General features: G+C 41.0%; 2 protein-coding genes, 1 long non-coding RNA gene and 1 other non-coding gene across 13 annotated transcripts; 2 read left to right on the top strand and 2 right to left on the bottom strand.

The window, feature by feature from the left end:
* Nucleotides 1–53,104: 53,104 nt before the first annotated feature.
* On the bottom strand, nucleotides 53,105–82,527 carry DIRAS2 (DIRAS family GTPase 2). Of its 7 annotated transcripts, none has more exons than XM_081546744.1 (4): nucleotides 82,477–82,527; nucleotides 75,185–75,292; nucleotides 69,186–69,276; nucleotides 53,105–54,576 (listed from the first exon to the last, which is right to left on the bottom strand). In XM_081546744.1, exon 4 carries the CDS (start codon nucleotides 54,538–54,540, stop codon nucleotides 53,941–53,943), a length of 600 nt encoding a protein of 199 aa, XP_081402870.1. In that variant the 5' UTR covers nucleotides 54,541–54,576; nucleotides 69,186–69,276; nucleotides 75,185–75,292; nucleotides 82,477–82,527; the 3' UTR covers nucleotides 53,105–53,940. The 7 variants fall into 7 exon arrangements, 3 of the variants coding, with proteins under 3 accessions (XP_081402870.1, XP_081401562.1, XP_081402327.1); XR_014070921.1 differs by lacking the exon at nucleotides 53,105–54,576 and adding an exon at nucleotides 68,599–69,069 and having other exon boundaries at nucleotides 69,186–69,906; XR_014070831.1 differs by lacking the exon at nucleotides 53,105–54,576 and adding an exon at nucleotides 68,599–69,069.
* Nucleotides 82,528–127,776: 45,249 nt separating this feature from the next.
* LOC145538884 (uncharacterized) lies at nucleotides 127,777–178,572 on the bottom strand. Its single transcript, XR_014077309.1, has 5 exons — nucleotides 178,136–178,572; nucleotides 171,910–171,991; nucleotides 134,814–134,976; nucleotides 132,403–132,502; nucleotides 127,777–129,129 (listed from the first exon to the last, which is right to left on the bottom strand). It is a non-coding gene; the product is annotated as an uncharacterized LOC145538884 (long non-coding RNA).
* A 149-nt stretch (nucleotides 178,573–178,721) lies between these two features.
* SYK (spleen associated tyrosine kinase) lies at nucleotides 178,722–285,108 on the top strand. 4 transcript variants are annotated; one of them, XM_081571722.1, is made up of 15 exons: nucleotides 178,722–178,849; nucleotides 209,139–209,194; nucleotides 225,464–225,892; nucleotides 228,188–228,348; nucleotides 247,160–247,295; nucleotides 250,395–250,476; nucleotides 250,852–250,895; nucleotides 252,554–252,622; nucleotides 261,839–261,926; nucleotides 263,509–263,686; nucleotides 267,192–267,401; nucleotides 268,262–268,451; nucleotides 278,075–278,215; nucleotides 279,358–279,470; nucleotides 282,714–285,108. In XM_081571722.1, the coding sequence occupies exons 3-15, from the start codon at nucleotides 225,491–225,493 to the stop codon at nucleotides 282,784–282,786; spliced, it is 1,887 nt and encodes a 628-aa protein (XP_081427848.1). In that variant the 5' UTR covers nucleotides 178,722–178,849; nucleotides 209,139–209,194; nucleotides 225,464–225,490; the 3' UTR covers nucleotides 282,787–285,108. The 4 variants fall into 4 exon arrangements, with proteins under 4 accessions (XP_081427848.1, XP_081427840.1, XP_081427863.1 ...); XM_081571714.1 differs by lacking the exon at nucleotides 209,139–209,194; XM_081571737.1 differs by lacking the exon at nucleotides 252,554–252,622.
* Nucleotides 207,834–207,906, top strand: TRNAW-CCA (transfer RNA tryptophan (anticodon CCA)). The gene has a single exon. It is a non-coding gene; the product is annotated as a tRNA-Trp (tRNA).
* Nucleotides 285,109–288,358: the final 3,250 nt, after the last annotated feature.

Genomic DNA, 288,358 nt, shown 5'->3' with positions numbered 1-288,358 from the left:
TTACAAAGAAACTTATGTGGTTCTTTATCAAGCAAAACAGACTTTTAAATCACTTTTGTCTGTGAAACTGGCTGTAAAGAGTTTCAGTAACATAATCTTCCAATAAGGAAATCAGTTCAGTTGCTCAGTCATGTCCAACTATTTGAGACTCCGTGGACTGCAGCACGCCAGGCTTCCCTGTCCATTACCAACTCCCAGAGCTTGTTCAAACTCATGTCCATCGAGTCAGTTATGCCATCCAACCATCTCATAATCTGCCATCCCCTTTTCCTCCTGCCTACAATCTTGCCCAGCATCAGGGTCTTTTCAAATGAGTCAGTTGTTCACATCAGGTGGCCAAAGTATTGGAGCCTGAGCTTCAGCATCAGTCCTTCCAATAAATATGCAAGGATTGAAAGAGGAAATAATTCAATTAAAAATAAAAGGTGAAGTCATGGAAAGATGAACTGTTTCATCTTTAAAACAGGTGTTTTAAACATGTGTCTAAAAGGAAAGTAAGAGTTTAATTTAGTATTCTCTTAGTAAACTCAATTTCAGAGATATAAAACATAACTAGTGAGCCATTAAAAACTCAAGAGAGTTGAAATAAAATTCACATCCACATCTACATAATAAAAGGTAGTTGAAACAGTTCAAAAGTAAAGAATTTGGAATATACAAATTGATAAATATTAATAATCTTAGAATACAAAAAAATTCATACAAATCATGAAGAAAAAACCATCAAAAACCATCAACTGAATGAATGAGCAAAGACTACAAACAAAAATTACAAGGAAGGAAAACACTACTGACTAATGAACACAATGAAAATAATGGAAAATTGCTCAAAGCCAATAGTAATCACAGAAATGGGGGCACAGACATCTGTTTGAGATATTGGTTTCATTTCCATTTTCTCCATAATCTCATTTTATAAAAGTACATGCATGACTGTGCAAAAACATCAGGAAATTTTTTCCTGGTTCAGTCTTGGAAGATTGAACTTTTCTAAGAATCTATCCATTTCTTCCAGATTATCCATTTTATTGCCATATAGCTGTTCATAATAGTCTCCTATAATCCTTTTGTATTTCTGCATTGACTGCTGTAACCTCTCCTTTTTCATTTCTAATTTTATAGATTTGATTCTTCTCTCTTTTTTTCTTGATGAGTCAAGCTAAAGGTTTGTCGATTTTGTTCATCTTCTCAAAGAACCAGCTTTTAGTTTCATTAATCTTTACTATTGTTTCTTTCAACCCACTCCAGTACTCTTGCCTAGAAAACCCCATGGACGGAGGAGCCTGGTAGGCTGCAGTCCATGGGGTCGCGAAGAGTCGGACATGACTGAGCGACTTCCCTTTCACTTTTCCCTTTCATGCATTGGAGAAGGAAACGGCAACCCACTCCAGTGTTCTTGCCTGGAGAATCCTAGGGATGGCAGAGCCTGGTGGGCTGCCGTCTATGGGGTCGCAGAGAGTCAGACACGATTGAAGCGACTTAGCAGCAGCAGCAGCATTGTTTCTTTCATTTCTTTTTCATTTATTTCTGCTCAGGTCTTTATGATTTCTTTCCTTCACTAATTTTGGGGGGTTTTTTGTTCTTCTTTTTCCAGTTGTTTTAGGGGTAAATTTAGTTGTCTATTCGACGTTTTTCTTGTTTCTTGAAGTAGGATTGTATTGCTATAAACTTCCCTCTTAGAACTGCTTTTGCTGCATCCCAGATTTTGAGTTGTCATGTTTTCATTGTCATTTGTTTCTAGAATTTTTTTTATTTCCCTTTTGATTTCTTCAGTAACCTGTTGGTTATTTAGAAGAGTGTTGTTTAATCTCCATGTGTTTGTGTTTCTTACAGTTTTTTTCTTGTAATTGATATCTAGTCTCATAGCATTGTGGTCAGAGAAGATGCTTGATACAATTTCAGTTTTCTTAAACTTACTGAGGTTTGATTTGTGACCCAAGATGTGGTCTATCCTGGAGAATGTTCCATGAGCACTTGAGAAGAAGGTGTCTTCTGCATTTGGATGGAATGTCCTGAAGATATCAATGAGATCCATCTCATCTAATGTATCATTTAAAACTTGTGTTTCCTTATTAATTTTCTGTTTTGGTAATCTGTCCATTGTTGTGCTGAGTTTTTGTTTGTTTGTTTGTTTTTCCTCTGATGGATAAGGCTGAGTGAAGTGGTAATCCTGTCTGCTGATTATTGGATTTGTATTTTTGGTTTTTTTATTGTTGCTTAGAGAAGGCATCCTGCACAGGGTGCTAGCTATGGTGATTCTGGGTCTTGGATTCAAGTGGTTTCCTTTGTGTGAGTTCTCACTATTTGATACTCCCTAGGGTTATTTCTCTGGTAGACTAGGGTCTTGGAGTCAGTGCTCACACTCAAAGGCTCAGGGCCTGATCTACAGTGTGGTGCCATTCATCTCAAAAACGAGGTGGGAAGGGCACTTCGCATTGAGAACAACAACCTGGAAGTCCTAGAGCTCACTTGCAAGTCCTTTCATTCCTTCAAGGTCTCTACTTCACTTTTGGAAACAGCCATTTTCTGGTCTGGCCTCCAGGAGCCCCCAGTCTTCCAAGTTTATATTGATTGCTTACGTGGTTTCGGGCCTGGATGCCCCATGTGGTTTCAATAGCTCCTCCATTAGCTTTTAAGGCTCAAAAATAATTTGGCATCATGGTGTGTCCTTCTGGTGCCGTTGGGGTGGTGTCCCCGTCTTCCAAGCCTACTTGGACAGCACCACCCCTGAGGAGTTGCAAGAGGGGTTATACCCTGTTTTCAGTCCCTTGCCAGATCCCATGGTGGTGCAGGAAGCCAGTTCTCCCCAGAGCCCTTGGGATTAACTGAGTAAATTACAATGGCACTGCCCCTATTATAAGAAAGATAGAACTCAGTGGAATGTTGTTGCTTTTAATTCCTTAGTCAGGATGTCCTAGTAAAGGATGGAACCCAAGGGTCAAAACAGTTCACCAAACTTTAGGCAGTCAGTTATCTTAGCACTTGAAGCCCTGACCAACAACAAATGACCCCATCTTCACCATCATTATGGACTATTAGACCACTGCCTAAGAGATGACCCTTTTAGGGTAAAGAACTATGGGAAGCTCTTGCCTCACAGATACTCAAGGCATAAATCAAAATGTCTGCACATATATTAAGGCCACAACACATGGCCTAGCTAGCACATTCCTTATTCCCTTCAGAATTATAAACATTACTGATAGTAACCAAGGCACATCTTTTACTTCTCCAAATACCATATGCTGGGCTCTTGGAAAAGGGCACTTAATAGAAATGTCAGGAAGGTGAAAATGTCCCTTCCTCCTTTCCTTCTTTTGCTTGTTTGTATTATTATTTGGGGGGGTGGCAGGAGCTGGTCAAATTATTAAAATGATGAAAGACAGATTATCAGGAGAAAACCAAATTTTAATTTGTATGTATGGGAACCCCATATACATGAGAGGTCAAAGACCCCACATACATCAGAGATTTAGAGATAAAAAGTGCGTGAGTCCTGTGAGAGCCTGATAGAGGGGTGATCATCCCCACACCCTAATAATTCTGATTAGAATACCAGACAACTAGACAGCCTCTGCACACAAGAAATTGGTGAAATTATTCAAACTAGCTAGTCAATCCTAAACATGTCTTGCTTTGCTTTCCCTGCAAAAAAAAAAAAAAAAGCAGTAAAGGCTCTTGTCCCCTGTATTCCTCTCTGCTTCCTGGCCCACCCTGATGCTTACCTGTGTGACCTATATGGTATGCCTTCAACTTCTGGAGGTTTGTGGATATAAAAACTTCCTTCATGACAGGAATTTCTGTATCTGTGTGCCTTATCATACCTGACTAAAGCAAATACCAAGCACATTTTAAAATCCTGCTGTAAAGTATCTTACAGTGAATATATTCCTGCAAGTCTCCTAGTCTTCCCGAGAAAGAAGTTAGCAGGAACAGCCACTGAAACAGGTCAAGAAAGATCCAGGTTGATTGAATGCCAAGGACCTATGCCTCAGAGAGATTCATTCTGCTCCTCAGATCTTTCCCATATAAAATTGCAATATGCTGAAAAATGCCTTCCCCCAAATATTTTCACATTCTAATTTCTGGAATGTCTGAATGTTACCTTGTGTGGTAGAAGGGACTTTGCAGATGTGATTAAGTTAGGATCTTAAGGAGATTATTCTGGATTATCTAGGGGGGCCCAATGTAATTACAAAATAAAAAGGATTCAAGAGATTAATTAATAGGAAATGTGACAACAGAAATAAAAGGTTTTAGTGATAAGATGAGGGGGTCTCAATCAAGGAGTTCAGGTGGCCTCCAGAAGCTAGAAAAAGCAAAGAAATAGATAGATTCTCCACTCAGAGCCTACAGAAGTTAAGGCAGACCAGGTTATGTTGGGAAAATGATTAAAACCCTGAGGAAGTTTTGATGATATCAATACTAAGTCATACTGATGTTATAAGACAAGAATTCAATCCTATGCCCTTGACCTAAAGGGTATAAGGCTCTTGGTCATTCTTATTCTCATGCTTACCATCTAGCTGCCTTTTTCTCCATTAAACTGTATTCACTGCCTACTGAATACGTATTTATACATGTATCTTTCTTTACTCTTGTCACTCAAATGCTAAAATATAAGCATTTTACCACATAATTAAAAATTCCTAAAAAATTTATATTGTTAAAGTAAAATCTGCATGCAGGGTTTTTTCAATCTTACTATCTCCATTTACTATTAAATTTATTTTACTGAAGTATAATTGATTTACAATATTGTATTCATGCATAAGAGTCGGACACGACTGAGCGACTGAACTGACTGATTCATGCATAAAGTCTTTTTTCAAAGATCACACAGAATCTTTCCCACCATCCACAACCTCTCTATCCAGAGGCAGACACTGCCAACATTTTGTGTTTCCCATTTTATGCATGTGTGCTACGTGTGCCTGCTGAGTCACTTCAATCATGTCCAACTCTTTGCAACCCTATGGATTGTAGCCTGCCAGGCTCTTCTGTCCTGGCAAGAATTCTCCAGGCAAGGATACGGGAGTGGGTTACCTTTCCCTCCTCCAGGGGATCTTCCCAACCCAGGGTATGAACCCAGGTTTCTTATGTCTCCTGCATTGGCAGGCAGGTTCTTTACTACTAGGGACACCTGGGAAGCCCCTTTTCCTTTTACAGTGATGACCAATATAACTCAGTAAAATAAAATGTATGTATTTCATTACTTCTTTTTTTAATTAATTGGTTTATTTTTGGCTGCACTGGGTCTTCATTGCTGCGCGTGGGCTTTCTCTGGTTGCACTGAGCAGAGGCTACTCTTCCTTGAGGAGCACCAGCATTTCATTGGCTTCTCTTGCTGCAGAGCACAGGCTCTAGAGGGTGCAGCCTTCACAGTTGCAACATGCAGGCTCAGTAGCTGTAGCACATGGGCTTCGTTGCTCCATGGCACGTGAAATCTTTCCAGATCAGGGATCAAACCCATGTCCCCTGCTTTGGCAGGCAGCTTTTTAACCACTGGACCACCAGGGAAGTTCTTCATTAATTCTTGATTTAACAACTTTGCAAAGTATCTAAAAACTCTTTATTATGAAGGATAAAATAGTTGGCATATAAATGGTTCAAGTCATTATTTTGAAAACTAACAAACATTGTAAAGGGAAAGAGCCATTTATCCTGCATTTCCTTCTTGATTCTACCAGTGGCTAGCCAAAGAGTAGATGAGGCAGAATTTCTTGTTATTGATATATATTTATTCTAGCTAATGAGTGTTGAAAGAACATAGAATGGTATCATTTTGTGGTCCTTAAGAATTAATGGATTTAGACTTTGAGCATCAGGTCAGTCAACATCACAAATGGAGGGAATCAGAGAGTATGTGCTTCCTGTTGGAAGAATTAACAGTCTGCCAAAAATGAAAATCTGAATCTAAAACAAATGTCTAAGTGTGCAACTGCAATCTACAAGGGACATGTTAAATTTAACACTATCAGAAGACAATTAGCAGAATCCATAATGTGGGAAACCACTGAACAAATAATCAGATCCTTTCAACAAATTGAAAGATGGAGAAAAACAGAAAGATATTTAAGAGACACACCAGCAAGAGTAATGAGTGCCCTTTATTTGGACCTGACTCAAACACACTGAGAAAACTGTAGATATGGATGATACTTATGAGAATAGAGAGCTTGAATGCTAACTGGGTTTTAATTATATTAATTAATTATTGTTCACTTCAATGGACTAATTGAAATTAATCCATTTAAAAATTTCCTATATAGCTTTTTATACTCCTTCCTTCACTGAATCTTGTACCTTACACTGTCATTATTTAGATTTATTTTTTACTTTGACATTGTGTTAGTAATTTCTAATTCATACATAGCACACACGTGGAACAAACAGTTACTCTTCGCTTATCAGAAACTGTCTTTGCTTTGACATTGGCTTTGTGCATAGCCTAGCAAGGAACTCTCAAGTGAAAATAATTTTGTCTTTCAACTTTTAGCAATCATTAGGTTGTTTTTAAAACCTGTTGTTACTGATTAAAAATCTTACATAATCCATATGGTCATTTATTTGTCTACTAATTTTTTCTATGCCACCTGTGACAGCTTTTAGAGTATTATCTCTTTGCCCTTGGAGTTAACAAGCATACTAGGAATGTCCAGGTGAGTGTCTTTTCAAATTTTATTGATTTACCTTTTTCAGTGTCCAATTGCTCACTTCAGTGTGAACATGTGAATATTTTATTTTATTAAACACTGTTATTGTTAGTATTATTCTTCTATCTTTGAAGTTTTTCTAAACTTTTCCCTTTATTTTTTGCTTTTGTTTTCTCCTAGAGTGAGTGAGTGAGTGAGTGAGTGAAGTCGCTCAGTTGTGTCCGACTCTTTGCGACCCCATCGACTGTAGCCTACTAGGGCCCTCCGTTCATGGGATTTTCCAGGCAAGAATACTGGAGTGGGTTGCCATTTCCTTCTCCAGGTGATCTTCCTGACCCAGGGATTGAACCCAGGTCTCCAACATTGTAGGCAGACGTTTTACCGTCTGAGCCACCAGGGAAGTCCCGCACTGTACTGAACGCTAAAACGGGAGCCCTTCGGAATCCCGGCTCTGATCGCCTTGACCTAGGTCTGAGTGGCGGAGGCGTCACGAGATTCCCTCGAGTTCTTTCTCCTAAAAATCTTCTTAAATGAACAGGAGAATTCCTGGAAGAGGGTATCCATGATACTAAGGTGTTTTTTTGGTTTTTTTTTTCATATTTTCTCATTGTTCCTTTTTTTTTTAACACTTTTGGAGAGTTTCTCAACATATTCTAGATCATTGATTCTACCTTTGGCAGTTTCATTTTCATCATTCAACACTTTACTAAATTTTTCAGTTTATGGCTATATATATTAATTTGCAAAAAATATTTTACTATTTTTCTACTGTTTCCTTTCCATGGAAATCTTTTCTTATTTTAGCAGTTAGACATTGCAGATCTCTCCAAAGATGTTCAAATTAGTTTAACCTTTTTTTTTTTTTTTTACTTTTTTGCAGGATGATTTATTTCATCCAGCGGAAGTTTTGTTTTGCTTTATGTTTTGATTTTCTGTTTGTTTGTTTTAATCATTATAGTCCTTTTTCCTCAAATGAATGCCTGGTGACTCTTGGTTCATGTTTATAAATATGAAGCTACTTTGATTTGTATGGATTTTTTTCCATTGTTGAGTTATTTTTCCCCTAAAAGCTTTGTCTAATATGACCATTTTTATAGTGTTTTCTATTATAAACTTAAAAAGTGAAGCAGCAGCTATTAAATGTCACTCCTGCTTATCATTTGATTTTTTACAGTATATGTCTGCCATTTTCTTGATTTCTCTGCTAGCATAATTGTTGTTGACCAGCAGAATATGGGCTTCCCTGATAGCTCAGTTGGTAAAGAATCCGCCTGCAATACAGGAGACCTGGGTTCAATCCCTGGGTTGGGAAGATCCCCTAGAGAAGGGAAAGGCTACCCACTGCAGTATTTGGGCCTAGAGAATCCATGGACTGTATAGTCCATGGGGCCACAAAGAGTTGGACTTGACTGAGCAACTTTCACTTTTGCTTTCAGCAGAATACTAACTAGATTGGATTAATGAGTAATGTAATTCATGGAATTACATGATTTAGGTGTGGTGTTATACATTTTTTTCTTGTCTTATTTCTGAATGCTCTTTGATTTGTGTGTGTGTGTGTGTGTGTGTGTGTGTGTGTGTGCGCGCAGTACTTTTATAGACTACAAGTCTGAAAGAAACCTGATTTTTGTTTCTTTATAGAAAACTTTGACTTAAGTATTTTTTTTCTCTATTCTTGAAAGAAATCCACAAATCTTACCTGGTGATATGCTCTTTAACTGTAATCAAGGTGGTACAAGATCTATCCTCTACTACTCAGGAAGTCCCTGGTCAAAAGGATCACCTGTTGCCTCTATTGTAAGCATGGCCTCTGCATTGCCTCTCCCTGAGGAAGAGATCAGAAATATGAGTGAGGAAGGGGAGAATGAACTCTGACAGCTTTTCTTCCTCTGGTTTGGATTCACCTTCTCTTCCTTATTTAAGCCCATGCTTATGGCCTCACTGGAGTCAATCAGTCTCTGAATAATTGAGTCTGTGCCTCACCAACATTTAAAACAAAATATGCAAAACTGCTCTTTTCCCAAATCCAGCCTCTGAAGAATATTTCCAGAGGCTGTGTTCTGCTATGTTTTAAAGCTGCTGAACACAAGAGAGAAATAGGAATAAAATAATTTTGTCTTCATATCAGGCAGTGTTGAATGTTTCTGCAACTGAGGTGAGAAATGAGTAAAATGGCAGGAGTCTTTGCTTATACTTCATTCTCACCAAGATATCTGAGAGTGTGACAGTGGTCACTGTATTTTCGTGATTCTCTAGGCAGATACAAGTCCTATAGAAAATGTGTCCATTTATAGTCATTTTATTTCACATAGTTGTTTCCTGTCTTCTGACACTTTAATATCCATGCAGTTGGTGATCATTTTTATTTCATTTAAAAAATAAGATAAGCTTAAATTCAATACATAGATCTAACCGATGAAAATGCAAACGTACACAGAATTTAGGGCTTTCTCGGGCACAGGCTGCATGAATATGTGCTGACATCTTGTCGCATGCTTGATTCCAAAATTCTCTCTGTGTTGTTCTCAGTCTACTTATTCGTTAGATACCAAACAACAACTAAAAGCATGGCAGCAAAAAATGGAGTAAACCAGAAAGATACCATACTGCATAAGATACAAATAAGAATACATTAATAAATATTGGGACTGGTTAGGAAGCAGAAGGGACTTCCCAGGTTGTGCTAGTGGTAAAGAACCTGCGTGCCAATGCAGGAGACATAAGAGACATAGGTTTGATCCCTGGGTTGGGAAGATCCCCTGGAGGAGAGCACAGCAACCCACTTCAGTATTCTTGCCTGGAGAATCTCAAGGGCAGAGGATCCTGGTAGGCTTCAGTCCGTAGGGTCACAAAGAGTCGGATACAACTGAAGCAACTTAGCACAACACAGGAAAGCAGAAATCATAGGTAGGCATAAAAGAATGCAAAAACTCTGAGAGATGCTCAGAGTAACTTAAGATTGTATGGACACAAGGAGACAAAAAGGTAGAAACAAAATTGCTGTGTCTTCATGGTAAACTCTCTATGTTACTAACTGAATTACACCGTGAGACTGTGCTTAACAAAACAAGAAGTCATAAACCTGAAAGTATACATTCCCATGAAAAATGTAAGTGTCTTGAAATCAGAATAAATCTTACCCACAATCACTTTGCATCTTTTGAGATATAATTATCATTAGCTTGAAATAAAAGCATTTTGTAAAAGCCTATATTTCAGTAGAAGTACCCTATGTATTGCAAGATTAACAGGTGTCAGTTTTGAGAGTGGAGCATCTTCACATCCATTCTGGTGTGAGTAAGTACACAGGTAAAATGATTCCTGCCCTTCTGTCCTTGATGTATAATTATACTTTAACTAGAACATGATTTTTTGTATTCCCTGAAGGAAAATACACTCTGTAGGAACCAAATTGAATGGTAAGTAATAAAGTTGTAATTAAATTGATAGTTGGTAGTTTCCCTCTGTGAGCATTGGACACAATGCTTAGGTTTTTTACAGTATTGCTCTCTAGCACTCATGGGGTCCAGAAGATATTATTCAGTATACAAGGCAGATATTATCATAAAGAGCAACTCAATTAAGCTTTTTAGCACATTCTCAAATTATGCAGCTTTTTGTTCCTAATGGTGTTTTTTTGCTGTAGGTAGCAATTGGAGGTTTCCAAGGGAAAGACTTATATGGCATTATTAACCTGATTACAGAAGTTAGTCATAGATGCTTAGATTCAAGATCCCAGGACAAAATGAAAAGTCATCTCATTTTAAAACCGCTGGGTAGAGGGCTTTTTTGGTCACCCTTATAAGTATACCATAGAATCTAGCTGTACCAGTCTGAACTGGGCAACCAAGACTAAAACTTTTCAAAATTATAGAAGTAAATCGCAGACCCATCTTTTCAAGACTGACTGTGTACTCCACAACTACGGCAGTGAAGCACAAAGATATTTTTGGATTTATACTATTGTCCACTTTAAAAGATACTGTCATACCTAAATAATATTTTCTTTTTTATTAAGAAAAAAGATACCTCTTATTTAGATAAAAAGTCTATTGTTTGGAGAAAACACACATGAACTTAAGATAGATCTACACATTGTAGAATATGTGCTCAATTAGCAATTAACTATTATAGTATTAGTTATTTGTAGCTGCATAGAAAATTACTCCAAAATTTAATGGAGTGAAACTATAGCATTGGTTATTTCTCCATTTCTGTGAGTCAAAAACCCAACAACAGCCCAGCTCTGGCTCAGGGTTCCTCATAAAGCTGCAGCCTAAGAGCTGGTTGGGGTTACCATCAGTTTAAGGCTCACCTGCGAAAGTTGTGCTCCTACACCCACTCGTGTGGTTGTTGGCAAGATTCAGTAAGTCACAGGCTACTGTCTAGAAGCAGCATCTCTCAGTTACCTACCATGTGGGTATCTCCTTAGGACATTCAGCCTGGGTTCATCAGTGCAAGAAAATGGAGAAGTCACAAGAGATGGAGGTTTCAGTCTCCTATAACCTACTCGCAGAAGTAGCATCTCATCACTTTTGCCTTAATCTGTTGGTGAGAAGCAAGTCACTGTGTCCAGCTCCTAGACATAGAAGGGTGAATCTCAGGAGATGGGTCATGAGAGCCATTCTGAAGCTGCCAGCTATTAGCTTAGCATGTAGGAAAACAGACACATTACAAATAAATAGAATTCCCAAACTGAGTAAATACTTCTTGGAGGTCCCTTATATCAATGTTCTCCTTATAGACCATTATTATCCTCAAATTCAATCAAACAAACAAAATTAAATTTTCCATTTTTTTTTCTATTCCTAATGGGTGATAACATTAAAGTACTATTCAAAAGAAGTACTAAATGAAAAAGATCAATCACAAAACCACATAAAACATCTCTATATTTTGATACAAAATATTGACTAAAATACTTGCTTTCAGGTTTACAACTATATCATAAAATGAAATTAAAAAAGATCTGTAGTAAATTAATTAAAGGCAAATTAAAACATTAATGGGCTGTTTTTCTCTGATCATATTGGAAAAGATTAAGATTGAGAAAATATATAGTTTTTTAATTTAAAAGAATTTCCACCAAATGTAATGAACTGAATTATGCATTAAAATGGAAGCAACATCATCTGTTAGTTCTAAAAGGTCTTGTAGGTCTTCGTAGAACCATTCAACTTCAGCTTCTTTAGCGTTACTGGTTGGGGCATAGGCTTGGATTACTGTGATACTGAATGGTTTGCCTTGGAAATGAACAGAGATCATTCTGTCGTTTTTGAGATTGCATCCAAGTACTGCATTTTGGACTCTTTTGTTGACCGTAATGGCTACTCCATTTCTTTTAAGGGATTCCTGCCCACAGTAGTAGATATAATGGTCATCTGAGTTAAATTCACCCATTCCAGTCCATTCTAGTTTGCTGATTCCTAGAATGTCGATGTTCACTCTTGCCATCTCTTGTCTGACCACTTCCAATTTGTCTTGATTCATGGACCTAACATTCCAGGTTCCTATGCAATATTGCTCTTTATAGCATCGGACCTTGCTTCTATCACCAGTAACATCGACAACTGGGTGTTGTTTTTGCTTTGGCTCCACCCCTTCATTCTTTTTTTTTTTTTTTTTTTTACTTTACAATATTGCAGTAGTTTTTGCCATATATTGACATGAATCAGCCATGGGTTTACATGTGCTCCCCATCCTGGACCCCCCTCCCACCTCCCTCCCCATCCCATCCCTCCGGGTCATCCCATTGCCCCAGCCCCAAGCATTTGTCTCATGCATGGAACATGGAATGGTGTTCTGTTTCACATATGATAATATACATGTTTCAGTGCTATTTGAAGCAACGTAGATGTCCATCAGCAGATGAATGGATAAGGAAGCTGTGGTACATATACACAATGGAATATTACTCAGCCATTAAAAAAAATACATTTGAATCGGTTCTATTGAGATGGATGAAACTGGAGCCCATAATACAGAGTGAAGTAAGCCAGAAAGAAAAACACCAATACAGTATACTAATGCATATATATGGAATTTGAAAAATGGTAACGATAACCCTATGTGCGAGACAGAATAAGAGACACAGATGCATAGAACAGTCTTATGGACTCTGAGGGAGAAGGTGAGGGTGGGACATCCCTTCATTCTTTCTGGAGTTATTTCTCCACTGATCTCCAGTATGTAATATTAATGAAATATAAATGTAAAGTAAATGATCTCCTTTCCATTATAGAGGACTATAATGCAAAGGTAAGAAGTAAAGAAACACCTGGAGTAACAGGTGAATTTGGCTTTGGAGTACATAATGAAGGCAAAGGCTAATAGAGTTTTGCCAAGAGAATGCACTGGTCATAGCGAACAACTTCTTTCAACAACACAAGTGAAGACTCTACATATGGACATCGCCAGATGGTCAACACTGAAATCAGATTGATTATTTTCTTTGCAGCCAAAGATGGAGAAGCTCTATACAGTCAGCAAAAACAAGACTGGGAGCGAACTGTGGCTCAGATCATGAACTCCTTATTGCCAAATTCAGACTTAAATTGAAGAAAGTAGGGAAAACCACTAGACCATTCAGTCATGACCGAAATCAAATCCCTTATGATTATACAGTGGAAGTGACAAATAGATTTAAGGGACTAGATCTGATAGACAGAGTGCCTGATGAACTATGGGTGGAGGTTTGTGACATTCTACAGGAGACAGAGATAAAGACAATCCCCATAGAAAAGAAATGCAAAAAAGCAAAATGGCTGTCTGAGGAGGCCTTACAAATAGCTGTGAAAAGAGGAGAAGCAAAAAGCAAATGAAAAAAGGAAAGATATACCCATTTGAATGCAGAGTTCCAAAGAATAGCAAGGAGAGATAAGAAAGCCTTCCTCAGAGATCAATGCATAGAAATATAGGATAACAAGAGAATGGGAGAGACTAGAGATCACTTCAAGAAAATTAGAGATACCAAGGGAACATTTCATGCAAAGATGGGCTCAATAAAGGACAGAAATGGTATGGACCTAACAGAAGCAGAAGATATAAGAAGAGGTGGCAAGGACACACAGAAGAACTGTACAAAAAAGATCTTCACGACCCAGATAATCACGATGGTGTGATCACTCACCTAGAGCCAGAAATCCTGGAATGTGAAGTCAACTGTGCTTTAGAAAGCATCACTATGAACAAAGCTAGTGGAGGTGATGGAATTCCAGTTGAGCTATCTCAAATCCTAAAAGATGATGCTGTGAAAGTGCTGCACTCAGTATGCCAGCAAATTTGGAAAACTCAGCAGTGGCCACAGGACTGGAAAATATCAGTTTTCATTCCAATCGCTAAGAAAGGCAATGCCAAAGAATGCTAAAACTACAGAACAATTGCACTCATCTCACATGTTAGTAAAGTAATGCTCAAAATTCTCCAAGCCAGGCTTCAGCAATACGTGAACTGTGAACTTCCAGATGTTCAAGCTGGTTTTAGAAAAGACAGAAGAACCAGAGATCAAATTGCCAACATCCACTGGATCATCTAAAAAGCAAGAGAGTTCCAGAAAAACATCTCAGTTCAGTTCAGCCCCTCAGTCGTGTCCAACTCTTTGCAACCCAATGAACAGCAGCAGGCCAGGCCTCCCTGTCCATCACCAACTCCCAGAATCCACCCAAACCCATGTCCATTGAGTCAGTGATGCCATCCAGCCATCTCATCACCTGTTGTGCCCTTCTCTTCCTGTCCTCAATCTTTCCCAGCATCAGAGTCTTTTCCAATGAATCAGTTCTTTGCATCAGGTGGCCAAAGTATTGGAGTTTCAGCTTCAACATCAGTTTTCCAATGAACACCCAGGATTGATCTCCTTTAGGATGGACTGGTTGGATCTTCTTGCAGCCCAAGGGACTCTCAAGCGTCTTCTCCAACACCACAGTTCAAAAGCATCAATTCTTCGGCACTCAGCTCTCTTCACAGTCAAACTCTCACATCCATAAATGACCACTGGAAAAAACCATAGCCTTGACTAGACGGACCTTTGTTGACAAAGTAATGTCTCTGCTTTTTAATATGCTGTCTAGATTGATCATAACTTTCCTTCCAAGGAGTAAGTGTCTTTTAATTTCATGGCTGCAATTACCATCTGCAGTGATTTTGGAGCCCCAAAAAATAAAGTCTGACACTGTTTCCACTGTTTCCCCATCTATCTGCCATGAAGTGATGGGACAAGATGCCATGATCTTAGTTTTCTGACTGTTGAGCTTTAAGCCAACTTTTTCACTCTCCTCTTTCGCTTTCATCAAGAGGCTTTTTAGTTCCTCTTCACTTTCTGTCATAAGGGTGGTGTCATCTGCAGATATTGAGGTTATTGATATTTCTCCCAGCAATCTTGATTCCAGCTTGTGATTCTTCCAGCCCAGCGTTTCTCATGATGTACTCTGCATATTAGTCCAATAAGCAGGGTGACAATATATAGCCTTGACATACTCCTTTTCCTATTTGGAACCAGTCTGTTGTTCCATGTCCAGTTCTAACTGTTGCTTCCTGACCTGCATACAGGTTTCTCAAGAGGCAGGTCAGGTGGTCTGGTATTCCCATCTCTTTCAGAGTTTTCCACAGTGTGTTGTGATCCACACAGTCAAAGGCTTTGGCATAGTTAACAAAGCAGAAAGAGATGTTTTTCTGGAACTCTCTTGCCTTTTCCATGATCCATCGGATGTTGGCAATTTTATCTCTGGTTCTTCTGCCTTTTCTAAAACCAGCTTGAACATCTGGAAGTTCATGGTTCACGTATTGCTGAAGCCTGGCCTAGTGAATTTTAAGCATTACTTTACTAGCGTGTGAGATCAGTGCTATTGTGCGGTAGTTTGAGCATTCTCTGGCATTGTTTTTCTTTGGGATTGGAATAAAAACTGACCTTTTCCAGTTCTGTGGCCACTGCTGAGTTTTCCATATTTGCTGACATATTGAGTGCAGCACTTTCACAGCATCATCTTTTAGGATTTGAAATAGCTCAACTAGAATTCCATCACCTCCACTAGCTTTGTTCATAGTGATGCTTTCTAAGGCACAGTTGACTTCACATTCCAGGATTTCTGGCTCTAGGTGAGTGATCACACCATTGTGATTATCTGGGGTGTGAAGATCTTTTTTGTACAGTTCTTCTGTGTCTTCTTGCCACCTCTTCTTAATATCTTCTGCTTCTGTTAGGTCCATACCATTTCTGTCCTTTACTACGCCCATCTTTGCATGAAATGTTCCCTTGGTATCTCTAATTTTCTTGAAGAATCTCTGGTTTTTCCCATTCTATTGTTTTCCTCTATTTCTTTGCATTGATCGCTGAGGAAGTCTTTCTTATCTCTCCTTGCTATTCTTTGGAACTCTGCATTTAAATGGGTATATCTTTCCTTTTCTCCTTTGCTTTTTGCTTCTCTTCTTTTCACAGGTATTTGTAAGGCCTCCTCAGACAGCCGTTTTGCTTTCTTTCTATTTCTGCTTTATTGACTCTGCCAAAGCCTTTGACTGTGTGGATCACAATAAACTGTGGAAAACTCTGAAAGAGATGGGAATATCAGACCACCTGACCTGCCTCCTGAGATACCTGTATGCAGGTCAGGAAGCAACAGTTAGAACTGGACATGGAACAACAGACTGAATATTTCCTATTCAAATAGGAAAAGGAGTACATCAAGGTGTATATTGTCACCCTGCTTATTTAATTTATATGCAGAGTACCTCATGAGAAACACTGGGCTGGAAATAGCACAAGCTGGAATCAAGATTGCTGGGAGAAATATCAATAACCTCAGATATGCACATGACACCACTATTATGGCAGAAAATGAAGAGCAACTAAAAAGTCTCTTGATGAAAATGAAAGAAGAGAGTGAAAAAGTTGGCTTAAATCTCAACATTCAGAAAACTAAGATCATGGCAACCGGTCCCATCACTTCGTGAGAAATAGATGGGGAAACAGTGGAAACAGTGTCAGACTTTATTTTTTTGGGCTCCAAAATCACTGCAGATGGTGATTGCAGCCATGAAATTAAAAGATGCTTACTCATTGGGAGGAAAGTTATGACCAATCTAGACAGCATATTAAAAGACAGAGACATTACTTTGTCAACAAAGGTCCGTCTAGTCAAGGCTATGGATTTTCTAGTAGTCATGTATGGATGTGAGAGTTGGACTGTGAAGAAAGCTGAGTGCCGAAGAATTGATGCTTTTGAACTGTGGTGTTGGAGAAGACTCTTGAGAGTCCCTTGGACTGCAGGGAGATCCAACCAATCCATCCTAAAGGAGATTAGTCCTGGGTGTTCATTGAAGGGACTGATGTTGAAGCTGAAACGCCAATACTTTGGCCACTTCATGTGAAGAGTTGACTCATTGGAAAAGACCCTGATGCTGGGAAGGGCTAGGGGCAGGAGGAGAAGGGGACGACAGAGGATGAGATGGTTGGATGGCATCACTGACTCGATGGATATGAGTTTGGGTAAACTCTGGGAGTTGGTGATGGACAGGGAGGACTTGCATGCTGTGGTTCATGGAGTCACAAAGAGTCGGACACGACTGAGTGACCGAAATGAACTGAATGTCATCTGTAAAATTATAATTTGTAAAGTTGAACAGGTACTACTTTTATAAACAGCACATTTTTAATAAAAAAAGGTAATGATAGGAGTAAATTCTACAAGTGTATCTGTATGCTTCTTTATTCACACATAGTTGTATAATGATGAGTTTAACAATCCGTATTGAGTAACCATTCAGTGTCATGGTACCAGATTCAATGCTAGGTTATATACTGAATGGAGACAGGCCTCCTACCGCCAGGGGCCATCCACACATATTGTTCTAGTCTATATTATGTAATTGTCTCTGGTTTGCCTAGGCTGTATTTCCAAAGGTTTTACCTCATAGATGCCAATAAGGTGAAATGGCTCTGGATGTTGTATACTTGATTCCAGAATGTCAAAACGATTGACAGATTTTCACTTGTTATTATAAAAATCTTTTCTCAGCAACACATCCATCCCTTTTCACTTCAATGTCTTTCTGATTGATAGTCAAGACGGTTTTCCTGAAGTTTCCAAAATCAGTGTGGTTCAAGAATATAACTAAAGTGAGCTTCTACCAGGTGATAGAAGTTGTTAAATATAAAAGATGTTCAGTCAAATGCATATGAGCATCACTTAAGTGAAATTCATCAGTGACCTCACAAGAGGGCCTCTCTGAGCAAGGCACCAAGAAGCACTAAGAACCTCTCCAGGGACATTCATACAGTATCTCCAGATGTGTCATCTACAGAAGCTCTTTCTCTTAGAGAATTGATCTAGTGCTCCATGGAACTGAAAGGGGAAATACAACTATAGTCAATACAGTGATTTATGCAAAAGATTGTCTCAATATATATTTTTCATATTCATAGAATAAATTTTTATTTTCCTACTCTAAGCAGTAAGTATCTACTATGATATGCTGCTCCTTTTGGGGCTTTGTAAAGGCATGGAAACAGCCCCATGAAACAACAAAGCCAAAGCATAGTTGGGAAAGGATAGAGGGTGAGCTTAAGACTGATTCTCCTGCTTGGTCTAACACCCACACATTCCTGACAGATGCACATGTGTACATCTCAGCAGGAAGGTAGAATATCAGTGATACCTCATCACTCTCAGATCTTAAATGCCTATAATGGCCCAGGACTGCTCTACAAAGATCCAAGATCTAAGGAGTCACTTGCTAATACTGAAACCAACAACACTCTTGTGCTAAATACTTTTCAAAGACACTTTCCCACTTCTGTGCTAAAGGATAGTGAGACTGTGGAAAGATAACATAGCTACTTGTGCCAGAAAATACTTGCTTGAAAGATAAGACTGGGAACTATTAAAACATCAAGAACTTATTATCAAAACTGACATATCATCAATACTTCCTTCTCAACCTTCTCTCTCTGTGCACACCAACCCCAGGCATAAAGTCTGCCCAACCAGTTCCTTGCCTAACCAGTTCCTTCATTGAAAATTGCTGAAAAATGAGTCATCTGCATCCTTAAAATCCTATGAACCCCTCCCCTCACTGGCACGGGAGTTTGGTGCTGAGAGCCCTTCATCCTAGGTCACAGGGCATAGCCAGAAAGGCAGCCACTCCCTCACTGGTCATGCACTGCACATTCATGGGAAAACCAAAAAAAAAAAGAAAACAGAAAGAAAAAAGTTAATAAAATTCTATGAATCTCTTCTAACTTTCAACTCTGAGACACTTTAATTATCGAAGATATTGTTCCCCTATACTCTATAAATCTAAAACAAATTAGCTTTTTGTGATCAACAGGAATTTGGGGAGTAATCTTTTTTGGGGAGTTGACAGCTAACATTTGGGGACCATAGAATTCTAAGAGATCCTTCCCTTTAATGCAACATCACACAAATATGTGAATATTCACTTTGATTTAATGGGTTGATGTATTGAAATGGTCTTAAAATTGGCCATTAACTTGACATTAGACTGGCTTTATGTCTGATATTACCTAGGTCTTTTAAGATCCTCCGAAGACATGGAGGTATTAGTCTCCAACTGCACAAGTTTTAGAAAGGATTGAGCCTTTCTAGTACACTCAGCTCTGGATGGACACTTAAAGTCTGACCACAAACTGCCTACCTGAGCCCAGCTTACCCTTTGCAGGTCCTTTGCACTGTCTTCCTTATATCAATTACAGAATGAGGATAAAGGGCAGGAGACCCAGAAAACCCCATTCAGCTTCCTCAGTATTAGTAGAATGCTTTCTTTAGTAGAAGGCTCACTTGGGAAATTAGTTATAATACCAGCATCTTACATAAGAAAAAACAAAAAGGTATTTTGAGTGTTTGGAACTTTGCATGGTTTTGTGTAAACATATACAAACAGGGGGAGGAGGCAATGGCACCCCACTCCAGTACTCTTGCCTGGAAAATCCCATGGATGGAGGAGCCTGGTAGGCTGCAGTCCATGGGGTTGCTAAGAGTCGGACACGACTGAGCGACTTCACTTTCACTTTTTCCTTTCATGCACTGGAGAAGGAAATGGCAACCTACTCCAGTATTCTTGCCTGGAGAATCCCAGGGACGACGGAGCTTGGTGGGCTGCCATCTATGGGGTCGCACAGAGTCAGACACGACTGAAGCGACTTAGCAGCAGCAGCAGCATACAAACAGGGGGTAGGTGTCAATAAACTCAGCTAATGAATGTTTCCTTAAGTTACCAAAATAGAGAGATGATGGTTTAATGACCAGTGAAGTTATGTAGCAGTGGTGATTACAGCAAGAACATATCTTTGACCAATGTGTAATTTGTTTTATTGAAACTACAAATCAATGAATCTTGTTCACATAATTCAACAGAAATATATGCACTTGGAAAACTTTCTGTTAATAATAATGGAGAGAGAGATTTAAGATGGCATAGTTTTTTGATGATCTTCTGTGTGCCAAGAAGTTTTCAAATATTATTTAAATTCTCTAAACCAGTGCTTCTCAATTTTAACGTTCCTGAAGGTTTTGCTAAAATGCTGATTCTTATTCTTTAGGATTGGGGTAGGGGCTCAGGAGTTTTTGTGGGAATGGAACTATATTGTGTATCAATTCTCATGGGAATTGCATAAATCTATTCATGTCTTCAAATTCGTAGAACTTGGGAATTACATGAATTGATACATATCTTTATATTCATAGAAAGTGTATCAGTCAGTCAGTTGTGTCTGACTCTTTGCCACCTCATGGACTGTAGCCCATAAGGCTCCTCTGTCCATGGAATTCTCCAGGCAAGAATCCTGGAGTGGGTTGCCATTTCCTTCTCCAGGAGATTGCCCCAACCCAGGGATTTAACCCGTGTCTCCTGCATTGCAGGCAAATTCTTTACAATCTGAGCCACAAGAGAAGCCAATGTCTCTTTTACTGTATGATACTTTTTAAAAATAAAATGTGAAGTCATACATGTATATATGCCTCCTGATGTGAGGCCCTGAAAAATTCAAACCAACATTACCTAAAACTCTTTCTGAAATGTTTATCTTGAACCTGAACATGAGAAAACAATCTATTTTTTGTTCTAAATTGAGAGACATTCTACCAAACAACTGGCTCAGATTCTGCAAGGTTATCAATATCATAAGAGCAAAAATCAAAAACACTGGACACTTCTTAGACTTAAAAGACTAAATAGAGACATGACAACTAGATGTGATGTGGAATCCTTGACTAAGTCTTGCATTAGGAGAAAAAAGCACAAGAATAAGTAATATTATTGAGATAATTGGAGAAATTTGAGTATGAACTCTATTACATAAAAGTATTGCATCAATGTTAAAGTAGCAGAATGTGACAATTCTATTATCTACACAAGAGAGTGTCCTTGTTCTTCAATTCATGCTGAAATATTTAAGGGAAACATGACATGATGCTTACAACTCATTTTGAAATGAGTAAGGAAAATGCATGAACATATAGAAGAGAATTGGAAGCAGCAAGTTAATCCAGGTGAAAGGCATATGGGTATGCTTCATACTATTTTTGCAATGAATCAGAAGTTTAAATTTTTTCAAAATAAAAATTGGTTGCATTAATTTCCCATGAGTGCTGTAACAAACTGTCACAAACTTAGTGGCACCCCAACTTTCCTCCCTTATTCCTAACATTTGGTAACCACCAATCTGTTTTCCATCTCTTTAATTAGGTTATTTCATGAATGCTATAAAAAAGGAATCATCCAGTACATATGTTTTGAAATTGGCTATGTTGGCTTTCTTCACTCAGTATGATTTCCTTGAGATCCACTCAAGCTGTTGGATACATCAATAGTCTGTCTAATTTGATTGATGAGGAGTATGCTTTGCCATAGATGGACCAGGATTTGTTCAGCCACTCACGCATGGAAGGAAATTTGGGTAATTTCCTGTTTTGAGTTTTACAAATAAAGCTGCTACAAACCTTTGTGTACAAATTTCAGCGTAAAAATAAATTTTCATCTCTCTGGGAGAAATGCCCAAGAGTGCAATTGATGGTTCACTGGACAAATTCATTTCATATTCTTTTCTGTGTTAAAAATATGCTCTTTATAAAGTGCTGGGACCAACTCTTCACAAAATAATTTCCGTATAGCCACGTAAACCCAAGGAGTTGTGAAGAAAGCATGGAAGTTGGCACCTGTGCTGAAGAATAGAGGTTATCACCTGTGCCCACAGTCTCTCCTGAGAGGGTTCTTGTCTCCCTTTTAACAAGATCTCTTATTGAAGGGGAGATAGGAAAGAATGCAAACAGAGAAAAGACTTTCTTGCTTCTGAAATAAAGAATATTGAGAATGTCATCTCAGAAATGAGGCTGAAAAGCTCATCAGACCTGTAAAGTTTGGCATGAATAAAACCTCAGTGGATTTTGTGTTCCTGGCTAGCCTTTTATTCTGCAGGTGACTGATCCTAGGTCTGTGAAGGGCCTTCTACTCAGGTGGATCCTGGCTCCAAGAACACAACCAATTCATGGGTTTGGGGTGGGGGGTATCTTGTTCTTGGAAAATTAAAGAAGATGAAAGAGGAAAGACAATGTTTTTTCTATTTAAAAAAGTTCACGTCCTATTTTTTTTTAAAAAGGCAGAAGACCTAAGTAGACATTTCTCCAAAGAAGACATACAGATGGTCAATAGGCATATTAAAATCTGCTCAACATTGCTGATTATTGCTGTTGTTCAGTTGCTAAAGAGTCATTTATGACTCTTTGCAACCCCATGGACTGCAGCACGCCAGGCTTCCCTGTCCTTCCTTATCTCCTGGAGTTTCCTCAAACTCATGTCCATTGAGTCAGCAATGCCATCCAACCATCTCATCCTCTGTCGCCCCCTTCTCCTTCTGCTTTCAGTCTTTTCCAGCATCAGGGTCTTTCCCATTGAGTTGACTCTTTGCATCAGGTGGCCAAACTATTGAAGTTTCAGCTTCAACATCAGTCCTTCCAATGAATATTCAGGGTTGATTTCCTTTGGGATTGACTGATTTGACCTTCCTGCAGTCCAAGAGACTCTCAAGAGTTTTCTCCAGCACCACAATCTGAAAGCATCAATTCTTCAGCATTGAGTCTTCTTTATGGCCCAACTCTCACATCCACACATGGCTACTGGAGAAACCATAGCTTTGACTAGATGGATTTTGTCAGTAAATTAATGCCTGTGCTTTTTAATATGTTGTCTAGGTTTGTCACAGCTTTCCTTCCAAGGAGTAAGTGTCTTAATTTCATGGCTGCAGTCATTATCAGCAATGATATTGGAGCCTAAGAAAATAAAATCTGTCACTGATTCCACTTTTTCCCCATCTAGTTGCCATGAAGTGATGGGACAGGATGCCATGGTCTTAGTTTTTTGAATACCAAGTTTTAGGCCAGGCTTTTCACTCTCCTCTTTCACTCTCACCAAGAGACTCTTTAGTTCCTCTTCATTTTCTGCCATTAGAGTGATATCATCTGCATATCTGAGGTTGTTGATATTTCTCCCAAGAATCTTGATTCTAGCTTATGATTCATCCAGCCCAGCATTTTGCATGATATACTCTGCATATATGACTAAAGAAATTATTAAAGAAATGCAAATCAAAACTGCAATAAGGTAGCACCTCAAACCAGTCAGAATGGCTATCATCAAAATGTCTACAAATAATAAATACTAGAGAGAGTAGAGAAAAGGGATCCCTCCTATACTGTTGGTGGGAATGTAAATTGGTGCAGTCACTTTGGAAAACAGTGTGGAGATTCCTTAAAAATACAAAAATATGACTACTGTATGATCTTGCAATTCTACTCCTGGGCATATATCTGGAGAAAACTCTAAGTCAAAAAGATATATGCACTTCAGTGTTCTTAATAGCACTAATTACAATAGGCAAGACATGGAAGGAACCTAAATATCCATGAAAGATGATGGATAAAGAAAGTATGGTATATATAATGGTATATTGCTTAACTATAAAAAAAAGAATGGAATAATACCATTTGCAACAACATAGATGGACCTAGAAATTATCATATTAAGTAAAGTAAGTCAGATAAAGACAGATACATAATATTACTTATATGTGGAATCTAAAAAATAATACAAGTGGATTTATTTACAAAACAGAAACAGACTCATAGACTCAGGAAAAAAAAAATAAACGAACTTATGGTTACCAAAGGGGAAGGGGTTGAGGGATAAACTAGGACTATGGGATTAATATATCAATATATATAAAATAAGCAATAGGATTTAAAATATAAAAGAAAAAACATTTTAAATCTTACATGGTATCCACCTTTTTGTGTGCTCACATGCATCTGACTCTTTGAGGCCCCATGACTGTAGCCTGCCAGGCTTCTCTGGCCAAGGAATTCTCCAGGCAGTAATACTGGAATGGAGTGGCCCTTCCTACTCCAGGGGATCTTTACGACCCAGGTGTCAAACCCACATTTTTTGTGTCTCTTGTATTGGCAGGCAGGTTCTTTGCCACTAACACCAACTCTGAAGCCCCATCCACCTTTTCAAGCTGGTCCCAGTCTCACAGGGGAACTGCGTTCACAGGTGCTGTTGTCCAGAACTGCAAGGCTCTTCTCAGTCTGCTGTCTCTGTTTGGGCCTCAGGGTGACAGTCACCTCCCCCACACACCTTCCAACTCTCCTCTCTGATCACAGGAGCCCAGACCCACACATCTTTTTTTTTTTTTTCTTTGTAATACTTACATCATCTGTGCTAACCCTTGGCTTTCTCCACTCAAACAAGATATAGAATGGGACAGAAGCCATTAGTTGTCTGTTTATTAGATCTAGAAGCATGTAACTCAGATTGGGACTTGAACCCACAGCCTTTTAACTGAGATGACACACTTAGCTTCAGGACTCACTGAAGCTCAGGCTCTTAAAGTCTTATCACAGAAAGAATTCAGTGAGAGACGAAGTGAGAAGAAGTGGGTTTATTTAGAGAGAAACACCCTCCACAGACAGTGTGGGCCATCTCAGAAGGTGACAGGGGCATCAGTTTTTATTAGTGTGGGTAATTTCATAGGCTAATGTGTGGGAGGAGTAGTCCAGCCATTTTGGGCAAGGGGTGGGGATTTCCAGGAATTGGGCCACTCCCACTTTTTGAACCTTGTAGTTAACCTTGAGACTGTCATGGTGTCTGTGGGTGTGTCATTTAGCATGATGATGTGTTACAGTGAATGTATACTGAGGCTCAAGGTCTAGAGAAAGTCAACTCATCCTCCATCTTGGACCTATTTTGTTCTAACCAGTTTTCATCACATCCTATGACTACGTCATCCTTTTAATGGCTGTGCCCTGCTCCCTTCCATCCTGTTTCAAATCCACAGAATTTGGAGAAGTTTCAAAGCTCACAAACAACCACTCTTCATTTTTTTTAGGTGCCTATTTTTGCAACATGTTGCTGTTCCTCTTTTTTAATTTACCACTAACTTCAACAAAAAGCATAGACATTCATGATGAGTGATATAAAAGAAAAGCCTATTACCTATAAAGTCTAAAGGTGATTTTCACTTGCCATAGAAAATTCCTAACTACTATAGCTTGAGTTTGCTTTTCACCTTTGCAGCCATGTGCAACAGATTATAATCCAAATTTTACCATACATATCATATGGTTACCGAACCAGGTTTGCTTTGCCCAGTAGGAAGCAAGCCAAACTCTGAGATGCCTAGGTTTGCAGCAAAGACAGGGTTTATTTGCAAGGCAGTCAAGCAAGGAGACAAGAGAATGAGTCTCAAGTCTGCCTCCCCTAACACAGGGGGTTCAGGGTGTTTACGGGATAAGAAATAAAGAAAAAGGGTGGTCTGAGGCATAGGGAACATGGGATATGGTGATTGGAAAAAGGTGCAAATAACTATCTTTTTGTGCAAGCATTAACTAAGCTCAGGCCTCTGTATGTTCACAAGGTCACGGAGCCAGTAGACACTCACGCGTGCCCAGTTGAATAGTGCTGGTGGCCTATCAAGTGTCAACCAGTTCAGCTCAAACTGGACTCCACTGAAAACAACTCAGACAAATATCTTATTATTTAGGCTCTATGCAGCTTAGAGGACATGCAAGTCTTCAGTTGACCTTGACTGGTAAAGGCAGGTGAAATGGACTTGATTAATTACCCACAATATCAACAATTTTTCAAGGAACTAATCAAACTCTACCACATACAATGTGAGCTACATTCCATAGGAGCTATGATGAATACAGAAATTTTCATCAGAAGTTGATGGTGATGTCAGTTCATTCTATCCTCTTTCAAGGTGAGCAGATTATTTTGGTACTTCAGTATATTTAGGTATTTATTTGTTCTTTCATTATAGGTAGGATTTATGTTTACAAAGCATATGAGCATGATTTCCATGGTTCATTGTATTTTGGGGGCTTGTACAGAAAAAGACTGTATACAAATATAATGCATCACAAATAAAATTATCTCATTTTAGATAAAGATTTCCATTTCTCTGTAGTTTTTATCTGTTCAGTTTCCATTTCTATTTTTTACTTCTTTATGCTATGGAGAGAGGAAGAGACAGAAATACTACTATTGTCAGATGTTGCCAGTGTTTCCATGGTTGCCAATGACATTCATGTTTTTTCTTCATAGTGCATAATAAAGCATGTATTATGTAAATAATTTCAAATGCCATCTAAAATTATGTTCCCCTGTAGAATTAGAGAACTTGGAGGCTAAGTATGTCTCTATTCCTTTAGATGATCTAGAATCTCTCTTTTGAAAAATGATCCCACCTTCCTACAACTGATTGTCATGGAAACAACTTCGAATATCTAGAATTCACTGTCAACTGGTAGTAAGAGGCCTTAAATGCTGCTCCAACATTGGCTGCTCCTTGAAGCTTCATTAAAACCACTTACTTCACCTTTCCCACTGTAGCTAGTACTTTTATTTACAGGAAATTAAGATACCTTTCCTGAATCTTGAAAGAGATATTTCTGCCTCCAAAATCTTGCCCAGAAGACCATCTTCAGCAAGCTCCTCTGAGACAGTGGCCTTTGTCTAAATCGACAGCCACGTAGATAGTGCATGAAATTGAAAATAACTTGAACAAAATAACCGGTAAATGTAAACCAAAATGATAGATGAGATTGGGGTAGGCAGACACCGTCTTCCCCACTTGGCACATGATATCATTTCCAAACACCAGTATAGAGGGTTTTGCATCCTCCTTTGTAAGTGCACAATCTCAGGACAAACTGTAGATCTACCAACAGAAGGAGCAATGCCAGTTACCCAGGGCAATTTCACTGCTCCCTAATCTTTGTGCCTTAAAGCAACAAAGGTTTATTTCTCATCCTGCTGCATATCTTCTGTCTCTTAGCTTGGGCATGTCTTCTGACAGGATCTAGGATGGTAAAGCAGCCATAAATTAGAGCTCTGAAGGGTTTGAGACCGGCAATTAGGATCTCTGGAATAAAAGTAACAAACATTATTTCTATTCACAACCTATGGGGCAGAGCTAGTCATCTGTTTCTACCAAACTTTAAAGGAGCTAGGAAATATAGTTTTTCCACTTACCCAGAGGAAAGAAGCCAGCAAAGGAGAAAATAACTGGGAAATGGCACTAAAGATTGCCCACCAATCCACTATTCTGGCTGCGTAGAGGGTCTCCTCTAAAAAGCAGTGAAATTGTCCTGGGTAACTGGCATTGCTCCTTCTTCAGAAGTTGTGAAGAATTGAACTTCCCAACAGTATTAGTCAGGATAGTCTACGTTGCGTGCAAGTGATTCTGAAATACTGCCCACATTTCCCCTTTCTCCACTATTGTTTTTTTTTTTTTATTTTCTCTTTAATTTTTAATCAGTCTATGTTAAGAAAAAACAGGATTTGATCTAGCTTCCAGCTCCTATCACTAACAGTGTAGCAATTTTATGGATCAGAGTTTTGTTTGTACCATGTCATTCCTAAGAAAATGATTGATAAACACATTCTTCAAGTCCTAAAGTGTTCCTTCAAATATATGTTGATCTGTGGAGCTGATTCCTTTTCTTCTCTGGATATTAGACAAAACTCTGATCTCCACTGCATTTTAGTGCAGACTCTCTACCAAAGTGGAATGCTGGTATAGTGTGTGGTCATTAATTTCTTAAGAAATTGTGTGAGAAATTCTGATGTTAAATTATATAGCAAAATCACAAAAATGTACTTCCATCAAGAGATGGTAAACTCATTTCTGTATTACCTTGCTCCAGGTTTTCCAATGTGCCAATTTCTCCCTAGTCTTTGCTGTTGATGAGAGAACCAACTTTTCCTTTTCCCATCCCACTTACTGCAATGCTCTAAACAGATTTCATACTCAATAATGATGACAGACTAAAGCCCAAGGCCAAAAGCATGGGGACACCTGATTAAGCTGTTTCATTCTCTTAAAAATATGAGAAATATTTATATGCCACTAAAAGAACCCAATCTTCCCCTTCACCCACTTCACCCCTATTCTAGGTAGATAATAGGACTTGCCTGAGATACTAATCAAACCATTACAAGAAGTTTTGCTTTTTCTGGTTTTCATATTCTTAGGAAATTTCTTATTTCAGAAAGTACCCAGAGGCAAAAATTGATGAGAAAGTGGAGAGGGAAATAGAAGGAGTTAATTGTTGCCATGACCAGCAACAATAGGAAGAGCACCTGAGATATCATCCTGCCTTGAAATTCCACTTTCATCTATGATACCTTCAGTACCAAAAGAAATTAACTTTGCCATTGGTGGAAAAGAAATGGAAGCCAAATAGCATCTGGGGCAGCATGAAATAAAAATTTTTGCAATGACTTGAAAAGAGAAGAATGATGGGAGACCTGAGGCAGCATCTAGCACAGTCTGCTGCAGGCTTTCACACTGCAGAATCAGAGCCATGGCTGCCACATGCATCTGTGAGCAGCCACTGAGGAAAAAACCCATATCCCAATACGGTTATGCTAATATGATTTTAATTGATTGCAAAAGTTGATAGCTTTACTTGAAATTGCACTGAAATTTTGTTTTTGTTTTAAAAATGCATGAAAGAGTAAAACTTACGAAGTTCAACCAGATTCTGTGCTTTGCGTATTGCATGTTGCATATGTGCTCAGTCACTTCAGTCGTGTCTGACTTTTTGTAATCCTGTGGACTGTAGCCCACCAGGCTCCTCTGTCCATAGGATTCTCCAGGCAAGAATACTGGAGTGGAGTGCCATGCCTCCAGGGAATCTTCCAGACCGGGGATCTAATCCTTGTCTCTTATGTCTCCTGCATTGGCAGGTGGGTTCTTTATCACTAGTGCTACCTGGGAAGTCCCATTTCACATCTTAAGTAACATTAAAATACAAATAGTGTAGATCACTACTCAGAGGCTCATCAGCCTCTTTTTTTTTTTTCTTCAAAGTTATCCATTCACTGTTCAAGTTAGAAAAGCACTGGTTTGGAGTGACTAATTGAGACTTTTTGCACAATTGCACTCATCTCACACATGAGCAAAGTAATGCTCAAAATTCTCCAAGCCAGGCTTGAACAGTACGTGAATCGTGAACTTTCAGATGTTCAAGTTGGACTTAGAAAAGGTAGAAGAATCAGAGATCAAATTGCCAACATCCATTGGATCATTGAGAAAGCAAGAGAGTTCAAGAAAAACATCTATTTCTGCTTTATTGACTATGCCAAAGCCTTTGACCGTATGAATCACAACAAACTGTGGAAAATTCTTCAAGAGATGGAAATACCATACCACCTACCTGCCTCTTGAGAAATCTGTATGCAGGTCAGGAAGCAACAGTTAGAATTGGACATGGAACAACAGACTGATTTCAAATCGGGCAAGGAGTACGTCAAGGCTAAATGTTGTCACTCTGCTTATTTAACTTCTATGCAGAATACATCACGTGAAATGCTGGGCTGGAAGAAGCACAAGCTGGAATCAAGATTGCCGGCAGAAATATCAATAACCTCAGATATGCAGATGACACCACCCTTATGGCAGAAAGTGAAGAAGAGCTAAAGAGCCTCTTGATGAAAGTGAAAGAGAAGAGTGAAAAAGTTGGTTTAAAACTCAACATTCAGAAAACTAAGATCATGGCATCCAGTCCCATCATTTCATGGCAAACAGATGGGGGAAAAAATGCAAACACTGAGAGCCTTTATTTTGGGGGGCTCCAAAATCACTGTGGATGGTGAATGCAGCCACGAAATTAAAAGATGCTTGCTTCTTGGAAGAAAAGCTATGACCAACCTAGTTAAACTCAGTTTAGTTCAGTTACTTGGTCATGCCCGACTCTTTGCAACCCCATGGACTGCAGCACGTCAGGCCTCCCTGTCCATCTCCAACTCCTGGAGTTTACTCAAACTCATGTACATCGAGTCAGTGATGCCATCCAACCATCTCATCTTCTGTTGTCCCCTTATCCTCCTTTCTTCAATCTTTCCCAGCACCAGGATCTTTTCAAATGAGTCAGTTCTTTGCATCAGGTGGCCAAAGTATTGGAGTTTCAACTTCAGCATCAGTCCTTTCAATGAATATTCAGGACTGATTTCCTTTAGGATGCACTTGTTGGGTCTCCTTGCAGTCCAAAGGACTCTCAAGAGTCTTCTCCAACACTACAGTCCAAAAGTATCAATTCTTCAGCGCTCAGCTTTCTTTATAGTCCAACTCTCACATCCATATATGACTATTAAAAATCAGAGACATTACTTTGCCAACAACGGTCCATTTAGTCAAAGCTATGGTTTTTCCAGTAGTCATGTCTGGATGTGAGAGTTGAACTATAAAGAAAGCTGAGCACCAAAGAATTGGTGCTTTTGGACTATGGTGTTGGAGAAGACTCTTGAGACTCTCTTGGACTGCAAGGAGATCAAATCAGTCAATCCTAAAGGAAATCAATCCTGAATATTCATTGGAAGGACTGATGCTGAAGCTGAAACTCCAATACTTTGGCCACCTGATGCAAAGAACTGACTCATTTGAAAGGACCCTGATGCTGGGCAAGATTGAAGGAAGGAGGAGAAGGGGACAACAGATTATGAGATGGTTGGATGGCATCACCAATTCTATGGACATGAGTTTGAGGAACCTCTGGGAGTCAGTGATGGACAGGGAAGCCTGGCATGCTGCAGTCCATGGGGTTGCAAAGAGCTGGACATGACTGAGTGACTGAACTGAACTGAACTGAGACTTTGGGTAACTGTTGAGGATGAGTGTAATGGGGTTGCATTACAGCTCCCTTCTGTGTATGTCCATTTGTGTGTGGGTGTGTGTGTTGGGTGGGTGTTGGTAATGTGTCTTAAAATTTTTTGGTAGAGACATTTTGACAAGAACAGTAACAAAGCCAGGCCAGGAATGTTGTTTTCTATGATTCTGCTGCTGCTGCTGCTAAGTCGCGTCAGTCGTGTCCGACTCTGTGCAACCCCATAGACAGCAGCCCATCCCTGGGATTCTCCAGGCAACAACACTGGAGTGGGTTGCCATTTCCTCCTCCAGTGCATGAAAGTGAAAAGTGAAAAATGAAAGTGAAGTCGTTCAGTCGTGTCTGACTCTTCGCGACCCCATGGGCTGCAGCCTACAAGGCTCCTCCATCCATGGGGTTTCCCAGGCAAGAGTACTGGAGTGGGATGCCATTGCCTTCTCTGTTCTATGATTCAGTCACCTTTAACCCTACTTTAATCAGGCTGTCTAACTGACAAATACAGTTGTGCAAGGTGACAGTATAAATAATAAAAGAACAAGGCACGCATGTCTTCTCTCCTTTCCTACCAGAATACCAGCTTCACTGTGAGTGGCCAGGTCTACCAATAACACTCTTGCTTCCTTTGTGGAAGAGTGGCCATGGAACACTTTGCTGGCCATGAAATTCTAACTTAGGCTGTGAGGTAGGGATTCCAGAAAGCTCCATTAAAGTGTGGCTGCCATGGCACCCTTGCTTTCCCTTTGCCCTTCCTCTTGCTTGCTGAATGAGATGTGGCCCAGTTCTTGGTGCTGAAGCAGCTATCTTTTGTGGAACCAATATGGAGGCATCTGGAGAAATCCAAGGACCCTTGCAATGCATCCCTTCAAGCTTCCTGGTTACCAAGAGGAAGATCTTGGTAATCAAGCCAGTATTGAGAAAGTTCTAGTCGTTATCATTGAGGTTTCCCTTATACGTAACTAAGTATAGGCCTTCAGAAGAAGGACAGCTGAGCTCCTCGCAGCCCTCTACTAATGCTGTGGGGAGGGTGGCAATCTATCACAAAGACCCTGACCCTCATCAAGGTGTCCACTGGCCCCAGTTGGCCTGGCAGGTGGAGGAGGAGGCCCCAAGACGTCAGGAGGGAACTCTGGGGTTTACATCAGGAAACGGAAGCAAATCCCTCCCCAGTCCCCCAGAAAAACATCTTCTCAGAGAACTCAAAGGGAACAGGATCTTGAAAGGGAAGATAAAACTAGCTCTTTCAGAGTACCTATATTTAGCACTTCCTGAAAGCAGCTATTTTGAGTTGTGTGTGAATGAAAGCAACAGAGGATTTTAAAAGAGGAGGGAGCCAGATAGTGTGAAAGGAAGCAGTATAAATTTAAACCTAGAAGAAAATTAATTCAGAGCACCACATATTTTGGTCCAATTCTAGTTGATTCGTGGAAAGCACAGTCTTACAATTAATGAAAGAAAGAGGAAGACAGAAGAAAGTAGTTCAGGATTGAAGGTAGAATTCAAGATAAGAAGTGAGATGCTATCTCATGTACCCTGCCTGGGAACAGCTCTCATTGATTGAGACCATCATTGCTGTGATATTTTGAGTGTTTACTATGTGAGAACATTATTCCAAGTCTTGCCCCTCGGATCTCATTTAGTCCTAAAAGATATTGCTCCCAGTTTCAGCTGAGGAAATGAAGATGTTGTTTGCTCCCAATCACAGTACAGAGCAGAGAGTCAGGCTTTGACACTGTTATTTTCTAACAGCAGAAACAGCCCTACGCTAAAGACTCTGCCGAGTTTCTTGTTTTAAATGTGATTGCAAAAAATCTCAATTAAGAAAGTCTTCAATTAATCGAGTGTTCTAGGTAATTTAATTCCCTGGTTTAATTGAGCACTAACCAGAAAAACTCTTCTAAATGTTTTTTCAAAGTATGTAAGACGTACTTTCTTAACTTAGTGAACCTGATTTAATTTTTTTAGATAATTAAGTCACTGATAGTGCCTCAGGCTGACTGTTCTTACCATCAAATAGCACACAGTCTGCTTGGTGTTGTAGAGACGTTTTTAGGTTTTTTTTCAATCCTCTACTAATTAAGGCTGACAAGGACATCTATGAGCGGAAGACTATTTCTTTTATATTTCAAATTAGTTTCAGATATGCCTAAAGTGAAATGTTAGGTCACTGGGTTATAATATATTTCAGCTTTTTTTAATGCTTACAAAAATGTTTCCAAAGGCTACAATAGTTTTCACCACAGTCATCAGCCCTCAGTATTATAATTTAAAAAAAAGTTAGAAAATAATTGTTTGCAATGAATTTAACTGTAACTGGTAACCGACGAGTTGAAAGATCAGTGAAGAAGATTCTAGTGAAAGTGGGATGAAGATGGGTAGCAACCAGAAAGGAAGAAAATGCTCAGAGAACAAAGTCTCAGAGGGGAAAAGTGGTAACACACTTTCTTACATTGCAAGCAACAGTATCCTGATAATTGTTTTACAACCAGTGGTCTTCCCCAGGTGGCGCTAGTGGTAAAAAACCTGCTTGCCAATGCAGGAGACATAAGAATGTGGGTTCGACCCCTAGGTCAGGAAGATCCCCTGGAAAAGGGCAGAGCAGCCCAGTCCAGTATTCTTGCCTGGAGAATCCCATGGACACAGGAGCCTGGCAAGCTACAGTTCAGAGGGTCGCAGAGTTGGACACGACTGAAGTGATTTAGCCTGCCTAGGCCACACACGCACACTTCAGAGAAGGGAGAGAAGGAAAGGAGAGCCCTGATTTACAGTGTTTGTTATGATGCATACATTTCTACTGTGGTTGCTCTCAACTCACTTAGCCCAGAGTTAGGGAAAAAATGGGCTCAGTTGAATCTTGTGACCCAGCAGGAGCTGGTACCATCACACCACTGACTACAAGGGAACAAGGGAAGATTCGAAGGGGAGTGAGGATGAGGATCTTTGGGTGTGGATCTATCACCACATCCTCCACACTCTGCCCGAACGTTCTGGACTCTTACAGGAACCTCTAAACAGAGGGCTGAGGGCTGGATGCTCTGTGTGGTCAAGAAAAAGTCACACCCCTTAACCCTGGCACAGCTGAAACCCACAGGAATTTCCTGTGTGTGAGATGGGTGGCCCCTAGGAACCATCATGTCCCCTAATCTTGTCATGTGGTATTTTTCAGTCTAATGAGGCAATGAATGCCTCGAATGATGCACCAGGCTTCACTGCATAGGCAATATCTCTTACTGGCCATCTATTTCTACCAAATTAGGAAAAAGACTAACAACACAAAATAGCTCATTATAAGTGACAGTAAGTGCTTGATTATGGCTAAGTACCAAGATTAAAAATGGACCCAGAAAAAAGGAGATATTTCTCAGTGGGCCCTATTTTCAGTGCTTTATCTGATTTTGGCTACAGAGCGTGTAACACTCTAAAGACAGGGGTTAGATGTTTCAGCAGAGTGATCATAGCAAATGGATTCTTAATCTAGTCACTTATTTCATTTGGCTTTAGAAAGCGCTTCTTCATTTTTTTTACCATTTGGATATGGTTTTAAAATATTCATTGCTTTATTTCTCCAGCAAAATTAGAAAAAAAATATAAAATATCGGGAAAATGTTGACGATTGAGCCATCTCAAAAAATCCTGATTTCCTATCCATGGCAGAGGTTGCCAGTGTATCTACCCTGCCTTTTCTTTTCTGTATTTCTGATGCTTTGACACCTGGGGCCTTCCTGACCCTGGAAGGACTGTCCCTCCCAGAGTTAGCCAGTTCCCAGGGATAGTAAACTACTCACCTACAAGCACACCTTTTTTATGCAAGTCAACCAATGCAGAGCTCACATCCCAGCCACCTTCTTTCTGGGGCTGTCACACTCATGCTTTTCCCTAATCACCCCAGAGCCAGGCACCAGACAATCAAAGACAGCACTGTTGCCCCAGAGTCTGCTGAAATCATTCAAACTAGCCTATTCTAAATTTGTTATCCTGCCTTGCTCCTTCTTTCCCAGAGAAACCATAATAAAGATTATTTTCCACATTCTCCCCTCTCCCTCTGCCTCCTGTTACTTCCCCACATGCTCCCCTGCTCACTGCATAGCATGTCATGCCCCCCTTCTTAAGATCTATGAGTATAACAAACTATCTTTTTAGGGACAATTGTTTCCTGATCTGATGGTCTGACCATACCTGAAAAACAATAAAGCTTACATTTTAAAACAACCAATTGCCTTGCAATACCCATTTTTCCCTTCTTGATAACAGATTCTGAACTTCTAGATAAGCACACTGCCTCCCAGATAAAAAGACAGTCATTCTTAAGTGTTCCTGGCCACTAGCAGTGGCTATATGAATAATTTCTACTCAGTGAGGGGAAACAAGTGCTGTATACTATGCATGCTTTCCTTTATGTTCATCCTCTTGCTGTCAGCCTGCAAGGACTTTGATGGCTGGAGCTCCAGAAGCTAATATGGGCCATTAGTTGTGTCCCATACCCCATAGAAAGGGGAACTGAATCATTTGATAAATCTAGATCCCTCATGATTTCACGAAGCTATTGGACTCCTTTCAGTGACAAAGAATAAAAATCTATATTGCTTCTGTAACTATCACTTGAGATTTTGCTCTTACATTCATCCATATAAGGTCATATAAAATATTCTTCTTAATGTAAATAATCATAATATCTTGACCTGGAGTAAGTCAAGGTACTCAATTTGTTCCAAAAATAAATCACTTGATCATGCTACTGACATTATCAGTATCAAAATGAAAATAATTTAACTCATTTTTAATGTCAAAAACCTTGTAAGTGCCTTTTCTTTCAGCTGTCAATATATTCAGTGCTGCAAAGCAACATACTACAATATATGCCCTGCCCTCTCCACTTTTTCTAAATGTAGAAGACTGCCAAGGTGTTGGTGACCATGATTTGATCACATCCCCAAGTTTCACTTTTCCTTTGAATGATAAATTAGGAGCAGAAGGCAAATCATTAACCACCAACTGCTTTGGAGAATAAAAAAGTGTTTGATCTGGCAGTCAAGTAAAACATTTACCTGCTCGTACTGACCACAGTGTACCTTGTGCTGACGTATTTCCTCCTACAAAATAATCACAAATTTAACTAATGACAATGACAAGCATCTTCTCTTATAGTATAAATTCTCTGTTGACCTCTCATGTGTTCCACTGGTATACCATGGACTGATTCATGTATGGAACAGTATCAGCAAAAACACTAACACATTGGTCACTGCCTTGCCACATGGTATGCCATAAATATTAATATCTAACAATGAATGAAGGAATTTTAACAGAAAAAATCAGTTGTGCTTTTTCTCTCAGAGCATCTGTAATAAATGTAGAGTCTGGTCTTATAGGACTTTCTGTGATAGTATGGCTTGTGTTTATATAGCAAAATATTTGTGGTTTATTAATTTTCTTTATCAACAATTCACTAACTTCACACTTTAAAATATTGTTTTATATTTATTCTGCTAAAAATGAGATCATAATTGCTTTTCTCATGTTGGTAAAACTTCGAGGAACTGATAACCTTTCTGAAAGAGCAACTCATGGACACGAGGAGTCCAGACACATAATACTAATTTGTCATATATTTTCCTCTTATTTTGTAAACACTTTGGTTTAGAAGATCAGGGGAGGAGATTTCTGTGTTAGAAAATTATCACACTCACAGATTAACAGGTTCACTATCTGCACAGATTTCCAGTGCTTTATAACATTGCACACACACTCAGTTGCTTCATCTGTGTCCAACTCTTTGCGACCCTATGGAGCCCGCCAGTCTCCTCTGTCTGTGGGATTCTCCGGGCAAGAATACTTCAGTGGGTTGCCATGCCCTCCTCTAGGGGATCTTCCCAACCCAGGATCAAATACACGTATCTTAAGTCTATATTGGCAGGCAGGTTCTTTACCACTAGCACCACTTGGGAAGACCTTTATGACATTATATGTTTATTATTATATCTTGCCATTATGCTTCATTGAACCATGACTTAGACATTAAAAAATATAATTTAACAAGCCAAGAAAGTCCATGCAAAAAGTATGAATGCACAGAGGCCAAGGTGAAATGCATAATACCAGCCCAAAGGACTAGTCTCAGTGGCTTAGGAACAGCAGCTGAGAACACAGCTATTAGGAACTCAATGCAATTTCTGTGAAAATCAATTCATTTTATAGCTCACATTAGTAAAATTTATAGACTGAACAAAACTGCCTTTCCCTTGAAAACTATGAAACTGCCTACAGGCCACTCAGTTGATCACATTTTGAATTTTACTGGCTTATGGAGCAAAAGCAAGGCATTCTGGAATGCCTGAAGAGTCTGATTATCCAACTTTTTGCATCATTTCTGTTAAGTAAGTCATTTTTGATGGACATTTTTCAGCCTAAATTTGAGAATTTTTTTAATTGTCCAAGGAGAATAAAAAGAAAAAAAAAAAAAACTTTACAAATGTGACTCTGACATGCTCTAAGAATTTCATCCTTTATTCAGTTCAGTTCAGTCGCTCAGTCATGTCCAACTCTTTGCGACCCCATGAACTGCAGCACGCCAGGCCTCCCTGTCCTTTATAGTGTTGTATTTATTTGTATTGCATAGGTTTTATTTATTCTTTTATTATTTTAAGAGGAAAAGTTTGATGAGAAGGAAACACTAACTTTTGAGCTAGTAAACCAGAAATTAGTCAAGGAACTGGTTAAGACAGAGTGGATTATACTGCTGTAACAAATGGCCCCTCAGATCTCAACAGTACAGAACAACAAAGGTTTATTTCTCTGCTGGGCTATACATACACTGCAGGTTATCAGGTGGCTTTGCTCCCACCCCATCTTTGTCCTCACTCTGAGATGCAGGCCAATGGATCAACCACTGTTTGGACCATAACCATCCCACAAGAGAAGTGAAGCAGACTCAGAGGGTCTCTTATTGAGAATTAAATGTCTCAGTCTAGATATGACAGATATTTCTTCCATGCATACACCTTGGCCAAAAATAATCAGATCCAACCTGACAATAAGGGCACCAGGAAGTACAATCTTACCTTTATCCAGAGTGGGAGGATGGGGATGTTTGGAAAACTGCACAGAATCCCACCATGAGCAATTAGGTGGAGTTGGCTGCTCTTTCTAACAAGCATTTACAGGGCATTCCAGTTGCAAAATACAGTTCATGTTGCCAAGAGAGTTCAACAATGACTTCAGGCTAAATGAAAGTGAAAGCGTTAGTCGTGTCTGACTCTTTGCGACCCTATAGACTGTAGACTGCCAAACTCCTCTGCCCATGGAATTCTCCAGGCAAGAATACTGTAGTGGGTTGCCATTCCCTTCTCCAGGGGATCTTCCCGACCCAGGGATCAAACCCAGATCTCCCGCATTGCAGGCCGATTCTTTATTTTATGAGCCACCTCAGGCTAAATAGTATGGAACAAATCAAGAGAGATGCAAAAGTCATTTCAGAGTAACAAAATATGTCATAAGAGTCAGAAAGAATAGGAAAGCATGAATCAAGAGGAATTCTGAAGTGGGTGAATATCCTTTTTTGATTTAAATGACCAGAGAAGTCTTCACAGAATACATTGGATGGCAGCCTTAATACAGGAAAAATTTTAACATGACCAGATGGGACCGAGAGACAGAAAGAAGGGATTTCTGAGAAGGAAAAATATCATAGTCAAAGTATCACATTTTGACATACCCACTTTATAATATTGTGTTGTCAGACTTACAGTGGCAAAGATATCTTTCTTTTTTAATATTTACTTATTTTTTATTTGGCTGCACTGGATCTTAGTTGTGGCATGCAGGATCTAGACAAGGATATCTTAAACAGAGTTCAATTCCTCACCCTCCATGGAGTTCCTGATATTTACCTTATGGTCATCTTACTTAGGAATTAGGTATACTTTATAGCATCTATTCTGAAGGCTGTTTTATTACTATGATTGACTGTGGGCTATTTGGCACTTCTTTTCTTTCTTTTAGTTGCTGAATTGCGTGCAACTCTTTATGACCCCGTGGACTATAGCCTGCAAGGCTCCTCTGTCCATGGAATTCTCCAGGAAAGAATACTGGGGTGGGTAGCCATTCCCTTCTCTAGGGGATCTCCCCAACCCAGGGGTGGAACGCAGGTCTCCTGCATTATAGGCAGATTCTTTACTGTCTGAGCTACCAGGGAAGCCCTTGGGTACTTGGAGAGGTAGTAATCCTTCCTGAAAGCTATGTGTATTTGCTATTAGATGAACCACAAAGAATGTAACCTTGACTTTTGACAGGAGGGCAATAAAAATTTCACATCTACTTTATATCACCTTGTTGTCCCTAATAAAGAAACTGCAGAACTTTCATCATAAATGCATTATGAGTGGTTTCATATGCACTTAGCTTTTTTTCTGATCCCTAAATCTCTCTTTTTATAGCAATTCAGCTGGAAGTTGGTAGTTTACGTAAACTCCCTAAACCTAAGGTAACTACTTGCAGTGTTGCTTAGGGTAAAGGGAGTGTGAAGAGTTATAAGAGTAAACCAATAAAAACAAAATTAATAATGATATTATTATTATTATGACAATAGACGTTACATCAAAATATCTGAGTCACAATGTCTTCCTTTCTGGGTCCACCAATAACTAGTGATATACTAGGATGGGAAAAGGCTTCTTTTAGTCAGGAAAAAGTAATGGAATAGGAAAGCAAATGAGAGAAACCCAAAAATGTGAATGTAAGAGGACATGTGTGGTCTTGCCCCAGTCTGCAGCAGGACAGCGTGGGGCAGAGCCATTGTCTTAGGTCAAAGGAATGATGTAGCTACTGAATGTTGAATGTAAGACGCACTGAACACTGATTACATCCGTGGTATCAGAATCAGGACAACAGCAAATCAACGAAGTTAAGGCATGATTGATAAGGCGGCCAAGGGACTTTGGTGTTTGCAAGCACTGAGGAAACATGAAGGGTTGTGAAGATTCCAAGCTGGGGTTGGGCCAGGTAAGGATGGGACATTCCAGGCCATTGCTGAAGTTCAAACTTAAGACCAGAGAGATCACTTCACACTTAGAGCTGACCAAATTTCTCTAGGTGGTATGGTGGGTAGGAGTGCTACACCCGGATCATAATTTCCTCTTCAGGCCAATCAGGAGGTGCTACACATAGAGGAGATCATGACCCTCACTCCAATTTCACTAGTTTGCTCCCTGAAAAATATTTAAGGAAGGGGAACGTAATTTAATAAGCATCTCCCCTACCCCAGGAAATTTATGAAGCTGGCAGACCTTCCCAATTAAACCTGGCTAACAGCATTGGTTCTCAAACTTTATTCTCCATCCCAATTACAAGAACTTTTAAACATCCCAAAGTCAAAGCCACATTCTAGACCTACTAAATCATGATTTCTGGATGAGGCATGGATATTGATGGGGTTCAAGGCAGGCCATGATAAAATATGTCAAAGTGGCATATTAATTACTTTGAATTAAATTTCCTTAACAAACTGCCAGTGCAAGAAGGACGCTTTGACCCTCCGTTGTTGCCCTGAAAGTAGGAAATAAATCTCCCATGTGAAAGTACCCTTCCTTCCACAGAGAGATCTTTATAAGGAACTCAGGGCCCAGTATGTAAAGAAACTCTGCTTATATTCTTCAGTAATTAGTACCCAAATATGTTTCTTTGTCATGTCCGTTCTCCAAAAATTAAGTTTCTTTATCTAAAAGGTATAAGAGCTGTCTGCTTTGGAGACTTCTCCGGGCCTCATAGTTTTATGGAGCCCCCATATGCACAGAATTATATTTGGTTTGCCCCCTGTTAAGCTCATATCAATTTAATTATTAGGCCAGAGGAACCTAGAAAGGTAGAGGAAAGTTTCTCCTTTCCAACTATTGGCTTAGTTGGCAGGATCCTCACTGATTGGAAACTGCTTTCTCTCAGGACTGGAGCAAATAAAGAGATTCTGGGAACTCTGACAAAAAGTCAAAGAAGGTAGGAATCCATATCACATCAGCATCCTGAATCTCTGTTTGCAAGGTCCAGTGGAAGCAAAAGTGGTGAGAGTCCTTTCTTTAAATATCCATAAACAGACGAATGGGTAAAGAAGGTATGGTATATATATACATGGAATATTACTCAACCATGAAAAGGAACATAATTGGGTCATTTGTAGTGATGTGGATGAAACTAGAGTCTGTCATACAGGGTGAAATAAGTCAGAAAGAGAAAAGCAAATACATACACTAGCAGAAATTATTTGTGGAATTTGTTCCTTGGGCATAACAACTCTGGTAAAATTTGGTAATGAGTACTCTTGGCTTTTATTGATCCTTTTTAAAAAATTTTTCTAGAGATGGTCATGGTTTTCCTTTGTCTCTGTTGTGTTTTTCATCATAAGGAGAAAAACAAACAAACAAACATAGGGCAGAACGGTGGCATGCGCCCTTTAAGGCTCTTGTTCAGGCTTATCTCTGGTAAATTCAGGGATCTCATCAGACCCACATCTGTTTAGATAAATTTTACCATGGGTCTCCTAGGTAAAAACTAGATGAGGTTTTTCCTTTTATTTTTGCCTTATATTCTGAGAGCTTGTCTTAGTGACCAGCAACACTATTTTCTCTGGTTTCTGCCATTTGGAAGGTGTCCTTACTAGAGTGCATCTGGTGGCCAGTTGAATAAATAGACTGGGATTCTGAGACAGGCGGTCACAAGCATCACCCTCTTTGGCTGTGCCAGCTCCCAGGGAAATTTGTTACAAAGGGTCACAATCCATCGGGGCCTTTGTTGTTCCTTTGCTCATGTGTGCGTGCTCAGTTGCTCAGTCGTGTCTGACTCTTTGCAACCCTATGGACTGCAGCCCGCCAGGCTCCTCTGTCCATGTAATTCTCCAGGCAAGAATACTGGAGTGGGTTGCCATTGCCTTCTCCAGGGGATCTTCCTGACCCAGGGATTGAACTCACATCTCCATTGTTGGAAGGCAGGTGGATTCTTTACCACTGCACCACCTGGGAAGGGCCCTGTTGCTTTCCTAGTGCTGAGAAATACCACTCCATTAGCACCTGCTTTGTGTCATACATCATCAGGTTTGTAACTAGAGGTTTCTCAAAGACACCGTTTTCACCGCATCATCCTTACTTACTACCTGTGCCATTAAACTCTTCGCTTTCTTAGGCCATCTTTGAGAATGAACCTGCTGAATCTTGCGAGGCCTGCACTCTTTTGTGAGATGCCTCTTGCAAACTTGTGTCGCTGCTCAGTCGCTCAGTAGTGTGTGACTCTTTCAACCCTATGGGTTGTAGCACGCCAGGCTTCCCTGTCCTTCATCATCTCCTGGAGCTTGATCAAACTCATGTCCATTGAGTCGGTGACGCCATCCAACCATCTCATCCTCTGTCCTCCCTTTCTCCTACTGCCTTCAATCTCTCCCAGCATCAGGGTTTTTTTCCCATGAGTCAGCTCTTCGTTCAGGTAACCAGAGTATTGGAGCTTCAGCTTCAACTTCAGTCTTTGTGGAGGTCACCCCTCCTTTCCCTGGGTCTTGGTGCATACAGCGTTTTGCTTGTGCTCTAAGAGTGTCTCTGGCGAGTATGAGGTTTAATTTTATACATGATTTTGCACTCCTACCATCTTCTTTGCCCTTGGCTGTGGAAACTTGGTTAAGCCATGAAAGATTTATTGGTTTGGGTCATATTAAGATCCAGAGTGCCAATGACAAGATGATGAATCCTTTAAGTTGAAAATATAATTGATTTCTTTTATACATTGTCTTATTGGTGTCTGTGGACAGATCAAATTAAAAAGTGGATACAAAGAAGTATAACAGCTAACCTTAGGGACTCCCTAACAAGATGAAAGAACAGAAATTAAACTTAGAACAAAATTGGAGTTCACATCTAACATAAATTCTCCTTCTTAAAATAAGGCACCATCTCCTCAGCAAATTCCCTTAACTCCCCAAACTCCTTCACCTTTCCCAGAAAAGCCCTTAAACACTCAACTGCTTATTTTTAACTTCCTTTTCTCTACAAGATTTATAGAGTCACTCCAGCCTAATTTCTAGGCCCAGGGTCTACAGGTTACTCATGTTAAGACTCCAACCAGGAAATAAATTAAACAGCACCATGTGCAATAGGCTATTTAGCTGGCCCTATAATCAGTTCAAGCCTTCCTTATGCAATGTCTTTTGCAGATATATCCTAGTCTCCCCATCCAAATAATTAACATCCACTAGACAGCAGAACATAAAGGCATAGAAATATTTTGATCCCCATCTTAGCTGGAAATTTGTTCCTTGATAAAAAAATCAAATTCAAAATAGTGTGATTGAGTGAGCAAATCAACCTCTAAACAATATGATGAAAAAGCCTCCCCAGTTCCTTGAAGATAGCTTAGAGAAATGCAAACAAAGAAGTTAAAATCAGCAATACTTAACTCATTACTCCAGTCTTTATAAAAACTGAAGCATAATTCTGAAATATCTCAAAATCCACTCAGACATTTTCCTATTTACCTTCATACATTTTCCGATATTCCAAAAACCAGAACATTGGAGATACAATTGCTCTGTACTTGCAAAACGAAGAAAAAGTTCAAATAGTAATTACCATAGACTTCTATTAATAGTTAAATACACCCCAAACTCCTAAGAGAAAACTTGTATTCTTTCTCTGTCTTTTGAAGTTATAAAATGTACTGGGGCTTTGAAATGTAAACATCCTGGAAGGTAATTAAAACTTTGCCCAGACTGAAGGAAAAGGGGATGGAGTGGAGTGGAGATGTTGATTTAAAAAAAAAAAAAACATACGGCTGAAAATGCTCTCTTGTCCAAAATCTAGTTTATAATCTTCTTAAAATTACGTGTCAAAGACAAATACAAATCTTCAGAGTACAAAGCTTTAGCCATCTGGACGTATAAAATTAACTTATTCCGAATGCTATGTATAAACTAGTGGGTTTTATATCATTATATCTAATTAATGACTGAAATTTTAAGATGAAAACTATGAGATCTCTGTTTATGTTTGCATGTATGTTTATATATGTATACAATAGATATACATACAGATACCTTCAGATACAATTACCAAATTAATTTGAAAAAGAGCTCTATTTAGTTGGCTCAAAATTAAGTTGTTGTTCAGTCTCTCAGTCATTTCTGACTCTTTGAGACCCTAGGGACTGCAGCAAGCAGTCCTTGTCCTTCACTTGTCCTTCCTTGTCCTTCATGATCTCCTGGAGCTTGATCAAACTCATGTCATCCCCTTCTCCTGCCTTCTTCTTTTCCATCATCAAGGTCTTTTCTAAATGAGTAAGCTCTTCACATTAGGTGGCCAAAGTATTGGAGCTTCAGCTGCAGCATCAGTCCTGACAATGAATATTCAGGACTGATTTCCTTTAGGATGGACTGGTTGGATCTCCTTGCAGTCCAAGGGACTCTCAAGAGTCTCCTCCAACACCTCAGTTCAAAAGTACCAGTTCTTAGGTGCTCAGCCTTCTTTATGGCCCAACTCTCACATTCATGCATGATTACTGGAAAAGCCATAGCTTTGACTGAACAGACTTTTGTCGACAAAGTAATGTCTCTGCTTTTTAATATGCTGTCTAGGTTTGTCATAGCTTGTCTTCCAAGGAGCAAGTGTCTTTTAATTTCATGGCTGCAGTCACTATCTGCAGTGATTTTGGAACCCAAGAAAATAAAGTCTGTCACTATTTCTATTGTTTCTCCATCTATTTGCCATCAAATGATGGGACAAGATGCCATGATCTTAGTTTTCTGAATGTTGAGCTTTAAACCAACTTTTTCACTCTCCTCTTTCGCTTTCATTAAGAGGCTCTTTAGTTCCTCTTTGCTTTCTGCCATAAGGGTGGTGTCATCTGCATATCTGAGGTTATTGATATTTCTGCCGGCAATCTTGATTCCAGCTTGTGCTTCATCCAGTCTGGCATTTCACATGATGTGCCATGCATATAAGTTAATTAAGCAGGGTGACAATATACAGCCTTGATGTACTCCTTCACCAATTTTGAACCAGTCCATTGTTCCATGTCCAGTTCTAACTGTTGCTTCTTGACATTTTTCGAATACAGGTTTCTCAGGAGGCAGGTAAGGTGGTCAGGTATTGCCATCTTGAAGAATTTTCCACAGTTTGTTGTGATCCACACAGTCAAGGACTTTAGAATAGTCAGTAAAGCAGAAGTAGATGTTTTTCTGAAATTCTCTTGCTTTGTCTATGATCCAATGGATGTTATCAATTTGATCTCCAATTCCTCTGCCTATTGTAACTCTAACTTGAACATCTGGAAGTTATCATTAAAGTATTTCTAAATCTCATGAATAGAAAATAATCCATATGTTTTTCTATGTGATCCAGGATAATTTTTGGTAAATAAAAGCCAGTTTAAATTTGTTGATTTAATTAATACAGACATGTCTTTAGAGTTATCATTAAGCATAATATATTTTTTTCTACTTAGATTTACTAAAACTCAAATAAGCTTATCTTATCTCTGTTACAAAATTGTTAACAATAAAAATAACTTAAGATGATGGTTAGTTGCTTTAATGTCTCTTTAAATCTTAACTCTTCAGGAGTAATCTAAGTATGATTGTTTTTAAAATGAATTAAATAGATGTAAATGAGATAAGAGTTTTTAGATGAACTTTTTAAGTTGATTGTTTTCTGATATATTCAGTTTCCCAAATCTCTTTGGCTTCCACCCTTAGAATTTTGCTGATTGAAATGAGGTGCATTTATTAAATGTTTGATAATTTCCAGATAAGATAAAACACTGAGACATTAATTGCTAAACAAGTTATCTACTTTTGATTTCTTATTATAGAGTCTAAAGGTATTTGAGTCTATTAATAAACATGGCACATGCCACTTTGAAAACTTGTGCTATGCAAAAATGCATATATCTAGAAATTATGAAACACATTCCATAAATTTGCCAATCTAAAGACTGCTGTGTAATAGTACATAATTGCTTACTTCTTAATTTTCACTAGAAATTAAAGTTTCTAGGGGTTGAGAATTCTAATTAATACATATGGTTAAAACTACTGGAAAGTATAAGGTAAACAATTTTATTTGCAAGGAAAGTGGGATGTAGTTTCAGTTAGAAAATGTATAGGATGTGAAGATGTATTTCTGTTGAGGAAAAATAAAATAATTCTGTCTTAAAATAAAGTTGAATGGGAAAAAAATAAAGAATAAATTAAAATGGATGTAGAAAGTTGAAGAAGGTTTATAAAAAAGGAATCTTAGGAAAGATCAATGAATTTGTTATAAAAATTTTGAAAAAATCAAGCTTTACTATCAATAGTGTACTTAGATAAAACTAAAACTTAATTTTCCTTCATCTGTTCTCATGAAAGCTTTTCCTGTATCTTTAATGTAATTTGCCTAGAAAAACAAAGATTCTGTGTTTTGCCTTTATCAGGTTTTTGATTATTTTTAAAAGTTAAATCTTTCCTATATTAAAATGACTTTTTACAACTGTTTAACTTTCTGTATTTGCCTATGAAATTTTTAATTGTTGTCATTATTAAATGAATAAGTATTGTTTCACAATAACCTAAGATCCTAGGGCTTCCCTAGGCACAAGTGGTAAAGAACCTGCCTGCCAATGCAAGAGACATAAGAGACATGGGTTTGATCCCTGGATTGCGATGATCCTCTGGAGGAGGGCATGGCAACCCACTCCAGTATTCTTGCCTAGAGAACCCCACGGACAGAGCCTGGAGGGCTACAATCCATAGGGTCGCAAAAAGTCAGAACTGAAGCGACTTAGCATGCTTGCCTGCAAGCTATGATCCTATTTAACCAAATGTTCTATAATCTCTTTGATATTTTTGACAAACTTCCCCCAAATTCAAATTCTAAATGAAGTGTTTTAAATCAAAAACTAACTTTGAGAATTTCTAGAGGGCTTCTGGCTTGCCTGAAAGGATTTCCTGTGTCTCCTTACAAAAAGAGAGAGATTAAACTAATTAGGTGTATTTGATATGTTAAATTACATGGGAAACATTATCAAATATGTGACAATAAACCTTCTTAGATTATATTGCGTGGGTAAATGTTATTAATGTAAGTGCTCTAGAAATTATATAAAATTCCTAAAAATCTGATATGTTCCCAAGTATAATGTTATTGTTTATGATTCTAGTTGCTATTTTTAAAGTGTATGTCACAGAAATAACCAAATTTCCTTGTCAATTACATCAATGAATTTTCATTTGATCCTTAATCATGGTCATTTTTAAGTCTTTTTTGCTCTTGCAACTATGTTTCATCTTCAGAAAACTTCATGGAAATGACTCTAAAGTGTTCTAAAATACAGTCTCTGATAACTTTCAGATCGTACCACTAAACTAGGTATGAAGCTACTAATAGAGAAACAGATGGCATTGTAAAACTGCTAGCTAAAGATCAACAAAAATTAATCACGTGGGACTGAATGAACAGGATGATTTTAACTTTTATGACTTTTTTGTTTGAAACATAGCTAATTTTTGTTAATGTTTTGTTTTCCAGATATAAGGAAACCTTCCCTCTTAAACTATGACTTACAGAAATTTGGTAAATTATTTCTTTGTAAGCAAATTGAAACGCTTATCTTTTTCTCCCTACCTGATTCTTCTAGAATTGAAAACTCATTGAGTACTCTTTATGGCAATGTAATTATTTGCATAAGTTCACTAAGAATCTGTTCTCCTTATGCCAGGACACAATTGGAAGCATTGGCTATATTACCAAGGCTTTGACTAGAATGTCATGTTTCAGAGAGGCATGCATAAACTCAGATATGATTAAACACATTTAAGAAACTAAGTGAAAGTCGCTCAGTCGTGTCCCACTCTTTGCAACCCCTTGGACTATACAGTCCATGGAATTCTCCAGGCCAGAATACTAGAGTGGGTAGCCTTTCCCTTCTCCAGGGGATCTTCCCAACCCAGGGATTGTACCCAGGTCTCCTGAATTGCAGGCTGATTCTTTACCAGCTGAGCCACAGGAGAAGCCCAAGAATACTGGAGTGGGTAGCCTATCCCTTCTCCAGGGGACCTTCCTGATCCAGGAATCAAACCGGGGTCTCTTGCATTGCAGGCAGAATCTTTACCAACTGAGCTATGAGGGAAACCCTTAAGAAACTAAAGTTGACTTAGTAGAGCTAATAAAGCCCCTTGAAAAAAATCTGATACCTTGTGTCACGGTCTGTGCACAGGTTGAAAAAGAATTTTCAGACATGAGGCAGGATTAGGGAAGAATAAAGTTTATTAGAGTCGGAGACGCTGTTGAAACAGTGGGCCAGCTGAAGGAAGAAACAATTGAAGGGAGAATAATGAGGGTGCCAAAAATGCAGCAGGTTGACTTCCTGGCAGACCAGGGAGAGCTGATACCTTTCACAGCTGCTGCTGCTGCTGCTGCTGCTAAGTCGCTTCAGTCATGTCTGACTCTGTGTGACCCCATAGACTGCAGCCTACCAGGCTCCTCCATCCATGGGATTTTCCAGGCAAGAGTACTGGAGTGGGTTTTCATTGCCTTCTCCAGCCTTTTACAGGCTGGAGGCCAATTTTTATAGCCTCAAGACAGAGAAAATTTCTATGGGAAGGGTGGCATTAGGTGATTGGTTAGAAAGCTATAGGATGGGTAACAGGGTGGGTATTTTACTTAATATGAGGTCAGGGAGCTGGCCGGTTTAGATCAGGAGGCTTATGGCAGCAGTTGCTATGGAGCTTGGTTAATTCGGGAGATGAAAGTCCTGTGATCTTGGTATAAGACTCCACACCTGTGACCTTGGCATAGAACTCTATATAGGTTGCTTACACCTTTCCTGACAAACTAACCGGGTAAAAAATTCACTTCCTGGAAAGCATAGGAACCTCAGAAAATGTTGGGAACTTCAAAATCAAAGGAATTAATCCAAAGCTTTAGATCTCACAGGGGAAATCTGAAAACAAACAAGTCCTTGGCTAGCCTCCTAGCCTTGAGAAGCATTAAAAAGTTCAATCTGAGATTCCTTATGAAAAAATCCAGCAAAGGAGATTTTAAAAGATTCTATATGGTCGATCTCTATTCTTACTGCACTCATGTAAATAGCCAGGCCAAGTGTAATGAAGCTAATTTTTTCAAATAAACTAATGTGTCTATCTTTGGTAAAAATGAGGGTGATGTTTAGAGAGAAAAATTATGTTTCAATAATACTCTTATGTGGGTGTTAGATTCTGTCACAGGAGAAAGGAGCACAAGAGAATGGTCATGTCGCAGCTCTTCTAAGCGCTGGGTGAGTTTCTGGGGCGGGCTGCCAAATGAGCAAGTAACTCCAGAGCAAGCCATAGTGAATTTAGACAGATAAACACATTCCATAGACAGAATATGGATGTGGACCATCTCAAGTGAGAGTGGCCCTGGGGTGTGGGGGTGGGTAGTTATGGGCTGGATAATACGCTAATGAATGGGAGGAATAATCTAGCAATTTGGAAGAAGGGGTGAGGATTTCCAGGAATTGGGCCACCACTTACTTTTTTACCTTTTTGATCAAACCCGGGTCTCCCGCATTGCAGGTAGACTCTTTACCGTCTGAGCCACTAGGGAATCCCATAATTAAAATTTGTTTTTCTGTTATTCTCATGTCCATGTAATTATTAGGCCAGCCAGAAGAACCTAGAAGTGTAGAGGAAAATTTTTTTTCTCCAACAATAAGTTTCAAGACTCCTCCACACAGTTCCAGTGTGCAACAAAATAGGAGTATAAGTAGGTTACAGCCTTGCTACTCAGTGACCAGAAGCATCCATATCACCTGAGAGCCTGTTAGAAATGCAGATTCTTAGGCCCCCACCCCAGCCTGCTGACTCAGACTCTGCAGAAGCACAATGTCTCAAGTGCTTTATTTGCACATTAAAGCTTGATAAGCACTCAGTGGGATGCCCTTTAATGGGTCCTAATGGGGCCTGCCAGTTGTAATTATTTCTGTAAATGGAAAAATCCCCGAATAATGTAGTATTAATGACCTTGAGAGGGGAAGGGGACGGCAGTACTCTGAGAGTCAGACTGGAGAATGCTGTTATAGAGGCTTAAAGAAACTGAAAGGTTCTGGTTGATTGTTGTATCTGCATAGATTAATTTTCACAATGCTACAGACCTTCCAAACTGAGTCATACATCGTCCAGGGATTTTATTTCCCTTGAAAGTTCACTGTGTGACAAGACAGTTCCAAGTGCTTTGTGCTTATCGTTAATGTAATTCTCGGGGCCACTCATGCTGCGGATGTTAATAATTCCCAGTTTGCAGAAGCACAGGATGGTTAAGAGCCTGCCCCCAGTCATCTAGCTATTCATTGGCTAAATGATGGTTCTGTTGTGTTGACAGTTATTGTCTTTCAAAATCAAAAGTAAGGTTTATTTTATAGTCAGTGTTGTGAAGAAGGGATAAGAACCAAGGATTTCAAACAGAAATTGTGCCCAGGAACAGCACTGGGCTTTTTATATCAGCTCCACTTAATAGCCTGGCCTTTGTGAGGAGGGAAGAGTTTGGGGAAAACAAAATTAAAGAGGAGCTTTTCTTCACTTCACTACTCCTATTCGAAGCCAAGGAGGTCCCTGCCTCGACTTCTTTCCTCTCACCTCACTCAGCCCAGAGCATCACATCAGCCCAGTGACAGGAACCAGTGGAGAAACTTCCTCAGCGACCACAGTGCAGCTGCTGTTGCCAAGCCCAGACCTGCAGGGCGTGACAGTCTCCCATGTGGTCATCAGGTGCAAGAAAGCAACTGTAGAAGAATTAGGTCAAGATCATCACAGACGCGCAATGTTGTGAAGAGTAAGAAATATCACCACCTTCCAGCTGTGTGTCAGAACCAAAGCTTTATTTTAATATGCTTATTGTTTTCAGAACATCACTGGCAACTAGAAACTCATATGCAAGAGTGATTTTTATAACTGTAGATAAAATAGATAATGGAATTGTAACAGTAAATACACCTTAAATATAAATATACACATTGCCATCCCACACGTATAAAAGTCATGCTCTGTAAATGCTCTGTCCACACACTATCTTTGTGGGACGCTGAATTTCAGGATGGATCTTCGAGGGTTTACATGTGTCCCATTAGTTATAGATATTTCCAGAGGTCTTATGTAGGAGCAACACATTACAAATTTTGAAAAAAAATTAAGTATCACAGAGCATTTTTTGAATATTTAATATTTTTGTTCTATAAAGAGAATTTCTTAAATATTACAAATGGTGAAACAAATATACTAGCTTACAGATATATACAGTGTACTAATTTATACTTCAAAAATGCAGGAAGAGAAATTATATATATATTTATATATATATATATAATTTTAGATCTAATGAACAATTCAATATTGCTCTTGAGTTGGTCTTGCTGTATTGCATGCATGCCTAGGGCACGCCCATGGCTTGTCACCAGATGGAAGAGGGATTGGCAGGGACAGAATGGGACCCATGGAGCCCCAAGCTTATTCCCAGAGAGCCATCTTCTAAGCAATACTTTGAGTTTTGTAACTTACTGAGGCGAGGTCAAAATCTTGTGTGTCCATACACAATGTAGGATGTGTCCTCAAGAATCACAACTACTTATTCGAGGATGGGGCCACATAAATGCTAAAAACATCTGATTCAGTGAAACTAACTCCTCGAGCCCTGAGTGTCAATTGGAGAGCTTTGAAAAGATTATTTTGAGATAATCATCTATACCCTCTGTGCAGTTCATAAAAAATGATCTCAGAACAAAGACCCATGATTGAGGCATCAATAGCCTTCCAGCAAACTCACAGGCAAAATACAAAGGAACAAAATGTGTCCCGAATGACATCAGATTTTCAATAATTACAAGCTTCTCACATTGATAAAGCTGTAAACGCTTAAAAATGTAGACATTGCCTTGAGAGGGCTAAATGAATTTCTAACTTGGATCAGGAGTAATGTGGCAGTCATGGGGAGCCTGCAAACCGGGAGCCCTGTGGACAGGACAGCTCATGGCAGACATCACATTTGACCATTAGCTTAACCCACCTAAGATCTCTACAGTTCATTTTGGCCATGAAGTCCCATTTCTTCTTCCACTTAACCCAAATCTAAATTACAAATGGATGGCATCTCTCTGAGAATGGAAGTAGAAAAAAAAATAAATAAATAGGGACAAGTTGAAAAGCAAATGTTCTAGAAAATTCAGCGATGAGATCTCACTGTGAAGGTTGTGAAACAGTCACTTGTAACAGAAGGAGCCTAGCAGAGGGTGTGGCTGTTAGGTCTCGGAGAGGGCTTGGTTCTGGACCAGGAGTTCTGGGTTTCCCTGATCCCCGCTGGTTGCCAGGCCAGCCATCCCTACCCTCCCTGCCCAAGTTCTATTCTAGGAGGCCAGAGCGGTAGGCAGACCACGGAGCCAACGGTTTGCAAAGTGCCTCCCACACACTAAATACATCACAAAGATGAGTTATTAGCAGAGCAGAGGGGAAGAGAGGAAGGCAAGAAAATTAAACCAAAAGGGGTAATTTAGCATCTGTTGAGAGCACAGAGCTGCCCAGAAGTGGCCACAGAGGGGGGGGCGGGCAGGAAAAACACAGGAGAGAGTGGTATCCATAAAGGTCCTGAACTTGACCACTCAGTACCAGCTAGCACTGCTGCCTGGCAGCCTGGAAGCATCCCTGTATGAGCCTGAGGGCAGCACTCACTCTGCCTGCCAGGCAGGTGACAGGAAGGTGTTCTGCAAGGGAAAATTCCAGAGGAAGCCAGAGTGGGATGCAGACTGGAACCAAGAAGAAAACTTACAGGCTCTGTCAGTGGGAATTTTCAGGAAGCAACTCCAAAGCAGCCTTGATGACAGCAGAAGAATTAGCTGAGTAGGCTGTGCCCTGCCCGTGACAGAGGCCTGCCCAACCTGTCTCTAGCCAGCATGCAGCAACCAGCAGTGGTTTGAGGATGCACATGAGATTGTTTCCAGAGTGAACCCAGCATTGGCCAGTTCTTAGAAGACATTTCTAAAGGAACATGCACCATAATCGATTACTTGAACTCATTTTCCAGGAATATACTTGTTAGAGATAATCATCAAAAACACAGCAAACAACTTCTGTCTCAAAGTATTTCATTAAGGTGCAAAGTATGGCACAGACATGTCCACGTCTGTTAGAAAATGGATGTGCTTCTGGTCTTTGGAGGGCCTTTATTGGCTGTTACTCAGTTGGAGCTAGAGCGAGTTATTGAAAAAAAAAAAACATCATGTTGGAGGACAAAAAAATCTCTAAAAAATAGCTACTTTGATTGCTTTTATTTAAAATCTAAGGGCTGGAAGAGTTATACCCCTCATGGGTCAAAGGAAGAAAACTTCACATTTCTAAAACTCTCAAAATATAACACACAAAAGTATTATTGTGAAGTTTCAGTATTGTCACAATATCCTCACACAAATGTTTCAAATGGAAATTGAAGAATTTCTGACAGAGTGGCACACTCTTAGTGAATTCACCATTGTATGTGAAAAGAAATACTCTAAAAGGTTAAAATGATATCTGCTAATAACTAGGCTAGTGAGCACATCCCCTCAGAGTGGCAAGGCTCACAGGCCAGCTGTATTATTTTTAATTCAGTTAAAGAACCATAGAAGGGAACAACTTTGGCGTGCTCACCTCCTCCTGTCCCTGCCATCCCCCAGGGATGTCACTGGCTTCGGAGCAGAGGGGACGCCTGGTCTGGGGGTGGTGCCTGCAGCTCTGGGTTAATGTGCTCTCACAAGTATCCAGATGGTATCTCCTGCTATCAGCACAGCACACTCTCCTCCTTTTGCAGGCACAAGCCTTCCTGCCTCCTGAAGGCCAAGGATGCCTCCAGAAATGGCTGATGTCCCTCAGGTTCCCTGCGATGCCGAGCAGTGTTGGTTTTCATTTTAAACATCTGTCAGATTCCCTGATTCTGGAGAGGGGCTGCTTATCGGTGGTGGTGTGAAATGCCCTCTGAGGACAGTTGGGCACGTCTCAGTCAAAATGCAATATTTAACACGTGGGCGTCTGACATGCTACCCTGCGGGTGTCACGTGGGAGGGAGAGGGGCAGAAAAGGGGACACACAACCGTCGCTCCCACGGGAGGGCGGTTCACATGACCACGCACTTGCCCTTGAGCTTCTCTTTCCGTTTCTGCTGCTTGCTCTTTTTCCCGTCGATCTGGAGGCTCACGGTCCTGCGCTTCTCCAGGTTGAGCAGCTCCTGGAAGAGCTCCTTCACGTTGAGGTTGAGCTTGGCCGAGGTCTCCATGAAGGCACACTTCCACTTGCGGGCCAGCACCTCGGCCTCGCTGCTCTCCACTTCGCGATTCGGGCTCTCGTCACACTTGTTCCCCACCAACATGATGGGGATGCTCTCCACGTCCCCTTTGATCTCGCAGATTTGTTCATAGATGGGCTTGAGCTCCTCCAGAGACTGCCGGCTGGTGATGGAGTAGACCAGGATGAAGGCGTGCCCTTTGGAGATGGAGAGCCGCTGCATGGCCGGGAACTGGTGACTCCCCGTGGTGTCCGTGATCTGCAGGGTGCAGATGCTCTTGTCACAGCTGATGACCTGCCGGTACGTGTCTTCCACTGTGGGGATGTAGCTCTCCCGAAACGTGCCTTTCACAAACCGCAAGACGAGAGAGCTCTTGCCAACACCACCTGCGCCGAACACGGCCACCCGGTAATCATTGCTCTGCTCAGGCATGTTGCTTGCGGGTTCCAACGATTAGCTAGGAAGCACCTACCAAAGGAACCAGATGTTTGAAAGAATTAGTAAAAGAAAACCTAGGAAAAGACCGCTTTACCCTCTCTTGATAGCTTAAAGGAAAAAAAAAAAAATTGAGTGGTATTATTTGCTTTCACTTTTCCTATATAACAATTCAAATTTCATTTTAAAATTCTCTAATTCTAAATCCAACTATAGTTAACCCTCAGTTTTCAACAGGGATGTTGATCTGCTGAGTGGCTAACTGGAGTCAGTCTGTTCCTCCTTATTGGACCATGGCTCTGAGCAGCTTTGCTCTCATATCACCCAGCACCCAGGGAAAAGATGCAAAGTCAGTCCAAGGGAGGAAGAATCCAGGAAAGGTAATGGGGAGCTGGAAATTAGCCAATCCTCAACACACACACAGACACACACACACACACAGACACACACACACACACACAATAATAGCAGATCTTTACTGTTTAACCTAAAGTGCTATGAATAACTCAATATACTGGTCATAATACATAATTTTTATAAGTACAGAGAGGGAGTTAAAGGGGAGCAGAATGCAATTAATAGTTACACAATGTTTATATTAACTCATGAAATCCTCACCACCCTACAGAACTGGTGTCATTATCCCCTGCAAAATGAAGAATCTGAAAACACAAAAGGAATAGGGGAATGTAATGTCCCTGACTTCACACAGCCAGTGAGGTGAGCTGTTGCTTAGTTGTGTCCAACTCTTTGTGACGCCATGGACTGCAGCACGCCAGGCTTCCTTGTCCTTCACCTCCCAGAGCTTACTCAAACTCATGTCCATTGAGTCAGTGATGTCATCCAACCATCTCATCCTCTATTACCCCCTTCTCTTCCTGCCCTCAATCTTTCCCAGCATCAGGGTCTTTTCTAAGTGAAGTGAGACAGGGATGCAAACTGACATGTCTCTGTCCCACAGGCTGCTGGAGTCACAGGGGGCCTGAGTGTGAACTCTCATTAAGCAGCAAGTATTGACAGTTAACTAAGAAGCTTGGAGGGGTCCTTTCATTCATCACAATTAAAATGATTGTGGATGCTTTATTTTTAAGAATGATAAGAAGTGTTACTAAGATAATAGTATAAACCACTATTAATGGTCATTAAAATGGAGTAGAATGGGGTTTCCCTTCAATACAAATACCACCTCTTTCCTGACATATAGATTATTAAATACCTTTCATACTGCCCCTGTTTTGGTAAGGATACAAAACCATCCAAAAAATAGAGAATCAAGCAATATCCAACATTTTTAAAGCAAAGCAGACAAGTAACATGGTAATGTGAAATATGGAACCCATTTTCTCTAGGCAACATTTGCTGACTTTCACTTTTCACTTTCACTTTCACTGTTTTTGGAGTAACTGAGGGATAATAATAAAAGGCATTCCTCAAAATCATTTTCAGAGACCAGTAAAAATTAGATATAATTAGCCATGGAAGAAAATGGGTGTGTGCAGTGAATATCTACTGGCAGACAGATCAGGTCAAAGCCCAGGACAGTGACATCTCATGTCATGATTTCTTTCTTAGTTCACTATGTACATTGGCCTGCAAATATGCTCAATTAAATACTCAGCTATTTTCGTATGCACTTTGGAACCCCTAACCTACCGAGAAACTTGAAGAAGCATTTATATACATATATATGCACACACACAACTAAATCTCTTTGCTGTACACCTGAAACTAACACAGCATTGTAAATTGACTGTACTTCAAGTTTTTAAATGGTTGCAACTTTTTAAGAAAAGAACAAAGTGAACCCAGAGAAAGAATAAAGAAAGAAAGATTAGAGTAGAAATTAATATAGAAAACTAATAGAAAACAATTAATAGAATCAAAATTTGGTTCTTTGAAAATATCAACAATAATAATTTTTGCATTAGGTTGAAGAAAAAAAGACTCAAATTATTGAAATCATGAATGAAAGAAAAAACACTACAGATCTTATAGAAATAAAGGTTATAAGGGCATGACCAACTCCAAGCTGACACGTTAGATAACTACAATGAAACAGATGGAAACTACTCAAGCTGACTCAAGAAGAAATAAAAAATCTGAATAGAACTGTAATGGGATAATAATCAAAATACCATTTACAAAGAAAATGCCCAGGTCCAAATAGCTTCACTGGTTTATTCCAGCAAAGAAATTAATACCAATTCATTACAAAGTCTTCCAAAGAAGTTAATGGGAGAGAATACTTCTAATCTTTATGAATCCAATATTACCCTGATACCAACACTAGAAAAAGATGTCACAAAAAAACCACAGACCCCGTCTCTTATGAATATAAATATAAAAATGAACAAAATAGTAGCAAATTGAATCTATCAATATACAGAAAAGACTATATAAGCATAACCAAGTAGAAATTATGCCAGCAATTCAAAATTGATTTTATACACACACACACACACACACACACAGGCTTCCAGGTGGCGCTAGTGGTAAAGAATCTGCCTGCCAATGCAAGAGACTCAGGAAACTCTGGTTCGATTCCTGGGTCGGGAAGATCCCCTGGAGGAGGAAATGGCACCCCACTTCAGTATTCCTGCTGGGAGAATCTTATGGACAGAGGAGCCTGGGGGGCTACAGTCCATAGGGTTGCAAAGAGTCAGACATGACTGAGCATCTGAGTACATACACACATACACATATATACATAAACATATGTATGTGTATGTATGTGTGTAATATATATATATATATATATAACATAAAACAATATATCAATGAAAGACAAAATCCAAGATACCTCAGTAGTACAAACAATTGATAAAGTAAAAGTGTAGTCACTGAATCAAGTCCTACTCTGTGACCCCATGGACTATAGTCTCTGCGCATGGAATTCTCTAGGTAAGAATACTGGCGTGGATTGCCATTTCCTTCTCCAAGGGATCTTCCCGACCCAGGGGTGGAATCTGGGTCTCACCCATTGCAAGCAGATTCTTTACCTTAAGCCAGCAATAAAAGTGAACTTCCTCAACCAGATAATGGGCATATAGTGAACAATACCAAACTAATAAAATACTTCATGGTAAAAGACTGCATTACTTCTCACTAAGATCAGGAAAAAGAGTATTCGCTTTTATAGTTTCTATTCAACACGTTACTAGAGTTTTGACCATGATAATTAGGCAAGAAAATGAAATAAAAGGCATTCAGACTGGAAAGGAATGAAGCAAAACTATCTCTATTGCAGGTGGCATGACTTTGTATTAATAGAAAGTATTAGTATAAAATCCTAGGGAATCCACTTAAAACTATTAGAACTAATAAATTAGATCAAGTTTTCAGAATATAACACCTGTTTAAAAATAAACTATTTCTACACACTTGAAATGAACAATCTAAAATTAAGAAACCAATTCCATTTACAATATCATCAACAAGAATAAGATATTTGGGAATACCTTTAACAAAGAAGTAAAAAATATACACCTTTGAAAATTATAAAATACTGTTGAAAGAAACTGAAGACCTACATTATTGGAAAGATACACATGTTTATGTATCAGAGGACTTAATGTTGTTAAAACAGCAATAGTCCCTTGAGTCATCTACAAATTCAGTGCAATTCTTCAGAAAATCCCAACTGACTACATAAATTGCCAAGTTGATTCCAATATCCACAGGAAAATTCAAGAGACCCAGAATACTGAACCAATGGTAACTGAAGAAAAAAAAGAAAAAGTTGGAGGACACATACTGTTTGATTTCAAACTTATTACAAAGCTACACTAATCAAGACAGTGTGATATTGCACAGGATAGCAAATAGATGAATGAAAAATTTCAGAGTCAAGAAATAAATTCTGACTTTTACAGTCGAATTATTTTTGACAAGGATATCAAGAAAATTCAAGAAAGAATATCTTTTCAACAAATGGTGCTGGAACAACTGATATTCATATGCAAAAGAAAGAAGCCTCCCTTATACTATATACAAAAATTAACTCATAATGAATCGAAGACCTAAATGTAAGCCCTAAAACTAAAAAAATCCTAAAAGAAAATACAGGCATAAGTTTATGATCTTTGATTTGGCATTGATTTCTTAGTGGTGATCCCCAAAACATGAACAAGATTGAAAAAATAGGTAAATTTGATTTCATCAAAATCAAAAAGTCTGTGTATTAAAGAACACTATTAAGAAAGTATAAGGCAACCCAGAGAAAGGGAGAAAATTTCTACAAATCATATATCTGACAAGTGATTAATTCCAGAATATATAATAAATTCCTGGCATTCAATAACAACAACAAACCCATAAAAAATAAAAATGGACAAAGCATTTGAACCAACATTTCTTTAAAGAAGCTATACTAGTGGACAATGAACACAAGAAAAGACACTCAACATTGTTATTACTAGTCACTGTTGTTGTTCAGTTGCAAGTCATGTCTGACTCTTTGTGACCCCATGAACTGCAGCATGCTAGGATTCCTCGTCCTTCACTATCTCCCTGAGTTTGTTCAAATGCATGTCCACTGAGTCAGTGATGCTACCTAAACATCTCATCCTCTCTCATCCTCTTCTCTTCCTCTGCCTTCAATTTTTCCCAGCATTAGTGTCTTTTCCAATGAGTTGGCTCTGACTCTGCATCAGATGGCTAAAGTATTGAAGCTTCAGCATCAGTCCTTCCAATGAATATTCAGGGTGGATTTCCTTTAGGATTGACTAATTTGATCTCCTTGCTGTCTAAGGGACTCTCAAGAGTCTTCTCCAGAACCACAGTTCAAAAGCATCAATTCTTCAGCACTCAGCCTTCTTTACAGTCCAACTCTCACATCTGTACATGACTACTGGAAAAACCATAGCTTTGATTATATGGACCTTTGATGGTAAAGTGATTGTCTCTGCTTTTTAATACACTATCTAGTTTTGTCATAGCTTACTGTCCAAGGACCAAGTGTCTTTTAATTTTATGTCTTCAGTCAATCCACAGTGATTTTGGAGCCCAAGAAAATAAAATCTGTCACTGCTTCCACATTTTCCCCTCCTATTTGCCATGAAGTGATGGGAAATGCAAATCAAAACCACACGGTAAAGCACTTCACAGACACTTGGAAGACTTTAACAAAATTCAAAATTAAAAGAAAAAAGAACAGAAAATAACAAATCTTGACAATGTTGTAGGGAAACTGGAACCACTGTGCTTTGCTGATCTGAATGTAAAGTAGTATAGCTGCTTTGGAAAGCAATCCATCACTTCCTTAAAAAAGTAAACAGAATTACCATAAGACCCAGTGATTTCCCTAATCCTACACCCATGAGAAATGAAAACACAGCCACACAAATAATTGTATGTGAATGTTCTTAGCAACATTATTCGTAGTAGTTAAAAAGCAGGAAAAAATCCAGATGTTCACCATTTAATGAAAGCATTAAGTAAAAATATGGTATATCCATACAGTGAAGTATTATTTAGCAGTAAAATAATATGAAGTATTGATAGGTGCTCTAGCAAGGATGAACCTTGAAAACATGATGCTAAATGAAAGAAGCCAATAACAAAAGACCACACATATTGTCTATTTATATGAAATATGCAGAATTGCAGATCTATAGACACAGAAAGGATATTTGTAATTGCCTAGGGATGGAGCGAGGTGGATGTTGGGGAAAACTGGGAGGTGACTGGACAGAGTTTCCTTTTGAGTGATGAAATGTTCTAAAACTGACTGCAGCAATGATTGGACAACCCTGTGAATATACTAAAAACTACCAAGCTGCATACTTCAGTTGGATGAATTATATCTCAATAATGCTATAATTGTAAAAAAGACTGCATAGGATAACACTCCACTGTATATGATGATGTTGTCTATTGATTCTGAAACTGATTCAGTGAATATCCTAAAGTTAATAGGCTCAGCTTTATTTGTAACAGCCAGATGATGGAAACAACACACATCTTCACAATAGAAATGATAAGCAAAGAATGGAATATTCATACTATAAAAAGCAATATACTGAATTAATTTATCCAAACAATAAGAAAAAGCTATGAAAAGAACAAAGAATAATACATACAACAACACGGTTGAATCTGACAGTTGAGATCTGCTAAGCAGCCTGCTGAGCGCTAGAGATGTTGCATATTTTCACTGGGCAGTGGTTACAAAGGTGTTAACACCGTACGTTATAAGATGGTTATACAGCTTATTCTGAATGATTTCATTCTTTGAAACTTATCACGGAAGGGGTTCCTTGGTGGTTCAGTGGTTATGACTTCGCCTTCCAATGCAGGGGGTGCAGGTTTGACCCCTGGTCAGGAAGTTAAGATCCTACATGGCTCACGGCCAAAAAGACAAAAGATGTGGATATTGAATAATATACCTCAAACTGAGAAGGAACTTTGAGATTAATAAATGAAGCAGGCAACTCCATAAAGTACAATTATGAAGTTTATTGAAGGTAACTTACATATGGGGTGGATGAGGCAGAAGGCAATCCAGAAGCATTCATAGCTGCACTTCGCCCTGTTGAAAGGGCTACAGGGGAGTTTAAAGGGGCCAATGTGAAACATAGAATCTGACGACCAAGTGAGAAGCATCTTTGCACCCACTGGGAACCAATGGTTTTTCCTCCTGGAAGTTGGTTGGTGTGTCTGTGTGTGTGTGTGGTGGGGGGGGGGGTCTCATGACCATCTGTGCCAGCAAAGGCATTTATTCCACTTCTCATGTCATGTGAAGGTTAGGGTAAAAGTTGATAGGAAACATATTCAACTTGTGAGTATTCCGTGTGAGTTAGGCAGAAGGGTCAGAAAGATCACCTGGAGAAGGGAATGGCTACCCACTGCAATATTCTTGCCTGGAGAATCCCATGGACAGAAGAGCCTGGTGGGCTACAGTCCATGGGGTCATAGAGTTGGACACGACTGAGCGGCTCACACTTTCACTTTCAGTTATACAGAGAAGGAAAGGGGAAGGACTGAGAACTAAGATGGAGCTGACAACAAGGACTCAGTGTGGTTCAGCCACACAGAAGGAAATGAAGACCAGCAAAGTTTCAGTTAAGTGGTGTAGGGTAGTGAAAGTCACTGCAGTGGGCATAAGAGTGATGGGAATTGATGAGATGGATGGAAAGAAAAGAAGTGCAGATTCTATTTAAGGAAATTCAGGGATTGAGGAAAGGAGAGGGATAATTGGCAAAGGCTAAGGTAAGGGTTAGACAAGTGCGAAAGAGTGTCTATATGGGTCTGCTGCTGGGTATCCGATGGAACAAATCTGAAAAAAAAAACAGGAGCCACTGGGATGCAGGATGCACACACAGCAAGTTATTTTTCAAGGAGAGAAGGAAGGGCAGGTGACGGCAGAGGAAGCCCCGATTAAACCTGACCAGGCCAGTCTCAACTGCTCCTGTTATCTCAGCTTAAAAACTTTAAAAACAAATAAATGAAAAATGATATAATACATGTACTTGGTTAAAGAAAAATAAAAAGATTACAAAATACTCTTTTATCTACTCCTAGACCCCTTCCTTCAGCAGCTCTAGTCTCTAAGAATGGAAATTCAATTGTTTCCTGGTGTTCACCTTTAAATTTTAAATAATGCATTCATTGCTTGAATAATAGATCTTAATGTCCTGAGTTACTGATTTTGGACCATTTCTCTCTCTCTCTCTCTATAAAATTAGCACTGTTATCTTCCTCCTTGCCTAATTGTATCACTTATGCTCTATTTTTAAAGCACATATCAGTATTTAAATTTTCCAGTTTTGATATTTACAATTTGTTCCAAAATTTAAATTGTCTTCTCTGGTTCTTCTGCAGGTTTTTTCTAAGTGCTGTTAATAAACAACATTAACAGGACTTTGTAAAGATTTTTTGCTGAGGAAGTAGACAAAATTGGACCCACTAAGAGAGAAAGGTCATTTTCACCAAACTGCTGACTGCATGATTTTCTGTGTCAGCAACACCGGGGTCTTACTTTTCCAGCTTTTTGTTTGTTTGTTTTTTGCCTAAGTATTAATAATACAATTTTTTTAATTTCAATTTATCATCTTCTTAGGATTTATTTTATGTTTCGGTATAAATATTACTGATACTTTCTTTTAGATGACATTAAAATTTCTGAGCTCACACCCTTTTACTTGATTGACAGAATTATGCAGCCAAATTAAGTTCAAATTCTTTTTTCTTTTCAGACGTTAAAAATCATTTAACTTTATTATCCAGGGTTACTGACAAAAAATTCAAAGCAAGTATGATATTCTTTCTTTTGTAGGAAAGTTGTGTTTTCCCCTTCTCTTGGCAGGGTTAGGGTATTCTCTTTATTCTGGGAGTTATGACATTTCAGAATATATCTAGAACTGCTTTTTAATTGTGACTTTTTCTGGGGGTGGGGGTGGAGCACGTAGCTGGTTAAAAATTTAACCCTTTCTGCAATTTGGGAAATTTTTCTTTTGCTTTTTAAAATTACATCATCTTAATCCTTGTATCTTTTTTCTCTTTCTGAAACTTCTGTTAGATGATGAGCCAAGTGTACCTGTTCTTGATTTCTCTAAAATCTTTTCCTTTATGTTGTAGATAAACTTTCTTACTCTGATTTTTTTCTCTCTCAGAGAAGCATTTTGTTATCAGGAAAGGTGATACCAGGCAAAATTTCAGTAAGAATACTAATTGAGATTTGTTGCTATTGTTCTTATTTGAGATACCTCTAGTTCCATTTCTTCATTGTGGTCCTTCTCTTTCACATGGTTGGTTTCACCAAATGTCTATTGGTCTCTGGTTGACCACTGCTATACAGAAGAATCATATTGGCGGGAGAGGCAGCTAGAGTCGGTTCTGTTGATACACAGATCTGTTCACCAGCAGCCTAGTCCCTGAATAGGAAGGCTGTCTGGCATGACTTTACAGACAACCTTCTACTTTCCTTGAACTTGTTTAGACTATACTGTCTCTACAGACTCTTATACTTCTGAAAAGCTTATACATAAACAAGAAAATGAAGGGAAGAATCAAGAAAAGAGGGTATCCTTTCCATTCCAAAGTGTCATAAAATACAAACATGTGTGTTTTATAATAAAAAATTGAAAATGGGACATGTTAAATACTGACATTCAAGTTAGAGGTGCAAAATTATGGTTTATAAGAAATACATAGTTGGTCTTTATCTATGGTTCTTGGCTCACAGCTCCCCAAACCCGTGAAGTTTCCTGAGAGGTAAGAGCAGTGAGGGCGTCTCTTGTTCAAGTATTTGGCCTCTTGTCCTTAGCTCCTAAAAACACTTCAGAACCATAAAGATGTAATGAGTGTCTTATTATTCATAAAGAGCCCTTTTCCATCGACTGGATTGATGCTAATAAGGTGACTTTTGGAAAGGACCTAGGACTAGAGTTTGGTTGCCAGGATAACTAAGCAACCAAGAACAGAGGGCTGGAAATTTCAGCCCCACCTCACACCTCTAGGAAGGAGAAGGGAAGGGGTGGGGGAAGCCTGTATGTTGAATCAATCTCCAAAGGCCAATTATTTAATCTGTAATGAAGGCTCTGCAAAAACTCAAAAGGATGGGATTAGGAGGGCTTCCAGGTTAACACATGGAGCCATGGGGAGAACTGTGAACCCAGAGAGAGCAGGAAACCTTCATGCCCTTTCCCCATACTTTCCCTAGACAGCTCTTTCATCTGGCTGTTCCTTTTACCATAAACCAGTAATCTAGTCAGTAAAATGTTTTTCTGAGTTCTGTGAGCCACTCTAGGAGATTAAACAAACCTAAGGAGGGACTAGCGGAAACCTCTAATTTATAATCAGTTAGTCAGAAGCACAGGTAACAACTTAGACTTGCAATTGGCATCTGAAGCAGACGTCAGTCTTGTAGGTTATCCTGTGGAGTCTGATGCTCTCTATGGGTGATAGTGTCAGAACTGAGTCAAACGGTAGGACATCCAGCTGGTGTCTGGAGAATCACTGGACATGTGGGGAAACTTCCTCCACACTGTAACTGGGTGCAGAATTATCAGAGGCTTATCCTCAGCCTACAGGGTCCGGACTATAGGGAAAATAGGCTTTGACTTCCTGAGTCACAAGAGGTGTCCATTCATGGATCCTTTGGAAGACATGTTAGATTCATGTGAATAAGATTTGAAAAAAAGAAAAGAAACGTCTCATGTAAAACCACCATCTTTATCTACATTATACCCTGAATTAAGCCTGCTTCCAAAAAACATATAGTTGAATACAGAGAAAAATCATAGATTACAAGAATTCAGCTGTCAGTATTTGGAAAAGCTGGACAATTTAGTGTAATATCCTGCCAAAGATGTCCCATGAACAGTCTGAGATCAAGGGCACCAGAATTTCTTGAAGTTTATACAGGCTATCTCAGATCAATTTTTGCCTTGGTTTTCCAAAATGCTTTCTCCTCTAGTAGATATGTCTTTATTACAATATTTAAACTTTATTAACTTTAGGCAAATTTCATATTTAAAGTTGGTGCCTAAGAGCTTATATTTAAAACTACTAGTAATACAAGTAAATGGGTCATTTAAGTAAAAATAAGGATTGTTACTGATATTACAACATAAATAAGGATATCTTTAAGAAATTAACAATTTTCAATAGAGCAGACATTCTCTAGGTAAGATAGTGTACTTTTAAAAATTTTTAGAATTTCAATTTAATTAAGGATTCATTTCCTGTACCTTCTTAGCTGAACATAAGAAATGAAAGACTTGTTAGGGAGAAATAGCTGCCTGATCATAAAGAAGAGTTAACATCCCTAGCTCACCTTTCTCCAAAGAAGTAGAATCCTTTCTGAGTAATTTTGTTTCTTAGTGTTGTGGAGACACCCACCCTGGCAATATTAGCGCAGGTGCTAAAGCAGGTGACTCATCTGCACCCAGGTAATGGAGTTCCCATCCCATACACAGGGTGGGGGTTGGGGTCCTTAGTCATGCATCACAAGACTTGTAATATCAGCAACAATGAAATAAGTGGGGAAAAGTTGGGACATTTCTTGGAATGGAAAGGATAGAATAAATTATTCTCTAAGAGTTTCGTTACTGAGAGGCAAATAAGCCCATAGCTTAGGCACAGAAATAAGATTCACTGATGTCTGTCTAAAACTATTTCATTCAGGGAAAATATGATGGCTAGGGATCCAAACAGCCAAATAGAATGCACTTAGTGACACTTTTCAGACTGAAAAGAGCCTGACTATGTTTGGGGCATTTTCAGCTTTATGGCTTTTCCATGTGGGTAAGAGAAATAAAAAGTCACACCATGTGAATAAGAGACAGTACCATTGTCCTGGTCAAAGGATCAGTTACCAAGTTTGATCCTGCAAGACCAATGCAGTATGTTAATCTTGCAGGGAAATTAACACCAAAAGATGAAGACAACTGGAGGGCAGAAACTCTGCCAGCAAGGAGGAGAAAGTGCTCAATATCAGGAGTGATGGCTTAAGGTGCTACTATGTGTAGCCTGACGTCCTTCCTTCACTGTCCACTTATTGGAACATGGCTCTTTGTATATGTACTTGGTTATGTAGATTTCTATTTTTAGTCAAATGAAAGTTTACAAAATTGGCAAGTGGATTAAAAAAAATTCCTTCACACAATAATAAACTAGTTTATTACTCATGCTTTTGGTATTATAGCCAAGAATCCATTGCCATCATGAAGACATACCCCTACATTTTCTTCTAAGAGTTTTATAGTTTTAGTTTTTATATTAAGGCCATTGCTCCATTTTGAGTTAATTTTTGAATATGGTGTGATAGAATCCAACTTCCTTTATCTATGCATATCCAGTATCCTGAAACTATTTGTTATGAAACAATTCTTTCTCTGTCGAATGATCTTGACCCCTTATCAAAATTCAATTAACTACAAATATAAGTTAGGTTTATTTCTGGACTCTCAATTTTATTCCGTGGTCTATGTATCTATTCCTATGCCAGTACCACATAATTGGTCTATTGCATCTTTCTAATAAATTCTGAAATCTGTAAGTACGATGCCTTGAACTTTGTTCTTTTTCAAGATTGTTTTGGCTCTTTGGGGCCCCTTGTGACTTCGCATGAATAGATAAATTGGACTTGATCAAAATAAAAAACTTTTGTGCAACAAATGACAGTGTCAGGAAAGTTAAGAGAACCTACACCATGGAAGAAAAGTATATCATATATCTGGTAAGAATCTAATATTTAGAATACAGAGGAAACACAACTGAATAACAAAAAGAAAAAACAACTAAAAATGGATAAAGAACTTGAATAAACATTCTCCAAAGAATATACAAATGGCCAATAAGCACATGAAAAGATGCTCAACATCACAATCCATCAGGGAAACGAAGATCAAAACCACAATGAGAAATCACCTCACACCCACCAGAATGGCTGCAATCAAAAATCAAAACAAACAAAACAGAAAATAGCAAGTGCTAAGGAAGATGTGGAGAAGTTAGAATCCTTCTAGTAGGAATGTAAAACAATGCAAAATTCAACAGTTACCATGTCATCTAGCAATCTGCTTCTGGATATATACTCAAAATAATTTAAACATATATTATGATATATTATTCAAACAGTTGAAAAGACATTTGTGTACCCATGTTTCTAGTTCCTAGCAGCATTATTCACAACAATCATAGCAACCTAAATGTCCATCAACAGATGAATGGATAAACAAAATAGCACATATACAAAATGGAACATTATTTACCCGAAAAGGAAGAAAATTCTGGTACATGCTACAACATGGATGAGCCATGTGAAGTGAAATAAGCCAGTCATGGAAGAACAAATATCATATGACTCCACTTACATAAAACATCCCTAGAACAGTCAAGTTTATTGAGACAGAAAATAGAATGGTGGTCTACCAGGGCTTGGGGGGAGGGAAGAATGGGGAGTAATTGTTTATGGGAATAGAGTGTCAGTTTTGCAAGGTGAGTAGTTCTGGAGATGGATGGTGATACAACAATGTACATGTATTAAATGCCACTAAACACAATTGCAGTGGTAAATTATATGTTACATATATTTTACCATGATAAAAATACATGATTATGAGAAAATATTTTTAGCAAAAATAAAAGCATGAATTAAAAATTGCACCCATAGAACAATTGGCAAATTGCACCCATAGTACAATTGGCATTGGCACAGCAGATAGCCCTTCTCCTTTGTCATCCACATGACAGATTAAGAGCAATAAGAATCTAATCTGATCTCACCAGGCCAAAAAAAATATCTAATTTCTTGCTGCCGCTGCTACTGCTAAGTCGCATCAGTCGTGGCTGACTCTGTGTGACCCTACAGACGGCAGCCCACCAGGCTCCTCTGTCCCTGGGATTCTCCATACAAGAATACTGGAGTGGGTTGCCATTTCCTTCTCCAGCTAATTTCTTGAGACCAAATAAAATCTACACCTACTTCTAGGCCCTAATTTTATACTGTATTAGTGCTCCTGTTACATATCACTATTAGCCACTGCATTTAAAACTAAGGCCACAGGACTTCATTGTCCAATATAGTAGCCACTTGCCACTTGAAATTCAACTAGACTGAACTGAGATGTCCTGCCCTGGATTTTGAACACATATAAAAAAGAGTGTTAAATATCTCATTCATAATTATGACACTGATTCCAAGGTGAAATGATATTTCATATACATTGGGTAAAATAAAATATATTATTTGAATTAACTTCAATTGGGTCTTTGCTTTTTCAGATGTGATTACGAGAAAATGCATGTGTGCTAAGTCACTTCACTTGTGTCTGACTCTTTTCAACCCAGTGGACTGTAGCCTACCAAGCTCGTTTGTCCATGGAATTCTCCAGGTAAGAATACTGGAATGGGGTGCCGTGCCTGTCTCCAGGGCATCTTCCCACTCCAGGGATTGAACCTATGTCTCTTAGGTCTCTTGCATTGGCAGGTGGGTTTTTTACCACTAGTGCCACCTAGGAAGCTCTACTGGTAAATACACATTATACATTGGCTCACAGTGTTTATCTATTGGGCTGCACCACACGAACAAATTATACTTTTTAAGCAAAGTTTAACACAGTATATTTAATCCAGTATGTTACAAAATTTACACTTGATTTTTTAAATGCTTAGAATCTTTTTAATATTGAAAGGCAAACTGTCACAAATCATTGGAAAAATACTTATTTTCCAGCTATAGTATATGAAATAATACACCAAAACGCTTAATAACAAACTAAAATGCAGTCCTTTCTCAGAGTCCTGTAGGAAGATAATTAGAAAACAATTACGAAGGTATCAAGAACCAGTATTAGAAGTTTCACAGGGAACATGTTTACTAACCAGAGCAAAGTAGAAACATTTCAAACATACTTCAGCACATCTATTATTTATTAGAATGATTCTCTTTCAATAACAAGATACTTTAGTACATGTATTGTTCTTGCACGGGACTTCCCAGGTGGTGCCATGGTAAAGAATCTGCCTGCCAGTGCAGGAGACTCAGGGGACACCAGTTCGAACCCTGAGTCAGAAAGATTCCTGTGGAGGAGGAAATGGCAACTCACTCCAGGATTCTTGCCTGGAGAATCCTGTGGACAGAGGAGTCAGTGGGCTATAGTCCAGGGGGTCGGAAAAAGTTGAACATATGAACTCACCTGCAGCAGTACCATCCTTCTTTCAGTATTTATTATTTTGTGTTCTCTCTCTTCCTCTCCCTCCAATACCAGTACCATAAAGGCAGGATCCCTGTGGGATTCACCCAGAAGCACATAATTTTACTTAACCCAATGCTGGACACATCAGAAACACTTAGCACATGTTGATTACCTGCTGTTGAAATACATTTTTGTGAGCTGACCAAGGAAAATTGTATGAGAGAAGATCAATGAGCTCTTTAAAGAAACAAAATCAAGTTTGGAAAAAATCTACATAAGAGTAACTGCTCATAGGCTGGCAATGTCAAGAGAAATAAAAAACAATTACATGAGGATCTATGGTGACATTATAGAGACAGAAGCAGAGGTGAACGAATTTATTGCACTGTTCATCAGTGAGTTCTTGCAGCAAAGAAGCTGAAGCCAAAAAGGAGCTTCTGGGTACTTTATTTCTTAATATGTAAGAATAAGACCTTTACAATATTTCATATGAAGATGGCGAGCCACGATGAAATAATTTTTTTAACCACAGGATGGTTCACTAGTCATCTTGTAGCAAGAAAAATATATGTGTTGCAGAACTAAAAGGCAAATTATGTGTTTTTCTATTACACAAAAAGCAACTGTTCTACATTCATAACCATTTTCTGCGTGGCAGGCAGCTTTTAGCAATATGACATACAGCAGGTATTTTCCAAAAATAAGCACATTTTCTCCATCCCTGTAATAGAAAGGTGACATTTTAAAACATAAGAGAGGGATCAGTACCTACTTTGGAAAAACAACTGTCCTATGGAGAGAGCATGTTGAAAAGAGATGTTAACAGTGGAAACATTTTTATACATGATTTTGCCAAATGCAGTGCAAATGTGTCCCTTAAAAGCTCTCTTACTTGTACAATTAAAAACTTGAAAAGAAATGTCTTTATCATTTTAAGTCTTCCAAATGAAGGGTTTCCATGGGTATGGGTACATTTGGTAAAAGCACGTCAATGCGGTATCTTTCAGTTAGATTTTGAGGCTGTGCAGTGGACATCAGAGGTGGCCAGAAGCCAGAGAAAGGCTCCCTGGAAAGTTGCTATTGGAGCAAAGATTTGAGAACAATGATGGTGTGAATTCTGAATACCTGGAAGAAGAACTTCCCTGGTTGAGGGAAGGGACAAACACAGATGCTAGCATGATATGTTCTAGGAAAAAGGAGGATTCTAGAATGGAAGAAGGGGTGGGAAAAAGTAGATGGAGCCAGCAAGGTAATGGGCAGGGAATGTGTGGGTGGTGTAGAGGCAGCTGTTACTGTGGTGAGGGCCAGCTGGGGCCAGGGTGGTGGCAGGGGAGGTGGGTCAGTGCCATCACTCCTAATTAACTTGCCAGTTAGACAAGCTCCCAATGGCTTAACGTGTAAAGATCCCGCCTATGATTCAGGAGCCGCAGGAGAATGTGGTTCGCTCCCTAGATCAGGAAGATCCCCTGGAAGAAGAAACAGCAACTCACTCCAGTATTCTTGCCTGAAAACTCCCATGGACAGAGAAGTCTGGCAGGCTACAGTCCATGGGGTTACAAAGAGTCAGATTCAGCTGAGCACATATGCATGCAAGACAAGCTCACACCTCCATCCTTGTTACCCGCCCGCCCACCCCTGCTATGCTCATCCCCTCAACAGCGTCACTGGGTTTCACATCTTTAGATGTCATCCCTGTGCCAGCAGCAACCAACTGTATAGGCTAGGCTTCTTTCTTAAACTGCAGACTCACACTGCAGAATCACATGTCTCCCTCTCTCACCTGAACACCTCTGCTCTGACGTGTTGGAGATGTCTCAAATATAGTATGTGCAAAACACAAAAACTCTCTATATCCACCCTAAACTGCTCCCCTTATAATTTGCATCATCTCAAGCAATGCCTACAGTCTCCTGCTGGGTGTCCAGGACAAACCCCTTGGAATCCTCCCGAACCCCTCGGGTTCTCTTGGACCTCTTGTCCGTTCCATCAGCAAAGTGTGTCAGTGGTATCTTCATATCCAGACTTAACCACAAATCATCTTCCCCAGTGCCCTCACGATCTCCCGGCAACCGTCACCTCTTACCTGGATCCCTACCACAGCCTCCTAAGTGGTCATTTGCTTCAAGCCTTGAGCCACTCCAACCAGCGCCCCAGGCACTAGATTACATCATTCCTGTGCTTAAAGCCTACTGGTCCCCCTGTCTCCCTAAGAGTAAAAGGTAAAGGGTTCTGCCCCAGCCTGTACTCTCACTTGCTGCCATTCTGTCCCCTGCTCACTTCATTCCAGCCATCTGTATCTCCCTATTGCAACTTGGACATACCTGCCATGTTCCCGCCTCAGGGCCTCTGAACTGGCTGTCCCCCTACCTGGACCACTCTTTTCCCCACCATCTCCCACAGGCCTATTTTCACACGTCACCTTCTCAGTGAGAAGTTCCTTGACCCTTCAACTGGATTTACAGTAACACCTTCAATTTCAGCAGTCTTAGGCCTCTTCTTGCTTAACTTTCTTCCATAGCATGTATCCCTTTCTGAATACAATTTGCCTTTTTACAACTGTGTTTATTTCCACTATATTATAAGCTCCAAGAGAGGTCTTTTCTGTTTCTTACACTGCTGTCTCTGCAGTGCTTCAACACTGCCTGGCCCATAAAGAGTGCACAATAAGAATCTGTTCAGTGTGTGAATGAATCTGCAGTTGAGCTCTAATGAACAGACTGGAAAGGACAGGCCAAGAAATGCACCTCAGGCAAGAGCAATGTGAGCAGACACCTTGGCTTCATCTCTGCCTGCCCATCACTACCTGTGGCAATTACCCTTGCTTTGGTGGTGGGGCTGAGCGGGATCAGACATGGCTTTGAGGCTACAGTGACAGAGGACTAGTGTGGACCAACCATACCATTATGTCAATGGCAGGGCATTTCTATCACTAGAGAGGACTCATCCATGGCCATCTACTACAGGAGTGTATTAACAAAGCCAGGCCAAGACTGTTTGCAGGTCCCTTGGAGAGAGAGAGCCCTCCACATTTGATGCTCCATATCTCGAGCCCTCCAAACACTGGAAGGAGGGTGGCATGACCTTCATCAGTTGGTGACATCAACAGCAATGAGTGATGGCTGGTGGATGAAAGGGTTAAGACACAAAGGGATAATAAACTGTCAAGAAAAACGCCTAAGGTTTCTAAGTGGTGAAACTGGAGAGATGGGATGAGATCAAAGGCCAGATTTTAGGGGGAAATCATGAGCTTGATTTTCAGCAGATAGAGCACTAAGTGTCTTTGGGACAGTCAAGGGCTCATATCAAGTGCACAGGTGGAGGATGCATCCAGAGCAGCTGCAGCATCAGGGATCAGAATGCAGACTTGGAAGTTATCTGTGCTGTGGTAGGGATTGAAGCCAAGTCTGTGGGTGAGATGACTTGTAAGAACAAAGAGAAAATAGTATAGGACCTATATAGAACCTCAGGAGACTCCAAAATGTATTGTTTGAAAAGGCAGTGGGTCTGCAAAGAATTAAGAGAAGGAGTGACCAGACTGTAGAAATAAAAACAACTGCACTGAAGGGCATGTTGTGGAAGCCGAGGAAAGGGAGGACTTCAAAAATGAAAAGAGGGCTTGACTATGTGAACTGGTGGTGAGCTGTGAAGTACAGTGAGAAATTGAAAACACCCACAGGTTAAGAAGCAATGAACATCATCAGTGACCTTAGTGAGAGATGTTCTTAAAGCACCCTGGGTGGAAGCTGGATTGCTGTAGGTTGAGGAGTGAGCATGGAAAAGTGAAGCATTAGATGCTCAGTTGTGTCTGACTCTTTGAGATCCCATGGGCTATAGCCCACTAGGCTTCTCTGTCCATGGAATTCTCCAGGCAAAAATACTAAAGTTGGTTATCATTCCCTTCTCCGGGGGATCTTCCAGATTCAGGGATTGAACCCTGGTCTCCTGCATTGTGGGCAGATTCTCTACCATCTGAGCCACCTGGGAAATGCAAAGTGAGCATAAGACACACACATTGATACATGAGATGCAGAAACTGATACAGGCAGCTCTGAAGTATTTCCTAAGATTGATCATAAATTGGAGGAAAGCTTGTGAATCGAAGGCTGAATGCTACCCAGTTTTGATTAATACAGAGACATGAACATGTTTAAACGTTAATGGGAAGGAAACTGAATATACTAGCAAGATAAATGGTCGTTCTGGGAGAGGCTCAAGGAGAAGTTGAGCAAGGATGCTGTAGAATCAGGATGCTGTGGTCGGGTAGTAGATGCTCCACTGTTCCTCTGGAAGTGGGAAAGCCTCTTGCACTGATGAGATCCCCTGGGGCTGCAGATGTTGAATTTAAGAGGAGTGGAGGGAAAACATGAAGTCACTTGGATGACATTTGAGTATAAGTTGAGGGAGAAGACTAAACCAGAGGGAACGCCGTTGGTGAGAGTAGACTATCCAGGAAGTCTGAAGTTGATGGACTGACAAAAGGCAAGGGCATACAGTCAGGAGCTGAGAACCATTAATCAATGAATAAATATTTGTGTCTGTTCTCTGCTCATTAGACAAGTAAGTAAAATTTTCTGTAAAAGGCTACAGCTACTGATGTGTCTAGAATCCAGTGACAAACATCAGACAAGTTGTAGTACTACCTGCCCTCAGCAGGCTTCCAGTCAAGGCCAGGACCACTGGAATCATTACCAAGATAAATATCTCAAAACCACAATAACAAAATATCAAGCAAGGTCTATTCTTGCAAAACTGTGACTTCTGTTACAGAGTCAGGGCTGTCTGTGGGGAGATGAGTTCAGTCGAAGACCAGAAGAAAAGCGTGCTCCTGAAAGAGGAAACATGGATTTAACCAGATACAAAATAGGGAGTCCTGCAGGTCCAGCTTAAAGATAAAGCTGTAAAGGAAACAAAATCAATATTTTAGGATGAACTGGAGAATGTGCATACTAGATAAATTAGGAGAAGCTAAAACTGAAGGCCAGAATTCCATCCAGAAGCAAAGTGTAACTATGAGACAATGGGCTTCATGCCAGGCTGTGTAAGAGAATAAATCTGAGATAGTGGGAGAGAAGAATCATTAAGATGCTGATAAGACAGCGAACAGCAACACAACCCAGGAGTCCCGATGGTCTAGCCAGTGTTGAGAGGTCCCAGGCAAGTTTGACCTTTGAAATGTCTCTGATTTAGTTATCAGCAGCCCCATTTTACAGAGAAGGGAACTGAGACCTTAGGTGGTTAAGGTAACAGTGCACTGATGCAGAGCTGGTAAGTAGCAGAACCTGCATTTCAACTCAAGTTTAGCAAACCCTTTAAAGAGTTCTGGCCAATTCAAATTAGAAACAAGTGAACAAGGAGCTCCACATTATGAAATGCTGGAGGAAATTTTTCTACACTAACATGTAGTTATTGTTAAGCAACTTTCAGAACATCTCGTATTTATTTAAAAATAATAATAATGGTGTTGTCGTTTAGTCACTAAGTCAAGTCTGACTCTTTGGCAACCCCATGGACTATAGCCCATCAGGCTCCTCTGTCCATAGGATTTCCCAGGCAAGAATACTGGAGTTGGTTGCCATTTCCTTCTCCAGATAATCTTCCTGACCCAGGAAGGGATCGCACTCACGTTTCCTGCTTGGCAGACAGATTCTTTACCACTGAGCCACTTGGGAAGCCCAATAATGATGTTAGGCAATGAATAATGGATGACTGTGTATGTTTTCTGATTCATCAATAAAGTTAGAGATGCATTATCAAAAGCTGAACACTGAGCAACCATGTGCTGTGCTGTGCTTAGTTGCTCAGTCATATCCTACTCTTTGTGACCCCATGCACTGTAGCCCATCAGGCTCCTCTGTCCACAGGGATTCTCCAAGCAAGAATGCTGGAATGGGTTGCCATGCCCTCCTCTGAGCAACCATACCAGTTGTTAATAGAACACCTGCTTGTATAACATGGGTTATACTTACATCATGCATATTTGAATCAATATTTTAACTTACCCCTAATGCCAGGGGCAAAAGTATCCTGATACAGCAGACCAATGAAGGGCCAGGACACAGGAGACTGGAGTCAGAGTAAGAATTCTGATCTTGCTGGTCTTCACAGGTCTTAAGGGAAGGCAATGGGATGATACAAAATGTTTAGGACTCACATGTCTCTCAATGCTGCGTCAAAATAAAGATTTACAGTTCCTAATTAGTACCATTCCTAAAACTAAGGTTTGGGTCACCCTGGCTGTCTCAGGGTTGTAGAGCAAGATCACTGTGCCCAAAACATGGCTTGTATTTTGTAACAGAAGGAGAACAGCTTCAGTGGAACCTGGAATTGTCCTAAAAGATAGAACTGGGTAACTGCATTGTCATCCACAAACTGGTGCTTGCCATGGGTGCTTGCCATCTACCTCTACAAGGATTAAGCCATGTGCTGCTACAGCTGCTGACCTCCAACACTCCTGAAGGAGTTCAGGGCAGAGAGCAGAAACGAGGCACTCTCTGCTCTGGGAAAACTGACAAGACAAGTCTTCAGATAGTTAGATATTCTCAGGAGCCGATTTTATGAGCCCAATTCTTATATTTCCTCATATCTAGAAAAGCAGTAACATCCTTCATGGCAATGACTGTTTCTCATGATTAGCAGAAGTTTCACGAGACCAGCAGAAACTTTCTAAAAAAACATGTGCTTGATTGCATGTATTCCCCCTTCACCAAAATTACATGTATACTGTCCTTTCCCCCACTGCCTCTTAGGAAGAGTTAAGACTCTGGCTACATAGAACTACATACCAGCTACATATGCTATGCTATGCTATGCTATGCTATGCTATGCTATGCTATGCTAAGTCGCTTCAGTCGTGTCCAACTCTGTGCAACTCCATAGACGGCAGCTCACCAGGCTCTGCCGTCCCTAGGATTCTCCAGGCAAGAATACTGGAGTGGGTTGCCATTTCCTTCTCCAGTGCATGAAAGGGAAAAGTGAAAGTGAAGTCGCTCAGTCGTGTCCGACTCTTAGCGACCCCATGGACTGTAGCCTACCAGGCTCCTCCGTCCATGGGATTTTCCAGGCAAGAGTACTGGAGTGGGGTGCCATTGCCTTCTCCTACCAGCTACATAGAACTCACTAAATGGCCTATCATTTATCTCTAATTTCTCACTGATTAGTTTTTTTTTTTTCCCTCAACTAACTCTCATCACATTTTTGAGTTGACTAACCTTCTATAAATAAAAATACTGGATCAAAGTGTATGTGCATTTTAAATTTGGTAGATATTGCCAGTTGCCCTCCAAAATTACCACCAAATTGCCCTAGTAATGTGTGACAGTGCTAGTTCCTTGGCCTGGCATAGCCTAGTGTGGGTGTATTATCAAAGTCGTGGCTCCTCTGCATGTAACAAGAAGCCTGTTTCTCATGACTGATTTAATTGTATTTGATTTGTGTGAGACTGAGGATTTCTTTGTATGTTCCAAGTAATCTGTATCTTTGAGGCCTGCATGTTCCTGTGCTCTGCTTAGATTTCTATTAGTTTGCAAGAATGGTATTTGCTCTACTTCAAGGTGGTCATTCTCAAACTCGTCTCAGCAGACCAGAGCTATCCTGCTCATCTGGGACCATGTTCCACCTGCTCTGGCCCCACTGAATCAGTCTCTGGGGATCCAGCAATCGCAGGTGTAACTATCCCATCAGGCGATTTGGGTGCTTAACATTTGAGACCTACCATACTAAGATAATTAGACCTCATCTGAAATATTTTCCAAATTTTTATCCCAGCTGCCATTCATCCTTTGCTATTGTTTCTTCTTCCTAGACAGAAATTTAAAATTGCTGTGATGCCCAATTTAAGAAATTGGACTTTTCCTCTTTAGGATCCCAGTTTAGCATCATCCTTAGGAAATTCTTCCCTGCTCTGAAATCATTAAACATTCTCTCTATCCACATTTTCATTCTTTATATTTAAATATTGGCTCCAACAACATGGAGCACCTTGAAACAGATGGCATATTTAGAGGATTTTAAGCTAACATTTAAAAGAAGGGAAGAACAAAGAGGACGTACATAGAGTGTCATTTGTAAATCCACCTGGAATGATAGAAAATATATAAACACATGGTTATCATGATATCCTGGAAAATTTAGATTCTTTTAAAAATGTAAGTCACCTCGTCATTTCTATCATTCAACATTCCCAGCCTCATTTTGCTTGCATATAGCTTACCCAGACTTTACATAGATGTACACTTACATAAACCTTAAAAAAAGTAAGGTCAGATGTACATTTTGTGGTGCCCTCTTGACCACCATTCTGTGGTCAAGAACCCAATAAAGTCTAAAGGGGCCTCCAAAGAGAAGCACAATTCCACAAAGGCCTTTCTTAAAATCTCAGGGGACCATTTCAAGAATGCAATGAGATAATCCACTGCTCTTATAGGTGTGCGTGTAATGACGGGGTGGCAGCTGGGTATGGGGCTTGGGGAGATGCGTTCAAGTTCATACCAAAAGGAAAATGCCTTTGAGCTGGACTTTTAAAGTGACAGAGACCTGAGAGAACTGGCTTTGCTCTGGATGCAAAGACCTGGGTACTGATCATTTTTCCTCTTTGCTCAGTATCATTCAAAGATGAAGTCCAAATTCAAAAATCATAGAGGGGCTCCAATAAAACGATCTGAGTGTAAAGAGGACATAGGAAGGAAAGTTTACCCCTGCAAAGGCTTTTCTGTCTGAATACTGATAAGTAGCTAGACCCTTCTGGAGCCCAGCTTCATAAACTGAGGGGGTAGGAGCAGGGGAGAGAAAGAGAGAGACAGAGAGATTCATTACTATAGAAAGGCCTAATACAAAGTTCCTCTGTTCTCTTATTTCTTCAGAAAAAATTCACTTTCCAGACATTCATTAGCTTTAGAAAAATAGCATATAAATTCCTTTCATACAAAACGTAGTTCTCTTTAATGTCCTACAATCCTTTCCAAGGCAGAGAGTCATGTGATAGAAATTGTACCCATGTCCACCAGCACTCATTGATCACAGAAGCTATCCAGAGACTGGGGGAAGAAACTGACATCTTTTCATAAGGACATTTATATCAATGTGTCAAGAGTCTCTGTGCTATGCTGTGCTTAGTCGCTCAGTCGTGTCCGACTCTTTGCGACCCCATGGACTGCAGCCCTCCAGGTTCCCCTGTCCATAGGATTCTCTAAGCAGGAATACTGCAGTGGGTTGCCATGCCCTCCTCCAGAGGATCTTCCCAACCCAGGAATCGAACCCCAGTCTCCCACACTGCAGGCGGATTCTTTACGATCTGAGCCACCAGGGAAGCCCCAGAGTACTGGAGTGGGTAGCCTATCACTTCTCCAGGGGAACTGCCTGACCAGGAATCAAACCGGGGTCTCCTACATTGCAGGAGGATTCTTTACCAGCTGAACTACCAGGAAGTCAGTACTAAAACAAATATTATATATTAATGCATATATGTGGAGTCTAGAAAAATGGAAGATGATTTTATCTGCAAAACAGAAATATAGACATAGAGAACAAACGTACAGCACAAGGAGAGAAATGGAGAGAGGATAAATTGGGAGATTGGGATTGTCATGTATACACTGTTGATACTATGTACAAAATACTACCTAATGAGAACCTACTAGATACAATAGTTCAGGAAACTCTACTCAGTGCTCTGTGGTGACCTAAATGGGGAGGAAAACCAAAAAAAAGGGGATATATGTATACATATAGCTGATTTGCTTTGCTGTGCAGCAGAAACTAACACAACATCTTAAAGCAACTCTACTCCAGTAAAAATTAATTAAAAATTTTCAACACCCCTACCCCAAAACAGAAGTCACTACTCATGGATCAGTCAATCATAAAGTATTACAATTAACCAAACTTTATTTAATGGTGTTGAAACAGATAACAACATTGAAGATACGTATGCCAGTGAAGGATAATATAAAAAGACCTAAATGCTAGCTCACTACTTATTGATTTTCCAATAGGTTTGCTGCTACTCATCCAGGAATTTAAATATGAAAATGGAATGACCTCCAATGAGGTATGGGACCTCACATGCTGACATCTGTCATCAGGGACTGGACCAAAGCAAACTCGTGCGAAAGGGCAATGTCCACCATAAGGTCTGCTCCCTTTGTTTCTGCTACAGTAGATCTCTAAGTTGCATGTGGGCTGAATTCACATCTACCGGTTATTTTAATAAAACCAAGGGAAGTATTTGACCCAATCCTCTTGTTTTACTGACCCAGCAGTAAAAATAGGTTCAAGACTACACAACTAGTTAATGGCAAGGAAGGGTAGGACACAGGTCTTATAGCAATTTGAGATCATTTGTATATTTATTTTTGATAGTGTTTAACCAGTTTAATTTAATAGCACTTGATATTTCAGCTTTTAAATTGCTTTGCCAAAAGGTTAACATTCCATAGTTGTGCTGGCTAATACAACAGCCACTAGCCATGCAGGCTATCGACCTCTGGAAACATAGCTAATCTGAATCAAGGTGCTCTGTAAGCAGAAGACTTAACAAAAAAAAAAAAAAGTAAAATGTCTCATTAGTATTTTTTATTGACTACATCTTTAAATGGTCATTTTTTAATATACTGGGTTAAAGAATATATATTATTAAAATTAATTCACCTATTTATTTTTACTTTTCTAACATGACTGCTAGGACATATTAAACTATGCATGTGGCTCACATACTTTATTTCTATTGGACGGTACTGATTTATGGGAAGACACTTAACTGCACTAAGGAGAGAGCTACAAGCAATCTTCCTTTCCTGAATTTGCCCGTGACAAAAGCAAAGAAAGAGAGGATGAGATGGCATTTGTTCCAAATACCTTAAAAAATACTTACCTGGTCAAGGAACCCAGACTTGCAAGTCACATAATAAAAATAAAAACTAAAACATAATTTGAAATAAAATAATTTTATGTTAATTGTTAAATGTGCATTCATGCATCAATTTATTGTGTAAAAGAACATTAGCAATCATGACAACACGACAATCATCACCTCCCCTTTTAAGAGCGGCTATTTTCCTAGAAAAATCATACCCAAAACCAATTAGTGTCCTAGAAATCAGTTCTGCCTTTAAAGAGACATCTGTCCATTATAAACATCCATACCAAGTAGATAAATAGACAGCTGATAGCTGGATGATAAAGAGATAATGGGCAGACAAACAAAACAGACAAACTCAATTCACCATATAAGTGGGAATGGGGCATCATGGTCATCTGAATTGAAAGTTACAGGTCAGCACTGAGTCCATTTTAACTTAAAACAGCTGGCAGGCATCCTCCTCACCCAGATAGCCAAACATTCCTCTTTGTAACAAAGAAATTCTCCTGTGCAAAAACTGACTGCCTTTATCTTGGGGGAAAATAATGTTTTGTCTAAATTAATAAGTTAATTTCCAATATACTAATACATATCAAGTACGGCCACAAAATTAGAAAAATGAACATATGATTTTATTATCACAGCTATACTCTCTTTTTGATAAGAGAACCTTGTTAGTTTTCAAAGGTTTTAATTTTTTACTAAGATACATAGATTTCAGTGTAGAGACAATATTTACTTTGAAATAATATATTTCTAATAAAGTCAGCTGTGGTTCCTAGGAGATGTACAGCAGGAAATGAATCAACTCTTCTCTTCTTCCCACGGTGAAATGGCACTGTTGATTGCTGAGAATGCTACTTGCTAGCCACAAGCTGAAAAGGGACTTCCACAACTTGCAATTCAATTCAAGTGTTTTCTGAGTCTCTTCTCTGGAACAACTCTACTAAAGCTGTAACAAGAAAGGATTCTGGAGATTTCTGCAATAGCTGTGGATATATATTTGCCGTCTGCAGAGAAAACTGAGCAGCAGTTCTGTGTGATGGTGGAGACGACAATCACCTCTCCCCACCCCCCTTCCTGAGTTCCCTGGGCACTGGACTCCCTATTACCAAATTAAATGCCGTGTGTTAAATGGGATGTAAATGCTCCCCTGCATTGTGTCTTCTGTTTCTATAAAATGAACCATGGATTTTCCTGCATCTCAGCCCATAGGATCTCCTGCATTTCCAAAGATAGAATTGTTGACAATTTACAATTTCAGGAAACGACCAAAAAAAAAAATAGTATTATTCCCTCACAAATTTGTTAAATTTATTCTAATTTTATCCTCCCCTTTTCTCTCCCTCCCACTCCACCTCCTCGAATCCAAATGTCGCTGGGAAAGAAGCACATTTGGACTGATTTGGAATGTAAAATGCTCCAACCTTTAACTGTTACCTAGAAAATCTTCCTTAAAAAGAAATTTTTTCCTCAAGTTTTTAGTTCAAAACAGAAAAGGTCCCCTATGCTAGGACTAGCTTCTCACATGGAAGGGGGTCATTCAAAACATAATGTGGGCAAATATGTAGAATAAATTCCTAAGGAAGGCAAGTTCTGTCACTGCACAGTGGGAAGAAACTGAATTCCACCACAGCCATGTAGATAACCATTCAATGGATATAACATGCTTCACAGAGCTTCTAGTTTAAAAGTCTCCCAAACCCCCTTAGCACGTGAATTGGAGTTTTAAAGGGGAAAACCAGCATTTTTCAGGACAGAAGGCTCACGCAGGTTTCCACCCGGAGAGAAGTCAATAATGCTTTCTTTGCAGGCGAGCCTGGGAGCTGTCAGCAGTCACTGTCATCTTATGAGAACCACAATCTTACAACTAAAGATGGGATGCGGCGCCTTTCCCATCTTCTCTTCTTACAACAACAAAACAGGAAGAAACACATGTAGACATCACGAAATGCATTCTTTAAAAGGAGAATTAAAACATTTAGCCAAGTCTCAGCCAAGCCCGCGAAGAGCTCAGGTCTAGTAGGAAAACACGCTGAAACAAAATAGCAGCCTCTAATGTGCTCTCACTTTGGACCAGATCTTCTCAGGACTCCGGTAAAACCATTAAATCAACTTCTACATAATAGAAACACCTGCACCGTATAATCTCCTAAAACACAAACTCCTGCTTCGGAATTCCAAATAATGTGTAAGATACAGATTTTTTTAAAGGTTATTTTTATAAAAAATATCAAGATGCTCACTCTCTCTGATAAGGATACAAAAATGCAGTTTTTTTTACTCTCTCATCTACTCCAATCTTTATATTGCTGACTCGCCCTCCCCGATAGCGGTAAGCCCTTTTAAGGGACTGGCAGAAAAGAATGCAAAAGCTGTCAGTGCCCCAGTGCAGAAGCAGCGAGGCCACAGCAAAGGAAGAGAAATCTCGGTTACCTGAGAATGAACACAACTCTTCTCAGAGCTTCTTCTGAGCTCGCCTCGAATAGGACCGGGCAGCGCAGGCTGTGCGGATACGGGCTCCTCCCGCAGGTAGGCGGGGCGCGAGCTCCCTAGCGCCGCCGTGACGATGCTGTCAGCTATTTGCCCGCCCGTGCGCCCCGCGCCCCGCGCCCCCGCGCACCTGCGCCCGGGCTCTTGTGCCCCGCGCCCCCAGCGCACCTGCGCCGCCCAGCCCGGGTGGGCCCGGAGCTGTCACTGCCACCCCACCATTCTCCAGCCTCCCTCACCTCCTCCCCTCTTCAATCTCGGACTTCTCAGCTGTGCCAACTGCTGCTGCGGTGGATGTTCCTGCTTAAATGGCGCCTGCTCGCCTCCAAAGAGAGTTTAGGTGCCACCTACTGCATGCTCCGGGAATAGATGGTCAAGACTGGCATTCTCAGCGAATTCAATGAATTAAAATAATTTCATTGAAAGTGCACCAGATTCTTTTGTTTCCGATTGTTCACATTACCGACTATAGTTACTACTAGGCGCCTAAGGCTTTCTTTCAGTGTCCAGATTCTAAATTAAAACCTCATTTATAAAGCAGATAAAATCGGGCCATGATGGACAGGCAACCACACATTGCAGATTAATACATTCTAATTTAACAGGCTCCTCTAGCAAAACCACCATGGGCAATCCGAGGCTAAAATTGTCTTTACACCAAGTAATTTCACATTAGTATTTCAGGGAAATAACCAAGTATATTTCCTGACATCGATAAACCATGTTGTCAAAGAAGCGTTGATCAAAAACAGGTGAATCAGCACGAATTAGGTTTATGGCTAACAATTCTGTGCTGAAACTTTTAAAGAAACGCTCTCCTATAACATGATCCATATTAAATGTAAACTACACTTAAGATTTCTTCTCCCTATTATAACCTGTTCTTTTTTGATACCAAATTTTTTAAAAGAATTGGACATTTTCTTATTCTTTAAATTTGATTTAGCTTAAAGAACCCCATTTATCAGTTCTAAGATTGCTCAGAATTTACAATTTCAGTAAGCGTTACCCTGTGATGCTTATTTCCAAAGTAAATTTCTGCCTTGCTACTCACAGGAAATATGTGGGTTTTTTAAATCTTACTTTAGTATGATAAATATAATCAGGAAATTTTTTTTAGCTTGCTAGTCCACCCTAATTCTGACCTTGAAGCTATGGCTACTGGAATATGAATAAAATACCATTTTTGTCATGTAAGGCCACTATCAGCAAATCAACTCCTATTTTAAAGAAAAAAGGATGTAACTCTCTTCCCAGTTTCCTCTTCATTACAAAGGAGTGGATGGCTATTAGGAAAGCCATCCTAAACCTGGAGGAGGGCTCAGAGACCCAGAGACCCTGGGTGTCTGCCTCCATTTCTAGAATCTGCAAGAACCATCAAATCAAGGTGTTTTCCATGACAATCCAAAAATGTAGGTTATCAGCTAAATGATAAAATGGAAGTTGAGGGCTGAATAGAGAAGGGTGAAAGATATAAAGAGATAAAAATATATTGAAGGCAAAAAGCCAAACTTTTTTGGTGCCAAACTTCTGGCACCAAACTAGTAGGGAGAAAGAATCTGGAGGTGGTGAATGAAGCCAATTTGATTCCGCAAACTCTACACTGCAGTGGAATCCTGCATTTTGCCACATATAATCATTATTTGTTTCGAGAATGTGAAGCAAGGGTCCCAGAGGGCCCATTTAAACAAGGAACAACACACTTCGAATGATGGCCCTACTGTCTTGTCACTCTCCACAACCGGTGACTTTTCATCAGCCAGAAGAAACAGATTGCTCCCAGGACTATAGCCTCAGGATATGATGTAATAAGATCCTTAGATTTCTAGGCCTGTTGGAGGTGGGATGCTCTAAGCCACTTTCTCTCAAACTCGAACATGCATCAGAATCATCTAGTTGGGGGGAGCTTGTTAAACAGCCAGCTGGTCCACACCCCAGGTTTTCTGATTCAGCACGGCTGGGTTGGATCCCAAAATGCATGATTCTAACAAGTTCCCTGGTGTCCCTGAGGCTGCTTACAACTGGGACCCACTGAGCTCAGCCACCTATCAGGTAATGCAGAGACTGATAACAAGTGGTAATGTGCTCAGGGACAAGAAGTGTAACATTTCTCTATTTTCTAAAGCACATTGAAACTCAGTCAACCCAATGTCCATTACTCTGAGGAAACCTGGTTCTTCTCTACAGAGTCACACATGCACCCTAGGATCTTTTGGGGGTTTTAAAAATAGCCTTTCCAGCTGGGTTCCCACTTTGCCCTTCTATGTAGGCCTCAGCACAGGTACACTAGGCCTCTATGCAAATTAGAAAAAAGACCCTGCTCTGGGCAGACTTGATCACCCTCCCCCTAAGACAGTACGTGGCTTGAGGGACAGAGGACGCTTTGTGCAAAGAATGTGCCGAGGGCAGGTGCAACCCGCTCCGGGTCCCCAGCTGAATAGGTGGGGCACCTGTTGAACCCAAGCCCCACTCTTGCCATCTATTGGTCAGTTTTGTACATTACTCAAACTACACAAACAGTCACACCAATTTTACTTCCCTGGAGCCAGCATGGTCCAGGTGAGGGCTGGCAGCTCTGTTTAGGACCTGGGTCTACACATCCAGAGTGCCAGATGCCATCTAGGAAGAGGTAGAGCCACATTCCAACAATGGGGTCCTGAGCTGAGGGATAAGGTGGGAGGCACTCCAGCTTGCAGTTGAACAAGCAAACGGAATGAAAAGACACAGCTTTGGGCTATGTTATGTGTCTTGTTGTCTCATTTTCAATCTGTTTTCTCTAACACAATGGTTCTAGACAGAAGCATCAGAATCACCTGCCACCCCACCATCCTCCAGCCTCCCTCACCTCCTCCCCTCTTCAATCTTGGACTTCTCAGCTGTGCCAACTGCTGCAATGGTGGATGCTCCTGCTTAAATGGTGCCTGCTCGCCTGTTTTTAGAAATGGACATTTTAGCCCCTTTTACTGTACCAAACGGAGAAGGCAATGGCACCCCACTCCAGTACTCTTGCCTGGAAAATCCCATGGATGGAGGAGCCTGGTAGGCTACAGTCCATGGGGTCGCTAAGAGTCGGACACGACTGAGCGACTTCACTTTCACTTTTCCCTTTCATGCACTGGAGAAGGAAATGGCAACCCACTCCAGTATTCTTGCCTGGAGAATCCCAGGGATGGCAGAGCCTGGTGGGCTGCCGTCTATGGGGTAGCACAGAGTCGGACACGACTGAAGTGACTTAGCAGCAGTAGCAGCAGCAACTGTACCAAACTCTGAAGGTGGGGTCCAGCAACTTGTGTGTTGGCAATCAATCCAGGTGATCCGCTGATTATGATGATGCAGACTTTGAAACACATCAAACTAAAGTGTTATTTTTTTTTTTTTTTTAACAAATGCCATGTCAACATATCTCCTTAAAATTTGTCGAAAGGGGAGCAGTGCACCCCCTCCCCAGATGTTTCTGCTCCTTCAGATTCCCCCAGCAACTCATGTAAGAGTGGGGTACAGGACTCCACTGACCAGAAGACACCCCCTTTCCCAGCAATCTTACCAGCAGTTGGGATGTCTATCTCTAAGGCTGGCTCTCTTCACCTCAAACTCCTGCCTCTATCTTCTCCCCTACAAAGTCAGGCAAACTAACCCCTGAAAATGCCAGACCCTCCAAACTGAGACTTTAGCACTGAAATGCAGAAAGCTTTTCACATCTATGTGGAGAAAAGAAACACAGGCTCACGAACATAAGGGAAGAAGAAAATAAGTTTGTCTTCAATTTTTGTTCATAAGTCCCCTAGCCCCAAAATAAGACCTTTGAATTTGGGTTGGCCCTTCAAAAAGGTCCCCCATTGAGAGCCACCCTGAATTAGTCATTGTATGTATGCTATCCTCTCTCCAGGCCCTTTTGAGGGCAAGTCCCAGGAAGGAAATCAGCTGACAGCTTTCAACAGCAACACTCCAGCCACAGGGGTCGGAGGCTTCAGTCTCCAGTGGTGGTCATGGTGGTGGGTCACAACATCCTCTTCAGAAGCCGAGGATGATCTGGAGAGAATGAAATCAATTTGTCATGAATGAAGAATTTCAGAGGCAGAACTTTTTACAGAGAATAAAAGTTCTATATTATTCCACTAGTTTTTATTATTATGCTTCTAGAAGCATTTTATTATGCTTCTGCATTTTTACTTATCCCTTCAGGCTCTGTACAACTGCATAAGATGCTTTTCAAGTGTAGGGAGATTTTGCCTCTCTCCTTCCTTGCCTGCCTCCATGCTGTGTACAACCCAGTAAGGACAAGGCAGCATGCTTGCTATCTGTTATTAATCTTTTCAGCTTACCCAGGCTACACAGATACTAACGCTGACATCTGTTTTCTGTAATCTCAGAGAATTTCTCATCCCTGCCTTATCTAAGGTTGACCTAGTTCTCTTGGTCTACTAAAATATTAGTGAACACATACAGATGATTCTATCCACAAAATGCAACCCTGTGCATGGCTCTGCACATCCCAGGATCTAGGCCATCAAACCCCTTGCCTTCCCTCCTCCCCAATCTTCCATTCTAGCTGATGGAACATTTGTGCCTTATTCATCAAGTTCCTCTAAATCCTACACTGCTTTGTGGAAGAGTCTGCCACCCCCTTTTCCCTAAATAAAAACTGATTGTTCTCTAGTCTCTACTTTTCCTGTAGCATCTCAAACAGAGACTGTTTTCTTTTTCTCTCTGCTCCATTATCTCCTTGATCTCAGTGCATTTCATCTTCTGAGCCTATCTCCCTATCTGGCTGCAAAATCCTGCCTTCTTTCATACTGTACCACCATCTTCACTTCATCTTGCTGTGCTTTGGGTCCGATGGCCTTTCTCTCTACCCGGATCCAGTGCCACTTAAAAGATTCATCCTGCTCTCTGCTCTCTTCGTTCTATTATCTCTTTGTTTCCAGTGACTTTTCCCCCCACCCCATCCCAGTCGTCTCCACTGATGGCCACAGCCTGCTCTCTGGCATCATGATACGTTACAGGACAGTGAGATATTGGTTTCAAGTATCCCCTTTTCTAGCCACTCCTCCTCCTGAACAGGCCAGTTTCTGTACTGTGCTCAGGATTACTTTCCTCTTAAGCATTTGTCTCTTTCATATCATCGTTTCTCCCTTTTCTATCTGTATAATACATAGTAGAAACATGCATTTTGTCCCTCTCATTTTTGTCCCCTTGGAAGAGTCAAAAAGACTGAAGGTATCATTGAATGAGTCTGAGCTTCTAAGCTGTCTCGCCTCATCTATGCTTGTGATCTCCAGTCTCTTCCCCAAGCAGCCAGGAAGATTAGAGCAGATACAGCCTAGAGGGGCATCCCAGAGATTTTTAGAATCAAGCCCAACTTTTATGTTGGCTCATCAGGCTCTCATGATCCAGTGGTTTGCTGCGTCTCCAATTTCATTTCATGCCCTACATTCCGCTGCTGTGAAGTGCCAGCCAAACTGGCCTTCTTTCAATTTCTCAAATGCACTGAGGGTTTCCTCCCATTAAGGCTGCTGCATGTGTTCTGCACATCAGCTCTGTGAGCTTATTTTTCCATCGTCATTCCACTACATTCTTTGCCTCAAATCTAGTCCTAAATGCGTTGTCTAGAGAGAGATCTTCCTTGACTCTTCTGTTTAAATTTGTATCACCTCCTGTTTTGTGTTGAATTGTGCCCCTCCAAAAAGATACATGAAATTCTAATTTCTAGTAATTCAAAATGTGATTTTCTTTGGAAATAGGTTTGGTGCCAAAATAACTGGTTAGGTTAAAATGAGGTCATATAAGAGTAGAGATCAAACCAGTCAATCTTAAAGGAAATCAACCCTGCATACTCATTGGAAGGACTGATGCTGAAGCTGAAGTTCCAATACTTTGGCCACTAGATGCAAACAGCCAACTTATTGGAAAAGACGCTGATGCTGGGAAAGATTGCAGGTAGAAGGAGAAGAGGGTGACAGAGGATGAGATGGTTGAATGGCATCATCAATTCAGTGGGCATGAACTTAGGCAAACTTCAGGAGATGGAGAGGGACAGGGAAGCCTGGCGTGCTGCAGTCCATGGGGTCGTGAAGAGTTGGATACAACTTGGCAACTGAACAACAACGACTAGAGTAGAATAGCCCTTACTTTAATATGGTTGGCATCCTTCTAAGAAGAGAAGAGATATACAGGGACAAAATAGCTATGTGATGATGGAGATAGAGATTGGAGAGACATATATACAAGTCAGGGAATGCCAAGGGTCACCAGAAAACACCAGATGCTAGAAGAGGCAAGGAAAGATTCTCCTTGGATTTCTCCCTGAGAACAACTTGAAGCCTCTATAACTATGAACTGTAGCTTCTAGTCTTCCAGCCTCCAGAATTCTGAGACAACAAATCTCTGCTTCTTGAAGTCCCTCAGTATGTGGTGCCTTGTTGTGTCCACCCCAACAAACTAATACACTTCCCATCATCCAGTCCTTAGATTCTGCTTCCTGTAGAGTCTAGATCATGATTAATTCACATTTTCTATTTGTTTATTTATTAGCTGTTTATATACTTATTTGTTTTTGTCTTCCCTTTCTGTAAAAGGTAAGTGAATGCAGGCATCATAATTACCCCATTCATCATTGTCCCAGTACATTGGGTTGAAAAAAATCTGAGGGGGAAGCACATAAAAACAACCCCCTCCCCACCCAAGTTCTAAACCAATTAAGACTATATAGGAGTCGAAAAACTTGAGCAAGATGGTAAACTGGGAAGCTTCAGATCTTTGTTCACCCAGGGAAATACCAAGTAAAGGACAACAGACCGAGTGAAGCAGCTCTGTTGGAGCTCTAAAAACCAGTCAAGAATATGCAGCAACCCAGTGAATTCCCAATCAAAAAAAAGCCACATTCAAATGGGTAGGAAATTATCTTGGTGTGTCTGCCTACTCTGTCCCAATCTGGGGTCAGAAGAAGGCACAGTGTGGTTCAACGGAAGGCCAGTTCCTAGTCTCTGCTTTGAGTCAAAGGAAAAAAAGTGGAATGTATTTGCAACATTCTATCTCATCTGGCAGCTATCCAAAGGACAAAGTTCATCTTGTCTGATTCAGAAATCACATAGGATTGATGATGAAGGCATTCACAGTATGTCACTCTCAAATATGCCACTTTGGTATATGAATTATTTTGAGCTGAAGGCAATAAAGAACCAACAAACTCAGGAAAACCTCTTTACCTCCCCCTTGCCTGCCTAAAGTAGGTAACCTAAAGTAGTCAGAAAGTCTAAATTTCCTTATTTGGAAAGAAAATCTGCAAAGGAAATTTCCGTTAGAAAAGATATCTATACCAGATAGATAGCTATTTCCCGAAATAATTTCATTCTCCTTAGAGAATCTTACCTGCATAATAAAGCAACATTGATTTAAAATACATTTTCTTTCCTTATCTTTCTAAAATTTGCCTTCCTTACACCTAGAAGTTCCAAACCCTTACCTTTGTCTTATCTTAGGATGGTATGTTAACCTCAGTCATCTGGCTGCCTCTTTGAGTCTCATATTTTTGTGGGACTCCTATTCATATGTAGGTAATTAAAATTGTTTTTCTCCTTTAAATCTGCCTCATATCAATTTAACTTTTAGATATAGAGCCTAATAGAGTAGAAAGAAAACCTCTTCTTCCTCTTTAGTGGCAATATGTGTATATCAGGTGCTAAAACCCTTGAAAACCACAGGAAGACCGTAGATTACAGACAGAGGAACACAATAGAATGTCTAAAGCAATGGGAAGAAGCAGGGGTGAGACTCTTAAGGACATTAACACATTTACAAACCGTCACATATATGGGGAAAACAAGGGGGGGAAAGCACAGAGAGGGAAAGTTTCAGAGAAGGGGCATGCCCACAAAAGGCCTAGGAAGACTTTATGCCTTTATGTCAGGCTGATGAGTAAAGGCCTTCCCCTGCACAGAATCAATCTGCAAAGATGGGGAAAGTTGGCTGTTTTTTTCCAAACGTCCAATTTTCAAAAAGAAGTTCACAAAGCACAATAAGAAACAGGTAAATGTGGCCCATTCAGAGGAATAAAATGAATCTTCAAAAATGGACCCTAAAGAAATTTAGCCTTTAGACTTACTAGATGGAGACTTTAAAACTCCTACCTTAAAATTTTCAAAGAACTAAACTAAAATGTGGACAAAGAACAAAAGGAAATCAGAAAACGATATATGAACAAGATAAAAATATCAAACCCTTGACAATTTATGAACAAATTCAACAAAGTTATAGGATACAAAATCAATATGCAAAATTAAGTTGCATTTCTATTCAGTAACAGTAAATGACCTATTAAGGAAATTTAAAAAAATCAATTCTATTTGCAATAACAACTGAAAGAATAAATTATATATGAATACTCTTATCCAAGGAAACAAATACCTATAGACTGAAAACTATGAAATATTTCTGACTGAAATTAAAGAAGACATAAATAAATAGAAAGACATCATATATTCATCAATTGGAAGACAATATTAAGATGCCAATACTACTCAAAGTGATTTATGAATTTAATGTAATTCTTATAAAATTACAACAATGCTTTTACAGAAATAGAGAAATCATTTTTAAAATTCAAATGGATCTCAAGGTACCCTGAATAGATAAATCAATCTTGAAAAAGAATAAATTTTAAGGTCTCACACTTCTTAAATTCAAAAGTTACTACAAAGCTGTGATAATCAGAACAGTATGATACTGGCATAAATACAGACATAGCAATGAAATAGAGAGCCCAAAACAAACCCTAATATATATGAACAAATGATTTTAAACAAAAATAACAAGATCATTTAATGGATAAAGGCAGTCTTTTTAACAAATGATATTGAGAAAAGTGTGCATACATATTGAAAACTATGAAGTTTGATGCCAGCCTTAATACAAAAAATTAAAAAGGATTTTAAAAGTCTAAGCATAAGAGGTAAAACATATAAAATTTTAGGAGAAAATATAAGAGGAAAGTGTCATGACACTGGATTTGACAATGACACCAATAGATATGACATCAAAAGCATAGATAACAAGTTAAAAATAGACAAGTTGATCATATGAGAATTAAAATTTCCTGGGCATAAAACAAAACAGCAATCAAGAGGGTTAAAGTCAACTCAATGAATGGGAGAAAATATTTTGCAAGTAATATTATCTGATAAGGAGTTAATATCCAGAATGCTAAAAAACAAACAAAAACTCCTACAACTCAATAACAACAACAAAATATGTGAGGAATATGTGGAGAACAATTCGTGGGACTGTAAAGCCCATAGCAACTGCTAGAGGAAACAGTATTATGGAACCTTAAACAACTTAGTATAATTCCAAATCGGGAAAGGAGTACATCAAGGCTGTATATTGTCACCCTGGTTATTTAACTTTTATGCAGAGTACATCATGAGAAATGCTGGGCTGGATGAAGCACAAGCTGGAATCAAGATTGCCGGGAGAAATATCAATAACCTCAGATATGCAGATGACACCACCATCATCTCTTGATGAAAGTGAAAGAGAAGAGTGAAAAAGTTGGATTAAAGCTCAACATTCAGAAAACTAAGATCATGGCATCCGGTCCCATCATTTCATGGCAAATAGATGGGGAAACAGTCACAGACTTTATTTTGGGGAGCTCCAAAATCACTGCAGATGGTGATTGCAGCCATGAAATTAAAAGACGCTTACTCCTCGGAAGGAAAGTTATGACCAACCTAAACAGCATATTAAAAACCAGAGACATTACTTTGTCAACAAAGGTCCATCTAGTTAAGGCTATGGTTTTTCCAGTGGTCATGTATGGATGTGAGAGTTCGACTATAAAGAAAGCTGAGCGCCAAATAATTGATGTTTTTGAACTGTGGTGTTGGAGAAGACTCTCGAGAGTCTCTTGGACTGCAAGAAGATCCAACCAGTCCATCCTAAAGGAGATCAGTCCTGGGTATTCATTGGAAGGGCTGATGTTGAAGCTGAAACTCCAATACTTTGGCCACCTGATGCGAAGAGCTGACTCATTTAAAAAGACCCTGATGCTGGGAAAGATTGAGGGCAGGAGGAGAAGGGGATGACAGAGGATGAGATGGCTGGATGGCATCACCAACTCGATGGACCTGAGTTTGAGTAGACTCCTGGAGTTGGTGGTGGACAGGGAGGCCTGGCGTGCTGTGGTACATGGGGTCGCAAAGATTCAGACACGACTGAGCAACTGAACTGAACTGAACTGAATATAGAATTATTGTATGACCACACAATTCCACTTATGGATAAATATCCAAATATTTGAAAGCAGGGTCTCATACAAATATTTGTACGTCAGTGTTCACAGGAGCATTATTCATAATAGCTGAAGGAGAAAGTACCAAAATGTCAATGATGAATTATTGGATAAACAAAATATGGTATACACATACTATGTAATATTATTCATTCCTAAATTACTGCACAATTGCAGTCATCTCACACGCTAGTAAAGTAATGCTCAAAATTCTCCAAGCCAGGCTTCAGCAATACGTGAACCACGAACTTCCAGATGTACAAGCTGGTTTTAGAAAAGGCAGAGGAACCAGAGATCAAATTGCCAACATCCACTGGATCATCGAAAAAGCAAGAGAGTTTCAGAAAAACATCTATTTCTGCTTTATTGACTGTGCCAAAGTCTTTGACTGTGTGGATCACAATAAACTGTGGAAAATTCTGAAAGAGACGGGAATACCAGACCACCTGACCTGCCTCTTGAGAAACCTGTATGCAGATCAGGAAGCAATAGTTAAAACTGGACATGGAACAACAGACTGGTTCCAAATAGGAAAAGGAGTACGTCAAGGCTGTATATTGTCACCCTGCTTATTTAACTTCTATGCAGAGTACATCATGAGAAACGCTGAGCTGGAAGAAGCACAAGCTGGAATCAAGATTGCTGGGAGAAATATCAATAACCTCAGATATGCAGATGATACCACCCTCATGGCAGAAAGTGAAGAGGAACTAAAAAGCCTCTTGATGAAAGTGAAAAAGGAGAGTGAAAAAGTTGGCTTAAAGCTCAACATTCAGAAAACTAAGATCATGGCATCTAGTCCCATCACTTCATGGGAAGTAGATGGGGAAACAGTGGAAACAGTGTCAGACTTTATTTTTGGGGGGCTCCAAAATCACTGCAGATGGTGATTACAGTCATGAAATTAAGAGATGGTTACTCTTTGGAAGGAAAGTTATGGCCAACCTAGATAGCATATTAAAAAGCAGAGACATTACTTTGCCAACAAAGGCCCATCTAGTCAAGGCTATAGTTTTTCCAGTAGTCATGTATGGATGTGAGAGTTGGACGGTGAAGAAAGCTGAGCGCCGAAGAATTGATGCTTTTGAACTGTGGTTTTGGAGAAGACTCTTGAGAGTCCCTTGGACTGCAAGGACATCCAACCAGTCCATCCTAAAGGAGATCAGTCCTGGGTGTTCATTGGAAGGACTGATGTTGAAGCTGAAACTCCAATACTTTGGCCACCTCATGCGAAGAGTTGACTCTTTAGAAAAGATCCTGATGCTGGGAAGGATTGGGGTCAGGACAAGAAGGGGACGACAGAGGATGAGATGGTTGGATGGCATCACCGACTCGATGCACATGAGTTTGGGTAAACTCCAGGAGTTGGTAATGGACAGGGAGGCCTGGCATGCTGTGGTTCATGGGGTCGCAAAGAGTCGGACACGACTGAGCGACTGAACTGAACTGAAAGAGATAATACATTCCGCCACATGTTATAGCATTGGTAAATCTCGAGGATATTGCATTAAGTGGAAAAAGCCAGACACAAATATACAAATTGTATGATTCTAATTATATGAAGTTCCTGGGGATAGTCAAATTCGTAGAAATGGAGAATGATATCATCAAACTAGTAAAAGAACAAAGCATGAGCAAAGTTCGAAGGAAGAAGGGATAATGATTGAGAAGAAATAAATAAAATAGATGATAGAAAAACAATGGATAAGATTTATATACTAAAATTTGATTCTTTGTGAAGATAAGCAAAAATGACCAGTTTTAACTAGAATAACCAAGAAAAAAGAAAGGACTCAATAGGAAAAAATTATAAATGAAAGTAGAAACATTATAATAGATAACACAGAAATACAAAGGACCATGAAAGATTACTATGAGCAATTAAAAGATAGAAAATTAGACCTAGAAAAAATGGATAAGTTCCTAGAAACATATAGCCTACCAAAACTGAATCATGAAGAAAGAGAAAATCTGAACAGACCAATAATCAGTTAAGAGTATTGAATCAATAATCAAAAACCTCCCCAAAGTTCAGCACTAGATGATTTCATTGGCGAATTCTACCAAAAATTTAAAGAATCAATACCACCCCTCAAAGTCTTCAAAAACTGAAGAGAAGGTAACACTCCTAAACTCATTTCATAAGGACATTACTTTAATACCAAAGCTAGATAAAGACCTTATGAGAAAACTACAGGCCAATATTTCCAATGAATTTACATACAACAGTTCTCAACAAAATACAAGAAGACCAAATTCAACACAACATTAAAAGGATCATATACTCTGATCTTGTGGGATTCATCCTGTGATGAATAGATTGTTCAATATACCCAAATCAATAAGTGTAATATGTCACATTAGTAGAATAAAAAATAAAATCACATGATGATATCAGTATATACATAAAAAGTTTAACAAATCCAATATCCTTTCTTGATTGAAAAAAAAAAGCTCAACAAAGTTGGTAGAAAAGGAATGTACCTTGACATAATAAAGTCATATTTGACAAGCCTACAGCTGTCATACTCAACAGTGAATGGTTGAAAGCTCTCCCTTCAAAGTCAGGAACAAGACCAAGACCAGAGTGCTCACTCTCACTTCTTTTATTAAATATAGAACTGGTATAATACTTGACTAAAGAAATTAGGCAAGAAAAATAGTTTAAAGGTGCTCAAATAAAAAAGGAAAAGGTAGAATTGTCTGTTTGCAGATTAACATGATCTTATATATAGAAAACCCTAACAATTACATGAAAAAAACTATTAAAAGTAATAAATTTAGTAAAGTTGAAACAAAATCAACACAAAAAAAATCAACTGCATTTCTGTTGCTGTTGTTGTTCAGTCTCTAAGTCACGTCTGAGTCTTTGCAGCCCCATGAACTGCAACATGACCAGCTTCCCCGTCCTTCACTATCTCCTGGAGTTTGTAAACTCATGTTCATTGAGTTGGTGATGCCATCCAACTGTCTCATCCTCTGTCATCCCCTTCTCATCCTTCCCTCAATCTTTCCAGCACCAGGGTCTTTTCCAAGGAGTTGACTCCAGTACTTTGGTCACCTCACATCTGTTAGAAGGGCAATTATCAAAGAGAAGTAACAAGTCCAGGCACAGATGTGGAAGAAACAGAGCGCTAGTGCACTGTAGTACTGTAAGGGATGTAAATTTCTACAGTCACTGTAGAAAATAATGTGCCGTTTCCTAAAAAAATTAAGAATAGAACTACTATACAATACAGCAATTCCACTTCTGGGTGTATACATGAAGGAAATTAAATCACTATCTTGAAGAAATATCTGCACCCCCCTGTCCTCTGCAGTATTATTTACAGTAGTCAAGACATGAAAACAATAATTCACCAATGGATAAATGATAAAGAAATCTTTAAAAGAGAAGTTACAGAAGATAAAGACCCACTCTTTAACATAGTCTTTGGCAAAGCAAAAGTTTTTAATTTTTATTAACTTCAATTTACCAAATTTTCATTTATGGATTAGGCTTTTGGTATTAAGTTTAGGAATTCTTTGCCTACTATCACATCTTAGAGATTTTCTCCTGTTTCTTGAAAAAGTTTTAATAGTTTTACATCCAAGTCCTTCATACATTTTGAGTACATTTTTGCATGATGTGTGGGATACAGTTCATGGTTCTTTTTTGTGGGGGAGAGGTCATTGGATATTCGATTATACAACACCTTTTTTTTTTTTAATGTTCTCTTTTTTCATTTGAGTTGTTTTTGCAAGATGTATTAAAATGTCAACTGGACATATTCGTCTGTTTTCTGGATTCTCTATTCTATTCATTGATAGAATCAATCTACTTATCCCTCTAATCACATAATATGATTAGAGTAACTATAAATAAGCCATGTATCTTCCCCCTGTAGTCCTTTTTATCAAAGTCACTTGAGTTATTTTTATAGTTTGTCATTGTATATAAAATTTCAAGTAATCATGTCTATGTCTAATAATAAATGTAGCTGGAATTATGACTGAAATTTTACTATGTCTGTAGATAATTTGGGGGAGATTGACTTCTTATTTATGTTGAGTCTCTACGGACAAAAAATGCTTCTCTATTTATTTGAGGTTGTTTTTTTTTTTCTTTCAGCATGGTATAGCTTTCAGCATAAAAGTTTTGTTTTGCTAGATTTACACCTTAGAATTTAAATTTCTAGCAATTATTATTGATATTTTAATTGTGGTATCTATGTGTTCATTGTTAGTATAGAAATACAATTCATTGTTGTATGTTTGTCTTATTATCATGTGACATTGCTGAATTCAGCTATTAGTTCTAGATATTTTTTTCTGGTCAATTCTTGTGACATTCTGTACAGGTGAAAAAAAGTTTTTTTTTTTTTCTTCCTGATCTTTATATCTTTTGTTTTCTTTTCTGGCTTTATTGCATGGGCTAAAACTCCAGTGCTATGTTGAACAGCAGATGTGAGAGAGGACATACTTATGGGAGAACATTATCTTTAACCATTAAACCTGATGTTATCCCTAGGTATTTTGTAGGTGCTCTTTATCAACTTGAAGAGGTTTTCCTCTATTTCTGTTTCTCTGATTGTTTTTTTATCATGAATGAATGTTGAATTTTATTGAACACTTTTTCTGCATTGATTGACATAATCATATTCTTTTCTTTCTGTCTTTTTAATATAGTGAATTATATTGACTAATTTTTGAATATTGAATTAGTTTCACATGTCTAATAAAAGCAGAAGTTCTCCAACGAAGCAGAATTTTTCAAAGCTCTTTGGGAGTAAATTTGAAAAACTAGTTTTCTGGTAAAATATTTTAAAATTAAAACTCACCATAATTGAAATATTAAAACTTCCTTACCAGTTATCAAGGGGTAAAAATAGATGAAGCTCAAAATCTACCTCACTTTTTGTAAAGGAAAAAGGATACTCTTCTGTGTTTCTCCTTTATTCTCACACTACTACCATGCTTATACCACTTCCAGTTTGCGTTTTACCCATACTAAGCAATTCTGCCACACCAGCTGGTTATCTTACCATTTAACTCAGCTCTGAAACTATTTACCTCGAGATAGTATCAGATCCTACAGTTAAAAACTCAGACCCACAAGACTGTCCCTATCCCACTTCAGGCATCAATTGCAAGTAGTAAGTCCCTGCATTACCCATAACCCCTGTCTAATATGGCTACAAATTGGAAGTTCCTGTGACCACCTCATTTCCCTGGATTTGATTATTTGCTAGAAAAGCTCATAGGGCTCAGGAAAATACTTACAGTTACCAGATCATTATATAATAAAGGATATCATAACGGATACAGTTGAACAGTCAGATAAAGAGGCACATACAGTGAGGTCTGAAAGGGTTCTGGGCACAGGAGTTTCTGTCCCTGTGGAGCTAGGATATGCCTTCTTGGTACATGGATTTGTTCACAATTTGGAAGCTCTCTCAACTCTAAGCTTTGAGATTTTTATGGAGGCTTCATTGCATTAGCATGATCAGTCAGTTCAATCCCAGTCTTCATTCCCTATCTTAAAGGATGAGGGTGGGGCTGCAAGTTCCACACTTCTAAATATGGCTTGATCTTTGGTGACCAGCTCCCAACCTGAAGTTATCTAGGAACCCACCTAGAGTCACCTCCTTAGAACAAAAGACACCCAAGAAATTCCAAGGAATTTAAGAACTCTGTCAGGAACTACAGTCAAAGACCAAATATTAGAACAAAAGATAGTCCTGGTACACTTATCATATAGGAAATTCTAAGGGTTTAGGGACCTCTGTGACAGGAATTGGGGACAGAGACCAATATATATATATTTTTTTATCATTTCACACTCTTTGAGGGTGAAAGGCTCAGATATCTTCACAGGTAAATTTTTTTCAAATTCCTAAGAAATAGTTAATGCTAACATTTAAATTTTTATGCTGAAAAATAAAACAGAGTGTACAAATTTTATACAAATATGAATCACTTTCTAATATGATGCAGATAGAATAAAAAATAATATGGGAAAATTACAGACAAATTTCATTTATGCATGTCCATGTAAAAATATCCAGCAAAATATTCAAAATCGAAGATAATTGAATGAATACAATCACATTAACAGATCAAAGTAGTAAAATAATATGATGATTTTATTATATGCCTAAAAGGCACTGAACAAAATCCCACAGTATTTTAGGATAATAAACACACAAATAAACATTACTAGAAGAGTTCCTATAAGACAAGAATGCAAATCCTCAGTATTATTTTACATTTTTCTGGACTAGTTTACTCTGGTAGATGAGAAATGGATGCAAGGGATAAAACTATTAAAAATGGAGCCAAAACAATCACTAATGGTAAGTAATATGATTGTTTATCCAGAAACCCATGGGGGTTAATGAAACAACAAAAATATAGAATGCAGTATATTGGTTGGATTCAACATAAAAATACCATTAACTTTCTTATATACAAATCATAAGAAAATTAGGAATTGCAGTGGAAGAAAATAGTTACTATACAATACCATTTACAAAAAGAATGAAGATCTTTTAAATCTCATATGACTGAATTTACAGGTATTTGCAGGAAACAGTTGGCTCAAACTGCACCACTTTACTGGGAGCAGGGAGAGGGAGGGAAGGAAGGAAGGAGAGCCTCGGGCAAAAAGATGCATTTAAAAGAATTATTAACCTAATATAAAAACATTTATTTTCTCTAAGTTAATCTAAAATTTGACAATTCCAACTTAATATGCTTTTTAATTTAATACAATTATAAAAAATTCTCATGGGAAATTGCTCTTTCCCTGGATTCACAAACCATTTTAATATAGAACCTGTCAGCTGTTTACTCCACTGTGTATTCTCCCCTCTTTCCTTAGAAAGAAAAGCTTCTATTTTATTCTGGGCAACAATGTCCATTGACAAATTAGGACATTTGCCAGCCTCTTTTGTAGCTTGGAATCCACAAGCAACACGTTCTGGAAAATGGCATCTCTAAAATATTTTGTATGACTTTCCACCTTGGAAAACAGCCATCCTATGTACTGTCCCTTCTTTGTCCTGCATCCTGCTGACCTGAACACGTGTATACTGTTGGGAACACTAGAGACCATGAAGATCTGGAAAATACTCTGGATGCCAGAATGCATAAGAGGAGTTCTGGGTCCCATATCATCAAAGAAAAAGCACTCAGCTTAGGATAGTCTTGCAGCTAGGGTTCATTTTGTGTATGTACTTGAGAGAAACAAATTACTCTTTCTTTTAAGTTACTGTATTTTGATGTTTCTGTGTACTCAGCCAAACCTAGTAATAGTAACTGATACAAGACTCATGGAAATCAATGAGAAATTGGAAAGTGAAATCAAATAATTAAAAAAACAACATAGGTAGTTTATTCAATTGTGTCCTAGAAGAAGTGCAGTAAGATACATGCAAAAAGATATTCTTTGCAGTATTATTTGTAAAATCAAACACAACATCTGGAAAGAATCAAAATATCCATCAACAGGAAACTGTACATACCATTGATAATTCTATATGATAGAACACTACATAGAAGCTGAAAAAATAGATTATAAATATAGTGCTAATGTCAAGGGTTCCCTAAGATTTTTTTTTTTTTGATAAAAAATCAAGCTTTCAAAGTTTTCGTTGCTTTGGATGCAAAGTCACAGAATCCATCCACTTGAGCAAGTGCTAGATGGTGTTAGATAAAATATTTTTAACTATGAATATTAAAATTGCATGAATGCTGTAGAAGAAAAATAAAGGGGCTCTTTGGAGTCAAGGAGCAAGAGGAAAGTGCAAATCTGTCACATAGATTTTCACTGGTGCTAGAACTAACAAGGGCTTTGCTAATTCCTGCTGACCCTGAGCTGAGGTTTTATTGGGCATTTTTACTGCATTTAGGGGATGGGGAAAACCTTGAGCTCTCACAGCCTGATTAGGAATGCTCACCAACCAAAGACTTCTTGAAAACCCTTCCTGACTCAACATGAAATAAAACGTCTTAAATAGAGAAATAATGTGGATATGTACTAGTCTTAGAGTAGGAGATGAAAGAGTTAAAAAAAAAAATAAAAGGATCTTATCTGAGAATGCAGTTGCACTATGTAAGTTTAGGGCTTGTCTTCATACTATAGGTGTGCCTAATAAATGTAAAGCAAAAAAAATGAACTTACAGTGGTTGCCGGGTACTGGTATTCTAGGGGACTAGCAATACATTAAACCCCTCTGGTAGAAAGCAATTTGATCCCAAGTTCTAAGGAATTTCTACAGATGGAGTGCCACATAACACAGAATGAAATGAGAAGGGATTAAACACACATATAAACAGGGCTTCAAGAAGACAATTGAGCAGCAGCAACACTACAGAACTGAATCAGCAAAGACTGCAGATATTGAAATGATTAGATATGGAATATCCCAGGAAAAATATCAACAACCTCAGATATGCAGATGATACCATCCTAAAGGACCTGAAGAGCCTCTTAATGAAGGTGAAAGAGGAGAGTGAAAAAGCTGGCTTAAAACTCAGCATTCAAAAAAGGAAGGTCTTGACATCCAGTCCCTTCACTTCATGGCCAATAGATGGGGAAAACATGGAAATAGTGACAGATTTAATTTTCTTGGGCTTGAACATCGCTACAGATGGTGACTACAACAATGAAATTAAAAGACACTGGCTCCTTGGAAGAAAAGCTGTGATGAACCTGGACGGCATATTAAAAAGCAGAGACATCACTTTACTGACAAATGTCCATGTAGTCAAAGCTATGGTTTTTCCAGGAGCTATGTGTGGATGTGAGAGTTGGACCATAATTAAGACTGAGCACCAAAGAACTGGTGCTGGAGAAGACTCTTGAGAGTCCCTTGGACAGCAAAGAGATGAAAGCAGTCAATCTTAAAGGAAATCAACCCTGAATATTCATTGGAAGAACTGATGCTGAAGCTGAAACTCTAATACTTTGGCCACCTGATGTAAAGAGCTGACTCATTGGAAAAACAAAAAACACAAAACCCTGATGCTTGGAAAGACTGAAATCAGGAGAAGGGGGCAACAGAGGATGAGATGATTGTATGGCATCACTAACTCCATGGACATGAGTTTGAGCAAATTCAGGGTGATAGTAAAGGACAAGAGAGCCTGGTGTGCTGCAGTTGATGGGGTCACAAAGAGTCAGACATGACTTAGCTACTGAACAACAATGACATTCTATATTTAGTGAATTAAAAGAACACATTGAAATCTTATTTTAAAAAAGACACCATCAAAATCAACCATGGGATAAAGCAACAGATTAGATGAAGCCAAATGAAGCCAGAAAAAGACCAAGTGAACTGAAGAAACCAATTTTTAAGGATGATAGGAATGCACAAAGGAGTGGGGAACAAAGAAAATAATAAACTTGAATAATCTAAACAAACACTGACTCTTTTAACGACAACTTCTAACTTATGTGGATTAAAAAACTTATGTAGATTCAACATAAAAGATAATAAAAAACAGTAGTTTATAAATCAAGGGAACAGATAATGAGAGTTAAAGTTTCCAAGATTCTTACATTGTTTAGGATGATGGTCAATATAATGGTTAACTTTAGAACTTAAGAGAAAATTTCTGGGTTAATCACTGAAAAAAATAAAAGCACCATTTATAAATTGCAAACCAGAATAGGGAGAAAAAAATGAAAAGAGAGGGAAAATGAAATCAATCTGAAAGGGGGGAAAAAAGTAAGACTAGAAAAATAATGAGATAAATAGGAGGCAAAATATAAATGAGTCTGAACATATAATCACAATAAATAAAAATAGAACAAACTTTTGAGAACAAATAGGAAAAGCACAGTGTGAGACTAGAGATCACATTGTGATGAATAAGGCAAAGAACTCAGAAATAGATGAGTGAAGTTTGAAAAGGAAGAAATGTATTATCACCTGTGAATAATATGACTATTTAAATAGAAAATCTAAGAGATTATGTGGATAAATAATTCATATTGTTTTGTGAGTTTACAATGATTTCAAAATATAAAATTAATGTGCAGAAATAAATTTAACATATTTTAGCACAAACACTTGGAGATGCAATGTTTCCAAAAATATCATTTACAGTAGAAAATAAATAAGTTGGAGTAAATCTAGCAGAATATGAGCAAGACATTTAAGAGAAAAGAAGAAATTTTTATCATTAAAGTATAAAGATAATTTAGTATACCAAATGTAATAGAAAAGCATCTGCTTCTGCTTTATTGAATATGCCAAAGCCTTTGACTGTGTAGATTACAACAAACTGGAAAATTCTTCAAGAGATGGAAATACCAGACCACCTGACCTGCCTCCTGAGAAATCTGTACACAGGTCAACAAGCAACAGTTAGAACTGGACATGGAACAACAGACTGGTTCAAAATCGGGAAAGGAGTACGTCAAGGCTGTATATTGTCACTCTGCTTATTTAACTTCTATGCAGAGTACATCATGTGAAATGCCAGGCTGGATGAAGCACAAGCTGGAATCAAGATTGCCGGGAGAAATACCAGTAACCTCAGATACCCAGATGACACCACCCTTATAGCAGAAAGTGAAGAGGAAGTAAAGAGCCCCTTGATGAAAGTGAAAGAGGAGAGTAAAAAAGTTGGCTTAAAGCTCAACATTCATAAAACTAAGATCATGGCATCTGGTCCCATCACTTCATGGCAAATAGATGGGGAAACAGTGAGAGACTATTTTGGGGGCTCTGAAATCACTGCAGATGGTGACTGCAACCATGAAATCAAAGGTCGCTTGCTCCTTGGAAGAAAAGCCTATGACCAACTTAGACAGCATATTAAAAAGCAGAGCCATTACTTTGCCAACAAAGGTCCATCTAGTCAAAGCATTATTTTCCAGTAATCATGTATGGATGTGAGAGGTGAACTATAAAGAAAGCTGAACACCGAAGAATTGATGCTTTTGAACTGTGGTGTTGGAGAAGACTCTTGTGAGTCCCTCAGACTGCAAGGAGAACAAACCAGTCAGTCCTAAAGAAATCAGTTCTGAATATTCGTTGGAAGGAGTGATGCTGAAGCTGAAGCTCCAATACTTTGGCCACCTGATGCAAAGAACTGAGTCATTACAAAAGACCCTGATGCTGGGAAAGACTGAAGGCAGGAGGAGAAGGAGATGACAGAAGATGAGATGGTTGAATGGCATCACTGACTCTATGGACATGAGTTTGAACAAGCTCCAGGAGTTGGTGATGGACAGGGAACCCTGGTGACCTGCAGTCCATGGGGTTGCAAAGAGTCGGACACGACTGAGCAACTGAACTGAACTGAATATATGTGTTATATTTTATATTAAACTGTTATTTAGATCACTAAATTATTATTATATCATGAAATATTTGTATCACTAAATATATAAGCTAAAATACACATGCGAGTGTGCTAAGTCACTTCAGTCGTGTCCAACTCTTTGCAACCCTGTGGATTGTAACCCACCAGGTTCCTCTGTCTATGGGATTTTCCAGGCAAGAGTACTGGAATGGGTTGCCATGCCCTCCTTCAGGGGATCTTGCCCACCAAGGGATCGAACCCATGTCTCTTAAGTCTTCTGCTTTGGTAGGCAGGTTCTTTACCACTAGCATCACCTAGGAAGCCCAAAACAAAAATTTTTGAAAGACAGTAAAGAAAAAAACCTATAGCTTTACTGAAAGATAGTAAAGAAAAGCTATATAATTAATCATTGTTGGAAAGGAATATTAGGTTGGTGCAAAAAATTGCAGTTTTTACATCTTGAAATTTGCCATTTGATATTGGGACACATTCTTAAGTAAATGTGGTTATGTTATACATCACTTTAATGCACATTTCTCATTTCATATCTTTTTGCTAATGACATTACTTGCTGCTTATTTTATTTTTATTTAAACTATGGAAATGATGTTAGATGAAAAGCAAATTCGAGTGCTTTTCTTGAGTTCAAGATGGGTCATAGAGCAGCACAGACAACTCATAACATCAACAACACATTTGACTCAGAACTGCTAACGAACATACAGTTCAGTGGTGGTTCAAGAAGTTTTGCAAAGGAGATGAGAGCCTTGAAGATGAAGAGAGTAGTGGCCGACATCAGAAGTTGACAATGGCCACCTGAGAGCCATCATGGAAGCTGATCCTCTTACAACTATACAAGAAGTTGCCAAAAAACTCAATGTCGATCATTCTATAGTCATTCAGCATTTGAAGCAAACTGGAAAGGTGAAAAAGCTCAATAAGTGGGCGCCTCATGAGCTGACTGAAAATTTAAAAAAAAAAATTATCGTTTTGAAGTGTCATTTCTTATTCTAGACAACAACAATGAATCATTTCTTGATTGGATTGTGATGTCCAATGACAAGTGGATTTTATATGCCAACCAGAGATGACCAGCTCAGTGGTTGGACTGAAAAGAAGTTCCAAAACACTTCCACAACAATGGAAACAGTGACAGACTTTATTTTCTTGGTCTCCAAAATCACTGCAGAGGTGACTGCAGCCATGACATTAAAAGACACTTACTCCCTGGAAGAAAAGCTATGACCAATCTAGATAGCATATTAAAAAGCAGAGACATTACTTTGCCAACAAAGGTCCATCTAGTCAAAGCTATGGTTTTTCCAGTAGTCGTGTATGAATGTGAGAGTTGGACTATAAAGAAAACTGAGCACCAAAGAACTGATGCTTTTGAACTGTGGTGTTGGAGAAGACTCTTGAGAGTCCCTTGGACTGCAAGGAGATCACACCAGTCAATTCTAAAGGAAATCAGTCCTGAATATTCATTGGAAGGAGTGATGCTGAACCTGAAGCTCCAATACTTTGGCCACCTGATACGAAGAACTGATTCACTGGAAGAGACCCTGATGCTGGCAAAGATTGAAGGCAGGAGGAAAAGGAGATGACAGAGGATAGAATGGTTGGATGACATCACTGACTTGATGGACATGATTTTGAGCAAGCTCTGGGAGTTGGTGATGGATAGGGAAGCCTGGGATGCTGTAGTACATTGGAGTCACAAAGAGTCGGACATGATTGAGTAAATGAACTGGACTGAACATATTTAAAACTAAAGCCAAAACTCTTCTCCTTCACACATCCATTCTTCATATCCCACACTATTCTTTAATAATTCAAATTTCCCCTGACTCAGAACATCTTCCCTGGATTTTCTCAAATTAATATTGATTCACTGTTAAAAGTATTTATCTGATTCTAGTAAGAAAATGAGGAGAAGGCAATGGCACCCCACTCCAGTACTCTTGCCTGGAAAATCCCATGGACGGAGGAGCCTGGTAGGCTGCAGACCATGGGGTCGCTAAGAGTCGGAAACCACTGAGCGGCTTCACTTTCCCTTTTCACTTTCATACATTGGAGAAGGAAATGGCAACCCACTCCAGTGTTCTTGCCTGGAGAATCCAAGGGACGGGGGAGCCTGGTGGGCTGCCGTCTATGGGGTCGCACAGAGTCGGACATGACTGAAGCGATTTAGCAGCAGCAGTAAGAAAATGAAAGGATAAAAAATACAAAGCCTATCTTCTTGATTGTCTGAGCCAGCAGGGAAGCCCCATAGATCCAACGGGTTTTTCCATGAAAATAAAATCATACCCAGTTACTCAGTGTGTTACATTCACAAAGCAAATTCCATTTTCAAATTTCATTTGCTCATTTTATTAGATATAGCTGGCAGGTATATTATTCTTATTTCTATTTTATAGATAAGGGAGGAGAAGCTCTGAAAAATTAGATGACTTTCTAAGAAATATAGGTCTAGGCAGTGGGAGAAGCAGGTGTTCAGACTGGCTGAACTTAATAACTGTTAGATCCCAGAAAAATCACCATTTTTTAGATCTCAGTTTCCTGACTTGTTTCTATGACCTTTATTGCTGCACACAGACAACAAAGTTAACAATAGATGATCAAATCTCCTTCTATGATTTAATTGGCCTGAGTAGATGAAATGAGGTCTGTTTCTGTGTCTGCTATCAACTGTGGCATAACCAAAACACCCAAAGCTTCCTGGCTTAAGACAGTGGCACATGGTTTCTCGTGAGTCTGTGGATTTCCTGGCCTTTCTTCTAATGGTCCTGACTGGTCACTCATGTGGCTGCACGTCACTGGAGCTCAGTTAGGGCTGCATTGGTTTAGATGAGCCAGTGGGGACCTGGTTGGATGGCTATAGTCCATGGGGTACCACATGCTCTTCATCCTTGTCTTCCATACATGCTGCTAGAAGTATTCTACAATACCTGAAGGATGACTGTGCAAGGCCACTTAAGTCCTACCTTGGGTGTCACCCATGGTCATTCCCATCAGATGCTGCTGGTTAAGGCAAGGGACATGACTAGCTCAGAATTGAAGGTGGGAAAAGAGATGCCAGTCCTCACAGGAGTGATGGCAAAGTCACCTAGGAAAGATATGTGAACACACAGAGGCAGGCATGATTCCCCGCAGGACTACCAGACAGTGATCTTCCATAGTTCTTTTCAGGCCTCAATAATTCACAGCCTATTGAGACTCTCAGAGTCTCATCTCACCCCAGCACCTGAGGTCAAGCCCATGATCTGTGATCTGCGTCAGGTCTGGGTGCAAACGACATCACTCAGGTGCAGTTCCCTGGGCACTGCTTTCCTTGGCCTAGAAAGCTGAGGAGTGCAGTGCAGCCTGGAGCAGCCTGTTCAAACACTGAAGCAGACACTTGCCCATTCTCAGCAACCTCAGTACCTGCAGCCTTCCCCAACACACATTGGCAATGTCTAAGGAGAGAGCAAACGACAAGGACTCTCATCCGAATCCTCTCTGGGTTACAGCATGGCTGCAGCGGTGGTAGGCTATGGAAACTCACACAAAATAACCCAGCTCAGATCAAGAGCACGTACATCATGTACGTGTACACGTACATGTACATGTTGCTCTGAGTGTCCCATGTCACAGGATCTGTGCCACCTTTCAATACACTGGAGATTTGCTTGGCCATTCTTCTACTCTGTTGTCTGTGTGCAGCAATAAACCTCAGGCTTCCCAAGTCTACTTAGGAAGATGTAATAGTAGTAGTGCTAGTTGCTCAGTCATGACAGACTCTTTGTGACCCTATGGACTGCAGCCTACCAGGCTCCTCTGCCCATGGGATTTCTCATGCAAGAATACTGGAGTGGGTTGTCATTTTCTTCTCCAGGAGATCTTCCTGACCTGAGGATTGAACCTGGGTCTCCCGCATTGCAGGCAGATTCTTTACTGTCTGAGCCACCAAGGAAGTGCCTGCTATCTAATTTGGCAGGGGGTTTCTAAAAATAAGTTTACAGTCCTGCTCAGTGTCTCAAAGAGTGTGTCTTTAGTGCTTGACCTTGAAACAACACAACACCTCACCTTCTGCCCAAGCAGCAGGGCTTTCCCTGATTAATGATCAATATGATGTGTGTTCTGCTGCTGCTGCTGCTGCTAAGTCGCTTCAGTCGTGTCCGACTCTGTGCGACCCCATAGACAGCAGCCTACCAGGCTCCGCCATCCCTGGAATTCTCCAGGCAAGAATACTGGAGTGGGTTGCCATTTCCTTCTCCAGTGCATGAAAGGGAAAAGTGAAAGTGAAGTCGCTCAGTCGTGTCTGACTCTTAGCAACCCCATGGACGGTAGCCCACCAGGCTCCTCCATCCATGGGATTTTGCAGGCAAGAGTACTGGAGTGGGGTGCCATTGCCTTCTCCGGATGTGTGTTCAGTCATGTTCAACTCTGAAACCCCATGGACTATAGCCTGCCAGGCTCCTCTGTCCATGGAAATTTCCAGCCAAGAATACTGGAGTGGGTTGCCATTCCCTTCTCCAGGGGATCTTCCCAACCCAGGGATCAAATCTGCATCTCTTGCATCTCCTACATTGACAGGCAGATTCTTTACCACTAGCGCCACCTGCTCAATGGTCACCATTAAAGTCTTCTCCTTGTTTTCTGACCCCGAAAGCTTAGGGCATGAGTGCCATGTGTACTTTGCACAGACTAAGAATGATGAACACTTTTACAGCCATTGGCACCATTTTTGAAAAGAATTTTATCCTGTAAATAAGAAGCTCATGAGAAAATATGGATGAGCAAAGTAGTTCCCTATATTGGTGATATAAAAACACTTGTTCAGTTTCTAACCACTTTACCATGTGTCAAACTCTCAGTGCATCTGTATCAGAAAGACAATTCCTCGATTCATTCTATAAGTATACACACTCAAATGCACACATATACATAAATAATGATACACATACATGACACACATGTAATGAAGCACACATGTACATATTGCTCTGGCCAAAATGTTCCATTTCCTCCATAAGACGGTCCTAGTAGCATTTAGTTGTCTTTAACTTCATTCAAAACAATTTTGTTAGCTTGTAGTGTGGCAGCTGTCATATAAGTATGCATTCAAAAATTGTCAAAATTGTTGAATTTTTGTATAGCCACTTTAATATTGATACTGAAAGAAAAAGGCAACATCATCTGCATATTATGCTTTATTATTTCAAGAAAGGCAAAACTGCAACTGAAACACAAAAAATGATTTGTGCACTGTGTGGAGAAGGTGCTGTGACTAAGTGAACATGGCAAAAGTGGTTTCTGAAGTTTTGTCCTGAAAGTCTCTTGCTGGAGATTGAAGTTGATAAGAATCAAATCAAGATGTTAATTGAGAATAATCAACGTTGTACCATGTAGGAGAGAACCAAAATATTCAAAATAGCCAAATCAACCATCAAAAATCATTTACTCCATCTAGGTTATGCTAATAGCTTTGATTTTTGGGGTCCACATCAGTTCAGTGAGAAAAACCATTTTGACCATATTTCTGCATGCAGTTCTCTACTAAAACAATGAAACGTTCCATTTTTAAAGTAAACTGTAATGGGTGATGGAAAGGGGAGCATATACAACAATGTGAAATGGAAGAGATCGTGAGGCAAGTGAAATGAACCATCACCAACTACACCAAAGGCCAGCTTCATCCAAAGAAGGTGATGCTGTGTACAAGGTGGAATTGGAAGGGAATCCTTTATTAGATATTCCTCCTGGAAAACCAAGGGATTCCCTGATACCTCAGTTGGTAGAGAATCCACCTGCAATGCAGGAGATCCTGGTTCAATCCCTGGGCTGGGAAGATCTGCTGGAGAAGGGATAGGCTACCCACTCCAGTATTCTTGGGCTTCCTTTGTGTCTCAGCTGGGAAAGAATTTGCCTGCAATGCAGGAGACATGGGTTTGATCCCTAGGTTGGGAAGATCCCCTGAAGAAGGGAATGGCTACCCACTGCAGTATTCTGACCTAGAGAATTACATGGACTGTATAGTCCTTGGGGTCACAAAGAGTCAGACATGACTGAGCAACTTTCACTTTCACTTTCTGGAAAATCAAACGATTAATTCCAATAAACACTGCTCCCAATTAGACCAACCTAAAGAAGCATTCGACAAAAAGCATCTGGAATTAGTCAACAGAGAATGCACAGTCTTCCACCAGGATACCACAAGACCCTATGTTTCATTGATGACCAAGCAAAAATCATTACATTTTGGGAGGAAGTTCTAATTTACCGACTCTGTTCACCAGACATTGCACCTTTGGATTTCCATTTATTTTCGTCTTTCCAAAATTCTCTTAATGGAAAAAATTTCAATTCCCTGGAAGACTGAAAAGGCACCTAGAACAGTTCTTTGCTCAAAAAGATAAAAAGTTTTCAGAAAGATGGAATTCTGAAATTGCCTGAAAAATGGCAGAGGTAGTGGAACAAAATACTGTATATGCTGCTCAGTAAAGTGCTTGATGAAAATGAAAAGCATATCTTTTATTTCTACTTTAAAACTGAAAGAACTTTTTGGCCAACCCAATGCATAATGATACATACACACATATAATGATACACACATATACGTATATAATAATACATATACATACATAATGATTCACATACATGCATAATGATGCACACACATGTATAAATGCATAATGTTACACAATATATACATATGTAATGATACATACAGACATAATGATATAAACACATATACATAATAATACACCTGTATACATACATAATAGTATACATATTTAATGATACACACATATATTCTCGCACATTTTGGCCTCCAGTATATTTCACTCTTAGATAGTCACCATTTCTAGAGAAACCTACACATCCATTTGAACATATCCTGATGACTGTACTAATTTTATTTTCAGGACCAAAGACAAACCACATTTCAGCTGGCCAGCTACGCTATCTTTCCAAGAGGCCAATATCTCCTAAGTGAATGCTTGAAAAGATTGCAAGCATTTAAAAATTGCACTAGAAATAGAAACAGAGTCATCCTTGCAGTAAAACAAATATAGAGATGAATTCCATAGGCACTGTGCAGACAGCAGGAAAATGTTGCTTGAGGAACAATAACCAGCCTCCTTGGAGTTAGTTATTACTTCTCAGACTGTGGTCATCTAAGTCCTCTGTCACTGACACAGAATTTTTGGCAGATCAGATCTACCATGCTAGTGGATTTCACCTGGTGGGTCAAGGCTCCTACCTCTACCTGTGGTATTGGCTCTTACCTGGTGGGACAGTGTGGGTTCTCACCTGGAGGGTCAGAGCTCATGGGAATACTGAACCCTTCCCACTGTGCCACTTAATAGTCATAAACAGAAAAGATTAATTTTTACTAAAACTAAGCCTACACGTTGCTTGACAAACTATTACACTGCAGATTTTGTGGTATGTACTGTATGGTTGGTGTAATGGAGAAAGCATCTTTTCTCTTATATTTTTCAAGTGAACATCTGAAGAAAAAAATACATAGCCTGTGGGCCCTAGTCCATTGAATCAAAAGATATAGCTGCCTTCAAGAAATGGGTAGTTATAACCTGGAAAAAGTTCTTGACTAATTTCTAGTCTTGAAGCTGATTTTCTTGAGTTTCTAGACAGATAATCATCTCAAAATCCAAGAATTGATTGGATGGCTTGTTTTGATGCTGTTAAGTATCATGAGCTGTTTGTAAATTTTGGAGGCTAATCCGTTGTTGGTCACATTATTTGCAAATTATTTTCTCCCTGCAATCCCACTCCTGGGCACGTATCCAGAGAAAAACATGATCCAAAGGATACATGCAGCCCAATCTTCATTGCAGAGCTGTTTACAGCAGCAAAGACATGGAAGCAACCTGAATGTCCATCAGCAGAGGAAAGGATAAAGATGATGTGGTACACATATACAGTGGAATATTACTCAGCCATTAAAGAGAATTAAATAATGTCATTTGCAGTAACACGGATGGACCTAGAGAGTGTCATACTGAGTGAAGTAAGTCAGACAGAGAAGGAGAAATATCATATGATATCCCTTACATGTGAAATCTAAAAAGAAATGATACAAATGAACTTATTTACAAAATGGAAAGAGACTCACCCACTTAGAGAATGAACATATAGTTGCCGGAGGAAAGGGATAGTTAGGGAATTGGGGATGGATATGTACACACTGCTATATTTAAAATGGATAACCAACAAGGACCTACTGTATAGCACAGGGAATTCTGCTCAATGTTATGTGGCAGCCTGGATGGGAAGGGGTTTTGGGGGAGAATGGATATAAGTATATGTATGGCTGAGTCCTTTTGCTCTTCAACTGAAGCTATCACAATGTAGTTAATTGGCTATTTGTTGTTACTGTTGTTTAGTCACTAAGTCATGTCCAACTCTTTGCCACCCCATGGACGGTAACCCACCAGGCTCCTCTGTCCTTGGAATTTCCAAGGCAAAAATATTGGAGTGGATTGCCATTTCCTTCTCCATGGGTTCTTCCTGAACCAGGGATCGAAACCACATCTCCTGCTTGGCAGGCAGATTCTTTACCACTGAGCCACCTGGGAAGCCCCCTATTAAAAATAAAAAGTTTTTTTTTAAAGAAAATCCAAGAATTGAGACAAAAAAGTGGTTTCTAACTGTTAAAGTTATCTTTCATCTTGAAAGCACAGTTTGTAGGTCTGAGTTTAGAGTTTCTTATACGACTTTCTTCCTTGGGGTAAAAAGAACTCAGGATACAATGTAAGGGAGCCTTCATGTTGCAAGAAGTAAAATGGAAAAGCTCTGATTCGAGGAGGTAAAGAAAGGGATGTAGAGAGAGTGAGAAAACCAGGGTGGAAAAAGCCAGATGGCTGTATGGATTTATGCAGGATCTTTGTGCAGGATGTTGAATATAGGAAAAATCCAGTGTTGATGGATTTGAGCAGACAGGCTCCTCTGGGAACATTCACCATCCCCTTGACCATGTTCAGCTGCCCTGAGGGTGGTGCAGCAATTGAGGAGGGGCTGCGTGGTATGACACAGGGAGCAGAGGATTTCAGGGTGGTGAGCAAGAAGAGAAGGGATGAAATCAGGGCTTGGAGAGAGAGGGTTGCTTTCTTGGTGACTTTAGCAGACTCCCTCCTCTTCAGCAAATATGAATGCAAATTTAAAAGATGAAATGGGTTGTGGGAAGACAACACGGGAGTCCTGAGCAATGCGGCAATCTGAGCAAGCCTCCATTATCCCCACCCCCAGTTTTTAGGAAGTAGCTCAACACTAGGAAGGACTTCCCTGGTGGCTCAGAGGTTAAAGCGTCTGCCTCCAATGCGGGAGACCTGGGTTCGATCCCTGGGTCGGGAAGATCCTCTGGAGAAGGAAATGGCAAACCACTCCGGTATTCTTGCCTGGAGAATCCCATGGACGGAGGAGCCTGGTAGGCTACGGTCCACGGGGTCGCAAAGAGTCGGACACGACTGAGCGACTTCCCTTCCCTTCAACACTAGGAGAATGCCAGCAGAGCCTGGAGGGAACCCAGGAGCCCTGAGTTCTCCTCTGTATGAAGGGGAGAGAGTTGGGAAAGGCTTTATTCTCTCCTCTGTCGGGGGAGAGTTGGGGGGGAGGGCATGATCATTTTCCCCGCTGACCCAAGAAGGCTCTGACAGTAGGAGCCTGCCTGTTTGGCAGTGCCCTGTGGTCCTTCCTCTACCCCCGTATCTCCTTCCACAGTGCTGGCAGGAGAAGCCATGCCCCCTCCTCAGCAGAGAAGACTGCCCTTTCATCCCCACTGGTTCTCCTCAGCAGAGGGTTCTGATCTGTCCACTGTTTCCAGCTTTGTCGCTGCTTGAGAAAACCTAACTGCATTAAAAGCCACAGACAAGCAAAGAAAGAACTTAAAAAAAAAAGGAGGGCTGGATGAGAACGTTTATATTAACCCCAATCCCTCCTGGGGCCTATTCTTCTCTTCTTTCTCCTTCTCTCTTCCCTGAACCAATACTAAATTAACAACCTGGTAACCATCTTTCATAATTTTCTCTTTATTATATGCAAACAAGTATATATAGATATATATGTATATATACAATATGTATGTAATATTTGAAAAAATGAAAACGTAAAAATGAAAGAAATATGTATCTCTGCAACTGTCTCTTTAGTCTAATAATACATTGTGGAAACGTTCAGCTATTTATTGATTGTCCCCCAAAACTGTCTCCCTTGCAATTCATGCTTAGACTAGGAATGGAAGAGAGCATTACTTCGATCCACAAATAGCCATGCTAATCACTGTTTTAGGTGAAGTTCTGCCAATCTGAATGTCAGTGACCCATTATTGGTACTTGAATTTTGCCTGCTGATTTTTGGTGAAGCTGAGCACCCTTCCAAGGTTAGCAGATCACCCAGCTTTTTTCTTCTATGCCCACTGGTCCACTGGCCTGTCTCTCCATGTCCCCTTCTCTGAGCTTCAACCCCAGTGATCGTCGTTTGGAGGGTTTTAAATAGAGGAGGTGTGGGATCTGCTCTATATCTTTTAAAGATGTCGCCAGCTGATGTGAAAAGAAAGAACTATATGGGCAAGAGTAGAAACAAGTGCACCCATTCTTCAGGTTTGGTAGTTACACTTGCAGAAGGGAAGGTGGTTTGGACTAGCATGACGATTTTAACGGAAATGTTAAACATTTCATCAAATCTAGCATTTGCCGCTGGATTGTTATCCTTGTTTTTCCTATAACTTTTACTAAGAATGATTGCCTAATTTTATCTTTCAGTGTCAACATGATCACACAGTTTTTATTTTTTAATTGGATGTCAAAAGTTGACTATTACTGAACTTATCCTTGAAGTTATTTTGAGTTGCTTTTAAAAACACTACAAGATTCTATTTTCCAACATTTTATTCATAATTGGGATTGACATATTTCTTTTTAAAATTGTATTATTGTAAAATAACTTATAACAATAGTTTCTCTGGTAAACTGAGTGAATTTACAGCTTCTTTTCTCTTCTGTGGTCTGGAATACTTCAAAGATCACTGGAATAATCAATTACTTAACAGTTAGGTAGAATTTAGCTGTGAAGTCATATGTCCCTAGTGTCTTTTTAAAAAAGCAATGTGCTTCAATCATATTTTTAACTTTTATATGAAAAATATTATGTTTTCTCCTCCTAATTTACATTTTGATAGGAAATTGTAAGTTGTATCACCAAGAAGTTGTATGTAGTATTCTCTTGTAATTGGTTTGATCATCTGTATCTATGACAATGCTTTCTTCTCTAATCTTGTACGATATTTATACCTCCATCCTTTGTTCACTCATTAAACTCATGAAAATGTTGTCTGTTTTGTTGTTTTTTTAAAAAAACTAACTTTCAATAAAAAACAACAACAACAACAACAAAAACTTAAAGCATATCACCAGCATGTTGTATGGAAAGAAAAATACTAACTTTCAGAAGTATTGGTGCCATTCATTGGGATATTCATTGGAAAGACTGATGTTCTTTGGAAGGACTGATGCTGAAGCTGAAACTCCAATACTTTGGCCACCTGATGCGAAGAATCAACTCATTGGCAAAGACCCTAATGCTGGGAAAGATTGAAGACAGGAGGAGAAGGGGACAACAGAAGATGAGATGGTTGGATGGCATTACCGACGCAATGGACATAAGTTTAAGTAGGCTCCGGGAGTTGGTGATGGACAGGGAAGCCTGGAGTGCTTCCAGTGCAGTCCATGGGGTTGGAAAGAGTCGGACATGACTGAGCAACTGAACTGACTTAATAAACCATAGAGGAAAAGAATATGAAAAAGAATATATATATGTGTGTGTGTGTGTGTGTGTGTGTAATGAACCACTATATAGCAGAAATTAACATAACATTGAAACTCAACTATGTGTGCATGCGAAGTTGCCTCAGTCGTGTCCAACTCCCTGCGACTCCATGGACTCAGCCTTGTGTGCTCCTCTGTCTATGGGATTCTCCAGGCAAGAATACTAGAGTGGGTTTTTCCAGGAAATCTTCTCGACCCAGATATCAAACACGTGTCTCTTATGTCTCCTGCATTGGCAGACATGGTCTGTACCACTAATGCCACTTGGAAAGCCTGAAAATCAACTATACCTCAATAAAACAAATTTTAAAAATAATAAAAATTCTGAGCCTCAAGGAGAGGCACATGCAGAGTTGATGCCTTTCTTATTTTTTTACTCTCTTTCCTAACTGAGAAATTCTAACCTGACTTGATATATCAAAAAATAGGAAAAGAAATCTTCAGTTCAGGGCTTCCCTGGTGGCTCAGAGGTAACGAATCTGCCTGCCAATGCAGGGGACACGGGTTTGATCCCTGGTCTGGGAAGATCCCACATGCTGCAGAGCAACTAAGCTTGTGTATCACAACTACTGCTCTAGAGGCCAGCAGCTGTAACTACTGAACCCATGTGCCGCAGTTACTGAAGCCTGTGTGCCTAGAGCCTGTGGTCCACAAGAGAAACCACTGCAATGAGAAGCCCATGCACTCCAGCTAGAGAGTAGCCCCCACTCACTTCAACTTGAGGAAAAGCCCTTGCAGCAATGAAGACCCAGCATGCCCATAAATAAATAAATAAAAAGAAATGTTCAGCTCACCAATCATTTTTTCTGAAATAACTAAGTTCAGGCTACCATTAACACAGTAATAACAGAACAAAAGAATGATAAACGACTGTTACTGTTGAGCTGTACTCTTTCAAAAGGACAGTCTCTACAAGTTTCTCAATGTTGCATGTAGGAAAGGTTTCTGAAGAACAAAGAAGTGATACAGGATGCCAGCAGACATTTATTTAAATGTCACTTATGCACTGGGTAATGAGAATTGAAGGAGTTCCATTTGAGATAATAAACCAATTTTTTTAAGAGAAAATGAAATAATTAATTATTCAAGGACAATGGCTTCTCCTTCAACTTCATTTTCACAGACCACATTTAACCTTAGCTGTTTAAATAAGAAAACAGGCTGCACTCTACATTCACAAGTACTTGCTTAAAGAAGAAACCAGCCTTAGTTAATGCGGGAACCCTGAGTGTCTGTGATTTTCCATAAACTTTGATAGGCTCAAGCACTATATCCAGGCAAGGCAAGATCCCCTCTCTCCCATTGTTAGGATGATGGTAGTCAGATGGGCTGTAGTTCCAGAAAGGTCGGGGTAACAGATAAACAGAGGTGGACCCCTCAGCAAAGGGAAGCTTCCCACCAGAGAGATTATAGGTTTGCTTTCAAATAGTCCCCTTAGGAAAATGTTGCTGAATGGGAGACTTCTGGGAATTGAACTTGGTAAAAACTCATCTTGGCTCCTGCAACATCCTTCTAGGTTTTCTGGGAGCTAAAGGGAAAGATTCATACACATATCTGGTGAAGCTCTGTTATAATGAGGATACTGTCAAACTTTAAGAAGCAGACAATGTCAAGTATATTCCACTTTGCCAGCTGGTTCTACCATTTACCTCCTCTAGGTCTTACTGTTCTGAAGAGTTACACTAGATGGTTTCTGTGTTCTCTTTTAGTTCTAAATTTAGGAATTTTGGATGATGTAAAATATAGGACTTTCAGTTCAACATGACAGAATAGATGCATGTACTCTATATGTGTGTGTGTGTATTTATTTGTAAGGAATTGGCTCATATGATTTTGGAGGCCGACAAGTCCCAAGACATGCACTCAGCTAGTTGGAGACCCAGGAAAGCCAGTGGTATACTTCTAGTCTGAATGTTGGCAGGTTCAACACCCGTGAGGAACCTCTGTTTTTATTTGAGTCTAAAGGCAGGAAAAAGTCAGTGTTCAAGTTCAAAGGCACTCAGGCAGGAAAAATTCCCTCTTAGTAGGGGGATAGAAAGTGAAAGTAAAGTTGCTCAGTGGTGTCTGACTCTTAGCGACCCCATGGACTGCAGCCTACCAGGCTCCTCCGTCCATAGGATTTTCCAGGCAAGAGTCCTGGAGTGGGTTGCCATTGTCGGGGGGTGGTTGACCTTTTTGTTTTAGGTCATCAATTGATTGGTTAAAGACCATCTATACTGAGTGAGACAATCTGCTTTACTCAGTCTACCAATTTATGTGTTAATCTCATTTAAAAATATTCTCCCAGCAACATTTTTATTTGGTCAGCAATGCCTGACCAAATATCTGGACACCCTGTGGCTCAGTCAAGTTAAAAATTAAAATTAACTGTTACACCCACCAAAGGAATCAAGAAATTGTAAGAAAGGATAGGAGTGTGAGGAGTTAGGCATGGATGACCTAGGGCTGATAGAATTTCATAGGAGGAGACTGGAGTAGAAGGAGGAGAAGGTTCTTTCTGTGGTGACCCCGAGGGTCAGGTGGCATGGAGAATACGAATGGAGAGGAATAGTCTAAGCCAAAACAGTTGGTTTAAAAAACACTCTCTTTAGAAGGGTTGAAAGGATAGCTTTCTCCACATGGGGATGGAGTAGTGAGCTAAACCTAGAGATGAAAACAAAGTAACAATCAATACAGAAATGAAATGATTTTTATGAAAGGGGATTGGTGTCAAAGAGATTGTGCTCCAGAGTAGCATCCTCCTGGACTCAGCACCTGGGGAAGAGCCCGGGCTGCTTCTGTGGTCCTTGCTGATATCCAATACAGTAAAGCCTGATACTTAACTCTCCCTGCCCACAGCCATAGAACTGGGGCCAGCTCCCTCATCCATGGAGGAAGCTGAGGAAGGTGAAGGAAACCCACAGGAAATACCTTTATTGATCAACCAAAGCTTCCATTAATGAAAATGATATCTTTGTAGACAAAAAATCCAGTGGTCAATCTAGGGGCACTAGACACTGGAAGATGTGATACTGTGTTGTTTATGCCCAAATGAGGTATAGCACAGTCACTTAGGTGAGGCATAAACATGCCCACCTCTACCCAAGGTGGAAAGTTAACTCTGGACACTCCCATTGACTCAAGGGATAAGATCTGTAACAACACATTAGATTTGGGGGTTTCAGGCATTTGTATTAATACAAGGAGAGATGCTCACTGAACTCTCATTATATTTTTTCCTGTAAACAATTTTATTTTTTAATTAATTTTTATTTCACTTTAATGATATTTCACTTATTTTTCCGTTTACTGTGAGAGGAGAGCAGAGAACCCTAGCACAAGGTCAGCCATCTCTTTTCCCTTTTAGTTCAGTTGAACCACTTTTTCATCATTCCCTTTAACACAGAGGTCATTTTCATTCCTGCCATTAAGGCTTTTTGCTCTATTTTACCTTATCATCAATCTACATCATTCTCATTCCTCAGAGCACTTTTCCTAGGATGTCATTTCTGACCACACCCATTCTAGTACATCCAACAGTCCTGGGCATCTCTGCATTGAACTATCTCAGATGTCCTTCTGTCCATCACAGAAAGTTCTCTATGCCTCCTGGACAACCAGATTCTCAAGGACCACAGAAATGTTTCAGACTATTTTGTGTCCTTCCCAGATTGTCAATCTCAGCAGTAAAGTCCATGTTCAGGTTCTCGGCCTTCCCCGATCAATAGAAATGATTAGAGGACAGACAAGAAATTCGGGCAAGGCTTTACTGGGGCCCCTGCTGCACCAGTGGGGAATGAGAACAAGTAACATGGTCCCTTGCTTGCTTGCTCCCTGAGTGGGTATGAGCTGGCTTCTTATATAGACTGAGGTTAAGTGTGGGTCCAGGAGTCAGACCAAAGGGATGGTTTAGATGTTTTGCTCAACCTTTGGTGGTGTTGAGTACAGGGGGCATGCGCAGTACTTTGCTTTTACTCCCAGCTCTTCGGAAGTGGCAACTGAGCTTTTTTTGGTCTTTTTGTGTCTTGTCCAGAATTTGCCCCAACTGCACATGTACACAGTTATTTTTAGTCCTTTATAGTTCCTTTGTATTTTGTTGCTCAAGGAGGCTTTTTTCCAAATGCAAGCCTTGAAACCCTGCAGCAAAGTGTCCTAGGTTCCAGCCTGTCTAGGGCTGTTCACAGTCATGGCCAGTTCTTGGGAGGCCCTGATTCCACAGTTAGAGTGAGAATGTTCCCTGTGCCCTTCTCTGTTCTCATATTCCTACCTGCTCAGAGATAACCACTCTCCTGAATTTGCCTAAAATTCTCCTACTTCTCTTTATATTTGAACTTTGTTAGTATCCCAAAATGACAGGATTTTTTCACCATTTTCAATGTTCTATAAACACCCTACCATTTATGTTCTTTTCAACTCCGTTTTCTCACTCATCATTGTAATTGTGAGATTCATCCAAAAATACCTTCCGATAATTCACTTTTGCTTCTGAGTAATGTTAGTTTCTTTCTACTTATATTGTTTCTATTTATTATTACTTTTTACATTATTAAGTTTCAAACAATGATTATGTGAATATTTTTCTAAATTGAGCTATAATTCACATAAGGCATCATATTCAAGTTCACAACGTAATGATTCCATATTTGCAAATATTACCAAATAATCATGAAAAGCCTAGATGACATCCATGCCCATACATAGTATCAAAATGTGTTTCTTATGACAAGGACTTTTAATATTTACTCTCTTAGCAGCTTTCAAAAATATAACATAGTATTATTAGCTATAGTCACCATGCTGTATATTACTGTACATGTTGTACATACCCAGGATCTATTCAATTTATAACTGAAGGTTTGTACCTTTTGGCCACCTTCACCCAACTCTATCATCTCCCACCTCTGGCAATGACCAATATTTTCTCTGTATTCATTAATATAATAACAAGTCCTAATATCTAGCAGGGCAAAAACACCCTTATATTTTTATTATTTTTTCCCAAATTACCTGAAGACTTCACTGCGCATTTTCCTTATCAATTTAAGACTCTATCATGCAAGTCCTTTGTGGACTTTGAATTTATGGGTGACTTATGGGGAAAATCAGCTCCCGACAGTGCCTCTATCTTTCAATATGGTATATTTATTGCTCAATGGTTTAGACCTTCTGAATGCTTCTTTAATAAAGACACTTTCTCTGTAGAGTTTCCTCAATACTTTATATTTTTCAATGCTATAGGAAATGGCAGATTTTACGTTAAAATCTCAGGCAGTTGTTTCTATATAGAAGTGCTCAGTTGCTTCAGTCATCTCCAACTCTTGGAGTGGCCTGTACTCTGTCCATGGGATTCTCCAGGCAAGAATACTGGAATGGGTTGCCATTTCCTCCTCCAATATATGGAAGTATAGTCAGTCTATATTTACTGATTTTTGTATTCAGTTTTTTAACTTTCCTTTGATTTTCATATGTACAAATCATAATTTTATTCTGTATGATAATAATATATATATAAAGTTGGCTGCAGATTTATATATGTTTTATAATTATAATTAAAGAATAACATCTTAAAATTATTTTATATCAAGTATGCTTTTAAACTGATTTCAAATATATGATTGCCAATTTTAATAAAAAACAAATGTTACTGTCTGTTTCTGAAATGCATGTTTTTTTAACTGTTTTACACACACATATATGTATATTTATTTTTAAATTTTCAACTGAAGAAGATGCGTAATCATCTCCCATGAAAATAGTCAAGAATAAAGATGAAAGAAATGTCAAAGTTTAAAAATGGTGCTCCTGGCTGGAGAGTTCTTGCTGTCTCCTTTGTTCCACCATCAAAGGCCAGTTGCTAGGTGGTAACTGTCAAAGCAGTCAGAAGGGAAATCGGAAAAACTATTGGTGAAGTTTGTGATTTTAACAAGATGATCGACAGTCACATCTAAAGCCTTGTTGGAGGTCCTTGTGTCATTTTGTGCAATTTCTCTTTGGTAGAGGGTCATTGTCTACTTCATTCTCTAGACCTACTGGAGAGGGGCTCCAGAACCTGCCACCTGTGGAAAGTCTGTTCTTAACACAAGTTCTCTCTTTTCTTAAGAACACATATGGGAAGAACTTTCAATTCAATGAAAACTCCTCCTGTAAAAACAGATCACATTTGGAGATGCTAGTGAGAGTGGTTGTTGGAATTCTGTTTCAAGACTATGCTGCATGTTAACAGGAAAAATGAAGGGAGTGCTAAATTACTTGAAGACTGTTTAAGGCCACAAAGACAAAAATATAAGTGTTTTCTAAGTTTAGTTTCTCTCTAGAATGTGTGTGAATACGAAAAGAGACACATGCCCTCTTCACAGTTGAACTGAGGTAAACATGCTGTTCCACAGCCAACAGCACCCAGACTCATCTTTTTTAATGCTTTTTTCTGCAAGTTTCTGTGTGAAACCATAGTTGGGTAAGTTTTGAGCTGGAGAGGAAAAGCAAGTGGCCATTTCCTCTGAAGGTGTGCCCTTGGGCATGAAAGAGGGTCTTGGCAGGATATCCAGCTTGTGGTGTGACCTCATCCAGTGGTCACTGCTGTGGAGTGACAGAAGTTCCTGGGCATACATCAGGGGAAGGAGAGAAGGTAGAGACCCCCAGTCTTCCGGGATGCAAGGTCAGTGCTGTATCTCAGATATGGCCAGGGAGCCTGGGCAAGGTAAAAATGATAAGAAAGCTCTGCAGCCCCTCCTGTACTTGGGTTCCTCTTCTGGTCCCCTCAGCCACTGTGTGAAGGACCAGTATGTAAATGCAGGAACTTGCTGCAAAGTAGTGGGAGTGGCCAAGTGGAAGGAAGTCTTCCCTGCTTCCTAAGACTCCTTAGTTCCCTGGACCGGCAGCCATCTCCACAACTTCCACCTATCAACCCACTCCACCCATCATTCAACTGGAATCTGGATTCCTTCAGATTATGATGTGACTTTACCCAAATTTGTTCACCTGCTATGAGCCTAACTCTCTTTACTGGGCTCAGTAGAAACTAGTAGGCTATCTGATCATACATATTTATTAATGTGTATAGAACTTTCTTATAGCATTGAGGGGTTTTGTAAAAAGGAAGGTTCATATATGGAAGGAGTATAAGAAAGTTCTGTTTTTGAGGGAATCATGTTCTTTAATTCTACCTGGATAGCCCTGATGGACTGTAGCAGTCCCCAACATTTTTGGCACCTGAATTGGTTTTGTGGAAGATAGTTTTCCACTGACCAGGGACAGTGGGGGGATGGCCTTGGGATGATTTAAGTGCATTACATTTATTGTGCACTCTATTTCTATTATTATTAGAAATAAAGCTCTACCTCAGTTCATCAGGTATTCAGTTCTGGAGTTTGAAGACCCCTGCATAGAGAAATCACATATATAAACATTTGCCATGAGACACTCACTGTGTAACCTGCCTACTGATTCAGAAACTGAGAGAGTCAATTCCTAGGCAGATTGATAAGAAGTCCAGGGTCCCCAAGGAGGAGAAAAGGGCTCTGGGGCTCTCGAAGTGGAGATTGGGGGTCTGGAATTCTCAAGGAGGAGAAAAGGACAAACGTTTTTTTCCCTTCAACATTCCTTAGTCTTAGTCAATTACACAACCCAGTTTAAACTCTGTACTAGGGACTATACAACAACAATGTATCTGGCTGGAGAACAGTTTCTCCTTCCTGAAAACCTTCTGACTAATCCTGATATTTTAGAATGTATATTATGGGAGTGGGTCTAGAGAATCTTTCTATTGTTAAATTCTAATCTTATTATCCTAAAATGTAAATTGTGGGAGTGGGTCTGGTAAAATTTTCACAAACTTTAGACATTCTTTTGATTCATTGTAATAACTAATTAAAAGGTATATAACTCCATTGCTAACACTAGCAAGGGGGCATTCTTTCTGCCCCCTTCTGATGTCTGTGTCAGAAGCTTTCTCTATCCCTTTTATACTTTAATAAAACTCTATTGCACAAAAAGCTCTGAGCCATCAAGCCTCGTCTCTGGCCCCAGATTGAATTCTTCTCTTCCGGAGGCCAAGAATCCCGGCGTCTTTTCATGGGTCAGCAATAACCTTTCAAAACTCTGGGATAGGACCCAGCACTCAGTGTTTCAGCAAGTCCTCCAAGTGATTCTGATGCGTGCTCAAAGTTGAACGCCACTGTGTGGGGGTGAAGGCAGGAAGAGGCAGAGACCCCAGTGAGGTGAAGAGACAGAGAAGGAGAAAGATGAAGTGATAACCAACCTTACATGCTCAAATGAGGCCGAGTCTGTGTAGACTAAAACTCCATAGAGCAAAACCAAAGTGCGTTTTCATGCTATCCCTTGATTTCTTGGTCAATGTGCAATTTGTCAGGATAAGCACCTATACCTGAGTGCATTCTCAGTGTTACTGGGTTGGGTTAATATCTGATTAGGAAGAGGGAGGAACAAAACTGATTTCCCTTCATCACTAGCTGTCTGTCACCCTGCCTTACAGATAAGCTGGTCTTTGGTTGCATGCAGGACCTAGAGAATAGCTTCTACCAACTCACTCCACCATCTATCCTTGGCGGCTCAGACGGTAAAGAGTATGTCTGCAATGTGGAAAACCCGGGTTCAATCCCTGGGTTGGGAAGATCCCCTGGAGAAGGAAATGGCAGCCAACTCCAGTATTCTTGTCTGGAGAATTCCATGGACAGAGGAGCCTGAGGGACTATAGTCCACGGGGTAACAAAGAGTCAGACACGACCGATTTACTAAAACACACACCTTCCTTTCATGGAAAGGTGCTTTCTATGTGGCAAGCATGGTTCTAAGCATTTTGTAGATATTAACTCACTTTTATTCATTCAAGTGTGTAACAATCCTATTTGTTTGACAATATTATGATTCCCGTTTTATATTAGTAGATGAGGAATATGACTGAACTGCATTAGTTCAGTCACTTGGTTAGAGTCGCAGAAAATTTCATTCCTAATAGATTGCTTTGGCCTAAGAGCCTTACTGCCCATATCTGTTGCATGCCCAGGGGTCAGTCACATTCACTACGTCGTCTATAAAAAAAAGACCTCCCTCACAGGATTTCAGGTGAATTAAGTGGATTCAAACAATACCTGGGACTCAATGCCTATTGACTACACTTAAGAAATCCAAGCACTTGTCTTGTTTTCAAGGATTCTATCTTCCTGCTCTTCTACTCTTATAGGAAAATCTACAAATTATCTGACTTTCTTCATCCATATTTGTCTGTGTCTACAGAGGTGACAAAAGCACCACACTCACACACACATACTATGCATATAATTTGCATATACTTTATATAAACTATGTTTAGTTGTCAATTTGGGAAAAATACTTCATGGGTAGGAACTACACATTTTTGATGCCCTTGCCATAAGTGTTATACTACAGAATAAATTAGTTTCTAGAGTTAAGGGAAGTTTTAAAACTTTCTAATTTATGAGTTATGCTTTGTGTTGAGAGAATATTCTGAATTAATTGACCAACTCTATTTTCAATAACCACTGACTGATAACTGCCATCTAATTATTCTGCAAAAACCATAGGATAACAAAGTAAGAAGATAATTTCTCTACTCAGATGACTAAAGTTGTATAATCTTATCACATTACCCTGATGATGGGAAATTTTTTCCTTAAAGGACTGTTGTTTTTGTTGTTGATTAGTCGCCAAGTCCTGTCCAAATCTTTGTGACCCCATGTACTGTAGCCCACCAGTCTCCTCTGTCCATGGAGTTTCCCAGGCAAAAATACTAGAGTGGATTGCCATTTCCTTCTCCAGGGGATCTTCCAAAACCCAGGGATCCAACCCACATATCCTGCAGTGACAGGTGGATTCTTTACTGCTAAGCCACCAGGGAAATCCAATTTTAAGGACAATAAAAAGAAGTTGATGAATTTAATATGATGAATATTTATATTGAGTTGGAGTATAAATCTTAGTGTAGCAGCATAACCAAATGGAATAAACTATTTCAAAATATTACAGTGGTAGCTATATAATTTACTGATAATTTCTATGATGTTGTTGTTCAGTCATTAAATCATTTGTTTGTGACCACATAGACTGTAGCCCACTACAATCCTCTGTTCTCCATTATCTCCTGGAATGTGTTCAGATTCATGTCCATTCAGTCATTGATGCTATCCAACCATCTCGTCCTCTGTTGTCCCCTTCTCCTTTTGCCTTCAATCATTCCCATCATTAAGGACTTTTCCAATGAGTTAACTCTTTGCATCAGGTGGCCAAAGTATTGGAGCTTTACCTTCAGCAGCAATACTTCCCATGAATATTTAGGGCTGATTTCCTTTAGGATTGACTGGTTTGATCTCCTTGCTATCCAAGGGACTCTCAAGAAGCTTCTCTAGCTCCATAACTTGAAAGCATCAATTCTTTAGTGCCCAGACCTCTTTATGGACCAACTCTCACATACGTACATGACTACAGGAAAAATGATAGCTTTTACTATACAGCAAAGTGATATCTCTGCTTTTTAATATGCTATCTATGTTTGTCATAGCTTTCCTTCCAAGGAGCAAGCGTCTTTTAATTTCATAGCTGTAGTCACCATCCACAGTGATTCTGAGGTCCAAGAAAATCAAATCTGTTACTGGGTCCACTTTTTCCCCTTCTATTTGCCATAAAGTGATGGGACCAGATGCCATTATCTTGTTTTTTTAACACTGAGTTTCAAGCCAGCTAGCTTTTTCACTCTCCTCTTCCACCCTCAAGAGACTCTTTAGTTCCTCTTCAATCTCTGCCATTAGAGTGGTATTATCTCCATATCAGAGGTTTTTGATACTTCTCCTGACAATCTTGGTTCCAGCTTGTGATTTTTCCAGCCTGACATCTGGCATGATATACTCTGCATATAAGTTAATTAGCAAAGTGACAATACACAGCCTTGTTGTGCTCCTTTCCCAAACTTGAATCAGTCAGTTATTTCATGTCCAGTTCTAACTATTGCTTTTTGACCTGCATACAGATTTCTCAGGAGACAGATAAGATGGTCTGGTACTCCCATCCTTTTAAGAATTTTCCACAGTTTTTTGTGATTCACATAGTGAAAGGCTTTAGCATAGTCAATGAAGCAGACATAGATGTTTTTCTGTAATCCTCTTGCTTTCTCTGTGACCCAGTGAGTGTTGGCAATTTGACCTCTGCTTCCTCTGCCTCTTCAAAACCCAGCTTGCACATCTGAAAGTCCTCAGTTCACATACTGGTGAAGTCTAGCTTGAAGGATTTTGAGAATAACCTTGCTAGCATATAAAATGAGTGCACTTGTGTGGTAAGTAGAACATTCTTTGGCATTGCCCTTCTTTGGAATTGGAAGGAAAAATGACCTTTTCTGGTCCTGTGGCCACTGCCGAGTTTTCCAAATTTGTTAGCATATTGAGTGCTGCACTTTAACAGCATCATCTTTTAGGATTGTTTTAAATAGCTCAGCTGGAATTCTATCACCTCCACTATTAGAATGCTTCCTAAGACTCACTAGACTTCACACTCCAGGATGTCCAGCTCTAAGTGAGTGACCACACCATCCTGGTTATCCAAGTCATTAAGACCTTTGTTTTATAGTTCTTCTGTGTATTCTTGCCACCTTTTCTTAATATCTTCTGCTTCTGTTAGGTCTTTACCATTTCTGTCCTTTATCATGCCCATCCCTGAATGAAATGTTCCCTTGGTATCTCCAATTTTCTTGAAGAGATCTCTAGTCTTTCCCATTCTATTATTGTACTCTATTTCTTTGCATTATTCACTTAAGAAGGCTTTCTTATCTCTCCTTGCTATTCCCTGGAACACTTCATTCACTGGGTATATCTTTCCTTTTATCCCTTGCCTTTTGCTTCTCTTCTTCCCTCAGCTTTGTAAAGCCTCCACAGACAACCACTTTGCCTTCTTGCATTTCTTTTTCTTGGGGATGGTTTTGGTCACCACCTCCTCTACAATGTTATGAATCTCTGTTCATAGTTCATCAGGTACTCTGTCCACCAGATTTAATCCCTTGAATCTATTCATCACCTCCACTGTATAATCATAAGTGATTTGATTTGGGTCATATCTGAATGGCCTAGTGGTTTTCCCCACTTTCTTCAGTTTAAGCCTGAATTTTTCAATAAGGAGCTCAAGATCTGAGCCATAGTCAGCTCTCAGTCTTGTTTTTGCTGACTGTGTAGAGCTTCTCCATCTTTGGCTAAAAATAACATAATCAATCTGATTTCAGTATTGACTGTCTGGTGATGTCCATGTGTAGAGTTGTCTCTTGGGCTGTTGGAAAAGAGTGATTGCTATGGCCAGCATGTTCTCTTGAAGAAACTCTGTTAGCCTTTGCCATGCTTCATTTTGTACTCCAAGACCAAACTTGCTTGTTACCTCAAGTGTCTCTTGATTTCCTACTTTTGCATTTCATTCCCCTATGATGACAAGGACATCTTTTTTGGTGTTAGTTCTAAAAGGTATTGTAGGTCTTCATAGAATTAGTCAACTACAGCTTCTTTGGCATCAGTGATTGGGGAATAGATTTGGATTATTGTGATGCTGTATGGTTTGCCTTTGAAATGAACAGAGATCATTCTGTCATTTTTGAGATTGCACCCAAGTACTGCATATCAGACTGTTTTTTTTACTATGAGGGTTACTCCATTTCTTCTAAGGGATTCTCACGTATAGTAATATATATAATGGTCTTCTGAATTAATTCCCACCCATTTTAGTTCACTGATTCCTAAGATATCCATGTTCAGTCTTGCCTTCTCCTGCTTGACCATGTCCAATTTACCTTGACTCATGGATCTAACATTCCAGGTTCCTATGCGCTATTTTTCTTTACAGCATCAAACTTTACTTTCACCCCCAGACACATCTACAACTGAGCATCATTTGCAATTTGGCCCAGCTTCTTCATTCTTTATGGAACTATCAGTAATTGCCCTCTGCTCTTTTCCAGTAGCATATTGGACACCTTCCCACTGGGCAGGCTCAGCTTCTAGCGGCATATCTTTTGGCCTTTTGGAGGTAAGAATATTGTAGTGGGTTGCCGTTTCTTCCTCCAGTTGACCTCATTTTGTCAGAAATCTTCATTATGAACTGTCAGTCTTGGGTGGCCCTTCATGGCATGGCTCAGGGCTTCATTGAGTTATTCAAGCCCCTTCAGCTTCATCAGGCTGTGATCCATGAAGGAGAAAGTTTCTACAGGAGACATGAAAAAAACTTTTTTTAAAGAAAGGCCATGTATTGTGTGTGTGTGTGACATGCTGATAAAATTATGTGCATATACATGTAAATTTCTTCATCAAAAATTATAATATCACCCTAGGTGAATGCTGATTTTAATTTAACACCATCATTTGCATTTGAGAATAATCCAGTTACATAAATTCATTGATTTGGTTTCATTCTTTAAACAAGTTTGGTGGTTTCAGTATGAAAATGGCTAATTTTACTGGTAATTCAGAAGCTAGTAAAAAGAAAAAAATCACAGCTTAGTTTGATTAGCAAACAAACCAAAATGTATTAATTTTTAACTCAGAAAAAAATGCTTTCTTTAGTTTTAAACTTAAGCATGATGTATACCTCAGGAGATTTGGATAAACTATTTCCATTCCAACAATGGTTTATACCTGAGATGGGTCTCTCTTCATACTCAGTCAAAAGCTTTTAAGATTGTCTATTTTTAAATATATATACATATATACATGTATATACATATGTACATATATACATTTATGTATATATGTGTGTGTGTATATATATATATATATATATATATATGATTTTCCTAGCTGTTAGGAGAGTCAGAAAACTAGGAGATATTCTGCATTCCTTATTCATTTGCACTTTAATTGGTATAAAGGATTGTTTCTGTCTGTGGTCTTGTTTCACCTGCTTCCCAGAAACTGGTGTAGACAGGAAAAAGTAGATGCTGCTTCCATCTTGGGTTTAAGACCCATTGTGTCTTTTAACATGAAGTAACATTTTCATTTTAAAAAATGTAAATTGTTCTATTCTGTAGCTGATTGGTTTGTGCTGCAAAGCTAAGGAAACAGAAATAGGAAACCATGGCCTGAGCTTTTCAATGTTAGAAACATTTTAACTTTATTTATGGTTTATCAGAGGGCTTCCCAGGTGCATCAGTAGTAAAGAATCTGCCTGCCAAGGCAAGGGATGCAGAAGTTGGGGGTTCAGTCCCTGAGTCGGGAAGATTCCCTGGAGGAGGAAATAGCAACCCACTCTAGTATTCTTTCCTGGGAAATCTCACAGGTAGAGGAGCTTGGCAGGCTAAAGTCCATGGGGTTACAAATAGTAGGACATGACTCAGTGAGCACTCATACATGAGCAACCATGGTTTATCTAGGTGACTGATTCTTCTAAAGAGAAAAAAATGAGACCAATAAATAAACAAAAATAGCTTATAGTTTACACAAGCAAACGTTTTACAATATGACTTTCTTTCCTTTTAAGCTCACACTTAGGAGAAGCAACTTGCCCACAACTAGGAGTAGTTTTAATAAGATAGTCATGAAATCAGAGAAATAGATTCTATGTCCCTGTATTCCTAGAGTCTTCTAGAAACTTCTAGATCCTCTTGTTAATCTTTTCAAAACTTTACAAAGTTCTTGTTCTGCTTCTGGATCTTTTCACCTGTACCCATTTCCCAGGTCTCTTTACCTCCCTTGAAGTTCATACATGGCAGAGGATTACAGAAATTGATGTTTTTGAATGCCCACTGTGGGGAGAGAACAAATTAGCCAAGATGTGATGGTCAGGCTCTCTCGTCCCATGTTTTATAAATAATGACTATGTAACAGCTGAGTTCATTTACAGCACTGTACATACACGTCACAAGGTACTCTCTCGGTCACAAGGTACTCACTTGTCATGAGCTGCTTTGTGCAGTACACCTCCAAGAGCTTCACCATGAAAGCTCTGGCTGCTACGGCATCGGGGCTACATTGGAATGGCATCATGGTTATGTTATATGAGGTTAGGTCATGGCTATGTTATTGTTATATTATGGTTAGGTTGTGGCTGCTGCTACGACTGCTGCGTCAGCCAGGAGAGAGGCTGTGTTATGGCTGCCGTGCCAACCAGGAAAGAATAAATGTGTCTGCTGTTCCTACAGCTCCTCGAGTCTCCTTCTATGCTCTTAGCTCATGCCTTGCCTACCCTGGATTCAGTGAACAGTGTGGAGAATGTGAACAGCGAGACAACTGGCACTATGAACGGGATGAAAAGTAGTACACCAAATGTACCAAAGTAAGATCAAATGGGCTTTGAGGATGTTACAGTGCAATGATTACGTTCTATATCTTGCAAGCTGAGAAGATTTGGGCAATTACTTAACCTCACTGTCCTTGTTTTGCTCATCAGTAAAATGAGATGGCAATGGTAGCTTCCTCATATTGCCATGGTGGAATTTAAATGAGGTAACAGATTCTTAGAACAATGTCTGGACAGAGGATGAACTGGCAAGGATAGCTATTTCTCTTTTCATTCTTCTTGACTGCTGCCAAGAAGGAATTTCAAAAGCAGAAACAATAAGCCTTCCTTCTGGGTGCCTCATTTGCTGACCAGGGTGCAATGTACTTGTACAGAACAAAAAAGGCAGTTAGATACCACCGAGGGGCGGGGGGGGGAAGAGACCATAAGGGTGCCGGTTCCCTTCCTCCTGAACCCTTATCATCTTTCTCAAATGAACACTTGCTGAAGGCATAAATACCATGTCCTGATTTTTGCACTCACTTATAAATAAGGCTCTCAAAGCCACCCATAGAGAGGAGACATATTAGGACATCAAACACTTCAGAGCATAAAACATTAACTGGAGGGAACTGTCAAATTCTCACATTCATAAGTGAACCACACAAAAATTAAAATATGGAAGAAACTCAGTTTGGGGCCATCTTTCCAGGTCCTAGCACTGCTCACTGGTATTATTAATCAACCACATTCTTTCTGCTAAAGGGACCAACCAACACACTATTACTGAAAATCATACAATTGGCTATTGGGTTTTGTAATTTGTTTCCATCAGTGTGGATTTTGAATGTTCTTCAGCTCTTAAAGAAATTTTTCTGTTTTTCAAAGCATTGTTGAAAAGGTTTGTTATTTTGGGCAATTAATACAACAGTGACCCTTAACAAAACTATTGACAAAATTTTAAATGAAGAATAAAATGGTAGGGGGTAACATGGAGCAGGGCTCGTAGGGTGAGGTGGCGGATAAGGGCAGTGGTGTTGACAGTCAGCACAGACTGGCAGTGGCTGGGACTACAGGCAGGCAAAGTAAAGCCTGGGTCAAATCTCCAAATATTTGGAGCTGGAGTGGGGGAAGTCCTGTCATACCAGCCTGAGCTGTCCCAGCTTGCTTCCATCTTTGATTTTAAAGCAGTTGCAAAGATTACCATAATAGTTGCTCATCTACTGAGGTCAGTTTTCTTGTGACAAACAAGATATTACTTACATTAATTTTAGGTCTTCATTAGAAATTGCCATGTAATTCCAAGGCAGCATTATTGGTTCAGATGACAATGTGATTGCTCTGTGCATTCTCTGTAAAGAAACTTGAAGGAAAAGGGTATGTGTGTCATAGATCATTAACAATACACGAGGCAAAAGCAATCTACTTTGCACGTTTGCACACTATCACTTATATGCCTTTGCAGCACTTTGTGTGCCTATCTGTGTATGTGTCCCTCTTGAAATTGTGCTTTTCTACCGGAGATTTCTTGCAAACCCTGCTCCAGCATAATGGTGTAGTGGCCTCAGGCAAAACATTTCCTCTGAGCTCAGTTTTCTAATTTGAGAAATAAGAAACAGGAGGATTCTAAAGTCCTTTTCAAATCCCAGAGCCCATGCTTCACTGGCTGTCCTGCCTGCCCACACAGCCATGAAAGCTGAAACTCATGCTCCACAATCGTTAGGGAGAGCTGTCCAGTTATAAGCCTGTCTGCAATCTTAAAAGGTTTCAATCACAAATTGTAGCTTTGGCAAACCATTCCACCCAAAATTTGACAGATAATTCTATCCCTGAGGTTTCAATAAGGAGAGAAATGGAGAAGCAAAGGTAGCAGAGTCTAGAGCCTGAATCACAGAGCATCCAATGATTCAGATCCATAAGTGGCAGTTTTTAAGGCAGGGCTTGGCACCTGCTCTTAGCTTCAGTTTTGCCCCCTGGAAAAGGTGTAGGCATAGTCTTGTGACATCAGCCAGTCACCTGAATATATCTCTGGTCTGAAAGGGGACATGACTTGGGACCACACATACTTAATTCCTGGCAAGACATCAGTATAAGCCTTGCCTCTCCTAATAAAAAACACCTATCCAATAAATACTACTGTACCCACCAGGAGAGGCTAGTAGAATGTTGGCAGGAGCCCTCCATGAGGAAATGTGAATTCAGGATAGAAAACAAAGTTTCCAATTGAGCCCTCTGTACCATAGCAGATTTCCTCAAGTCACCTCCTTGATTTCCTCCACTCTGACCTGGCAGTGGAAGCCTAGGCCCTCTGCACTGCCATGCTCCACAGAGGGAAATTCATGACTTTATATCAGTAGTTATCTTGCCATTTTTGTGTGCCGTCTCAAGTTTGACATGCTATATTTGGTGCACAAAGATGCGATGAGTTCTCCCACGCCGTTCTCTTTACAGACTTGCTTTGATGGCCACCTTGCCAGCATCCTCGGTGCCTACCTGGCTTTCTTGAGCATCCCTAGTGCACAACTGTTCTCAAGAGTGTCTCTCTTAACTGTCTTGGTTGACCATCATGCTCTTAGCTTCCTGAGCTATAGACAGCTCACAGTTAGTTATTTTCATATTCAGTTTGAGCAATTTTTAAAGGGGAGGGGTTTATTTTTATCTTTTATCTTGATATTTTGTTATGTCTAGTTACATTTACTTACATGACAGATATGCTTAGCCTTCTATCATTTTATAAGATTTTCATCTTAAAACTTCCATTTTCATGTCTTTGCACTTGATCTTTGCTTTATATATGAATGCTCACCTGTGTCTGATTTCTGCAAATTGAAAAGTCATATGTCTACTGTTAGTTCTTCTCTTGCTTAATTGACTGTCTTTATAAAATTGATATAAGCCTCAGTTTATTGCATTTTAACTCAGGATAGGTCTGAAATATCCTCTGACTCTATAAACAATGAGGACATTTTCCAAGAACTCTGCCATTTTTCTCTCCCTATCACTTCAGCATGTTTTTCAATTGTATGATGATTTTTCCACCCTTCTATTCTGTAAAATTTACCCTTCATTCTGTAACCATAGTTCCCATACAGTTCAGCTTGAATTCTATCACCCTAGTCTTCCACCACAATTTTCCAATTTATCTCTTGGTTTTCTGGAGTTCTCCGTTCCTCTGCCATAAGGTCTTATGCTAGCTAATATTTTAATTTCCCTCTGTGAAAATATTTGGCTTATGTCATTTTGTGTGTGTGTGAGTTAGTGACAGTATATCTAGGGGTAATATTCTATGTCTAATTTTTTTGAACATTGTCCTTAAACTCTTCTATAAAGTTTCCATTTTCTACATGGAATGTGTTGTGGAGAAAGTCGACAGCAGCCAACCTAAATCCCTGCATTTCAGGGGGTTTTGCTTCTGCAGGAAGGAGGAGGACCAGATATTTATCAGATCAAATTCTTTATTTAAAAGACAATAAACAGTTCCCGTTCAGGGTTAATTATTCTATGTTTCCTGGGACATGTCATGTCTTTTAAATACATATAATTAGTTTATTTGTTTCAGAGAAGTGGAAGACCTTTCATACCTAGATCAGTATTCCTTTCCCTATCTTCCATATTTATACATTTCTCTCCATATTGGGGGGCATGGTTTCAGTGGCAAGAAAAATAATACTCACAGAAGATGAGTAAGTACAAGATGCATGCCTGTGCCAAAGTATTGCATAAATTCTTCCAAATTGCATTCACTGTTATGCTCTCTTTCCTCTTCTTTCTGTCCTCTTGCAGTGACTGTCATGATTGCATCTTGCTCTTTTTACCCCATGCCAGTGCAGAGTAGATCTATCAAGGGCAGAAGAAGGTAAATCTAGAGGGGAGATCTCAGGTGGACAGGGGCTGGTCCTGCAGAGCAGACCCTCCATATCCAACTTTCCCCCATATCCCCACTGTGTTCTCAAACTCATTGTAACTGAGGAGAGAATGAAAGGGAGACTCCTCCTTTCCTCTCCCAGGGCATATCTGGGGAGATTATTTCAACAATATCACAAATTCAAATTATTTAATCACTTGTGCTTTTTGAAGTACCCTTTCTGATAGGCAAGTAGCTAAAATCCCACCCTCTCTGCACAGCAGCTGTGGTTCTATCTCAGCAGGCAGGTGCATTACAGCCCACATGAAGGAGATGCCCATAGAGTGCCTGACTCTGGTGACCACGGCGGGTGGGGGGGATTGTGTTTCTGGGCCACATGGAACAACTCTTACACAAGACCACTCCTCAAAACTGGGAAAGGCAGCTATTTTATCTAATATATATAGACAAACACACAAAGACAAGTGAAATGAGGAGACAGAGGGATAAGTTTCAAAGCAAACAAAAAGGCAAATTCCCCCCAAAAAGAACTTAATGAAATAAAGATAAGCAACCTAGCTGATGAAGAGTTAAAAGTAACAGTCATAAATGTGCTTAGTGGTCTTGAAAGAAGAATAAATGAATACAGTGAGAACTTCAATAAAGATAGAAAATACCAAATAGAAGTTATAGTTGAACTGGAAAATACAGTGACAGTGAAAGTCACTCAGTTGTGTCTGACTGTTTGTGACCCCATGGTCTATACAGTCCATGGAATTTTCCAGGCCAGAATACTGGAGGGGATAGCCTTTCCCTTCTCCAGGGGGTCTTCCCAACCCAAGGATCGAACAGGGGTCATCCTGCATTGCAGGTGGATTCTTTACCAACTGAGCTATCAGGGAAGCTCAGGGAAATTACAGTGGAGGTGTTCAAAAGACTATTTTTTAATGAAAAGAAGTGAGGGCAACTTCAGTTATCTCTGAGACAATATCAACTAGAATAAGATTCATATTATGGGAGTCCTAGAAGTAAACATAGAGAAGAAGAGCCATAAAACTTATTTGAACAAATAATCGCTGAAAAATTCTCTAATCTGGGGAAGGAAACAGACAATCCAGGAGCATCAGAGAGTTCCAAATAAGATGAACCCAAAGAGAAACACACCAAGAAACATTAAACTTTAAAAGGTGAATATTAAAGAAAGAATCTTAAAAACAACAAGAGAAAAATACAACATATACCCAAGTTTATTTATATACAAGGTAAATCCAATAAGTCTATCAGCAGATTTTGCAGGAGAAAGTTTACAGAACAACAGGCCAGACAGGAGCGGCATGATATTTACAAAGGGCCGATAAATACCGCATGATCATCTCAATAGACATAGAAAGGCATTTGACAAAATTCAACATCCATTCACGATAAAACTCTCACCAACATAGATATAGAGGGAACCTGTTTCAACATAATAAAAGTCATTTATAACAAATGTACAGCCAACATTATATTCAATGATAAAAAGCTGAAAGCTTTTCCATTAAATCTAGGAACAGATATTTATATTTATTATTTTATTTTCCTTGCTGATTATATTATTTGTACTGCTGTTGCCTTTAGTTACTTGAGTCAGTCAGTAGTTAACTGACAATGAAGACTTGATTCCACCTTTTAATATCATGTTGAAAATTCTGTAAAGCAATTATCCTTCAATTAAAAAATAAATAAATTTTTAAAATATTACATTGAAATAGATTTCCTGTTGTATTTCCTGCTATTTTTTGCTTTATTAATTCTGAAGCCATATTGTTTGGTGCATAATCATTTATAACACCAGGGATATAAAAAGTTTGTCTTTCCTAAATACTGCTTTTGGTCTTCTTTAACAATTTTTGACTTGAATACAAAATTGTTAAACAGAATTAACAAGATCTCAGGCCATTGTAGTTTTCTTCTTCTCATTAATCTTCTTCCTCCTCCTTATTCTGCTCCTCATTAAAACAATCCTTTCATGTTTCCATGATTTTCTTTTTGTACCGATTGTCTAGAATTCTGTTTTTTACCTTCTTAATGATCAACCTTTTGGCGTGCCCCTCTTTCAGGAACAAAAGTATACCAAAAAGTTGATCTATAGATAGATAGATAGACTGATTTATATATATATAAAAAGGTTTCCCAGGTGGTGCTAGTGGTAAAGAATCTGCCTGCCAATGCAGGAGACATAAGAGAAATGGGTTCGATCCCTGGGTCAGGAACATCCCTTGGAGTAGGAAGTGGCAACTCACTCCAGTATTCTTGCCTTGGAAATTCCATGGAGAGAGGAGCCTGGCAGGTTATAGACTATGGAACCTCAAAGAATCAGATACAACTGAGCAACACAGCACAACAGAAATATGGTTTATTTTTCAAATTGAAATATTTCTTTAATTGTGGTTTATTCAAATTATATTATTTTTATATTATTTTGGTTGAGATATTTTCTTTCATTGTAGTTTACCCAAATTGTATTATTGAGATATTTTCTTTAATAGTGATATTTTGAGATATTTTCTTTGTTTATGATATTTTCTTTAATTTAGATATTTTCTTTAACTGTGAATTGAGATATTTTATTTAATTGTGGTTTTAATTGTGGTTAATTACGCTATTTTTATATCATTTTGGTTATTTTGATATGGTCTAATTCAATCAATTTATTTGACAGTATACTGAAACTGCATATTCATTTATGATCAATATTTGTATTCTTTTATTGTAATCATGCTTGTGAGTATGTGTGTAAATACTGATATATAAATATGTTGTACTGTGCCTTCTGTGAAGTTAGAGGTTTCTATCCTGATTTCTTATTTCCTACAAATTATTTTTACAATTCTAATTAGTATAAAAAAAGTTGTGTGTCTTTAGTAAAATCTGAAGCTGCTGATTCTCTAGGAAAGATGAAGAAGCTAGCACAATTATACTTTTTTTTTAGTCCTGTACTTTGCTATTTTAATTTGACTATTATTATTTTTATCTCTGGTAGTTACTTTTAGAATACTGAATAAGGTACCTAAAATTCTTCTGCTTTCACTTTCTATTAACATGGATGAGTAAAAGGATGTATTGGTAATAGATGATATCATCCTTCACCACCTCGAGGCTTGTGTTTATACTGACAATTATGTAATACTTTTTCTCTTTAAGCATATTCTTTGTACCTTTCTAGTTTTTTCCTACATGAAATTGGAAGACAATTCTCTTGATCCTCTCACATTTGTGCTTATCTGAGGAATCAGGCACTGATTGCACCTTATCTTTGAATTATGCTTCTAAGAAAACTTGTATAGCAAACAGCCTTGGAAGATAGAGACTGGCTTGGGACATTAGGACCCAAGAACCAACACAGTGGTGATTTCCATGGGTTTTTTTCTTGGCCTTTTGTGTCCCAGACTGCTGCTGCTGCTGCTGCTAAGCCACTTCATGTCCGACTCTGTGCGACCCCATAGACGGCAGCCCACCAGGCTCCCCCGTCCCTGGGATTCTCCAGGCAAGAACACTGGAGTGGGTTGCCATTTCCTTCTCCAATGCATGGAAGTGAAAAGTGAAAGTGAAGTCGCTCAGTCGTGTCCGACTCGTAGCGACCCTATGGACTGCAGCCCACCAGGCTCCTCCGTCCATGGGATTTTCCAGGCAAAAGTACTGGATTGGCGTGCCATTGCCTTCTCCGTGTCTCAGGCTAGATGCTAAAGAAACCAGCAGCCAGAAACACCAACAAACAAAAGCCTCCGAACAATCTTGCTTCTCTCTAGTCAAATGATTGGAAATGTGGGAAGCAAGCAAGAGAGCAAGTTTTCAGATAATCACTCTACTCCAACCAGACACCTCAGAAAACTCTGAACTCCCATGCATAAACTCATCAGCAAAGTCTAGTAGGAAGCCTAGATGTGTACTCTCGCATGCTGTAATGAGAAGTATCTCTTCTCCCCGACCACCTTTCCTTCTGAGTGGTGTCAGAGGGGGCCAAGCACAGAGCCTAGACTTCCATCTCTACCCAGTAGTAATGAGGCACTTTTCTCTGCAATGTAAATAAAGGATACATCTGCAACAGCAGCAAGGCAACCTAGTTCTCTCAGGAAGAGTGGTATCCTCAGAGGCCTGTTGCAGGGCCTGAACACCCACCTCCATCCAGCAGAATGAGGCACCCCTGCACTCTTGGGGTACCAATGGAGGCCAGTAGGGAATAAATAAATGAAAATCAAATTTAAAAAATAAATGAAATAATTTTAAAAAATGGAAAGCCTCTCCATAGAGATAAAAACATGAAGATAAGCCAAGTAGAATTTTTAATCACTCTCACGTTCAATGCTGCAATAATGGTGTTAGGAGAAAGGTCATGGTAAACAGGGGTCATGGAAACCAAGGATAAATTTTTTCATAGAAAATAGTCAATAATATCTAAAAGATATTATCAGTAAGTAGATGAACTCTTATTCCTGGATATTGAGCTAAGCCACATGGGTAGGATAACAGATTTCTTAAAGATGGATATCACAAATATATATAATTGATATGGTCCATTTCACCAGCTTGAGATACAAATGTAAGCATTTCTCACTTATTTATGCAATCTTTTTCTTAATACCATATGTTTCTATTAAGAAGAAATTCAGTAGCTCCCTTTTGGGCCTTTCTCTTGTGCCTACTCCACTAGTCCAACAAACCTAAGGCTAATTTGGGTTTAGACTTACTCAGTTCAAAAGGGATAGACACCAACCTCAAATTCCAAGTTTACAGGGAGAGCTGAGAAGTTCAACCAACCCACTAGCACTGCAGATTCTGTTACTGAAAAAAACTTGACTAACAGAGACCCACAACACTTGTTTACTGCTGTGGAATCCTCACTGATCCATATCTCTGTGGGGTCCCCTGCTTAGACTTCAAAGTTATAACTCTTCTAATTCATATCCATGTGGTCAGTATCCTATCAAAACTTGCTAGAACATCAGAGTGGCTAGTGTTAAAGGCATACACATGATTGGTGGAAGCCTACCTCTCAGAGTCTCATGCCTGCCCTCATTCCTAAAATTTCTTTCCCTCCTAGAGTTGCACCTGGGGCATAGGAAGTGTCTCAAAAGCTTTGTATCTCCAGGTGGTATAAGTTAAAGTCTTGTTATTAGGTATTGTATGTGGTAGGCAGAATAATAGCCACCCAAAGATGATCGCATCCTAGTCCCTGGAAACTGTGACTATGTTACGCTACATAGCAAAGGATAGTTAAGTTTGCTAACCAGGTGACCTTAAAATAGAGAGATTGTACTGAAATATCTAGGTGAGTCCAATGTAATCACAAATATCTTTACAAATAAAAAAGAGAAACAGAAGGGTTGGTGTGATTTGATGTGAAAAATATTTATCCAATCATTTCTGGAAGAAAGGGTCATGATCCCAGAAATACAGGTAGCCCACAGAAGGTGGAAAGAGCAAGAAAATGGGTTATTCTCCCTAGAAACTCCAGGAAGGAATGCACTTCTGCTGACTCCTTGATTTTAGCCTCATGAGTCTCATGTCAGACTCTGACCTACAGAGCTGTAGGATAATATATGTGTGCCTTTTAGGGCCACTAAGTTTGTGGTAAATTGTTGTAGCAGCAGTAGAAAACTTAACACACCTTATCTTTGCACAATGAAGAAGTCACAGAGGGCCTCTTTGCAGAACAGAATGCTTCCAAAGTGCCTCTCCACCTCTGCTCATAGAGAAGCAGCTGGCAGATAATCTAGACTAACAAGGGGCCCCCTTGTCTACAACCGGAAGTAAAGTGGCCATTTTTACCCATGAGCATAGCTTCTGGTCTTCATACACGTACATATGTGGCAGGAAGGCGGACCCCTTCCAGGGCCCGAAACTGGGCTCTTGTCTAACACTCAGAAATGAATTGTCCGAGGAGACACATGTGCTGACAAAACAAGAGATTTTATTGGGAAGGGGCACCCTGGTGGAGAGCAGTAGGGTAAGGGAACCCAAGAGAACAGCTCTGTCACGTGGCTTGCAGTCTCGGGTTTTATGGTGATGGGATTAGTTTCTGGGTTGTCTTTAGCCAATCATTCTGACTCAGAGTCCTTCCTGGTGGTTCACACCTTGTTCAGCCAAGATGGATGCCAGAGAGAAGGATTCTGGGAGGTGGTCTGACACGTGGTGTCTCCTTTTGACATTTCCAGAACTGTTCCAGTTGCTGGAGGCTTATTAGTTCCGTGTTCCTTACCAGAACCTCCTGTCATAAAACTCATGCAAATAGTTACAATGGCACCTGGCCAGGATGGGCAGTTTCAATCAGCGTGCTTCCCCTAACACACACATGCTTATGTTGAGGTGGTTGTAGACATTTTTTTTTTCCCCAGTAGGCATTGAAAAAGAACTAAAAGAAAGAAAGCTTTAGCATTGAAATCGCAAGTTTACAAATTTTATCTTCCTGCCAAACTCTAAAATTGAATTTTACTTAAAGGGATCCCATGCTATTGTTGGGCCTGCTTCCTCTGTGACAGCTGCTAAACCACTTAAGGAGGAGTTAACCTTTTACCCTAAAAACTTCTTTGTAAGAAGTATTCAGAATTCACCAAGACAGCCTGCTCTTACACATTGTGCAACTTTGGTTTTCAAATCATTTCAGTAGGCAGATAGGAAGTATTTACTCAGCTAAAATGGAAAAATTTGCATAGTAAAGAGATAGAAGCCATGCTATTACCATAATAATACAGAATTGTTCTGCAAATATAAGTGGAGTTGTGAATATAACAGTATTCTTAGTCTGAAAGGGTAACTTTATATACCCAGTTAATATAGGAACTCATCAGACTTCTAGGGGGAAAAAGGGGAAGTTGCTTCTTACAAGAAATGTATTTTACCAGAGAAATTAAGGAACTGTTTTTCAAAAGTTTTGAATACAAAGACATAATTAACATTGATGAGCCCATACCTGTTAGAAGGCAAAATGTAAGAAATATTAGGAAAACCTGGTGGCTATTAAACCGTTAGGTGGCATTTTGGGGGCTCCAAGAAGCTCTGGTCCTTTATGTCTCAGGGCAGAAAGAGTTCAGTGAGAGGCAAAATGATAGTTATGCAAATAGGATGTGATTTATTCAGTTTATTTATTTATTCAAATACTGATCTATTTGAACAGCATGCTTGTGAGGCTTACAAGTGAGTAGGTGAGAACTTAGATCTTAGTGGGCTACAGTTTTGTAATCAAAGGAAAAGTGATGAAGAGGAGAAGACCACCTTCTTTCTCATTCTTTAGTCGGGTGAAGGAGTTTACTAGTGTCTACATGGTCAAGCCAAGACAGTCATGGCACAATGAAAATGAACAAAACCTGGTAACATATGCTAAAAATGGTAAGCCATCTCGGGTTTTAGTATAATGTCCCCTATTTCTTATATTTTTGTTTTTAGTGTGTCCTAGGAATAATTAAGTTACTGAAGTCACTGGGCAGGATATGGGACTCATGCCACCATTGTTTTATTGTTTGGGGTCATGTCTCATGCTTCTGCTGCATGGTTTTGTTGCTAAACAAACCTGCTTGGTTTTGTGGTTAAGCAAACCTGCATTCTTGTTGTTGTTCAATCGGTCCATCATCTAATTCTTTGTGACCCCAAGGACTGCAGCATGCCAGGTGTCTGGGTCTGTCACTGTCTCCTGGAGTTTGCTCATACTCATGTCCATTGAATCGATGATCTTATCTAATCATCTCATCTGCCACCCCCTTCTCCTTTTGCCTTCAATCTTTCCCAGCATCAGGGTCTTATCAGTGAATAAGCTTTTTGTATCATGTATCCAAAGTATTCTTGAGCGATCATTAACTTACAGGGGTCTCCATACTTTTTTCTCTACTTACAGTCTCCTAGCAGAGAAGGCAATGGCAACCCACTCTGGTTCTCTTGCCTGGAAAATCCCATGGATGGAGGAGCCCCGTAGGCTGCAGTCCATGGGGTCGCTAAGAGTCGGACACAACTGAGAGACTTCGCTTTCACTTTTCACTTTCACACATTGGAGGAGGAAATGGCAACCCACTCCAGTGTTCCTGCCTGGAGAATCCAAGGGACGGGGGAGCCTGGTGGGCTGCTGTCTATGGGGTCGCACAGAGTCGGACACAGCTGAAGCAACTTAGCAGCAGCAGCAGCAGCACAGTCCCTTAGTGGGATTCAGTTCAGTTCAGTTCAGTCGCTCAGTCATGTCCAACTCTTTGCGACCCCATGAATCACAGCACACCAGGCCTCCCTGTCCATCACCAACTTTAGGAGTTTACCCAAACCCATGTCCATCCAGTCAGTGATGCCATCCAACCAATCTCATCCTCTGTCATCCCCTTCTCCTCCTGCCCCCAATCCTTCCCAGCATCAGGGTCTTTCCCAATGAGTCAACTCTTTGCATGAGGTGGCCAAAGTATTGGAGTTTCAGCTTCAACCTCAGTCCTTCCGATGAACACCCAGGACTGATCTCCTTTAGGATGGACTGGTTGGATCTTTTTGCAGTCCAAGGGACTCTCAAGAGTCTTCTCCAACATCACAGTTCAAAAGCATCAATTCTGCAGCGCTCAGCTTTCTTCATCGTCCAACTCTCACATCCATACATGACTACTGGAAAAACCATAGCCTTCACTAGACGGACCTTTGTTGGCAAAGTAATGTCTCTGCTTTTAAATATGCGATCTAGGTTGGTCATAACCTTCCTTCCAAAGAGTAAGTGTCTTTTTATTTCATGGCTGCAATCACCATCTGCAGTGATTTTGGAGCCCCAAAATATAAAGTCTGACACTGTTTCCACTATTTCCCCATCTATTTCCCATGAAGTGATGGGACCAGATGCCATGATCTTAGTTTTCTGAATGTTGAGCTTTAAGCCAACTTTTTCACTTTCCTCTTTCACTTTCATCAAGAGGCTCTTTAGTTCTTCTTCTTTGCTTTCTGCCATAAGGGTGGTATCATCTGCATATCTGAGGTGATTGATATTTCTCCTGGCAATCTTGATTCCAGCTTCTGTTTTTTCCAGCCCAGCGTTTCTCATGATGTACTCTGCATATAAGTTAAATAAGCAGGGTGACAATATACAGCCTTGACATACTCCTTTTCCTATTTGGAACCAGTCTGCTGTTCCATATCCAGTTCTAACTGTTGCTTCCTGAACTGCATACAGGTTTCTCAAGAGACAGGTCAGATGGTCTGGTATTCCTATGTCTTTCAGAATTTTCCACAGTTTATTGTGATCCACACAGTCAAAGGCTTTGGCGTAGTCAATAAAGCAGAAATAGATGTTTTTCTGGAACTCTCTTGCTTTCTCGATAATCCAGCAGATGTTGGCAATTTGATCTCTGGTTCCTCTGCCTTTTCTAAAACCAGCTTGAACATCTGGAAGTTCACGGTTCACGTATTGTTGAAGCCTGGCTTGGAGAATTTTGAGCATTACTTTACTAGCATGTGAGATGAGTGCAATTGTGCGGTAGTTTGAGCATTCTTTGGCATTGCCTTTCTTTGGGATTGGAATGAAAACTGACCTTTTCCAGTCCTGTGGCCACTGCTGAGTTTTCCAGATTTCCACCTAAGACCAAATAGTGTATAACCTAAGGACAAAACACCCGGAAGACTTAGTGATGATGCTGTATGAGTTTCCTATTGTTGCTGTAACAAGCTTTCAAAAATTTGGAACAATATAAAAGTTACCATCTTACAGTTCTGAAGATCAGAGCTCTGAAACAGGTCTCACGGGGCTAAAATCAAGGTGTTGACAGGGCTGTACTCTTTCTGGAGCCTCTAGAGAAGAATCTTTTTCCTTGTCTTTCTGGCTTCTTAAGACCACTGTGTTACTTGATTCATATGACTCTGGCTCCCTCCTCCTCTGACCTCTGTTTCCATAACATCTTCTCTACTCGGACCTTCCAGCCTCCCTCCTTCTCTTGTGAGGACACTTATGCTGACATTGAGCCTACCAGGAGAATCCTCCCAATTTAAGATTTCCTTAACTTAATCCCATCTGCAAAATTTCTTTGTTATACAAAGTAATGTATTTCCAGGTTTTGAAAATTGGTGTAGGTGTTGTTGGGCACCATTGTTCCAACTACCTCAAGTAATAGAACACAGTGTAAGTGTTGTGAGTCTCAATCAAGCAAAAGCAAAGATGTGGTTGGAGAGAGCTGAGAGGGAGCAGTAAGAGTGCAATCTTCTTGTCCTATGTGGGAGGGGGTATGTGTCCAGAGATAGATCTAAATGGGCCAAATAAGATACAGTCTAAATGCCACTTAAATATACTAGGAAGCTAATAGAGAAATTGGAATAACTCATGTCAAAAATTAGAAGGTCGTGAGAACAAGTAAATAACAGGTTAAAAGTGAGCTAAAATGTATAGTCATTTTGTGAAATCTAAAGGTATAATATGAATTTAAGAAATAGGGCACTTAAAGCTATGGAAATAACCAGTGGCAGAATTTAAAATATTCTTTTTTGTGTTATAGTATCCATATTCTTTCCCTCAATACCTCTACTTCTTTCTCTCTCTCTCTTTAGTTTGCTTCTTTTTACTTTTCTTTTACTGGAGTGAAACATCTGGAGAGACAAAGCATCTTTGGAGGTCTGTGCTTATTGAAAATTCCCTTTGTTTGGCTCTCACAGAGCAAAGTTAATCTTCTGGAAATAGAAGCTCTAGTCTGCTGGCATTGCTCATCCAGTGTTCTTTGCTATAATATGCTGTCCCTTTTCTTCAAATCCTGGTTGATGGAATCTCAAGTGGGTGGGGGGTTAAGCACATGTGCTCAGCCAACTGCATTCAACCAGACATTCTAGAGCTGTATCTGTGCAGGCCTGTAATGCTTTCCGGAAACCAAAGGCATGAACCTTGCAAAGAGCAGCTGGGTGAATCATTGCCCTTGACACCTTCATGCCATGTACCCTGGAAACATACCACAACACCAGCTAAAGGAGGCAATCCCTGAGGGTGTGTTTAAAAAAACTGCTATTTTTGTGCACTGATTTGATTTTTAAAAACTATGAGACACGGATGTTTTGCTGGAGAAAGAACTGTGTAAAAGACATCAATAAGGATGTTGCTGGAAAGGGGTCAAGCGTGAATAAGAAAAAGAAGAACTTGGGAACCCTCTTCTATCTTTGGTTTTGGTTCTGTCATTGGAAAGTATAAAACAAAAGGTAGCAGAAAAGTAGTTACAGGTTGGGGATCTGACACAAGGAGTCTGGGTTTGTGAAGTCCTGTAGGCACCACTCATGCATTGTAATTCATGTAAACAGAGCACTTATAATCATGCCTGGCACATAGGAAACAGTCAATTAAGCTATTAGAAGGACCCCCAGTTCATACAATCAATTGATTAACCATTAGCATAAATAGAGTGCCCTCCTTCAGGTAGAAAAACAGTCATCAAAGGGAGTCTACCTTTCAGCTTTAAATCCAAGCAGAAGAGATTCTTCCTCACATGGACTGTAAACTGGGTCTAGCCCCAGGAAGGTGGGCACAGATGTGAGAATAAGGACAATGTGTACGGAGCAAGGCCACGGTCATTTGTGTTAGATGTGGACACTCAGACCCCTTACTGTCCTTCTTCCCCCAGAAGTAGACCTAGAGATAGAACCCCTGTTTATCCAGCAAGGATAAAGAGAGGAGTTTATCCAGCAAGTGTGGCAGGCAGTGAAGTGAGAAGGGGGACAGGAGACAAGAAGGGAAAAGGACAAGAAGGCAGTCATTAAGGGGCCATGATCAGGTCAGTATCACTGCAAGCCATGGAGCTCCACCCAACCAGGAAACTGTGGAACCATATCTTAGAGGGGTGAGGAAGGTGGGCATTTATACACCAACCTGTCAATCACGGTGGAGGCACTGCCAGGATTACTAATTCCCAGCACTGAGACCATTTGGACATGGGCAGAGAGGCTCCTGAGGTTTAGGAGATGCTCTCGGGTCATGAGGAGATGCAGACAGGAGCGGGGGCAGAATCCACAAGTCAGACAAGTGTGTTGGTGATATACCAACAGCTTCTGCAACATTTCATATAAGGAGAAGGTTCTGGAACCCACCAGAGATAGATCTAGGTAAAGATCATCCCATCCAGCAAGCAGCTTGGATATACCAGTCCTCACAAAACTTGTTGTTCCTGATGCTGAGGGCAAGAATTGTAGGCAAGAAGAACACAGGTTCGGAAGACACGCTGTCTGGAACAGAATCTCTGCTCTGCCACCTGCTAGCTCTGGGCTCCTGAGCAAGTCAGTTATTGTCCCTGTGCCTCACTTTCCCCCTCCATAAAATGGGAATGATAATCATACTTCCCTGATAGAGTTGATGCGAGGATTTTCTTTTCAATTGGAAGATAATTGCTTTATAATGTTGTGTTAGTTTCTGGGGACAACAACGTGAACCAGCTATAAGTATCTAGGAATCCTTTCCCTCTTGAGCCTCTCTCCCACCCTGTCCCACACCACCCCTCTAACTCATCACAGAGCAGTGAGCTGAGCTCCTTGTGTTAAACAGCAGTTGCTGTGAGGGTTTAATGTGTTCATATAGATAAAGCACTTAAAAAGGGCCCCGTCACAATAAGTGCTCAAACACTTTTTATTGTATTATCCTTTGTGAATTGCTTATAAATGCTTTGAAATAACAGGTGCTCAAAGGTTTTAGCAATCATTTATCTACTATAATGCACCAAGAATTGATGGAGTAATTGCTCTGAAGAGAAGGCCTCCATTCTACATGAGCTGGTCTCCAGAGAATAAGGGGAAGTGCGTGGCCAATGAGCTGGCTGTCGAGGTCACTTAGACAGAGTAGCTTGTTACCTGAAAAGCCTGTGCTAGTTTATGATGATAGTCTGACCTTCAGTTCAGAATCCCAGTAGCTTAAATATCTAAAAGGAAGTAATCTAGAAAATAAATAAGGTTTTAAGGTTGTGACATGTGCAAATTCTTTAAATAGGTAATTTTGAAAACATCTGACCATATCTAATGCTAGGCAGCAGGGGAAACCATGTGCTCTGTCATTTAGTATCACAATCCGTTCCAGCAAAAGTGAGACGGCTTCTGTTAGAGATACAGTGATAAAGTTTATACATAGAGATGAAAGAAAGCACAAAACCTTTATCACTTCTCTTTCATGAAAGGAATAAAAGGAGAAATCAATTTTTGTAATGCTTTTCTGGTGCCTTCCAAAGAACAATGTTAAAATTGTGCCTCCTAATGAGGTAGGATTTCATCTGAATCTGTTGCTATCCACTCCTCAATGTCCTCTCCAGGTAGATGCAGTGCTTTCCAGCTGAGACTGGTTTTTGTTAGAAGCCGTTAGTTTTTCACAATCCCACCCAACGGAAGGCAAGGGCACGGGCCTGGGACTACAGCGCCCTCTGCTGGACGACAGAGGCCAATCAGGCAGGGAAATTCTCAAAAGTGTCATTCTTCATTTTAAATAAATCTTATAAACATTATACAGGCGGGTCGCACTGGAAGCAAATTTGAGGCTGTTACAGTTTCAAAGCCTCCCACTCTTCAGAGGTAAACTTAGGTGGTCAGTGGTGTATTTGGAGACCCAGGGACTGTAAGTGGATCTCAGCTCTGGTGGTTCCAGCTGTGCCATCTTGAGCAAAATTGGTCAATCCCTCTAAGTCTGTTTTCTCATCTGTGGAATGGGATAATTCATAAGGATATCCAAAAATTAAAAAAGAAAGTATATACAAAATAATTCGTTAGCAGAATGACACATATTATTTTAATAAAAGTTGGTTATCATCAACCTCTTCTTTAAGATGCAGAAATTCGAAGATCTTGACTGAGGTTTCCAAGGTTACGTGTCTGCTTAGGGATGGAGAAAAGGCAATTCTAGGCTAGAACCTCCCACCTTCCCCCAGGTGTCCTGGACTCCAGTGAGCTCCTTTTGATTCACCCAACCTAGGTGCCGCTTCAGCAGACACTTGGACTTGATCCTTGCCTGACCAATCACATCACCCCACAAAAGGAAGAAAATGTTGAAATGTTGTTTTCTCCCCCAGCATAGGAGGTCACTGGTAGGCACTACAGGCTCTGCTCTGCAGAGAGCAATGTGAAGTGAACACAATTCTCAAAGTGGAGAGAAAGTTCCCTATGTCATGAGCAACTGGATTGGGGCAGCAGGATCCAAGGCCAAAAACAATCCACTGACTGACCTTACTACTCAGATGTTCATTCATTAATTTTGTACTTATTCATTTGTAACTATTTACTAGCACCACTTGCCAAGCAAGCCTTCTCAGAACTCACAGAGCAAAAAGAAAAACAGAGTATGAAAATGGGGCTCCAGATGGGTTCTGAAACACCCTTGAGCACCTGGTAGGTGGACTGGTTCCCCTTTTGTGTGGTTTGTCACACTCCCAAGACTGTGACTGAAACCCCTACCATGGTATTTCCATAAGATTCTGCAGAGTGAACAGTCCCTCCAGTAAACAAGTTTGAAAAGATGAAGGTTCACATTGCCTGAAAACACTGTGCCACCGAAATAACATATGGGCAATCAACACTATGGTTGTCCTTTTAGGAGATCCCTGTAAAGAATCCACTTGCAATGGGAGAGATCTGGGTTCGATTCCTGGGTTGGAGGAGAGCATGGCAACCCACTCCAGTATTCTTATCTGGAGAATCCCCATGGATAGAGGATCCTGGGGGCAACAGTCCATGGGGTCACAAAGAATAGGACACTACTGAGCAATTAAGCACAGCACAGCACATAGGCATGATACACAGAACTGTACAAAAAATGTATTAATGACCCAGATAATCATGATGGTGTGATCACTCACCTAGAGCCAGACATTTTGGAGTTTGAAGTCGACTGGGCCTAGGAAGCATACTATGAGCAAAGCTAATGGAGGTGGCAATATTCAAGCTAAACTATTTCAAATCCTAAAAGATTCAAAAGATGCTGTTAAAGTGCTGCACTCAATATGCCAGCAAATTTGGAAAATTCAGCAGTGGTCATAGGAATGGAAAAGATCAGTTTTCATTACAGTCCCAAAGAAGGGCAAAGCCAAAGAATGTTCAAACTATCCCACAAACTTTCACACACTAGCAAGGTAATGTTCAAAATGCTTCAAGCCAGGCTTCAACAGTACATGAACCAAGAACTTCCAGATGTACAAGCTGGATTTAGAAAAGGCAGAGGAACCAGAGATCAAAATGCTAACATCCATTGGATCATAGAAAAAGCAAGGGGATTCCAGAAAAAAAAAAAATCTACTTTTGCTTCATTTACTACGCTAAAGACTTTGACTGTGTGGGTCACAACAAACTGTGGAAAGTTCTTAAAGAGATGAGAATACCAGATCAGTTCACATGCCTCCTGAGAATCCTGTATACAGGTCAAGAAACAACAGTTAGAACCAGACATGGAACAGTGGGCTGGTTCAAAACTGTGAAAGGAGTATGTCAAGGCTGTATATTGTCACCCTGCTTATTTAACTTATATGCAGAGTACATTATACAAAATGCCAGATGTGATGAAGCTCAAGTTGGAATCAAGATTGCTTGGAGAAATACCAATAACCTCAGATACGCAGATGATACCACTCTAATGGCAGAAAGTGAAGAGGAACTAAAGAGCATCTTGATGAAGATGAAAGAGGAGAGTGAAAAAGCTGGCTTAAAACTCAACATTCAAAATACTAAGATGTCCTGTCCTAACTGTTGCTTCTTGACCTTCATACAGATTTCTCAGGGGGCAGGTAGGGTGTTCTGGCATCCCCATCTTTTTAAGAATTTTCCACAGTTTGTTGTGATCCACATAGTCAAAGGCTTTGGTTAATCAATAAAGCAGAAGTAGATGTTTTTCTGTTATTTCCTTGCTTTTTTGATGATCCAATGGATGCTGTCAATTTGATCTCCAGTTCCTCTGCCTTTTCTAAATCCATCTTGAACATCTGGAAGTTCACGGTTCACGTACTGTTGAAGCCTGGCTTAGAGAATTTTGAGCATTACTTTGCTAGCATGTGTGATGAGTACAAGTGCGCAGTAGTTTGAACATTCTTTGGCATTGCCTTTCTCAGGGATTGGAATGAAAACTGACCTTTTCCATTCCTGTGGCCACTGCTGAGTTTTCCAAATTTGCTGGCATATTGAGTGCAGCACTTTTCACAGCATCATCTTTTAGGATTTGAAATAGCTCAACTGTAATTCCATCACCTCCACTAGCTTTGTTCATGGTGATGCTTCCTAAGGCCCACTTGACCTCTCATTCCAGGATGTCTGGCTCTGGGTGAGTGATCACACCATCGTGGTTATCTGGGTCATGAAGATGTTTTATGTAATCTCTATCAAAATGATAAGGAAATGGTTCACAAAATAAGAATAAATAATTTTAAAATTTGAATGGAATCAAAAATACAATCTTGAGAAAGAACAGAGCTGGAGGAATCACACTCCCTGACTTCAGACTATACTACAAAACTACAGCAATTAAAATAGTATGATACTGGCATAAAAACATAGATCAACGGAATAGGATAGAAAACCCAAAGCTAAACCCACGCACTTATGGCCAACTAATACACAACAAAGGAGGCAAAAAAGTGGAGAAAAGATCACCAATAAGTGGTCCTGGGGAAACTGGACAATTAAAAGTAGAAGAATGAAATTAGAACATTATCTAACACCACATACAAAAATAAACTCAAAATGGATGAAGGGCTAGAAACCATAAAACTACTGGAGGAAAACTTAGGCCTAACACTATTTGACATAATTTGTAGCAATGTTTTATTTACATCTGTCTCCTTAGGCAAAGGAATCAAAAGCAAAATTTACCAAATGGGACCTAAAAGTTTTTGCACAACAAAGGAAACCATTGAGAAAATGAAAAGACAGTCTACTGAATGGAAGAAAATATTTGCAAATGATATCATTGATAGCATTGATAGAGGGTTAACATCCAAAAAACAAACAATCAAACAAAAAACAACAAGCAAATGACCTGATTAAAAATGGACTGAAAAAATAATTAGACATTTTCCCAAAGAGGATATTCAGATGACAAACAGGCACATAAAGAGATGCTCAATACTGTTAATCATTAGAGCAATGCAAATTAAAGCCACAATGAGCTATCACCTCACACTTGTAAGAATGGCTGTTATCAAAAAGAATACAAATAACAAAAGTTGTAAAGGATTTGGAGAATAGGGAACACTTATTCACTATTGGTGAGAATGTAAATTGGTGCAGCCATTGTAGAAAACAGTATGCAAGTTTCTCAAAAACCCAAAAATTGAACTATCATATGATCCAGCAATTCTACTCCAGAGTATGTATCTGAAAAAAATGAAAACACTAATTAGAAAAGATACATGCACTCCTCAATGTTCCTAGCAGCATTATTTACAATTACCAAGATATGGAAGCAACCTAAATGTCTATCAACAGATGAATGGATAAAGAAGATTTGGCATATATATATATATGTATATACACAATGGAATATTATTCCACCATAAAAAAGAATGAATTTTTGCCATTTGCAACAATATAGATGGATCTGGAGAGCATTAGGCCTAGTGAAATGTCAGACAGAGAAAGACAAATGCATGTTTTCACTCATATATGAAATCTAAAAAATAAAACAAATGAATGTATATAATAAAACAGAAAAAGGCTTCCAAATGCAGAGAAAATTTGTGGTTACCAGCAGGAAGAGGGGTGGGAGATAGGGGAAGGGACAAGACACAGACAGTAGATTAAAAGGTACAAACTAAATAAATATAAGATACAAGATACAAAGATGCAATGTACACCACAGAAATGCAGCCAACATTATAAACTGTTGCATTGTAACATTGTCGCATTATAAAATGCGACTTAGCATGCATTGTACACCTTAAACTAATATAAAATTATAAATCAATTATGTATGTGTACATTAATTTTAAAAATAATAACAGAAGTGTCATTATGCATATAAAATTCATTTAACAACAATTGGTTGTCAGAGTAACTAGAATCACAGTGAGATATCACTACACCCCCACAAGAATAGTTCAAGGATAGTCATGTAACATCAAGCATTGGCAAAGACGCAAAGCAACTGGAATTCTTTGCACATATCTTTTACATAAAATGGTACAATCACTCTGGAAGTATTTGGCAGCTTCCCTTAATTAAACGAAATCGACGATTCACCAATTCCATTGTTGATTCTCTGAATTTTCTCAAGAAGAATAAAAACATAAATCCACAAAAAAGAGACTCATACAAGAATTTTCATAACAGCTTTATGTAGAACAACCAAAAACTAGAAGCAACTCAAATATTCACTAATAGGACAATGGGCAAATAAACATATACCCAATAAAAATAAATGAACAAATAACATGGATTAATCTTCAGAAAATGACAATGAGGAAATGAAGCCAGACACACAAGAGTACATTAAGCATATGATTTCTTTTAAATAAAGTTCAAGAACAGGGAAAACTAAAGTGACAGAAATGAGAATTTTTGACTCTGAGGGAACAGAGACTTGCTGCAATGGGGCAATTTCTTGAGAATGGAATTTCGCTATGTCATCCTTGTGGTGGTGGTTACCTAAGTATGTATATTTATATACATTTGTCAAAACTAATCAAAACATGCCTATGAGATTTGTACATTTATCACATGTGAAGGATGCCTTAATTTTACAAATAGATACGGGTCAACTCAGTGAAATTAAAGTTTTGCAATGCAATAGTTTCCTGTGTCCGTTAATTTAAAAATAATCCACCAAAGTCCCTCGTCATCAAAATTTTCCTATGGCCTCTTTGGTCTTTTCACAAAATCCAACCAGTTTCTGTGATTTACAAGATGGACCTGATGTGGCCTCTCTCTTGTCCACAATTCAGCTATCATGCACCCTAATGCTCCCTTCATCCCAAACACCCCGACTTGAACAGTCCAGGTCCTTTGCACTTCCCTTGCCTTCTCTTTAGAACACTCTTGCTCTACATCTTCCCATGGAGTATTAACTCATGAGCCCCTTCTTTTATTCATACCCCAGATGTCTTTGTTTTAGAGATACCTTCACTAACACTCCATCTCTTCCTTCCCATTTGTTATAATTCTTCATAGCACTAATTTTACCTGGGATATAACTGCTTATGTATCAGTTAGCTTATTGATCACTTATCTTCTCCTGGACCGTCAGATTCTGGAGACAGAGACCTTGCCCGTCTTGTGTCCCAGGACTTAGAACTGCCTGGTGCACATTAGATGTGACATATATACATACACACATGTCCATTAAGAAGAGTGGGCAGAGTCATGTAAGACAGCTTCTCATTGATTTGTACTTACAAGGTACTATTTCCACTAGAAAGATAAGATCTTATAAAGCTCAACTATCTGGCTTGGGTCATTTTTCTTGAAAAATAAGAATATTGTTTTGATTATATCTCAAATTTAAATAGATAAATAGAAGGGTAAAACAATTAAACTTCAATTTTAAAAGAAAGAAAGAGGAAGAGAAGGAGCAATGGATAGATACATAAATAAATTTGTAAGAATTAAACTAGGAAAGTTAGATAGTAAATTGTAAAGATACTGAATGTCATGCTAATTTGTCCTGCTGGCTAAGTGTATGAATTCAATCAGTAGCAGTCTGAGCAACTATACATGAGTAATAGCATTCCTTTGTCAGTGGTACACAGGACCTTTCTAAGGCCAAAGTTACTGAATTTCACAAATAGCCTGCTTTTAATAATGCTCCCAAGTCATGACAAATCTATCAGATTTATTCCCCAGGCACATCTCTGAACTAGCTATGTGAAAATGGCAGTGGAATGTGACATGTAAATATGACTGTCATTCTAATTTGGGAGTTCCTTTGATCCCATAAGAAGAATGATAATAACCTCTCTCCCTTCAGCTCTTCTTATACTATCCCAACATGCACCCTGGACCTCAAGGGCCATCTCTGGTTCCTGCATCAGATGAAGGAAGATCACAATCCCTGGTGGCTGCTGTGCTCTGGACCTGTGTGTTTCTCCCAAGTTGAGTGGCAGCCTGCATGAAGGATCACATGAAGGACTCAAGGAGTCACCATTGGTGACACTTGTCTTTTCTCATTCTTCTGGGATCCCAAAAACATCCTTATTATTTGGTGGACTAATACAAAGTCATTAGTCTGTGTTTTGAACTGTGAAAATGCATTACAGAGGTTCTGAAATAATTGTACCCTTATTCCAAAAAACTGTTCTCTGGGTTGATATGTACGCTCTCTGGTCCCTGGAACATTAAAGATGAAATTGGGAACAGGGATCCAGAAACAGAGTGACCTGGGTTCAAATTTTGGTTCAAAACTTCCCACCTATGTGACCATGGCACATTACTACACCTCCCCCTCCGCAGCATCTCCATCTATAAAATAGAAATAGTAATGGTCTCTAATACACAGGCTATGGTAAAGAAAAAATATAGATAATATGTGTAAAGAATTAGAAAGCCTAGAGCTTTTAAAATATTTATTTAGAGATGGCCAATGAACACATGAAAAGATGCTCAACATTGCTCATTATTAGAGAAATGCAAACCAAAACTATAATCAGGTATCATTTCATTTTATACTAGTCAGAATGGCCTTCATCAAAAAGTTCATGAATAATAAATGTCAGAGAGAATTTGGAGAAAAGGGAATCTTACTGTGCTGTTGGTGGGAATGAAAATTGATACAGCCACTGTTGTGAACAGTATCAGTCAGTTCAGTTCAGTTGCTCAGGTGTGTCCAACTCTTTGCGACCCCATAGACTGCAGCACACCAGGCCTCCCTGTCCATTACCAACTCCTGGAGTTTACTCAAACTTGTCTCCATTGAGTCGGTGATGCCATCCAACTATCTTATTCTCTGTCATCCCCTTCTTCTCCGGCCTTCAATCTTTACCAGCATCAGGGTCTTTTCAAATGAGGCAGCTCTTGGCATCAGGTGGCCAAAGTATAAGAGTTTCATCCACAACATCAGTCCTTCTAATGAACATTCAGGACTGATTTCCTTTAGGATGGACTGGTTGGATGTCCTTGCAGTCCAAGGGACTCTCAAGAGTCTTCTCCAACACCACAGTTCAAAAGCATCAGTTTTTGGCACTCAGCTTTCTTAATAGTCCAACTCTCACATCCATACGTGACTACTGGAAAAACCATAGCCTTGACTAGATGGACCTTTGTTGGCAAATTAATTTCTCTGCTTTTTAATATGCTGTCTAGGTTGGTCATAGCTTTTCTTCCAAGGAGTAAGTGTCTTTTAATTCCATGGCTTCAGTCACCATCTGCAGTGCTTTTGGAGCCCAAAAAATTTAAGTCTGTCACTGTTTCCACTGTTTCTCCATTTGTTTGCCATGAAGTGATGGGACCAGATGCCATGATCTTACTTTTCTGAATGTTGAGCTTTAAGCCAACTTTTTCACTCTACTCTTTCACTTTCATCAAGAGGCTCTTTAGCTCTTCTTCACTTTCTGTCATAAGGATGGTGTCATCTGCATATCTGAGGTTATTGATATTTCTCCTGGAAATCTTGGTTCCAGCTTGTGCTTCATCCAGCCCAGCGTTTCTCATGATGTACTCTGCATAAAAGTTAAATAAGCAGAGTGACAATATACAGCCTTGATGTACTCCTTTTCCTATTTGGAACAAATCTGTTGTTCTGTATCCAGTTTTAACTGTTACTTCTTGACCTGCCTACAGATTTCTCAGGAAGCAGTTCAGGTAGTCCGGTAGTCCCATCTCTTTAAAATTTTCCACAGTTCATTGTGATCCACACAGTCAAAGTCTTTGGCATAGTCAATAAAGCAGAAATAGATGTTTTTTTCTGAAACTCTCTTGCTTTTTTGATGATCCATTGGATGCTGGCAATTTGATCTCTGGTCCCTCTGTCTTTTCTAAAACCAGCTTGAACATCTGGAAGTTCATGGTTCACGTATTGTTGAAGCCTGGCTTGGAGAATTTTGAGCCTTACTTTGCTAGCATTGAGATGAGTGCAATTTTGCGGTAGTTTGAGCATTCTTTGGCATTGCCTTTCTTAAGGATTGGAATGAGTACTGACCTTTTCCAATCCTGTGGCCACTGCTGAGTCTTCCAAATTTGTTGCCACATTGAGTGCAGCATGTTCACAGCATCATCATCATCTTTTAGGATTTGAAATAGCTCAACTGGAATTCCATCACCTCCACTAGCTTTGTTCGTAGAGATGCTTCCTAGGGCCCACTCGACTTCACATTCCAGGATGTCTGGTTCTAGGTGAGTGATCACACTATCGTGATTATCTGGGTTGTGAAGATCTTTTTTGTATAGTTCTTCTGTGTATTTTTGCCACCTCTTTTCAATATCTTCTGCTTCTGTTATGTCCATACCATTTCTGTCCTTTATTGAGACCATCTTTGCATGAAATGTTTCCTTGGTATCTCTAATTCTTGAAGAGATAACTAGTCTTTCCTGTTCTATTGTTTTCCTCTATTTCTTTGCATTGATTGCTGAGGAAGGCTTTCTTATCTCTCCTTGCTATTCTTTGGAACTCTGCATTCAAATGGATATATCTTTCCTTTTCTCCTTTGCTTTCTGCTTCTCTTCTTTTCACAGCTATTTCTAAGGCCTCCTCAGACAGCCATTTTGCTTTTTTGCATTTCTTTTTCTTGGGGATGGTCTCGATCCTTGTCTCCTGTACAATGTCACGAACCTCCGTCCATAGTTCTTCAGGCACTCTGTCTATCAGATCTACCCCCTTAAATCTACTTGTCACTTCCACTGTATAATCATAGGGGATTTGATTTAGGTCATACCTGAATGGTCTAGTGGTTTTCCCTACTTTCTTCAATTTTAGTCTGAATTTGCAATAAGGAATTCATGATCTGAGCCACAGTCAGCTCCTGGTCTTGTTTTTCTAGGTTCCTATGCAATATTGCTCTTTACCGCATTGGACCTTGCTTCCATTGTGAACAGTATGGAGATTCTTTAAAAGACTAGGAATAAAACTACTATATGGCCAAACTATCCTACTACTGGGCATATACGCTGAGAAGGCCATAACTCAAAAAGACACAAGTACTCCAATGTTCATTGCATCACTATTGCAGGACATGGAAGCAACCTAGATGCCCAATGACAGATGAATGGATAAAGAAGTTATGGTACCTACAAATAAGGAGTAAAGAGATTGAATCAATAATTAAAAACTTCCCAGTAAAGAAAAGCCCAGGGCCAGATGTCTTCACTGGTGAATTTTACCAAACTTTCAAAGATTTAATGCTATTCTTTCTTAAACTCTTCCAAAAACTTGCAGAGGATGAAACACTTCCTAATTCATTTTATGAAGCCAGTATTACCTGTTATCAAAACTAGGAAAACATACCGCAAGAAAACAAAACTATAGACCGATATCCCTGATGACTATAGATGTAAAAGTCCTCAGTAAAATACTAGCAGACTGAATTCAATAGCACATAAGAAGTATCATACACTACGATCATGTGGGATTTATCTCTGAGATTCAAGGATGGTTCAATATAGGCAAATCAATAGATGTGATACATTGCATTAACAAAATGAAGAATAAGAAAATCACATAATCAAATTTACAAATGCAGAAAAAGTAGTTGACAAGATTTAGCATCCTTTCATGATAAAAACTCTTGACACACTACGAACAGAAGGAAATGATCTCAACAAAGGCCTTGTATGAAAAGCCCATGGTCAACATAATAATCAACAGTAAAAAAACTGAATATTTTCCCCCTCATACCAGGAAGACACTCTTACCACTTCTATTCAACACAGTACTAGAGGTCCAAGCCAGAGAAGCCCAGAGTCTATGCACTTGACTACACTGGTGACATGTCCAAACTAGACTTTTGTGACAATAAAAGAATAAATCTTAGTTCCAGAAGGCAGCCTTAACACCAAAAGGAGATATATTAGGAAGAAAAAGTGTTGAACAATGTGAGAAAGAACTTTATACAAATTGGGTTCTCCAAAGATGGAAGAGAGAGAATCTGGACTGCTCTAATCCTACATGCAGGAACCTAGGAACAAAATGGCTGCCTTTATGGATGCATCAAACAGTCCCCAGAGCAGAGTCAAGTTTCTAAGGGGCAACACTGTAGGCACACATGCTCAGATGCAGAGTTCCTGCCACTGGACAGAGTTCAGAGGTGATCACGTACTAAGTAGAAGCACAAATCTTCCAACACAAGCCTGCTCCTGGTGTGTAGGGCTCTCTGAGTTCCCCCAGGGAAGGGGTGTCTCCAGCACAGCCAAGGCTGGCCCTGGGAGAATCATTTGGAGGCAGAGATGGAGCTGCCTTTCCCTCTCTTGACCTGGCACACTGGCGATTTTCCTGGAAGCAGAACCAACATCCTGATGGAATACAAGTGAATTCAACTGTCTCTCCCCAAGGTCATTGACAGAATGGTGTTTTCTGGAAACACAAGAACATGTGGTTTCTTCAAACCAAGAAAAAGGGAAACAATTTTAAATACAAAAGCACATGTTCAGTGTGAAGCCTCAGCTGGCAGGAGGAAGCTGATACGCTCCCTGTGGTGTAACTGCCACTTTTTCTGACAGGTTTTCGGGGGGGTAGGGGTGGGGGGTGGGGGGGGGTTTGGCAACGTTTTAGGTGTTTTGCTCCTGACTTTGATTTCTAGTCATCGGAAACTAAACAAACCCTGATGCAACTATTCACTCAGCCGAGACTGTTCTAAAGTAGAAATGCTGACAGCTGTGACAAGAGACTCAGTGAAGCCAGGGTGGCTGGGGGAACACCAGCCTCTGGGGTCTTACCCCACACTCACTTGGTGAAAAGAAGGGGTGTCCTGGCAAAGCCAGCAGCCCTGTCAGAGGGAGCTCTTCTGTCTGTCCTGCCACAGCAAGGAAACTGTTCTGTGGTTCTTGACTTGCTTTTTCTCTGATGGCCCGCAAACTTCCCACCAGGAACCTGATTCTCATGATGAGTTAAACCAAACAACTGTTGATTCTACCTTTAATGATGACAATGATAAACTCTGTTGTTTCTGCTGAATTAGATTGCCACAGAAAGAATTTAATTTGGAGTTTAGGAAGAATTTTCTATCAATAATTATGAGAGTTTTGACTTTCTAAGAAAAATTACTAAGGGTTTTTCTTTCTGTCAGTATGGCATCTATCTACAAATTTTTGTTATTTAAAAGCACTTGTAAGTATAGGAGTTTTTTTTTATCTCTTTCTCTCATTGGTTTTTACATTACAGAATGAAGGAAATCATATCTTAAAGGAATCTTCAAAAGTAGAAAGTCCAGTCTTTTCATTAAACACCTAAGCCTGAACGTGATATTGTCTTAGGGGAGTTTAAACCCAAAAGGGCACTGACCGCAGCCTTGAACCTTGGTATGGATCCTGAAACAGGAAAGCTAGTGCAGTAGGATAAAATCTTCAGTTTAGCTAACAACATTGCACCAATATTGCACCAATGGTAATCCTTCTGTTTTGATGAATGCTTCATGGCTATATAAGATGTTAATGCTGGGGAAGTTGGGAGAAGGGTACATGGCAACTCTCTGTAGCTTTTTTGCAACTTTTCTGTAATCTAAAATTATTCCAAAATTGAAAGTCTTTTTCTTTAAAAAAAAAAAAAAAGTAGAGGATAGATTTCCATTTATTAGTATGTTTCTCTGAGTCAAATTTGTTTTCTGAATTCAGTAATAATACATTTTTAATATTTTAACGTGTGATTAAATCAGGATCTTTATTCAAGATTCCCAAAGTTAAACAAATCAACACTGCTTTCTCATTGCCATCCATAAAGTAAAATGAAGATATTCAGAACAGTTACAATCTTTATAAATTTTAAAAAGAATTTAGAGTGAGCACCACAAATGGATACAAAAACATTTGAACCTGATACTTTTATGTAAATCAGTATGCATCCTAATTTTTTGAACAGAATCATTCTTTTTAAAAGTTTGCATAGAACTTCAATGAAAGGTAGCAGAACTTTCTTTTTTCCTTTCATATTTTTGTGCTCTCTTCCTTTCATCATTGGGCTTCCCTGGTGGCTCAGTGGTAAAGAATCCACCTGCAATACAGGAGGCATGGGTTCAGTCCCTGGGTCGGGAAGATCCCCAGGAGAAAGAAATGGCAACCCACTCCAGTATTGTTGCCTGGGAAATCCCATGGACAGAGAAGCCTGGCAGGATTACCCCCATGAGGGTGCAAGAGTAGGACACAACTTAGTGACTAAACCACTACCATCACATTTCATTATTATATGTAAAAGAGCAAGAGTGGGAAAGCTTAAGACAAATATTTCATATTTAATACAAGATTTAGTATAAGCCTAGACATAACCTCTGGCTTCTGGAGAGCTGTGGGTCGGTGGGGTAGTGTAGGGGGTGATCAGGTCCTTGCAAAGGTCACATGGAAGAAGGCAGGAGTCAGCAGACTTGTGACTAGAAGCAGCCTCGGTGTGTTCTGTGGGTGATGAGACCCTTTTTTCTTTTTCCTGACTATGACCAGGGTAAACCAGGTCAGAACAGCTAGCTAGTCAATCCCAATGACTTGAATGTGCTTTTCAAAGTAAAACCTAACTTTCGGTTAAATAGTTTCCATCTCTTAGACCTACTTAGGGCTTCCCAGGTGACTCAGTAGGGTAAAGAACCCACCTGCCAATGCAGGAGATGCAGTACACACAGGTTTGATCCCTAGGTTGGGGAAATCTCCTGGAGGAGGAAATGGCAGCCCAATCAGGGACTCTTGCCTGGGAAATCCCATGGACAGTGGAGCCTGGCAGGCTACAGTCCATGGGGTCACAAAGAGTCAGATGTGATTGAACGACTGAGCACATAGTACCCAAACTTACTTAATGTGTTCTCTCCGACAATGCACTAGGCTGCCTGTCTCTGACTTAGTGTAAGGAATCCATGCACTGTACAGAAGGACCACAATACTCTTACTTAATAAATTCTTTGAATAATTCAGATTATCTACATCATAGAGGAGAAGGAAATGGAAACCCACTCCATTGTTCTTGTCTGGACAATCCCGGGGATGGGGGAGCCTGGTGGGCTACCGTCTATAGGGTCGCACAGAGTCGGACACGACTGAAGCCACTTAGCAGCAGCAGCAGCAGCAGCAGCAGCAGCAGCAGCAGCATGTCACAGGTCCACACACTTGTTACAGAGAGCCAGAGAGTACAAATGTTAGGTTTTAATGTTAGAAAATATGCCCAGGCCACAAGGAATCTCTGAGGCATAGTCAACAGTGTTTAGTTGTTCTTTTTTTTTTATATAAAGAGAAAGTTTATTTTCATCAGGAGAAGCACACAGACTATACATAGTACACTCCAACAGAAGGAAAAACAAAAGTACATTATGCACCTTTTCTTGCAAATTTACAGTACAAAAGATACTGCCTTTTAAGTATACAATATAAAAAAACAAGAACAACAATATAATTTAAAAAATCATTGATATCGTAACACAACACACTGGAACCCACTGGCAGCTTCTGCAAACCAAAAGGCAGCCCATCTCGGGGACTCCTGATTGGAGGGGTAGTTTGTACCTGTATTTTCTTGCAAAAGAGAGGAAAACAGGATGGCCTAGGCGGCAATAAAAACTCCACCGAACAGGAGAACAACTGTGTGATGGGGGAGATAGGGGAGGGACTGGGCTGCAGTCCAGTGTTTAATTCTTGTGTGAGTTTTTAAACACCTTTTAAACAGTCCTTTAAAACTGTAAAAACCAGCCTTGGTGTGGGAGGGTGTATACAAAAGAGGCCACTGGCCAAATCTGGTCAGATGTTGCAGTCTACCAATCTCTGACCATTGTTCACAGCGTCTTTAACTTTTACTTTTTATAAAATGCCTCAAAGACAAAAAATGAATGAAAAGAGCTGTTAAAAAATGTAAAAACATTTCCCCGTGATGACAAAACATTCCTAAATTTACAGTGTTGTTCCCTGAGTCAGGGTTTGTTCAGACAGCACCCTCTGCAGGTTCCAGGCAGGGGGTTGTGGATTGAGCCAATAAGCAGAAGCTCACACAACCACTGGTTAAGGATCTTCCTCCCAGGTGCAGAGAGTCTCCGAGAGCTCACCAGGGTCTGAGAGTCCAGTCCCTGGAGGATCAGCCTGCAGCCTCTGATTTCAGGTGTGTATATGAGTCTAGCTGATGACTGCTCACTTGATGCCCACTCACCCAAGTTCAGTAGCCAGCTAGCTACCTTCCCAACCTGCTCTCCCCTGCATTTCATACCCACTTCCCTCCACAAGCTGCTCAGACAGCACCCCCAGGAAGCTCTAGTCCTGCTTCTCCTCTGAGATGACCCTGTACTATAAGGACACTAAAACCAGGTGGACAGCAGAGGACGGTCCAGTCCTGATGGAGCCATCATTAGCTTCTCACCAATCATGAGTTATTCTAATGCTCTGGTTGCTCAAGATGTTTTCAGTTCTCAGTGTAGCCTCTGACAAGGAGAATGGAGGACCTATTTTGGGTCACTCCAACCCACACCTTCCATGTTACTGAAGTGGATGCCCTCCGTGGCTGAGAACTCCACATGGCTGGAATGTAGGACACTGACAGCTCCTCTGCTCCCTGCTGTCTCTAGATGCCCATCCTCTGATTGTGACCACAGACACAGTTCCTTCCAAATCCTCAATGGTCCCAGCCATATTCTAACATTTACCTTCTTTAATACAGAAAATTAGAGTAGGAAATGTGTCTACATATCACCTTACAAACTATAGTCCTCTTAACTGTAGAAGAAATAATAGCAGAAATTTTTAAGTTCTTAGGTTCTGTGTAGTTTGTATGTCTGTTTTATGTAACAGAAATGTTGTCCAATGTATACTTTCTGTTAAGGATTCTCTCCATAACATCAAACATATACTGAAAGGGGGACTGTCTAGTTACACCAGTCGTAAAAGAAACCGTTGTCAACAACCGTCAGCCTCTAAATTATAAATTAACATAAACATATTCTATAGCATAAATTATAGTTCAATAAATTTATATTAAATAAAAATATGTCCAGCTGCATGTGTGAAAAAACAACAAAGTGTAGAGTGACCTACACTTGTTTTTTAGCAGTTCGCTCTGCTGCAAGTCACCAGAAATATCAGAAAAATTTAACACTCAGTGTAGACCACTGTTAGAGAAATGTGGTGTATCACTACACCAGACTCGCTTTTCCACTTAATAACCATGGAGAAAAACTTCCCTCTGTTTTCCTCCTTTAGCTCCTCAAAACTGAATCAGAGAATCTGTGATCTAAGAATGCACACGCATGTGTGTTTTCCCAGCTTACTGACAATAAAAGCAAACATCCTATCATGTTGGGGGAAGGGCTTTTGCTGGCAAAGAAGACATTTTCAAATCTTGAAAAAGAACCAGAATGAAGCAAAATTACAAAGGTAAAGCAATTAAAGAAGTAATGTCCTAGCATATTAGACAGATAAATGAAACAGAACAGAAAGACCAGAAATAGATCCAAGTATTTAGCAATTCAGTATTTGATAAAACTTAATTACTAATCTTTGAAAAGATGGACTGTTGAATGAACTGACTAACCATTTGGGGAAAGAGATTGAATATCTATTTCACTCCTTATGGCTAAATAAACTTCACATGGATTATAATGGATTCTAAAGATTTAAATGCAAAAACATGTGAATATTTTTATATATTTGAAGATAACAAAAGCATTAAAGCTAGAAACAAAAGGTAAATTTTCTATATAAAAAACTGAAATATTATTTTGGTATGGATACATAAATAAATGGAACATAGAAAGCTGAAAGACAAAGAATAAATGGGAGGAAACATTTACAACATAACTGGTGAACATAGACAGAAATAAGGTTTATAATCTACAAAAACTTTTTATAAATCCACACAAAAATTAGCACCTGGTGAAAATACTGTGACATGTAATGAATAGACACTTCCCCAAAGAAGTAAATATTAATAATCAATGAACCTATAAAATTACATTCACTCTCTTTAGTTAAAATGATATGAATTAGAAATTAAAATGAGAAGCTTTCCACCTCTCGCATTACCTGGTATAAAGGCATCATTAAGCAGAGTGTGTGCTAGACTTTGGCTCCACCCAATCCTGTGCTGAGTACCAGCTGTACAAGGTGGAAGTATAATATTATCAGAATCACATCTCTCTAGAGTGCAATTAAGCAAAAAGCATCATAGATAAAACTGCACCTCCTCTGACTAAGTCAGTTTGTAGGAATTTATCCCAGAAAGATCCATTAAGGATCAAAGATGTACAAACAGGGATCGTTATAGCAAGGCAGTTAATAATAGCAAACCTCTGGAAACAATTAATGGCATATCATCAGGGATTGGTTATAACTCATGGTCCATGCATTACAGAGTCAATAGAAAGATAAAAAGCATTTCCTGACATGCTATCTAATCCTATAATCAAGTAATAAAAAACATAAATAATCACACATTTATATGTATGCAGACAAATGACTAAAACCACATCAAGCAAAGTTTTAGTTGCCTCCAGAATTGTAACTTGGGTGTCTTTCGTATTTTACCCCTTTTATTAAAGCTTCTATGGCTCAGTGGGTAAAGAATCTGCCTGCAGTGCAGGAGACACATGAGTTGCAGATTCGATTCCTGGGTTGAGAAGATACTCTGGAGAAGGGCATGGCAACCCACTCCAGTATTCTTGCCTGAAGAATCCCATGGAAAAGAGCCTGGCAGGCTACAGTCAAAGGGCCACAGAAGATCAGACATGACTGAGCAATTACACACACACACATTAGATATATATTTTCTTTGGAAAATCAGAGTTCTTTCTTGAGCCATTTCTATTTATAAATCCTGTCTTCATTTAACCCCGCCTGTCTAGTAGCCCCCTGTCATTCCTGGACATCTATTTTGTCTTTGACTCAAATCAAAGAGCCACCATTTAGAAAGCAGGGAGCCTTGAGGACCCACATACTCAAAAGCAAAGAATGTAGATAATTTCAATCAGTCATTCCTTTCTTCAGTTTCTGTATGGCAACAAATTTTACAACAAACTGTATTAATAGTTATAAGAGATACATTAATTTGAAAACTTTTCATTTTTAACTTTAAAAATAAAGTTTATTAAAACAACAAAAAAAGACAAAAACAGCTCGTTCATTTCTCTTACCCTCCCACCTCCTACCTCAGAAACCACCACTCTGTTCTCTGCATACCTATATATATGTGTGTGTGTATAAATCTAATATATATATTAGATTCCACATTTAAGTGAGATCATATGGTATTTGTCTTTCTCTGCCTTATTTCACTTAGCATTATGTTCTCGAGGTCTATCTATGTTTTCACAAATGGAAGGTTTTAATTCACTTATATGGCTAAATAATATTCCACTGTGTATATATGCCACATATCTTTTATCTGTTCATTAATCAGTCGACACTTAGGTCATTTCCTTATCTTGGCTATTGTAAATAATGTTGCAAAGAACAAGGGGGTGCAGATATCTTTTCGAGTTTGTGCTTTTATTTTCTTTAGACAAATACTGAGAAGTAGAATTACTGAATGATATGGTAGTTCTATTTTCAATGTTTGGAGAAATCTCCTTACTGTTTTCCATAGTGGTTATGCCAATTTACTGCCCACTAACAGCACAGAAGTGTTCCCTTTTCACTATGTTTTCACCAACACTTGTTATTTCTAGCCTTTTTGATAATAACATTCTAACAGGTGCAGGGTAGTATCTCATTGTGGTTGGATTTGCATGTCCCTGATGATCAGTAGTGTAGAACATCTTTTCATGTGTATCTTCACGTACCATCCGTATGTCTTCACATACCTATTTCCCATTTGTATGAATGAAAAGAATGACAATTTTTCATTCTTAATTGAGTTTCAAAGTGACAACTTCAATGCCAGATCAAAACTTAAAATTCTAATCAGTCAAGATTTTCAAGCATTATCAATGAAAGAGATGTATGGGCAAGAAGGAAATGTCCATTCATGAAACTGAAACATATTTTGGATCAGAAAAAATAGTTTCTATTCTTTGTTTCTAAGAATATTTTTTCTAGGTAAAATTAAAGTAGATTATGATTCCCAGGGGGAGTGTAGGCTAAGTCACTCCAGTTGTGTCTGACTCTTTGTGAGCCTATGGACCATAGCCCACCAGGCTCCTCTGTCCATGGAGTTCTCTAGGCAAGAATATTGGAGTGATTCCCATGCCCTCCTCCAGGGGATCTTTCTGACCCAGGGATAGAACCTGCATTTCTCACGTCTCCTGCATTGGTAGGTAGGTTCTTCATCACTAGTGCCACTGGGAAGGGTAATAATATTTAATAGGATTTCATACCAATATGCTTAATACTTTATATTAGAAGATTTTTAAAAATATTATATTTTTCAAGTTATTTACTTTTATATTTAACTTAATTTCCTCCACAAATCACTCACCATCTCCCTAAGACCACATATAGACTTAAAGAAACAAAATTCACTTGAGTACTGCTTCACTAAAAGAAAAATACCAGTGATTTTTTAGAAAGTGTCAATTTTATAAGTTTAATTTTCTACTGTCTGAGATAGATGTATATATAATCTCCAGCACAAATGTCGAAGAGGGCACAACAATTATTTGTCTGGGTCAGGGGTGAGTAGGTTCATAAGGACTAATGTTAGTTAATGAGAGTAAAACATAAGGAAGTTCACATAATATTCTTCAATATATGAAAACCAATCAATGTGATATACTATATTAACAAATTGAAACAAAAAACCATATGAGAATCTCAATAGATGCAGAAAAAGCTTTTGACAAAATTCAGCATCAATTTTATGATTAAAAAAAAAATCTTTAAAATATGGGCATAGAAGGAACCTACCTCAACATGATAAAGGCCATATACTGCAAAACCACAGCAAACATTTTCAATGGTGAAAAACCGAAAGCATTTCCTCAAAGATCAGAGACAAGACAAGGGTGCCCATTCTCACCACTATTAGTCAACAAAGTTTTGGAAGTCCTAGCCGTGGCAATCAGAGAAAAAAAAGAAATAAAAGGAGCCTAGATTGGAAAAGAAGTAAACCCCTCACTGTTTGCAGATTACGTGATGCTATACATAGAAAACCCTAAAGATACTTATCAGAAAATTACTAGAGCTAATAAGTTAATTTAGTAAAGTCACAGGATATAAAACCAATATACAGAAATCACTTGTATTCCTATACATTAGCAATGAAAAAATTAGAAAGAGAAATTGAGGAATCAATCCCAGTTATCATAGCAACAAAAAGAATAAAATGTCTAGGAATAAACCTATCTTAAGAGACAAAAGACCTATATACAGAAAATTATAAGACACTTATGAAAGAAATGAAAGATGACATAAACAGATGGAGAGATATTCCATGTTCCTGAATTTGGAAGAATCAATATTGTGAAAATGACTATACTACCAAAGCTACCTACAGATTCAAGGCAATCCTTACCAAATTACCAGTGGCATTTTTCACAGAACTAGAACAAAAAATTTCACAATTCGCATGGAAACACAAAAGACCCCAAATAGCCAAAGCAATCTTAAGAAAGAATAATGGAGCTGGAGGAATCAACTTCCAGGTTTTAGACTATACTACAAAGCTACAGTCATCAAGGCAGTATGGTACTGGCACAAAACCAAAAATATAGACCAATGGAACAAGATAGAAAAGCCCAATATAAACCCACTCACTAATGGGCAACTTATCTTTGACAAAGAAGGCAATAATATACAATGGAGAAAAAAACATCTTCTCAATAAGTGATACTAGGAATTTGCCCAAAGCCTTTGACTGTGTGGATCACAATAAACTGTGGAAAATTCTGAAAGAGATGGGAATATCAGACCACCTGACCTGCCTATTGATAAACCTGTATGCAGGTCAGGAAGCAACAGTTAGAACTGGACATGGAACAACAGAGTGATTCCAAATAGGAAAAGGAGTATGTCAAGGCTGTATATTGTCACCCTGCTTATTTAACTTCTATGTGGAGTACATCATGAGAAACGCTGGGCTGGAAGAAACACAAGCTGGAATCAAGATTGCCGGGAGAAATATCAATAACCTCAGATATGCAGATGACACCACCCTTATGGCAGAAAGTGAAAAAGAACTAGAGAGCCTCTTGATGAAAGTGAAAGAGGAGAGTGAAAAAGTTGGCTTAAAGCTCAACATTCAGAAAACTAAGATCATGGCATCTGGTCCCATCACTTCATGGGAAATAGATGGGGAAACAGTGGAAACAGTGTCAGACTATTTTTTTTGGGCTCCAAAATCACTGCTGATGGTGACTGCAGCCATGAAATTAAAAGACGCTTACTCCTCGGAAGGAAGGTTATGACCAACCTAGATAGCATATTTAAAAGCAGAGACATTACTTTGCCAACAAAGGTCCGTCTAGTCAAGGCTATGGTTTTTCCAGTGGTCATGTATGGATGTGAGAGTTGGACGGTAAAGAAAGCTGAGTGCCCAAGAGTTGATGCTTTTGAACTGTGGTGTTGGAGAAGACTCTTGAGAGTCCCTTGGACTGTAAGAAGATCAAACCAGTCCATCCTAAAGGAGATCAGTTCTGGGTGTTCATTGGAAGGACTGATGTTGAAGCTGAAACTCCAATACTTTGGCCACCTCATACGAAGAGTTGACTCATTGGAAAAGACCTTAATGCTGGGAAGGATTGAGGGCAGGAGGAGAAGGGGATGACAGAGGATGAGATGGTTGGATGGCATCACCGACTCGATGGACATGGGTTTGGGTGGACTCCAGGAGTTGGTGATGGACAGGGAGGCCTGGTGTGCTGCGATTCATGGGGTTGCAAAGAGTCGGACACGACTGAGCGACTGAACTGAACTGAACTGAATATTGAATTTGGTGATGGTTACACAACTTTGTGAATATACTTAAAATAATTGAATTATAGATTTTAACCTGTTAAACTGTGTAAATGTCAATTATATAAAATATAAGTTTAAAACTGAATTACATTTTTCTAAAATAAGAATTGAAAGATCTTCCTATGAGAAAATCCATTTGATTGAAGTGATTTTCATTAAGTCAAAAATAACAGCTTGAACTTCCTTCCAATAAGTAATTGTATTTTTAAATTAATTTATTTATTTTAATTGGAGGCTAATTATAACATTGTGGTGGCTTTTGCCATACATTGACATGAATCAGCCATAGCTGTACACGTATCCCCAACCCTGAACCCCTCTCCCACCTCCCTCCCCACCCCATCCTTCTTGGTTGTCCCAGTGCACCAGCTTTGAGTGCCCTGTTTCATGCATCAAACTTGAATGGTGATCTAGTTCACATATGGTAATGTACAGGTTTCAGTGTTATTCTCTCAAATCATTCCATCTAGCCTTCTCCCACAGAGTCCAAAAGTCTGTTCTTTATATCTGTGTCTCTTCTGCTGTCTCGCATATAGGGTCATTGTTATCATCTTTCTAAATTCCATATATATGCATTAATATACTGTATTGGTGTTTTTCTTTCCGACTTACTTCACTCTGTATAATAGGCTCCAGTTTCATCCTCCTCATTAGACCTGATTCAAATGCGTTCTTTTTAATAGCTGAATAATATTCCATTGTGTATATGTACCACAGCTTTCTTATTCATCCGTCTGCTGATAGAAATCTAGGTTGCTTCCATGTCCCGGCTATTGTGAACAGTGCTGTGATGAACATTGGGGTACACGTGTCTCTTTCAATTCTGGTTTCCTCGGTGTGTATGCCCAGCAGTGGGATTGCTGGGTTATATGGCAGTTCTATTTCCAGTTTTTTAAGGAATCTCCACACTATTCTCCATAGTCACTGTACTAGTTTGCATTCCCATCAACAGTGTAAGAGGGTTCCCTTTTCTCTGCACCCTCTCCAGCATTTATTGTTTGTAGACTTTTTGATAGCAGCCATTCTGACCGGCATGAGATGGTACCTCATTGTGGTTCTGATTTTCATTTTTCTGATAATGAGTGATGCTGAGCATCTTTTCATGTGTTTGTTAGCCATCTGTATGTCTTCTTTGGAGAAATGTCTGTTTTTTGGCCCATTTTTTGATTGGGTCATTTATTTTTCTGGTATTGAGCTGCATGAGCTGCTTATATGTTTTTGAGATTAATTCTTTGTCAGTTGCTTCATTTGCTATTATTTTCTCCCATTCTGAAGGCTGTTTCTTGACCTTGCTTATAGTATCCTTCGTTGTGCAAAACCTTTTAAGTTTAACTAGGTCCCATTTGTTTATTTTTGCTTAGTAATTATATTTTTAAAGAGTAGCCCTGAGGATCTTCCAGTTCTTATCTAACATCTCAGTTCAAAAGACAATGTCATGTATCTTAGTGAGTTGTTTTTTTTTTTTTGGTGATGGTGTTGTTAATGACAACACTCCACTGCAAGTATCAATTTATGATCTGATCTTTTATTGTTCTATTACCAACCACTACAAATCTTTCAGGCATAAAACAAAAACAAGCTTATTATGATCATAATTATTTGGATATAGGGTTCAATTAAGGTAAAACAGGGGCCATTATTATTTGTCTCTGCTATAAATGCAGAAATAGATAATTAATGTAGTTCTTCTGCTCTTACTCACAGTAATATGTGGAGCAGAAAACTTTTAGTCCATAGGTTTAGGGATTAACATGTAGAGATCTTGGGCTTTGTGACTAATGCCATGATTGAATGGGACTTTCAGGCAGCCCTCTTCAGAGAGTGTGTGTATATATAGAAGGAAAGGAAGTGAATATCCATGAAAAGAAGGTGGACTGTGGAGCATACTTTTATATGTACAATGTTTGCTGTTCCTTCCTCAGAGAGGATTGTACTTCTTCATTCCATTGATACCTGATTGACTATATAACTTTTCTTGGCCATGAAATACAAGTAGAATTGAGGTCTGCCATTGTGCACAGGAATTTTACTGTTACCTGAGAATCCTTGCCTTCTATCTCTTCCCTCTGCTTTGAAAGTGGCATGTCCCTGATAAGTGTTGCTTCTTCAGCCTTGGACCTGGAGTGAAAAAAAATGTACAGCAGCTGATTCATGATGGACATGTAATGTGAGCTAGAAATCAATCTTTGTTGCTGGAAGCCATTGAGATTTTGGGACCACTTGTTATTGAAGCATTACTGAACCTAAGCTGACTAATATTGGAGAAGGAAATGGCAACCACTCTAGTATTCTTGCCTGAGAAATCCCATGGTCAGAGGAGCCTGGTGGGCTATAGACCATGGGGGTCACAAAAGTTGGACGCAGCTTAGTGACTAAACCACTATCTCCATTTTTAAATTAATTAATAAATATTTTTGAAATTAAAAAAATAATAATAAATTAAAAAAAAATAAAGAGTAGCCTTCTAGGCAAATGCATGCATACCTGTTCAAACTTGTGAAGAGAGTACTTATTTTCGAGCGTAAATTTTCCCATCCTTTTAAATCTCCAGTGCTTAGGATTATGTCTGACAATAAATGACACACAATATTTGCTTGCTGACTTAAACTTCATGGAAAACAAGAAACCAGAAATTCACACAGGAGACTTGATTTGCTCAGAGCCACAAGAAAGGGGGAGCACTGGGATGACATCCCAGGCTTTGCAGCCTCTGCTAAGTGTTCTTACCACTAGCTTAGATGCTGGCGTCCAAGTTCCAACGCTCTACTTGGTTCTTAAGTAATTTTTCTCTGTCTCTTTCTGTTCAAAACCTCACTAACTACAGAAAAAGAAGGAAGTCTGTAATTTGTAGGTGGAAAGTCATACTGAGATCATGGTTGAATTGGCAGGGAACCCCTGCAGCAGAAAGAGGCTCTTCCTCCTGCCATGTTCAGTGGCATTTTAGAAGAGAGATAGATGTGGCCAGGTTGGGGAAATCACTGAGATAAAGGAATTCATCTCATTATTCTGCCAGTGAATCTGGCTAATTAATCAAAATTAACTTGTCTTCATAAGATAAGAAATGGCTGAGCTATAACATTTTTAAAAGTTTAACCTACATTTTAAAATGATTAAAATGGTAGATTTTGTGTCACATGACTTTTATCTCAACTTAAAATAATTTGTATAAAAGTACACCTGATACTGTCCTAATTCTGGGATTTTTCTCCTTTATATGTCAGCAAAATTTTACTAGTCAATCTTCTTATTTCATTTTTAAGTATTTATTTATGTGGCTGTGCTGTGTCTTAGCTGTGGCACATGCGATCTTTGGTCTTTGCTGTCGCATGTGGGATCTTTAACTGAGGCATGTGGGATCTAGTTCCCTGATCAGGGATCGAACCTGGGCCCCTTGCATTGGGACCTCGGAGTCTCAGTCACTGGACCACCATAAATTGAATTATAGTTGATTTACAATGTTGTGCTAGTTTCAGGTATACAGCAGTGTGATTCAGTTTATATATATATATATATACATACATATGTATATACATATATATATATATACATACATATGTATATACGTATATATATATACACACACATATATATAGTTACAAATAAATGTTCTTTTTCAGATTATTTTATCTTATAGGTTATTACAAGATTTTGAGAATAGTTCCCTGTGCTGTGTAGTAGGTCCTTGTTGGCTCTCTATGTCATATATAGTTAGTATGTATATGTTAACCCCAAAGTCCTAATTTATCCTTCTCCTTTGGTAAGTGTAAGTTTGTTACTTATATCTATGAGTCTATTTCTGCTTTGTAAATAAGTCCATTTGTATCATTTTTTGGATCTCACATATAAGTGATATCATATGATATTTGTATTTCTCTGTCTGGCTTATTTCATTTAGTATAGTAATCTCTAGGTTCATCTACTTTGCTGCAAATGGTATTATTTCCTTCTTTTATGGCTGAGCAATATTCCATTGTATATGTATACCACATCTTCTTTATCCATTCAGGGTGTGGAGAAAAAGGAACCCTTCTACACTGTTAGTATGTATTAATCTAACATCACTGTTAGAATGTATTAATAAATTGGTACAGCCACTATGGAGAACAATATGGAGATTCCTTAAACAACTAAAAATAGAGCTAACATATAATTCAGGAATCCCATTCCTGAGCATATATCTGAAAAAAATTAGAGCTCCAATATATACATGCACGCCAATGTTCATAGCAGCACTATTTACAATAGCCAAGACATGGAAACAATCAAAATGTCTGACGGCAGATGAATCAATTTTACTGTTTCAGCAGTTGCAGTTAAATATTATTTTATTTGCAACCTAAAGTGTCATGTGTAACTGTGTATTTTTTATCTGAAAGAGAAGGAAAATGAGGACCTTGCTTTCTAAATTTTAAAATATATGATCTATATTCTATAAGAAAAAAAAATGTGTGGCATTAAATTCTGGATAAAAGTGGTGAGATATTCAAGGAGTATCAAGGTTCTACCATCTAGAAAAAAGATAAAGAACCCTTCCTCCCCTTTCACCCCCACGTCTCTTCTACCCTACCTGATAAAAAAAAAGGAAGGGGGAGAAACAAAAATGTAAAAGTTACCAACAGTAACCAAATGAGAAGAGAAGCCCTTAACGGTATGAACTTAGAAAAGCGCTGGCTCATCCACAAAACAGAACTTTGAGAGTGTCATGATGAGGTCATGTCCCCACCTTCCAGAAACTACATCTGTGAGTCTACAAAATCCTGCCAATTCTCACTGAAATCTTGAGAGAAGTAAAAAGGACTGTTTATTCTTAGCTTTCCCCAATTTTGACCAAGAAGTAGTGAAAATAGTTGCTGTGGAGATGAGGGTAAAAAGAAAAATGTCAGCAATCTGGTATGACTCTGTCACCCATGTGAAGAGCTGGGGAACTGAGCAAATGCCCAAAAGTGCTCCCCAAAGAGTTAACTCTCCCTTCTTCCTCTGCCAAGGAGGATTGCACATGCTTGCTCAGTCGTGTCTGACTCTCTGTGACCCCGAGGACTGTAGCCCACCAGGCTCCTCTGTCCATGGCATTCTCCAGGCAAGAATACTGGAGTGGGTGCCTCCTCCAGGGGAGCTTCCCTCATTTCCTGCATCTCCTGCATTGGCAGGTAGATTCTTTACCACTAGTGCCACCTAGGAAGTCCCAAGGAGGAGTGAACCCTCATATATTTATCATGTGGGACGTGGGAGAGAGGAGCCCAGTTAGTACAACACAACTCCAGCTAAACATCCCCACCTTCCCTGTGCAAAGCCTATAGTAAAACAGGCATTAAGTGAATAAATATTAATATTTATTATTCATATCAATAATAATATTTTATTATTAATATCAAACTATCAATATTACCCAGAAAGAGGAAAGAAAAAGATTCTGATACAAGATTCAAGGAGCTATCTCTCACAAGTGTCCTAAGTCACTGCAGTCAGGTCTGACTCTTCGCAACCGCATGGACTGTAGCCCTCCAGGTTCCTCTGTCCATGGGATTCTCCATGCAAGAATACTGGAGTGGGTTGCCATGTCCTCCTCCATGAGATCTTCCTTACCCAGGGACTGAACTCATGTCTCTTATGTCTCCTGCACTGGCAGACTGGTTCTTTACCACTAGCGCCACCTGGGAAGCCAGTCTGGCACAAAGAAGCAGAACAAAATGAAGGGTTGCCAGCATGGGCAAAACAATGAACTAGTAACAATGCCAAGAAGATAAAGAATCAGAATAAAAGTTGAAGGATGCAAGATGAAGAATCAGAATGGTTTGGAATTCTCAACAGCAACACTAGAAGCAAAAAAGCAATAGAATAATAACTTTAAAATGTGAAGAGAAGTCATTTTTGAACTACTATTTGAACTACTATTTTCTATATAATCTAAACCATCAATCAAATTTGACAGTAGAAGCATTTTGGATATGGAAGGTCTTTAAAATACCTATTTCCAATTCCTTATCTGGGATTCACATCCCCGTTGGCGGTCAGCTAGAGTTCTAACCACTTTGGAGGCCACCACTACATGGCTTATCTTATCAGTGTTAAGATACCCACCCCAGGTATTGATAATTACCATAAGAGACATTAAATATAGAGATATATGACTGCCTAAAGTATTTTAGAGACATGCATCGCTCTTGAAGATGAATTGTGCTGTATCTCCTTGTTATTATGTTTATTTTGTTTTATTATGTTTCTTTATTTAAATAAATATCTATGTAGAAGATTATGTTCCACCAAAATGATGCAGTGAACTAAGGGAGAAAAAAACATGGAATATAAAAAATATGGACTCAGAGATAGAAGAAACGTGAAAAGAAGCACAAAGCAGAATCAGAGCAAATGAATCCTTGAGAAACTGCAGCCACAAGTTGACCATAGAAAGAAAGAAAGTGAAGTCGCTCAGTCATGTCCGACTCTTTGCAACCCCATGGACTGTAAGCTACCATGCTCCTCTGTCTGTGGGATTTTCCAGGCAAGAGTACTCGAGTGGGTTGCCATTTCCTTCTCCAGAGGATCTTCCCAACCCAGGGATCAAACCCAGGTCTCCTGCATTGTAGGCAGACGATTTACCATCTGAGCCAGCAGGGAAGTCCAAGTTGACCATAATGGTGCCCAAATTTCCAGTCTAGCTTCACATTCCCTAGGTGGTCCCTAAAGACATGAGCTGCGAATTTCCCTTAAATTGTTGACATACTAGTTGCACTCCAGACTGCTGACAGAAGCAAAGGCGAATTCTCTCTGAAAACAAAAACAGACAAACAAACATACTTTCACCCTGGGCCTCAACTAATTTCCATAAATAACTTTTTAAGGACAAGGAGTGGCTCACAGTCCAGTGTAACTAAGTACAACTAAAAAAGCCAGGCACTGTAACACTCAGACAATATAAGTATATATTCAAGACTTCATAAGGTGGAATTAACACAGCAAAACCATATATATAAATATATTTAGTTTTTAAAGAAATGAAAAATAAAGAATCTATAAGGAAGAGGAGACTTAAAAAAAAGTAACTGCGTCTGGAGTCTGTAGGACCCTTTGGGTACAGGGCTTTGTTAGGAAGGCTTCCATCAGCATATAATCATAGCTAAGATTTATTTCCATGAAAAGCTAAAAAAGCATAGTCAGCAAAGGGAATGACACATGCAGTGAAGGAAGAAAGAAAGATTGGAAGAAACGCGTTGACTTTTAGGAAGATTTTTTTTTCTAGGTATTTGCGTGATGATTTTATTTTTTTTAATTTTATCTATTTATTTTTGGCTGCACAGAGTCTTTGTTGCTACATGCAAGCTTTCTCCAGTCGCTACAAGCTGAGGCTGCTCTCTAGTTGAGGTCCACTGGCTTCTCGTATCGGCCCTGGCTCTAGCTCGCACAGGCTTGGTAGTTGTGGTGCATGGTTTAGTTGCCCTTCCTCCCCGTCCCCAGGTGGACTCTTCCCAGACCAAGGATCAAACTCAGGTCCCCTGCACTGGCAGATGGATTCTTAACCACTGGAAAACCAGGGATGTTGATGATTTTAACATTTTTTTAAGAAATCATTAAAGGATGCTAATTAACTTTTAAGATGACTCAAAGGTGGGAAGGACTGCAGCAGTGCTAAAAGGTAGCTTAGAGATGGATGGAAAACCTCATCTTATCTCCCATAAGCGTTATCTAAAGACACTGTAATCTTAGTAAAAACAAGACAGATTCTGTAGCCTCTGTTTAGACAACAATGGCTATTTCCTTGGCTATCTGCAGGAAAATTAAGTCCAGTGGTTAACAAATAAAACCATAATAAAAATCCTTCACTTGAGTTAAAAATTTAGTGGTAAAAATAAATGGAAGAGAATGTTCCAGTGGAAAAGTCTGAGGGGTCCCACTGGAGTCTAAAGGCCTCCTATTAATGTTTTTCTCCATGGCAACTTTAATTTAACACCCTATATATTTTATTTTATTGATATTTTGGTCCAGCTTTTTAAAACAGGCAGTGGTAGCCAGAGTTACCAGGGCAGCCAGGGTCTGGAAGCTGTTTTACGGGAAGATTCTAAAGAGGGCTAACAGAAAAAAAAGTGGGGGGAGAGGGGCTGGGTGGGGGAGAGAAGAACCAGGTAGGTGTTTTTAAACCATTTTAAAGACTACAGAGAAAGATGAAACTTTATTTAATGAAACGTCAGAACTGCTTGTGGGTAAGAGGAAGCAAGTTTAACTCACTGTAAAGAACTTTGTAATAATTAAAGCCCTCAGACAACTGACCTGTTGGACAGGCTGGGCTCACCCAAAGGTGAGCTGTAAAATCTGATGTTCGCTTATGTCAGGAGACCACCCGGGAGGACGACATGGGCCTTCTGATCACCAGTCAGCAGGAGAGTCTTGGGTTGGTGATTAGGAATAGACCACACTGTGAACAAGATTCTCTTCCCAAACAATTGCACCGCAAATGGGCGTTACCCTGAGTGCCTGTTGGTCCTTGGAAGAATCACGCAGCAGGCGGGACAGGTGGCCAGGGGATCCACTTGTTGGCCATGCCCCCTTTTTGCATATGAAGCCCCCTCGTCTGGGCTTTCTGCGCCCGGGGAGTTGGGACCGAGCGCCCACCTGGCTCCCTTCCCTTCTCCCCTCCGGCCTCCTGCCTCTCAGGCCGACCCCTCGAGCCGGATTCCGGTGCGCTCTGGCCGCCGATCCCCTGCGCTGGGCGCTGGGGGCGCACCGGGCACACGGGGCGCACGGGCGAGGGCGGGCCTGGGGCAGCGGGGCGCGGCAGCTGGGAGGAAGTTCAGGGCCTGCCAGGGCGCGTTAAGGAAGTTGCCCAAAATAAGGAAGCGTCGTGCACTGGGCGACTGAGGTGACTCCGGCGATTGGAGCAGCGAGGAGGAGCGGGTGGCCCGGCGCTGTGCCTGAGTTGCCCCCGCGATCTCGCCGGTCCGGTTCTCGGAGCCCCGCGCCCCGCCCTCGCCTCACCTGGCACAGGTAGGTGTGGCCGCGCGATCCCTCCGCTTTGGCTGGCGGGCTAGGGAAGGCGGCGTGGGAGGGGAGAAGGCGCCGAGAGAGGGAAAGATGTGGCCCTTCCTCCTTGGCCCGCACAAGACCTGTGCGCCCAGGCACACCCGGGCAGGTACGCTCAGGGCCTTCCTGCTTTGAAAATCGGAGGGAACATTTGATGAAATATTTCGATTGAGAGTTAGTCGGTTGTGCCAGCTTTTCTCCTAAACCTAATTAGTGTCTCTTGGGCTCCGGTTTCTGTACGGGAAGCCAGGGGCTGGGCCTGGGGGCCTGGGGGTCTGGGTGCTGTGCGATGGGGCGCCCAAACTCCAGGTGCTGCCGCGTGCGCAGCAAGTGCGGAAGCTGCTGGGTCCTGGGAGACTAGCTGGAATCCGCAGGCACAAGAAACTCGATGTCGGGTCTCGGAAAGAACATATTTTCGTTCGGCCATTTACAGAAGTCACTGGAAAATTCCACTGAATTTATGGAAGTGACTCAATGTAGAGATGTTCATACGCATGCAAAGGTTTTATTTATACTTTTACTACAGAAAGAGCAGTTGTATAAAAACATGACAGTTTTTCTTCCTTCACATTCTCATGGTAAAATAACTTAATTAGCCAGTGAATGACTTGAAGAGCGGAAAGTTTGGTGTAGTAAAATGCGATTGTGAGTTAAATATTTTTTTGCACTGTGGCAGTATGGCTTTAAAGGGCTTCCCCTGTGGCTCAGCGGTAAAGAATCTGCCTGCAATGCAGGAGACGCGGATTGGATCCCTGTATTAGGAAGATCTCCTGGAGTAGGAAATGGGGTCGTCAGTATTCTTGCCTGGAGACTCCGCATGGACAGAGGAGCCTGACGGGCTACATCTCATGGGGTCGCAAAGAGTCAGACACGACTGAAGCGACTTCACGCATGCATGCACGGCTTCAAAACTTTAAACCTAACCTACATAATGATACAAAGGCGATTCATTTTTTGGTTTGTTTGAATATCAAGAACTAAAAAGACAACCATTGGGGAAGTTAGAGTTTGAATCTTTGGCCGTTTGCGGTGCAGTTGCTTGGCAAAGAGACTCTCCTTCTTTGTGCAGTATATTCATGGGAACCAACCCAAGACACTCCTTCTGACTGGTGACGAGCTGGCCCTTGCCATCTTGCCAGGTGGCCTTTGGAAACCGGATTGCAGATTATTTTAATGAGTTTGCCTGACTCCGTCAAAGATTCCCATTGATCCAAATAAAACTGTTGGCTAGGGTTGTTCTTTTTCTTAAACCCTAGAGGTAGTTCAGTATGTAGTTAAAAGACTTGGAGATATCTCACATCTGAATCTTTCTGTTAAAAAAAAGCGGGGGGGTGGGGGTGGATGATGGAGAATTCCTGAAAGAAGTGGAATTGATTCTAGCATGTGTTTTCTTTGTTGTAGTAAGAACAAATTCCTTGGTGTTACTCAGGCAACATTTTCATTAGATGCAACTAAATTCGTTGATGTGCACACCTCTCTCCCGTCCCCAGATATGTTTGTCTTTGAACTAAAAGGTTTAAATACTTGTAAAGTATTAGATTTTTTAAGTGAAAAATCTTGTCTACTAAAATTATTTTATCAAATTGTTTTGTTTTATCTACACTGAACTTTTGCTTTGATCTGTTTAGAGAAATGTTGCAGTAAGATAGAAACTTTATATTTCTTTATTTTACTTTTATATAAATAAAAAATGTATTCTTAGTATTTAGAGTGCTTCAATATGTAGGATTTTAGGAATCATCTAAATAACTATAATGTTCTTAATGTTTTAATCCAGGAATAAAAATGAGGTGTTTATTTTAGCTCTTTACCTTTCCTGAGGGCTAAAATTGTCAGAAAGTTCATTTTATCACTAGATTTGCATTTCAGAAACCATTCACCTTAGCCTTCTTTAGGTTCGTATTAATTGTTTTAAGTGCAGGTTTGATTTCTCTGTTTTTAAATCAAAGACTTCTTAATAGAATGTAACTTCTGCAGCACATAGCATATCCATAATCATTATCCAAAACCCTGTGCCAAGATAATGTTTTGGAATTCAAGATTTCTCGGAATTTAGAATTCAAATTTAGAATATGAGTTTCAGCCTTGAGAAATCCATTTCTCAGAATTTAGAAAGGTATGCATGCAAACTGACGCCATATATTGCACACCACTCCAACACAGCCTGGGCAGCATGCTGTAATCCCACGTGTTAATATTTCTGCACCGATAGTGTGAAAAGTCTCACTAAGTGGAATAAAGAGAGGCTACAAATAACTGTGTGCCAGTTCAGGGCAAGTGTTGTTACTTATGAGGTTCCCTACAAAACTCACCAAAAACCTTGTTTTTCAGAGCTTTGTGGAATTAGGGCTAAGGAACTGAGTCTGTGTTAGACTTCATGGAGCTACTGTTTGCTTTGAAAGCAACTTGCATTTCAAAACTTGTTGCCCAAGTCACACTTTCCAGTAATTAGACAAGTAGTTCCCCCGCCTTTACAGAAAGTTTACTTCCCTGAATTTTCAATGATAATCAAAATACAGATCCTCCAAGTGAGAATAGGATGTTTCTTCCTTACTTATAGACTTTTCAACAGCAAAGTTTCTGCCACTCTAATTTTAAAAAAAGAATGCAGTAGTTACTTAAAGAAGAGGTATTATCACCCTTCACAACTGCAGCCTGTCCTTGGAAGAAATATTGCTTCCTGTTCACTATGTTCTATCTGTCTCCGTTATCTGTGCCTAAGGAATGGCCCAGTATTTTGTACAGTCTAAGCTACTGTTTGCTTTCTCAGCTTTCCACCATATAGATTTTTTTCTGATTCCCCAAGTCACCCTTCGCCCGGCCCAACAATTTCTTCCACTTCTGGACTGATTTAGCAGTAAATGAGTGGAGAGAAAATTAGGAACTTAGGCCAGTGAGTGAAATTTTTTTTAAAAATGTATATATGCTGAACATTGCTTTTCTTTTAAAGCAACTGAAATCAAAAGCCAGAGTCTTAAAGAGAGACTGGAATTATATATTAGAATTATTAATTATATCTCACCATCTTACCTTCTACTTTGGAACTGAACAAGTTGGGTTTGCTTTTTTCTTTCAGAACAAAAGAGGATTTTTTCCTTTCTCTTTAAAAGTGGGTGAAAAACAGGGATTGTGGGAAGATTTAAAAAACTCAGCTGATTGGATTTTAAAGGAAAAGCTTTATTCATTCATTGTGGCTTTGCATCAGCAGGAATATTTTCTATTAGCTTAGAATATTTTCTGGCAAAATGTTAGCTTGTATCAATTTTATTTTTTTAAGAATTAATTATGTAAGTTTTGCCCTATGAATCCTGAAAGGTGTTTAAATTGGAATCTTAAATGTAGTCAAATTTAGCCACTGCCAAAGACACCAATAGAAGGAAGAATATTTAATTTCTATTACAGTAGGTTTAACAAATCAAAAAGGACTCTATCTTGATTCTTTTATTTCTGGGAAATTATGTATCTATTTTTGGTGGCTGCCAAAGGCTGAAGATAGGAAGAGAAAGGTGAAGATGGTATAACACCTCAATTACCAAGGAGGGGGTGTACTGAAAACTTATGATGGACTGTTTCTGGTAAGTAGCATCCTCTGTCCTGAGGGTACCTGGCTCTGACACTGGAATCCTAGCTCCTGTTTCTGGAGAAGGCAGTACCTCTCAGTGCTGTGCTGGAGCCCTGGAGGGGAGCACAGATTTGAGAGAACATTGGGCTTCCAGATTGGCACGCTATGTGTGAGATATTTGATCTGAGCAGAGGCTGGGCAGACAGCAGGATTGACAAGGAGAGTGTAGGGCTGATGTCAGGTAAGTGAGGCTTAGGCCTGGATACAGTCAGCGGCGGCAGTGTAAAACGATGGAAGAGGGCTGAGCGCCAAATTTTAGGAAAAGTCACCATTTACACATTGGTTTCTTTAGTTATACTCAGTGAGACTACAAAGAGCGTTTGAATGTGCAACAATTAACCTTCTACTTTCCCACTCCACCTTCTGTCTTAAATGTTAAATCTTCATGCTGTTCTGGTCAGTCTGACAGTTTATTAAATCTATCCATTTCTGTTCAGTTGCCATGGAAATGTTTTGGTGCAACCAGAGTTAATCTTTTTATTTAATTTAATTTTATAACAATTCCTTCCCATCCTCTAGTACTGTTCCCCAAAAGCAATCTTTTAATATTTTTAGCTATTTCTTCTAGAATTTTCCTTCTTATTTTCTGATGCTATGCTCACTTGCTTTATATATATATATATATATCAGTTTAGACAATGCTGACTTCCTATTCTGAGAAGTAAGCACATGGCAGTCCTAGGATAATTATTATTACTACCCAAGATAATCTTTCAGTGTGCTTCCCCGATTGATGGCTCAAGGGGTAAAGAATCCGCCTCCAGTGCAGGAGGCACAGGAGACATGGGTTCAATCCCTGGGTCGGGAAGTTCCCCTGGAGGGGGAAATGGCAACCCACTTCAGTATTCTTGCCTGGAAAATTCCATAAATAGAGGAGCCTGGCAGGCTACAGTCCAAGGGGTCACAAAGACTCAGACCCTACTGAACACATGATGAATGGATGGCTGGAACCTTAACCTAGGGTTAAAATGCTATTTGGTATTTACCTTGTGATTTTGTTTACTAATAAAGCATGTTGTATAGTATAGTTCCATTTTCTTTCTTGTACCTCAAACTGTTTTTCATGGGGTAAATTCTTGTTTCATTTTTGTGTTTTCTCAGTTGGTCCTGTGCCTGTGATGGTTCGCTCCCCAACTCTCTGACATGAAGCTAAACTGCACCCCCACCTCCCAACTCGGACTCAATTTCCTACTGAGTCAAATATACCAAGCACTCTATGAGTTCCATTTCTTTCTTTTTCTGGAAACCTCTGCCTCTTTGCATCAGTCTGACAGTTTCTTTTCAGTCTTGCTATGCACCTATTAATAACTGAAGCATATTTGGGGGTGTTCGTTAGCTAAATATATTTTCTGCAAGTTGCTGTCCTGTATGCATTTTGGAGTTTTAACATAACTCTTATCAACATTCATGTACCTTTTAAATCCATTGTCATAATTGTTGAAAACATTTCCCCCAAACTTTTGATTTCTATGGTTATTTGCTTATTTATATAATTTATTACTTTTTGTAGTTTTTTGAAACCTTTATACTTTCTCAGGTCGAGGCGTATTCTGAATCATGCTTAGTGAAAGATTATTCTTAGCTCCAATTTAGCAATTAGCATCTACATTTTAAATCAGTCTCAGTGTCACCTCTGTATTTGCTCTCACCCTGATGTTTTATTATTTCATTGATGGGAATACGTACTTTCCTGGGAATGGGAACTCCACAGATTTTAAAACTCAGATGACTTGCCTCAATTCTCTTGATTTCTGAAGCGGGTGCTATGCAATTTTAAATGATATTTCCTAGGAAGATTTCCTTGTTTAACTTTTCCTCGTTTCCTTATCCTTAGACAGAATAAGGTTAAGTAAGCAGGGTAATTGTCCTGGGCTTGTTCATGGCGGTTGTGCAGGTGGTACGCATGGTCAAGGCACATGTCACTGAACTCTCACACCCCTGTGATCATGGGATACATTGGTTCTTGGAGCATCTTGTATACTGGGGCTCCCCAGGTCTACTTTGGGAAAAAGCGGGTAACCTGCTGCCCCTTTACATGATCCTCAGGGTTTGCTTAGATGGAGGCAGAATGCTAGGATTATTTTCATCTCAAATGCTAAGAGTATTTGAATCACTTGATTGCCCTAATGCTTCAGTCACTGAATATTTTTAATCAACAGTGGCTGAGAGTAAGGGGGCTGAAGTCTCATTGGGTTCAAATCCCTCGATTTTCAAGCTACTCTTTCAGTCTTTGTAGATGGAAGGATTACAGGGGATTTCCTTGTGGTGCATGGTGGAGACAATGTGTGTAGTAATCGTACCTGGCCTGTGGTTAGAACTGGCATAACGGTCACAGTCTTTCCCAGGTGGGTAGCTCTGGGAGTCTGCCCTGTAGTCTTGGCAAGAGAATAATAATAGCAGTCCCAGATAGGTCACAGATGAGTAAGTACTGTCTCTGAAGTTTTTTTCTCTGACCTCCAAGGTGGGAGAACGTTCTATCATTTTCTTTTTGAAAAATGTTGACTTGCATAACTGATGTCTGAGTACATACCCATTGGTGAAGAATCCAGATATGACAGGTGACCCTGGAACCCTCCTTGACCACCACCCTTAGCCCCAGCCCACCCCAACTGAGGGAGGGCAGCTTGATGTATAGTGTTCTAATCTATTGTCCTGTGCATTCATGCGTGTATATATGCTTGTGTATTTTTAGGAGATATAGTGTGTGTCTTCTTAATACCAGTGTCATCCTGCAACTAACTCTTTTAATCAACAGGTTTGGGGGAGCCCTTCCTATCAGTGATCCTTGTGTTTTATTCCAGAGCAGAAAATATGATTACTTATTGATAGACATTTAGGATTTTTCTCTATTTTTTGATATTATATACAAAGCTGCAGGGAATGCACTTTTTCTTTCATTCGTTCCCTCTATTTTACCCTTTTCATTGCATTTCATGGAACTGACAAGTTGATCATTTGCTCAAGAAAGATCTTCAGCCCTGTCCATCCTGTTTTTCAGTCCATCTATTGAGTCATTTGTATTTTAGCAAACAGGTGGGCAAGCAAGGAAGGAAGGTAGTTAATTCTTTATTTTTTAAGTGATCCTTCAGGCTCTTCCCAATACTTGTTTTTGTTACTGCTTCCAGCATGGACATTCTCTTCTTGCTTCATGAGCTCTATCTTCTTTGGCACCTACTCATCTGTTTGCCCATTTGGTTCCTTACCTTTGTGGGGTTAGCTTTTTTGTGTGTTAGGATGTGTGCTGGTCTTGTTTCAGAGATGCCCTCGGAGTTAGTTTTGAAGGCTGTGTATGTGGCATGGCCCTCTTTTTACCTGTCACCCATGAGATGGGTCTGGAGAAAGGAATGGCAATCCACTCCAGTATTCTTGCCTGGAGAATCCCAAGGGTAGAGGAGCCTGGCAGGCTACAATTCGTGGGGTCGCAAAGAGTCATACATGACTGAGCGACTAACACACACTCACATAAGATGGGAGGAGCGTGAGATGTGAGCAGGACAGGATGAGCCAGTAACCACGGTGTGGGGTGCAGGCACTCTCTGTTCTTCGCAGATGTGGCCATACTCTGCCTCTCCAAACGCACGTCTTTCCTGCAGAGGACCTTCTGTTGCTCTTAGGGGTGCCAGCAGCTGAGGAGTTGGAGAGGGTTTGGCTGCCTGCCTGCTTCCCACTCTGCTTCTCCCCCACCTCACCCACCCCATCCCACCCAGGCTTTGTCATTTTCAAGGCACCACGCCCTTGACTCTTTGCAGCCATCCCCAACTGCCTGCACTTAGGCTGTGGTTTCCTAAGTTTGAACCCATCTTTCTTTGAGTCCTTTGAGAGTAGTGAGAGTTTCCATTCCACTAGCAATCTGCTTCCTTTTCTCCCAGAATGGTTATGGATTTGTATTCTATATTATTGTTTTTAGTGCTGTTTCTTTTCTTTCTCTGCATTTTTAGCTGCTGTTTATACTTGAAGGGGAAGTCCAACACTTCCTTTTTTTTAGCCACACCAATCAGCTGATGGTCATAGCTGTAAAGGAAGTGACAGGGAGGAGGAGGAAGGGGAGCTCCCTAGAGCAGCTGTGAAAGGCAGACTTGGGGCTTCTTTCATCTTCCCTATTGCCCTGGGAGCTGGGCTAGCCCTTCCACAGCTTAGGCAGGAACTGTTTCTAGAGAGAGGGCTGCATTGTCAACTCTCTACTGATCATTAGGCAATTGCTAGGCCTGAATCATGTTTCTTAGAAGTGTAAGGATGCCTGGGATGTTAGAAGGGGGAGGGATCTTAGGGACCATCTAATTCAACCCCCTGAGAAGCAATGAGGCCCAGAAAGATGATGTCACTTGGACTTGTCCAGCCGCTAAGTGATGCTGCAGTGAGTTGCAACCTAAGACCCAGGTGTTTCTAATCCAGAATTAGACTCTCTATCCATTTCTCTAATGAGGATCCTAAAGGGACCTGCTGTCATGCCCGGTGCTAAGAAGATTTAAGGTCCTATCAGTGGAGGCAGCCAGAGGGCAGAAGCCCAGTTTGACATGTCGATTTCACTCTTTTACCAGAAGACTTAGAAAACTTGTTACCTTCATAGTTTGTGTTGAAAAATTAAGCACATTCAGTAGGAAGAGGACAAAAAATTCCTGAATCCGTGAGAGGTTAATGTGGGAATGTCTGATGCTTTTGCACATGTTGCTATCCAACTGAGATTGAGCTGACTTTCAAATCTACCACCCAGAGTGAACTAAAGTAATGTGAGAAGCTTTAAGTAAGGTTTAAAAGGATACTCTGAGCCTTTGTCTGCTCAGATATCAGGCTGATATCTCTGCCACTGTCCCCACACAGGATAGAATCACTGCTCTCTGCACATGTTATTGTTGAGAGGGTTGGGAGGGGGCGTACACGGGGTCCTGAAGATTAGAATGGAGCAGGAGATAAAGGAAAGTTTCAAATGAAGTTCTGTTCCATGGTGGAAATATTTGTGATGCTGGTGAGATTTCAATGGTTTCAGTCAAAGGAAGTCAGGGTGACAACTGCAGGGGAAGGATGCCTTCTAGAAAGAAAATAGAAAAGTCATGTATGTTTCCCCAAGAAGCCAATACCTGCAAAAATATGTGCAAGATATTCCTTCTAGCTTATCCCTTTTCCAGAGAAAACTCTGGAAACTATCAGCCTTCATTAATAGAGAAATGGTGTATTAGTTTTCTAGGGTCCCTGGAGCACAGTACCACAGATATTTATCACATCACAGTCCTGAAGGCTGGAAGTCTGAGGTTAAGGTGTGGGCAGAGTTGGTTTCTTCTGAGGCCTCTCTTTTTGGTTTATGGATGGCGTCTTCTCTCTGTATCTTCACATCTTCTTCTCTCTGTGCATGTATCTGTAATTTCCTCTTTTTATAAGGATATCAGTCATAGGGAATTAGGTCCCATGCTAATGACCTCATTTTAATTTACTTCTGTAAAGGCCTGATTTCCAGCGTCCCATTCTGAGGTACTGGGGGTCTGGACTTCAACATATGTATTTGGGAAGGGAAGTGGTTCCTCCCACAACAGGTAGTTAAGTGGAGCCTGCCACCTCCCCCACGCCCCCACCATGGACTTGCTATGTAGCCACTAGAGCATGAAGAAGCTCTCCATTATCATGATGGAGAGATTTCTAAGCCAGCCGAAGTGAGCTCTGTGCACAGAAGCTTATGGAACAAGGTTTACATCACACACAAAACTAAAGCAAGTTAAAATGCTCAAGATACATTCTTCCTTCCACCTTAGACTGGCAATTTTATTTTTTTTTCCTTTTTTTTTTCAATTTTATTAAAAAAAAAAAAAAAGAAACCTATGAGACCCAAAGAAAAAAATGAAAAGTAAGAATGATGAGGGACAAATTCTATAAGATCTTAAGGGAAAACTGGGGCAACAGATCCAAATTCCACATGGAATTTGGCGCAAAGCAAGGGTGGCCTTTCCCATCAGTCAGGAAAGGGAGCATAGGTTACTAATTATTGGTCGTGAGAAAGCTGACTGATGATTTGGGGAAAATAAAGCTTTGCTCTGTATACGAAAATAAGTTCTGGATTGAACAAAGAATAAAAATATAACAGTGAAATCATAAAAGTGCTAGAAGAAAAGAGTTGAGTTATAAAATAACTGTGGAGTGAAGGCCTCTCTAATATGGTAGAAAATATGAAACCATAATAGAAAAAGTTGATGAGTATGATTTTCTAAAATTTCAAACAAGTTCTTATACAAAGGGAAAATATACATAAGTGAGGGAAAAAAAAAACACTAAAGATGGATTTATTTTCAAGGTCTGTGGTAAAGGATTAGTAGCTTTCATATGCAGTGCAGTGCTGTGCTTAGTTGCTCAGTCGTGTCTGACTCTTTTCAACCCCGTGAACTGTAGCCTGCCAGGCTCCTCTGTCCATGGGATTCTCCAGGCAACAATACTGAAGTGGGTTGCCATACCCTTCTCCAAGGGATCTTCCCAACCCAGGGATCGAACCCGGGTCTCTCACACTGCAGGCAGATTCTTTACCATCTGAGCCACCAGGGAAGCCCTCATATGCAGTGAGTTCTTTCAAATCAATGAGAAAAATAAACACATTCCAATAGAAAGATCAGTCAAGGACACAAACAAGCAGCCCAAAATGCAAATGAACCAAAAACGCAGGAATATACTTTGCTTCTCTGTAAACTCACATTGATTTAAGGTTTTACTGTATGGTGAGAAGTGGGGAAAAGGGACACTCCCACGGGTCAGCGCCTGCAGGGCGGTTGGGTGATATCTTTGGAAATGTAAAAGACACATGTGTTTTGACTCAACAATTTCACTTTTAGGAACTTATTACACACATAAATTGATAAAACTGGGAAATATATATATGCATGCTATAACTCATTGCAGCATTTTATTTTGTAATAGGAAAGAAGGAAGGAAGAAAGACATTTGTATCAGGCTTGATTAAATGAACTGTGGTCTGTCCATGCACTGGAATCATATGTGGTCTTTTTCTTAAAAGTGGAATCTTATAAAGTAAAATATAAAGATGTTCAAGTTAAATTCAGTGAAAAAGCAAGACGTAATATATCACTATATTTTTAAAAACGCATGCACATAACCATGTAGGCTACATTGGAATGTTATTTGCTATATAAAGATGTAGGTCTGCTTATACCAGTGTGTGTGTGTGTGCGCGTGTGTGTGTGTGTGTGTGTGTGTGTAAATATGTGGAGAGATTCTAAAGCAAAGGCACCAAACTGTGAGCAGCAGTTATCTAGTGAAGGCAGCAAGGGAATTGGTTTGGAGAAAAAAAGTGAAATGTGCATTTTTACTTCGCATACAGATGTTTCAGTGATTGTAAGGAAATGATGAGGTTTGCTAATGGGGCTGGAGGCTCAGTAGGAAGAGACCAGGAAAAGAATTAATTCAGAAACAAAGCATCAGTTATGGCTGTTGGGACCGTACTGTCTCCAAGGTGTTAGGCTTGGAGAGGTTGGGTAGTCTGCCCAGAGATGTACAGCCAAGGTTCGCAAGCATGCCCGTACACAGCCATCACCTGAGCTTGTCTCACTCACTGATGCCCAGGCTGCCTCCAAAGTTTCAGACGTGGTCTGGCATGTAACCTGCCTTGGATATTTCTCGTTAAGGTCTCCTCACCCCTCTTGCACCAAGTACAGCAGCCAAGATTGAGAACCACTGGTTGCGACTTCGTTTATGGGATTGTATAGCACACAAGCACAGCCTGACACGGGTCCACCAAATGTGATTTTATTGGTACACTGGGTATAGTGGCAGCTATGTGTGCCTTTGATTGAAGAGACTCTGGGCATAGTAGGTGGTACATCCCCACTTTGTGTGTGTGTGTGTGAGAGAGAGAGAGAAGGGGAAAGGGAGAGAGAGATTGATTGAGAGGAGAGTGACTGAGATAGACAAAACTCACATATTTTTATGCTTCAAGCACTCTGCTCCTCAGAAACTTGCACGCATAACATCTGGAGTCCTGTGGAAGTTTTGGAAGCATGAGTGAGAAAGTGAGTGTGTTCTCAGCACCCTGCTGTGAGACTTGTAGGAGGTGATCTCACCTGAAACGATTCTCCAAGAAAGAATGTGTGCACTGGTCCAATTAGAAAAACCACTCATAACATTTTTTTACCCAAGATAATATGAAAATTAGTCCATCTTTCAGACTAGTTTTTAGCATTACTCCAAGTCCACTGGCCTTATTTACTCTCAGACAGTGTGTCATCTGCCTGTTTTACGTGAGATGGTTTTTTCTCATGAGAAGGATGTAAACGAACAGTCTTGCTCTGGGTGGAGAGCCGGGGCCTGGCTTTCTTGGCTGTGGCTTCTGGGCTTCGAAGGCTGCAGCAGATGTTGATGGAGGGGCCACTCTCTGTGTGGACCACAGGGGGACTTCCCGGGTGCTGGCTTCCCAGGTTCTGGGCTTCCTGGTACTGACCCTGTCCATCCAGGCATAGACGTGGGAGCACTGAGCAGCACCCACATGGGAAGCCCCGGGGGCTCATCACGTGCACTCACATTCATATTTTGTAATGAAACTTCTAGGACCATGACTGTGACCTATAAATGTCCAGCTCTGAAAGTCCCTCTGGGAGGTGGTGTGGGTGGTGGGAGCAAACCAAGACCATGGCTCTGATTCTGTTACCGACCAGGGTTTGTGGCCTCCTTAATCAATGGAAACTGGTCAGAGGCCAGACAAGAAATTCAAGCGAGGCTTTCCTGGAGCCCCCACAGCAGTGGGGAGCAAAAACAAGGAACAGTTGTCCTTGCTTGCTGCCCTAGTGGAAGTGCCTTAGTTCCTTATATGAAGTGAGGGTAGGGGTGGGTCCAGGGGTCAGACTGGAGGGGTGGCTTAGGGTTGCCCATTCCTTTAGTGGTGTTGAGTGCAGGGGGCATGCACAGTACCCTACTTTTGCTTTCAATCCACAGCTTTTGTTCCTGGCTCTTCAGAAGCAATGGTTGAGGCTTGTAGGTCTTTTTTGTATCTCATCCATAATTTGCCCCAATTGCACATGCACACAGTTTTTTTAGTCCCTTACAGCTTCTCTGTAATTTTTTTGCTTAAGGAGATGTTTGTCCAGGTACAAACACTGCAGCAAAGGGTCCCAGGTCCCAGCCTGGGCTAGGTGTCCTCACCTGTGCTAGGTGTCCTCACCTGTGCTAGGTGTCAGAGGTGAGCGGCAGGCAGTGCTCAATTCCATCATTCCTTGAAACTGCTTCAGCCCTGGCCACCTCATCACCAAACCAAGACTGAAAAGACCTGCCCAGGGTGACTGTGGGTCCAGAGACGCTGTGCAGAGCGCTCAGCAGACTGGCTTGCAGACAGGTAGGTGCTCTGCAGAGCAGTCATGGTTGGGTACAGGTTGTCGAGGAGCTACGTAGCCTCTGGTTACCTGAGGATTGAAAAGGAGGGTCTCTGGGGCAAAATGATATTAAAGGACTTTATGGGAAGGTCACAGAAAGAGTCAAACCTAGACAATGCAGTGAAAAGCAGAGACATCACTTTGCCAACAAAGGCCCGTAGAGTCAAAGCTATGGTTTTCCAGTAGTCATGGACGGATGTTAGAGTTGAACCATAAAGAAGACTGAACACCAAAGAATTGATCCTTTTGAACTGTGGTGCTGGAGGACTTTTGAGAGTCCCTTGGACTGAAAGGAGATCAAACCAGTGTGTTCTAAAGGAAATCAATTCTGAATATTCATTGGAAGGACTGATGCCAAAGCTGAAGCTTCAGTCATTTGGCCACCACCTGATCTGAAGGGCCTACTCAGTGGAAAAGACCCTGATGCTGGGAAAGATTGAGCGCAGGAGAAGGGAATGACAGAGGATGAGATGGTTGGATGGCATCATCGACTCAATGGAAATGAGTTTGAGTAGACTTTGGGAGTTGGTGATGGACAGGGAGGCCTGGCGTGCTGTGGTCCATGGGGTCACGAAGAGTCGGACACAACTGAATGACTGAACTGAACTGAACTGGGAGATAGTGAAGGACAGGGAAGCCTGGCATGCTGCAGTCCATGGGGTTGCAAAGAGTCAGACATGACTGAGCAACCGAACGACAATAACACTGAAAGAGTAGCTCTGGCCCAAGTGTCACTTGACTCTCAAGCGAGCGTGTGTCTATTCTTTGGTGGTGCCCTGGGGAACCCTGCTGGGTTTTAACAGGCAGCTGTTAGGGAGCGTGCTCTCCTGTCCCCAAGTGATTGGACAAGGACAACCAGCTCAGGGGGTCCTGGCGGCACTCTAACCCTGAAGCTCTAAAATACAATGTGACATTGTTTTGGCCCCCAGTCATGTACTTTTACATTGGTTTGGAGACCATGCTGAGGACATTGTTGTGAGCTCTATGCTTCCAGCATGGAGCCCTCTGCGCATGCATAGGGACTTTAAATGTCCCCTCCTTACATTTCAATATGTCACATAGGGTTTGAATACAGTAAGCTAAGTATTTGGAATAAAGTGTGTCTCTTGTTAATTAAAAGAAAACCTAGAGCCCAAAGCTTGGCAAGTAGGAAAAACATCTGGAAGGGAGAGGTGTCTGGACCACACAGCGGGTTCCTTGGGGTGAATATGTGAGATTCCCTTTGGCGACCTGCAGTCCTATTGTATTGATCCGATAGAGGAACTGCCTGCTGCTCACCTCTGACATCTTGCCCGGTTGAGGACACGTGGCCTCTCTCCAGCTTCCCTGGCAAGGATCTAGAACTGGGCTGCTCAGAGCATTGTTACCAGCCACATCCGGCTGTTTATACTGCAAATACTTAAAATGAAATAAAATGTAAAAATCAGTTCTCGGTCACAGTGGCCACATTTCAAGGGTCACTAGCCTCATGCGGCAGGTGGCTCTGGGTGGGGCAGAGTAGAACTAGTGTCTCCATCACTGCAATATGGTTTGGGGACAGATTAACCACTCTGTGTTATACCCGAGCCCTATGGGGTCCTTCATGGGGAGTCAGGAGACATAAGTTTCTATCCCCCGCACACCTTTCCTCATTCCTGAACCTGCTGTGTATCAACAGTGCATTGTTGCGCTCTTTTCCACATGTGGATCCTGGGTGCCTTCTGTTTCTTTAAAGGACTCTAGCCTCAGAGATGATGATGTCAGCAGGATGCCCACATCCCTGAGATGAGACCACAAGAATCAGGTCTTTCATTCCCAACACAGCAACCTCCATCAACACAGATACACACAGCACACATACATGTGCACGCACATGCATGCACATGCGCACACACCAGGACAGTCTAGTTTAGTGACAGGTTACTCACATAGGGCCTGAAATGGTTCCCAGTTGTGCTCTTGGAGCAGTCTAATGGGAACCCCATCTTGGAGAATACTAAGTAATATATCCTGGAGTCAAGCACACTTGGTTCAGTATAGTTCTGAAAGAATAGGCTGGTTTTTTGTTTAAGAAGATTTAGAGGTAATGGGGAAAATTTTAGTACTGATTAACTTCTCTGCAGTAAAATAGAAAATCCAATGCCATTTTCTCAAAATATCTGGAATCCAAAGTCTGTCCATTTTAAAAGGAAGATTTGAAGAGGGAATGTGTTATTCCTCAAGGCAAAATGAGGAAAATGCAATGCTGATCACATGACCATGTTCTGTTCCTGCCAATACAAGAAAACAAGACTCTCACTTCTGGGAACGGAACGTGACCACGTGCATTTGAGAGCTCCGAGGGCAGTGGAAAGGGCAAGGCGGGCTGAGAGGCAGGTGCATCCTGTGGCAGGCAGCACCCGTGGATCCTGTGATGGGGAGGGGACGGGCAGAGGGACCACCCTGTGCGGGAGACCCACCCCAGCTGGGCGCCTGCCCCGTCCCCAGGCTCCATCTTTGCCTCATCCTCATTCTAGGAGGCGTGAGAGAGATGTGGCGTTTGCCTGTCTCTGGAATTCCTGTGCTGCTCAATTTCGGGAGAGATAAAATACCACAAGAGAAGCAGTTGGAAGGGTTTGCGAATTATAGAGCTTCCTTTCATGATTCAGCCCGACATCAGGAAGTGGAGCAACACGTGTGGATTCCCAAGCTGACTTCATGCCCCAACCTACCCCCGGCCGTTATGCACGCGTGATGGGCAAGGCGGACTGAGGGTGGCCAAGACGCTTTTACCTGAATCGCTGAGTTAGCAAAATCAGTACGTCTAAAAATCAGTGTGTGTGAGGGGGCTTTATTGAACTGAACATGGTTTCCAGAATGCCTTTCTTGTTTCTTCTTTAGAATGCTATGTAAAACTTTGAATTTTCCACTCTTTCCCTTTTCCTTCCGTTCGGTAGCCCACGCTGTTGCTCACTGTAATCAGCCAGCTCTGTTTGGGCTAGTTTTGAACCTTCGGTACAGAGGCGATAATTCTGGAGAGGTGGTTCTCTGTCCCCGCTGCTCACAAGAATCACTTGGAAAATTAAACAAACAGACAGTGCTATCTGGACCCCACCTCTGGAAGTTCTGAGTTTGGGTTAAGGCACGGCCACCAATACTTAAGGTACTCGGGTGGTTGTTACCTGCAGTCCACGTGAAGAATCACTGTTTCAGCCTAGAGCTTTGCTATTGAACTAACTGTTGAAAACATTCTTCTGTGATTTTATGTTCTCACCCAACACAGAAGTACAGGCCCTCAGACTTAGACTCTGTAGGCTGCTGTACCGACTTCTGTCCTCCCACCCCCATCTGCACAGATAAGAAGCATCTGGAGTGATTTAGAAGCAGTCTTAGAGGTGTAATGGGCCTACTTGGCCTTTGGACTCTTGGCAGAACATTAGTACCTTCCTACCAGCCACAGTAATTTTAGTCCCTGTCCTGAAATTGTGATGTTTGCAACCACCCCTTAGCCCAGCTGAACCTTTTGTTTCTGGTCTAGACATTCCCGACCCCTTTGGGAACATCGGCCCTCTGTCTGCTGGCTTGGAGCGTGGCTGAGAAGAAGTCTGAAGCCCAGAACTTTTCTTCCCTTTTTAAGATCCTGGATAAGAGAATCCAGGGGAAGTTGAAATTTAATTGCAACTCTAAACATCTATACCACCCCTTTATTTAAATTCTCTACTTCCAGAATGTCAATCCTTCATACTTTGGATCTCCTTTGTCCTTCTAGTCTTCTTCTGTTGAATTCTTCCACTCTTTGTTCATTTCATTTTTCTCAAGCTACTCCATCCTGTCCACCGCCTTAGTCACTGTGTAAGTGTCTGTTCTCTTTTTTTCTGTTGAAAATAACAGACATCATTTCTTTCCTGTGTTTCCCCCTGATTGTCGGTTTATTTCCCGTGACTTTCCTTGCCACCCCACCTCATCATCTGCCTTTTGTGTCTCCAATTAGATCTGCTGTTTCTAACAGTGGCTGTTCTGTGAAGTTGGCTCCATGGCTGTATGTATGGCTGAGATTTCATCTGCTCCTTGGGATGATTTTCCAGCCGGTGTTCTTGGTGTGCTATTTGTTTCTCTTGTTGCTTCTCTCCTTTTTTTCCTCTTAGTGTCACTGTACAGACGCAAGGTAAGTTCCTCATCTTGGAAATGAATCATGTCAGGGAGAGGCCTAGGATGTGTTCTAGCCTAACAGAATCTTTTCCTCATTTTCAGTAATGTTGTGTGTGTCTCTGTGTGTGTGTGAATGTGTGTGAGAGGGAGGAGAGAAAAGAAGGAAGGAAGAAGGAAAGAAAGGAAGGAAGGGAGAGAATTAGCTAAACCTTTACTTCTTTCAGGGAGGCTGCCAGCCATTCAGAATTTCCTCTCTACCCCCAGGGGATGGCTGGCTTCCATTCCTTCCCCCTGCTCAGTAGAAGCCCCAGCTCTGCAGGCTTTGGGGTCTGCAGAAGCACCTCTGCTTCCTTGACCATCTTCCTTAAAGGTCTTCATGCTCCCAGGACAAGCCTTTGCTGCATTTTGCTGCTCCCCTCAGATTGTTGTTCAGGGTGAGTGGGGTCTGTTAATTCCATGGCATTTCTCTTGTTCTTTCTAGAGGGTGATTTTAGAGTGAAGGGAATTGTGACATCTTTATTCTGTCAATATCCAAGCTATCTGATACTTTGATATTTATCATATATGACAACCTAGCATGTTTGCCCTTTTCATGGAACAACTACATTTCTACAGGAACAGTTAGGAACAAACACACAGAAAACAACTTCAGAATGACCAAAAAAGTTCATGTGACATCTTTGCTTCTGCCAGCCTCTCTAATCTACCTGTCCAACCAAGGCTGTTTTGTTGTCTGGTTTCTTGATTTGTTCATTATATTGATTCACTGAGTACCTCTCACCAGCCAGGAACGGTGCTAGGTGCTGGGACTATTACGGTAGCCAAGATCCCTCTCTGCACTTAAGCTGTTTACAGTCAAGTTGAAAGAAAGCGCAGGCCCAGCACCAGGTCTTGATCAGATATAATCTCATTCATTCTTCACTGCAACCATTTAAAAATTTCAGAAAAGTGCAACATCACTCATAATTAACAAACACTGCCGATTTACCATTTTTTCCCTTTCTTTCCTCTAGAAGAAGAGCATCTCTAATAAAGTAGAAGTTGTACCCTTTGTGTGCAGAGTAACTTCCCAAGGCTGGAGAGCTGGTGAGCAGCAGGCCCCTCTGGGTGCAAAGTCTGTTTATTCCCTTACTTATTTGCTGCATTGCCTTGTGTACATGGCATTGATTATGATATGTGAGCTGTACAGCTCATCTACAGCAAATATCAACACCTACGATAGTAAACCAGACAGATTTTTTTTACATAGTAGACTGATTTTTAGTAAATGTAAATACTGCTTACATTTTTTGAGAGTGCGAAGACACACTTTATTCAAAAGCCAAGCAAATAAAGGAAAACGTGGTTGTCAGGAGGGAACTGAGATGAATTGAGATATAAATTTTCCAAATATTAGTATCTCTTAACCCTTGTATTGATGTTTTATAATAGCCTGTACTTTCCCATCTAGTTTGTGACCACTGAGCCCCCTTGTGAATAAAACATGAATCTAAGACTTATATTTAGCTTTCCACAGATTCCGTATTTGTAAGTTTTCCTGCTCGCCAAATTTTTTCTGTGACCCCTGAATCAATACCCATGGTGCTTCTGTGACCCTTTGTGAACATGCGCAGCAGAATACTTGAGTCATCTGATGTGCCTGTTCCTAGCTCAGGCTGAATAAGGTGAAGTTCTGCCTTCTAGTCTCAGCTCACCCTAAGAACGGTGTTCTTTTTGACATCAGTTGAGTAGCATATTTGTTGATGATTTTACTGTTTTAATTGATTCCCAAACACAGTGGTGAAGTGCTGTCTGGTGTGCTGTGCACAGGTGGGCTGTGATGTACCTTAACAGGAAAAATACATGTGTAGGATACGCTTCCTTTTGGCATGGGTCATAGGGCTTTTGTTGTGAGTTCAATATTAACGAATCAACTATATATATATTTTTTTAGATAAGGTTTCTTTAAACAGGAACATCCATAAAACAAGGTTATGTATTATTTGGTTGATGAAAAGATGACCTGAGACTCTTAGGAACTTAGGCGTGTTTTGCCCCTAGCAGCAATGGGTTCAATATTTGCTAATTCAGTGTTAGTGGCAACTTTATAAAACATAATTACCACAAATAACTAGGAATGACTGTGTTTTATTTCATTTTTGTACAAATCAGGGAAATAATTTTTAAAAACCAGTTAAATTTGACTGTTTTTATGAGACATGGTTTTGAAACAGATGGACTATTTTATAATCCAGGGAGCATCTCCTTAGCCTTGCATTTTGTATGCTTATTAAATTAGCAGGTTTTTTCTTGAGCTCCTACCGTGTGCCTGTCACTACTCTGGTACCAGGAGGACATTGGTGACCATGTCCAGAGGTCAAATGAATCCTTTTAATTCATCATAATTTAAAGTCCTAGCAGTAGGACTTCCCTGGCAGTCCAGTGGTTAAGTCTTCGCCTTCGAGCGTAGGGGCTGCAGGTTTGATCCCTGGTGGGGGAGCTAAGATCCCACATGCTGTGCAGCCAAAAAGCCAAAGCATTATTGTAACAAATTCTTTAAAGATTTTAAAAATGGTCCACATCAAAAAAATCATGTCCTGACATTTCATCAAAATCATTTCTGTTTAAATTTGGTAGCAAACCTAGTGATTTCTCAAAATAAGAATCAAATTCTTACACGAGTGTTTTTCTTATGAGAGATTAATTTGTCATAGCCAGTATTTTTAAGTAAATATCTTTATCATAACCAGGGACTGATTTTATGGCAAGTTCCCTCCCCGCTAGCTGCACAGTGGGAAGCTGGTAATGATATACAGTAATATGCACCCACCAGAAGGTCCTCGTGGCTCACTGTATTCAGACCCCTCATTTATCACAGGTCATATTTGGCCTAGGCTGACTCAGAGGCTTTCAGACAGAAACCCCTCTGCACAGCAGGATGCCAACAAGCATTTTCCTCCAGTGAGGTCTTTACTGCATCATACAGCTCAGGGGTAAAAAGACAGGTCCACACCTGGAGTGTGCCTGGGGAGCCAGCTCTCTCTTTGCACAATACTCAAGACAGCTTCAGGGTCCCACTGGAAACAGACAAAAGCTTTGGTTTTTGTCAGAAATTTATAGTTCCCCCAGTCCAGATGCAATTTATAAAATAAAATGCTAATTAGCATGAGCATAAGCAGTGCTGCCTAAATAGGTGGGCACCACCCAGCCAATAGGAGAAGGGCACCTTCTAGGGGGAGCAGAGCCTATTTTTTTAGGTGGGAAATGTTGAACCTGAACAATTCTTTTGATAAAGGTCATATGTTCCTTGGAGGGTAAAATGGTAGTCATTTTAGCAGTTGGAAGTTTCTGTGAACAAAATATTTTAGGTAACATCATGATAGAGAATATTTTGTTTCAGGCTCTGTGTTTTCAAAGTTTCTTGTACCTTATTCTTTGATACTCTCCATCACTTTATATGCTTGGAGGGAGGGTGTTTGGGTCTAGCAGTCTGTGGTCATCCTCACTTTTTCCAGTAAAACCCATGTGCTGTATTTAGTCACTCAGTCATGTCCAACACTCTGCAACCCCATAGACTGTAGCCCACCAGACTCCTCTGTGCGTGGGATTCTCCAGACAAGAATACTGAAATGGGTTGCCATGCCCTCCTCCAGGGGATCTTCCCAACCCAGGGATAGAACCAAGGTCTCCTACATTGCAGGCAGATTCTTTACCATCTGGGCCACCTGGTTAGCACTAGTAAGACCCATAAATCCACACTTTTTCCAGTAAGATCCATAAAGCCCAGAGATGTCCTCGTGTATAATCATGGACCCTCATGCAGTCAAAGTGGTGGCTGATAGGGACAGGCTCAAAATTTGTCTTTAAAGCCCATATTATGCAAGATGAGTTTTATGTTCATTTTTAAAAATATTTTTGCATAAAAAAATTTACATTTTTATCTTGAATATTTTCTAATATGCAGACCCATGTATCATGCATATACTCAAAGATTAGTCATGGTACTATTTTGCCATATTTTTTTCTGAAGTGCATTCCAAGTAAACTACAGATGTTATGAAATTTCACCCCTAAGCACCTCAATGTTCCCTTCTGAAAAAAGGCATGCCAATAATAGAGTTATCCCCCTCCCACCACAATTAGCATTAGGGGAACACTTGTAATTATGGTGTTATCTGAGCCTGCTTACAGCCACAGAACCATGGAGACAGGTGAAGATGCCATCCTAGGAGTGAAAGGATGAGAAAATCTACCCAAGGAAGTCATTTCCACCAATAGTGAAGGTGTGAACTGTACTGTGAGCACTTCACACAGATTGGCAATGGATCCCCACACCACTATTGGAAGTGGCTTCCAGCATGATCCTTATTTTGCTAAGGAAGAAAGCTGAGGCTCAGCTGCATGGTTTAAAAGCAGTGGAGTCAGTGTTTGGACCCAGGGACTCTGTCTTGATCTGGGTCCCATGACCCTGTCACAGACCACCTCTCCACCCCAAGAATGCAAGGCTTTCTGTGACTCTACAAGAGGCTTCTGCCTAAAATAAGGCATGGAAAATGCAGCTTGATCTTGCTATTCAGGTAAAAGGGAAATGTGAACGTTGCTTTCAAAGTACAAAACCCTTAATTTTGCAGAGTTATTGTAATTTTCTTGGTTTAGGCCTCAAATGTTTTTAATGGTTATGCAGAAGGAAAAGAAGGGAATTAAGACAATAAGGTCTACAATGTCCCTGTAATTTGGGGCAAGATTATGATTTATTAGTTAACCAGGGCTTCCCAGGTAGTGCTAGTGGTTAAGAATTCACCTGCTAATGCAGAAGACTTAAGAGACGAGGGTTCAATCTCTGGATTGGGAAGATCCCCTGGAGAAGGAAATTGCAACCCACTCCAGTATTCTTGCCTGGAGAATCCCATTGACAGAGGAGCCTGGTGGGCTACAGTCCATAGGGTTACAAAGAGTCAGACGTGACTGAAGCAGCTTAGCACACACGCATGCAAGTAACATTGGACAGTATCTAAATGGGACATACGAAGATTTTCTAACTGTATTGTATTTGGGGGAGAGTAATTTTTTTTTCCTTCTGCATTCCAGATCCGCATGAAAAAAAAGAGATCCAGTCAGTTGAGGCAGAAGTAGTTTAGGACTGGTCTCAGAGTTCCTGGGGAGAAAGTAGAGAAAGAGTATGCACTGTATGTCAGAGGATGTTGGGTTCTCTAGTTATTTAGAATGAAATCGGGTAGACCAGACTTAGGACCCTGAAGCACCTGTGGGTTGCCTTAGATTTGAGATGGGTTGCCTGTCTGGAAAAAACTGCAATCATATCTCACTCACTCACTCATTCATTATTCATTTGACAAATGTTTATGGATCAGATAATCACATCTGAATCATTTATTCATTCATTCATAAATTCATAGGTATGATGTAGTTATATACCACCTACTATAGAATAATCATATCTGATCATTCATTCTTTCATTTGACAAATGCATATGGATCATCTGTTAAGGAGTAATCACATCTTATTACTTATTCATTTATTTGTTTACCTGACAAATATTTGTGGGCCATCTCTAATAGGATAGACACCAGGTAACGGTGAAAGAGAAGAGACACCATCTTCCAGTTTCAGCTCCAACAAGTAAAGAACTTAAAATAGGTGTTGTCACTTTTATTCTTAGGCTATTACAAAGCTGGACTAATTGAGAATCAGTGATACTTTTTTTAGACTTAGGAAACAAAGGTCTTAGGACAGATTGCCACCTAGAAATTTTAGATTTGAGATGAGCAATTGGGGCACCCTTCTGGATAAAACTGCAGTTACATCTCACTCACTCATTTGTTATTCATTTGAGAAATGTTTATGGACCAAATGTTATGTTTGGTTCTTCCAGAAACACCAAATCCTGCTTACCTAGAGCAGACGCTATTGGAGCCCTAAAGAGACAGAACTCTCAGAATGTCATTTTGATGAGGCCAATTGTGGACTAGGTTGAAAGAGAGAAATTTCAGTGAGTCACAGTCTCAGGAAGGTCTCCACTTTCTCTGGCTTTATCTCTAGAAACCTTGTTTTCAGGGTGCCTGGGGTATGATAAGACACACAGACACAGAAATAACTGTCATAAAGATAGAAGTTTTTATACCCATAGATCCCTAGAAATAGGAGGTATAGCACACCATTCAGGGCTACATTAGGAAGCACCAGTGTTTGCCAGGATGCAGAGGGAGAGAAGGAAATGCTTGTAAGAGCCTTTGTTGTGGTTTCTGTGGGAAAGAACAAGTGGGATAGAGTAAGCTTGGAATTGGCTAGTTTGAATAATTTCAGTGGACTCTAGTGCATGCTGGCTGTTCCTAGTTGCCTGGTGCCTGGCCCTGGGATGACTGGGGAATACTGGCTTGGCATGTAAATGAGGTGGGTGGGGGACTGGTTGTTTCAAATATAAAGGATACACTTGTAAGAGAGTCCAGTTGAAAAAACAAAACTGAAATTCTTACCTACAGAGGAATAAGGGTAAGAATCATAGCAGATTTCTCATCAAAAACAATGCAAATGAGAAATGGTGTGGTGAAAGATATGAAGTGTTGAAAGGAAAGAGAAAAAAAGCAACAACCTAGAATATTATATCCATCAAATTTACCCTTCAAAAATGAAGGATAAATAAAGACTTTTCAAAAACAGAAAATTCGGGGACTTCCCTGGTAGTCCAGTGGTTAAGACTTCACCTTCCAAGGCAGAGGATGCAGGTTCAATTCTTGGTAGAGGAGCTAAGATTCCACATGCCTCATGGCCAAAAGAGCAAAACATAAAACTGAAATACTATTATAACGAACTCAATAAAGACTTAAAAAAAAAATTCACCACTAGTTGACTGCCCCTACAGCAAATATTAAAAGAAGTTCTTACTATTAAATAGTAGAAGGAAAATGATACAGGCCCAAAACTTGGATCTACGTGAAAAAGAAAAAAAAAAGTTATTTTGTTTTTCATAATCTTAATTGGTCAAAGATAACTGTTTAAAGCAATAGAAGTAACAGCATATTGGATTATTATAGTGTAAGGATACACAAAATGAACGACAGCATTGACTTAAAGATAGGATGGAGGAATTGAGAATACCGTGTTATGAGGTCCTTGTATATGTAAAGAGGTATAGTGTTATTTAAAGATGGAATTTAAGTTTTAAAATGTATAATGTAAGCTACAGGATAATCACTAAAATTTTTAAAGGATATACTGAGAAGATATAAAATGCTTGATTAAAACCAGAGAAAGCTGAAACAGGAGGAAAAAAAGAAACAACAAATGCAGTGAGTGAGTTAAAAAAAAATACAAGTGTTGTAGATATTAATCCAACTAAGTCAATAATCAATTTAAATGCAGATGGTCTAAGCATGCAAATTAAAGCACAGAGATTGTCAGAATGGTTTAAAAAGCTATCTACTATCTACAAGAAACCCACTTTAAATGTAAAAACACATATAAAGTAAAAGTAAAATGATGGAGAAAGATATTCCATGCTAACACTAATCAAAAGAATATCAGAGTAGCTATATTAATTTTAGACAAAGCAGACTTCAGAAAATGGAAGATTATTAGAGAGAAAGAGGCATGTTACATAATAACAAATGGTCAACTATCTAAGGAGACACAACAATCTTAAACGTGTGCACGTGTTTAAGCATCAGAATACATAAGCCAACCACACATAGAACTGAAAGGAGATTAGACAAATCCACTATTACAACTGAAAATTTCCATCACCTCTGTCAGTAATTGACATATGAAGTAGATAGAAAATCAGAAAGCATATATATGACCTGAGCAGCACTGTTTCATCTACTTGATACTTATAAGATATCCAATCCAGCAATGGAAAAAATCAAGCAGACCATATTTTATTGCACTTAGCTTTATTGTGCTTCATGGGTATTGATACTTATTACAAATTGAAGGTTTGTTGCAACACTATGTCAAGCGATTCTATCAGTGCAGTGTTTGCAACAGCATTTGCTCACTTCATGTCTCTGCATCACATTTTGGTAATTCTCACAATATTTCAAACTTTTTCATTACTATACTTGATATGGTGATCTATGATCAGTGATCTTTGGTGTTACTATTGCAAAAACTTTATGACTCACTGAAAGGTCAATGGATGGTTAATATTTTTTAATAATAAAGTATTTTAAATTAAGATATTTATATTGTTTTTAAAACAATGCTACTGCTCACCAGCATAGTATATACATAACACTTATCAATATATGTACGTACTTCTTGAGAAACAAAAAAATTCATGTGACTAGTTTTATTGATATTTGCTTGTGTGCCAGTACCCATTCTTCTCAAACTCACATGGAACATTTACCAAGACAGAACAAATTCTTGAAAAACATGTGAACAAATTTAAATGAAAAAATATGCAGATTATGTTCTCAGAACACAATAGAATTAAACCAGAAATCAATAACAGAAAGTTATAAAATCCCCAAATGTTTGGAAATTGAATGACTAACTTTGAAATACAATGTGGGTTCAGAAAGAAGTCTGAAGATAGATTTTAAAATACTTTGAACTGAATAAAAATGAAAATACAACTTACCAAAATTCATGAGATGCATCAAAAGCAGTGCATACATTATAACATTAAGTGCATATGTTAGATAAAAAGAAAATATAAAATCAGCAACCCGTTTTCAACCTAAGAAAACTACAGAAAAAAGAGCACATTTCTCTAAAGCAAGAAGAAGAAAATAAATAATTAAAATTGGAATAGAAATAACTGACATTGAAAACAGGAAGACAATAGAGAAAGTTGACAAAACTCAAAAGGGATTCTTTGAAAAAGATCAATAAACTTAATAAACTTTTAGTTAAGGTAAACAGGAAAAAAGAGAGAAGACACAAATTAGCAATGTATCAGAAATAAAAGAGAGGTCAGTGCCACTGATTCAGTGGACAAGTGGACAATAATGAAATACTGTAACACAGTTCTGTTATCACTAATGTGGTAAATTAAGTGAAATAGACTGTCTTGAAAGACACAAACTGTTGAAACTCGCAGAAAGAAAACTAGCTTGAATATCCAGGTCCTTTCAATTTAAATCAATAACTTGTAACCTCCCTCCCAAAAAAGCACCCAGAAAAGATGGTTTCATTGGTGAATTACTTAAGGAAGAGATCATATCAATTTTCAACAATTTTCCAGAAAACAGAGGAATGGAGACATCAGTAGAAACTCTCATGTGGATTCATACAGATACAGATGGATATATACAGAGATACTTTAGACATGTTACATATACAAGTTAAGTAGACACACGTATTTCTTTGCTCTGTCATGTGACAAGGTCTAGAAATAAGGACATCCTGGTAGCAGCAAGCTTACCTAGTACCCAGATCTTGGTTTCTAGTACCCTCTCAATAAAAAGGAATACAAACCATAGATTCTGGGATAGGAATAAGAAACATACAGGATAAGCTTAGAATATCTTGTCATGCCAAAAGTTAAAAAAAAAAGTGCCCCAAATCCCCACAGTGATGGAGGTGTGTCAGAGGGACACAGGAGCCAGTCATAAGCGCTCCCATAACCAGACTGGAGTAATTTAAGCCACAAAATAAAGTAGCATTAGATTACAATCTAATGGATAAAAAATAAATATCCACGAATCCATACTTACCTAAATAAATTATTAAATAAATTAATAAATGGAGAGAATATATAAATCTACTCTGCAGGAGAATTTCAAACAATTGATATAGATACTCTCCCCTCAAGGAGGTATCTCAGCTGTCCTCAAGTGCAAGTCATGCAGAAATTCTTCCTTCCAAGGAGGGTGATATGGAAAGGGGATGGGGTGGGAGAGCAACGTTACGGTGGAGAAACCTGACAACCACCACCTCTGCCAAGGATCAAAGATTAACATCAGTGGTGACAAGTCATGTTGATAGTATGCACCTTACCTCTGTGTTCTTCCTCCCCAAAACACATAACCCCCAGTGTAACCATGAGAAAAACATCAGACAAACCTCAGTTGAAGCACATTCTGCAAACCACTTGACCAGTACTTCTCAAAACTGTCAAGATTATCAAAAACAAGTGAAGTCTGAGAATATGTTGTAGCCAAACAATTGCCTAGGGAGGTATAACAACTAAGTATAATATGATATGTTGGCTGGGTTCCTGCAACAGTAAAAAAAAGGACAGTAGGTAAAGACTAAGGAAACCCAAAGAAAATAATAAAGTATAATATAATAACTTGTCACTGTTGTTTCACTAATGGTGAGAAATGTACCATAATCATGTAAGATGTTGATAATAAGGGAAGCTGGATGTAGGGAAGCTCCCTATAGGAAACTCCCTGTACAATCTTTGCAACTTTTCTGTAAATCTAAATATATCATAAAATTAAAAGTTCATTTAAAAAGGGAAAAAGAGAGAGAGGGGTGAATAGATACCTCAGCCTGCATTTTTCAAGATAGGAATTCATCAAATAATCACACATATCTAAGTAAAGGTAAATTAAAATTAAGTCAGAACTGTGGTCAGTATCACAACAGAAAGGCACATGGTACCTTGAGGGGAGGTGGATGGTCTGAGCGCATCCAGGATGCTGTACAGAGAAAGCCCAGGGGAGTGAAATCTGAGGGTAACTGATGTGGATGCTAAGAAAATTGGTGTTCATCCTGAGATCAGAGAGCAGACAGTGATGAATCTTTAGCAGAGAAATGGTGTGATTAGGTTTTGTTTGAAGAGTGGACGTGTTTGGAAGGTTAGAAAATAAGATGCATGAGATTGGTGATGCATTATTTTCAGGAATGAAGAGGAGAGAGAACTATCTGAGAGGGCTTAATTTTTTTTTGTCCTGAGCAGTTACATGGATGGAGTTCTTAAGCCAAAATTCTTGCAAGTTCCTGTTGATGCTGGTGTTGCAAAGCCCTGAGCTTGCATTTGGATGTGCTGATAGAAGCGTCTTTTCACATTCAGCTGAGGGCCTAAAGGCAGTAGCTAAGAGAAGGACTGACTTCCCACACTGGCTCTCCCACTAATACCTGTGCATTTTTTGAAAAGTAACTGACTTTTCGGAACCCAATACCCAGATGTGTGACTTGGGGATTACAGCAGCCACTACCTTTAGGGATATTGTGCAGGTCAGCCGACGCCCTGCAAGGGAGCTGCTTCTGGTTGCCATCCTTGTCATCATCCATCTCACAGTCATCAGATGTCAGCACTAAGCCTGTTTGTGCCTTGGGTTTATAACTTGTAAAATGGTAATGCTTTTTTGCATTGAGCTATCGTTTTTGCTGGCTTTAGGTACAGGTTGGCTACTGTTACTTTTCTGAACACGTCGTTGCGAGTGTCCTGGCCTCACTCAAGTAAACACCCACCAAACTCCTTCCAGCTTCAAGTGTCTGGAGAGGGGGTTTCTCCATCTTGCCTTTCCAAGGATATTTCCTCACCTGTTTCTGGGTGAAGCCTGGCTAGGCTCCTCCCAGCTGTTTTTTCAGGTGAAGGGAATGGCACAGCCTGGAGTGAGACTTTCAAATCTGTGCTTCCTGCAGAGTGTGTGGATGTTTAGTAGATCCTTGGAAAGCACCACCTGTCTCAACTTGAAGGACCTCACAAAAGGCCCTTTGTGAAGTTGTGTCTCCTGCTGGTACTACAGGTGGCTGTCTGCCAGGAGGTCTGAGAGCAGAGTCAGAGATTGCTGGCACGGGTACTCTAACCCTGAACTCTGGCCTTCCTGCTGTAAAGACCATATCTGCTCACCTCTCCAGTCTCCAGACAGGAATTAGCATCCTGAGGTCGCTGATAAGTCCTTTCCTAGGATTTCTCTCTTATTTGGTTCAGAGTTCAGGTGAAATTTGATATTTATAATGTCCTTGGCTTTCCTGGTGGCTCAGAGGTTAAAGCGTCTGCCTCCAATGCAGGAGACCTGGGTTCGATCCCTGGGTCAGGAAGGTCCCCTGGAGAAGGAAATGGCAACCCACTCCAGTATTCTTGCCTGGAGAATCCCATGGACAGATGAGCCTGGTAGGCTACAGTCCATGGGGTCACAAACAGTCGGACACAACTCAGCGACTTCACTTTCACTTTCAGGGCTGTTTAAGGGATTTCCCAAGTGGCGCTACTGGTAAAGAGCCTGCCTGCCAATGCAAGAGACCTAAGAATTACAGGTTTGATTCCTGTGTTGGTAAGATCCCCTGGAGGAGAGCATGACAACCCACTCCAACATTCTTGCCTGGAGAATCACATGGACAGAGGAGCCTGGCGGGCTACAGGCCATAGGGTCTCCAAGAGTCAGACATGACTGAAGTGACTTATCCATATGCATGCACGCAAGGGCTGTTTAAAGTATAAAATAACCAAGGTGACTTTGGTATACCCCAGCTAGCACTTCGGGGCTTCCCTGGTGGCTCAGATGGTGAAGAATCTTCCTGCAATGCAGAAGGCCCAGGTTTCATCCTTGAGTCAAGAAGATCCCCTGGATAAGGGACTGGCTATCCACTCCAGTGAGCTTCCCTGGTGGCTCAGCATAAAGAATCTGCCTGTAATGCAGGAGACCCGGCTTCAGTCCCTGGTTCTGGAGGATCCCCTGGAGGAGGGCATGGCAACCCACTCTAGTACCGTTGCCTGGAGAATCCCATGGACAGAAGAGCCTGGCAGGCTGCCTCCATAGGGTCATACAGAGTTGGACACGACTGAAGTGACTAAGCAGCAGCAGCAGCAGCATCTACTCCAATATTCTTGCCTGGAGAATCCCCATGGACAGATGAGCCTGGTGGGCTACAGCCCTTGGGGTCACAAAGAGTCAGACACGACTGAATGACTAACGCTAACACACACCTAGCACTCCAGGACACAGTTCCTTCAGTGAGAACTCTTGGGAGAGTGAATTTCCTGACTGGCTCAACACAAGAAGTCTCAGCCATTGGCACACTCTGTTCTGGGGGGTTCCATGTCCCTGGGGTGTCCATTTGTACGTGCAAGTGAACGAGGCCAGTTGCGTGGGGATCTGCACTTCTGCTTTCTGGCTGGTTCACTGAGATGGGAGGAGAAAGCCTACTTCCCTAATTGCAGACACAGCGCAGACAGGAAGTACTCCAGTTGGTAAGGCTTGTCTTCTGCTTCCTCTCTATATCTGCTGTTCCCCCTTTAAATGCTTCTGTCTTGGGCTTTTTCTCTTCCCACAGTCCGTGCTGTCCTGGGCTTCTAACTGCAGACCTGCACTTGAATCCAGAAAAGGAAGGTAGGTCAGATGTGTGGGAATCAAGTAAATCCAGAACAGTGACCTTGGAGCTCTCCCCTCTGTGACTGCCCACAGGAAGGATCCTGCACTCGTGTTTCAGGGAGTTCATGTTTGTGCTTGTGCGTTGCATCTCTGCCCCGTGCAGGCAATCTTCTCCCACTGAACGCATACCCAGAAGAGCGGGACTCAGGTCTTTGCCATCCTACTTCTTGCCTATGGTTACTGTGTAGTCAGGCTATCTCTCTCTCTTTCATAGAACCCTTTGCCAGCTATGTAAGCGCTGGATATATTTGTGTCACAGGTTTATGAAATCTGAGGATACCATCATAAGCTTCTACAGTATTTTGCCATCATGAATCACCCATAATTATTCTTTCACTGACCAGAAAAAAGTGATGGCAATTTTTCATGTATGCCTAGTAAAACTTTCAGTAGTTGTAATCCTTTCATTTGTGTGTGTATGTGTGTGGGCTCAGTTGTGTCTGAATCTTTGCAACCCCATGGACTGTAGCCCTCCAGGCTCTTCTGTCCATGGGATTTTCCAAGCAAGAATACTGGAGTGGGTCGCCATTTCCTCCTCCAGGGGATCTTCCTCACCCAGGGATTGAACCCATGCCTCTTGAGTCTCCTGCATTGGCAAGTGAATTCTTTACCACTGTGCCCCTTGATTTAAATGTGTCCTTTCATTTAAATAACGTGGTGTGGTTTCCCCAGCAGCTGCAGGGTCCCTGTGAATATCGTATGAATGAGGTGAGGGTACAGGAAAGTAAAATAGTGCTCAGAAGCTAAAAGCCTTTTCCAGGCACAGCCAGAGGGGACAGGAGAGGCCAAGTCACTGTGAGGAACCGTGGCTTTGCCAACAGGTCCAGATGTTCTCTGAGTGGGAAGGGGTCTTGGAGGGTCATCTGGATCAGGACCAGGGAACACTCAGTAATTTTGGTGCCTGTTCAAATTCCCTGTGTGATATGCCCAAAGGAAGAGAAGGACAGTGAGGGGTATCAGCCACTAACAATGTGAATTCTCTCATCTATGACTTTATCTCTTGTTTTTAAATTTCCCCAGAGCAGAGTGGGTGACAAGGTGGTTGTCAGGACACAATGGTTGAATGAAGTTCATGGTGGGGCGTGGAGGTGGGGAGATGTCCTAGGACCCACTCTGGGTTGACCCAGTCTTCAGCCCACGGTCAACAACCCCAAGAGAGCATGAGAGGGCATCGCTAGCTGCCACTTGGATGCATTCCTGGGCTCAGTGATTCTTCACTATGTCTAGCTCACTTTTAATAACTGAGTCCTCGTGCATAAATCCAGCTTCATGCAAGCATGCCTCTGACCTGGTGCCCTGGCAGAGGAGTGTCTGGATAACCTTCCCTCCCTAAGGGAGTTGGAGCTGGGTTTTCCTGCCTTGAGGTCAGCAGGCTCAGTGTGGGGGACTTTAATCTTCTTGCCTGGTTCCCTTCCCTGCTGTCGCAGCGGACAGCCCAATTTCACCCCATCTCCAGACTCCCTTCTTCCCTATATCCTGGAGGGAGACAGCTCAATTCCCTTTTCTCTCTACCAGCCCCGCTTGGGAAATGAAATATTGGATTATAGCAGAGGTTCTCAAATAGAAAAGTGCTTGAAAATTGCCAGGAAGTTATTTAAAATCCAGACTTGTCTTCTGTATGCTGTATCTCTGGGCCCGAGCTGGGTCAGAAGCCCCATTTCCAGGGCTGAGCCTCAAGTGCATAGAGTACTGAATTTCCACCAAGAAGTTACATCTGCAGTGGCTCTGGCCAGTCACACTGGGAGGCGAGGAGAGGTGTAGACAGTAGAGAATCTGGGTCTTCACAGTCCTGGGGATGGAAGCAGGGCCCCTGGAGAAGGTCCCACCACCCATGAGCCACTTCTGCTTGCTCATTGTCTGGAGGCAAGGAAGTTCCCTTCCTATTCCACGGGGTCCTCAACAAAATGAATTGCACATAGAAGATGCCCAACAAACATCCTGAATGAATAAACGATTCATATTTTGAAATTAAATTCACGATGGTGGGCTGGTTGCTTATTTGTAACCAAGTATTTTGAGAGTTAATGTTTATGCTAAGTGTTAACATTTCTGTAGGCACTGTATCTGTGATTTGTGCTAATCATGTTGAGGGAGTATTGGGTGGATATAGTAAAGAAGTTCTTGAACATCTTTGTGGAGCCTGAAAATCCAGATGTTGGCTGAGATACATCAGTATTTCCTTGATGCATTTTCAGCACCTTCGGGGTTTTGAAGGCAAGGCAAAAGAACTTGGTTTTGAAGGTTTGGATAACATTTTCAAGTATTGGAACATCTCATCTCTTCTAAATACCAGTGTAACATCGTGTTCTCTCCGGCCTCAGACTTACTTTCTGTTTCTTAAACGTGTGTCTCTGTATCTAAGAATCTCTGTGCTTTACCACGAATGCAGAACAGGGACCACTCCGCAGAAGTTGTGAAGTGTGCCTCTGCCTTGGGAGACCCGGTCTGAGGCAGTGTGACCAGCCCAGCAGGCCCTCAGAAGGCCTGGGGAGAGCCCTGCAGGGTGGTCTCCCAGAATGCCAGCTGTTATCAATCAGGAAACTGGACGGATGTGGGGCCAAGTCAGGCTGGGGACTTGGGTTGTGTTTCTTCGTGTTGCGGCCGCAGGCCTGTTCACCTGTTTTCTTTGTTTCAGCCAAACCCTATTGCAGAGGGCAGTGCCCGGGGCCCTTTGCAGACTGATGGAGGGCAGTCATCTATCTGCTGGTGTTGTTTGGGATGGTCCCCCTGCCTCTCTCTTTGCCTGGCCATTTCTCATAACTCGTCAGCCAGAACCTGACTGGCCCAGGAAGAACACTTCTCCCCTCCAGGCCAAGCTCTGTCCTCTTACTTATGAAAATTAATCAAACCTACAGATGCAGTTTTGCCTTTTACCCAAGTCCAAGTACTTAATTTTCTCAGCTTGAAGCTGCAGAGGGAATTCCCAGGCAAATTTTATCAGGGTTGCTTTGCATTGAGGTGCCTGTGTGGCTTTGAGCAAGATATCTTTTTCCATCTTCCTAATTTTATTCCCCTACGTGGTAGGGCTAGGACAGAAATTGTCCCCGGATGGTGTTCCCCCAGAGTACCATTTACTTTTACTGGTCACCTCCGTCCATATTATAAGGGGAAACTGACCCTGTGATGAGAAATCAGCCACCTTTAATGTGCTAAGTGCTGTTGAAATGTTCTCCACAGGAAGTAGAAAGGGCTGAACCCTCAGTCAGGGGCAGCACCTGCAGTGGCCATGGTTTGATGGGTCTTAAGAAAAGCCTTGAAGCGCAGGTCAGGGCTGGTGATGACCACGGCAGATGGGGTTTTTAAAAAAGAACTTAGAAAAGAATAGACACGTATATATGTATAACTGATTTACTTTGCTGCATACCTGAAACTAATATAATATTGTTCATCAACAATACTAAAATAAACAATAAAAATTTTTTTAAATATGAGGGAAAAAAGAAAAAAGTATACAAATAAGCAAATGATTATTTTGTAGCTGAAGTTTTTAGCATTAAAATATTGGGATTTTTATGGAATCTATGATTAAGATAGACATTATGATCAATAAAAATATTCCACACTCTAAAAAATAAAATTAATTTTTTTCTAAAAGTATAAAGACATAGGCTACCTCTTCTAGTTCCACACCAAGTTTAAAAGCACTAAAATGAACACAGATTTAGAAAACAAGAATAATACATTTAAGTACATGATCTTATGTTGCTGTTGTTTATGCATAAGTCATATCTCCCTCTTGAGATCCCATGGACGGTAACCCACCAGGCTCCTCTCTCCATGTGATTTCCTAGGCAAGAATATTAGAATGGGTTGCCATTTCCTACTCCAGGGGATCTTCCTGACCCAGGGATCGAGCCTGAGTCTGCCGCATTGCATGCGGATTCTTTACCACTGAGCTACCAGCAAATCCCTTATACCAAGGCATCATTGTGTTTCTGCCCACAAAGTGGAGGCTCTTTGGGGCAAGTGGGAGAGAGTGAAGGAAAGTCACATATAGCCGATCCTCATTATTCATGGATTCCATTTTTACAACTTCACCTTCTTGCTGAAATAGATTTGCAACCCCCACGTCAATACTCACCTTGCTTTTGTGGTCATTCGTCTATATGCACAAGACAGTGAAAAATGTGAGTCACTCAAGTCGTGCCCAGCTGAGGCTGAATGAAGGGTCACTTTGTCTTCTTGTCTCAGCTCATCCTGCAAACAAGTATCCTTTCCATGGTCTCTTTAGTGTCATGTTTTTTGTATATTTTTGTGTGTTTTTGTTGTTGTTGTTGTTCAAAAGGGCCCCAAGCATAGTGCTGAAGTCCTGTCTGGTGTTTCTAAGGGCAAGAAGGCTGTGAAGTGACTTATGGAGAAAACACATACTAGATAAGCTTCCCTCAGGCATAAATTATAGTGTTGTTGGCCATGAGTGAGCTGTTGATGTCAATGATATATATGAAATAAGTTTCTTTAAACAGGAACACACATAAAACAAAATTATATATTGATCTGTTGACAAAAATATTGTGCATCAGAGGCTCAAAAGAACCCAACCCAATCTTTCTCTACAAGCAATAGTTCAGCATTTGAAAATTCATTGTTCACAGCACCTATATAGAAGACATATATGCACGCTAAGTTGCTTCAGTTGTGTCCGACTCTGCATCTCTATGGACTGTAGCCTGCCAGTCTCCTCTGTCCATGGGATTCTCCAGGCAAGAATACCGGAGTGGGTTGCCATTCCCTTCTCCAGAGGATCTTCCCAACCCAGGGATCGAACTCACGTCTCTTATGTTTCCTGCATTGGTAGGCAGGTTCTTTACCACTAGCATCACCATAGAACATAACTAGGCACAAATAGTGACAGCCAACTATGGTTTGTTTCATGCGTTGGATGAAAAGAGAATAGAGCCAAGGGTAGCAATATTGACTTGATAGAGGAGGAAGAAGGGAAGGAAAGGATGCTATGGAAGTGGGTGAATTACAGTGTTGTCAGAGACAGTAACTTACTCTGAACTTTGGGATCTGCCTCTGATCCCAGTTTCCAGGCTTGGATACCAAGGCCTTTGCAGGGCTTGGGCTCAGTGCCTCTGATGGTCTTCAGTGTGTAGAAGTGGGGATAGAGGAAGACAGACTGAGGTGGCAGTTCCTAGGGGCACTCACAAGGTATGTGTACCTCAGTTCCCTTCCTCCTGACCTTAGGGGTTCATCTCTTCTGTCCTCAATACCCACAAGTTTTATTCTGACTCTACCAGAACCTAGCCTCTAGGTACTTCCCTCACTCAGTCCAAGATCTGTGGGCCTTGTTTGTCAACAAGTCATTCAAATATTTATGAAGCAGCTTTATTCCTCTCATCTGACCCTATTCCACGTGCTGTATTAGTTATCTGTTGTTCCACAACAGATTTCCCTCAGCTTAGTAGCTTAAAACAACAATAATCATGTAGTATCCCTCACAGTGTCTGTGGATCAGGTTTTGAGGTGGCCTGGCCTGGCTCACGGTCTCCTGTGAGGCTGCAGTCACAAGTGCTGCATTGTCTGAAAGCCCATCGGGGCCTGTAGGACCCTCTTCTGAGGTGGTTTTCCTCCTGGCAAGTCCACACTGGCTGTTGGCTGGAGGCCTCAGTTCCCCCAAGAGCTGCTTGAGCTCCTCATGACTTGGTATCTGGCTTCCCTGGTGGCTCAGATGGTAAAGAATCTGTGTGGGTTCAATCCCTGGGTCAGGAAGATCCCCTAGAGGAAGGAGTAGCAACCCACTCAAATATTTTTGCCTGGAGAATTCCATGGACAGAGGAGCCTGGCAGGCTCTAGTCCATGGGGTTCCAAAGAGTCAGACACGACTGAGAGACTAACACTTTCACTTTTTTTCCCCAGGGTGAGTGATCCAGAGACAGGGGGAAATTGTAAAGGCCTTTATATACTAGCCTCAGGCATTACACTTTATCACTGTGCAGTCAGCCCTCAGTCAGGATGGGAGGGCTGGAAAGGATCTGTGGAGCCATCCTGGAGACTGGCTGCCATGTATACATTCTAATTCTCCACCAAGCTTTGAAGGGTGGAGGCCCATTTTTAGGGGTGCCTCTGAGAGTCCCTTGGACTGCAAGGAGATCCAACCAGTCCATCCTAAAGGAGATCAGTCCTGGGTGTTCATTGGAAGGACTGGTGTTGAAGCTGAAACTCCAATACTTTGGCCACCTGATGCGAAGAGCTGACTCATTGGAAAAGACCCTGATGCTGGGAAAGATTGAGGGCAGGAGGAGAAGGGGACAACAGAGGATGAGATGGCTGGATGGCATCACCGACTCAATGGACATGGGTTTGGGTGGACTCAGGGAGTTGGTGATGGACAGGGAGGCCTGGTGTGCTGCAGTTCATGGGATCGCAAAGAGTCGGACACGACTGAGCAACTGAACTGAACTGAACTGTTCTAGACAGGGCTTCCCTGGTGCCTCAGATGGTAAAGAATCTGCTTGCAATGTGGGAGACTCAGATTTGATCCCTGGGTTGGAAACATTCCTGGAGAAGGGCAAGCAAACCCACTCCAGTATTCTCGTATGGAGAATTCCATGGACAAGGGAGCCTGGTGGGCTACAGTTCATGGGGTCACAAAGAGTGAGACACAACTGAGTGACTAACATTTTCTGTTCTAGGCAGCAGGAAACAATATAGTAAACACATTGATCCTTATGAAGTATCTATTCTAATGGCTTTCAAGATGCAAACAAGAAAAAAATAGAAGGATTTAAAAGGGGGCGTGCAGATCCCAGCCCTCCTTTCTCATGCTGAATTCATTCTGGTTGCTCTCTGCTAGGGACAAAATTTCCTTCCACCTGAGTCATGGGTTCCAAACAGCTTTAGTAGCTGCTATCCTGGGTGTGAGCAGCTGTACCTAATCTTGCATTCAGGCTGCCCCCAGAAGCATGACTTTTTCTTTTAATTTTGCTAATCTTATCTGAGACATTAAGCATGGGCTATTCCTCTTAATCTACGAAACTGCTGTATGATAAGCTAGAACTACACAAGTGATATTTTCCAAGCTAAATGCATTGTAAAGGGCAAAGGTTGTGCAGGCAGCCTTGGCCCTGGGACTGGGGAAAATGGACTTTGAGAGGCTAGTTGGAAGGGAAGATTGTAACATGTCAGAAGTGCAGAAGAACACAGTGCTGTTTAAATGAAACAAGGAAGTCATGAGGATGCTTGCCGGATTCAAGAGGTTCATCGTCTGTCCCAGGAATTCGTTTTGGTAGGCTCAAGGGGGGCTGCTGATGGGGCTCCTTGGGTGAGGCAGCCGGAATCAAAGCCCAGTGATGAAACAGGCTCTATTCTAGAGATAACTCCTCCAAGGGCTTTGAATGCAGGATGAAGCCTTACCTGATTAGGCAGGATTTAAAGTAAGAAGTTATTGTTTGTGGTTCAATTCGAGCTTCCATCATCCTTGTGTGAGAATGTCTTTTGGGGGTAGTGTGCGCACATGCATATACACACAGATACGCACTCACATACACACACTCCTTTCAAGTGTGGGCTGACCATACCTCCCCCTTTACCATCCTACCACGAACCATTCCTTTTGTTTTTTATTCAGAGCCTCCGTTCATGAAGTCCCAGTTGCCATGGGCAGCCCCCCACTATCCATTGTGACTGTAGTGGGTTATGGTGACTTTGGTGCTACTGCCACCACTTTCATAGGTGCAGAACTGTGGCTCTGGTGTGTCTGGGAATCAGGAACTGGGATGCGATGCCAGCCTGTATGGCGCTCAGGCTCTACTCTGCACCCCTAACTCTGCTGCCTTTGGAGTCAAGGGCTCTGTTCCTTTCCACCCCTCCCTGTCCTGTGCTCAGAGTGATCACGGTAATAAATGAGAGAGCGGGATGTTCATTTATCTAATTTATTGGTGAAGATGCTCTAGCAATGGAAGGAAAATACAGATTTGTGGGCAGACCTAATGATGAACACAATGACTTCCAGTCAGGGGACATTTGGGGACTGTGTCCAGGGAACTCTTGGCAGTGTCTAGAGATGGTTTTCATGATTGGGGAATGGGGGGAAGCTGTTGGCATTACTGGTGGAGGCCAGGATTGCTGCTACGCGGCCTATCATTGATAAGAAGCCCCAGAGCAGAGAATGATCTGGCCCAGATGTCAAGTGTATGAGGTTGAGAAGCATGGTGCTGATGTGATGAGAGGTGACAGATGGAAATGGGTGATAGCAATCAAAAGAGTGTGAGTTGGGCACACGCAGCTTTCTCAGTATGTAAATAGAGGTTGGAGGACGTGCTTTGGTCACATGCGATATGGCAGCTTTTCACCTGCCAGTAGCCCAGTATGGATACCAGGAGCTGAGGCCAGCCAGGGCCACGTCTATGGGCCACTGACAGCAGCTCCAGAGGGACCTATGCATTTGTGCGTTTAGATCTCAGCAGTGGTGACACAAAGCTAGCTACACCATTAAGAGGGTCTTGGGCAAAATGGAAGTGTGTGGATCTTGAAAGAGGTTGGACACGTGTTCTCCAAGGTTCTCTCACTCTGGCACCATGCTCTCCACCTGGGCAGAGCAGCAGCTGCACAGTGAGAGTTCATATTACTCAAGCAGCGTGTATTCACTGTGGAAACTCTAAAAAGGCGTGATCAGCACATTTCCATTTATCAGGTATTTTGTGAGCACCTGGGAAGCCCCTAAGTGTTTGGGATGCAGGTCAACTGTTGGGGTTGCTGGTCAATTTGTAGACCTCGGGGCTTACATTATACATGGGCCTGCTTGTGGTGAATGGATTCAGGAAATAAACCTTTTCAGGAGATGAAGATAAAGGGGGGTCATGAAGCCACCTTAGACTCGGCCATCAGCATCACCCCTCTGAGGAGGTGTCATGAGCTGAGACCACAGGCTTGAGAAGGAGGAAACCAGCCAGTGGTGGGAGGGGGTGGAGGGTGCAGGGCGAAAGTGCCCTGGCCAGGACAGGAAGAAGGTTGGCGTGGCTGGATGTGGTGAGCACGGGTAAGATGGGCAAATGGGCAAGAGGAGAAGGGGGCTTGGGCCAAATCAAGTAGGCTTTGAAGGTCAGGGGAGGAGGGTTTGGGATGTGTCTGAGAGAGAGTGATGCTTCTGCCTGCTGTGTGTGGGAGGTGGGGATGGACCAGGAGGAGGGTCAGGCGGAAGGGGGAACTAATGAGGTAAGACTTCCATTCACATGAGTGAGAGCTGATGAACACTCCACCCAGGGAATGTCAAGGGAAACAAAGAGAAGCCATGACTTTGGGATACCTTTTAGAGGAAAACTGATGAGAGCTTCCTGGAGATCAGCTGGTCCAACTTCCTTCAAGAGTCCCCAGCCCTTGATGGAGCCCCTTTGGTCTTTGAATGAAGCTCACTGTTTCCCAAGGGGACACATTACTGGGTGGGCTGGACCCATCTGAAAGAAAATATGTTCTTTTTCTTAATTAATTTTTACTGAAGTGTAGTTGATTTACAATGTTGTGTTAGTTTCTACCATACAGCAGAGTGAATCAACTATATGTATACATGTATCTCTTCTTTTTTGGATTTCCTCCCCATTTAGGTCACCACAGAACATTGAGTAGAGTTCCCTAAGCTATACAGTAGGTTATCGTTACTTGTCTATTTTATACATTGTGGCAAATATATGTTAATCTCAATCTCCCAGTTCATCTTGCCTTCTCTTTTCTCCTTTGTATCCATATGTTTGTTCTCTGTATCTGTGTCTCTTTCTGCTTTGCAAATAAGATCATCTAGTTAGCAGATTGGGCTTCCCAGGTGGCTCAGTGGTAAAGAATCTGCCAAAGCAGGAGATGCAGGTTCTATCCCTGGGTTGGGAAGATCCCTGGATGACGGCATGGCAACCCACTCTAGTATTCTTACCTGGAGAATCCCATGGACAGAGGAGACTGGCAGGGTACAGTCCATGGGATTTCAAAAGAGCTGGACATGATTTAGCAACTAAACAGCAGCAACAAGTGAGTGGATTAATCATGCATGATGAGTGAAAGGGAGGGATCCTGAAAGTCTTTAGGGTCTTGTCCTAAGCAACTGGTTAGAGTTAATGTCATTTCCTCAATTAAGAGGGGCTCAGGGAGACCATACATGAGCAATTGAAAGCCCATTTTGGGCACCTGAAGGTTGAGTTGCCTTTTAGATTTTCAGATGGAAGCATCAGATAAGCAGCATTTAGTTCAGAAGCTCAGCCAGGAGAGGTGGATGTGGGATCCATGGGCACATGGGGGCCATGTGCAGGGAGAAGACACAGATGACGACCCCACACTGGGCTGCAGAGTAAGCGAAGGAAGGAGCCATGGATGGGGGAGGAGCTGGCCAAGCAGAGGGACTGACCACTAAAGTGTGGGTGCTGGGCAGCATCCACTGCTAACAGGAGATAAGGCAGGACAGGGCTCTTGGAGAGACCTTGAGTTTGGCCATGTAAAGATTGATGATGCTGGTGAGAGCAGATTCATGGAGTAAAGGCCAGGCAGAGGATGGTAGGCAGAAGAGGATGGGGCAGAGCGGACGCTTTGACAGAAAATACAAAAGAGGCCAGTAAAACCAGCCACAGCCTTTCCTCCATACCCACCGTCCCCTCAGACCTTCTCTCTCCTCTCTCACTCTCTAGCTGTATATTATTATATACTTTCGTACATACAACCTTTTAAAAGCAAAACTGGATTACTCTGGACACATTATTTTGAAAGCTGCCTTCGCTTAACCATACAGTTACCAAGCCCGAGATCGCCACACCACAGGCCAATAAGTTAAGCTCAAGGTGTGGGGACAAGGAATAGCAGCTTTATTCAGACTGAGAAGATGGTGGAGTAATGTCCCCATCTTGCCGGGGTTTGGATGCTAGTTTCTTTTCTAGAGCAAAGCGGGGAGGTGAGAAGATAAAAAGAAGTTGGCGCTAAGTTGTTGCAAATATTTCCTGGTTCCGATCAGACTCTGCAGGGGATGTGCTAATTTCTTCTTTCCTGCAGTCATTCACAGGTTGACCAGGTCAGGATATTTCCTGTGAGCTAACCAGAGATATTTTAGCTTAATGCTCAGGCATGGGAGGTAGGGTTCCCAGAGGTGGGTTATTATGTGTACTTTAAGCTTTCGGGCTTCCCTTGTGGCTCAGCTGGTAAAGAATCTGCCTGCAATGAGGGAGACCTGGGTTCAGTCCCTGGGTTGGGAAGATCCCCTGGAGAAGGGAACGGCTACCCACTCAAGTATTCTAGCCTGGAGAATTCCATGGACTGTATAGTCCATGGGGTCAAAAAGAGTCAGACGCAACTTTCACTTAAGCTATAGGCAGCATCCTTTTAGAGACTGCTCAAAGCCAAAGCAATAGAAATACAAAGGTTAAAGAGAAATAGATCCAATATGGAGTCAGACTTGTTCTTCCCATTATAATACCTGAGGCTTCCCTAGTTGCTCAGCAGTAAAGAATCCACCTGCCAATGCAGGAGACACGGGTTTGATCCCTGGGTTGGGAAGATCCCTTGGGGAAGGAAATGGCAACTCACTCCAGTATTTTTGCTTGGGAACTCCCATAGGCAGAGGAACCTGGTGGGCTACAATCCATGGGGTCACAAAGAGTCAAACATGACTTAGCAACTAAACAACAACAACATCACAATGCCTATTAGTCAACAAATAGTTTGGCCATATGCTATATACCAGGAGCTGTTTCAGGCATCAGGACAGGGGAGTGAACAAAATCTTTCTCTTCTCACCTCCCAGAGCTGGCACTCTGGTGGGAGGACCAAGACAAGAATCTGTCTCCAATAGCAAATTACCACATATTAAAAGGTTGTCACCCATGGAGATGTGCTTTGGAGAGCAGACTAAGCTGGGAAGAGGAATGGGCTACCCCAGGAATCACAAAACATTATTTCATGTTATAAAACATTTTCTTAGTGTGAAATTCACCTTGAACCTGTGTCATAAAAAGGCCACAGAAGAGCCAGTGATGCTGCAGTGTTTTTTGGTTTTGCTTTTAAGTTGAAGTGTAGCTGATTTATAATGTCATATTAACTTCAGGTATACAGCAAAGTGATTCAGCTATACTTATATACACATTCTTTTTCATCTCCTTTTTCATTATAGTTTACTACAGGACAATGAATATAGTTCCCTGTTCTATACAGTAGGGCCTTGTTTATCCATTTTACTCAGAATAGTTTGCATCTGCTAGTTTCAAACTCCCAATCCAACCCTCCCCAATGCTGCAATGTTTTGAGGCTCTCATCTGGTGATAGCATGAAGCCTCACCTTACTCAAGAGCTACCTGTGCAGGTATGCACCAGCCGAGGTGCTGGGGGTGTTTGGGAGGAGTTGAAGGGCCTGGTCCATGGAGACCAATGGCCTTTTTTGTTTCTCAATTTTTGAACTTTAGAATAAAGTGATTTGACACATGGCAAAAAATAACTGGGAAAGTTGAAATGGACAAAAAACAGGTAGCAAGTTCTAGGCACTGTCGAGGAGAATATCACCCTTGTTATTTAGTCACTCACTTGTATTTGACTCTTTGTGGCCCCATGGGCTGTAGCCTGCCGGGCTCCTCTGTCCATGGAATTTCCCAGGCAAGAAGACTGGAATTGGTTGCCATTTCCTCCTTCAAGGGGATCTTCCTGACCCTGGGAGAGGATCAGGTCCCTGCATCTCTTGCATCTTCTGCATTGGAAGACGGATTCTTTACCACTGCACCACCTGGGAAGCCCCAGGTGGAATATTATCTTATTATCCTGGAAAGGATATTATCCTAGTGGGTGTTAAACAGAGTTTGAGCTACAGATTTCCCCTGAGGTCCATGGAAATGGAAGATTTAAGCAGTGCCTGTGAGCGAGTGCAGGCAGAGAGGGGAGCATCACCACGGGGAAGTTGCTGTCTGTACTGGTTTAGCAAAGTGAGCGAGAGCTACTGTCTGAGGAGCAGGGTGGGGATGCAGCTTCTGGGCCCAGTGGCTACAGCAGAGGTGACCGTCACCCATCACCACAGCCTGTGTTACAGAGAAAGTGTCAGGTGGGTGCTGGTGGGAGCTGTCTGAAGAAGGCATAAGAAGAGCATCACAGATGTTGTTCACCCCCCAAATTAAATAACCCAAGAATCTTCCTTAAGCTGTCCTTGCAATAAACCATCTCTACCGTCAAAACCACCACCAAGAGCAACGGCCCGATGCATCTTTGTCAGGCCTTCGCCCAGTGTCACCTCCAGCACAGGAAATCACACCATCAGAAAAGGGCTACTTGGCCAGGCACTGCTCACACTGAGGTCAGCCAGGCTTTGCTCTCCCAGGGAAGCCAGAGAGGTGCCACCTGCTTGGGGGTGAACCTGCCATGCTGCATCAGAGCCATTCAGGAGCCTCCCGCTTGGGGCCTGGAGGATGGGCCTGGCAGGCTCCCTCTCTGCCTGTCTCCTGTCTTGTCACGTTGATTCACTTCAATGTGGGATTCACAGCACAGGGGCAGCACCAATGTAAATATTAGTGGCAAACTGATGAATTTTAAAAGTGACAGTGGTTAAAGGTTTATAAATTACAAATATTTATTAACACTTAACAGTATTTTTTTTTGAAGACTTACAGTTTTTGTTGAGCCTAATGGTGGGTGGCAGCTCTGTAAAAAGTCCCAAGAAGTAGGAACGGCCGAGAGTGAGGGTGCATCTGAGGCAGGTGTGCAAGTTGGTGTGTGCCCCAAGCAGAGAGAGTGTATGAGCCAGGAAACAGGAGGCGGCAGCCATGGCCTGTGGACTGAGCCTGCTAGGAATGAGGCTGACTGGGAGAGAGGGATGGGGTGAGCTGTAGGGAACTGTGTGGGTATGAGACAGATGAAGCAGGAATAAGAGGGGAGAGGAGGGAAGGGGAGATCAGCGATGCTTACAGCTGTGCAGTTGGGGGTAATGCGTTAAAGAGCCAGTGGTAAGAGATACAGGGGGTTTCCCAGGTGGCACTAGTGGTAAAGAACACACTTGCCAATGCTGGAAACATAAGCGATGCGGGTCAAGAAGATCCCCTGGAGGAGGGCATGGCAACCCACTTCAGTATTCTTGCCTGGAGAATCCCATGGACAGAGGAGCCTGGAGAGCTACAATCCAGAGGGTGCCAAAGAATTGGGCACGATGGAAGCAACTTTATATACATGTATAAGGGATACAGAGAAACAGAACACATGCCAAAGCCATTTTAAAAAACAAGCCAAGAAGGAACAAGTATTCTCAAAGGACTCTGGGTTCCTGGCTAGGGCAACCCCTGGGCTTTGGAAGGCAGGCAAATAGGACATGGAGATCTCAGCCTCAGATGCAGTCAGAGCCAGCTTCAACATCACCCAGATTGTTGGCACTGCAGCGAGGTGGGCTGCAAGGGACAGGAGTTGGAAAGGCAGGTGGGCTCACAGCACATGGCAGGTGAGGACCTGAAAGACGCATTGCAAGAACAGGGCAGAGCATGAGAAAGGAGTGCTAGGGCCGTCACTGTGGAGAGGGGGCTGAACTTGTTACGCAAATGGCACAGAAGGATTATTAGCCTGAGAAGGAGAAAGAAGCAGAAGAGAAATATTGTTCCCAAAAGACATGTCTACTCACTTCTTTCCAGAGAGGGCTTTTGGTTAATAGCAGATGTCTTTGCTGTAAGAGAAAATATGAACTGTACTTTTACGAGAAAACAAAACCTTGCTGAGCAATGAATGCTTAGAAACTTCCACAAAGAAAAATTACTGATTGATAGTCAAATATTAAGAGAAGTAAGCAAGAAAATTATTTGTACAACCAAATTATAATAAAACCTATGTCTTTGGGGGGTGGTGCTCACTGAGAATGGAGAAGGCAATGGCACCCCACTCCAGTACTCTTGCCTGGAAAATCCCATGGACGGAGGAGCCTAGTAGGCTGCAGTCTATGGGGTCGCTAGGAGTCGGACACGACTGAGCGACTTCACTTTCACTTTTCACTTTCATGCATTGGAGAAGGAAATGGCAACCCACTCCAGTATTCTTGCCTGGAGAATCCCAGGGACGGGTGAGCCCGGTGTGCTGCCGTCTATGGGGTCGCACAGAGTCGGACACGACTGAAGTGACTTAGCAGCAGCAGCAGCTCACTGAGAAATACTGATTTGGCAATATTACTTGGAGAAAATTTTTACCTCTAACAGGCAGGGATTATGTTCTTTGGTCCTTTTAAGGTAATTCCTATTGAGAAGAAACTGTTCCATGTAACCGTGTGTGCATACAGGTGTTTGTGTATCTGTGTCTCTGAATGTGTAGTGTGTGTGTGTATGTACCATGAAGGGGTATGTGCTTTGCTCTCTCAATGTACAGATGCAGTCATCTAGATACTTTTCCATTGACGACAAGCCCCTTTTGGTTATACCCTTTTGTATACTTTTTAGACTGGCAATTTAGATTCTTCTCATCTACAACCACAACTGATCAAACAATCCTCCTGTCAAATTGTCTTCACATTTCCCTTCTGAAGTGTGTGTCTGTTTACTGCAAAAGGTAGCTTTTTTGTGACAGATGTGTTTATCAAATATGGAACCTACACTACATGTTCAATATCAGCCATGTGTTTGGTACGAGGTGGGTGCCAGGAAGTGGTATGGAGGAGAGCAGGGAGGGGTCTGCATGTTACTGAGACCTGGGGTTTCAGGAGGATGACACTTTTCATGCCTCAGGGCAACTGCCTGCCTGTCCTACCTCCCAGCCAAAGGTTTGATGTGATATATAAACATGGCCAATGCTCAGCTCTCTGGGATCCAACTACAGAATGTGACACAGTAGTCCCTCAGTGTTTATGTAAAAGGAGTTCAGTAACATCTTCACTGCAGGTAACTGACCAACTTGAGTGGTCTTGACAGCCATCTCCATCTCCAGAGAGCAATGGACTCCTCTGGGTTCTGTCCCTGTGTCCCAGTGACTGGAGTGAGAGCTCATAAGTCTTATTTTGCAGGGGGACTTCTCTTTTTAGTTTGTCTCTTATAATTCTTTGTCTCTAACAAAAAAAGAGAGAGAGAGAGAGATTGATTTGGCCACATTGGTCCAATGCTCTGTTTTTTGGTTCAATATTGAAAGGGTGTGTTTGAAAAATCTAAAGGTTATGTGGGCAGAAAGGAAGAAGGCACATTAGCTCAGGCTCTAGAGCCAAGCCCCAGAAGGAAGAGCATCCCGCTGACTGGAGGACTTTCCTCCAGGGCTGGAGGGCGGATCCCCTAACAATGTCTTGCCATGCGGGTCTTGACCACTGCCTGGTCTCTGTTTTGCCAGGTGGACGCCTGAAGGAAAGGCGCAGGCATGGGTGACAGCGCCAACCACCTGCCCTTCTTCTTTGGCAACATCACTCGGGAGGAGGCGGAAGACTACCTGGTCCAGGGGGGCATGAGCGATGGGCTCTACCTGCTGCGCCAGAGCCGCAACTACCTGGGTGGCTTCGCCCTGTCAGTGGCACATGACAGAAAGGCACATCACTACACCATCGAGAGGGAGCTGAATGGCACCTATGCCATCACGGGTGGCCGGGCCCATGGCAGCCCAGCCGAGCTCTGCCACTACCACTCCCAGGAGATGGACGGCCTCATCTGCCTCCTCAAGAAGCCCTTCAACCGGCCGCCAGGGGTACAGCCCAAGACTGGCCCCTTTGAGGATCTGAAGGAGAACCTCATCCGAGAATACGTGAAACAGACGTGGAACCTTCAGGTAGGTGGCCGGCGGTCCTCTGGCAGGTGCCATGCAGGATCTCATTGCTCACAGGGGCCCTGGAATTCCACGCAGGCACCCGGTTGCATGAGAGCTATGCAATGGGGCTTCAGATAAGCAACCTTCTCCTTAGTCATCAGCATGGGCCTCCAAATGCCTCACTCCAAGAAGGCAGCCTTTCCTCTTTTGTGGTCATGCTTGAGAGGGTGGGCCCCTTCGTGCCAGCTATGTGGGTTTCTCCACCACAGGAAACCACTGTCACCCAATTCATGCCAGGCCGTTTCAGAGCAGGATCACAGGACAAATACTGGTTTTTATTTACCTAAAAGGGTCATACTGAACACACTGATTGGCATTTGATTTTACCCCTTCCTAACATCTCTTCCAGAATTTTCCATGTCAACAAACACACAGCTGCATCAGCCCCCTACGGGCCACCTGATAGTCCCTCCTGTGGACTATAATTCATTTTACTAGTACATATTGGTAGACACCTTCATTGTTAATAAACAATGCCTCCCCCAACATTCTCCTAACCTTTTATGCAACATCAGCAGGGTAACCCCAAACTGGTTGGATTGAACACAGTGAAGGATTTGGATGTGATGACAGGTTGTCATCCAAAAAGGTCCCAGAGGTTGTGACAACTTACATTCCTGCCACACTCTTCATAGCACTTGGTATCAGGAGCCACCAGGCTGGTTGACAGTCTTCTGATCAGACTCATGTATTGAACAATTTCCTGGCACTTTTTGGATATATGTTTCTTATATATACATGTGGATAACAGTAAAGGCTTTTTGAGGATTCTATCTATTCCTTTACTCCTATAATATGCTCTGCACTGAATTCAGTCTTGCAGACAAATACTATGGATTCAGTATTTTTCATTAGTATTTATTGGATATTATTTATACCTGGGGTCCTCCAGGATCTAATGCCTGATGATCTGAGGTGGAGCTGTTGTAGCAATCATAGAAATAAAGCTCACCATAAATGTAATGTTCTTGAATCATCCAGAAACCATTCCCCACGAGGTCAGTGGAAAAATTATCTTCCACGAAACTGGTCCCTGGAGCCAAGACTTAAACCATCCTTTTACTCTTTTAATCAGATTTACTGAGGTATAATTTACACACTATGAAAATTCATCCTTTTTGAGTGTACAGTTCTATGATTTTTTTTTAACAAACAGGTGACATCATGTAGCCCCACCCCCAATCAAGATACACAACTGTTCCATCACCCATCAAGCACCCTCAGGACCACCCTCCACTCCAGCCCCTGGCAACCCCTTACCTGATTTCTGTCCCTATAGTTTTGCCTTGTTCAGAATGTCATGTAAATGGACTCACACAGCATGTAGCCTTTTCAGACTGGTTCCTTACACCCAGTATAACACATTTGTGAGCCAGTTATGTGTCAGTGGTCCCTTCTTTATTGTGGCTGAGTAGTATTCCACACTCTGTTGCTTTTGCCCTTTGCTAACTTTGAACCGGTTACTTCCTTGGTATGTAACTGTTACTGCCTTTATTTTTCATCTCATCTGTGAAGCATGACAAAATGTTCAGGTTCACCTTCCCTTCTGCCTCCCCTCCTCTCTTCCCTCTCCTCAGGGGTTGGTTATGTTTTTATTTTCACTTCTTCTGGTTCTTTTTATAACTTTGAATCATCAATTTGTGTTCTTCATTTACTACTGTGATAGGTATCTATTTTTCTCCCACTAAGTATGATTACGAAGTTAATTCACCCAGCTGTCAGCCTCCTTCTCATTCTTATTTTCCATGTTGTCATTTCTTCATTGTCAAGGTTTATCTCTTTTTTCTGTGATCACATCTCCTGCAGTTACAGGCAGCAGCATGTGTAAACACTCAGAGTGAAGTCTTTTAGGGGCAGACAGAAAAAAGCATGTCTCCTTGCTTGCACACATCTTAAGTCTTCCAGATGGTCATTAAATTATCAGGGTCTAATACAAAACAATCAGTTCTAGGAGGTGATTGATTAGGAGAGGGCAGGAGGCCCATTCTCTAGACCTCACGGATTACTCCTGATGGTTTCTAAAGCCCGATGTGTCTTTGCAAAGGCCAGACTCTGCATTCTAAAATCTATTTTGTTAGTTATACACTTGAAGATACTTTAACATATAAGATCTATTGGCTTTCTTTATTGAATGAACAAACAAACAGATGTGATTTCATTTTACCGTTATCAGGACTTAGGACAGATTGGACCTGCTTCATGTGTCTTTCTTGTCACTTTCACTTATTATGGCTCCATCTCCTCTCCTCATGACAGGGTCAAGCTCTTGAGCAGGCCATCATCAGCCAGAAACCTCAGCTGGAGAAACTGATTGCCACCACAGCCCATGAAAAAATGCCCTGGTTCCATGGAAAAATCTCTCGTGATGAATCTGAGCAGATTGTCCTGATAGGATCAAAGACAAATGGAAAGTTTTTGTAAGTATTGTGTCTTTTCCTTTCAACCACTAGCGCCAGGCCTGCTTGGACAGTTAGGGGTCACTCAGCCTCCCCATCCCTGAACTCCTGGTGACCTCGGGGAAGGGATCACGTGCTATCAACTGAGACAGCATGTTGGTTGGCCTCATAGACATTTCAAATTGAAGCCATCTCATGTAATTCAGCATTTGTTTTGCTCAGTCTGGCCCCAAAGTGAACCCTCTTCTTGGGCAATGAGGGACATCATTTAAGAAAGTCTTTTCAGCCACATATTCTGCTTTTAATGACAAAACATGGGATATGTAATAATATGCATCCATCCATGTTAAAAAAACAGTGCAGTATGTTTGCTCACATTTTCCCCAAGATCTCAGACTTTGCTTCTCTTTTTACTTGGAGAGACATGCCAATGGGGCAGATAGAAAAGAAAATTTTCTGATAGTCACTCATATGAAAGGTTAACGCAGGAACTTGACCACAAGCAGATGTGTGAACTCTGGCCTCATAATCTCAGAAATGAGGTGTGCATCCCGAGCCCTGCTCACTGTTACCCTCAATGGTCAGTGCACCTCAATCCTGGAGCTGCTGGAGATGCAGGCTGCCTCAGGGCAGGGTTGGTGGTCCAGAGAAGGCAAGGAGCTGTCTCAAACAAGTGTTGATCTCATTCCCCTGAGATGCTGTGACCAAGGGGACAGAGGTATGCTCACCTGTGCTTGTCACTGCTCAGTGATCACCCCCTGGCCATGCCAACGGCTTGCCCCATCCTGGCCTTGGACAGTTACACAGCAGTGTTAGCCCTGTAACCAAGAATGTGGAGACACACTCAGCAGGTGTTTTAAATTTTTCCTAGAAATAGAAGTGTTTTCTCTGAGTATCCACCTATTTAAAGAATTTCCCTCAGACTTTACCGTAAAAGTAAATTTAGTAGCTTGATTGTGTCCAACTCTTTGCAACCCTATGGACTATAGCCCACCAGGCTCGTCTATCCATGGAATTCTCCAGGCAAGAATACTGGAGTGGGTAGCCATTCCCTTCTCCAGGGGATCTTCCCCATCCAGGAATCAAACCCCAATCTCCTGCACTGCAGGCAGATTCTTTACCATCTGAGCCACCAGGGAAGCCCTACTTTACCATAATCCCTTTTATTTAAGAGGTGAGGTGATCTTAAACACAATGCTTTTTTATTTTATTTTTTTTTGGGGGGGGAGTGGTGAGACAACTTTATTTTTTTTTTTTAATACATATTTGATTTATAATTTCTTTTTTTTTTTTTTTATAAATTTCTTTATTTTAGTTGGGGGCTAATTACTTTACAATATTGTAATAGTTTTTGCCATACATTGACATGAATCAGCCATGGGTTTACATGTGTTCCCCTTCCTGGACCCCCCACCCACCTCCCTCCCCATCCCATCCTTCTGGATCATCCCATTGCCCCGGCCCTGAGCCCTTGTCACATGCATCGAACATGGAATGGTGTTCTGTTTCACATATGATAATATACAGGTTTCAATGCTATTCTCCCAGAACGTCCCACCCTCACCTTCTCCCTCAGAGTCCATAAAATTGTTCCATGCATCTGTGTCTCTTATTCTGTCTCGCATATAGGGTTATCGTTACCATCTTTCAAATTCCATATATATGCATTAGTATACTGTATTGTTGTTTTTCTTTCTGGCTTACTTCACTCTGTATAATGGGCTCCAGTTTCACCCATCTCAGTAGAACCGATTCAAATGTATTTTTTTTAATGGCTGAGTAATATTCCATTGTGTATATGTACCACTGCTTCCTTATCCATTCGTCTGCTGATGGACATCTAGGTTGCTTCCATGTCCTGGCTATTGTAAACAGTGCTGCGATGAACACTGGGGTACACGCGTCTCTTTCAATTCTGGTTTCCTCGGTGTATATGCCCAGCAGTGGGATTGCTGGGTCATATGGCAGTTCTATTCCCAGTTTTTTAAGGAATCTCCACACTGTTCTCCATAGTGGCTGTACTAGTTTGCATTCCCACCAACAGTGTAAGAGGGTTCCCTTTTCTCCACACCCTCTCCAGCATTTATTGCTTGTAGACTTTTGGATAGCAGCCATTCTGACTGGTGTGAAATGATATCTCATTGTGGTTTTGATTTGCATTTCTCTAATAATGAGTGATGTTGAGCATCTTTTCATGTGTTTGTTAGCCATCTGTATGTCTTCTTTGGAGAAATGTCTGTTTAGTTCTTTGGCCCATTTTTTGATTGGGTCGTTTAGTTTTCGGGAATTCAGCTGCAGAAGTTGCTTGTATATTTTTGAGATTAATTGTTTGTCTGTTGCTTCATTTGCTATTATTTTCTCCCATTCTGAAGGCTGTCTTTTCACCTTGTTTATAGTTTCCTTTGTTGTGCAAAAGCTTTTAATTTTAATTAGGTCCCATTTGTTTATTTTTGCTTTTATTTCCAATATTCTGGGAGGTGGGTCATGGAGGATCCTGCTGTGATTTATGTCGGAGAGTGTTTTGCCTATGTTTTCCTCTAGGAGTTTTATTGTTTCTGGTCTTACGTTTAGATCTTTAATCCATTTTGAGTTTATTTTTGTGTACGGTGTTAGGAAGTGTTCTAGTTTCATTCTTTTACAAGTGGTTGACCAGTTTTCCCAGCACCACTTGTTAAAGAGATTGTCTTTTCTCCATTGTATATTCTTGCCTCCTTTGTCGAAGATAAGGTGTCCATATGTGCGTGGGTTTATCTCTGGGCTTTCTATTTTGTTCCATTGATCTATATTTCTATCTTTGTGCCAGTACCATACTGTCTTGATGACTGTGGCTTTGTAGTAGAGCCTGAAGTCAGGCAGGTTGATTCCTCCAGTTCCATTCTTCTTCCTCAAGATTGCTTTGGCTATTCGAGGTTTCTTATATTTCCATACAAATTGTGAGATGATTTGTTCCAGTTCTGTGAAAAATACCATTGGTAGCTTGATAGGGATTGCATTGAATCTATAGATTGCTTTGGGTAGTATACTCATTTTCACTATATTAATTCTAACAATCCATGAACACGGTAATTTTCTCCATCTGTTTGTGTCCTCTTTGATTTCTTTCATCAGTGTTTTATAGTTTTCTATATATAAGCCTTTTGTTTCTTTAGGTAGATATATTCCTAAATATTTTATTCTTTTTGTTGCAATGGTGAATGGTATTGTTTCCTTAATTTCTCTTTCTGTTTTCTCATTCTTGGAGTATAGGAATGCAAGGGATTTCTGTGTGTTAATTTTATATCCTGCAACTTTACTATATTCATTGATCAACTCTAGTAATTTTCTAGTAGAGTCTTTAGGGTTTTCTATGTAGAGGATCATGTCATCTGCAAACAGTGAGAGTTTTACTTCTTCTTTTCCTATCTGTATTCCTTTTATTTCTTTTTCAGCTCTGATTGCTGTGGCCAAAACTTCCAAAACTATGTTGAATAGTAGTGGTGAGAGTGGGCATCCTTGCCTTGTTCCTGACTTTAGGGGAAATGCTTTCAATTTTTCACCATTGAGGATAATGTTTGCTGTGGGTTTGTCATATATAGCTTTTATTATGTTGAGATATGTTCCTTCTATTCCTGCTTTCTGGAGGGTTTTTAAAAAAGTGATTCTAAAAGCAAGTATAGAGCAGCCCTGAGTGGGCACACGAGGTGACTGGGATGATGCTTAGTGGATGCAGTAATAGCCACTGTCAGAGATCCTGGAGCAGGAAGATGTTTTTCCCTCAGTGTGGCACCTCTTGGCTCATTGTCCCATGAGGTTTGGACTTTTACCACCTTCTTAAGAGTAATTTCCAACACACATGTCACAGGACTGGGCCTATGGCCTCCTGTGGGTTAAGTGAGCCCTAAGTTGTGTTATCCAGACAGCAAGGCCTCCTGCCTTCTTGCCGGTTCAGAAGCCTGCTCTCAGGCTTGCTGGGGAACAGCTGCACTCAAGGAGGCTGCCTTCTCCTGACTTAGACAAGGGGATGCTGCAGGGGACACCCACTGTGGAACAGCCCACAGCTATGTAGTCCTTCCTACTGAGTTTTCTCAGGCCTCATTCAGGTTTCCCCAAAGAATGTGTCTCCTCCACACTTTCCCGTCATTTAAATGAACTTGTCCATCTGTGGACCAGCATTTACCAATGTCCACAGCTGTGTGTGTTCTTGGGCTTCCCTCGTGGTTCAGATGGTAAAGAATCTGCCTGAAATGCAGGAAACCCAGGTTCGATCCCTGGATCAGGACGATCCACTGGAGGAGGGAATGGCTACCCACTCCAGTATTCTTGCCTGGAGAGTCCCATGGACGGAGGAGCCTGGTGGGCTACAGTCTATGGGGTCACAAAGAGTCAGACATGACTGAGCGACTAACACTTTCAGAGTTGTGTGAGGTGCTAGATGCTGACTCCATCTTGGACTTTGGAGATGGAGGTCTCTGCCTTGTGAAGTCCACATCTCACTGGCAGAAGTAGACACCAAACAATTGAACAAGAGCTGCCCAGTGCATTGGAGCATTTAAGGAAGGGACTAGAACTTGTGATTGGCAATCTGGATTCTGTTTTATGCTGGGTGATCAGGAGGGGCCTTGCTATGAAGGAGACACTTGAGCAGACACCTGAGGGCAGCCAGGAGCCGTCCTGATTGAGGGAAAAGCATGTGTGGGTTCCCAGAGGCAGGAGTGTGCTCGGAGGGTCAGGCCACCATGAGGCCACTGTGGATGGTACAGAGTGGAGGGGGTACGGGTGGAGAATAGGGGCTAGGCCACTGAGGGCCTTCTGGTATTGACGCTTTTCTTTGGGCAAATTAGTGCATCTACTTTTGGGAAGAGGTTAGGGCAAATGCAATTGAAGTTCATGGTGACCCATCTGGCTGGGTATAGAAAGAGCCAGTGCAGAGGAAGGAAAGTGAGCAGGCTCACCAGCCACACTTGTGTGCATTTGTATACATTTAAACCAAAGTACGATGTCCATTTATCTGCAGAGATTTCAAGGCTTTCATCTTCTCATGTCTGAGCACAAGAACTGCCTTTAATGAGTGTTGGAAGGAGGAGTGACGTGGGTGCTGTGGCTGCACCAGCATGGCTGGGCTCTGTGTCTCTTCTGTGCAGACAGGCTCTTATTGTCGGGAGCAGCAGTTCATTTGCCTCCTCTGTTGTCCCCAGTTGACCCTGGGGAAGAGACCAATTTCAGCACCAACCCTCTGTTACCCTGTTTACAGTTCCTTGTCCAATCTCATCTTGCTGCTTGATTTTATCACTGAGGGCTGATGATCCGGCTCATCATTACTTGCAGTTCTTACGCAGGTCCATTCCCAGCCCTCTGGACATGGTTTGGCTCCAGTTGGCTGTCCATGACCACCATGTGCTTCTTATACCCCCATCAACCTCTTCACACCTGCTCAGAGGTGCTTGTTTCTTATGCCACCCTGTCTAAGACTTGCCAAGACTGGCAGATCTTACCTGGAACACCCCCACAGCACCTGGAAGATGTTGAGAATGTAGGAGGCTTTCAGATTGAGAAACAGAACCTATTCTCTGTGATTCCTAACAATGGGCTTCTTTGTGGCTCAGACAGTAAAGAATCTGCCTACAATGCATGGACAGGGGTTCAATCCCTGGATCAGGAAGACCCCCTGGAGAAAGGAATGGCTGCTCACTCCAGTATTCTTACCTGGAGAATCCCAGGGACAGAGGAGCCTGGTGGGCTATAGTCCATGGGGTCAAAAAGAGTCAGACATGACTGAGCAACTCATACATACACGGATAACACAAGAATAGGCCACATATAATGTTAAGTACTTCACAGAAGGTTAATAAATATAAGTGGATTTCGAGTCATTAATGAACACAGGATGAAAGGCCAAGGGACACCCATGACTAATGTTGAAGGTTTACAGTTCCCATTTAGGAATATCTTGGAGAATCGAGTGTGAAAATATTCGATTCATTCTGGAATCTCTGGTCTGCGTGTGGTTCACTGGAGCAGATCCCCAGCCTCCATCTTAGAAAAACAGTCTTCTTGCCACCCACCGAAACCAGAGATGAAAAGGCAACATATCTCAAAATGTCTGAGACCTAAATGAGGTTATAACTCCTCTCTAATGCAGAAGGTGTGTTCCAAAGACTCTTAACTGCTGAGATGGATGGTGTCTGGGGAATCTGGCCAACTCACATTGTAATTTTTCCTCTTCTTGAATTACGGTATGAAGTACATTTGTGGTGGCAGAACTTCTGAGCCAGGAGGGACCTCACTGCTAATGGTCTAAATCCTTTGATTTTCAATCAAGGACTTAGACACAAGGGAACTTGCCCAGGACTGTCTGGCAAGTAGGAGATGAGGGCTGGAATGCAGGGTCCCTGATGTGTTTGGATGGAGAGATTGTTATCGTTCAGTTGCTCAGTCATGTCGGACTCTCTGCAACCTCGTGGACTGCAGCACTCCAGGCTTCCCTGTCCTCACTATCTCCCGGAGTTTGCTCAAACTCATGTCCATTGAGTCAATGATGCCATCCAACCATCTCATCCTCTGCCACCCCCTTCTCCTCCTGCCTTCAGTCTTTCCCAGCATCAGGGTCCTTTCCAGTGAGTTGGCTCTTTGCATCACGTGGCTAAAGTATTGGAGCTTTAGCATCAGTCCTTCCAATGAATATTCAGGGTTGATTTCCTTTAGGATGAACTAGTTTGATCTCCTTGCTGTCCAAGGGACTCTCAAGAGTCTTCTCGTTTGAACCACAGTTCAAAAGCATCAATTCTTTGGCACTCAGCCTTCTTTATGGTCCAACTCTTATATCCATACATGACAACTGGAAAAACCATAGCCTGAGAGGAAGCAGCAGCAAAATCCATGTCCAGGGCCTCCCCCCGCCCCAAGCCCCACTGCTCTCCCCATGTAAGGCATGCTGCCAGGGCGTGTCACTGAGAATGCCCACTTTTTGCCTTGTCTCCTGTCCACACAGCACTGCTGAGACTGTTCAGGAATGGCTTTATGAAGAGTGGCCAAGAGAGACATTATACTGTCCTTGGATAATAAAGGATGTAGGCGTAAAGGCTCTTTATAGAGGAGTTGGACAGTGTGGTCTACAGAACCCCTCACCCCCACAGTCATCTGCGGCATTTCTAGAGGTGGCTTTTCATCACCTGCTATAATGGGCTGAATGCTGTGTCCCCACAGATTCATATGTTGAAGCCAAAGCCCCCAGTGTAAGAGATTTGGAGGTGGGGCCTTTGGGAGATGATTAGGTTTAGACAAAGCCATGAGGATGGGTCTCCATGATGGGATTGCATATGAAAAGGAGGAGACAGGACTTTCTTTGCCTGCATACACCGAGGCAAGGTCATGTATGTGAGTGCACAGCCAGACGATGATGGTCTACAAGCCAGGAAACAGGCTGTCAGGAGACATGGGCTCTATCAGCATCTTTTTAAAAAATGTTTTATTTTGTATGGAAGTATAGTCAATTAGCAATGTTGTGATAGTTTCAAGTGGACAGCAAAGGGACTCATCCGTACATACACATGTATCCATTCTCCCCCAAACACCTCCCTCCTTCAGGCTGCCACATAACATTGAAAACAGTTCCTGTGTTATGCAATAGGGCCATCATTTTGATCTGAGAATTCTAGCCTCCAGCACTATGAGAAAGAAATGTCTGTTGTTTAAGCTCTCCAGGTTGTGGTGTTCTAAGATACCTGTCCATGTCTGGGGTCTAGATGGCCAGGTGGGAACACCAGACAGGGACCCCCACCTAGCCCAGGTCCAGTGAATGGGGGCCAGAGCTCTGCCTCTTTCATGACACCAGGGGCAGAGGCAGAGTGGACAGGCTAGGTTGAGAATATATCCCCTCGGCTCTCTGAGGCCTCATTTGACAACATGGTTTGCGATTTTGAGAAATTAGTCACAGCTCAGTTGTGACTACAAAATGAGTTTGTTAGGAAAGGGAAACAAAGCTTACTTTACAAAAAATTTGTATCCTCTCCCCCAAAGGAAGGATCCAGAATTGGTGGGGTTCAAAGCCTGTATAATTTGGAGATCTTCTTTAAAAAGAACACAAAATTAGGTACAAAATACAGTATCTTAGAGTCAGAGAAAAATCACAATGAATTGCAAGCTTCTAAAAGACTGGTAAATACTTCAGACATACAAAATTTTTAAAAAGTAATATAATTTTTTTAGTTAAGTGCCTGACATGTGCCTATAGCATTTTTTATTTTCTGCGTCTTTTGACTGCACAGTGCTTGGTTGCCTCTTCATTTGACAATAATTTGGTAATATTTACTGCATATTGAAAAAAGAAAACTTGGTCCTTCCTCTTGGGTCACAACTCATCCTGAGTAATGCAAGTCCATTTTTAGGATTACTGTCAATTCTGGGAAAGGAAGTTGGAGTGGAAGCAAGAGTGGTCTTCTCTGGCTATGATGAAATAACTTTTACAAATTGTATAAAACTCTAAGGCCATGTGGTCACACTGCTGGACCCTGCTTGAGCCAGATGAGCCTGTGGGGATGGGCCATGGTCAACAGGCCTCTGACCATTTCATGTATAAATATCTTACCGTGTGGTTCATGCAGGGCAGCTCAGAGCTCTCATGCACACAGGCTGCCCCCAAGAGCACATCTTTTCTGTTGAAATGTAATGTGCTGGCTCCTTCATGTCATCATAGAAGCTATCTCAGAACAAAAATGCTCTAAACACACCATGTTCTGCAAATATAAAGCAATGGAATTGTCACTTTCTTTGTATTTAGTCTCCAGGTAAACATTTTATTGTTTTTGGCTAAAGATCCTTGCAAGTCTTAAAGAGTGAGGAGGGAGTTCAAGGTGACCTTTAAAACACACAGATGGTGGCTTTCCAAATGGCTGAATTAACCTTGCACAGAGAAGGTAGTATTTTAGATCTATCCAAGGAATCATCACACCAGTAAGTCGCCAATGCCATTTTCACTATAGTTCTTATTGTTCTTATAGTTCTTATAGTTCTTCTTTTTAAACAGAAGTATGCTGTTTAAAAAAATAGCCTTTCATTCCACAAAATGATGAATTCCACCAGATATGTACCAGGCATTGTGACAGCACCGTGACAAACGAGATAGACTTTGATCCCTGCCCACACCATGCTTAAAGCCTAAGTGCGTGTCGTCGCTTCAGTCATGTCCAATTCTTTGCGACCCCACGGACTGTAGTCATCCTGGCTCCTCTGTCCATGGGATTCTCCAGGCAAGAATACTGGAGCAGATTGCCATTTTCTCCTCCAGGGGATCTTCCTGACCCAGGGATTGAACCTGGGTCTCTAGCATCTCCTGCATTGCAGGTGGATTCTTTACTGCTGAGCCACCAGGCAGGCCCTTAAAGCCTAGGGGAAGATGTCAAATTCAGAAAGACATGCTGCAATGTGTGTGATGTGTCCCACTCATTATCACGGTCATTCTATTTAATGATACCGGGGACACTGACTCTCAAGAGTTATCTTTATTATATTTCTTTTCACATGTCTGTTGTCCATCAGTCCACTTATTATGAATGCCCAGAGCAGGGACTGGCCGCCATCTTCTCAGCTAGAGCCCTAATGCTCAGAACAGGGGCTCAGTGGTAAGACTTTTTCTGGGGAAAAGAAGGTTTAAGCTGTGCTCTGAGCAATGAGAAGAAAATTAGTGGAGAAAGAAAAGAAAAGAAATTGGGGACTTCCTTGGTGGTCCAGTGGTTAAGAATCTGCCTTCCAATGCAGGGGATACCGGTTCGATCCCTGGTCGAGGTACTAAGATCCCATATGCTGCAGGACAGCTGCCTGCACACCACCACTAGAGAGAAGTCTGCTTGCCTCAACTAAGACCCAACACCGCCAAATGTTAATTTAAACAGCATATTGTATTTTGAAAAATAAAAGAAAGTGGTCCTGGGCAGGAGAAAGAGTCAGTGCAGAGTCTTAGGGGTCAACATTGTGACCTGTGACTTGGCCAGGAGCAAAGCAACAGTGACAGGGAGGTCATCAGGCAGGGAGGTCATCAGGCCAGACCGGAAGTCCCTCCTGATCCTGAGGGATGGGCCAGGGAATGGATTGTCCACTCAAGGACACTTTGAGAGTAAAAAGGGCCAATGACAAGATGGAAAGGGGAACAGCAGGGGATAACAGGACTGTCTCAGCCAGATGGTCATCCTTTTTTGCACTAACTGTAGGATTTACCAAATGATCCTTAAATTGACTGATTAGATTTAGCTGAGGCTTCTCAGGGGGCACTAGTGGCAAAGAACCCACCTGTGAATGCAGGAGACATAAGAGACTCGAGTTTGATCCCCAAGTTGATCAGATCCCCTGGAGGAGGGTATAGCAACCCACTCCAGTATTCTTGCCCGGAGAATCCCATGGACAGAGGAGCCCGGCGGCTACAGTCCACAGGGTCGAAAAGTGTCGGACACGACTGAAGCGACTTGACATGCACACACGCCCGAGATGGTGAAAGGGCAGGCCTGACCATCAGAGGCCTGACCTCCTCCATCAGGAGGGAGGAAACGTCACAGTGGGACGAGTGCTGGGCAACTGTACCCAGAGCCGCGGGGCGAGAACGGTGGAAGGAAAGGCGTGGGTTGCAGGTGCTGACTGCAGGTCTTATTTTTGGAAATGCCTGGTGAATGCCAGGCCAGCATTGCCACGGGGCTAGGAGGTGGAGGGGATTGAAATAGAGATCCCAGGAGAGTGGTGGGTTTGAGGCACTGCCAGGCCGAGTCTCCAGGGCCAAACCAGTGGGGCTGTCAGATCTGGGGGACTTGTGAGCTCCTGAGGGAGACCCTGACCTCTGGGCTTGCCCCCTCCCTGAGTATAAAGAGAGGGAGATGAGGCTTCTGTGGGGAGAGAGATGGCAGAGAGTCAGGTCTTGGGCTAGGCACAGTAGTTTGCAGAAGTCAAGAGCGAATGTGGTCTATGTGGTAGCTGGGTCGGGCGGGCAGGGGCAGGAAGGTGAAAACTGAGGCCAAGAGGAAGCCCAGGGGAGCTGGAGTCCAAGGGTCTGAGAGACACCTGTGCTGGGGAGTGTGTGAGGAGGGCGAGAGTTGTGGCCTGTGGGCTTCCCCAGCCCTGAGGTCATAGAGCGCTGCAGCTCCTGCACTTGGGGTGGGCCTCAGCACCCTGCGCTGGCCTGTGGCTGTTGCACGTGATGGGTGGGACTCCTCCGCCTGCTCCTTTCCCATGGCAACTTTTTAATATGTCAAAAATCATCTCGGGGACCCTGGCGCCCTGTACGCCAAGGAAGAAGAGAGTGCAGAGGCCTCTGAGCAGGTACCAAGTAGTAGTGCCATTTGCCCTTCTCAGGCCCTCCACAATCATCTTCCCAGCCCGCCTGGTGGAACAACTGAGTCCTCTAATGTGCTCTGCATCTGAAATCCAGGTGCCCCAGACCTTGCTTCTTCATACCTTTCAAGGAGAAATAAGCCCTTTGATCTGTGAGTTGTCCCTTCTCCATTAGCCATTTTCCAGAAGGAGTGTCACCCTCTCATCATTTCCTCCCTTCCTCCCTTCCATTGCCCACTGTATTGATTTTCATTATAGCCCCAGGCCCCTCACACCCTCACCTGCCTTACACACATGTGTGCACAAATTATGCACACACACACACATTCACTTATTCATGCCTCTTATATTTCGGGGCCCTGTGGGAAGCCCTTTACAGGTAAAGAAATGAGCAACATGTATGGATGGTCTGATGAGGGTGTACCCCATTCTGTACACAGCTGGATACTGGAAGATTTGGTGACAATGCCTTTCTAAGGGAAAATGTTGTGTCCACCCAGAATCAGAAGTCTGCAAAACCGTGTGGTCCTTGTCCAGGATGGACCTGGCTTGGGGACACCAGATAACTTATTACCTGCCACCCCTGAATCTTAGAACAATACCTCTCACTAATGCCCTCTACCCTCCCCTGCCCCCGTCCCACCAGGTGGACTGGGAGGCAAGTGGATGCCTGTCTTTGGAAAGAGCTATGAGGTATCTTTTTCAGTGTCAGTACAATTCAGTATAAGGTAGCCAGGAGAAAAAAAAATGTATTCAGAATGTGACACATTTTTCGGAGATGTTGAGATAGCTTGTAAGAATATAGACTTGTATTCCCTATGAGCAAGGAACACATGTAAGTGAGGAGAAAGGATGAAGAATGAGGTTCCATGGGATGGATACAAAGTCCAGAGCAGATGATGTAAGCAGTGGTTCTCAACCTTCTGTTTGTGTGCAAATCACCTGGAGGCTGGTTAAAGCACAGATTGCTGGGTCAAACCACAACCCCTCACCCAGTTTTTAACTCACTAAGTTTGGGTTATGACTCAGAAATTTGGATTTCTGACAAGTTCCCAAGTGATGCTGGTCTGGAGACCACATTTGAGCCTGTTCAAGATGTCCAATGCCTACCTAAGCAAAACTAAGTATAGTGATAATTTGAGATGTTCCAAGTTCATTGGAGGATCTTTAAGTATATGTGCAGTAAGGAATGTTTCTGTTTTATTTGATTGATTGAGACATAGTTAACCTTGAAACTGCTTCTGTTTGTAGAAACTGAAGTTCAGACAAGCACAACCATTTAATAGCTCTGTGATTTAGACAGCCTAATTAATCTCTTCGATCTCAGTTTACGGAATGATAAAAAGGGAAAACTAGTGTGCTATCTGACTTGTTAATCGAGATGAACAAGGTAATGTGTTAAAAGCTCAACTAATGGTTGTCCTATAGTTGTGCTTCCTGCAACTATGAATCTTTTTCTTTCATCAGTTCTGGAAAATACTCGTCTATTTTTTTTCAAATATTACTATCCTTCTTTCTTATCATTTCTTCCTTCATAGGTTGCTATTAAATGTATTTTAGACCTTACTCCATCCTCTATTCTTTCTTATTTTCTGTTGCCTTTTCTTTATGTGCTGCACTATTTAATGTTCTTGTATTGTCTTTTGGTTCATTAATTTTCACTTCATCTATACCTAATCTACTTTAAACTCATCCACTGTTTTTTTCCATCAGTTATATTTTTTAAAAATTTCTAGCAGTCCTGTCTGTTCTGGTTGTTTCTCAAATAGTCCTGTACATTTTCGAGAGCATCTTATTGCTTGCTAGTGTTTGTGAGTCCCTCATTTGTTTTCTTGAACATTTCATGTATAATTAGCTTATATTCTGAATCTAATGATTTCAATACAGAAAGCCCTTAGTGTATAAATCGATATCTCTCCTCTCCTTCTCTTCCTGCCTTCTTTCTCATAACTCCTGTTTCCTTTGGTTTGGGGTGATCTTTTGAGCTTGTATTTGACTGATATTCCTCTGTGGGACTCCTGAGTGTTCTGTGCCAGGGACACTGTCCTCGGGGGTCGAAGAGGTTTTCTTCTTTATGGTCCTTGCTTCGTTGTGGGAATCCCAGGTTCAGATGCTCACCTTGCTGCTGACCCCAAGAATGAGATGTTCTCCCTGTGTCCACGCCAGTACTGATATTGGTATTTGTCATTAGGTGAAACACACTTTTTTTTCTTATTTGTCACCCACTTTTCCCTGCTCAAGTTATAGCTCACTTTTTTCTTATATACCTACATTTCAAAACCAATCTGTGGGTTTAGGAAAAAACCTTACTTTTGTTCATTGATGAATGAGACTGCGTGACCCTCATATGCCCACAGTAAAAGCTGAGTTCTTTGAGTGCTCTCATGTGCTGCCATCAAGGATCAAAGTATGCCATTTCATTCGACACGTGTGGCTCTGCAGCTATAAGTCAGCATAAAGAGTCATGGCCTGTCTGAAGTGAAAAGTTTAAAGGGGGTTGTGGACTGATGTGAATATCTCTTCATTGGTCTAATTAAGGTCCCCACGAAGCTGGATGAGAAGCAGTATGACCTACTTTCACCTCATAAATTAGAGCAGAGGGAGATGGAGGGGAATTTGTGATAAAACATTTTAAAAGGCAGATGTGTGAAAGAAGAGCTTGGCGTGGCCCCACATTTGGACCTGTGTTCCGTACTGATCCTGCTTTCACTGCATGTGTGGAAGTCTCACATGCCTAAATTTTGCTGAAGTGCAAGACAGAAGCACCCAGAAGTTGCATTTTCTTTTCCGTTCTGTGGATCGTCAAGGCTGGTACCTCTCCTGAGTCCAACGATGCTCTTGGCATTATGCTGGCAAGCATCTACTGAGCAGGCTTCCCAGGTGGTGCAGTAGTAAAGAATCCATCTGCCCAATGCAGGAGACGCAGGAGACATGGGTGCAGTCCCTGGGTCAAGAAGATCCCCTGGAGCAGGAAATGACAATCCACTCCAGTATTCTTATCTGGAAAATCCCATAGACAGAGGAGCCTGGCTGGCTACAGTCCACGGGGGTGCAAAAAGTTGGATGCAACTGAGCACACATACTCCTGGGCATGCCACTCCCATATCTTCTCCCCCGCTCCCAGCTCCTCTCTTAAGAAGCCACTGTCGGGCCCCATGCTGCAGTATCTGCCCACCTGTATAGCATCAGCTCTGGAAGGGAGCCCCCGCTATGTCTCTCTGTACCTCCCATCTGGGCCGTAGATATACAGCTCATCCCCAGCGCCCTCCTTCCCCCCAGCCAGCCATGCTCTGCTCTGCCATGGGGAAAAAAATATATGCAGACAGTGAGAATGCCTGGTAGGCCAGGCTGTGCCCCGGCTGTTCTGTTCTGTCTGCAGCAGACACAATTCCATGACCCTAGACCTTAGTGGGTGAGGGTCACCTACCACCGCTTGGGTCCTTACTTCCCTGTGGATATCTGGGCATCATTACTACATGTTTTCTCTGATACAGGAAGTCATAGAAAAGGGGAGCTCCTCCAGGCTGCGTCTGGCAGAATGAACACTCTCCTGACCTCAGTTTTGCCTTGTGCCTCCTGTCTGTGATGTGCAAAGCCTGCTCATGGCAGAGCCTGAGACGGTCTATCTTTGGAGGCAAGGTGGATCTCCTGCTGTCTCACCAGGGACCTCAAGTCAATCTTAGGGCCAGTTAGGACAGCATCACAGTTTGAAAGCACTGAAGTCCCACACCTTGTAACAGCAAAACACAAATCTGTCGTGAGCCAAGATTTGTCTTGGCTTCTTCTGTCTGCTTCCTCCAAGAGACTCCCTGGAAAAAAATTCTTCTGGGGCTTCTGGGAACATGCTGAAGATAGTTGACCCGGAAGGTGGTCAACCTCAAGAGAGGCTGCAAGACTAGCCTTTGCTCTTTCCGCTTTGGGCATCCATGTGACAAACCCAGTGGGTGTCCCAGGACAGTGGGGGTCTTTCTGAGGAACAGGAGGGGGCCAGGAGGAGGAGGAGCTACTTCATCTTCCAAACCAGTATTTTCCATACATTAGATTAAAAATAACCGAGCCCAGGATCTGCCTGCAGCCAGCCAGCAGACACCTCACAGTTGCTGGCCGTTAGTGTCACCAAGCCTCTGGTCTCTGCCACCTACAGATGCTGGGCCTGTGGGTTTCCCTTCTTTGCGTCGTTTCCTGCCAGCTGCCTCAGGAGCCGCTCAGGCTGCATGTCCACGGCCTGTCCCTGTGCCTGCTGGTCCGTAGACTGTGCTCACCAGGTAGCTGTTGCCACTGGTGCCCCAGGAGCTGGCACAGGCTGCCTGTCTGGAGCTCTGCGAGAGAGACTCCTCCAGGGCCTGTTCTCCGGGGGATCCTCAAGGAAGTGTGTGCCTTTACAGAAATCGTTGATCTATTTCTGTCTCACACCAGCTCTCTTTTAATGCCATTTTTCTTATGAAGTATTCAACACACACAAGAGTGCCTCGCTCTATACATGTATCTTAGTGGATAATTTTAAAGCAAATACCACCAAAGTCAAGAACTGAAATAGGAGGCCCCTCACTCACACCCATCCCGGAGAGGACATCACTTTCTGTACCCTCATGTCCAGCATGCTCTGGCTCTAGAAAAGAGCCAGAGCTCTCGTTTCTTTCACTTTTTACCGCCTAGGTATACATTTCTCAATGAAATCGTTCAAATTTACCTATCTGGGAACTTCATACAGGTAGGATCACAGTGTCCATTTATACCTATGAGAGTCACCTGTGCTTTATATCACTGTCATTTGTCCATTTTATTCATGACATTCTGCGGTATGAATACCTCAAGACTGACTTACTGTGTACTCAGCAAATACTTAGCTTGTTTACAATTTTTGATAATGACAGATAAAGCTGATATAAACATCCCCACACACGTTATAGGTGCAGAATGCATGCATTTTGTATATCTTGGAGTGGATCGCTGACTCAGGGAATAAATAGGTTCAGTTTCAGTAGAGAATTCCAAATTGTTTTCCAAAATGATTGAACCAATTCGTGCGCCTGCTGGCAGTAAATGAAGGTGCCTATTGCCCTCATTCTCAGCAATTTATTATTTTCAGTCTTTTTAACTTTTGTCAGTCTGGAGGGGGCATAATGTTATTTCCATTGTGGGTTTCATTTCCATTTCCCTATTTCTAATGAGGTGATTGCACCATTTCCCTGTCATTCTGCAGTCCTCTGTCTGTTTTAACAATAAAATGTCAATCAAGACTTAAGGCAAGGTAGAGTGGTGGGCATTGGACATGGATTCAGAAAGTCAGAGTTCAGATCCAATTAATTGTCTCCAGGACCCAGAGGTCCAAGATACAAAGGTAAAAGTAAAGTTAGTTGCTCACTCGTGTCCGACTCTTTGTGATGCCATGGACTGTAGCCCGCCAGGCTCCTCCATCTATGGAATTTTCCAGGCAAGAATACCATAGTGGGTTGCCATTTCCTTCTCCAGGGGATCTTCCCAACCCAGGGACTGAACCCAGGTCTCCAGCATTGCAGGCAGACTCTAAGCCAGCAGGGAAGCCCAAGACACAAAAGACTTGAAATCAAAGAGAATGGTATTTTGGAATGGCCTATGGACATCATTATCCCGAGTTAACCTTTTATATGTATTTGCATAAATTCTTAATGCTTCGTATTTAGAATTTGTATAATTCTTTGAATCTTCTATCTTATTTGTTTGCCACTGATGCTTATAAACCAAGCAAAGCAGGGGTGAGTAATCCTGCCTTATAAAATAGCTTCCCTAAGAGATAAACTCAGTTCTTCCTCATATAAAAATATGCTTTTCTTTTTCTGTGTGGTTGTTTTTCGATTTGAGAGCAACCAACTGGCCTTTATGGGCCATGTGACCATGAAAGGGAGCTTACACTTTGGGGTGCGGGTGACCTGTTTGGGTTTGGGGGAAGGGCTGTTTTCACAGTGCAGAAGGTTTCAGAAGCAGTCCTGCAGAGGTCGAGGGGAGTCTGGGTGTGTCCCGCCACCCACACCAGCTGCCCTGAGCAATGAGGCATGGAAGGAACCTGTTCTCCGCGCACAGCCAAGCACAACTTAAAAGAAACTTATTTTTAAAACAAAGTTCCAACCCCATGTGACACAGCTTAGCCCTCAAGTCCTGGGTTCACTTTTTGAGATGAATCTACAAGGACAAATGTGACTGTGTCAGCTTCCAAAGCTGGTCCTGTGGATGTGGTCTCTTACAGCCAAGAAGGGGCATCAGAAATTTCCCCATAACAGGGAAATCCCACGACAGTTTTGGCACATTTGGGCCTCTTCCCAAAGTACAGTTGACTGGACACATTGCTTAACATTTTGGGGCCTCAGTTTCTTCATTTTAGAAAATGACAAGTCTGGTGAGGCTTTCTGGGACCTTCTGAGATCTCGGTGACTCACCGTCTCACATCTTGTGATCCCAAAGACTTGAGTTGCTGAGAGGGGAAGATGGGCTGAGGATGGTGATGACTAAGGAGTTCAGTTGGGGCAGGGGATTCACCTCCATTCTGTGCCTTTGCAGCCCTCACCTAGACTGCACCCTCCCTGAGTCCCACAGGTCTTCCCCGAGGGCAGAAGACCTCCCTCTACAGTGCAATGGGTGTCTCTGTTTGGCATCAGGCTCACAAGTCTCATCCCTGGATAAGGGAAGGGAGTGGCATCAAGGAGGGGACCAGGAGGCAGAGCCTGGGCAGCCAGCACAGCCCTGGTTCTGCTCATTGGTCCCCAGCCCCCAGTGGAGGACTTTTTCTTCTCCTGGTGACATCATCTGACGCTATCGCATGGTGGTTTAGTCACTAAGTCGTGTCCGACCCCATGGACTGTAGTCCATCAGGCTCCTCTGTCCATGGGATTCTCCAGGCAAGAATACTGGAGTGTGTTGTTATTTCCTTCTCCAGGGGATCTTCCTGACCCAGGAATCGAACCCAAGTCTCCTGCATTGTAGGCAGATTCTTTACCATGGGATATTTTAAATCCCAGTCCTGCTTTCTCCTCCCTGTAAAAGGGAGAGTGAGCTTGACAGAATGAAGAGGGTCCTAGGGAGTGGGAGCCTTTCCTGGCCTCCACCTGGGGTCGAGAATATTTCTAGTTAAAATGCCCACCAAACATCCCCTCCAGTGACACACCCTGGGCTGGGCAGGGGATCTGCATTATCTGGAATGTAACCCAAAAGCAGACCTCATGGAAGAGAGGAGCAGAGTGCAGAGGGCTGCACAGACTCCACTGTTCCGGGGTGCTGTGGGGTTCGTGTGCCTGTGCCCTGAGCCAAGTTGTGCTCCAGGTGAATGGAGGACTCACCCCCAGAGCCTGGGCCTCTCCTGACATCCCCTCAGTGCTCCCATGCCTGCTGGGTGTTCCTTGTCTGGGACTCAAGGTGTCATCGAGCTGTGAGCTGGGCCTCCCTGGGTACAAAGCCCCTGACCCCGAGGTCAAGATGCTGCCTGCCCTGGCAGGCTGCCTGCCCAGGGCGCTCCTCCCCACCCCCGGCAGGCAGTAGGAGTGATGGTGATGCACCGTCTTCTCTCTTCCAGGATCAGGGCCAGGGACAACGGGTCCTATGCCCTGTGCCTGCTGCACGAGGGCAAGGTGCTGCACTACCGCATCGACAAGGACAAAACAGGAAAGCTCTCCATCCCCGGCGGGAAGAATTTCGACACACTCTGGCAGGTACATGTCCTCCTGGGCCTTTATAGAAGACCTGGGTCCTTGCCGAGACCTGCCCAATCAGAGTCCTCGTTGCACCCTCCAGGTTCCTGGATACATTGGTCTAGGGTTACCATGTTAGGTGACTGAGGCTCCCGTAGCTTGTCCAGGGCCCCTCAGCTCTGGCACCAGGCAGCAGTACCTAACCTAGACTACACGTGGTTTAACAGGAGACCCTGCCTTAAGGCACTAGAGACGTTCTACCTGGAGCCCAGAGCAGCCTTTCAGACAAATACACAGAAAAGAAAGGTGTAGATGGCTGGGAAGGGAGTCTTAGAGGTGGCTAATCAGACTATTCTTTGAATTGTGAGAGGCCAAACTTAATATAAAATGTCAAGTGCCATTCTCGCTGCAAAATGAATCGCTGCAAAATTAAAGCAACCTAGTGGTCATCATTTCCTGCGTGTCAGGCCACCACTTGTATAGGATTATCCAGCCCTGGCCTAAAAAGGGGTTCTTCTTGACCCACCTGATAGTAAAGCCCGGAGCAATGTTTAATATGAGAGTTCCTTAGGCACTAGTGAGCTCTAATCCGATGTTCACCCCTGCTTTCCACCAGGTACGAACAACTTGGCTTCATTCTAAATCACAGCTCCGTGAGGAAATGGCAAAACAGCCTATAAATTGTAGTGGGCCCAGAGGCAGAGAAAACCAAAGGACTCTGCCACCCCAAGAACAACAGCTACGTTGAGTTTTGTAGGTGCAGGATGTCACTGGGGACGGGTTCAAATGTCCACACCAGGCCCCACCAGGAACTTCATGGGTGACACCAGCAGGAAAGTACCAGGCTCAAAAAATCTTGTCTTTTTAAAACCTGAGATCAGGGATCCCCATTACCTTTAAAGCCCTAAGAGTAATCACCACATGATGTATTTTGGCTCCTAACTGTAGCTGGGAGAAAATCTTCTTTGAATGCTGGGTATTTTAATATTTATGCATATTAGTCATAACGCTGACATTATCTTTTGGTTTGTAACTCATTGACGTGTAGCTCATTATTGACCACAGACTTTGCTTTATTTTAATGGTATCGTTTTGAAAGAGTGTTTGCCCAATGCAAATCAAAGAGATGAGCAGGGAATGTTGCCTCCTGGAATTAATTTCCCATCAGAGACTCTCACCTCCTACAAGAATCGCTGATGGTGTGCATTGAAAGGCACTGGCCTCCATCTGTCAGTCTGATGCTTGAAGGCCCTGGGCTCCATCACGGCTACACGGCCATTGGATTTCTCCTGAATGACCATTTTCCCTGAGTGAGTCCACTCACAGTCTCCAAGTCTGCATGCTGACTATAACGTTAAACATCTTTAATTGTTGGAAAATTCCTTCCCAAGACTTTTTCCGGTATTTGTTGGTTCCCCTACCATGTCGTAGTAGTCAGCCTTAATTAAATCTTTCCCTTGTATGTTTGTTTAAGAAAGATACTGCCAGCAGTATCTTCCATTTTCATGAGTGTGATTTCATTGTTCTTTCTTGACAACAGTAAGGTCCCAAGGTACCCTTCCCCTACCCAGGAATCTGGTGCTGTTTTTCTGAGAGTTGGTAATAGCTACACTACTCTAGTTTTCCTTTCTGTAGAGAAAGAATCAACACACTTATGGATCACGTCTGCCCCTGAGCTGCTTTTGTGTAGTCCTTGAAGAAAAATGGTTTCTATAATTTAAAGGGTGATTTTTTTTTTTTTTAAATAAAGAACTATGTGATAGAGATGATATATGGAATGAAAAGACCTAAAATATCACTCTCTGGCCCTTTACAGAAAATGTTTGCATACCCTTGCCCAAGAAGGAAATCTTTATGTGTATGCCCTCTTCCCACCCACCCTTTTGGGGTAGATTGTCTGAAACCATAAGTATGTAAGGAGATATTTGAATGATACTGGAGAGATGCATGGGATATTTCAGCTGTTGTAGGGATCTCAATACTATGTCTGAGAACACACTGTTGCATTTAACAGAACAGAGAGAGCTTTGCTGTCCATTTCAGTAGTGTGTTAGGGCTGGTCATACTGGAATATTTATTAGGAGGGTGGATCTCATGTTGTGTTCTTTCCACGATAAAATAAAATTTAAAAAAAAGAATGCTCCCTGGAAGGATAAAATGTATTCATTCAATGAACATTTACCCAAATAGGTAAGTTTTGAGAGAAAAAAAGGTTTAGGAGCCAAGAGTCCATAACTGGAAAAGGAATCAATAAATAGATAAGAAAGAAATATCGGACAGAAGGATTTCAGTTTGTCTTAAGAGGAAATGTCTGTTTGAGAAAAGAAAATGTGAAAACTAAGGCTGTCTTCCTGTTGCATAATTTTGATTAGGTGTAAATAAATCTACTTGCCATTCATTTCCTTTTTAATGTAGGAATGAGACATCATGATTCATAGTTTCCTGGGCACCATTAGCCAAGGGTGTCCATGTTCTGTGAACATAAGGCCATTCTCCAAAGGGTCAGCTTTCTCCACGCCCTAGTTCTTATGTCACTCGTGCTGTGATGTCTTCTCTCTGAAATTTTTGGGCTGAGTTATTTGGTCCCTCCAAAGCCTTTGCCCAAAGCACTAATACAGAATCAATTACTCTACATTATAATTCATAGCTATAATACATAGCCTTCTCCACCAAGGAAGTAAGCACCTCAACAGTATGAAATGTGCCTCATTCACCATAGTTTACCTTTTGTCCTATCTCAGGGCCTACCAAACAACAGAATGTTTGTTGAAAGACCAAATAAATGAATTCATTGTTATAGTATCACATGGATATAGAAGAATATAAACAAAGACATGCAACTTACCACCAAAGAAAGAAAGAAGGAAGGAAGGAGGGAAGGGAGCCAAGAGCAGAGTAAGGTCAAAAAGGGAAGGTGGCATGTGGACTTCTGCCAGAGTCTGAGGGTGGCAGGAAAGAGGTGTGGGGAGGAATCAGGAAGACCACCAAGGAAGCACCTTTTGTTGTTTAGGGCTGTCCTTGAATCACTTTTAAAATCCAAAAGGGGAGTCAGCTGCTCCAGGTAAGGAGCATTTCCTGCCCCCATTATTTATGATACTTTCTTACATTTTTCTTTTTCAGCTGGTCGAGCATTATTCTTATAAATCAGATGGTTTGTTACGAGTTCTTACAGTTCCATGTCAAAAAATTGGCGGGCAATCGGGTGAGTAGCCAAGACATTGGAGTCTCACTCTTTCAGATGCTGATAATAATCAGCCTCATTTTAGATTTGATTTGTTGCAAATTCAAACCAGATGGGATGAGATTTTGTTTTTACTGATTGATTAAAATGATTACTCCAGTTGTATATTTATCATTCATCAAAAACTAGTCAATAACTCTAAAAAAATGAATTTGCTTTTATTGCTTATATGAGAAAATTGAGTGAAAGAGAATAACAAGAAATGTATGCAGAAAATGTATCTGCTCCTCAAGCGGTAATATTTTACAGTCACATTGATTGATCTGCAGTGGGGGAGGGGATAAATAGATGGTTTTCACTGACATAGCAGTAATTGTGCATATTCTTTCTAACCAGGAAATATCAACTTCCGTCCACAACTTCCAAGTTCTCATCCTGGGGTAAGTGTTACTTAGCCATGCCATTAAAGATGAAGCAGTTGTATATTAGCACAATGAAAAGTATTTTTAGACAAAGGAGTAATGGTCATTGTTTTTATCACACTTGATAAACTGGGATTGCTGGTGTCAGCTAGAATCAGCCTATTTTCAGTTCTGAGGTAGCTAAGTTAGCTTCTTTGGTAGGTTAAAATCCCTCCATTTTCTAAAAGTATATGAAATATCCATGCAACCCAATGTTAAATCAGAAATATACCTCCTGGCAGATTTTGGAAATGGTAACATATTCAGGTTCAGCCCTGACCCATCCATGAGGAGTCACATGTATGATCCATGTGACCACATGCATGGTGGGTAGTAAGCTGGGTATATAAGTTGTCTCGGTGAGGTTGACTGCCAAACTCTTTTGGTTAAATCAACCAAGACATTGTTGTCAGAAAACTCACCTTTTCCAGGAGAGCTGCTTTGGCCATAGCTTGGTGGAGGAAGGCTTGGAATGGGGGTGCTTGGTGCTATCACTAGAGAAGAAGCCTCTAGAAAAGGATGGAGTTGAAGGCTTGGCAAGAACCCACCATCCCCTCCACATCAGTGGGTGGTGAGAATGTGATCTATCCACACTTCTACATGTGCGTTTGGCCAACACATGCCTGATGCTCCTGAAGAGAGAAAATTCCAGCTCTCTCTTCCCTCCAGACTCTTAGGAGCTGACACGCAGATTTATACTCCAAGCAGGAATTATGTCCTGCTACTTTGAAGGGGACCTGACTGTGGACCTTTGATGTCCTTTAATGCCATTTGTGAGGTCTAAAAATTCCCCCAACATGTGCTCTATACCTCACTTTCTGCCTGTTAACCCTTAAAATCTGCAGAAGGTGGAATGAACCCTCTACCCGTGGTAGGGGGTAATGACTTATTCGGAAGCTGCACATATGCTGAACCAAGCAGTCTTTCTGCGGCAGCTCTTGTCTCCAAATCAGGGGAACTGAAATGCCAGTGAACTTTGGGATCAACTTCTCAAGTAAAACACCTTTATGGAGTCATCAGTTTGTTTTATCCTTTACACGACTCGTGGGCCTGGCGGATCAACTTTAAGATTTTATCCACCATGAGACAGGTCCATTTTCCTCTAAGAGGCAGGTGGGCTTAGGGGTGAGAACTTTAAAAGAATATCAAGGCTTCTATATAGTTGTGCATCACGTAATGGCTTCAAGGAGTTAGACATTTTGGAAAAACTTTTTACTGACTATATAAAAATATGCATGTTCCCTAAAGGTCCAACTCAGTGAATTTCCACAAATATCATGGAACCAGCACCCAGAAGTAACAAAATTGGGCTCTCAGAATTAGTTTCTTTAAGATGATTTGTCTTCAGTTTGACAATAATTATATATGAAAAGTGGGCTATTTAATATGAAAACTTGAATCTTATAGCCTTCCGTGGAAAATATTGCCAAAATATTTTCCCAGATCCTTCTATTCAAATTAATAGGCTTTTCCTGAAGCCTTTCTAATGATCACATGTTGCCTCTAGTGCATTTCATCAACAGAATCTGGAGGGGGTTACTGTAATTATAGAACAGCTAAAATAACATGTCATGTAAGGTAGCCTGTATTTGTTTTCTGAAACATTTACTATTCCTCTTTGCCATTATGGTTTCTAGACTTGGTCAGCGGGTGGAATAATCTCAAGAATCAAATCATACTCCTTCCCAAAGCGTGACCACAGAAAGGTGCTAAAGCGTCCCCTGCTTGCTGTCCCTGACTAAGTGGTAGGACAGACCCGCACTCGGCACCCACGCTCTGCCCTGTGGCTGCCCCTCCGTGTGCACTGCTGCCGACCCTCCTGCTGCTCTGGTCTCATGTCCCTGCCATGTGTAGCCCTCGTGGGCAGCCCGTGCCCGGTCCTCATTGTGCTTTCCATGTGGGTCCAAGTCCCTTTGCTGCAAAGTCCATCACCACGAGCGCGCTCTTTCTGCTACAATGAGCACTTGGCAGTCGTGTCCGTCAGTGTGATAGGTGGGAGGGAATTCTCATATGGGAAAGTCTTTTCCAGGGAAACCAGAATCACATGCTGTAGTGTTATGGTAATTGACTAGATAAATTACACGTTGGTGGAAGGAATAGCCAAAGTAGTGTGGATCCTGCCCAGTGACTACACAAGGTCACTGATTTCATAAATATCAAGTGCCATAGTAACTTCATTGTGGCTGTAGAGTTCCACCACAGAACCTGAAGTATAACATCTATAAAGACAAGGTGGAATTTGAGGATTAGAAACATCATTTTTATTTATGAGACAGTAAAGATGACATCATATGGGCTTTCCTGGTGGCTCAGTGACAAAGAACCCACTAACCAATGCAGGATACACGGGTTTGATCTCTGGTTTGGGAAAATCCCCTGGAGAAGGAAATGGCAACCTACTCTAGTATTCTTGCCTGGGAAATCCCATGGACAGTGGAGGCTGGCAGGCTACAGTCCACGGGGTTGCAAAAGACACATCTTAGTGACTAAGCAACAGCAACAAAAGCTGACATATAATGCGTATTCGTATTTTGCCCTATGATTGAATTATGAGGTAAATAAAAAGTTTTTTTTAATGACCTAGTTATAATGAATCACCTCCCTCAAAAAATATTTATAGAATATATACGGATTTATTTTTTTTAGTTTTATCATTGTGGTATAAAATGATTTTATTAATAATTCTTTCCATTTTCATATCCAGTTAGCACTTTTCCAGACATGTGTGCCTAGTTGCTCAGTCGTGTTCGACTCTTTGTGGCCCCATGGATTGTAGCCCACCAGGCTCCTCTGTCCATGGGGATTCTCCAGGCTAGAATACTAGAGTGGGTTGCCATGCCCTCCCCCAGGGGATCTTCCCAACCCAGGGATCAAACCCAGGTCTCCCAAATTGCAAGTGGATTCTTTACCATCTGAGCCACCAGGGAAGCTCAAGAATAATGAAGTGGATAGCCTTTCCCTTCTTCAGTGGAACTTCCCAACCCAGCAATTGAACTGGGTTTTCCTATATTGCAGGCAGATTCTTTATCAGCTGAGCAACCCAGGAAGCCCCTTTTCTAGACATGTCAGCATATAACCAAGCATCAGTTTATGAAGCAGATTGCCTGAAGTACTTAGCAGAAACAATGTAAATGAAGAGCATAAAAGCCCTGAGATTTTCTTTCCAAGTGGGCTGTTATATTCTAGATATTTTCAATCTTGTTGACTACAAAAAAGAGAAGTGAGTTTAATATAGTGTTTGAGGGGGGAAGTTAGGTGATAAACCTGAATGGAGTAACTATCTGTTTTGAGGCCACATTCCCAGTCAGAGTGGATCAGCTCAGGGGAAACATCAGTTATGATGGGGCATTGCTCTTAGAGGGGTGACCCTGAGGGCTGTCCACGCCAGGGTGGTATGTTAGGAGCTGGAAGGCTGGGGAGTTGTCAAGGGAATGCATGCTCTATGCCAGTACCCCTTTTGCCCCATGACTTGGTGTTTGTTTCAAGCCACCAAGGCCAATAGGTGATTGAGGCTTTGGCCTTGGAGAGGTCAACATTCCCCATGGTTCAAGGTGAAACTATCCACGGCTGCCACCTTCTGGCCCTTCTGGCCCTGAACCCCCCTCTGCACTCACCCCTTCTCCATGGGGAGGGTACACCTAGTTGTCACAATGGCATCTCATAGGACCAAATTCTGGGGAAAATAGGCCAGATGGTGCCCCATCAACTGATTCAAAATATGCTCTGGTTCAAGGTGCTTTTCAACCATGAGTCATCTCTTTGAGTCCTTAATCAAGCACTGCATTGACAAAACTTCATATTATGGTACAACTGGGGGAAGGACACTGAGTTGCCCATTCATGGAGCACCATCGGCAGGCTTAGAACCTTTCACTCACCTGGCTTCCTTGGCCCCTCCATGCATAGGGTCTGTGTGGCAGCCACGGAGGAGTCCCTGTGGACTTGGAGCACACTCTTGACTCCCACCTCTTGTTTATTCATCATTCTCTTTCTGATAGCCCAAGGCCAGTGTGCCGATGCACAGTCCTCCACCCATGTGCAGTCCCAGACACAAGCAGTTTCACTGCAGAGAAGACACACCTTTCCATATTTACCTTAATCCTGTAGTGTCCAAGGGCATCATTCAGGGTTCAACCAGGAGAATGTGATCAGTCAAAGGTTTATGCATGAAACACACCCACAGCACACTCACACGCATACACACACATAAGTACATTTTTAACACACATAAGTACATATTTATATACACATCTGTATACATGTATACACACACATATATATTGACTTATCACTAGGACTTGCCTTACACAACTGTTGGGGCAAGTTCAATGTCCATAGGGCAAGTCATCAGGAAGGGACAATAAGCAAAGTGGAACTACCATTAACAGCCAAGGGTCAGTCACTCCCCTGCCCCACCCCTCTTAGAAAAGTCTCAACCTCTTCTAAGAACTCTTGACTGAGTAAGTCAAGCCCACCCCGGATAATCTCCCTAAATAAAATCAACTAATTAAGAATTTTAATTACCTCTGCAAAATCCCTCCACAGCAGTACCGTGATCATAGTTTGAGTCAATAACACAGCAATATCATTCAGGCCAGCCAGGGTGACACATCAAGATGCTATCACCCCAGGAAACAGTAACCCAGCGCTGTGAAGAAATAAGCCCCACTCCCACCCCTGTCCTTGTCCCAAGCAGCCTGAAGCCCACTCATCTACAGTGACTACCGAAATATCCAGAAAATAAGGTTAAGTAGGTCTTTAGATTAAGAATATGTCTAAAGAAAATGAAGAAAATATCAGCAAGACTACCAAAAAATAAAATACATGTGTGGATAAGAACCAAAATTTCTTCCAAAGAAACCTAATAAACTTGGAATAAACATTAGCAGTGATCATATATATATGAAGTCAATATCTTTACTATATAAAGAAATTCTATAAATCAATAAAAGTTTTAACTAACTAATAAGTTAATGGGCAGAGGATACCTTATAGGAAAGAAAATATAAATATGTCTTAAGCATAGGAAAAGCTGTTCCATTTCATAATAAGAGAAATGCAAGTTAAAACTATGGTGCTCTCTTATGTCCATCAGTAAAACTAGCCCAAATAAACATGCTTGGTGACACCACACAACAAGTGTGTGGTGAATAAGCTGTACGTTATTGGAGAAGTGTGAAATGGTACATGTCTAACATTGTATCATTGACATTCTAACATTGTACCATTGACTAAGTCTGAAAATTATTTAAAAATCAATCAATGGGAAATAAATGAAATCAGTTGTGATAAAATTCATACCACAATGGGTAGCTGAGATATAGAATCATTTCCAAAATGCAGTGTTAATTGAAGATGACAAAGTCAGGCACATATATATGTGCTGATACAGTGTAGAATGTTCTAGAAGAATATAGAAAATACTGATAGCACTAGTTGCCTTGGGAATAGGAAATGGCATGTCAAGGAGACCCATTTTTTCACTGAAACCCTATTGTGCCTTTTAAAATTTGCCCCTTTTAAATTATTTAATCAATTTTAAAAGATAAATATTAGAAGCTAATTAATCTGGTTAATACTGTGGAAATAGTTTTCTGGCTAAAAGAGGTCTACTGTCTATTTAAATTTATAACAGCTTTAAAGTATGCATTGAACTTTCATAAAAGCCAAAAATATCAGTAGTTCATTGATAAAGCAAAGCATTGTATGATTTAAGCAATGAATTAAAAATATTTTAATTGCTCACCGGAAATACTTTAGGAGAACTAATACTTAGGTTTTAAAAAATAGAAGGGGAATTTTTCATTAGTTAACTAGTCATGAAAAAGACTTGTGGGAATTATGTCAAATAGCTCATCTGTTAAGGTATAAATAACTTTCTTGAATTTGTTTATTTGTTCAATATGAATAGTTTTTTAAATAATTCAGGCACAAAATGGACATGATAGAACCTGAATTAACTCTAGCATGCCGATAGTTAATGACAAATGTGTTATGGTTTGCAGGATATTATTAATCAGATAATTTGAAATTTTATAACAAAAACTTAAGGACAGGAGTATTTTTCTTTAGAGATTAGTAACATTTTAACATTTGAAAATATGAATGAATTTAACTGAAGAATAATACAAGTATAATCTACCCTCTCCTTGCTTCCTGCCATCACTTACTCTAAGGACTGGTAATCCTTACATAAATAAATTCCTCCTATTGTTAGCATTGGAATATTTTTCTTTGCTGCTCTAAGTATGTAAACCAATCCTTCTATTGAGGATGACTGTCAGTTTGAACAACAGCAGCCTTAAAGACTGTGCTTCTGTTTCAGAGTTCAAAGGAACATTCTCTAAGATGAAACATAGCATTCACATTTGTCTTAGTTGTGGAAAAATGTTCTAGAATTTCAAATTAAAATCCATTTTTCTCTTGTTTCCATTAAAAAAAAATTAAAAAGAAAAAATAAAAAATAAAATCCATTTTTCATGTTTTATTCCAGCACGTACATTGCTGATTGGAATACTTTTAGACATTTTAACACGATTCACTAAGAATCAGCTAGGAGAAAGAAAGAAGGAGTCCTTAAATCATACCCATGTACTCGGTAATGTGGAAGCAGTGGACCAAACCCTTGAGAAAATGTTTCTACATCATTATAAAGGACCAGCTTTTAGATATTTGCTTCTAAGGTGAAGGAAGATTAATTATGACAGCCAAGTGCTTATTTTTATGGATCTGAAGCAAACCAAAGATTATTTCATGCCCTGGCCAAGGAGAGTCTGCCTTTAGCTCTGGAGCCTTGGACTGGGACCAGTCATTCCACTGAAGACCAGAACTGTGTCTGGTGTGGGCAGCTAAAATTTCTGAAGCCCACAAGCTCTTTTTGTCATTGCAGTGGTGACAAGCATTAAATATATTGTCATCATTATTGCTGCTGTTACCTGACTTGAAAATCTGTTTTAAGTCTAAAAATTAAGGTCTAGAAATGAAAATCAGAATACCTGGCAAACAATGTTCCCGAGTCAGGAAACTGAATTAGCTCCATAAAAGCAATATATTTTTCTCTTTTGTTCACTTCTGAATCTGTACTTCTTAAAAATAGGCACTCAAAGGATATTTGTCAAATATATTTTCTGCTTGCAGCTAAGTAGCCAGCACGAGATCAGGGATCGTAATTGATAACCGGTGCTGTGCTGTGCTTAGTCGCTCAGTCGTGCCTGACACTTTCCAAGCCCGTGGACTGTAGCGCGCCAGGCTCCTCGGTCCATGGGGATTCTCCAGGCAAGAATGCTGGAGCAGGTTGCCATGCCCTCCTCCAGGGGATCTTCCCAACCTAAACAACTATTATTTGTATTATTGTGGAGTGATCTGTTTTTATTTGAATTTACAAAACTTGAAACACGAATTGCTCTTTGGGAGGTGGGAAGCTAAGATAGCTAGTGCCACCTAGTGGTGCCCTGCAGGTTTGACTTCGGTTTCAAATGTCAGCAAAAGTAGGGGGAAAGCAACAGTCAACATTTCATTTATACCTTGTTCTCTATGCAGAAAAGGGGATGCTATTGATTGGGGCGGAATAAATGATAAAATACAGCGCAGAAGTAATAACGACAGATGATAGAATGGATCAGCAATACGTTTTTCATTAAATAAAAAGGCATTTCAATTCTAAGTACTAACAATACTTTCCTAATTTATCATTTTGCCTTAGAGTTCATTGTTTACAAAGTCCTCAAATCTTCTTTTCAATCAAGCATTTGATTCCATAGGGTTTTGTTGTTACACTGAGTGGTAGAATCACCAAGTGCTTTGGGAAAGATGAAACTTGCGTTTGTAGCTTCATCTTCAAATAAAGTCGATACGGCCTTTTTAACAGACACAGTAGAAAAACCTCCCATTCCTTCCAAAGAGCATTCTCTTTGGAGAGTATTTCCACTCTCCGTCCCAGTCAGGGCAGGGAGGGCTGAGGGGTCCAGGCAGGGAGCTGATGTGGTTATTGAGGGAAACTTGGGGTTTAGGCTGAAAAGACTGGTAATCATGTGGTGGTCTAAGTGGGCAGTGTTGAAATGAAACCCTTGAACCACCTCGGCTTAAAAGATGGGGCTCAACCTTCTCGAGAGGAGACCCGCAACCCATTTCCTTATCCATAGACAAGATAGGCAAGGGATGAACACCACACAGCCAATCAGAGTATGCATAACTCTGTCCACGGCTGTAGGCCAACTGTGGCCGTCACGACTGATTCCCACTCCTCATGCCCTAGTGTTTTTTTCCGTACTTTTTACATCCCCACCTCTGTTTTTAAATTCTCCCTGGCAGGATTCATATTGCAGATCACTGCATTCTGGCTTCAAATGTAATAGCCTTTATGAAGTCTTTCTGCTCCGGAGAACATCCTGTCAGGGCGGAGGGCTGCAGTCCTGGAATACATCCCTAAGTGGGCAAAGGATGGGAAGCCTTCCAGTGCAGAGAAGGGGTATCTATGCCTTCTCCTTGTCCATGATGGCTGGTCCTGGGGTCATGGTTTTGCTTTCGAGTTCAGAACCTTCCTACTTTGAGGGAAAAAATCAGAGAAGTTAAAATGATAGTCAATGTGAACCTAAAAGAGAATTTATTTTTAAATTTGAAAACCATTTCAATCTTGTACTTTGATTACCGGAGGGGACTCAGCAGAGCAGGAGTATGGCAAGCTTTGGGAATTACCTAGTTTCTCCTAGGACAGTTCTGTTGAGACAGGGTAATTATATCATAAATAAAAAGTGAACTAACCGTATATCCAAGAGTCTTATAATCATATGTTAACTTTTAAAAGTGATATATTGTTATTTGGAATTATCCACACCTATTAACAGACGAACTTGAGAGAGAACTCGTTTTTAAATCACATTAAAAGTGTTTACATTTCACACCTCCCAGTTTGAAGTTTATCTCCATTCACTCATTCATTCATGTTATGTTTGTTGAACACATTTTTATTTAGCCGTGGTGGAATGAACAATTTAGCAACAAAGCTCTGATGCAGTGAGTAAATGATTATATCCTCTGTAATTTATATTCTATTTTCATTCTTGATACATCACAGCTGTTTCTATTAAACAGTTTGATAAGAATGCTGAGATAGTCATCAGAAAATGGATACAATGGCATCCCATTGACACATAAGAGCGGATGTCCTTTAGTTTGTCAGAAGGGTCTTTGCCATGGTGAGCCGGGGCTCTATAGACCTCGGTAAGCAGCAGGAAGACAGTTTCAGGCACAAGTGACCATGTCGCAACAGTGATGCGCTGTGACTTCATTACTGTACTTTTGGATCCCAAGCTAGGGATGTCAGGAAGGCAGGTGAACATTCTGTGTGTGCCAGTAGATAAGTGACTGTAAAATTCAGCTTACTGTCTCTGTTTCTCTAAATTTCTCCAAAATATGGCAGTATCTCATTTCTTCACGGCCACTGTTTGGGCACTGCTAAAAAAAAAACGGATATATAAAATTTCTTTCCATTCAACTCACGCCAAAAAGATGATTTGAATCGTGGTTTTCCTGTGAACCAAATTTAGTAGCAATACCCTTGTTTTGGGGCTTCCCGGTTAGCTCAGCTGGTAAAGAATCTGGTTGCAATGCAGGATGACCCCAGTTCGATTCCTGAGTCAGGAAGATCCCCTGGAGAAGGGTTGGCTACCCACTCCGGTATTCTTGGGCTCCCCTGGCGGCTCAGACAGTAAATAATCCACCTGCAATGTGGGAGACCTAGGTTCAGTCTCTGGGTTGGGAAGATCCCCTAGAGGAGGGCATGGCAACCTATTCCAGTATTCTTGCTGGAGAATCTCTATGAACCGAGGAACCTGGAGGGCTACAGTCCATGGGGTCACAAAGAGTCGGACATGAGTGAGTGACTAAGCACATACCTTTGTTTTTAGTTGAGGATAAAGGTGGATCAGGCAGAACTTAGATAGAGATTTTGGAAGGGAAAGGATATAGGAATATAACAGTAAGCACATACCTTTGTTTTTAGTTGAGGGTAAAGGTGGATCAGGCAGAACTGAGATAGAGACTTTTGGAAAGGAAAGGATATAGGAATATAACAGTGGATTTCCCTCCATTATTCTCTGGTGCATATTGGTGCAAATCAAATAAATAATAAGGATAGCTGCCATTAATAATGGCCAGCAAGGCTTTTTTATATGTGTCAGTTACCTGCTCTGGTTACAAGGAAGAAATACCTTCCTTTAGATTAGCAAAAACAGGCTTCCCTATCTCAAAGGGTTGGTTGATGATGATGATGATGATGATAGTAACAATTAACAGGTGGGGCACTAGACCCTCGGATGCTAGCAGCCGCTTCATCTTGGTACATCTAGCTTACTGACCAGACCAACACTACCCTCTGGCATCCACGCAAATGTTGCTAGATCTCCACAGATTGTAAAGATACATATGGATACTGGGAATTCATGGATGCTTTAGAGCTGGGAAGTGGGTTGAAGTAGCTGGTGGATACTTAATGTTTCTTTTTCAATAACTTCTCTGTAATAGTAGAAAGAATTAATGGAGGAGAATGAATCCAAAGGGATAATGAAAATCCTCAGCATCTTTTAGAAAAGTGGAAGTAGGATTTGAAAGGGCAAGTAAGTAGGCAGGAATTCCACCGAAACAGTTCTGGTTAAGTCTCTCACAACACTGCCTGGGATCCCTGCAGGCCCCTTCTGCTATAGGAGCATGAGCTGCATTTAGCCTTCACAGCATCCCATCAGTTGCCCAGAGAATGAGATAGGCCATGCTGTTGTTGTTGTTTTCCTGTCTCTTTTCCTGGTTCCTTCCTTTGTCTTCCCTGCTTACATTAAGATGTGATTGTTTGAAAATAAAAATTAGTATGCAGGCCAACTCAACAGTGTTATTCATGAAGAAAAATGAGCTATTATCATTTGTGTGCCTCAGGCCTCTACATCCCCAGGGAACCAGGCAGATAGTTCTACAATATTCAACCCTTACGAGCCAGACCGAGGACCGTGGGCCAACGAGAGAGGTAAGAGCTGCCCCTTTAGTCCAGGGCATTCACAGTGCAAGGATGCCTCCCACAGTCCCTTGCAAATGGCAGGGTGGGCTCACCCTGCTGTCAGCAGCTGTAAGAGTGCTGCTTCAATGAGTGATCCTGTCATCTGGTGGCAGGTGGAAGATGCCATGTGTCTGCAAGTAGTGGTGTCTGTTGGATGAAATGGTCTGTACAGCCTACCTCACAATAAATCAGCCATGTTGAAAATATCCTTCAAACCCACTGCTTCAGAACATCTCACCTTTTCCAGTAATAACTGATGCTACTTAAAGTTTCCATTTCTAAGAGCTGTTCTTGGAAAAATATCTGTGTCCAGGAGTAAATTCAAATGGAAGTCCAGCAACGGGCAGCTGGTAAAAACTGAAGAAATGTCTAAGTTTTGGGATTCTAGACATGCTCAGGGAACTGAAGTGATTCTGTGAGGCCAGGAGAGGAAGCACCCCTTCAAACTCACAAGGCCTCTATTAGACTGGTCAGAAATGGGGCCTCTGGATAAACTTCTTAGGTTTTCTAGGTGGCCCCAGGCTTTTGTTTTAAGTGGTAAACTTGATCTATTTAATGCTACAAAAAATCAGCCCCAAACTTTGTAGCTTAAATCAGCAGCAGTTATTTATCTCATGCAGGTCAGGAATCTGGGCAAGGCTGAACCGGGCCGTGGCGGCATGGGGCCTCTTGCAGGCAGATTGGGGGTGGAGCTGGGCCAGTAGGAGTGGAGACCGTGGTGGGACTAGAACCAGGGTGCTGGAGGCCGGCCAGCATCTTTCATCCCCAGGGTACGGAGCCTCAGAGACTCTTCATCTGGTCTCTCCACCTGGACTGGCTGGGGCATTCTCACAGCATAGAAGGAGCCAGGACAGTTAAACAACTGCATGGAGTCTGAAGCTTCAAGATTTCCAGCAACCCAGACAGAAGGTGCATAGCTTTTAGGACCTGGCCTGAGTATATCACAAATATCACTACTGATGTACTGTATCGGTGGACATGATTACAAAAGCCACGGAGGGGAGGTGACATAGACCCCCGCCTCTCAGTGAAGGAGGGCCAGGATTTTCAGACAGTTTAAAGGCACCACAGTCCATTAGGAGGGCCACATCCCAGGAGATGCTAATGGTAAAGAATCTACCTGCCAGTGCAGGAGAGGCAAGAGATACAGGCCCAACCCCTGGGTTGGGAGGGTCCTCTGGAATAGGAGGTGGCAACCCACTCCAGTATGCTTGCCTAGAAAATCCAGAGGAGACTGGCAGACTACAGTCCATGGGACCCCAAAGATTTGGACACGACTGAGCACATCCGTCTCTACTGCTGACAGGAAAACTCTTTCTTGATGTACATTAGTGCAAGAACAGGGGTTAAGTACAACAAAGATGAGGGGAATTTTCCTACCGTGCCATAGATGGGAAAGGCTGTGTCTCAAGTGCTCACAGGCACTGTAAATGCCCAAGGTAACCAAGGTCATGAAAGGCAAGGCATGACCCCAGGAGGCAGGAGCAGGGGACGATGGCAGTTTCACATGGGGTCAAATCCACGGGCTGTAAGTTTCTTAACTCCTTTTCAGAAGCTCAGAGAGAAGCCTTACCCATGGACACTGAGGTCTACGAAAGCCCCTATGCAGACCCCGAGGAGATCCGGCCCAAGGAGGTCTACCTGGACCGGAAGCTGCTGACCCTAGAGGACAAGGAACTGGGCTCTGGGAACTTTGGGACCGTGAAGAAGGGCTATTACCAGATGAAAAAGTAAGTCAAAAGTTTGCACCATTTCCCTGCACTTATTCTCATGTGAGCTTACATTCTAGAAACTACCACATACACATGTATCATGGTCTTTTAATCCCAGACACAAAATGTAACGTGACGTGGCTAAATCCTTTGTGATTGATTGTGTACTTTTCGTTCATTTCTGGTACAATTACAATGAAAGCATCCATTATATATATTAACTGTGTATGTAATAGTTATGTTCATATTAGTTTAGATGTATTGTGTGTCCCTTATAGAGAATTAAGAAATAGAGTCAGTGACAATGTAAGAAAATAAAAACATCATATTTTACCACCCAAACACCACAACTGTTAACAAACCCGAGTGTCTATAATTTCTAGATCTTTATATGCACATGCATATACATACGTATTATTTAAGATGCAATCATTCATTGATAACAGTGTTTTCACTTATTTTCTTTGATTTTTAAAAATTGTGTCTCATTTCTCTTAATCAGAAAATTCTGATGACAAGTATCATTAGTCTAATTATTTATTTGCTCTAGTCTATAATTTCAAAGAACAGTATGTATTATGTGTGTGTGCCTACGTGTTAAGTTGCTCCAGTCGGGTCCAACTCTTTGCAACCCTATGGACTGTAGCCTGCCAGACTTCCCTGTCCATTGGATTCTTCAGGCAAGAATACTGGAATGGGTTGCCATTTCCTTCTCTTGAGGCTCTTCACAACCCAAGGATTGAACCCAGGTCTCTTATGTCTCCTCCATTAGTAGGAAGGTTCTTTACCACTAGCACCACCTGGGAAACCCTAGCATGTATTATATAATGCTTAAAATTGCTAGATTACTAAAAATCTCTTTGCATTTTATTTGGTGCTTAGAAAGCATCTGTCATGGAATTTTCAGTAAAATTATTGATTTCTAAAGTCCTTTGAAAAAAATCCTCTGAAAATCTATGTCCAAGCTAGGATGTTACTGATATGAATATAATTGGGTTTGGTTGTTTGATGCTATTTTAAATTTAAGGGATTTGTATACAGTTTTTTCTTGAATAGATAGTTTACATGGCTCAAGGGTAAAAAATACAAGCAAGAGTATGCACAGAAACTGATGCTTTTAATCCTGCCCCTTTCACTATATGTGTTTATACATGTATATATATGTTGTTGTTCAGTCATTAAGTCATGTCTGACTTTTTGGGTATATATTTTATATATATATATATATATATATGACAGATATATAAAGTCATATATATATATAGATATATGACTGCTATGCTTACTTTTAAATAAATTAATATGATATATGTCCATTATTTTATAAAATGAATATAAATTATCCTGTATTAAGGTATAAATTTTCTCAACTAGTTTGCAATACTCAATTCCTTGCTTAAGTAAATATGCAAATTGACATGGACATGACTACAGATGCACAATTTCAATGAGAGATGTGGGGAGAGGAGAGGCCATATAGGTTAACTGGGGACAAAATGATGTCTTTATAGTATTGAGTCTTCATATCAATAAGCATGACCCATCTTTCCATCTACTTGGGTCTTTAATTTCTCTGAGCAAAATTATTTAGTTTTTTGTGTAGAAGTCTTGCACAGCTTCTTTGCTGGATTAATTCATAGGTATTTAGTATTTTGGGTTTTAATATATGTGGTATAATTTTAAAATTTTTACTTGCTATTCCTTGGCATTGCTTGAACGCAAGAATATGATTTTGTCTGTTTGCCTGATGGCCAACAAGTTTTCTTAAAGTCTTCTATTATTTTTACTCATTATTTCCAGTAATTTATTTGTGTATTGTTTGACCCAGAAATATATCACCTATAAATAACAACAGTTTGATTTCATCCTGTCCAATTCTTATATTTTTACACTTCTTCCTTGCCTTATTGTATTAACTAGAACTGTGGTTCAATGTTAAATAAAAGCACCAGTGGTCACATTCCTCATTCCTGATTTCAGGGGGAAAACTTTCAATATTTCACCACTAGGTTCATAGCTGCCCTTTATCAGATTATTTTCCTTTTATTTCTACTTTTCTGAGAGATTTGTTTTTAATCGTAAATGTGTGTTCCATTTTTTTTTTGTTTACTATTTCTCCTCTGCTGATAGGGCCGTAGTCTTTTTCTACTTTATTGTGTTTATGGATGAATTACATTGATTGATTTTCAGATGTTAAACCCACCTTGCATTCCTGGAATAAACCTATCCTATCCATGAGTTATATATTCATTATGTCTTTCTCATAAAGCACTGAATTAAATTTTATAATATTTCCCTTTGAATTTTTGCATCTACATTCATGAGAGATATCAGTAAATTATTTTGCTGTAATTTCCTTGTCTGGTTTTGACATCAGGCTAATGCTAACCTCATAAAATGAGTTGGGAAGTCCCCTTCCTCTTTTTGTTTCTGGAAGAGTTTGTGAATGTTCTTTCTTCCTTAAACATTGGAAGAATCAAGAGGTTTGTGCTTGTTAATTTTGACCCCTACCTCACACCATACATGAAACTAGTTCCAGATAGATGGTAGACTGAAATGTGAAAGGTAAAACAATAAACTATCTAAAGATGGCATAAGATTATATTTCCTTGATCTCAGGAGCAGGATCAGAGGCTTCTTGGGTCTTGGAGAAGTTCTATACTTCCATCTGTGTAGGAACTACATCTTGTGTCTAATGTGTAAATACTCTTGAGTTCTACACTACAGCTACATGTTCTTTTCTGAATGTATGTCAGACTTACTCTGTTATTCTGTTATTTAACCTATTTTATTTGATACTTCTGTTTTTATTTTCTACTTTTGAAGTTCAACAAAAAGAGTTATACTTCCTGCATTTGTGGGAACTGTATCATGAAAAGATGCAGTTTTTCAAATCGCACATAGTTAAGTGCTATTTATTCATTTAAGCCCCACTATGTCAGAATATTTTCAAGAGTTCAAACATGACTTAGACGATGCTTTTATTCAAAAATGGAAAAGAATTAGTTTTTTTCAAACTTGCTGAAGCATGCTTAAAATTAGCAAAACTCAGTTTTTAGAAGTGTTTTGTAAATTATAAGCTTCAACCGTGCATGCTTTTTAATTCTGCATCTAGAAATTCATTGTAACATATATTAAAGGCATGTTGTAATTACATACATTACACATAATGATGTGATAAATCTCAAGATGTTACTGGAATCCATGCATGTCATAGTTTTTAAAGTTTATTTGAAAGTTATTTAAATATTCTACAATGTGTCAGCTTTCTGGTTGGTTGGGGCATTCTTCAGCACTCTCCCATTATTTTCACCTAATTAGGTATTACTCCCTGTCTATAAAATGAGAGAACATGATTAAAGAATTAGACAGGTACAACATGGCTTCTTCAGACACATTTCCACTCTGTGGCAGGTATTTCCATAACATCATTTCCAGCACAGGAATTATGCTTCATGGAAGATAATTATCTATACATGAGCCACTTTGAAAAGTTTCTTATGTGTTCCGATTTCTTTTGCAGAGTTGTAAAAACAGTAGCTGTGAAAATCCTGAAAAATGAAGCCAATGACCCTGCTCTTAAGGATGAGTTATTAGCAGAAGCAAATGTCATGCAGCAGCTTGACAACCCTTACATTGTGCGCATGATAGGGATATGTGAAGCTGAGTCCTGGATGCTGGTCATGGAGATGGCAGAACTTGGTCCACTCAACAAATATTTACAACAGAACAGGTACCCTTAGGTGCCCCAGCAGCTCATGTGTGAGGGGCAGGGCCTGGCTGCCCAATGCACATCATAGCCTGATTTCTTCCAGAACCCTTGTCTCCTCCCATGCCTTCCCAGAGTTGGCCCACACTCAGGGACCTTGAGTGAAGAGGTTTGAGAGCTGTAGTCTTTCGATCAAGTGTTCTTTAGCTCTTAATGCATAAAGAAAAACTCTAATTCAACAATTTGGTCTCCTTTGCTCATGTCATACGGGCCTGGTGATAGAGTCAGCTCTAGACTATCTTGGCAAGCATTCTCCTCTCACCAGGCAGAAAGAATGTGCTCTTTTAAAAGAAACAATTAAATAAACATTTTATATGGGAAAACAGTGATATTTTACATATCTGGCTGACTACTGCATTCCCCTAAGTAATTATTTTTTAAAATATCCATTGCTGTTAATTCATTGCAACCATCAATGGAGTAATCATGCTATGCTCATCTCCAGCCATGGTTGAGATACAGAGTCATGAGGAATAAATCATAATAACAGCCACTGATTACTTTATCCCATTTGCACTTATGTTTGTACTTAAATGAGACTCAGGGTTGGTGTTCTTACCTTTTCAATATTGGAATGAGGGTTCCAGCTGAACCCTGGTTCTCCATGAGCCAGGTCTGACCACTCTGTTCTATTGCTTTTCATGTAATTCAAAGCACACGTTGAAAATTCTAGCAGCTGAATACCAGTCACCACCACTTGTGACTCTTGCTTTAGAAGAATAGAAAATAAGTGGGTTCATATTCTCTCTGTATGAGAAGCATGGTTGGTTGTTCTGAAATGGACTCCTGTTCACTGTCATTAATGACATATGTGTGACTTTCAGGCATGTCAAGGATAAAAACATCATAGAGCTGGTTCATCAGGTGTCCATGGGAATGAAATATTTGGAAGAGTCCAATTTTGTGCACAGAGATCTGGCTGCAAGGAATGTATTGCTGGTTACTCAACATTATGCCAAGATCAGTGATTTTGGACTTTCCAAAGCACTTCGTGCTGATGAAAACTACTACAAGGTATGAACAACTTACCCATCATTCAGAGCAGCTGGTAGTAAAAATCTGAAATGCAAATATATGTTTTCTTTATTTTATTTTGGTAAGATTTCAAGAAGCAATTTCCCCATAGAAAAATAACTGTGTAAGAAATGTTCTTCTTAAGCTTTGCTTCTATTGTTAAAAAAATGGAAATACTCTAATATGTCACAACTTGAGATTTACTCAGAATAGTATCTTCCAAACTATGTTCCTTAGAATAATAGGGAATCAAGGTATTAATGATGATCCATCTGGAAAAAAAACAAGAATAGAACTCATTTGTTAATTATTTTGGAAAATACGTATTGGACAGGTTGACTCTAGTAGGATTTTTCAAAGCTCCTCTATGAACCCTCAAATGAACTAACAGACAGTAAAAGAAGGGAAAAAAGTAAAAAGCCCCATCCTCATACGAACTCAGTCACAGAGTGTATGTAGAGTCTACCCTGACCCACTGGAAAATGTAATAGAGACCAGATAGTAGAAAAGGGTGTCAAGAACATATTCTCAACTCTTCTTGTCTCTGGGAATGTCCAGCAGTCTCAGAAATAGATGACATACCCTGATGATCTAAGTAGTGAATAGCAGGATGAGAGATGTGGAGTTTCCCTGAGGGCCACACCACAAAGTGGCTGGAGAAGACACCTAAGTGACCACATACACCAAACCGTGCTTTCTCTGAGAGACAGCAGTGGGTATGGCAGATGGTGATGGATAGCAAATCTTGGTCAGCTAAGGATCAGCACAAAGGCTGAGCAACAGCAGCAGAGCTCCCATCACAGCTCCTCAATCCATTCTTCATAGACAAGCTGGCCCCAGAGAAGCCACTTCAGAAATGAGCCAGAATGTGTAAAGCATCAAATGATCCCTTTGATGGGACTGCTAGGAGAAGGAGCAAAGGAAACAATAGCCCTCAAATAATAACCACACATACACACCAGAAAAAATAGATTTTAAAGTTAGAGACACTTTGGAACATGCAATTCATGATGATAAGTAGGAAGAAGAAAATACAGACTATCTAAAGCAAGGGCTTAAAGAGGAGACAGAGAAGTTGAGATAACAAATAGTCCCAAAACTTGGTGCATTAAAACAACACCAAGCACTTATTTAATCATAGTTCTGCAGTATGAGCAGGGCTTGGAGGAAATAGTACATCTCTGCTCCATACAGTGTCATGGGGGTGGTTCCAAGAGGTCAGGAGGATTTATTTCCACTCTGCTCACTCAGACCGCTAATGACTGATTTGACATGGGCCATGATCTGAGACTTTCACTGGTCTGTACCCATTTAACAATAACTTATCTACATGTGGCCTCTCCATGTACCCCTGGGCTTCCTCACAGCATGGCAACTGGGTCCTGAGACCAAGTTACTCAAGAGGCAGGAAGGAAAGATTGTCACACTCCTAACTTCAGGGCCTAGGAACTGGCTTAGAGTCTTGTCCACTTATTCTATTGGTCAAAGCAGCCACAGATCACCCATATTCAAGGCAGCAGAGAGGAATGTCAAAGAACATGAGGGTCAATTTTTTCAATTGCCACAGATATTAAACAGCATATATTGAAAAGGGAACAAGTGGATCTCTGAAAATCTATAAAAAAGGGGAAGAAAATATATAAGACAGTGTAGAAATAAAAGGCAAAGGATCAGGAACAAGACAGTGGGGTGGGAGATCCAGATTCTGTCCTCCAAAACAGATCAGTGGTCAGATAGCTATCCCTGAATGAAACAGCTTTGAGAGAACTCTTGTTGTTCAGTTGCTCAGTCATGTCTGACTCTGCAACCCCATGGACAACAGTACACCAGGCTTTCCTGTCCTTCACCATCTCATGGAGCTCCAGAGAGAACACTGGAGTCCACTTAGAAAGCCTTAGCAACACAAGGGAATGAAAAACATGAGAATAACTGCACTCAAAAGAAAGAACAATAACTTCATTGTGCCAGCATCATCCCATCCTTCAGGTCAGCAATGCTCAGTGCCAGGCGAGAACCCAGCTAGAAAGAAAGAGTTCTCTTCCCCAGGAAAGGGAAAGCCTTTAGAATCCCAGACCCCTATCTCTGCTTCAAGAGCCCCAGACCCTTTCCTCTTCCTCCTTCTCCTCTTCCTCCTTGGGGACCCTGGATTTCTTAGCAACCTGACTAGGAATTGCCTCTCTCAGGACTTCCCTGGTGGTCCAGTGGTTAAGAATCCACCTTCCAATACAGGGAACATGGGTTCAATCCCTGGTCAGAGAACTAAGATCCCACCCACTTCAGGGTAGCTAAGCCTGTGCACCACAACTAGATAGCCTGCACACTGCAATTGGAGAAAGCTTGCACACCACAACAAAGGCCCAATGCAACCAAAAAAATGTCTTAAAGAAAGCAATAAGGAAAGCCTACAGGACATATGGGACACCATAAAGTGAAATGAGTTATGTATTATTGAAGTCCAAGAAGAGAGAATGAAAGGGGCAGAAAGCTTGTTTTTAGAAATAATGAGTGAGACTTCCCAAATCTGAGGAGAGATTTGGGCATCCAAGTTCATGAAGCTCGTAGGTCCCAGATAAATTCAGTTGAAATAGATCTTCTCCAAGAAACAGAATAACAAAACTGTAAAAAATCAGAAAAGAATCATAAAAGCAGCAAGAGAAAAAAAAACCTTGTCACTTACAAGGGAGCTCCCCCTAAGGCTACCAACAGACTTCTCAGCACACATCTACAAGCCACAAGAGAGTGGAATGATACAGTCAATGTACCGAAAGAAAAAAAAAATGCCAACCAAGTATACTATATATCCCAAAGAATACTTTATGTCCTTCAGAAATGAAGATGAGATAAAGACTTTCCCAGCCAAACAAAAGCTGAGGGAATATATTACCACTAGACCTATGTTACAAAAAATTCTGAGTTCTTCAAGCTAAAATAAAACGAAGCTAATTAGTAACATGAAAAATATGAAAATATAAAGCATACTGATACAGGGAAGTATATAATCAAATTTAGCATTCCCCATTACTATAATATGGTGTTGTGTTAATTACTTAATGCTGGCATAAGGGCTAAAGGGCAAAAATATTAAAAATAGCTACGGCTACAATAATTTATTAATGGATATATGATATAAAAAGACTTTAATTGTGATATCAAAAACATAGCATGTATGGGGAAGAGTGAAAGGGTAAGAGTATTTGCATACAATCAAAGTTAAGTTGTTATCACCTTAAAATAGATTTATATTTGTAAGATATTTTATGTAAGCCTTAGGGTAACCACAAGGAAAAAACTTGCAGTAGATATGTAAAAGATAGAGCAAAAGAAACTAAGTATACCACTACGGAAAATCATCACATCACAAGGGAAGACAACAAGAGAGGAAGAAATGAACAAAGGACATCTAAAATATCCAGAAAACAATAATATGATATTAGTAAATCTTTACCCGTGAATAATTAGTAAATGGATTAAATTTGTCAATCAAAAACCATAGAGTGACTGAAAGGACAAAAAAAAAAAAAATAGACCCAGCTAATAATATGCTGCCTACAAGAGACTCATTTCAGTTTTAAGGATACACAAAATCTCCAAGTGAAGAGATGGAAAAATATATCCCTTACAAATGGAAACAAAAAAGTAGCAAATGTACCTAGGTTTATATCATACAAAATAGACTTTAATCTAAAAACCTTAGCCAGAGACAAAGGAGGTCAGTCATCATATAATGGAAAAGGGGTCAATTCATAAAGAAGATATAATAATTGTAAATATACATGCCCCAACATTGGAGAACCTGAACATATCAAGCAAATACTAACATATATGAAGGGAGAAATAGATAACAATATAATAATTGTGGGGGCTTTCAATACCCCACTTTTAACAATAGATAGATCATACAAACAGAAAATCAGTAAGGAAACATTAGACTTCACCTATACTTTAGACCAAATGGACCTAACAGAATTCATAAGAGAATTCTATTAAACATATCAAGAAGAATTAATGCCCAAAATGGAAGAGGAGGAAATACTCTCAAATTCATTTTACAAGGCCAATGTTATCCTGATACCAAAGCTAGATACAAGGAAACAAAACTATAGGCCGATATCCCTGATGAACTTAGATGCAAAAATTCTCAATACTAGCAAACTAAATTTAGCAACACATTACAAAGATCACACATCATGGTCAAGTGGGATTTATTTTTGAATGCAAGGATAGTTCAATATATGCAAATCAGTAAGTGTGATATCCCATATTAATAGAACGAAAAATAAAAATCGTATGGTCATCTCATTAGATGCATAAAAGGCATTATTCCATATTAATAGAACGAAAGATAAAAATCATATGGTCATCTCATTAGATGCATAAAAGGCATTTGACAGAATTCACATCACTTCATGATAAACAGTCTCATAAAGGTTGGTGTAAAAGGAACATACCTCAATACAATAAAGGCCATGTATGGCAAGCCCAGAACTGACATCAAATTCAGTGGAGAATGGTTGAAAGATTTTTATCTAAGATCAGGAATAAAATGAGTGCTTATTAAACAGTACTGGAAGTCCTAGCCAGAGCAATTAGGGGGAAAAAAAAAGGCTTATGTATCAAAGTTACCTCAAGTGAAAAAAAGAAATAAAAGGCATTCATACCTGAAAGGTAGAATAAAGTTGTCTTTGTTTACAGATGACATAATCTTATACAGTTGGCCCTTGAAGAACACAGATTTGGATTGTGCAGGGCCTCTTACACATGGATTTCTTTCACTAAGTATGTACTATAGCACTACACATTTTAATATTGGTTGAATCCATAGATGCAGAACCATGAAGATGGAGAGCCAACTGTAAGGTTATACATGGATTTCTGACTGTATGAAGTATTGGCACCCTGAACTCCCACATTGTTTAACCCCCACATTGTATATAGAAAACCCAAAGACTGCATCAAAAAGCTGTGAAAACAACTAAACAAATTCAGTAAAATAGCAAGACACAAAATCAACATACAAAAATCAGTTGCATGTCTATACACTAACAGTGAACTACCTGAAAAAGACATAAAGGAAAAACTTTCATTTACATTTGCATCATAACAATAGATATTTAGGAATAAATTTAGCCAAGAAAGTTAAAAGATCTACAGACCGAAAATAAGACATTGATGAAAAATTGAAGAATACACAAAGAAATGGAAAGGTATCCTGTGTTCATGGATCAGAAGAGTTAATATTATTAAAATTACCATACTACCCAAAGCCATCTACAGATTCAATCAAATCCCTGCAAGAATTCCATTTTTCACAAAAATAGAAGAAATAATCCTAAAATTCATATGGAACCCCCAGAGACCCTGAATAGACAAAGCAGTCCTCTGAAATAATGAAGCTGGATGTATTATGCTTCCTGACTTCAAACTATACTACAAAACTATAGTAAACAAAACAGTGTGGTACTGACATAAAAACAAACATGAAAGCCAATGGAACAGAAGCAAGAGCCCATAAACCTATGCATATATAGTCAAGTAATATTTGATAAGGGAGTCAAGGATATCCAATGGGGAAAAATACTCTTCAAAAACTGGATATTCACATTCAAAAGAATGAAATTGGACTCCTAGACTATAACACTCACAAAAATTAACTCGAAGTGGATTAATGAATTAAATGTAAGACTTGAAACTATAAAACTCCTAGAAGAAAACATATGGAAAAAGCTCCTTAGCATTGGTCTTGGCAATGATTTTTTGGATTTGACACCCAAAGTACAAGCAACAAAAGCAGAAATCAACAAGCAGGACTACATCAAACTAAAAAGTTTTCTGTATAGCAAAAGAAACAATCAGCAGAATTAAAGGTCAACCTAGAGAATGGGAGAAAATATTTGAAAACCATCTATCTGATAATTGGTAATTATGCAAAATATATAAGGAACTCATACATCTCAATACAACTCAGTAGCAAAAAATCCAAATAATCCAGTTTTTAAATGGTCAAAGGACCAGAATGGAAAGATTCTATTTTTCCTATATTTCTATAACAAAAGAAGACATACAAATAGCCAGCCAACAAGTACGTGTAAGGGTATTCAACATCACTAAACAACAGAGAAATGCAAATCAGAACCACCATATGTCTCCTCATACCTGTTAAAATGTCTGTCACCAAAAAGATAAGAGATAGAAAATGTTACTGAGGATGTGGAGAAAGAGGAACCCTTGCGCACTATTCGTGGGAATATAAATTTGTACAGTCACTATGGAAAGCAATGTAGAGTTTCTTCAAAAAATAAGAATAGAACTGCTGTTATCATTCAGCAGTCCCACTTCCAAGTATATATTCAAAGATAATGAAATCACTATCTGGTAAAGATATCTTAACTCTCATGTTCATTGCAGCATTATTCACAATGGCCAAGACATGGAAACAATCTAATATCCATCAATAGATGACTGGATAAAGAAAATGTGATGTGTGTGTGAGTGTGTGTATGTGTGTGTTGGCTTAAAACTGTAGACAAACACATGGGATATATCCAGCCATAAAAAAAGAAGCAAATCCTGCCATTTGAAACAACATCAACGTACCTTGGGGGCTTTCCTGGTAGCTCAGCTGGTAAAGAATCCACCTGCAATGCAGGAGACTCTGATTCAATTCCTGGGTTGGGAAGATCCCCTGGAGATGGGATAGGCTACCCAATCCAGTATTCTTGGGCTTCCCTGGTGGCTCAGATGGTAAAGAATCTATCTGCAATGAACCCAGGGAGACCCGGGTTCAGTCTCTGGGTTGGAAAGATCCCCCGGAGGAGGGCATGGCAACCCACTCCAGTATTCTTACCTGGAGAATCCCCACAGACAGAGGAGCCTGACTAGCTAAAGTCCATGGAGTTGCAAAGAGTCGGACACAACCGAGCGACTCAGCGCAGCACAGCACACAGACATGAGGACGTTATGCTAAGTGAAATAAGTCAGAGAAAGACAAATACTATATGATCTCACTTATATGGTAGAATATTAAAAAAAAATGCTAAAGTCATAGAAACAGAGAGTAGATTGTGGTTGCCAGGAGCTGGGAGGTGGGAGAAATGAGGATATTGGCCAAAGGGTACAAACTTCTAGTTATAAGCTAAGTTCTGGAGCTCTAATCTACAGTATGGAGCCTAGCATTAAGAGTACTACAGTGTATGTGCTCGTCCTCAGTCATGTCCAACTCTTTGTGACCCCATGGACTGTAGCCCACCAGGCTCCTCTGTCCATGGGGTTCTCTAGGCAAGAATCCTGGAGTGGGTTGCCATTTCCTTCAGGGGATCTTCCTGACCCAGGAATAGAACCCACATCACCTGGGTCTCCTGCACTGGCAGGTGGATTCTTTACCGCTAAGCCACCTGGGAAGTCCACTACATTGTAAACTTGGAAGTGACTAAGAAAGTAGATCTTAAATGTTCTCACCATTTCAACGACAAGAAAATGGTCATCTTGTCGGGTGAAGGATGTGTTAACTAATCTTATTGTTGTAAATATTCTGCAGTATATACATGTCTCAGTCATCATGCTGTACCAAAAAAAGCCATGTTAGAAGCAGCCGAAAGAAACTGAATATACGTGAAAAGATGGGAATGTGAAGAATTTCTTTAAGAAAACAAAGTGAAATGAAAAACTTTAAAAAGTTAAGAAAGATTAAAGAGAGATGATAGTGGTAGAAGCAAATTAGCTGGGCTCTTGGAGAACTGTGCATGGCAGTATGAACTTGTGTGGAACCAGGACCATAAACACGAATGCGCTTTGATCCAGCAACTCCTTACAAGTACTCCATACACAGGGCAAATACACACTCTCAGTAATGTTCATTCTAGCATGATGTGTAAGAGCGAAAATCAGGAAAAAAACTTAATGACCTCTCAGCAGGAGGCTGGCTAAATGAATCATAGCAGATTTATGGAAAGCATGCAATTAACTCTCCTAAAAGTGACTTCCTTGGCAAGTGCTGACAGAAATATATCTATGACACATGGCTAAGTAGAAAAATTAAAAAGTAAAGTATAAGAAGTATATGCCTGTAGCTTGATTACCTCTCAAAAAAGCATGTATTACTTATTTATACTTGTATATAGATTTTTCTGGAAGGATTCAAGAAAAATAATCAAATGTGCTGTCCCTGTTCGTGAGGACTTTGAGTTTGTGGTGGAAAGAGACTCACTTTCCCTCATATTTAGGATTTGTCAAAGGTTTATCTTGTAATCAAAATGCAGAATAAACTTGAAATAACATACGTGACTAGATTGTTCAAAAAAACCTGAAATCAAAATCTAAAAATAATGCATAAAATGAATGAGACAGAAGTATAAGCAATGTGCCATTTAGAGAAGTGTGCTGGCATCTATGATCTCAGATTAAAATCCCTGAGTTGTCCCCCTCTGGCCACCATAGGGCAGCTGGCCTCCGTCTGTCCACCCCAAGAGATGCCACCAGGGTTATAGTGACTTCCAAGGGAGGTAGTAAGACTTATACATGTCGCACTGAACCTCATGTCCCTCAGAAAGGGTTTTTCTGGACAAAATTTTGATCTTTTTACCACCACTTGCTTTTTTAAATTAGAAAGTTTGCAATTTTGTTTTAAATGATACTAGGAAAACGTCTCCCCAGAAATAATCAGTGCTGACTTAAAACTGTAGACAAACGTACAATAATAGTTAAATATATTGTAAACAGCCCAGTATTTCTTGGAACAAAACCATTAAGTAATACTCAGGCCTGACTCTTGCATTGTCATGCCAAACTCCAAGAAGCTGGGAGCAACCGAAGGAAGAGGTGAGAGAAAGAGACTTAAAAGATACAAAAAATTCAGCCTGAATCTTAAAAATACATGTTTAAATCTTAAAACTTTAAGATTTAATCATATTTTAAGATTCAGACGGAATATATATACACAGGCATTTTGTGAGTCATGATTTTATTGATTTTTAAAATTGCAGTAAAATATACATAACGTCTGGAGGAAGAAATGGCAACCCACTCCAATATTCTTGCCTGGAAAATCCCATGGACAGAGAAGCCTGGCAGGTTACAGTCCACAGGGGTGCAAAGACTTGGACGCAACTGAAGCAGCTTAGCACGGGCATACATAACATAAATTTTACCATTTTAACCATTTCAAGAATACAGTTCAGTAATGTTCATTCACGTTGCTCACAACCAGTCTCCAGAATTCTTTTCATCTTCCCAAACTGAAACTCTGTACCCATCAAACAGCTACTCTCCATCTCTCCCCCTCCTCTGGCCCCAGGCAACAGTTATTCTACTTTCTGTCTCTGTGACTCCAGAGGTCTCAGTTGTGTGGAATCATATATTAGTCCTTTAGTGACTTGACCAGCTTATTTCACTGAGCTTAATAAAAGGTAACTGCGTGGTTCATCTATGTCATGGCATCTATCAGAATCCCCTTCCTTCTTAAATGTACATCCACTATATCAATATACCCCATTTTGTGTATCCCTTTATTTGTCAATGGACACTTGGGGAGCTCACACCTTTGGTTGTTGTGAATAGTGCTGCTATGAACAAACATGGTGTCCATCATTTTGTTCTTAATGGAACATCTCCATTTGCCTGGTTTTCAGGCCCAGACCCACGGAAAGTGGCCTGTGAAGTGGTATGCTCCGGAATGCATCAACTACTACAAGTTCTCCAGCAAGAGTGATGTTTGGAGCTTCGGAGTGTTAATGTGGGAAGCGTTTTCCTATGGGCAGAAGCCATATCGGGTGAGTTACTTGTGCTTTATTTCCTAATTATCAGGCCATCAGTACAGATAAGCACCAGATTATCTTTACAGGACCCTGAAAAACATCAAATTTGGTCACCCTTCCTGAGTCTGTATCTTTTGAGAGTGCAGAGTTAATGCGGTCCGAGTTTATTCTAAACTGAAAGAAATATTTGGAACTATCTGGACAATATGTGTTTTTTTTTATTGTGTATTATACACATAAATATGCATTAATATGTCAACAAAAACTCAGTTAACTATCAAGTTCAGAAGGAAGAAAGGGAATTTTATTTGAGCCAAACTGAGGATCATAACCCAGGAAGCAAATTTTTAGAAGGCACTGATAGTTATTCCACCTGTTAAAAGTCGAAGGCACAGTCGTGGAGACAAGATCTTTTGAGACAAAAGATTATACATCAAAATGACATACTCATTCACTAAGGATACACAGTCCAGGTAAGCGTGTACAAAGGGAGCAGCAAGTCACCACAACCCCCTACAGAGCTAAGAAAGAACACTATTTTTTAAAGAAGTGACATTGCCAGTGTCAGAAGAGAGAAAGAAAATTGATCTCTGTGGTCAAGCAGGTACTCCTGTCTTTGAGGAGCTCTGGTTAATGTGTAGTGCAGATACACACAGCCCATTAGGAAGGGAGAGAGGAAGTCAAAACACACAGAAAGGATTTTATATTTAATTTTTTTGTCCTGCCTTAAAATACAAATTTTACTTAAACATTTATCCAAATCAACATTCATTAGAGTTGAAATAAAAATAATGGCTACTCTCATTAGCAAATGTGTAGTTCCACAATCTTTTCTGAGATTTTTTTTTTCACATCAAAATACATACACAGAGAAGTGCACAAATCCTAGGCTACAGCTTGATGGAATTTCTTAATTGGGACATGCCCATGAAGCCAGCCCCTCAAAGCAGAAACAGAAGCTCCCTTTTCCTGCTACATGCACATGACTTATCCCAAGGGTCACCCCACCTGATTCCTGACATCATAGGTTAGGTGCTTCTGTTTCTTGTACTTTATATAACTGAAGTCACACAGCATCTACTCTTTCATTTCTTTTTAGGGATGGGTTCTGTTTGTTTTGTTTTGCTGAATGCTGTGCTTGGTTTTGGCTCGTTTAGGGAATGAAAGGCAGTGAAGTTTCTGCAATGCTGGAGAAAGGAGAGAGGATGGGGTGCCCACCAGGGTGTCCAAGAGAGATGTACGAACTGATGACCCTGTGCTGGACCTATGAGTGAGTACTTAGCCCTTCCTGCCATTTAGCCCAATCCTCTGGAGGCAGATGGAATTGCCAGGCACTAATAAGGAGCATAAATGCTATCTTTTCGTGAATCAGGGATGGGCTCCCTTCTAAACAAACAATCGGGGACAGGTCTTGCTTCCTGGACCATACACTTCTGTTCTTTAGTCTAAAGAGTATGCAATTACTCTAATTCCAGGTATGAAAATTTAAATGTAGATGATATCAGCCAGGGTTAGGGGGTGTTCAAAATAAAAATCAAATGTTCTTAAGTGTCTGGTCTGGGGATGCATGCCATGCTTGGTAAGAGAAGATGATGGAAGTACTTAGCAGGGAGATGTCATACTATCCTAATTCCTGATCACCTTTCAGCCTGAAGCATGATCACGGATGGATTGGCTCAGGTTGCACTCCCCAAAAGTGACTCAGGACTTGAAACAGTGGCCCTAGAGTCTGCCCCGGTGGCCTGCCAGGTAGAGCACATGTGACATTGTAGGCAGGTGATGTGCAGGGGAGCTCAGCTGGCAAGGGAAATGCATTGCCCCTGAGAATCAGGGACATGGCCTTTGACCTTGCCTGGATTTGGCAACATGGATGTGCATTGTGAGGAAACCCAAGGCCAGGGTCTCTTTCCTTCTGACACTAAAGTGTGTCTATAGAGCCCTTGTAGCTTGGAAAAGATGCAGGTCTGTAATCAGGAGGAACTCATATATCTGCCAATAGATTTAATATTTTGAGGATCAGGCTTATTTTCAGGTATGACACCTGATGCTGCAGAAGCATCTCCAAGATGATGGATATTCTAAGTGCTTTCAGATGCCACCTGGAATTCTGCAACATCCCAGGAAGCATCTTCCATGACTGTAGCTGGGAATGGAAGTTAAGAATCTCTTTATTATCTAGAATTGACCCCGGGATCAGCCAAGGAAAAGAGCACTTTCCTCATGGAAGTTAACAATTCTGGGCTGGGCGAACAGGAAACTAATTAACCAAGCACTTACATGCATGATTACATATTGTGATGGTGCTATAGAGCAAACCACAGGGAGCTTTGAGTGAGAGTAGAGAAGTTCGATCCCTGGGTGGGGAAGATCCCCTGGAGGAGGAGGAAATGGCAACCCACTCCAATATTCTTGCCTAGAGAATTCCATTGACAGAGGAGCCTGGAAGGTTACAAGCGCATAAAGTCGGACACAGCTCTGACTGGTAATAGTCGAACCCTACTACCATAGACTCGCAAAGAGTCGGACACTACTGAGCAACTGAGTACAGTACAGCACACGCACAGAGAATTTTCGAGGGGTGGGGATTATAGTTCCATTGACAAGTCCATATTGGCCTCTTTTAGGAAGGGGTGTTCCAACTGAGAACTGCAGGGTGAGGAACTTGACTGTAGAAAATGAGAAGAGAAGGAGGCTGCTGGGCACAAGGGTCAGAGCAGCAAAAGCACCCCAGGCCCAGGCACACAGAAGTGGGCAGGACACCGGCAAGCACACAGGACACTTGGCCACGCTCCTCTGCAGAAGCTCAGAGTTTTCCTGGCTTCCAGGCAGCAGCCTGACCCATAGTATAAAGGAGAGATTCTATGGGAAACCTGACCAGGCATCTTTGCTGAGGGTCATTCTGTATTCCTATTTCCCCACACTAGTTTGCTTGGTACGTCAGCAAGATCCCCTGGAGAAAGGAAAGGCTACCCACTCCAGTATTCATGGGCTTCCCTGGTGGCACAGACAGTAAAAAATCTGCCTGCAATGCAGGAGACCTGGGTTCAATCCCTGAGTCGGAAAGATCCCCTGGAGGAGGAAATAGCAATCCACTCCAGTATTCTTGCCTGGAGAATCCCCATGGACAGAGGAGCCTGGCAGGCTATAGTCCATGAGGTTGCAGAGTCAGACACGACTGAGCTACTAAGCATGGCACAGAGTACAGGCTATTAGGTGGATGAAACCCTCACAGTAAGACTCTTAGGGACTTTTTGTACATTCGGTCAGAGGAGAACACCCTGTTTGCAAAGATGATGAGGTTGTGCTCTTTAGTTGTAGAAGCTTAGTAGCAGGAGGGAAGGTTTCCCTCTGTGTGGACACATTTCCATTTGTGGCTCTGCATCCCAGGCTTGGCCATCACTTCCACTCCTGCACACACCTTGATGGCTGGAGACACATCTTCCCACAGTGAGACGGAGGAAGCTTTTGTCTCTAACCATGACCACAGATGACATGCTTCAAGCAGCTTTATTGCTTGCTCTTGAAAACCATAAGTGCAAATGAAAACCATAAGTGCAACCATTTATTTTGATGCCATTTGACAGAACAACCTGTTTTGGTTCTGTAGAAACCACTGCTCTTATAACAGTGAGTTAATGATTTTTGGTCCCCATGTGTGGTGCCTGGCTATTCTCTTATATCTAGACTGAACCATGTGAAATTGCAACTGTTGTTGGTCAAAAAGGTTGAATGTGGACAGTGTATGCAATTTAACCTCAAGTTCTGTGTCACTTACTGGGCAGTTTTACCCACTTGCAATATTGCCAAAAATCTTGCAAAATAAAATAATTTCCAAGCAAGGACATATTCTCAGAGTTTTAAGAAATACTTGCTTTCAGCTAATCCTATTCAGTATGCCCACGTTAGAGGAAACAGAGATGCCTATAGATGTTTGTTTAGAGGTTGCAGATTGTTAAAAACTTTTACCCATGGTTTGCTTATACCATCGCCTCACCTGCTAACAGTGACAAAAGTAAGACCTTGCCACATTACGGTGTGTAATAGCAGCATGTTTTCAGAAAATCTAGAGCCATCTACTGGAGCTATCTACTGGGGCACAACTATAAATTGTGCCCACATTTTTTTCTTAAAGAGATTAGGAGCTAAGTGTTAAATGTATATCTATAGCACACTGATCAACTATTTTCAGACGCATTCTGTTTTGCTAGATCATAAAGAGACCGTCTCTGAAAGTGGGGTTTAAAGATCTGAAAGTGGAGTTTAAAGTCACCTGGGTACCCTGTTGTATGCAGGTTGGTTCTGTGGGTCTGGGGTGGGCATGACACTGTTCCCCAGAGGCTTCTGGTCACCTGAGCCCAGAGCAGGAGTGTGCTGTGACCGCGGGTTCCTGAGGAAGCCAGCAGAGGGCGCTGCCACTCCACTCGCACTTGGCCTGCAGAGGCCCCAGCTGTGATCAGCGCTTTTTTCACAAGCATTGATAACAAACAGTAACACCTCTCTCTCCCCTTTGCAGAGTGGAGAACAGGCCTGGATTCGTAGCTGTGGAACTGCGGCTGCGCAATTACTACTACGACGTGGTTAACTAAAGGCTCCCACGCCGTCCGTGGCTGCCTTTCAGCAGATGAGCGGCTGTGGGAAGACTATTCTAGTGCCTTGATTTTGAGCCTTCATCTCCCTCTGCCCATCGGGAGAGACGGCTCAGGTGCACTGTGTCTGTGACTGTTGTTCCCCCAAAGCCTGTCCTGGAACACGCCCTCCACAAAGTAAACCCGTCCCAGAGAAGCGGTGGGAAGACAGACAGACACCAGGACTAAGGAGCCTATGGATTCATGTGTGTTTCTTGTCCATGTGGCACGCTGTTTGCAGGATTTGTTTGCAAATTCCTTTCTCACTGTCCAGTTCTCAGGCTCCTGGGTTGCATTTGAACACCCAGCATCACCACGGTGTGCTGAGCCCTCTTGCCCACCTTGGCTGCAATTTCTGGAGAATGCCTTTGGCTTGTGACAACTTCCAGGGAGGGAAAGGAGAGGAGAAGGGGTTTGACTGCCTCTAGAACATGGCTCCGACAGGTCCTGAGACTGAGTCCTGCCACTGGAAAACTTTCCCCAATAAAAGTGCTTTGTGGCTTAAAAATAAACAAACAAATCAGGCTGGATCATTGCAGTTTCTAAGCCTGCAGCCCAGTTCAGGGAAAATAGAAAGCTTGGATCCTGCTTTTTCTCTGTGTGTTCTGAGGCAGAAAGTTCGGGTCTACGTGGAAAATGGGGCCTGTTGGAATGAATTGACGTGGCCTGCTCTCCCCTCAACAGCCCCTCTCCTTCAGACTCTCTGAAGACTATACTTAACTGAAGACTAATAAAGAAGGTTTTTTGTAAAGATCTAGTGAGGGAGAAGGTGCCCATCATCTCAGGTCTGACCAAGGACAGACAGCAGGGTACCGCAGCACCCTGCTGTCTGCTTAGCCAAAGCTTCCTCTGCTGCAGCTGGCGTTCCCTGACTTTTTCTGTTTTCATGGTAAAGGACAACCTGGGTGGCCAAGGCCATCTAAAGATAAGTTTCTGAGGCAAGTATGAATTCAAAATAAAGCCAAAGACCCTTGCCCTGCCCACAAGTAAGCCTCATTGAGTATGATTTTCAGTTGAAGCTACAAGACCCAGGAAATCTTTTCTAGTTCCCTACTTCTTAGTTAATCCTAATTATTGTTTGATCATATGCAGGGCATCAGCTCATTGATATCAGGTTTGCCGTAACCCTGGAAGGTAGGTGTTTATTGGCCATCCTTCTTAGGTCTGTCAAGACACATAACCTCAGACCATCTCGTTATCAGTTGCGTCTACATCCAGAGGAGGAGACACCACCACTAACAGGGGAGCTGGGAACAGAGAAAGGCAGTGGTCAGCACCCCAGCTTAGCCAGGAAAAGACATGAGTCCCCTGGTGGAACTTGTGTTAAGAAACTTTCAGAACCTACCCGTGCTTTTTGGAATCGTGCCACTTGGTGGTTTATTCACTGTGTTCAAAGAGAGGTTCCCTGTGGGCTGAGCAGATACTCAATGCACAGCACACTGAAATTATAAAGATCAGTGACACAATCTCTGTGGCCAGGCTGTGTAGAATTATCAGAGGAAGATCTGGATAAAGCGAGGATGGCATCTAAGAAAGAGGCCGTCCATACACACTGCTGGACTCCCAGGGCTCTTCTTCAGCCCTAAAGTGTGTCTGTAGCTGAGGCCACATGCATACAGGAATAAGGGGCATGTATGTAGCAAGTGTGCAGAACTCTTTCCTTCTTTCTGGTGGGATTGTCCACTGCCTAGCATCTCCTCACCCCTCCCCGGAGCCAGGGGAGGAAGAACATCTAGAATGCTAGTGGGCAAGAGAAACCCAGCCTGGGAGGCAGCCAGAGCTTCCCCCTCCCTCCCTGTCCTCTGCTCCTCCCCCAGTGGAGAGAGACCTGAGTGTAGAATTCCCCCTGTGGCCAGTGTCCACATCTTATCCAGTGAAAATTGTGTCCTGTGTTATGGATAACTCTCCTTTCCCTGGGGTCACAGAGGAGGGGACGCAGGGAAAGGCAACCTTGTAGAAGAGGGATTTGTGATGTAAATGAGCAAAATTTGGAAGGTTAGGGCTTCCTATGGGGCATCTGGCCTGGGCTGGGCTTTCACAGGCATGCTGCCCTTCTGATGGTTCTAACCACGTCTCTACCCTGGTCTGGGCTCACTCCATGTCCCTTCACCTTTCAGTCCACGTTTAACAGGAACAAAAGGACAGCATGATGGACACATTGCCCTGGCCAGCATCAGTTGTCTGCTGATGCCACAAACACCTTGTTCCTCAGTGGGACCAAAAGTTTTTGTAACAGAAACATAATTCATTCTGTGGTTAAAATAATAAATGCTTTTTGTTTGATCCTGTTCTTTCCCTGCAATTGCTGGTATCAGCCTTGCCTTTGCCACTGGATGGTGACTTCACATTTACCCCCAACGAATGACTGCAGAACCCCACCCAGGTTTTCACATGTGGAGCAGACTGCTGGATTGTCAGGCCTCCAGCCTCCCAAGGAGCACAGTTGACCAGTTAATCTGGGCGTCGTATTCTCCATTCATTTCAGAAGAACAATCTTTTGTCACTGGACTTTTTTTCAACAGTAATTTTTAATAAAAAATTTAAATGAGCTTTGAGATGAGTTGCATGAGTGTAATTAAAATATGATAGTTGTGCTCGGTCACTCAGTTGTGTCCGACTCTTTGTGACCCCTTGGACTGTAGCCCGCCAGGCTTCTCTGTCAATGGGATTTCCCAAGCAAGAATACTGGAGTGGGTTGCCATTTCCTCCTCCAGGGGATCTTCCCAATCCAGGGGTCAAACTTGTGTCTTCTTATGCCTCCTGCATTGAAAGGTGGGTTCTTTACCACTAGCACCACCTAGGAAGCCCAAAATAGTATAAGTATACTGTCAAATACACTGTGTCAAACAGCATGTCCAATGTGCAGCGTGTTTAAAAACAATGTTAAGTCCCCAGGCATGGTATAAAATGGTGGATGTTTGCAGGCTAGTGGGAGTGGATCTGGAAGTTTCTGCTGTGCACAGAAGGGAAAGGCCTATTGATGAGGGCCCTGGGCCACTGAGCTCCTCTCTTCACGGGTAGGGGTCTGCCCAGCAAGAGCCTTGCAGCTCACAATGTACCCTAATGGGATGTGGGCCAACAATACAGAAATCCCCAAAGGGGCCCGAGCAGGGCTGTGGGTGTGAACTTTCCCTTTCTCTGTACACATAGCTTAGGGAGCATTGGGGGTGACAAGGATAGAAATCCAGAGCCCCCATTCCCTGTTTTAAAGGAGGTTACACACACATGCATGGACATCACACAGACACATACCTTGCACATAACATACCTCATAAACACACAGGCCACACATATATGCTGAACCTTATTCCAAACGATCACGTCATTGGGATTCAGTGCAGGTGTAAGGCAGACATCCTGCCGTGGGGAACATGCCAGTGGCTCTGTCATCTCTCTACCTGCTCTATGCCAGGGTCAAGTACCAGAGTCTCTCCTGGCTGCCAGCCTCCCTCTGGCCCCACTAGAATTTCTCTGGCTCCTGGCAGGCAGAGGTTTGAAGGAGACCTGGGTTGACTGGCCTCACTCTCCCTTGGTGGGCCCTGAGACCAGGACGGCTCCAGGACAAGAAGAACCCAGACCGCCAAATAGCCCCTTGGCCGGTTGCCCCGGAAGAAGAGCATGACAGGTGGTCTGCAGCGCTAAACTCGGGGGAGTCATACAAACTCAGCCTCCTGATGTGCAAAAGTGCAGCTGAGGGTTACCCACTGACCGCCCTGGCACATGTAAGTGCCAGGCGCAGAGGCGGGATGGGGGGTGGGGCTGCATATGCTAAAAATGCCCGGGTCACCACAGCACCTGGCCTGTGGGAATTCTGCAGGCCAGCAGATGGCGCTGAGTGATGGCACAGGAAATGACTTCTTCACCCTCAGGGAGAGAGCAGAAAACCAGCAATCCCATTTGTGATCACTGTGAGGGACCAGAACCCAAGCAAGCGCATGTTTGTGACCACTGAAAACGGGGACGTGAAGTGGCTTAATCACCAAACTGAGCTTGGGCTGAGCGAGATTTTAAGACCTGTGGCTTGACTTTCCAAAGGCAGGAAGGGACTTCAAAACCAGTTAATAAACACTTTCTCACTTCAGAAAAAGCACCTGTTAGACTTTGTCTGTCCCGAGCTGCAGTTAGGATGAGAGTTGCTGGGACCCAAGGGAAAGGGGTTAGTGGAGAACAGCTGTCTTCCTGTAAGCTGGGGTGACTTCTTGTCCACTCAGTAGTTCCACTGAAATTGTCGACTTGAAAAAAGAAAGCATTTTCCGCATCGCACCCACACAGGCCAAACTGAGGAGCCTGAGAAGTAACCCCCCTCATGGAAAGTCTTGTGATTACTATAAAGAAACATACCCAGTGACCAGTGATACAAGGAAATGATAACTCCTCATGTGATCCTGAACTGCCCACCAATTTGTAGACACCTAAGACCAGGAGCGGCAGTGGCTCCCAGCTTCTGAAACATTCAGCTGATTTTCAGAAAAATAAAAATAACTGAAAGAGCCAGAATGAAACCTTAATTCAGGACAGACGATGCCGGCATTTCCCACTTTAGGCAGTAATTGCTTCCTTCTGGACATTGGCTTGTGGCCTCAGAGTGGAATTCGTCCCCACCCTCAGGGAAAACCAGTCCTCTTGAATCATGGCCTTTCTCAGGCATTGGAAGCCCAGCAAAGGCAAAGTGCAGTCAAGCACCCAAGCCCTTCTCCTTCTCCCTGCCATCCACCCAAAGAGAAGCCCGATAAACAGCTCACAAGTGTCTTCCCTACAAATGTGAGTCTGGACACAGAGCCGTGCTGTGCACCCAGCAGTTCCCTGGTGAAATAACATGGCTGAGAGCATTTCCACATAAGAATCCCAGTGTCCCCTTAGTTCAAGGTTCAAGAAATAGTGCAGCAGAGACCTTTTCACACATTTTTTTCTAGCTCATCATTTTCCTGACTTCTTTGACCATAGAGCCACCATTGTGCTCAAGGACTGCTAGCAAGATGGAGCTGGTGCTCCTCACAGACTGGGAAACACCACACTTAACATGCAGGAGGGAGGGGTCTCTACAGCGGACACAGTGTGTTTGTGGGAAGGTGATTCTGTCCCTGAAATCATCCAGGGAAGCTGCTGTTGTCTCATTGTTAAGTCGTGTCCGACTCTTGTGTGACCCTATGAACTGTAGCCCCCTCTGCGCCTCTGTCCATGGGATTCTCCAGGCAAGAATACTGGAGTGGGTTGCCATGACTTTCTCCAGGGGATCTTCCTGACCCAAGGATTGAACCCGTGTCTACTGAATTGGCAGGCAGATTCTTCACCACTGGCCACCAGGGAAGCTCCAGGAAGCAGTTCCCATGTATTTATTGCTGAAAAAGCAGCCCCGTCCTGTTTTCAAATGTGGGTTATTTACACACCATATTCTCTCTCTCTCTCATTCACACACACACAATGCCAGGACACATATAATCACTCTTTCCTTCAAAGAAAAAGAAATAAAACAATGGCATTTTCATACAGAAGGAGGGCGCAGGGCACATAACTTGATGTTTCATCACATAGA

Source organism: Giraffa tippelskirchi, chromosome 1 (genome assembly GCF_054371585.1).
Source record: "Giraffa tippelskirchi isolate mGirTip1 chromosome 1, T2T-mGirTip1v1.2.pri, whole genome shotgun sequence".
Taxonomy (NCBI): Eukaryota; Metazoa; Chordata; class Mammalia; order Artiodactyla; family Giraffidae; genus Giraffa; species Giraffa tippelskirchi.
The sequence above is the reverse complement of the archived record's forward strand: the minus strand, read 5'-3'. Positions and strand labels throughout refer to the sequence as shown.

Bases quoted from the DNA above. Each gene is read 5' to 3' on its own strand.
- SYK (XM_081571714.1), top strand. From the start codon at position 225,491: ATGGGTGACAGCGCCAACCACCTGCCCTTCTTCTTTGGCAACATCACT. The intron at 225,893-228,187 runs GTAGGTGGCCGG...TCCTCATGACAG, and splicing joins AACAGACGTGGAACCTTCAG to GGTCAAGCTCTTGAGCAGGC. The intron at 252,623-261,838 runs GTGCTAAAGCGT...TGTGTGCCTCAG, and splicing joins CAAAGCGTGACCACAGAAAG to GCCTCTACATCCCCAGGGAA.
- DIRAS2 (XM_081546744.1), bottom strand. From the start codon at position 54,540: ATGCCTGAGCAGAGCAATGATTACCGGGTGGCCGTGTTCGGCGCAGGT.